At 40.5% G+C, this 258,240-nt stretch overlaps 8 protein-coding genes across 15 annotated transcripts; 6 read left to right on the plus strand and 2 right to left on the minus strand.

Moving 5' to 3' along the window:
* The first annotated feature begins 2,795 nt into the window (after positions 1 to 2,795).
* On the plus strand, positions 2,796 to 18,191 carry uba2 (ubiquitin-like modifier activating enzyme 2). The gene is made up of 17 exons (XM_042412425.1): positions 2,796 to 3,401; positions 5,511 to 5,594; positions 5,777 to 5,847; positions 6,035 to 6,099; positions 6,196 to 6,296; positions 6,485 to 6,606; positions 6,856 to 6,923; positions 7,098 to 7,219; positions 9,601 to 9,700; positions 10,612 to 10,763; positions 11,079 to 11,172; positions 11,314 to 11,426; positions 13,350 to 13,505; positions 13,708 to 13,804; positions 14,647 to 14,752; positions 14,855 to 14,997; positions 16,805 to 18,191. The coding sequence occupies exons 1-17, from the start codon at positions 3,261 to 3,263 to the stop codon at positions 17,020 to 17,022; spliced, it is 1,953 nt and encodes a 650-aa protein (XP_042268359.1). The 5' UTR covers positions 2,796 to 3,260; the 3' UTR covers positions 17,023 to 18,191.
* A 2,098-nt stretch (positions 18,192 to 20,289) lies between these two features.
* Positions 20,290 to 34,648, plus strand: ca5a (carbonic anhydrase Va). 2 transcript variants are annotated; one of them, XM_042412054.1, is made up of 7 exons: positions 20,290 to 20,822; positions 25,167 to 25,364; positions 26,401 to 26,519; positions 29,402 to 29,497; positions 30,472 to 30,534; positions 31,354 to 31,512; positions 32,856 to 34,648. In XM_042412054.1, the coding sequence occupies exons 1-7, from the start codon at positions 20,681 to 20,683 to the stop codon at positions 33,024 to 33,026; spliced, it is 948 nt and encodes a 315-aa protein (XP_042267988.1). In that variant the 5' UTR covers positions 20,290 to 20,680; the 3' UTR covers positions 33,027 to 34,648. The 2 variants fall into 2 exon arrangements, with proteins under 2 accessions (XP_042267988.1, XP_042267989.1); XM_042412055.1 differs by lacking the exon at positions 20,290 to 20,822 and adding an exon at positions 23,661 to 25,014.
* An 11,303-nt stretch (positions 34,649 to 45,951) lies between these two features.
* On the plus strand, positions 45,952 to 65,222 carry slc7a5 (solute carrier family 7 member 5). The gene is made up of 10 exons (XM_042412023.1): positions 45,952 to 46,797; positions 49,315 to 49,440; positions 57,296 to 57,401; positions 57,675 to 57,719; positions 57,883 to 58,006; positions 58,569 to 58,672; positions 59,447 to 59,543; positions 59,708 to 59,857; positions 62,860 to 63,037; positions 63,143 to 65,222. The coding sequence occupies exons 1-10, from the start codon at positions 46,206 to 46,208 to the stop codon at positions 63,187 to 63,189; spliced, it is 1,569 nt and encodes a 522-aa protein (XP_042267957.1). The 5' UTR covers positions 45,952 to 46,205; the 3' UTR covers positions 63,190 to 65,222.
* Positions 65,223 to 83,470: 18,248 nt separating this feature from the next.
* klhdc4 (kelch domain containing 4) lies at positions 83,471 to 93,956 on the plus strand. Its single transcript, XM_042412928.1, is given in 14 exon segments — positions 83,471 to 83,705; positions 84,524 to 84,615; positions 85,092 to 85,170; positions 85,528 to 85,626; positions 86,232 to 86,368; positions 86,602 to 86,694; positions 87,863 to 88,025; positions 88,203 to 88,281; positions 88,381 to 88,589; positions 89,976 to 90,065; positions 90,067 to 90,199; positions 90,407 to 90,595; positions 90,781 to 90,906; positions 93,329 to 93,956. Coding segments are annotated over 14 exon segments (1,761 nt in total). The 5' UTR covers positions 83,471 to 83,606; the 3' UTR covers positions 93,502 to 93,956.
* An 8,992-nt stretch (positions 93,957 to 102,948) lies between these two features.
* On the plus strand, positions 102,949 to 155,804 carry jph3b (junctophilin 3b). Its single transcript, XM_042413002.1, has 6 exons — positions 102,949 to 105,149; positions 119,276 to 119,762; positions 121,882 to 122,247; positions 141,677 to 141,801; positions 143,281 to 144,248; positions 153,277 to 155,804. Exons 1-6 carry the CDS (start codon positions 104,768 to 104,770, stop codon positions 153,355 to 153,357), a joined length of 2,409 nt encoding a protein of 802 aa, XP_042268936.1. The 5' UTR covers positions 102,949 to 104,767; the 3' UTR covers positions 153,358 to 155,804.
* Positions 155,805 to 156,379: 575 nt separating this feature from the next.
* zcchc14 (zinc finger, CCHC domain containing 14) lies at positions 156,380 to 185,436 on the plus strand. 4 transcript variants are annotated; one of them, XM_042412167.1, is made up of 15 exons: positions 156,381 to 157,359; positions 157,661 to 158,607; positions 160,519 to 160,734; positions 167,668 to 167,902; positions 173,090 to 173,160; positions 173,268 to 173,339; positions 173,544 to 173,611; positions 174,486 to 174,652; positions 176,452 to 176,488; positions 176,576 to 177,074; positions 177,171 to 177,268; positions 178,891 to 178,988; positions 179,358 to 179,510; positions 179,793 to 181,043; positions 182,306 to 185,436. In XM_042412167.1, the coding sequence occupies exons 2-15, from the start codon at positions 158,113 to 158,115 to the stop codon at positions 182,359 to 182,361; spliced, it is 3,516 nt and encodes a 1,171-aa protein (XP_042268101.1). In that variant the 5' UTR covers positions 156,381 to 157,359; positions 157,661 to 158,112; the 3' UTR covers positions 182,362 to 185,436. The 4 variants fall into 4 exon arrangements, with proteins under 4 accessions (XP_042268102.1, XP_042268101.1, XP_042268100.1 ...); XM_042412168.1 differs by having other exon boundaries at positions 156,380 to 158,607; positions 179,361 to 179,510; XM_042412166.1 differs by having other exon boundaries at positions 156,381 to 158,607.
* A 1,471-nt stretch (positions 185,437 to 186,907) lies between these two features.
* map1lc3b (microtubule-associated protein 1 light chain 3 beta) lies at positions 186,908 to 196,355 on the minus strand. Its single transcript, XM_042412731.1, has 4 exons — positions 196,076 to 196,355; positions 192,011 to 192,066; positions 189,220 to 189,326; positions 186,908 to 188,811 (listed from the first exon to the last, which is right to left on the minus strand). The coding sequence occupies exons 1-4, from the start codon at positions 196,113 to 196,115 to the stop codon at positions 188,634 to 188,636; spliced, it is 381 nt and encodes a 126-aa protein (XP_042268665.1). The 5' UTR covers positions 196,116 to 196,355; the 3' UTR covers positions 186,908 to 188,633.
* Positions 196,356 to 204,455: 8,100 nt separating this feature from the next.
* det1 (DET1 partner of COP1 E3 ubiquitin ligase) lies at positions 204,456 to 212,458 on the minus strand. 4 transcript variants are annotated; one of them, XM_042413006.1, is made up of 10 exons: positions 212,287 to 212,458; positions 212,158 to 212,206; positions 211,078 to 211,427; positions 210,616 to 210,882; positions 210,304 to 210,516; positions 209,862 to 210,085; positions 207,638 to 207,767; positions 206,895 to 207,085; positions 205,767 to 205,958; positions 204,456 to 205,227 (listed from the first exon to the last, which is right to left on the minus strand). In XM_042413006.1, exons 3-10 carry the CDS (start codon positions 211,324 to 211,326, stop codon positions 205,038 to 205,040), a joined length of 1,656 nt encoding a protein of 551 aa, XP_042268940.1. In that variant the 5' UTR covers positions 211,327 to 211,427; positions 212,158 to 212,206; positions 212,287 to 212,458; the 3' UTR covers positions 204,456 to 205,037. The 4 variants fall into 4 exon arrangements, with proteins under 4 accessions (XP_042268940.1, XP_042268942.1, XP_042268941.1 ...); XM_042413008.1 differs by lacking the exon at positions 212,158 to 212,206; XM_042413007.1 differs by lacking the exon at positions 212,158 to 212,206 and having other exon boundaries at positions 212,260 to 212,458.
* Positions 212,459 to 258,240: the final 45,782 nt, after the last annotated feature.

Genomic DNA, 258,240 nt, shown 5'->3' on the forward strand with positions numbered 1-258,240 from the left:
AACATGAACTTATGGTACATGTTTACCCACTTTAAGTAGGGCATTGCGTCATATTCTGTCTTTTTACCTGGAATTTCATCACACCACCACAACAAAATGAGGTACTTTTACTGTAATACCCTAATTTTTAGCCATTTAGTGGGTCTGCAGGGCCTGTTGAACACACAGGTAGGCTACCTATTGCATGATAGGCTAAATTAAAACTTTTAATCTATTTTCAAAGGGTTGGTAGAAGGAATACATTTTAGGAATAGTATTTTTTTCTGTAGCCAGCAGACAGAGAGATTGATTAACCCACATATTGATTAATTGACCGATGGAAATGATCTTCCTGTGTTGAAAGTCAAACTGTCTCAACTTCTCAGTTTACCGGTGCATGTTTTGTATCACCTATTTTCTCTTTCTTTTGATCTTTCTAAAACATAATTTTCTTACGTTGTATTTCCCATCAGTTCTGTACCTACATCCATTCTACATCTTTTCTATCAGCTGGGAATGTTTCTTTTCCACGTACTCTTATATTTACAATACAAGAGGGGCCTATGTTCATACCTCAACTGTCATCCATAATTATTCATTTTTTAGTGGTTAATTATGATACATGGATTGCCTTTAAAAGCAATGTACACCTGCACAGGTGTTTTCAGTTGCTTGATTAGACTTCCACTCAGGTTGAAATTAGACAGGCAGTGGGCTTATGTCTGCAAAAATTATAAATGTCGTCTAGATATCACTGTAGTTTGTATATACTGGTTTGTTTTTTTTTGAAAATCCTGTTTCTGTATCATTTTGCCGAACATTAGTTCACTGGGGTTGCCAACCTGTAAGTTGCTCTTTAACTACAGGTAGGCTATACAATGGATCGGAGGATCCACAACGTGGTAACAGCACTGTGGGTAATATGGTAGGGTATCTGACAAAGACTGGCTTGATTTAAGTGAAGCGAGTGGTGGGAAAACACCACCAAAATAGGTGTAAATGGAAGCTGGAAGTTTTGCCAAGCGACAAGAAGAGGGCGCTAAAGCCACAAAGTAGATATGAAACGTTTAAAATCAGATGTCAGTATTCACAGCAGAGATTCTGGTTATATTATGGGCACTTTGGTGGGTAGAAGACAATAAACAAGACAACTCGGTCATATGCAGTGATTCAGCAGCAGCTTTAAATACAATAAGAGAAACAAATCCAAGTCCAGACCTGATATACAGACAGAGATTTATCAAACATTATACAGAATTCACAAAGCAGGGTGTGAGGTGGGTTTTATATTTGGGCATTAGCTCACATGGGTGTAGGAGAGGGCAACGAGGAAGCAGATAACATGGGAGAGAACCCTGCTCATAAGGATAGAGTAGATAAAGCCCTACAATACGGACTGTCAGAATACTCTTCAATCATTAGCAAGTCAGTAAAAGAAATGTGGCAGAGCACATGGAAAAAGAAAAGAAGGGGAGGTCTTACTTTACAATACAGAAAAAAGTGAAAAAAGAAAAGATTCAGTAGTCATACGCAGGTTGAGACTCGGCCATTGTGGGCTCAGGAGTGGGCTGGCTCTGACTGGGAAACACACGGACAGCAAATGTGAGTGTGGAGACTCAGAGACAGTAAGACACATCCTCACCCAGTGCAAGAATCACTAACTTCAAAGGAGGAAGCTGTTCAAAGACCTGGGAGCGGCTGGAGAAGCTGTTTTTACTCTGCGTACTTTACTCAACCTGGATAACTGGATTAAAATGAATAAACTGCTGGAATACCTGCAGAGTATTGGACTATATAACAAAATATAAATAACAGCAGGGTTGCCAACTAATTTTCAGGGGAAGTTGCTACAGGAAGGACGATTTGTTCCTAAAAGTTGCTAAAAGTCGTTGTGATGTCATTGTGTGATGACATCATTATGTAATGATGACATAAAACTGTGTCATTACATAGAATACACAATGACATTACTCAAATTGACTAGCCGTCTTGGCAAAAAATATGATTTAAAATTTGTTATTTTAGATGTGTCAGATGTTTTTATTTGTAAAAGTAATATAAACACAACACATTTATTATGATCATGTGGGAATCGCTGGGATACAAAAGATTGTGACTTACCTCTCTTGACAGCACACATAAGTGTCGTTTATTGTCTACTTCACATCTGAACTGACAACACAGACATATTTACATTGTCTCATAGTAACATGCGTCACCTCTGTGACCCTCCAGACATGTATTAAGACATATAAAAATACTCTGCTTGGAACAATAATATCTGTCTGATTTGGTTTTTCCTCAAAAAAAAAGTATAATTACCATGTTAAAATCCCTAAAATGGCATCTCAAGAGAGATTTGAGGCTTCAAATCTCAATATCACACTTGTGTAAGGGGAATATTGGACCAGGATTGGCTCTAAACTATTGGTGATGTCACAAATCATGCTTGTAAGCCCACTCCTTAAAATTGGATTTTCAATGAGCAACATTACAGAGAAATTTTCCACTTTCAGGAAATGAATGTAAAAACAACCTTTTAGTGTCAAACTCTGCACATACATCAATCTGCACAGTGAAGTTCAAACATCTAACTGTAGGAACAACATAATTTTGAGTGGAGGGAGACTTTAAAGGGCACTACCCCCCATAACACAACATCAGTCTGTGGTGAATATTACAATATAACAGTCTGTGGTGAATTACGTCTCTGTGTAGTGTCTGCCACAATGAGATATTTTTATTTTTAAACACAACACATTAAATTATTGAACAATTACACAGTCTCAATTCCTGTATCCGTCATTTCAAATTAAAAGCCCTCTATGCGTTTTTGCAGCCAGGCTGACAGACCGCGTGTTGTGACTGAGTGTGTGACAGAAAAACTCACTTCTCATTACTTTCATGCACGTCTGAGTGTGTGACAGAGAAAATCGTTTTTGTATCATTTAGAGGGTGTTTAACGTTTGAGTCACTTTTCCAAAGTTGTTAAAAGGTTCTAAATACATTTTAAAAGTAACTTAGCTAAATTTATTGCTAGGTGCTTTTTGGGGAAAAAAAACATTGCCAGGGTAGTCTGAAACGTTGCTAAATCTAGCAACAAAATTGCTAAATTGGCGTCAGTGAATAACGGAGAGGAGCACCAATAACAAACAGTAGAGGGCAGCAATACGTCATTGTAGCGTCTAGTCTGTTCCATTCCAAAGAAGAAGAAGAAGAAGTTAGCCGCTAGCCTCCCGGTGCTGCAGGTTCAGGTTCTGGTTCTGTCTCTACCGATCAACATGGTCCAACTGGTGGGTTCCCTCCGAAAAGAGCTGGCTGACTCGCTTTCCACCTGCAAGGTGCTGGTGGTGGGAGCGGGAGGGATCGGCTGCGAGCTGCTGAAGAACCTCGTCCTCACCGGCTTCAAAAACATCGAAGTGGTCCGTCACATTTCTGTTTGTTTGTGTGTCTGGCAGCTAGCTGGCTATCATGCTAGGTCTTTGTGCCGGGAGGGAGCTGTGTTAGGGCTCCGACTAATTCCTGGGACATGGCTCCTCAAAAGAAGTAAAAACATACGTGTGTTCGTGTGGTTTCTCGACACAGCATCTGTCCCTTAGTGGATAGTTAAGTGTGAAGGTTCATGCGTAAAGTAGAAAAAACAGGAACACTGCCGTAGTGATGTAGCCGTAGCATTTTGGCGCCATTAACATTGCTAAGTTAGCCAGACAACTTCTTTGTAATGTGACGGCTAGCTGGCCGGTGTTTCGATTTAACCAGTGACCGTGTTAGCTGGCGACTTTCAGCCGAATGTGTCCGTGCTCGTAGTGACGGCAGCTGTTGGAAACACGTAGGCGTCCCCCTAAAAGCATTTAATTTTACTTAAATCAGTACCAATCTGTGTTTATTATCTACACTAACTATTTACACAAGTTAAATTGCTCAGCAAGACGCCTTCACCTCATCCACCCAATGTTTCTAATAATGTGGGACACAAAATGTAGCCTATAATTTGACAGTGCAGCTAACATTGTAGGCTTTCTTGGGATTTTATAGTTATCCTTAATCGCAAAGTGCTCATATTTAACCAATTAACCTGAATAATATCAACTAATCTATGTTTCCCCACATTGAAAGTAACTTAAAGAAAGGTGAACGCTTCGTGTTGGCGACACCATTTAATTTACATACTGTACTACAAAAAGGACCAGACAAATATATACCGTATTCAACATTCAATTTAATTTCAACGGCTGACGTCAATACGAGCAGCCAACCAATCTGAAAGTCACTAGTTAAACCGAAACACCGGTCGGCTCGCTAAATGGCAACACAGACACACTTCGACACTTTGTGTAGTGGAGTCACATTACATAATGCTGCTAATATGATCAGAAATCTGCGTCTGTTTTTACCACGCTCGTGCAGTTGTTATTGCTTATGGCTGTATGTGTTTTCAGGGCTCAGCCGTCAGATGTTTAGAGCTGAGCATTTGTGACTGTCACTAGTTTCCGTAGCAGGGTTCAGGGACTTCAAGGGGTCCTTGGAGGTAAATTGATTAATATATTGATATATATTATTCCTTTGCATTGACAATGGACAGGAAATGTATGGATTGAGATTAGTTATTCATTAATCTTTTTTTCAAGAGATATCTGTCATAGTCTGGCCACCAAACCATACAAGCAGCATTCAAGAACAACACGTGTAAAGCCAGGCAGCCAACAGTCAAACAACAAAAAGACTTCATGAATACAGTCGCAAGAGTCATCTAACTTGAGAGCTGTTTGCAGTCAATTCTATTTTAATGGCGCACAGTACCTGAAACTCGCTCTTTCAAAATATGAGAGGGATATCTAATTAGATCATCTAGAATCAGCTTTATTGTTGACACATACAAGGATGTGACTCAAGTATGGATAAAAACTTACTCATTTACAGAAGTGCTTTAATGTGTATCACTAAACCTGCTCGGATATGGCAATATTGGAAGTTACAAGGTTTAGATGAGAAAGTTTTAACAGTTGAGCTTTATAGATGAATATCATGAAATTATTATTCCTTCTTGATAACACTATTGCCTGTTTTGACCAAAGTTTCATACTTGTGAAGGGAGTTGTTTTCACAATCCTTATTCACAACAAAACCCATGAGTCTCCTTTTTAGACAGAATTTTGGAAGAAGGGTCTGGGTTTGTCTGAACCCGCTTGAGTTATATGACTCAACTTAAAAGAATCTCGGTTGAGTGCAGCATATGAACACAGAAGCATTTGCAAATATGAGCTTGACATTTAAAAAAAAAACACACTTGAAAAGCTAAACAGAAGGCCCTTTACAGACATTGACCTGTTTTAATTGTAGAATGCCCTAATTGTTTTTGTTATTTGTTATCACGTGCACCAGCAGTTAGTCTTTCTTGTGTTTTTCAAATCAATTCTGTCACTTAAAGTTGCTACTGCATGTCAAAAGCTTCGTGTGAGCGGTTGATTGGCTGCCGTATATTATGTTTCATGTATACACAACTGACATTACAACCATATTGATTTTGGCAGATTGACTTGGACACAATCGATGTCAGCAACCTCAATCGACAGTTCCTCTTTCAGAAGAAGCATGTTGGCAAGTCTAAAGCACAGGTATGTAAACATCAGCAACCTCTGTCACTGGTGGTTGAAGGCTTGTTTTGTGTGAGCTGATACTGTTATGTTGAACACTCTGACATATGTCTGCTTTCTGTTACACTATGCTGTAAACTAAATCATTTTCTGTTTTTGCATCTCTGCCTCCGTCAGTTAACTTTGTGTCTGTTGTCTTCCAGGTGGCCAAGGAGAGCGCCTTGCAGTTCTGCCCCACTGCAAATATCACTGCCTACCACGACAGCATCATGAAGTTAGTTTCTTTCTTAACTCCTCCTTTTCACTTAAGAAATCAAAGACATTTTATCACATAAACACACAAACTATTTCCAAAGTGTCAGCTGATCAAAGGAGAAACGCAGAGTTGATATAATTAAAATGTAATCTGTTATATGTTGGTGCTCGGCTGATTGATGATTGATGATTTGTTTTTCCAACAGCCCTGATTACAACGTGGAGTTCTTCAGAAAGTTCATGCTGGTGATGAACGCTCTTGATAACAGAGGTATCCTCACCTGACCTCACTGACATTTTTTTTGCTAATCTCAATCAACAACACACTCAAATGATGAGGATATTAAAAGACTTTTTGTCTCCCTAGCGGCCCGTAACCATGTGAACAGGATGTGTTTGGCAGCAGACATCCCTCTGATAGAGAGCGGCACTGCTGGATACCTGGGACAAGTCACCGTCATCAAGAAGGTAGCACATTCACATCGTGGTTATGCTAAAGTCCATTTGTATTAATGTTCTGTCCAGTAAAGGTATCGCTACTCTACAAATACAGACGCACAGTTATAGGCAAAGTAAACATCCCACCTCTCACTTTGTTTCTCTCCTCATCTTTCTTTCTTTTGTTCCTTCCTGTCCTCTCTCTGCTTCTTCTCCAGGGAATGACAGAGTGCTACGAGTGCCAACCTAAGCCCACACAGAAGACCTTCCCAGGATGCACTATAAGAAACACGCCGTCTGAGCCCATTCACTGCATTGTCTGGGCAAAGTATCTCTTCAAGTAAGGCTCATTCTTGTCATAATTAAGTTTTAGCATCATACATATTTATTTAGATTACTGGAATGCAAACAGCCACATTGCACAATAAACTGTAGCTAGACTAGCTCTGCACATGCTTTGAAAAACAGTCAGCAGTGAAGTAAAATACATGTGACATGTTATAAAGGTGCTGTAACGTGAAAAAAAATGTATTTCAAAAACACTGTTTCCTCGTGGTCATCTTATATTGCTTGTCTGTTGCAACTCTAGCCAGCTATTTGGAGAGGAAGATGCAGATCAAGAAGTGTCCCCCGACACAGCGGACCCAGAGGCTGCATGTGAGTGAGAGCTTTTCTTTGTTTTCACAAAGGTTCAACTCTTACATACAGGTGTGCCCACTGTATTTGTGATGGTAGCATTTGACTGCCAACATGTTTGCTCACACAACAGGATGGTAGGTAAAAATACACAAGCACCCCGCACTGTATCAAACATGTGTGTTTTGTTTACAGGGAACCCCGAAGAAACGGCAGCTCGAGCCACAGCCTCGGAAAAGGACGGGGACATCAAGCGTGTCTCCACCAAGGAATGGGCCCGCTCCAAGGGATATGACCCTGTCAGACTCTTCAACAAGGTACCAGTCAGACAAATCAAACTAACAGGGATGGTGTTGTTTTGTTTTTTGTGGCAAAATGCAATCACAGACTTTGTAACTTGCATTATGCACAATTTTTTATGCTAATACAAGTGCGCGGGATACACATGGCAGGGTGGCCACAAAAATTTACTCTTTGGCCACCAGATATTCCATGTAGGTGGACCCCCATACTATGAGCCTTCACCAACACAACTGGAAATCCACATAGGAAGTGAGACGTGAGCGAGGACAGTAACCGTTCAATCCACACCGACTCCGACCTGCGTTCAGCGTCTCTGTCCACAGAACCGGCCGGCCGTCTGTCAGCAGCAGCTGTTGACTAGCAGCTGGCTAACCTGCCGTCACCAGGCTGACTGACAGCAGAAATGTACTGAACCAAAATAGTTTCATCAGATCATGTATCACAGGCTGGGAGGCTTGATCAATCAATGCTGATACCGTTAATACGTTCAAAACACATACCGCGGGATATTTGTATGATTTAAACAGCTGTCTCTGCAGATTACGCTTCATATTTCACAACCGTCTCAACAGCTGCCATCCTGCTTTAATACATGGGGGGGAGTTTCTGCTGGGTGTCCTCTGTAAGGGCTCGTAGGCAGATAGAGCAGAAAGAAGTGACACCTCACTCCCCTACTGGTGACGCTGTGCCACTGTATTAGAGCGCTGCATCAGATTTCATCATGCAAAAGCTGCAAGTCTCAGTCTAAAAAGTCAAATATTATCAGCAGCAGCTCATGTGTATTTACGATCAAATATCATTTAACATTATATCCTTAGAAAATCAATAATATACAGTAGGGTCCAAAAGTCTGAGATCACATTGAAAATCTCTAATATTTTCACATAAACCTGGAAATAATCAGAAAGTTTGAGGGTTCAGAAACATTTAAAAACACAAGAAGGAATGACATGTAAAACGAAGAAGAAATATTTAAGATTCTACATTATTTCTAGGTCAGCAACTTTGTCGCATTGACCAACTTAAACCGTTTCTACAAAAGGTCAGATTTCCTTGAGTTGTGTCCCTTATATTGAAGCGTTCAGATGACATTCAGGTGGATTTAATCTACTCACCAGAGGCTCGTTCAAGTAACTCAACTTGCAGCCAGTGTTTATGAATATAAATAACTATGGTTTCTTGTAAACATTTTCTTTATCAACTTTTATTTATATGGCATATTCAATTATTTCCATTTGTTGAAGTGTCACAGTTAAGGAAGGCTGTGTTAAGTTGAGTTAAATTGCCTTTTCTGTGTTGTTTTTACATAAGTTTATATTTGGGCCAGTGCTTAAAGATATGAGTGTTTGTCCCTGCATGGGAAGCAAAGCTGAGATGCTGCAGGAACAGGATTTAAAAATGGTCTCTCACAATGTGTGGTTTTAGTAACTATGTTCTCCATTGGTGCAAAGACTGTGATGGTACATGTGTAAGATGTAGATTATGCACTACTAGTTCATTTGTTTACACTAATAATGTGTAGTTTGCACTTGTACCAGTGATTTTATTTAGCTCTCCTACCTGAAACAGATGCTGATGTTAGTAAGAAAGTTTGGACTCCATACAGCACGTAACTGTGTAAGAGCCAGAGGAACACAACATGTGTTTACCATCATTGCTTATGTAGAGTATGTAGCAGGTTTAAGGCTGGCACTATACTCACACTCACATAGAATTTGGTGTGTTCACACAGGAGAAAATAATTAATCTGATGAATTACTTGGTTTGTGTTTGTGTTGATTGTTGTGCTGTGTACAGGCTGACCAGCCTAACTTGTTGAAGTTCTTGCTCAGCTTCATTTGCTGCATAACATACTTCACTTGTGAAGGGTCAACAATGTCTGTGATCAGTTATGATTCAGATTTAGTTGCTTTTGCCTCCATAGAGTCGTAGTAGATTTAGTATAAACTATCACATTTTATTTAGTTTGTGATTACAGTATGAGGTGTAGTAACTATGAGGTGTTTATTCTGTTATCACAGCTGCTAATGTACAAGTTTCATGTAGAGATCATAGCTCTGTCATCTGTCAAATACTTGAGACAGCTTCCACTTTCCACTTTTTTCTTAATTATCACTTTTAAAATTTGAATCGGTGTCTGATTTATCAGTGCAGGCCTGAGACAAGCATTCATTGATTATAGACACAATACTGAGATGGGATTAATAATTTAGGAAGTGAAAATCTGTATGATTTTACACACAGATGCACAGTAAACTTTAAACTTCTTTATTCTGTCAGACAATCTTGGGATTCTTGATGTATGGGGACAGCTTGGGACAGTTAATGTTGCTTTTATTGTTGCATCATCACCACAGACATAATAAGTTTAATTATGATTGCCTCTCGTCCCCAGCTTTTCAAAGATGACATCATGTACCTGCTGACCATGGACAAGCTGTGGAAGAAGAGGAAAGCTCCCACACCTCTGGACTGGCACCAGCTAGAGAACAGTGGTATGTTTATTAACTGAAGCTGTACTGGTGGTGCTGACCTCTCTGTTTTATTTATTAGGGAACAAGTTTTATTTGTTGGGGTCAGGATAAGTGTCCACATACTTTACGTAACTCCTAAGCCTTTACCTTTTATGGCCTGTGGCAAAAACAGAGATGCTATAATCAGGGGTGCAAACTTGTAAACTTCCACTGAAAATGTAGTTCATGTTGTTCCAATGGGAGGGTGGAGGGGGATGTTGAGAGAGAGAGAGATAATTTCCCATTCATTCTCTCATTTGTGGAGCTGATCCAACCAGATGTTGCTCTTCTCAGATTGTCACACTCACAAGCCTGTTTATAGTGTGTGTGTGTGTGTGTGTGTGTGTGTGTGTGCGTGTGCCTGACATAGACCAGCACAGAGCATTGCTCAACTTTAGCTCTTAGTTCCAAGTGAGTGATTCATACTCAGAGCAGGGGAATGTCACCCTTACAGTTCATCACTTTTGCATTAATTTAGTTGGAAGCATGTGTAATTAAGAGTCCTGCTGGTCCTGAACGTTAGCAGCGTTAGCAGCTACAGCGGTGCTCTCTGCTGTCTGACACTCAGCTCCCAGCCTGCATTAACAGTTTAGCATCAACATGAGCTTCATATATCTAAACTGGACATCCTCCAGACAACAACGCTGTGGAATTATTGCCCCCGTACTCCCTTATGGAGTTTGCATCTTTGTCACCGTTTTCAACACTGATGAGTTTGCATCCCTGTATAATTGCCACGAGTCACATGAGAAGGAATCGCCAAGGGAGTTGTTGCTTTAAACTGCTCAATAACACTGAATGCATGTTATCATAGCCACTGTTTGTTTGCCTGACTCTTAGCTGTCTGTTTGTTTGTCTGTCTTTTCATCCACATTTGTGTGTGTGTGTCCCAGCGTGTCCTCAGGATGAGTGTCCAGCTTCAGGTTTGAAGGACCAGCAGGTTCTGGGTGTTTGGGGCCACTGCCAGCTCTTCCAGCAGAGCGTAGAGACACTCCGCTCACAACTGCAGGAGAAAGGAGAAGGAGCCGAGCTTGTCTGGGACAAGGTAACACACCAAAAAAAACCCCAAAAAACATGAAGGGAATGTAGCACACTTGCCGTTAAAACTGCATAAAGAATATTAACATATATTGATCAATAAACCTTTCAGAAAACACTGAGACATAAAAGATATACTTGACTCTAACTAGAAAATCTCAAAGGGTTTTAAAAGAAAGAAGCTTCTAGTTTGCTGTTAGATGATGTTGTTTACTAGTTCAAGTTTCTTGAGCCGCACCGAAATAAATGTTGCAAAACAGATGCAAATACTGTATTTTAAATGGCTCGTGTGAGTATAACCTGCTCTTCATCTTGTTGTCAGGATGATCCTCCTGCCATGGACTTTGTTACCGCAGCAGCCAACCTGCGTATGCACATCTTCAGCATGAACATGAAGAGTCGCTTTGATGTAAAGTGTAAGTTGGTTTTTGTGTCTCACATTTTCAACAGGAAATTGGCTCCGCTGGGAATAAACAGTCATGTAGAATTTACACGTCCACTCTCAGATAAAAGGCCTCGATCAGGAGTTGATTTATGTGTTGATTTGTTATTTTCAGCCATGGCCGGTAACATCATCCCAGCTATCGCAACAACCAACGCTGTCATCGCTGGACTCATCGTGCTGGAGGGCCTCAAGATCCTGTCTGGGGAACTGGAATCCTGTCGCACGGTTAGTTTATCTGCCACTAAGCATCCATGTGTTTTCAGCTCTCCAGTTGCTGACAATGATAACTTGACCATCGACCATTCTCCAGTTAAGGCATCATGTGCTTTCTATACAACATTTTGGCACTCTGAGTATTCTGCTTTTTGCATTGGGAGCTTTTTTTTCAAACTTTGACTGAGGTGGAGGCCCAGAGTCTCAGACTTTGAAAACCTCTGCCCTAGAATAATTAGGAGGGAGTCTGGATGTTTGTGGTCCATGCTGGTTATCTGGTCAGCCAGGAATTGTGAGGCCTCACTCACATGGGCCTGAGGTGGGATATAAACGTTGACCAGAATAAAGGAGGAAAACTCCTGCAGTGAATAAAACAGTTCACAGCTGATGAAAATAGTCTGTAAGTGCAGTTTCCTCTAGGTTGACTGGTTTGGCGGGGTGCTGAGCCAAGCTCGGGAGAGACTCAGCAGCCGGACGTTTCTCTGTTCTCTGTCAACAGTAGGAGCGGCTGAGATAAACACTAAAATGAGAATAGCTGGTCCACCTTAAAGGTCAATCCACCTTAAGTGAGCGTGGTCAGGTTAGGCTAACCCATTGTTGCTAACTTTGTGGCTAACCCCCTTCACTTTCCCAGCAGTTGGGGAAACAACAGATGAGACTTCTCTTGGTCTTGACAAGCTGCAGCATTTAATAACTGACACACTCTTGTCTGTACTGTACATTAACTGCCAGATTGGCAACTTACTGCTGACCTTCTCCTCTGCTCCGCTCACATTCATGTCACTTTTCTGCCACTCGCCCTCTGTACTCGCTCAACCACGCACTCACTACGCACACACATTACGCACTGCCCTAAAGCAGCTACGCTACTCTTATAACAGTACCTTCCACATAGATGTCCTCTGAAGAATGAGGAGAGGGAGGATTCTGGGATTTGATGCACTAGTCAATGATTCAAAACAATTCCACAATGTCGTAGGGTGTTATTGTGCTCGCACAGTGTATATATGAGTGAAAGTCATTAGTAGCCCAGTGATATTAATGATCATCATCGTGACACAAGAAAAATGTTGGTGGCAGTACGTTGGTGTTTACTACTGTTGCCAGGCAGCCTGCTTTCCTGTTTCCTGTGTTTCCTGTCACTCTCTCTGTTGTAGTTAATTTCATGTGTCTTTGTAACACTTGTTCTCTCACTTGTTGTCAGAACAAAACAGGAAAATAACTTTAAAGTTTTGTAACAACTTTTTCCATGTCATGATATGCAGAACAAAGTAAACGAAGACCATAAATGGTAACAAACACTCGTTGACTTGCTTATTCATAGAATATTTTGTTTGTATGCCCCCTGGCATTTCAGAGAATACTGCAACTAACAACGCTTTGAGCATAAACGCCTCAGTGCATGCTTGTAGCTCGTACTATCTGTGTAGGCCCGCGCCACAGTGTCTTGCAGGAGTATAAACAAAGTTTAACACTGTGACATTTGTTCACCAATCTTTGTTTATATAGAAGCAGATTCTGCCAAGCCAGGTTTCAGTGAAACACAGGGACAGAGAGTGGACATTGGTCAGATGCTGTCGCAGTTTAACCAGCACGCTTCCCTTTCCTGCATCTCCTCTAAGCCCAAAAAGAACTGCTGCTCCTCCAACTAAAATCTCTGAAAAGGTTTCTTGGTGTTTTGAAAATGAGTGAAAAAGTTTGTGGAGTGAACTGTCGAATATTAAACAGTTCCTCCCTGGGGAATGCAATAAGAAAAGCAGTGCTGAAGACAGCACAAACAAACAAAATCAGATAAAGCACTAAAGAGCGCAACGACGAGGCATGTCCTCACTTAAAACTATACTACTTGAGTAACGGGTCTCATATTAGAATCCTTTCTGCCAGCTCTGTTGTTCTTCCACGTTTCATGTTGGTTTGCATTTGTCTCATCAACAGATCTTCCTGAACAAGTGTCCCAACCTCAGGAAGAAGCTGCTGGTCCCGTGCATCCTGGATCCACCCAGCGCCAACTGCTACGTCTGCGCCAGCAAACCTGAAGTCACAGTCAAACTCAACGTCCACAAAACCATGGTCCTCTCTCTGCAGGACAGGGTAATATGATGAGCTTGTGTTTGCATGCACACCAACCTGAGCCCTTTATGCACAAAAACACTTTGGACAACTATATATTAGAATTATAAAAACTGTCTTAATGAAGTGCTACAGCTTCAGTTCAAACTTAGCAGTCCATTTATTGTCTCTGTTACTACTCTATACTGCTGCTTCATGATTTGATATTTGCACATTTGTTCAGATCCTGAAGGAGAGGTTCGGCATGGTGGCTCCAGATGTTCAGATAGAAGATGGAAAAGGGACCATCCTCATCTCCTCAGAGGAAGGAGAGACAGAAGGTAAAGAGGAAGCATCACAGTTATATGTATATATTTTTATTTATACTATGTCTTCTATGAGTCGCTGGTCTTCCTTTTAGTCACTGTATTTACTGGAGGTTAAAAGTCTGCTAGCAATTTGGGAAAAAGAGGTGAAAAGAAGAAAGATGAAGGAGGAGGCCGAAAGTGGGAAGAGCTGAAAATCAGTGCTAATCACTTCTCTGAGGAGAGTGATTAGACAGATGGTACAGTAGGAAGAAGCAGAGTAGCCAACAGAAGGCAGCACATACATTACCAGTCAAAAATGTGGCCACACTTTCCCAGTCACTTGAATGAAAAAGTGTGTCCAAACTTTTGACTGGTGCTGTAGATGAAGGAAGGGCGGCAGGCAAGAGGAAGATGAAAGAGGCTAAGAGAATGAAAAGAAATGTTAGAGATGGGAGGAATGCAAAAAAGTAGATTGATTGAGATTGATTATTTGGTGAAAGTGTAGCGATTCCCCAGGTGGACAGAAGAGGGCGCTCTAGTACCATCATCTGTCAGTTAGTCCTTATCTAAATCACATACTGTCCAGATAGGAGATAGTGAATAGTATTTCTGTAGATGCAATCAGTGAGCTGTGCCTCCATGCCCTTTTTTGTGAGGGTTTGTAATGAAAGAATTGGAAATGAGCAGTTTTGGATTGGAATATTTTGTTGTTACATTTCCTAAATGGATGAGATACATAGCAGGGAGAATATTGTAAGTTAATCAAACAAATGTCACCTAAAAGCATAGTAAATATTTTAATGGTGATATATGGTGAATGTTATTAGAGGTTAAGAAATGGGACATTTCTTTACATCCCGTCTGCTTCTTCACAGCCAACAACAGCAAATTTCTTTCTGACTTTGGGATCCGTAACGGCAGCCGACTGCAAGCCGATGACTTCCTCCAAGACTACACGCTTCTTGTCAACGTCCTGCACACGTACGTCCCTCTGCGTGCATTCAATTTGTTGAGTTTCTCATATTGTTTTTATGGTCACTCCAGTGAACAAAACTGAAAAGTTGTGTTTGTCTCCATCAACAGTGAGGAACTAGAGAGAGATGTGGAGTTTGAGGTAGTTGGTGAGGCCCCAGACAAAGCCCCGCCCCCTCAGAGTAACCAGGAAGAGGTTAACAGCATCACCAACGGCAACAAGGACTCCGCCCAGCCGTCCACCTCCTCTAAAGGTTAGTAGAGGAAAAAAAAGAGTTTGTTTACTGGCCTTCAGTATTTGTAGTGATATCAGAATTCTTAAGTATCATGTGATGAAGATGTTTTTAGATGAGAATAAGGTTCAACTTTTTTTTGCCAGAGAGGCTGCGTCAACAGACTGGTCTCATTTTTAATGCAGTGCTAATGTCAGTGTTCACACCTCAGGCTGCATTCAGACAGAGAACAGCTCTGTGTTAAAACAATGCAAGAGGCTGCGGTGGTGGGCCATGTTGTTAAAGGCATCATTGAGACAATTAAATGCAATCCAGGAAGTTGAATTGGAGCTACACAATAATGCATTTAAAGGCAGCCATATGTAATACTCAGACAGGATTTTACAACTGGAAAATGATCACAGTGGCAACAGTTTTATCATTCATCACAACAATTGGGAGGTAAATTGTAGAAAAACAATCATGTTACAAAATAACAGGAAGGTGTGCTTGCATGTATGTTATTGGCTAATGCAGCGTCTTGCTGGAAGACTTTGCTTCCTAGCAAGAGTTGAGCCCAGTTCAACTTTTTTGCTGGAGCACCTCCGCTGCGTCAGTGCACTGCCTCAATTCAAATGAATGAGAGGGCTGCGATTTTCACACAGAACTAATCATCAAAAAGTTAAATTAAGGCTGCATATTCTCAACTGGGGAATTGTTGGGTCAATTGCACTCTAGTGCTATACAACCTGTGCCGTCTATAGAAAAACAGCAGTTTGGACGTGTCATCAACAGAATACATCATGCAACATAAAAATGTAAACTAATCAAACATGCAAATAAAGCAGATTTTAAAATAGAATTGCACTTTGTAACATGTATTGTCTTCAGGTGATAAAAGTGCCAAATCTGGCTCGCCTGTAGATGGTGCACATCTGCATCATGTTTACACCTGTAGTTTTAAAATGCTGTGGCTGTATCTGTCTTTGCTAGCAGGTGGTGCAGGTTGGACTGAACTGCTGGTATAGAGCTGCAGGTTTCAACCTGCTACACATCTGTAATAGACCTTTTTCATAGTTTACTTAACTTGTTAACACAGGAACAAACAAAACACCGGCACTCACAGAACTGTCTTCTTATTATTTATTGTGGACAGAAACGGACGCGTTTCAACCAGAAGCCATCATCAGCTTGACGTCATGACGTGTTTGAGTTTGACTGTTGTTTAAAGTTGAGGGGAAAGTCTGCAGAGCGCACCAGGCTCATGAAACTCAGATCAAACTGTCAAACTAGGCAGTGATGATCAAATATGTGTCAAGATTCTGTTACTGTATTGCCTATTTCCCACCTCTACATGTTTTCATAAACATATTTGAGTATACTGTTTAGCTGTAATATGAGACAGTTTGTGTCCAGGCTGCCATTTTTTCCTACTTGAAAACCAAAACCAAGCACCGCCCATCTCGCATGTGTTGCTCAATGCTATGTCACATGTCTCGTTACTCTGATTGGTTGAAGGTCTATCCAGTTGCATCCAGATTGTTGATAACGTCCCTTGGAAATTGCAAATGAACTGAGAGGTTCCAGACTAATATGCATTTGTGAATCAGTCTATCATTAGTCTGGTTCATTTATATAATAAATTTACACAAAATCACAACTCAGAATGTTAATTTTGGATTTTTTGTGAGTTTTCACCTGTGTGACCTTTGATCTAAACTGAACTTTATAAAGACTCAATTTACAATCAGTTGCTTGTTTTGAGGGATGCTGCTCCTGTCTTTTCGTGTACACAGAATAGTATTTGATTCTCTTCCATCTGTAAACGTTTTTGTCCACCATGTTTCAGCTCCAGCAGAGGACAACGACATCATGATCGTGGACTCTGACGAGGAGGAAGGGGCGCCGTCCAGCTCGGCAGCAGCGGCAGCAGCGAACAGCGGCACCAAGAGGAAGCACTCGGACGTGGAAACTGGCGAGACCTCCACCAAGCGCCCACGGACTGACTCAAGCGCAGCGGCTGCCTCCGCCGACAATGATGACGATGACATCATTGCTCTGGACTAACCCCTCCCCTCACGGTCTCCTGAAGGACTGAGAACTTTGAACGCTTGTCATTTTGACTCAAGACAGACAGTAGGCTTAAATAAAACACCTCTTTTATGAAGAACAATTTACTGCCCGGTTCATCTTTCGTCACTCCCCAACCCCCCCCCAACTCTGTGTTTGTGCTTTCATACTCCCTCTGCTCTCCTCACATGATGCTGTAAATAGATTCTACAATTTAAAACGTTTTGAAAAATACGTACAACTTTTTTTTTGTTATTTTTATTCATTTCTGGTCCCTATAAAATGCTTCTCTTGATGGTTAAAAACAAGTGCTTATTTTGTATTTTTTATAAACGTACTGTATTTCTCATGCTACACAAGTCAGGGTGTTTTTGTGCTTATTTGTCAGGTTACAAAAGAAAAAAAAAAATGTAAAAACCAAAACATTTTCTTGGGTTGTAATATTGAACTCAGTGATGGGACGGTAACAGACAGACCCAGAAGTCTGCGGGGTGGATGCGTGTGTAAGTGCTGTTCCTCGCTATAGCCTGCAGACTGTTCACGTCTGTGACCGGGTCGGTAAAGCACAGAGGCACTGATGGAGCGTTTGTGGCCACATTGTGCCATGGGGGTGTTAGTGTGCTACCTCTTTTCTAGAACTAACATGTTTTGGCTGCAAGTAATGTAACCATGCCCTCCATCACACCACCACAGTGAGGCGTCCAGCTCTTAGTGAATTAAAGAAAAGTTACTCAGAAACAGCCATGAAGCAGCGCAGTGAAGCTAATGCAGCTTCCTGTTAAACTGCACCGTGTCTTTCAAAGGCTCTGGCTAAGCACAAGCGGTTTAGATCCAGGCTAGTTGTAGTTTATTGTACACATGATATTACAGTCACTTCTTATTGGTTCTGTTTGAGCAAAGAAGTCTGTTTGTTGAGAAAAAAAAAGAAAGTTGGAATTGAGACAGAATCAGAGATGGAGTAGTGGTTTGACCAGAACCAGTCATTTTTGTTCATTCTGCAGAGGTTTAACTGGATCAGATAGCAGTTTAGCTCCTGCTGTCTCCAGTCTAATGCCTGTGTCAGTGTCCATTATTTCATAATTACATTGTGATCTGACTTGTTGAAAGGCCTTGAAAGCCCTTTGGACCAATTTGGTGAAGACAATAAACTTAAATGCAGAGGCTTCTCTTTCTGTCTTGTTTATTTGTTCGTCTTTCATGTCGGCACTAAACCTTTAAAAATATAAGCTTTTTTTGTGTGTGTATTTTGTACATATTACCCATTATTATAAAGGCTGTATAGGGGAACATGGCCAGTTCATAGTGTATAGTCTAATGTCATAGAGTTCACACAGAGGCAAACAGTATCTGAAGGTGGAGATAGAGCTCACTAAAACCACATACTGAACACAGAAACCCACTTCTGTCTGAGCCAGAGCATGCCGTCATTAGCAGGAGAGTCTGCGTTTTCTTGGTATTCTGGTGAATATTTTGAGTGTTCAGTTCAGAGATTAAAGTCTGACAGTCATGTGCTCACCTTGTTACAGAGTGACATTGTTGAGAGGAGAGAGTGATGCAACCCTGCTATCTATCACGTACACACAGCATTTTACAATAAACACACCTGAGAAAATGTAGTCAGATAAGATAAAACTTGTTGAAAATGTGGGCCACGATTGAAGATATGAATGAGAAAAATTAATGGGGACGATAAAAAACAACAATGAATATAATGAAATAAACACGTTTAAAGGTGCTACGGTATGAACACTTTTTCAGATTGTGTCCACAACATTTATTAAAGACCTTTTTTTACAGCAGAAATTTTGACCTGTCAGCAAGAAAAGCACAAGCGTAATTAATATCATTGATCATGGCTCTGTTCCATGTTTAAGTGCCCCAGTAAGTCAAGACAGTGTGACAGTGAGCCAGCATGCAGGATACCAGCACCCTGAAACTGAAGCAGCTAAATGGAATTCAGCCATTGTTCGTTTAATTATTTATACCTGTGTTTTTCCTACAGGTTAATATGTCTTCTGTGAACACACCAGGGCTATGAAACTGCTAAACTTAAATGAAAAGCAATGAGGTTATTTGTTAAAATTGTGTTTTTCCTGCTCTTACATGTCAAAATGTCTGCTGTGAGTAAATATTATTGGTTAAGAGGCAGGATTTTGTAGTTATTTGCATTCAGATATATTCTGTTTCATCATCTTTTAGCCCCCAGATGTAATATACTGTAATACCAAAAATAAATGTATCCATGGCAGTTATTGGTAGTGAATGTGACCGAGCACACTTACTTGCTACTTGAGTAAAATTTTGAGGTACTTGTACTCTACTTGAGTATTTCCATGTCATGCTTTCTTAATTTAAACTCTTACTTCACTACATTTCAGACAAAAATATTGTAATTTTTACTCCACAATACTTCTTATTTGACAACTTTAGTTATTAGTAACTTTGCAGATTTAAGATTTCACACACAAATCATATGTTCAGTTTATAAAACATGATACATTTATATACATCAAGCTACCCAACTGTATTTAAAGTGGTTAAAATAGTTTCTCTCTGCTGGCTGCAACATTAAGATGCTGCTTGTACATTAAAACATTAACAACAATAAAACAATATTATAATATACACAATGATATGACAATATGATGGGAGCCATTCTGCATGAGAACGTTTACTTTTGATATTCCAAGTACACATTTCTGATACTTATGTACTTTTACTGAAGTAAAACCTTGAATAAGATAAGTCTTTATTGATCCCCAGAGGGGAAATTCAACAGGACTTACTACATATACTACTTATAATGCAGTATATTTTACATTGTAGTATTTCTACTTTTACTGAAGTAAAGGATCTGCGTACTTATTCCACCACTGACCATTACTGAAAAGCAGGGTTCATAAAACGGTGGTAAACAAACAAATAAACCAAATAAAAAATAACAAATTGTAACAAACTGTCATTATACCTTAAGTGGGGCTATCAATAAACAGTTGTAAAGTGTCTACAATAAGTATTTATTAAGCTACACAGGTTATGTTTTATTTCTATTATTATCAGAATGTTACAGTTATATTTTATTATTAATATAACATGCAGACATATGAAAATATAACTGTATATATATATAAAGAAAGGTATCATGTCGCATACATGCTGTGGTGTGTTCAGGTTACATTGACAATGTGTTTCCGTTGCTAACGCCCCTCAGAGGAGGCCTCTGATTGGTCCGCAGTGTTGCCCCCTCCTCCCCTCCCCCTCCCGTCCTGCAGAGCAAACAGTTTTCAAACGGCGGCTCTATCTTATCGTTTACCGGGGGTCTGGGCCGGCATGGACACTGTTTAACCGGGTTAAATTGACGCTTTAGCTTCAGTTGAAACTATTGTAGGCTTTTCCGGCCACATTTTGAATGTATGCAAAGCGAAAGCCTGCCCTTTCCCCCGCCTCCTGTCAAACGGTAGGAGGGCAGAGACAAGAGGAAAACAACCAGCCGATAACGTTAGTTTACCTTTTGAACTGGCTGTGCGCCGAGAGCTAACTTTTGTGGAGTTTAGTAACACTTAGCTCACCGTTAGCTCCGAATATAACAGCAGGACGACGTTGAACGCATTTTGTAGCCGCCTGTAGTGACGCTGGTAACGTTAGCTTCATAAACATGGTGACTTTGTCATCGGTAATGAGACCCCTGGCTTCTCAGCTACACCGACAGCTCGTCAGACAAGCCAAGAGTCACCGCATAACGCCCGTCAGGAGATGCAACCTCACGGCGTGCTCCAGCAAATATGTGCTGTCTCAGAGTAAGTAACTACTTATTTAGACAAGTTTTAGCTGTGCACAGTGCTCATCGTCTTTCTAGCGTGTGAACACAGATGTTCATTGTCTTACAGCTTCAAAGAGCACATCTTAATGCCAAACACCGCCCAGTGGCAGTGTGTGTTTGTGTCTCTGTGTGTGTGTGTGTATCAGCATGTCGGTGGTTGGGGTTTTGGGTCTCACTATGGCTCTTTCATTGCGGGTCACACGGCAGCATCTGTTAATGGTCACTCACTTTTGTTGTCATCTAAAAAACGTGCACGGAGAGCATTTGGAAAGCTCGCACTGGACTTTCCTCACCGCTGGATTTGGAGTAGACACTTCTCTGTAGATTGTGCTGTGTTTGAGGCCGACTGCTGGCTCCAGGTTTTCCAAGGAAATATTGATACCCCTGATCACTGCAGCATATAGGGGCCCTTTAAGCCCTTTGACCTACATAGGAGCCTGTATGTTCACTCACTACATATGTGTAGTGTCAGGCATGATGTCAGTTTGTTTGTAAATGCACAATTTCTGCACCTAGGTGGATCATGTGATAGATGCTGCATAAAATGTTAAAATTCATCTTAGGGCTGCAACTAATGATTGATTTCTTTATCGATTCATCTGTTAGTTATTTTCTCTATTATTCGATTTGTTGGTTAGTCCATAAAATGGTGAAAAATGTTGACCACTGTTTCCCAAAGCCCAAGATGAACCCTTAAATGTCTTGTTTTGTCCCATCCAACAGTCCGCAACCTAAACATACTCAGTTTATTATCATAGAGGACTAAGGAAACCAGAAAACATTTACATTTAAGAAGGTGGAAGCAGATCACGATAAATCAATTATCAAAATTGTTGGTGATCAATTTTCTGTCGATGGACTTATTGATTAATCGACTAATTGTTGCAGCTCTAGTCCACATTCTTTACTGTGTAGTTACAGGATAAATCATGATAAACAGGTTGCATGCTAGTCCCATTTATTCCCTTTGTACTTTTGTATGAGTCATTCCCCTTCATTTCAAATGGCCTTTGAATATTTGAGACACCTCAACTCGTCTGACAAGTCACAACAACTTCCTCACCACACCTAAAAACTGAAGCCTTGTCTTGTTCACCATCTCGTGCCAAACACAACCAACAAAGTCCACATGCATAAAACGTAGTAGATCTATGCGTCAGGGCTTTTATGTCCAATATCCATGACAATAAAGAGTTCATATTTAACTTTAACAAGCTTGTTGTACAGGACACTGGCTGGACAAAGCTTTATGAAAGTGCTTTTGGTTTGGCTTTGAAGTGGTCCCCAAGAAAGCGAGTTTCATGTCAGCCTTAGGGCCTGCCTTTTGATCTATCCCAATCCACTTATTTCATTTCTGCTCTGCCTGTTCCTCAGGTGTAAACATCTGACTCACAGGAAAGTGGGGAGGCATCCCGCCATCATAATAATACGCATGATGATTGTGGTTTATTACAACTAAACCAACTATTACAACATCCTATTTTTCTTGGACTGGTCATTTCTGTTGGTTGTAATAACATAAAAAGTTAACAGCCAAGATCTCAAACTGCAGCAACATTGTTAAAACAAAGAAAGATGAACAGTCACATAACCACACAGATTGGCAACTAACCCCCAGGTCAGGGGGGTTAAACTTTGAAACAAGTTTAAATTTTCCTGTGCAATGAGGAATTCTTACCAACATTTCAGGTGTGCTCATTTTGGGTTTTACCTCCAGATAAAGTGATTTAGATAATCTGGCTTAAATGTCTGATAGTCTTCCTGCTTGTGTTTCTTGCCCAGTTGGACATTGATGTTGTTGTGTTCCCGATAAATACAGTGTTATCATGGCAGATAGCAATAACAGCCACACCTACAAAAATAAATTCCTAGTTGTAATAAACTGGAATTTTCAGTTGACCTAAATTACCTGATAGTTTTTCCTCTTACTGTCAGTTCCATCTAGTCATGCAGATAGTTTCAGTCTTATCTGTGCGGATTTTTCAGATATCAACATCTTCTCTGGAACAGTGTTAACAAGGTGAATCAGTGGACAGTAGTTTCAGTGAAAACATTGAGCAATCCTTTGAAGTACCATACTACTGGCTTTGCATGTTTCAGCCAATCTGCTATGAACCCTACAGTATTTACATTATTGTCAATCATTTTCCAAGGCGTGTACTAGTGTTTTAGATTTTTAAAAATATAATTTTTTTTTTTTTATTGCGTCTTACATTTTTAACTGCTGTCATGCAGCTCTTGAAGCCATTCAGTGCTTTATAGTGTGTAATTCAGCTGTCATACACTTACAGTCTTGTGTCAATCTTGTGCGCTTTTATTGTTGTCAGATGTACGTTATTGTTGCATGATAATGCCATGCAGACATTTAAATATGCCTGCACTTTCAACTGCTGTGATTTTCATTCTGCATCAAAATGCATGGAAACTATTGGCTTCCTGAAAGGTAGAAAAATCTCACAGATAACTTTAAAACAGCACAGCAATCTTTGCATCAAGTATTGTCAAGTCAGCATGAGCTGTGTAGTAAATAAGCCAAATGTTAAAAGGTGGGACGCTGGTCCATTGAGAAAGCTGCGTTAGCATTCTAGGCTTTAAAGGTCAGGTTCACATTTTTTCAGTTTTTGCTTGCTGTAATCATACTGACCATTAAAACATCCATGCCAAGTGATGGGGGACAAAATCCACAGTTCTCTTTTTGTGCAAAAATATATTCCAAAGTTTATGTGAAGTAAATGTGAGGCTTCAGCAGTCTGAGTGAAATAACATGGCTTTCTGTCTCTATAGTACAGATTCCCTCTTTGTGTTTCCTCAGACAGCGTTTCATTGTTTAGCTGCAGCAGCAGATTAGTAACACAAAGAAAGAGTTAAGATTGTAATCTTGGAAGATGCTTGACTTGTGTAAGTCAGACTGATGAAGCCTCAGTGTTAACTTTGGTTGAACTTTAGATTCCCTCTTTGCACAAAAAGAGGATTGTGGTTGTCCCCCATCACCTTGAAAGCACACTAGGGAGAGATCTCATGAACGGCTAGTATGCGCAGGAGGACTGATTACAGCAAGCAACAAATATTTCAGCATTCATATGAGCACTTGACTATAATTTTAAGACAGACTTGAGAAATTGTGAACTTGTCCTTTAAAGCTTTCATCCTGAGTAAAATCAGTGAATAGGCAGTGTTTCAGCATCTTGCACAAGGGCACCTCTGCAGGACAGATATTCACTGCTGGACTCAAACCTGTGCTCAGATTGAGCAGGTCACTATATCCACACTTTTTGCTTTACATACAGAAAACACAGCTAGAGATTCAGAACTCTTCATACACACTTGAAATGTTCTGATTTGCGTCACAGAAGCACTACAGAGTGACACAGAGCGATCAGAACAGCCTCGTCGCTGACAGTTAACCTAGTGAATGAGCATGAGCAATAACAGAGTCAGGCGGCTAGCTCCCCCAGGAGGAGTCGCTGAAATCTGATGAAGATGAAGGTCATCTCCCAGTCAGACCTGTTCAGCTTTGCTCTCAGCGGAAACCTTAAGCCCCGTGCTGGATGAATGGAGAGGAAAACAACAGACTGCACTGCTTTTGTGCCTCTGACAACTATTCTTGAAAGATAAGTTTGCTCTGTAGATTATGGTGAGGAAAGAGAGGGAAACTTTTTTTTTTAAATGTTTTTATGAGTGGAGTTAAAGTAGATTTAATGTTCTTTGGTGTTTGGGTGGATTTCAAGGGAACAGGAAAAGAAAGAGGGGGGGAAGGGAAGGAAAGTGGGGTTTCGGGTAATTAGAAGTCAGGTCCCGTTGACAGACGTTGGCTCAAGCTGGCGGTTTGACCGGCCAGAGGTCCTGGTCTGATTCTCCTGCTGTGGAGGGGAGCTGGGGGCGTGCCAGGACATTCCGCGTGTCACTTTCTGTACAGCCAGCCCACTTCTTTTTTATTTTGTGATTTCCTTTAAGGAAAAAAAAAAGTAAGCAGACTAGAAGGAAGTACTATTGCTCACTTGCTCCTTTTTCATTCAGTCAGTTCAGAGAGACGGGAGAGGATTGTGTGTGTCTATCTACCACTATCACTGAAGTTTGAATCATTTTTTATGAGGAAACTTTGAGTTTTTTTTTTAATTTCAAAATGGACTGTTGCAAAATGCAGGAAGCAGCAGAGTACAACATGAAAAGTAGGTGTCAGCATTTCTTTCTTGTTTGACCTTCATATGTACAGCGGACACTGTGAGTTCTGTCTGTTTTTCTATTTCTAATTCCTCCAACTCAACTTTTTCAATTCCATCCTCTTCCTTCTTCTCCTCCTCTTGCCACTCCTCTCCTCCAGTGCATCCCATGTGGCAGGGACCCCTCGCGGTACCCGGAGGCGATCGCCAGTCTCCCATCGACATCGTGGTGCGAAAGAGCGTCTTTGACTCGCAGATGAAGCCTCTGGTCACCGACTACGACCCGCAAACCTGCCAGCAAATCTGGAACAACGGTTACTCCTTCCTGGTTGAGTATGATGACACCACAGACAAGTCCAGTAAGTTCACAAACATATTCCCAAAATAGGTTATATTAATAGCCCAGTCATTCATTTCTATGAGTCACTCTATGGTTTGTTCCATCTCACTTCCATATTAAATGTTGTGTTGTAGATTTTAGAGCAAGTCAGCAGTTTCCCTTTAAATCTGGACAGATTGAAAGGAGCTCTCAACCATGGGGAATGCATGTTTTGATCTACACAAGGGGATAATCTCCCTCTACAACCCCTCTTTAAGAGCCCTCACTCTGTAGGAAAAGCCAGTAATCAATGCTACACTGAAAGCCGCTGATAAAAACCACAACTGCCACGTGCGTCTGGTGACTGTCATGTGACTCATGTGTCTCTCTTGACCCCACGAACTGCAATATAGACTGTTTCAAAGTGTCAGTAGGTTTATAGACTACTGATTATAATTAGTGGGCTGCATCAAAAGACTGCAAACCATAATGTCTCTAAATATAGAGCTATTTAACTTATTTGGTAAGCATTACAGTAGTTTTAGAGGTGCAACATCAACCAGTTTATAGCCGTCACATGCTCCCAGGCTTTGTGTTATGACCTTATTCTGGTGCTGAGAGAACAAAAACAGGTTTATAACAGTGAAATGTGAAGAACAGTATTTTATTACAGTAATATAAACAAAGAAACAATGCAGGGATCTTGGCATGACAGCAGGTACTAAAACTTGAGATTATTTTTTGAGTTCAACATGTTATGCTGCAGTATCTTTCCCTTATCTGTTGGTGGTTTTGCAGGCGTTGCTGCTTTAAGGTTAATTGCAGCCTCTAAAGATAATGTTACCTCAATGTTTCTGGGTCAGTGTTACTGTCTGAATAACCTGCTCTCAGCAGACGCCCTGTGTGTGTGTGTGTAATCATTTCCTCTTTCAGGTTGCATCAGAATAAATGCCAGACAGTTCCAGTTGTGATCCGATGTGACTGTCCCTTTTGTATGGTTTTAGTAGGGTTGTGAAATCAGTAAGAATCAAAAGTATGATGCACTGATCCACATGTCCTCTCATTCCCCGGTGCAGTGCTGAAAGGTGGCCCCCTGCAAGACAAATTCAGGCTGTGTCAGTTCCACTTCCACTGGGGTGAGAACAACACCTGGGGGTCAGAACACACCGTGGACAGGAGGCTGTTTCCCGCAGAGGTATTGTCTGTACTGTAGCATGCAAACACAAACACATACTGTTAGTTCACATGAGACTGAAAGTGCCCCTCCACTCAAAAATGTGTTTTTCTTCTTGTACTTCAGTTGGATATTTGAGATTCACTGTGCAGAATGATGTTTGTGCAGAGTTTGACACTAGAAGACTGTTTTCATATTCAGGGGGAAAGTTTCTCTGAGCTCAGCTTAAATCTCAGTTTAAGGTTTGTACCTACGTGCAGGATTTGTGACATCACAACTAGTTTGGAAACCAATTGTGGTCCATTATGCAGCTTACAATAGTGTGATGTGCACATACACAGTGAAGTAAGAGATATCTTGCATCCAACAATAAAATTGTTGAAATCAAAAAAATGTACATATTCATAGATTCTGGATTTTTCAGTGAGGGAGAAGGAGTAGATGTCATTTGAAGGATTTAAACAAGGTAACTGAATCATATAACTGATAATAATCATTGATATTGGCTTGCTGCTGCAGCAATAGACGGTAGTGGTGCTACGGATCATAGTTGATCCATGATCTGTACGGATCACCCCTCACAGTTCAGCACGCATGTGAACCACGGATTAATTGCAAAATTTAACATCTCATTTAAAACAAAGTAAACAAACTGCTGTAAGTACAAGTCATAGACAGACAGCGCGTCGCTAACAGGGATTCTGAAGAGCAACGACCAAACCAGCATTTAACGGGTCGGTAGTGACATCTGCAGCTTTGTTTACACGCTGTTTAATGTGCTGCAGCTGAGCAGCTAATTAGTTACGTAGCTACTAACTGATGTTAGCGGTGCACTTTTCCCCGGTGAATGTTTGTTTGGTGGCTCATTCAACAAGCTAAGCTGCAGGACAAGACGTGTGTTCATGTTTGTAAGTTATCATCCAGTTTTGATGATGTGGACACAGGCTGCTGTTTGATTCACTACCATGTTTAAAAGAGGAAGGTATCACGCTTCATATTGCAATTTAATTTAACAATTGAGCTTTGAATATTTTATATATTTTAAACATTGGACATCTTGAATGTTGTTTTCATTTAAGACCATGGGCGACAGTTCCATGCTGTAAGTGTTTAACAGAATATATGGAATACAAAGTTTTATTTGTCTCCCCTTTTTTTTTTTCTTTTTTTTTTTGCTGATCCAAAAAATGATCTGATCCATGACTCAAATCCGTGACACGATCCAAACCATGAGTTTTGTGATCTGTTGCACCCCTAATAGACGGTCACATAAACACTACACCATGGGAAGCAGCAAAGTATGAAATAGAGTATGAATATATTCTGTAATAATATCCTTCCTAAAAGATTTGTGCTGTAAAACTGACAAAAAAGCAAGACAATATCTCGGTGATATCAATTTACCATTTAGGAGATGCTTTTATCTACAGAGCCTCACAACATCGTGAGCCTCTCTGATACAGTCACATTTATCATTTTAAAGCTGCTATAACAAATATTTTTATACTAACAATGGCTCATGTGTATTGTGAAAGAGGTTGCTCACACTCACATAGATTTATCACTGGACTCCACAGTTCTCCTCAGCTCTACGGTGCGTTTCAGTGCCTTTCAGCTCATTGTTTTGGTTTTATGGCCCAAAATATAAGTATTTCTATTTGGCAGCAGGAAGTTGTTTTTAGTGAAAAACTCTAAATAGCAGGCAGACAGTTGCTGTAAAAAAGCCCTGTTATTGTAGCATGCTAAGTACAGAGGCACCGCAGTTACAAGTGTGTGTGTGTGTGTGTGTGTGTGTGTGTGTGTGTGTGTGTGTGTGTGTGTGTGTGTGTGTGTGTGTGTGTGTGTGTGTGTGTGTGTGTTGTCATGTGACCAAGCCACTGAATGGAAAAAGTCAGATATGCAGTATAGGCACTATAGAAAGCAGGTAACAAAGAAAGAAAGAGAGAAAGAGAATAAATTTACACTTAATCCTCTGCAATCACTTTCCACAAGAACAAATGTTTTCTTAAAGGTTAAAAGAAGAAAACAAACATCCAACATTGCACCATCTAAACAGTGTAAATGTTGACTCAGTTCTCAAGCACTTTTTGCTATTTATGTCCCCCTCTTGAAATGCATGGAAAAATACTGAGAGTTACTCCTCCTCTATTGGCTGTATCGCTGGTATCAGACATACATCTGCAGCTTTGATTCAGCTGTTTCTCTTTGTGTCAATAAAGCCAAACTTAAACATAAAAGGTGTGTTTGCCTCTCAGCAGGTGGGATTTGACACTTACCTTTTACCACAGAACATCTATTTTCATGTTTTTCCATAAACTTAAGCACACTTATGTAACAGGAGGTTCCACTCACTGTGTGTGTGTGTTTGTGTGTTTTTTTGTTTGTATTTGTGTGTGTTTCCGTCATGTATGTGTCCTCTGCCGAGCCCTTATTGGTGGTGCTGGGAATGTGTCTACGTCATGGGTTCTCATCACTCAGCAGTCTTTGTTTGAGTGCGTGTGTGCGGAGGATCAAGTTACAGTCCTGACTGACAACTTTGTTTCATCTTTGCATGTAAATGGCCTTTGTGTGTGTGTGTTTTTCCCACAATTAATGCAATTATCTACAATTATTCAAGCACTGTCATTGCTTGAGCTCTGCATTCATTTTATTTTCTTAGAATATAATACAATACATATATAATGCAGAATGTAAAATACATCACAGCAAGTTCAAAATAAGTCAGCCACAAGGAGAAATGTATTTTGAGCAGACAGAGGAAGGGGAGGAGGAATTAGTGGGTCATTTGGAGGACACAGAGTGAGTCTAGGATCAGGGCGGTGGGGTTAAAAAGATCAAGGTTATAGTTTACACTCACACACTTATTTACACGTGAGTTCATGTGTTACTATGTGTGTCCTCAGCTCCACTTGGTCCACTGGAACTCTGACAAGTACAGTCTGTTTGAGGAGGCAGTGATGGAGGACAATGGGCTGGCTGTTATCGGAGTCTTTCTTAAGGTACACCACACACACATACTGTATACACACACACACACACATACTGTATACACACACACACACGCTTTGAAATCCCTGAGATAAGTACAGGGGAAACATTGAGTGACGCAGACAGACATGTAGTATGAACATGTACATTTCTCTTTAATCTGCCTGAACATGTCAAGGAGCACAATGTCAGTTAGGCTATATAACCTGCAAGTGATGTAGCTGCTGCACTCAGGCTTAAAGGTTTACATTGTTTACAACCTCACAATCAAGCTTTTGATTTCAACAGCAAATATGACTATATGATTGAGAAGATATGAAATGGTATGATCAATAACATAAGAAGATATGGCTGAATATAAACATAGCTGCTGAAACAGTAGAAGGGTGCAAACAGTTAAACCCTCTTTACACAGGCCTACTTGTGTTTTCCCCCTTGAAATCTTCATAGACTTACTTATAGACTACACAGTACACATAATTCTCAGAGCATTTCTAAATAGTTCAATGAGATTTTCCCGCATGTAGCGCTATAGAATCACAATCATCTAAAATTAGAAAATGTGTTTAGTCAATCACATTTCTATAAAACCATGGAGTTCTATCAGGATTTTCTAGTCAATTTAATCTTACAAGTAAGCAGAAATATCTGAAGGCATGACTGCTGAAATAAAAAAAAATACCTGCGTGCGAAAGCTTCACAAAGTCGCTCTGCAGACGGCTGGACTTCATTGTTTTTATTTTTTGTGAACTTGTCTGTTATTAGAAACATTATGATATTTATCCTCATTGTTTTTGTACATAACAAAGTTCACTGCCTCCCCTCTTACAAATGAAGACATTTGAAGACTTCGTCGGACCTTGAACTACAAAAGAATATATTTTAAGACATTTTAAGACTTTTTAAGGACCGTGGGGACTCTGATATTGTGTATGCAGTTTTGCACTGTGACTACAATCCAGATTAATGTCTAATCCTCGTGTAGGTGGGGAAGAGACACGAGGGGCTGCAGAAACTGGTTGACGCTCTGCCTGCAATCAGACACAAGGTCAGTCCACAATTATACACAATCTCTCTCTCTCTCTCTCTTTCTCTCTAGTAACAGTAACAGCACTTTATCAGAAGGTAGGTACTGACGCCCTCTAGTGGTTCATTAGAGACAATACAGGAGTCATCAGACAGACCTCTACAAGGCAACAGAACATGTATGAGTAACAACGGGCCTCTTTGACCAAGTAGTCCCAGGAGCTGAACTCAGGAAGTAAATCTGGAACAAAAATCATTGTAACACATTCCTGTTTTTGTATCCACTGCATGTGACGATAAGACAAATTAGATTGGCCATGGATCAAAGAACAGCTTTGCAGGCAATGAGGCAACTACACAGAATCAGACTTAGAAGTACAGCTGTATTACACATATTATTACTAAAGAAAGTCCTTAATTTTATTTACACATCCTAAGGGTTAAACAGTACACAGTACATCCTAGTAGTTACCATTAGAAGCTATATAAAGCTTAAAATCATGTCTATTTTTATGTTGGTGATTGTATCATTTGAAGGTGACTGAACTGAGGTCATAGTTTGTCCTTGTAAAGCACTGCTACCACACTGCTTATCACTAATAATGGACGATAAGGTTGCTGTTTGTTCAGTAAGTTGATAAAATGTGACAGCTGAATAATACATCCATTCATTGTGTCATACTCACTTTTCAACACATTACTAACTTTGCGTCAACAGTGCAACAAGTTTCCACCTCGGCCCTGTTTGTTTCCTGGCTGTAATATTAAAAACAATTCACCTCACAGGCACCTTAACTGACCGTGTGTTGTGTCCCGTGTGCTCGTCTCTTGCTGTCTACAGGACAGTGTAGTTGAGTTTACCAGGTTCGATCCTGCCTGTCTGTTACCCAGCAACACTGATGACTACTGGACGTACCACGGCTCTCTGACAACACCTCCTCTGACAGAGTCTGTCACCTGGATCATTATGAAGCAGCACATAGAAGTCAGCCACGACCAGGTGTGTTTGTGTGTGATAACCAATGTAATTTGGCTTTCATGAGAAGAATCGCCAATCCGCTAGTTTTGCTGAACCACTAAAACACATAGTTCACTTGTGGTCATACTGTGGTGGTACAGAGGGATGTATCTTTTTATTCACAATTAGCCACAGTGATATACCTTTGTCATTTTAGCCGGCAAACGGAAACCCACTGAGCCTTAAGCCTCGATTTTTCCCACTTGTAAGAAACTTAGCAGGATTTCTTTTTTCTCCTGGTGTTGCTGCTCTAAATACTGCTGTATTGAGTCACATCCTGATGCATCTCTTCCTCATCATCAGTGTAGTTACTAGATGATGGTCTATGGTTCCTGTTAAGTTCTGTGTATTGCTGTGATCAGATGTGTTTTCAGCTTGTTCTGTAAACACATCCAAGTGGCTAGTTAATCAATGAACCCATTTTAAAGGACAGTTCACAGTTTTTTCAAATCTATCTTAAAACAACAGTCAGGAGCCCAACTGAACATTGAAACATGTTTTTCTTGCTGTAATCACTCATCCTGGTCATACTGACCTTTAGAAGATCCCTTCATAATGCACTTACAATGTAAGTGATGGAGGACAAAATCCACAGTCCTCCTTCTGTGCAAAAATATATTAAAAAGTTTATCTGAAGCTAATATGAAACTAATATGAGTCAAATCAAGTAGATAAGTTTCATCATTACAGTCTTTTTAGTGGCAAAGTTCCTCTTTTTGTTACTATACTTCCACTGCAGCTCAACAGGGAAACACAAAGGGGGAATTTGATGGTAAAAAGACTGTAAATGTGGCGGATTTCCACTTGATATGATCTAACTCAGACTGCTGAAGCCTCATATAAGCTTCACATCAACTTTTAAATGCATTTTTGCACAAAATGACTGTGTGAAAACACAGTTTTGGCCCCCATCACTTCCACTGAAAGCACACTTGAAGGGGATCTTTTCACAGCCAGTATGAACAAGAGGAATGATTACAGTGAGGAAAACCTCTTTCAGTGTTTATATGAACACCTGACTGTTGTTTTAAGACACACTTGAAAAACCCGTCCTTGAAGGCTGAACTGAAATCTAGACCAACTGCTAGATTTGTTGTCTTCTCCAAGTAAAACTTTCTCTAGAGCTTGACTCAGTCGCAATTATTCAAAATGACATTAAGAATGGGCTCCAGAATATAAAAGACAATCCTGTTCAGTAGCTCTGCCTCATCTCAACAATGCTAATGACGTCTAGGTGTGTCCAACTATTTGCACAATGAGGAAACTTTCACTAAACCTCATAACACGAGGCCTGTTTAAGACTCTCTTTTTCTCGCCCCCTTCAGCTGGCGGTCTTCCGGAGCCTTCTGTTCACCTCGGCTGAGGAGGAGGTACAGAAGAGCATGGTGAACAACTTCCGCGTGCAGCAGCCTCTCCGGGGTCGCACCGTCCGCTCCTCCTTCACCCCCTTCCTACAGGAGTCGCCGTCAGCCGAAGGCGACAATCACACCCACTGACGCTGCTAGAACCAGTACACACATCCTCTCACACAGTAACACATGACCACCGTTACACACAGTAACCGTACCAAAACTACTGTCCACAAACTTTGTTCCGTCACAGCACAATGTTGCTGATATGAATATTTGCAGCTGAAAACATACTTTACGGTATGACAACGTTTCCTCCGAGGAACCTCAGTTACGCTAAACGCTGTTCCTCTGTCATCGAGTGAAAAGATTTTTTTAATTGACAAACAGTTAACAGTTATACATAGAGGATGTAGGAAGACACGTATTTCTGCTTAGTCGAGATTTTAAATTTTTCTTTAGATTTTTCAGATTTTGGTTTGACTCACCAATAACCAATAAGGGATGGTTGCTGTGGGGAAAATATGTAGTTTTACTGATTTTTATTAACATGAATTGTATTTATTATAAATCTACGGTTTATTGAGTTACTATACATAAGGTTGTACCTGCAACTTAAGGTAAAAAATAAGCTGAAGGTGCAAACTCAACTGTACTGTGTGCAGGCCACAGTCTTTACTTCAGCAGAGTCTGCTCTGACTTCCCGGTGGTGATGGTTTTATCCATATAAGGAGGCTGGAGCTGCTGCCAGTTTACAGCACAACACCCAGGAGATTTGAACATACTAGAGTTCTCATCTGGGTAGTGTCTCTCCAGCACAATACATATATTTCAAATGTCAAGCTTTTTATACCACAATGTCACTTTTTAAGTCTTTTATGGATGCTCGTTGGGTTTATGGCTGATTTAGTCATCTATACATTATTAAGAGGAACAGAATGTATGTTTTCTCAATCTGTTACAAATAGGTTTCGCTGTATACAATACATCTCAATATTTTTATTGCATTTGTTTTCTACAGTAAAGGAACTCTATTAAGCCTTGGTTCTTCTGTTCAGAAGAATGTTACCAATACGCACAAACATGCCAAGATACTGTAGTATTTTAGGAATATTCTGATTGAAATGAGCAGTTCTTCTTCCATAACTCTGTCTTACTTCAGTCTCATGTATCATAACCACAGTGCCTTACATGTTGTCTGCATGACTCACTGCTATCGGCAGAGGTTCCCCCAAACACAATCTGAGCATGAGAAGTATCTCTGTTCCATACCTGTTCTCTACAGCTACAGTTCAAGCACAGCACGTGACGTCTGCTCACAGTAACATTTGAGACTCAGCTGATGTTTACTTAGGGGAAGAAACTCTTCACCTCATTCTTCTTCGTTTGAAAGAAGTAAGTCAGTGATTGAAAGCAGAGCTCCTTCATCGTCACATGGCTGTGCTTCAGACAGTCAGCTGAGGAACATTGTAGAGGAATCAGGTAAACCTGGACCTGCTTAAACATCCAGGTCGACTCATTGAATCGGGCTGATATTGAAAAAGATCTGCTATCTTCATCCGTCTGTCTGGTTTTGTCAGTTTTCTGTCCTCTCATGTTTGTTTATTTTTGTGAAAAATTAATCAGAGTAGCATGATAGGACAAATTAAATTAAGCTGTTTCCGGTTCAGGAAAATGGTGAAAAGAATCACAAATGTTATGTTGAGACTCCTAACTAGTCTGAACTTCTACCATCTTTATTTTAAAATAAAGTGAAAATGCACAAAGGACACTACCTTTAACAGCTGTGGTAAATACATTTAAGTATAGACAGGTGACACAGTGGGACCAACTGACAACTGCACAGCAGCCTTGTATATCACTTTGCCTGCTTCCACTATTTGAGCTACTTACGTTAAAGTGTATTTGATGTACCTTATCCAGAGCTTTATAAACTCTAAACTGAAGGTAAATCAAGCACTCTATGTTTTTAACTTAATTCAGGACTTATCATGGCAACGCTGCAGTTGTCTCGCTGCAAGTTGTCTCAGTGCAGATGAGGATATTGCACTTAAGAGCAAGCCCAGACAACCTTGCATCATGTAAAAGAAGTCTGGCAGTCCGCTTGCTTTGGCACAGGCCCAGAAGTTGTGGCTCACCGGATCAATCTTACTTTGCAGCTTTGTTTGAAAGAGAAAGAAAGATTTGAAGAAAAGATGTAAGAGAAAGGTGGGCAGATGGAAAGGTAGAAAGGGGAAAGAAAGCATAAATTAACACACAAACTGTTTATCAGAATATTATGATTTCACATTTCTTGCTTCAAGACAAGAAACTATAATTGCACTAAAAACTATAAAACCACTTCAAAGAGCGCGTACATGGCCATTATCCTGTGTGTGGGTTTCCTCCGCTGACATACAGTGGGGTTGAGGCAGGGGTGAGAGGTCACGGTTGTCTTTATAATCCCTCAGTAACAAAGCAACTGTCCAAACTGGCCCTCCACCCCTTTTCAAATAGCCTGTCCTCCCCGCGCACAGAGGCACACATCAGGCATACACACCCCAGTAGGTCCTCCACAGTTGAGGCCTAGCATGAAGCCACACACTGAATATACTAACTGGATTTGCATTGAAAAGATGTGACACTTAAGTGATGTGCACTGAGCGACACTAACTTGTTGTGAAGGCCACAGACTCGCTACATAAACACTGAAGGGGCCACAGGTGGCAGGTTTGAGAAGATATTTGAAAAGCAGTTAGGATTTTAGCGTGGACTTCTGGGAATGCTGCGTGCTTGCTTTTTGAACACATAATGCAATAGAGAATGTATGTTTGATGTATTATAACAACATGGAGACAAGGGACCCAGCACTGCCTTCATCTTGTACAGCTGTATTTGATGTATTTGAATCATACACCATGACCTGCCTTCATGTTTCATGGCATTATATTCATGTTCAGCTTCTTTATTATGCCTTTTTTTATTTTTTATCAATGCAATGAATATAATTATATATTCCAATACAAATGTTCAGTCTGTGGAAATTGTTTGTCTAAATTTTCTTCTTCGTTAAAGTCAGTGATACAGCATCAGAAATCCATTTGAGGTGATTTTCTTGTTGCATCTCGTGCGTCTTCAGGAATTCACAATCTGCTTGGACTTCTCCTGACTTGTATCACTGAGTCTGCCTTTTTTAAAGATGCGATATATCTCAAAATGATGTCACCATGCTGTATTTTCTTCATGATGTTTTTCATCATCTGTACCTCTTGCCTTCTGTATCCCTGTGTGATGTTTTAGCAGGTGTGTTAGCCCCGGGCTCATTGAACATCTAGTTGTGTATGCTGTACACCATATGCAGTACATATTATAGCTGTTTTTGTTCAGTGGGAGGCCAACATTCCTGTCCTGCAGGGGCTCCACTAGGTCCATCTCCCCACCCAGCATGCCTTGCTCCACCTGGATGCCTCCTTAAAGGCCCCCATCCAGATGGGCAACCAGGAAGTGTTTTGCTCCCAGAGACCCTTGCTCTCTGGGGGAATGTAGAAAACAACAGTTGAAAAAATGGCGTGCGTGTTGATCACATGATATAGATGTAAAGATGATTTTGAAGAAACTGACATTAATAGATTGTGTACATCAATAAAATCATGTGTGATGTAAAAAAAGATGTGTATCTGTTTTTTTTTTATATTTGTGTCCCCATAACCACAGTAGACATCTATGTATTCACTGTCTTTAACAGAACACACCTAAATCATCACTGGTCCAGCCAATTAGTTTCAGAAGTCAATTGAATGGAAATCACCTTGCTTGCAGATACAGGTATATTTATCTGGTGGAGTCCAGTTAAATCAATCATTAAGAAATAGAGTGTGCATGCAAAAAGGAGACTAGTGAGGGAGGACACTATGAGACAAATGACAACTCTGAAGGTGTTCCAACCCTTAGAGGCTGAGACTGGAGAGACAGTACAACAGTTGGCCAAGTGCGTCACCAGTCACAGTTTTATGGGAGAGCTGCAAAGAGAAAGTCACTCTTAAAGAACCTCACAAGACATCTTGGCTACAGTTATCAGAGGGCACGTGGGAGACTGAAGTCAGCAGCAAGAAGCTTCTACGGTCTGATGAGACCAAAACTGAGCTTTTTGGCCATCAGACTAAATGCTAAACTACTATCGGCATCCCCACCATGAAGCATGTTGCCACCACCTGATGAAAAGTGTTTCTCTGCAGCAGGTCCTGGACGGTTTCAGATAGAAGGGGAAAATAAATGCAGCAAAATGAATGGGAAACCTGGCACAGTCTGAAAGAAACCTGCCACTCGAGAGAAGACTTGTTTTTCCCAGCAAGACAATAAACCCAAGAATAAAGATTCTGGAGTGGTAGAGTCTAAGGCCAGATCTCACACCTCACTCCCAGCCACACGTTGTGGCTGAATCTGACACAGCTTGAGCTGTTAAGTTTTACAAAGAAGAATGGGAAAGATTTCAGTGTCCAGATGTGCAAAGTTTATACAGACCCATCCACACAGACTCAAGCTTGTAACTGCTGCCAATGGTGCATCTACTAAATACTGACTTGGCAGGTGTGAATACTTGTGTGTAAATGCTAACATGTGTTTAGACTTTTATATATATAATTAATTTAATCACATTAAAGGGTAAAGCCACATTAAATCTACTTTGATTCAATGTTGTGAAACAACCAAACCTGAAAAACTCAGAACACCAAAACACCAAAATGGGGACCATGTTTTACAAAGCTGCTGCTTACACACTGTCCCAGTTTTTCTATGAAATTATTCAGTAGCTATGTTTCCATTGTTCTTCCAGCAGACCCACCTGACCCAATTCCTCTCTAAACCTGAACCAGGGCAGGAACAAGTTTGAAAATAAAAAAATGTTGGTCACTGCTTCTCTGTATCAAACCCCCACCCCATCCCCACTGATACCTTTGAAGCCCCCTGACACGAAGAGGGGATGTTTGATGGCCCCCACCCAGACACCTGGGGTCCTATGGGTGGGATGTTTACTCTGTTATACACTGTTACCACGGCCGGGTGTGATATGGTCCTCCACCTAATTCAAACCAAAGAGATGGCGATTGAAGCTGACCTCTGGGGGTGTTTATTATGCTTGGCTGCAGGGGAGAGGGGCCTGGGTCTACAGGGACACACCAGTCCGTCTCTACTGGGTTTCCCCTGATTGTATGAATCTGTACAGACTGACTGGAGACCCCTAAGCTTTGAACAGTACAATGTGTGTGTGACTTTATGCATACACATGTGTCTTTGTAGTCAATGTGAAAGCATTTTAGAACCGCTGAATGAAATGTGACTAATTACGCTGCACATACAGCACAATCTGGATCTGGATGTTGCTGAGCTGGTTTCACCCGAAAACTGGCTCACACATATGTTTGTCTGCGTCCTGTTTGAGGTGATCACATCTCTGAATAACTGCTAACAGGGTAGTTTTCAACTTCCTCTTTTCCTGACAAGCTCTGTTGCCCTAAGATCTGGTCCTTATACAAACACACAGTCCTGTCTTTGACAACACATAGTGAAATAAGAAAGGAAAAGGCTGGTGAAATTATATCTTCTTATTGTCAGCAAATTTCACAAAAAAAAATACCAAAACTAACATTGTGTTAGTCCGTCTTGCAATACATTGACTTCCCTACTCTGTCTGTGGCACTCAATCTCAAGCCCATTGATATGTACTATATGTAGTAAAGCGTAGTAAATCATTAAAAACAAGTCATAAATATATAATTCAGATGCCAAAAAAGGCTGAATGCAAACATTACTTAAACAGGAGGAAATAGTGCATTTATTGGGGACTATTTTCAATTGTGGATCAATACACATTTGGTGCTCTAGTGATTACCATATTGACCTGAATATAGGACAGTATTTTATTCTGCCAATTATATTTTGAAGAAGTGGGAGTCATCTATTTGAGGGCTAGACAATTACACGTTCACAACATCTGATATTCTTTTTGAATGTAGAGAACACCTGTGTAACACCAGCTTCTACAGAGAGTGTTGCATTATTGTTGTTCGTAGCCTCATTGTTGCTAGGCTAGTCTGTTTATAGTATTGTCTATAGACTCTGTCAGCTACAAAAGGCTTGTGTAATGTCTTTTACTGCCACAGAGGAAATATATTCATGACGAATGAAAATGAGTCTTCTGACGTCTTTTCTACAGAAACAGACTGTGGACTGAATCATCTGTCAAGCAACCAAGAATTACTGCTGTCACAGATGATGAGGAGCTCAAAAAGACAGTCTGTCAGTCTGCTTTAATGGCATCATTTCATATTTCCTTGGATTAATAGTATTTCAAGGAAACTTTCCCAACAGGATGAGTGCGAAAGTGTGCTGTAAACTACAATGTGTTTTCATAGTAATGAAGGAACATGTCAGCCAGTGCAAAGGTGTGGCTCACTGATGTGTTTTTAAATTGTTTTGGGGCAACAGAGGAATAAGATATATCAGGCTACACAAAAATACTTGTTAGTGGAATCAATTGATTGTTGGTTTTGGTATTTTCATGGGATTGCCAGCCTTATCTGTTAAAATCCATTGTATCAACAGGAAATTGTCAGCAAATCAACCTCTTCAAGGAAGTTTTGGTCATGGAGAATAAAGGGTTTTAGCAGTAAGGTGCGCAGAGCCGGTCAAAACTTTCACCTGAAAGTTATAAGTGTGTGATATATAACTTTGATCAAGGTCAAACTATTTTTTATTTTATGAATAACAGTATAGCGCATAGATCTGCAGCACGTAAAACTCAGTCTTCTATTCTTTATTGGAAACAGTCACCCTGAAATTGAACTTTTGAGGACAAAGCTCATAAGTCAAGTGTTGGTTCACTGGAATTACAATAAACAAAATGATCAATTACCTCTCTTGGTATCTAGCCATGTAAAGTTTTCAATGGGGACTATTTCTTCAGTAGAAAGTTGTTTCAACACGGTTGTAGAAAGAGATGTTTCTCTTGAATGCATAGACTTGGGGTGGAGGCAGATATCTCAAAACCTGGGCAAATAAAACCAAAACTACCTGTATGGATAGATACCACTGGGGGTAAGTGAGAAAATATGTTTTTTTGTAATTTGGGTGAACTAACCCTTTCAGGAGTAAACAGTCCATTGGCTGTACACAAAACAAGATCATTTGAAATTAATCTTTAATCTTTTCTTTCTTCTGCTATCAAGACAGCTCACAGGCCTAATGTGTATATGATTATTTTTAACTATTAAATGTGCTTTGGTATGCCAGCATACCATCATAGTGACCTTGTTCACTGGCCCTAAACGAAACAGAGAGATGAAAAGAAGAAGATGAAGCAAGCAGATTCTAATCAGAGCGCATGTCTTCCTGCCGTCCTTCTGTTCTCTGTTTTAGATCAACAACCCACGAACCCCTCCAGTTCTCCATGCAGGCAGTGATATAAACAGGAACCTACAATAAGAGGCCCTTCTCCCTCTGAACTGCAGGCCAGCTGCTCTTCCTCCTCATCTTCCTCCAGGTTTACTCATCAGCCTCTCTGATGTGTTTGTTTGGTGTTTCTCATATTTCAGACAAAGGACTTGAGAAATTCATGTCCTGTGTTACAGTTACTAGGGTACATTTAGGGTGTATGTAATAAACCCTTTAGATTTCTCAATATAAAAAAAATAAATACTTATGCAAGACTGGTAATTGACAGGGGAAATTCAAGTTTTGCTGGTTTAGTTTAATCTCGGAATGCAACATATTTACTCTCAACTGCTTCTAAATGATACCTGCTTTAAAGCAGTTTTAGTTTACTTTTGGCCACCTGGGGGCAGCGGAACAAGCTGTAAACACAACACTGACCTATGAGTTGGGGCATGTGTCACCAGCAGATATGGAGCAACATTAGGAGCCCTCTGTCCTCTTCTGGGACTGAATGGAAGCATCCAGTTTCCACAGCCAAAGCAAAGACAGGAAATCACATCTTAACTGAGCACAAACAGATATCTGAGCTCTGGTCAAGTCCGGTGTGACATATTGCTCGGGATGATTTCTATACTGTAAATCAAAATTTGAAAATAACTCTGAAAGCTCCCTTGTCCATGGATCATTATTTGAGCAACCGTCTGTTGTCCTAACTTTACAAGGCTTCCAAATTACTACTGACAGTTTTGAGGCTATTTTATTCAGACACAAAAACAACCAGCTATATTAGTATTATAGATATTAGAGCGATGTCAAGGAAATGACAAAAGCAAACAATGAAGGTCCCTGAACCCGAACTTGAACCAGGGACATTGCAGTTCATGTTCGGCATCTTAACTCCCTACAACACAGGGCTTCATTTCTAGTTCTTTAGCAGCTAAATGCTCTGCCATGTTGAACAGCTAGATGCTAACTGTCTGTCACTTGAGCAAATAGCTTACATTGGGTGTATGAGAGCTTTTTCACTGAAAGCAGCTACCTGCTGCCTCTGAGAACGAGAGCAGTGAGACTGAATGAAGAAAGTAGTTGTGGCCGAAAAACCAAAACAATTAGCTAAAAGGCACTAAAAAACACATCCTAGAGCTGAGAGGAACTGCAGAGTCTGGTGCTAATTTTCTGTGGGTTTTTCACTGCAAGGGACCACTTTCATATAACATATAGTCCTTTGATCCATTGTTAATAACCCTGTCACATATAGTGGTCACTACAGTTCCCTCAGCATTGATTTATGCAGCTTTAAGTCACTCACTTTTAGGAATGAGCATGTGAGACTAGTTCAAAAAAGCAAAGGATTCATTGTCAGCAGCGCCATGATCATGTCGACACTGATTGTTTATATGTTTGTGTACTTGATGTTTTCAGTGGTCAGCCAACATCCAGATTCCCTGGGAGAGAAGCTGGAAACAGGGTGGATGTTACTACAGCTGCCAGGACAGGACCTCTCCCACACCCTCACCACAGTGTTAAGTCTTTGTATACGAACCGTTTCCCATCAGTGCAGCGTTCCCTCGCATATCTGCAACTCTACGCTCTTTGATAAAAAATACTTTCACTCCACCAGAGTGGGTGGTGGTCAGATGACCGAATGGAATCATTTTAGGAATCCATTTTCATTGTTATGATGTGATATGAGCACTGAATGAGGCCAATGTGACAAAAAGCATTATTGTTAAAGGTGGGTTCCTCATGAATAAATCATTGTTACATTCATTTATGGGAGATGGAGAACAGCCTCTAGACTGTACGCTGCAGGTCACAGTGGGCCAGTAGGTCAGATTTGTGGCTGCTGTTCTGTTAAGATGTATTAATAACTTTCTGAGATTACTGGATGTGTTGCAGCGCAGTTGAATTTCAAGCTGAGTCTCATTTGGTTTGATTGCACACAAAAATTCATACTTCAGTACACACTGTTATGTGAATCTCCCATCAAAATATATATATATCTATTTAACAAAAAAGAGAAGGAATTGTACACCCATCAATCACAGCCAATAATGTCTCTGAAGCTTTAAAATGTGCATTGATTCAATGGAAATTATGGTTGTATTATAAAGGAAATATGGTCTGTATGTATTAAAAGTGAATCTTACAAAAATGCATGTGGATTCATCATGAAATGTGAGACAAAAAGGGACACAGTGATTCACATATATGCACAGTTTCCATGCAAAATGTAATATTTCTCATTTCAAATATGCTCTTCTGGTTAGGCACAGAAACCTTATTAATCTACACTACAATAACAAACTTTGCCAGATTGTCATAATCATGCTGAAAAAAGAGGGGCATAAATTGATTGTATAAATCAATAGAAAAGCAACTGAAATATCAGAAATCTTCATTGATTCATATGGTAGCTGGGTTGGGTTGTATTCTGACAGTGAGACAGTGTTTCCTTTATTTTATGAAGAGATCCACTGAAAAGAGGGAAACTAAATTATATAAATATAACACATTACATAAGTTTGTAATATTTAGGTGCCGATATGAACACAGAAACAGTGTCTTTTCTTGTTGCAATCATTCCTCCTGTTCATACTAGCTATTTAAAAATCCCTACCTAATATGAGGCTTCAGCAGTCTGAGTTAAATCAAGTGGATAGCTTTTTAGTCGTTAGTCTTTTTAGCAGTAAATTACCTCTTTTTATTACTATCCCTGCACTGCAGCTCAACAAGGAAACACTCTCCAGGGAAACTAAAAGAGGAAATTTTATACTAAAAACACTTAAACTTAAGACAATATCCGCTTTATTTGACTAACTCAGACTGCTGAAGCCTCAAACAAGCTTAAGAAAAACATACATTGTAAGGATATTTGAAGGGGATCTTCTAATGACCAGTATGAACAGGAGGAATAATTACAGCAAGCAATATGTCTTTCAGTACTCATACGGGAACCTAACTGTTATTTTAAGACAGATTAGAAAAATGTTGAACCTATCCTTTAACCAAAAAGACTAAACACATAAAAACTTCAGAAGCAAACAGGTAGTTGTTTGAGCTGCAGACACTAGGAGTGCCATAAACTTTCATTTAAATGCTATGTTCTATATGAAATGATTTTCTGAAGTCAGCCTCCCACAGCGTCCAAAATAACTAAAAGCCCCTATATGTGTTCCCATGTCTCTTGTGGGCCTGTTGGAGCTGTTGTACCGGGTTAGAAAGACAGACAGAGCCAGCTAGATGAGCCGGGGACGACAGACATAGATTAAGCTGCATTTTGTGTCTTTTGATCTGTGGCTCCACTTGAGACAAATGTCCTACATTCTTCAAGGCTTTGGCCAGACAGACAGAGACGCTATCAGAGTGCACCTTTAGGCCAATAAATGTTGACCGTGTCCGCCTCATTTGAGCACAGGAAATAGTCTGTCTGCGGCTGCGTGTGTGTCAGTATGTGTGTATGTGAGTGTGCATCAGAGGAATGCAGATGTGGTGACTCTTTGAATACCAAACACACATTGCAGATTTGTCTGTCTGTACTCACGAGGGGCATTTCAAAGTCCACCCCTACAGAGACTATTCTTGTTCACATGAAGTTCCTCACGCTCTGTGTGTGTGTGTGTGTGTGTGTGTGTGTGTGTGTGTGTGTGTGTGTGTGCTGTGACTGTGACAGACAGGATGGTGGTTGATTGTTGTTCAGTGTGTGTGTGTGTGTGTGTGTGTGTGTGTGTGTGTGTGTGTTGTTGAGCTTGTGGAACTGGCAGAGATATGGAGGAGAGTCAGCTGCAGTATGCACTCAGAGTCATATTGCAGCAAATATGTTGTCTGCTGTCCTGGATGTCGTCCCGCTGTACTCTTTTAAACTCATCCAGAACATCAACTTCAGCTTCTCGATGTGTGTGATCACTCTTACAACACTTACAAATCCAATCCAGCATCTCCTCTTCTCAAATTCAAAACCCTGGTGTTCAATGATGCAAAATCATCGTCCTGACTGGGTGCTGTTGCTCAAGCAGCATTTACCAGCATTGTTGTAGGTTTGGAACATGCCCTATGATCATTCTCGTAAACAAACTCTTCTGTCAACAGCTTCATGTTTCAAAAGAAAGATGATTATCATCTCTGTGGCTTCTTTCTGCATTTTGATTTGAAATGAGAAAACAAAGTTCTTTTTGCCCGTTAAAACCCTTTAAAATGTTGAATTTTAAGAAAGTCTTGCGGTTAACAGCTGCTGGACAAAATTTAGAAATGATTGAAAATGTGTATTGTATAAAAATGATTTCAAGGAATGGTGAAAGGATTGTTACACAACTATGATTTCTGGGCACGATGAAATGTTTGTTGTGCAACAGAGGTGTGGTTTCACAGCCCCTGAGGACAAAACACATACTAGAGTGAAAGCACCAATATGTCACCATATATCAAAATACATACGTACAGGAATGAAAGCAAGCGGTCATGTTACTACACTATCCCAGAGCAAAAGGCTTAGAAAACAGATGGATGGATGGATTTTTTTTCTTAGAGTTGTTACTCTTGTATGCATTTTGTCCTTAGGGGCCACCATAGAACTGGTTTAAGAGCTGTATACAAACACAAGCTGGCAGTACACTAACTGTGCTACAGAATCTAGTCTGGTCAAGACAATTGTGGTGCTTTGTTTTGGCCACAAACTTTTTTTTTGTGCCTGAATTTCATCTTTGTCCCACACATCTAAACGCCACCCCATGTGGATGCCACACAAACAAAACCCACCTTGAATTTGGTCCACTGGCAGCCAAGTGTAAAAAAAATACATTCATCCAGTCAAGATTGGCTGATGACAGTCAACAACATGGGAACAGTGTGCCAAATACTGGAATTACCATAATTCACTTTCATCATTTGCATCTCCAACCAAAATCAATCTCAGATGAACGATGATACAAAGCGACTGCTGCAGGCGGAAAGTTTACATTCCTTAAATGAATGAGTGACATCCCATAATACGCTCATGATGAGTCACAGAAGTTTGTATGTTCTCTGCTGAGAAAATGTGGCGATTTAATGCATTGAAGAGTCTGTGAATGACAAGATGTTCAGGATCCTCATTCCTGGGGGCGTCAACTCCCCTCTGGCTATTTTCAGAGTCTCACTCTGAGATTACGACACTGTAAAACCAGCCAAGCTAGTTTGGGATGCTTAGCTGGAAAGACTTTGATTGATTCAATACTAGTGCTCTGGTGCTGTATTGTTGGCATTTCCTTGTTGTTTAATGCAGCGATGATGCCATGTAGACCTGACTGGGGAATCTCATGTCTGGTCCCTCATATCCAGATCAGAAGTACTGCACATAAGCAGTACTAAAGTCAGTGATGCACGGTGTAAAGTATCATATTGTGCATATCACTAGTATGCACTGAACACTGAATCTTTGTTTCTCTATGAGCACTGCTGGACGGTGCTGTGTAGTAGTTTTTATGTATTTTATTAAGGATGTCTGTCATGTGTTATGTTTTGGATTGCTTTATTTCTTCTCAGTGTGTATGTTTATTTTATTGTATATGTCAAGTTTTGTGCGCACACTGCAAACCATTTTCCTTCTGGGATAATAATAATAAAGTTAAAGGTGGAGGTATCGCCGCTGGCCGCTAGAGGGCGTGAAAGGGCAAACGTGGTGCGGGTATCAGTGAGGAGTCTGCGGGGTTGGGCTTGGCGGAGGAGGGACGAAATACCGTTTGTCACAGTTTCTTTGTAAGCTGACAGAGTAGAAACGAGACGCGAAAGCACGCTGGCCAGACCCACAGCAACGCACACACACAGAGAGATACACACACACACGGCGGACTCCTCGTGGCTGATCCCGGCCGGCATCAGGCGACACACCGGACCGAGACAGACACAGAGAAGGAGAGGGAAGAGGAAACTCAGCCAACGATGTCGGGGTTAAAAAAGAGAAGCTCCAATACCTCAGCGGACAGGGAAGAGGACAGGCAGGTCACAGAGAGGATGCTGTCCCCTGGAAGCGGGGATAAGGGGGACTCCAATCACGATGGAGGACCGGGAAGCGACGACAGTAGGAGCCCCAACAACTCCGGAGGAGAGGAAGGGGAGGACGGGGTCGTCCTGAAGAGGACCATCACCCTGGTGAACGGCGTGGCCATCATCGTGGGAACCATCATCGGCTCGGGCATCTTCGTCACCCCAACCGGCGTGGTGAGGGAGGCCGGTTCTGTGGGTCTGTCCCTGATAGTGTGGGCAGTGTGCGGGGTCTTCTCCACGGTAGGAGCCCTCTGCTACGCGGAGCTGGGGACCACCATCACCAAGTCCGGAGGTGACTATGCCTACATCCTGGAGGTGTACGGCTCCCTGCCAGCTTTCTTGAAGCTCTGGATCGAGTTACTCATCATCCGGCCGTCCTCGCAGTACATTGTCGCCTACGTTTTCGCCACCTACCTCCTCAAGCCCCTGTTCCCGGTGTGTCCGGTGCCGGAGAACGGGGCGAAGATGGTGGCCTGCCTCTGCATCCGTGAGTATCCGAGCCGGGCCGAGCCGAGCCATGCTGAGCGATGCTGCTCCAAGATGATGCAACTTTAGGCGGCGTTGTATTGTGTGTGTGTGTGTGTGTGTGTGTGTGTGTGTGTGTGTGTGTGTGTGTGTGTGTGTGTGTGTGGACTTGGGCAGACGGCGTCTAGAGGGATGAGGTTAAACTTCTTGTGTGTGTCTGTGTGTGTGTGTGTGTGTGTGTGTGTGGGTGGATGATGGAGAGACTTAAACAGATGACATTATAACGCTCAGACTCATACATATAGTTTACACCATATTAGAAGGATGGTGTCTTGCGGGCCGCGTGTGTTGATAGTGACACACGCGCGCACTTAACCTGCCCTGCCTATCCACGCGCGCGGTGCTGAAAAACGCCGCGTTATTACATCAGCCAATTGTCTTAATTGTGTAAGATAACAAATGTGATATCATCTATGGTGACACGTATTTTAATTCACTTATATTTCATTATCAGCGAATATGTTTAATTTCCAACAAAATTCTCTTTTTATGAGAATTAATTTCTTCATTAACTGTTAGAGTGACTTTCAAAGTGAAGAAGAAAGAAGCAATGACGGTATTAGGCTTTAAAATGCTGATATTAGTAGCCTACACATTTTGAGCATTTGACTGAAAAACCATTGTGTTGTAGTTCATTATGAAATTGTGAGATGTATTTAAATCTAATGACATGAACTGAAGTCAGTTTGGCGGGCCCACTCCAGCACAACTGATGACAAGGCGGGTTTATTTATAGCACATTTCAACAACAAAGGAATTTAAAGTGCTTTACATAAAACATAAAAGACACCAAGACAAAATGTAAAAGCAACATAAAGCAATATAAAAAGACATTTGAATACAATTAAAAAGAGTTAAATAGAGAACAAAAACAAGCTAAAATAGAATAAGACAGATAAAACAGGAGAATAAACGTTACAGTGCAGTGTAAAAAATGAATAATTTGATTTAATCAAAGGCAGCAACAAACAGAAAAGACTTCAGGCTTGATTTAAAAGAGCTGAGAGTTGTCAGCAGACCTGAAGTTTTCTAGGAGCACAAAAGCTGAAAGTTGGGTTCGTTCAAGTTCAGCAAAGTAAGCTATAATATCCCATTAACTGTTTGTTTTTAATATCATCAGGGGGCAGGTTCAGTTTCTTTTACATCAGACCACATTTTGTGCTGATAAATGATCTTATTCCATCAAAGAAGGATGATCCTTCCAAGTAAAAGAAGTAATGTCATTCAATTAAAGCGTAACTGTTATGCTGCGTTTAAGCTCAGTCAGTGTTTTTTAGCCTGCAGACAGTCAGCTCCACAGTTCACAGTGTTAGTTAGTACAGTGCTGTTTCACAAACACATTGTTTTGTGCCTTGTTTTGTAGCGAGTCTAAACAGATTAACTCTGGATTATTAGCTGCTTTAGTCTGTTAGCCTCGCTCTCTGCTGGGGGTTTTTTTTTACTGCCACAAATATCACCTCACACTCATCTCTATCTGAATACAATTACATGCAACATTGTGTATGCATACATATTAATATAAGTGTGTGTGTGTGTGAGGTGCCAGCTAATAACCCTAGTTTCTAATCTTCGTATTGACTGAAGGCTAAATCCTGACTGAGACCACATGACAAAGCTGCGGACCAAAAGGTCCACTTATCTGTGTGTGTGTGTGTGTTTGTGTGTGTTTCACGAGGATGGCTTGCTTCAGTGTGTGTGTGTATGTACGTGTGCGTGTGCATGCCTGTGGTGTTGGCAGCAGGGTTGTCAGGGTCACTGCGGGGCTGAGAGCCAAATCTCCACTCTCACACACACATACATCCATAGCGCCATAGGTCTATTTTTGTGCAAGTTATTGTTCCATTTGACCCATTTAAGCGGGAATTTGTGTAATTGAGTTTCTATGTCTGTGTTAGCTTTCACACATGGATACGCTTGTGCACCCAATGTACATAACATATACATACCCAAGTATTTGTCAGGTGTGTGTGTGTGCATGCCTGTGTAAGTCTGGTTACCTGTGTGTGTGTGTGTGTGTGTGTGTGTGTGTCTGTGTGTGTGTGTGTGTGTGCGTGTGTAGTCCTCCGCTGTACTCTGGCTCCCTCTCTCTTTGTCTTGGTCTCTTTAACACAGAGCCTCATTGTGCTTTGTCTCGTCTCTCTGTTGTGGCCCCGACCTAATTTAGGAGCTTTGAAGGGACCTGCTGCTTTAGTTAATCACTTTTAATGGGGTCCAGGGTTTAGGGGCCACTTCAACATCTCCGGGAGTGTGTGTGTGTGTGGTGGAGGAAGGGGTGGGTGTGTACCAGTACTGTACATGTGCGGGTAAAAGAAAGAGAGGTACAGCGGAAATGATTCGATTCCCTCGAGAACCTGTTTACCATTGCTGTGCTGTAAGATGGTATGTGGTTGATGGTAGATAGCAGTAACACTAAAGAGTAGTTTCATAAGGATGCCGCCCCATGTTCTTACTATCTGCCTTTGTGTCTTCCTCCCTGCAGTCTTGTTGACCTTCGTGAACTGCTACAGTGTGAAGGCAGCCACCAGAGTCCAGGACTTCTTTGCTGCGGCCAAACTCCTGGCGCTCGGACTGATCATCATCATCGGCTTCGTCAAGATCGGCCTAGGTACCCCGCACTAACACCAAGTGTACATACACACACAACATGCACAGAGATCCACATAGTCACAAAGTTCCTGTTAGTGCAGGTGTTTCACTTTGAACAGCCCTTCTCCTCAACACAAGTGATAAAGTTTATGCTCTCGAGGATCAACACCACAATAAAACACGTCATCATGATGATATCAGTATATAAAATGTCAGTTGTACACATTAATAATTTGACTGCAGGTCATTCTTGCCTAAAACTGAATTTATAAACCATAAAAAGAGGCAAAATCAAAGGTTTGGATTTGGAATCAGATTAGAAAATCATACTAAGTGTCAAAGTTTTCTATGCCTGTGAAATGTTCAATTTAGAATGTAGTAATAATAATAATATTAGTAAAAGTCCTGACTAGTATAAATGCAGCCACAAGCAATCACCCTTCAGGGTTTATGCTCCTTGCAAATTGTTTGTTGTTTGTTTATGCAGATGCCAGTTAACAGTTGGCTTTAAACGTACGCATAGAAACAGAAAAACAGACAAACATGCAGTTACAGGTGTAGTAACGTATGCAGAGGAATGCTGTAATCTGTTGCAGTCTGGTTTGTGCCACGTGGCCTGAAACAGGAAGTGGTTAATTTGACTGGAACTCTTTTTAACAGAAAGCCTACTCCTTCCTGCCATGTGGCTTCCCCTCAGATTTGTGCTCATCTCTGACATAAACAGATCACCTCACTCTCTGCAACTCAAATGATTCATTTAAAAATAGTTGAAGTGGATTGAGTAGATGTTTAGGTTTGTGTGTGTTTCTGTCACACCAATGATCTTATATGTAAAACACAACTGCTCTAAAGTCATTACAAATGATAAAAGTGCTCTTATTAAGGTAATCCTGAAAGACAAATTAGCTTTAGCTGAGACTTTGTGTAATCCAGGTGGATATGATGACTGAGGCTAAACTTTTTCTCTGTTTGAACCCTCGTCACCCCTGTCGCTCCTGGGACTTTATCTGATCAAGCTCTGGTATCGCAGTACCAGTCTGGCCAAAGTTAATCTCAGCCAGGTCTGCTGTCTTTGTTTCCGTCTGAGCAGTGAATCTATGGAAGTGGAGTAGTTGGTGTTTAGCTCCCTGGAGTTGAGCCTAACTCTCATTAAGGCCACAGGATGGTGTGAAGTGAAGCCAGAAACGGGAGGACAGCACAGAGGAACCGGACAATGGCTCTTAAGCGGAACACAGCTCCTTTTCATTTGGAAATCTTCTCATTAGCCGCAAGAAATTTGAGTCACACAAAGACTCAAGCAGTGTGTTTGAACAAGCAAGAACTCGAGTCCCATTCACTCTTAAATTACCAGACTATGGAGGGTCTGTTGGTGAAGGTGTATTATCACGGCAGGATGTGAACTCGAGGAATCAAACGCTGCCCTCTAGAGGAAGGCAGAGGACTGCAGAGGCCCTCCAGAAAGTTCATCAGGTTTTCAGTCATAGAAATTACACTAATAACCTCTATGGTTTACAATCCAGTTTCTGCTTCCTACTTCTACCAGGTAGCTGTAGGCTTACTCCTCTCCTGCTGCCTGTGTTGTTAAGCTGTGCTCTGCTCCTATGGCTGCCTCTTCTTCTGTCTCTGCAGCGAGGCTGTCAGCAGCTGTGCTCCTCAGAGAGACAAGAAGCAAAGAGAAAAACGGGGGTACATTAGATCAGCATGAGATGAGAGCAATCCTGTGCTCTGGTGATTTTAAAAAACATTGAGGGGAAACCCACAAAAAAAGGGAAGTCAACTCACTCAGTGCCAAGCATGTGTGTTGAATGTGAATGAGCCAGTGTGAGACACAGACTCACAGATAGTCACAAAGCAAATAGTGTTATAGATTAGTAACCAGAGGCGGCCGGCTTCAAACATATTTGTAGTCTTGGTCAGGGTCCGATCTTTCAGATTGTTACTTATTTGCCCTCCGAAATTTTGTTGTTTAAGGAGGGATGCCTTTTGGGAAAAAAAAAACGCCCCTGAAAAGTCACTGAGTTTAAACTGAAGGGGAGCTCATGCAGACTGAGGGGGGATTGTGGAGAGCGGCTGACCACACCAGCACCACCGGTCTGTTTTCTTCCAGCTGTCTGCTCCTTCTGTCTGCAGCCCAGACCTCACCCATCACCTCTTACCCTTTGACCTGACACCTGACATTGACCCTGTGAGGTTCAACTTGAAATGTTTTCTTGACAGTTTAACTCAAACTGCGACACCAAACCTATAGTGTTTATTTTCTTCCTACAAACACACCGTGTCCATTAGAGCTATAACCATCTGAAACAATCTACAAAGGTTTTTTTGTTGTACTCAACTGGCCCTCAGGTTCCTTTACAGTCACCGTCACTCTGTCTGCTTCTAGTTTCAGAACTTTAATTAAATAGTGCACATTTACTCTGATGTAGGTCACTCCCTGATGGCATTAAAAGCTTTTTTTTTTAACATTTTGCCTTCCTGAATTAGTTAAAACACTTTACTTTGATGTCGTATTAAATGTAGTGGTGTCTCCTTTGTGTCACTGAGTTTGAACAGAGTTTTATTTCTTGGACATGAGTGGGCTGAGAGATTTACCTTCAGCATCTACTGGCAGTAGATTACTGATGCAACTGCCCAACACAAGTGCTCTCCATCACGCACACATAGTGGGCAAAATGACAGACTGCCTGTTTGTGTAGAGGTCAGTGGCCACAGGTCACAGATCAGCTGACTGGTGGGCAAACAGGACTTCAGCACTGACTGGAATCGTTCAGAAGCGGAGGAGAAAAGAGTGGAGCCGAGGGAGTCTTTTTTTGATGCAGGGTTTTCTGTAAAACAGCAGGCGCACACTTTTCTTTTCAGAGCTTCAGATGAGTGAGTTAGTTGTAGTTGCCAGTGTGGAGTCCAGGTCAGATTCATGAAAAAGTCTGTTTTTCCCCCATCAGGACGTCAGACAGGTGAAGAAGCAGAGGACTGAGAGGAAAGACAAGTTACCATGATGTTAGACAGAGAGGCCTGCTGAAGCCAGTGGGTGCTCATAATGATATAATAAGAGTAAACAAGCTCTAAAGGCTGATTTATGATAGGTCGCCTCCATGGTAACCAGACGCTATCCTCCAGCCGGCTTGGTATATCATCCCGACCGGGACTAATTAAAAACCAGGATGTTACAAGTTATTAAAGTTACAGACCAACATATAAATAAGGCAGTTCAGTGAAAACTACAATCTCCATGGCAACGTTAGCACCACCACCCATTCTCCAGGTGCAAGACATGAAAAGACGGACATTTTTTTTCTGTCAAAAATACATCATGTCTGTTGAGCAACACTTGTCAAAAGTGTCGAGCGACCTTCCATAAATCAGCCTTCACTCTTCTTCATGAGTGACTGAAAAGGCGGCAGGAGTAGCAGCAGATTCTTTAAAGCAGCAGCGTAAAACATGCTCTATGTGAGGGATCAACTAAATGATCTTTGCAGCTGGTACCACAGTGGACAGGTAGGGTTTGGTCAAGTAAAATAATCTAACTGTATAGTAATATAACAATAAGTTGATTAGGTATTTTCAGATCCCGAGTGATATCATCAGACTCACAGGCTGATATGTGACGTATAAGTGACTGCAGAAATTTCTTTCTAACTATTTTTTGCCATATTTGTTATGCAACTTTATCATCTTATAAAGATGAGTCCTGACTTCGGTCACTTTCAAAATAAAGAAGATAAACTCATAATTTTTTCAAAGTAAGTGCATTAATTCGATAATCCCTCTCAAATCAAATCAATCAAATCTGCACGAGTATCACAAACGTTTGGCTTCCTGTATGTATTAAAGCCAAAGTCACTGGTACTTTTCCCCTCAATGAACTGCTAGTAACTTGATTGTTCAAACATGTTTTGTCTATCCTCACACAAGTCCAGTGGATGAAGTTGAATCCCGTTGATCTCGACCAAATGACAAGCTTTAGCTCCATCTGGCCCTCGTCCAGTTCTTTCTAGAGCAGAAACAGGAGCTGCAGCCACCTTTTTATTCTCTCAGTAACATTAATCCACATAAATTCAATGCAAGCGGAACCTGTCTAATACCTGTTTAGGTGTGTAGTTGGAGCATGAGGAGTAATTCTACTCATTTGTAACTTTAGCCTTTGCTAAGTGCCACTTTAAAAGTTCCAAAAGCTCTGCTTATATTTAATCTGATGGCATCTTAAATCTACCAGTCCTTTTTATCACGGTGCTTCTAATAACCGTTTATCTGAGACATCTCTGATTATCTAGGTGTAGACAAAGACTAGGTGTGTGGTTGCTGATTACATCAACAAACTCACCTGGCATGCAATCTGATTGGCTGCCGTCATTGACATCCTAACCGCTATCACAACCCCTCTGGCTACTGTATTCACCGCCCTGTGTGTGTGTGTGTGTGTGCGTTCACGGAGCTCTATGACTCATACAGTCATAGCCTGCTGGTGTCTCAGATTAGAGACCAGTGTAATCTGATTAGCTGCAGTAAACCCCTGCTTTCTCAAGCCGACACCTGCCCACACTGTTTGGAAGAGAAACACTAACAGAGACTCGTCTCATCTTTTCAAACCTCCATCCTCCATCTCTGCTTTTCTTTCTCTCTCAATCTAGTTGCAACACAATCTCGCATTTGTTTAATTTAATCGACACACACAGACATAGTAATTTTTCTCTCCGTGTAAACTCTTTCAGCACATGTCTCTACAAAGTCGTAACAGTTGACATCATGAGGTGGTTTCCCCTCTGCTGAGTCAAACGCCGGCACAACTCTCCCTGAGGTGTTGATGAATAAAAGGTGTGTGTTTGTGCAAGTGGGAGGGTTCAGACTCTGAATCAGTCTTTGTAACTAGACTTAGCAAATAGTATTTTTTTTTCCCTACAACCTGGAGAACTCCATTCATCCATTCAGGCAGGCTTAATCCATGTAATGCCTTTGCTGTTGCCTGATCCACGGTCTCTTTAAACTGGTCAGTCACCACAAGTATGCACCAGAATAACCTTAGATTTGCTATTGCACTGAGCTTAAACCACAAAACGGTTTCTTATCAGAATTCTCACCAAGTACACCCGTTACTGATGAGAAGAAGAAGAAGCATGGAGGGTAGTCATTTGTAATCCTAGTCCCTTGCCTGTTCTAATTTACAGTGAGTAGGGAATCTGGGCTGTAGGTAATCCTTTTAAACTGTTTTATCAGCACAGCGCCACCAATGCCTAAAAACAACATAGGGTTCCATAAAACTTTCACAACCTGCACATTTTTTTTTAGGTTCTGAATGATCTCCACATTTCAGTAAGTTAAATTCCACCTCGGCATTTTCTGTGACAAAACTAAAACCCTTGAGGAGGAAGTTTTTAGACATTTTTTTAAAGGAATACACCTAAATTTAGCTAAATATGTAATATTCAGTATGGAGTTAAAGCCAGGACTCAAATAGGCCTGTTTTGTATAAAGACTGGAAGCAGGGGGGGGGGAATGCCAGTGTCAACTCATTCCTTTTAAGACATGTGCTTTGTGAAATAGAAGGGTACCGAATCAGTGACACAGAGTAAATACAGTCCTTCACTCCATTTAGAGGCTAAATCCTTCCACTCCCTGTTATTAAACCTGGACTGTTTAAACTGGGTCACTAGAGGAAAGAAACTGTGTGTGTGTATGTTCTGCATAGTTCATACATATTTCATTCTGTGTGTGTGTGTGTGTATCACTTTCACTGCCTGGCACCAGTATCATGTGACCAGTTGATCACAGCTCTGAGTGTTTTCTGAGTGTAAGGTGAAGGCTGTAACGAGAGAAAGAATGAAGCGGTAAATTGCAGAGTGAAAAAAAGGTGACACAAAGGGAGAGATGAGGATTAAAGGAGGACAAAAGACATTATGATTAACATGAGGTGATTGTGTTTGTACACAAGCTGTTCTTTTTATTTCTTCTCACGAATTAAAGGTTAACCAGAACAAGGTTCAAAAGGGAGGAAAAGGGCAGGAATGATTCGGATTTTACCACCAGAAAACACTTTAAAGGTTATGAACAAATCAGGCGTTTCACTCAGATTAAGCCTCAGAGAAGATGTGAGGTGAGCAGAAGAAGATACTGAGCGGTGTATCTGTGTGTATCTGTGTGTGAAGAAAAGGGCAACCAACGCCCGGGGTGGATTATGGTCACATGAGTTCTCAGTGTGTGCAGGTGGTTTTAATAAAAACAACCACACCTTTTTGCTTATATATATATATATATCTATATATATACACACACACTGTCAAAGAGACAACTTGACAGGAGAAATTTCGGTGTATAAGAGATTGAAATGTCTGTTATGTCAGATATCTGTCCAGCACTTCCTCCAAGACATGTCAAACCTGCTCTTACTGCCAGAGAATGTGTGTCTTCTTGCCAAGCGTTTGTCATCTCAGCTCAAGTCAAGTCAGCTTTGAGCACTTGAAGCACACATTTCTGAAGTCTTTTTTTAAAAAATTGTATTAATTATATATGAGGAGATTAGAGTATTCAGCGTAGAGTCCTACTGATACTGTTTAAGCCTGATACTGATATCAATAGTTTTGAGTTTAAATATCTGATAATAGTATTTTGGCTGTTATTCTTTTTTTTATCATAAATTCGTAACATGAACACGTTCAAACACAGCTCTGGCATTTCAGCGTCTCGGCTCTCATTGGCTGACATAAAACCTTGATTGGATACACTGTATACTGTGCACTAACTGAGAACAGCTAGGCCTTCTGATGTGATTGGACACCACATTGTACAACTAGTTATTTCCTAGTATAACACAGCCCTTAGACCCAAGTGTGGGTCAAGCCCCAAAAACACTGGATCCTACATTTCCAATAATGCATCTTGCCCATCCTTGAACCCCACACATCTTCAGTTTGTAATTCAGGCTTCTGTTAAACATTTTAAGTTGGTTTTTTTGGCTTCAGATGCATGAAATATGGTCTGACAACACACCAGTCAACCCATTGAAGAATCTTAATCTTGGGCTTGTATAAAGTAGTTGAAACAACTATTAAGGAACCTCAGCTACAACGGACATGAGCTTTGAAAGAGTCCAGGCCAGGACCCAGAAACCCCCCCATCCCATCACAGCTCTGTAGAGCAGCACCGTCCAGGTGAGGCGGGACGTCTCTGAACCATGTGACCACAAATCTGTCCGTCTATGAGGAGAGCACAACGTGAGTCAGACAGACAGACGGCTCAGGCGTTTCCCATGCTGCATAGTGGCTTAGGGATAACCCTCCCAGTACCAACACGGCCTGGGGCTGTTAGTTTAGTAACCGTCGCTGCGTCTGAGAATGTGTGTGCGTGTTGTGGGGAGCCGCTCCGTCAGGAATGCGGCATAGATCCCCTCAAACCAGCAGAAACCTGGAGGTCAGAGAAGAGGGGCGTAAATCCTCCCAACGGCTGAGAAACTGCAGTGAAATATTAATGCTCTCCCTTCCCTCAACAACAGTTGACTTGCCCTTGAGCAAGGCACTGAACCAACAGATTCTCAGTGTCGATCTCCTCTCTCTCTACCTGTAGCGCCCTCTGGTTGTGTACTGTGATCTGTCGCTGCCTGAGGTCGATCCACAGAGTCACGCCACAGTGTGGGCCTCTTACTGAGCGTCTCAGCCTGTCTGAACTACATTCAATTCTGTAGGCTTTCACTGATCCACATACACAGACAGATTTGAGCTGAATGTTTGTCTCTCCCCTCCTCCTCCAAAGCTTTTCATGGGGTTCATTTATGGTTCTCAGGTTCTCCAGACTGGCTCGTTAACTTGCTTGCAGAGCAATAACTCTGTTAATAACCTGTTCCTCTCTGTTAATTCTCCTCCTCCTCTTTTCTTGGTCGTCATCAGGTGACACAGAGGGTCTTCTTCCAGAGAATTCCTTCAAGGGGTCCAAATATGAGTTCGGCAACATCGGCCTGGCGCTCTACAGCGGTCTGTTTGCCTACGGTGGCTGGTAAGTTGACACATTATTGACAAAGCTGCTCCACTGCCTGATCACTATCCAGTTTCCCCATTTAGGATCAGACTGCTGAGTTACTACATTCTATCATTTGGTAGTGACTTCAAATTTTTGTACATTAGTAACATGATTGGGATCAATAAAGTCTTAAAACTAAACAAAAACAACTAAACAAATTTTTTGTTTAAAAGTCGCTCTTGTGTTACGTTTTTAATGCAGTTTTTGCAGTTTACTATCAAACTGAACTCTTGTTGCTTCTGCTTCCAGGAACTACTTGAACTTCGTTACCGAGGAGATGATCGAACCTTTCAAGTGAGTATCAATGAATTGATTTGAATGCTGTTAAGATAAAATACAGACTTGTTTGCAGAAGAATGATTGATAGTTGTAACAAATAAAATCAAATGATGCAGTTCCAGATGAAGAGCATTTCATTCTTAATCTCACACTCTCTCTCTCTGTGTGTCTTCCTCAGAAACCTTCCTCGTGCCATCATCATCTCACTGCCCATCGTGACAATAGTTTACGTTCTTACCAACCTGGCGTACTTCACTACCCTCTCCCCTGACCAGATGCTGGATTCAGAGGCGGTGGCTGTGGTGAGTGTTTTCAGCTACTTTCTATTATTGTAAATAAATGTTATTGATCCGATGTGAACAGATGTCTGAAATAGCCACATCTTGCTCACAATGATTGCAGTTAGTGTTAACCTCTGTAACAACTACACTGAGTTTCCTGTGACTTCTTCATAATAGAAGCCTCCCCACTTTTTGTGCGCTTTTAATGTGAACTAGCAGCATCAGGAAATGAGAGGCTGATATTAGTGAGACAAAATTAAAAACAGTAATGCTGGATTACATGCTGCATTGTTTCCTGTGAATCCCTCCTGCATGTGAGGGCAAATTGGATCCATGAAATCATATATAGAGAGGTTATTACCGAATATAAATGCATTTAATGACTACTGCTGAAAAACTGCAGACCATAAATAGAATGAAAACGGGGTTTGATTTTAAGGAAAATGATCAGGATTATAATTTAAATAAATGGTCATTTGCCTCAGTCTTATCTCTCTGGTTTCCCTCTAGATATAACATGCATATAGATGTATTCCAGTAGAAAATATGACATGTTTTAAAAATGTGTGCATGTGTCCTGCAGGATTTTGGTAACTATTACCTGGGTCCGATGGCATGGATCATCCCAGTGTTTGTAGGTCTGTCCTGCTTTGGATCAGTCAACGGTTCCCTGTTCACATCATCCAGGTAACACACACACACACACACACACACACACACACACACACCGTGTGAAAAAATACACGGAAACACATGAGCATTCTGTTAGTAGACATTCCTATATTTAGGAAAAGGAGAGCTTGAAAACACCTGCATAAAGGCCTATTCAGAACAAATCAGGCGTTGCGGCACACCGCTGCAGGGTTGAGTGGAGGTGTGTGGGGATGTTTGTGCTCTGCAACATAACCGTTGTGAGACAATCAGAAAAAAACATTTTATCAACTTGATTTACCGGCTTTCTCGCTACCACCCCTCCCTCTCTTCATTCACTCTCTAGCTCGCTCGACCAAAGCTGCTCTCTCTCTCTCTCTATCTCTTTCTCATCTTTTTTAAAATGAGTCAGGAAGCCGACAGCAAAGTCTAACTTTACTTTTCACGGTAACAAACAAAGAGGAACGTCCTCCCCTCCTCCTAGTAACGTCTTTATCCTCCCTCATGCCAGAGTTTACAGCTCTGATCAGTCTGATCTTCAGCTGTGTTTGGCCACCGCAGCGTGACGTCGGGTTGTGTTTCTCCAAAAGTTGACTCTGGATCAACTTTCTTGTGGTGCTGCTGCGGCTAAAACCCCCACAGCCTAAATGCACTACCCCTATTGGAACGAATGGGAGGACTGGCGTTTTCACTGCACCGGCTGATTTGGTCTGAATATGGCCAAACGCTCCTTTTACCTGTGTACAAATGCATTCATTTAAATCGTGTACTGGTTCATACTCACTGTCCATGTCTTTCCTTCACTCTCAGGTTATTCTTTGTGGGTTCCCGGGAAGGTCACCTGCCCAGTCTGCTGTCAATGATCCACCCCACACTGCTGACCCCACTCCCCTCACTCATATTCACTGTATGTACTCTTATTTCAAATCCGCTGCACACTAAAACACACACAGCGCTCTTACACTTCTGTAGCTGACATCCCCATTGACGACTGAGTTATCAGAGTTTAAAGTTGGGATTTATTTGTTTTTCTCATCGCACGCCCGATTGCTTCTCTCTCCCTCTCTGCAGTGTGTGATGACGCTGCTCTATGCCTTCTCCAACGATATCTTCTCCGTCATAAACTTCTTCAGCTTCTTCAACTGGCTCTGCATCGCCATGGCAATCATTGGGATGATGTGGCTACGTTATAAGAAGCCCGAGCTGGAGCGACCAATCAAGGTGAGCCAATCAACCAATCAAAATACAAGAAACAAACAGCACTGGGACACGGTTGAACTACGGAGGCACTGGCTGAATTATCATGAATTGAAAACTGACGCATGAGAAGAAAGTGAATATTAGAGAGTAGAAAAGACTAGATGAAGATGTACAGACACACACAGACAGTTGGAGACAAGCGGACATTAAAGGGGACCTATTATGCTTATTTCCAGCTCTATATTTTTATTCTGGGACTCCACTAGAATAGCTTTGCATGATTCACAGTTCTTATTTATCTTTTACTGGCTCTTTATGCAGCCCCTCAGTTCAGCCTCTGTCTGAAACGGACAGTTTTGGCTCCTGTCTCTTTAAGGCCCCCCTCCCAATGAGCCCACTCTGTTCTGATTGGTTAGATTCTGGAAGCTGCATCACAGCTGACTTCCAGCTGCTTGGGAGGCTACGTAAACAAACCAAGCCCCCAGGAAATGCACTAGGCTTTGAAGCTATTTTGACATAGTGGCCAAACCGTGTAATTACAACTTTGGGGTCTGACACGGGTCCAAAAGCATTTTTTCTGCACACAATCATGGTAAAAGGAGCGGCTATAAAACGGTGGATACATTTTTTTGAATGTCACAACCCCGTGAAATGAATTTGATCTATTTAGTCCGATAACATTTGGAAAGTCTAGAAGAACCACACAATTGAATTTTTTTTTTTCCCCCATTCAAGTTAGCGCAGGGCTAAACTAGAAGTTAGCCAGCTCTGCTAACAGAAGTCCCTGGTGCGCAGGGTTAAAGGAAACACTAGTGCGCTTGCTCTATGGGCCCCACAACATAGAAGATCACATGTCCATGATGTAGAAGCTGTGCAGAAGATGCGCGTAATTTTATACCCGAAAGTTAAACTTTTTTGGCTTCATGTGCCACTGAACAACTTTCACAGGAATGAATGGGGCCCCGCCTCCAACGCTGTATCAAGTTCTCTTCATACATCCATGAAACAAACTATAGTAGGAGGATTTCACTTCTTTTTCTCGTTCTTTATTTGAAATGTCATCTTCTCAAATACATCCGTACATGTTTGAGCTGGAATCTGATCTGCAATATGCAAGTGAACAACACAAACAACACATGGAAAAACCTTAGCAACAACCATAGCAACCAAGGCTACGGAATTGATGGCTGTTTACGGGCATGTATGACGAAGTCTGACGTCAGCTTGTTTACAAGGTAGAAAAAAACGCCACAAACAAAGCATTCAGAGCAGGTTGAACTTTTGGAATGCAGGAAGCATTTCCACATACATTAACCTCAAGTTTTGGAACTTTGAACATGTTTAACATAGATATCCGACATCATAACAATATATAAATTAGAGAAAACCACATAAAGCATAATAAGTCCCCTTTAAAGTCTCACTTGTCACCATCGAGTCCCACTCAAGTTAGCTTTGGCAGCAGGAAATGTTTCTTCTTTTGTCTCACGCGACTAACAATGATCCATTCAGCAGAGTCGAGATGAATAGAGACTGATGGGAGATTAAAGGACAGAAGGAAAGCTGGATGCTTGTCAGCTGGTGTTGTAGACTGCTGGGTAGTTGTGTGTGTGTGTGTGTGTGTGTGTGTGTGTGTGTGCGCACAAGAAGAAGAGCACTGTGCCTCCTGACTAGACCAGTTGCTCCAGGACTCCCCAACACACAGAGGACTATTATGCCATTGTTGCACTTTGTTTGCATGTGAGTGTGTAAGCTTTCACGTGTGATGCTTTGAGTGTGTGTGTGTATCCCCTATTAGAGCCTGATGGCTGTCCTGACTCTACTCATCCAGCCGCCGGCAAGGCGTTGTGTGTTAGTCAGAGCTGGAGTCTGTCAGGGCAGTGAAGTGAAAGAGGCAGATAGATTTATTGGCCCAGTGCAGTGAGTGTGTGTGTGTGTGTGTGTGTGTGTGTGTTTGTTTGTGTGTGGTGGGACAGTGGTGGCACTGTCTCTCAGCTGACCTCTATCTCCTTCTTTCAGTCTCCCACTCTAATTCATTCTCTCTTTCTTTCTCCTCTCTTTGTCTGTCACATTCCTGCTGTTCAGCACATTTGGAGCAGAGCTACCAAAATCAGAGCAACACACAACTAGATTTACTGATAAATCCTTTTTAGTTAAGAGATACTTTACATCAGTACCCGACGACATATCCAGCTCGCATTCAATCTAATTGGCCAAAAGTATGTGGACACCTGAACATCACACTCATATGTGATTGTTGAAGATTTCATTCCAAAAATCCTGGGCATTAATCTGCAGGTATAACAGCCTCTACTCCTCTGTGAAGGCACCTGTGAATGAGGTGAGGTCAAGTTCTTCCACAACAAGCTGGGAAAACCATTCCTGTTTGGATCTGGCTTTGTGGACTAGGTTTTTGTTGGGCATGTTGAAACAAGAAAGGGCCTTCCCCTGTTGCCTCAAAGTTGAAAGCCCTTTACTGGCTACAACTGTTGGATGGATTGCCATGAAATTTGCTAAAGACATTCATGTCCCTCTCTGGGTGAACTTTAGTGATCCCTTCACGTTTCATCCAGTGCCACCATCAAGTCAAAATCTAATTTGTGCAAAACTTTGGTTTATGACCTGCACCTGCAAAACTAAAGGCATTCTCATCGGCCTCAGCTGTACTTTGTGTTGAGTGCTAAATTGCTCAAATGCATGATGCATTTTCACTGTCAGCATGTTACCATTTAGCTCAATATACTGATGTGCCAAATATGTTCAGCCTCACAGAGCTGGTAGCATAACAGTAGACTCTTAGTCTTTTGCCCTCTCTGTGTCCTTGCATACAGTTTGAATGATCCCAGGTTCCCAAATTCCCAGAATCCCTTTAATTGGAAATGTTGTGCTTGCACACACATACACTTACTTATATGAACCATAGTGTTTTCCTGCTCGTTCCGTATTCATTGAGATATCTTTCCTGCTTCTGATTACGAATCTTGTTGAGTTGCTGTTAAAAGGCTCTCGTCTTCTCTCTGCAGGTGAACATTCTGTTGCCGGTGAGTTTCGTGCTCGCCTGCCTCTTCCTCATCATCGTCTCCATCTGGAAGACTCCGGTGGAGTGTGCAATCGGCTTCGGCATCATCGCTACCGGAGTGCCCATCTACTTAATCGGTGTGTGGTGGAAGAACAAACCCAAGTGGATGCTGCACGGAATCTGTGAGTACATCCGTGTCTTCTTGTGTTTTGGCTCTTCTTTCACCGGACATCGTTGATAATTGTCACTCATGTGTGTGTGTGTGTGTGTGTGTGTGTGTGTTGCAGTCTCGACCACGGCCTTCTGTCAGAAGCTGATGGAGGTGGTGCCTTAGGAGTCCTCGCTTTTCCTACAGCCAGCGACCAATAAGATTGCACCAACAGTGACCTCTGAGCTCTGACATCACAGCTGATGAAACATGACCTCCGTTGACCCCTTTCAGCCTACGTGCTCTCACTCTGAAGCTACTGTGTCTCAACAATATATCTTTTGTTGCCGACATTTTTGGTTTGTTACACAAGTTTTGACTATTATTAGTCACTAACTATCCGTTTGTAGGTTCTTATGCGTTGTTATTGTTTTTTTTATGATGCATTTCAATTAATTGTTTTAATTTGACTGTTATTTTCTGTGAGTATGTTCATGTTAAATATCCTCCCTCATCACAAAACTGTCGTATTTAGCAAGTTGTGCCTTATGTGGCAAATGAAGTCGGACCTGTCAGCTGTCTGAGGCTGCTGTCAGCCTCAGCTCCACACAGCTGTAAACAGAGCTCTCTCAAGTCTAAAACCTTTGCAACCAGGAGCTTCTTTTATATCCCCCAAGCATCCACTTTTAGCTTTCTGAAACCAAATTCTGCTTTCAAGTAGAAGTTGTCGCTTAGCAAGATTAGTTAGTATTCATGAAGACATGTTGTCCTGCAGTCATTACAAATCTTCAGCACTTTTAGTTGGAAGTGTTTGTGTTGTTCCTCGCCGACTTTGAGTCCAAACTAATGTGCGGATGCTCGGTTGACAGCGTAGCGTGTCTGTCACTGTAAAGGCCCAGTGTCTTGACTGTTCAGTTTTAGTCCTGCTCTGTTGTCTTTTTGACTCAGTGTGGTTTGTAAGTTGTCTTTGCTGCTGTAGGTATTGAGTGAGCCTGTGAGAAGTTTAATGCGTCCACGTCCAGCTGGTAAAATGCGGTGGGCTAGTCGGTAAATTAAAGAGACACTGAAGTTCTGGAGTGTCCCTTTTAAGCGCTCTTAACATCTGCTCACTTATCTGGATGTAGTGAAAATGTCTAAACTTATCTCAGAAATGTGTAGCTGAACGCCTTAGAGAAAGGAAAAAAGTTTTCATTGAAGTCATGTGTGTTTTTCTTCAAAGCCTGCTTGCATTACCCGTTTAGCTCTGAAGCATTGCAGACCAGCTGTAGCGGTGAACACGAGAGCACCGTGTGCCGTTTAGTGACATAAACCAATATGGCGCAGTTTGATTGTGATCAACTGAAATGTGGGTCGACATTCTGGCTGGGCAGTCCACCTCTTTCTCATCATAATATGTTTTCCTGCTGTTGATTTTATTTTTTGGGTCAGTGATCTCATTTTCACTTTGGGGATCAATATCTTTGCGTACTGAGCCCGGCTCCCAGAGCGCCATGAAGTCTCCATTCACACGGAAAGTGTTTAAGAGACAATGTTCGATTGCGTCAGTGTCAGATAAGAGCAGAGTGACTGAGAGAAACTGAAGCTCTTTTTTAAAATGCAGTGAATTAGTGAGTGTGCGTGTATGTGTATGTATGTGTGTGTGTGTGTGTGTGTGCGTGCGTTAAGGTGAGGGTTCAGTCGGTTTCTCATGTGATCTTCTTGGACACAGACAGATGAATCTTAGACGTCTCCTTCAGGACTAACAGTCACTTGTCATTTACATGTAAACGTTTCACTGTTCAAAACGTAGATTTTCAGTTACATTTTGATATATTTTAGTGTGTGTGTGTGTGTGTGTGTGTGTGTGTGTGTGTTTGGGGTCTCTAATGTGGGTGGAGGTATGTGGGGGTGAAAGGTCAAGTGGGATAAACCATATACTTCAGTCTGTGGGAAGGGGAGGGGGGGGGTTGAAGTACAGAAGGAGCACATTTTCAGATTACAGTATGAACTGTTAGTTTTTATTTTCATTCTCATGTTTTCTTTTTTATTTTCCACACACACACAACGACAGTTACAAAAAAAAAATGTTAGTGCTGTGTTATTAGCGTCGACCCTCCCCCCCTAGCAACGGAACAAAATGACAGGTTTCTGTGGCAGCATTGTTTCCATAGGGACAGTGTGATCACTGTAGAGGTGGCAAAGTCGTACCCATAGAGACGGAGGTGGTGGATGCGGGGGGGCGGGGGGGGGGGGACGTTAATGTGTATGTTTTTAGAGGTAGGACATTTCTAACACTCCAGCTATCGCACAAAGGCGATGGCAAACTAACCTGAATAGGACTGTAGAAAGTTTATTTATTTATTTTTAGGAAACTTTGTTGGTATTGTTATTAGTCCCTCGAATTTGTTTACAGGGCATTTTGTGGAAAGTGCTTTACAAATAAATCTTGAGGTTTTTTTCCACTCTTGTGTTCTGTTGTGTTTTGTTTTTGGTCTACTTTTTGTTTCATCTGTTCACCTTAATTTCTTCTTCTTTTTTTAAATTTTAAGTAAGTATAATCACACCAAAAATACTACATAGTGATGGTTTTGACCTTGATTTCTCTTTAGTTAAAGCTGCTCTAATATATAATATTTTTATATGAGCAATAGATGAAATAACTGTAATGTGATAGACGTCGGTCGCAGTGACGAACCCACAGATAATTATCACTCTGCGGTTCCCCTCAGCTCCGTGGAGTGCTTTAATGTCTTTTAGCTCGTTGTTTTGGTTTTACGGCCTTCAAAAAAAATGTAGTGTTTTGGTTCACTCCCACAGCTCTCATCAACCTTGTTTTCAGTGAAAAAGCTCTGATGAATCCACTCTACACTACCGAATGACAGACAGACACAGTTAGCGACTAGCTGGTGAACGTAGTGGAGCATTTAGCAGGTTAGAGAGGCAGATATTTATTTGTATTTATATTTGTCTCACAGCTTAAAATGCCCATCTCAATCTCATTTATGGATGAAACCATGAAGGAAATAAATAAGAGATAAAAGCCTGGATCCACCTCATCAGAAATAATAATGATAATCATTTGATCCTCCAATGTTAATCTGATTTAGAAAAATCCGTATTTTAGGAATTCCCTTCTGTTGAAATCACTTCAGTGGACAGACAATAAAAACAAGAGGCATATATAGAAAAACTGCTATGAATTGAATTATAAAGTGATCTTCCACTTTATTGTTCCGTTTACTCTCTTTTTTAATAGATATCGCTTTTAACTGGTGGCAAATATACTGGGCTAAAACATTACAGCAGCATTGACATTAGTTATAGTCACCCACCACAACCTGAGTCCTTCAACACTGGACGTCTGCCAAACAGCCACCAACTGTTTACTTAAACTAACTTCTGCAGAAACAGTTTCATGTTGTCCTTCCCTTATCAGTCTTTTCATGTTGTTTTACATGTGTAGCACCACTACACATTTACAGGATCAGAGTGAATGCTGTATCAAGTGTGTACAGGAGGGTGTGAACAGGTCTCATGGATGGTGAACTGCAGCATCATGTTTACCTCCATAAAAACTGTGATGCGATCGCACTAGAGAACAACTCTAAAGAAAGAGCTTATATGGTGCGCCGACATCAGGAAGAAGCACAGGGACAATACAGTAGGTTTGGGGGTGCCTTGTTTAAAAATTGATCCTCTGCCTCTCAAGATGTCTGAGCACGTCCCTGCAACTAACTACAGATTTTTATATGTCTGTCTAGCTGTTTGCATCTCCTTCTATCCTGAAGGAACTGATGTGAGAGCAGGGATGCTGAGTTTTCTCTGTTGCTGCCTTGATAACGACAAGCTGCTCAGTCGGACACAGTTGCGCTTATTTTTTTCTGTTTCCTGTTCTCTGTGTTCATGTCTTATCTTGTCTGGTACCACTTTTAATTAGCTGTTCACTCTGTAGTGGCTCTTTGATTTACTGTCAGAGCTCTTTCCTCCTCTCCTCATGCTAGCAAAGCATCACTCATTCACATCATGGCAAACTTGAGAGTATTACAGAGTATCTAGCATGACTTTAAAGTGATGTGGTGTAAATATTACCTTCACTACTCTTGCTTACAGGATATCTTTTTGTCTACATATTGAGATTTATTTTTAAAAGATTGAGCTCAGAAAGTTATATCTTTTTGTTTACTGATAGTTTTAAATTATTTTTCTATGTGGAATTATTGATTTTGGAGACAGTGCCTGCGTAAATAAAACTTTCACTTTATATATTACTGTGATTATCAGTCTCCTTGGTGCCTTTGCCGTGACATTAAATTTGCCGTCTTTGTACATCTATTAAACTCTTTCTCGTCCAGTTCTGCAGCCTCTGCAGCCACACACAGGAAGGATGATATTTGAGATCAGAGTTAAAGCTTTTTAAAAATCTTTTAGGGTGAGGTAGAGACAGAGAGGGAGCAATGACCTGTCTGATTTTGCTCCACATGTGTGACCTCAGCTGTGTATGGTGTTTGCAAAGTGCTTCTATGTTCTTCTTCAAGCCTTTCTCTGCCTTCACATGCTCTTCTCCCACTCCTCCTCCTCCTCCTCCTCTTCCTCCTCAGTGCTCTGGTTGGGGAAAGAGCTGACGATCAGGTACTCCAGTATCTTAAAGACATGCAGGCAGTCGTATTATCCACTAATTGCAAATGCATTTTTTTTAAAAGCAAAGTTTAATCATTAAAAAAACTTGTGCAATAGCTATTTCTGTAATTCTTTATCTGACAGGTTAAAAAAGTGCTGGATAAGTTATTTTTTTTGATGTAGTTGAAACAAACAAACAATATATATATATACATATAAAGTTGACTTACTCTTTGAAATGATGCTGGAAATTCAATTGTCCTCAGAGCCAGACAAAAAGTGTGAGAGCATGAGAACAGAGTAACACTCGACCACTGTGCTGCTGCTACTTTCATTTTTATTCATTCTTTTTAATATCTGTATGATTTTGTATTTCATGTTTTTATTCTGGAGAGTAAAATAAAGACAAAATAAAACCAAACTCCGAGTCTCTCATTATATCTATTTTAAGTGCACGTAATTGCAAATACACACTCTACTGTTAGAATGTGCTTTTAACAGAATAATCAGGCATTTCACATCACTCTACATAGTACTTTTGTTGTTGATTATGGGAATAATCAGCCATGTGATTGTGCACTGGCAGTAAACTGTTTAGGAGGATTAAAGCAGGACTCTATAAGGTTGGCTGCTGGGGTTAACATGACACTCGGATGATGAATGTTCACAGAACCAAACGAGCTAATCCTCTCAAGTATTCTGAGCATTCACTGTAGGCTGCGGTGGAAGTGGATGACTGACCTGTGATCAGTTTTACAGCCTCATGCTAAAGGTTACGTATGAGGACAGAGAAGTTGAACACTAGACAGTACAAAGAAGCATCTTCAACATGGACTAACAAGGCCCTAACTTATAAATCTAATGCAGTTTTTGGGACTTTTAATTGAGTATTTGCAAGGCTGATAAGACAACATACCTCTGTGATCCATGTCTTAAACTCAAGATAGTTGGACCTATTCCTTCTTTTTGGCCCAGGGATTGTAATTAGAAGTATCACTGTCAAAAAAACACCACACCACACTTAAAAACTTTGAGCTAAATGTCTACCAAATTTCATGGCAATCCATCCAGTAGTTGTTGAGACTTTTCACTCAAAGCCACAAATGTGAACCTCATGGGGGTAAAGTCACCAAAACGAGTAGGATTCATTGGGCACCATGAAAGTCTCTACAAAATTTCAATCAAAAACAAAGGATATTTAACCATAACCATAAACAGTTTGGGTTATTTCATGTGAGAGATTTCTGTATTTGTGTTTTTGACTGTGGTCTTCTTACTGGTCTGAAGTGGGCTCAGCTGGAAAAACCCAATGTTACTTCCAAGCATCAATCAGGATTCAACAAAAGAATCTGATGACGCTTTGGGGTTTTTTTGTTTGTGTCACCAGGTTGCTGTCAATCAAATCTGATCAAACCACATCTAGACACTTCTGATGAAGCAGATAAAATGAGTTTTGGGGTGTTAAGAGAATAATATGTGAGGAAGCCTGAGTTGGCAGGAAGGTTGTAAGAGACTCAGAGACTTGTTGAATTACTAAAAAAAGTGATTTATTCTGTCCAGTGTAACAAAAAAACAAGTGTCTCTAAAAAGAAATGAATACAAGCAAATCAAACTTAACTGGCTTAACTCAGGATAACTCAAACTTAAACATGTCACGTGCACACAGCTACACAGACATCCTCTCATTTCTGCTCCGTTCTCGCCCTCCAATCTATGTAGGCAGAACCATCTTTCTCACAGGGATGTTTCAGTCTCCCACCTAACAGGTAAACAACAATGATACTTGTATCAGTTAACATTGTTCACACAAACATATCATCCATATAGTTCTTACCATAAGCCAAAATAAGTACAAATCATATAGCTACTAAACCAAACAGGTTGTTGTCAGATCCCATTTATTATGAAAGACTAGAAAAAGATCCAACTCTCAATTATAAAAAAGGAATTGATGAGAAACTTAGGGTCCTATTAGAAGCAGGAGAAATGACAAAATAAGAGTGTGCATTAATGAAGGTGACTCATCCTACCACTCTTGTTACTTATACCCTACCAAACCTGGCAGACCATTTCTTTCTGCGATTGGCTCACTAACTGGAAACATTTCCAGTTATGTGTCTTTATACAGAAAAGCTCTCTGTCACTTAACTTAGCTTAACTTACTTAGTTATTATTATAACAAATGTTCAGGAACAAGACCACGCCCTTCTCTCTCACTAAATTCAATCACCTGCGCCTCACTAATTCAATCATCCATGCATACCTATACAAGCCTGTCTAACCCCTTTCTCTCCTGTTCGTCTCAGTTCTCACACAACCTACGACACGTTTGCATCGCAAACGCTTACCTCCCGTCCGTGCTCCGTGATCCACGTTCCTCGGCAACATACCGCCCATGACTAGATCCAGCAGTACCAATGAGATATCTCCATCACCACCACACCCACATGGAACCCTTCTCCTCCAGACGCCGCGCTTCTGATCAGCTGGGATCCAGACACTCCACACGCATCCACGCAATGGCCCACTTGGACGTGGCTCTTTTCCAAGCGATTAACATCTTCAACTGGATGTTTGCTCACCTCCGGCGAGCTCTCAAGGAGACGGTTGTCCCACTCCTATGAAATGATGATAAAGACAAACTTTTCAACTCTATGTAGACTCTACTTCCATCAACTCTCTCGTTGGCAGCTCAAATCCTCCCACTCTTCCGGGTTCCTTGTCTGCTGCCGGGCCGATGCACGCCGCACACCAATGACATCACAATGCTGCCTACTACAACAGAGCCCAGACTTCTTCAGCCCCAGCTGAAGGCCAGGCTGAAGTCCGGATACAAATCCCGTTTCGCTGAACTGACAACAAAGCCAGGTTCTTCCTGCTCCTCTCTGCCTCCACCTCCACCACCGCTCCAGACGGCCGCTCTCCAGCGCCACCTGTACATTGCACGTTGATGACATCACGATGCAGCCAACTGCTTCAGCCCTCTCGCAAGGCCAGGTCGTATCTTCCCCTGTGCCTGCTCCCTTCCTGTCTGATCTGTCTCGTGTTTTTCGTCTTTTCTCCGCAGGCTGCACAATCAACCCCCGCACATACATACCCTCATCCTTTCCTCTGCCCTTCCTTCAGCTGCAGCTACCTCTATGCTTTCAGCTCCACCCACTCCAGCAGCTCCTTTTATATTCCCTCGATCCGTCCTTTCTGAACCATCCTGGCTCTCCTCCGTCGATATTTGTTTACAGCACCCCTTTTCGCTTCCTCCTGCCACAGCTACTATAGCTCCCTCAACTCGCCTGCTTCTTTTCATTCATTCAACCTTTATTTACATCTCGAGGTATCATTGAGGGCATGCCCTCATTTTCAGTGACACTGACTGACTGCTTTGCCACAATTTTCATTGCTGACCCTCCTTCATTCTGCCACTGAACACTGTCTACAATCATGCCATCATCTCTAACACCCATAGACGTTAAATGCCCTACACTGTGCACCGGCGGACCATCCCGACCACCATGCCATCTGCTTTCCCACAATTGGTTCAATCACGTTTTCCACCCAGTCCTTGAACCTCCTTCATTCCACCTCTCGACCCTCCTTTATCCCACCACCACACACGGTTTGCGATAACGCTGATATCTCATACACCCATAAACATCACATGTCCAAAACCATACTCCGACTGACCATCCCAATCGCCAGTTTGCCCGTTTTCTTATTCTTGGTCCATCTGCGGTTTCCAACTAGTCCTCGTCACTCTTGCATCCCTCCACTTGACCCTTCTTCATGCCACTCATCAACCCTCATTCATCCCTCTGTATCCCACCTTCATCCAGCCCTTTATGAACTGCCCAGCTCTCACCCTACCCCCTCATCCTCCGACACCCCCAAGTGCTTTCCGAGACACCCGCACTACCCAATCCCACGACATCCTGCCGTGCTCAGACGCAGCAGTAGGTGGTTTGCCTCCAATCAGCCACCTGAACAGCCCCCACCCCCCTTGAACCATACCACATCATCTTCGCAGCCCTTCTTTGGGCACCAGACTCAGATTCCCACTTGAAAGCCGGTCCCACCGTTTTCAGCTTCCATGCCTCCCACGGTCTTTCGTTCCATTCACTCAATGTCCTGACCCTCTCCTGCTTTACCACCTCAAGATTAAATCTTCCACCATACACGTCTATGCCAGCCGAACTAACGTCTCCATAAAACTGTCTTCAGGGGCACCATACGTAGCCTTGTTTCACGCACACTTCGGCATGTTATCTGTAAGTCCGAACCACATCTTATGCCAAATGTTCGCCCCTCACTTCAAACTTCTTGGCCTACTACCAAACTCTCCGCACAGGCAACCTGTCTCCCCACATCAACAAAGTCAGTCCACATTCCTAACCGTACTCTGGCCAATTCTTCCACAGTAGAGCCGCTTCAACCGCCTCCAAATAAGAAACCCCAGACCACTTGTTAAAATTAAATAAATAAAATTCTCGACCGCTAGTCTTCTCAAGAATCCATACCTTCCTCAGCGACATTCAAAGAACCCATTCTCACTTAGTCCAATGAAGTTAACTTCGGGGGATGACGAAGCAGAAAGCTCATTAAGACATGTCCCCCACCCTGAGTCTCAACCCCCAGGTTCCTAGACGCTCCAGCCTCTTTGTGATTCCATTTGGTCCCTGGTCATCCCCATGCCATCGACCCCATTCATCCCTCTCCTCGACCCCATCATCCCACCGTACACGACCCGGACCAACCTTCAGCTCCCATTCTTCCCCCGGCAATCGACCCCCTTCATCCCTCTCCTCAACCCCCATTCAGCCCACCATACACTATCCTCATCCAATACTGAACCCTCTCCACAACCCAAATAAATCTACTTTTTATACCGTTCAAATGGCGTGGTCTTTGTTAGTGAACCATCCAATCGACATGATTAACAGCAGTGATGCACACCTAGTCACAATGGACATACAGAATTTATTTACCAATGTCGACCAACAGGGCGGCTTAAATGCTCCAATCGATAAAGTCCACCTGGTACTATATCAAATACTCACTGTATAAGAGAAATGGCTCAGATTGTTCCCTCTGAAAATGTCTTTATGTTTGAGAAAATGTCTTCTTTTTACAGAAAGGGTCTGCCATGAGCAGCAAAATGTCTCCTAACTTCAGTTCCTTATATGTAACCTGTTTTGAAAATGATTGTCTCCTCTGAAAATCCCTTTTATAAGCACAAACTATGGAAGTGTTATGTGGATGACATTTTCATGATTTATAATGGTCTTGTTGACAGTTTATTGCATCTATTTATGAGTGTCTCAATCGCTGCCATGAACACTTAAAAGCTACCATTAATCATGACGTACAACAAATCAGTTTTTTGGACATGCTTGTAAAATATTCAGCACTAGATAAGGATTTTGAAAAAACTATTCGAAAACACTGACACATTTTGAGCTCTGATCCACTACTTAAAAATAATTCAAAGACCCCCCCTAACGTCCCCCTAACTTGATATATGCTGGTAAAATCTGATCTTATTCCTGCTAAAAATACAACTTTCCTTGATCCTCTGCCAGGAAATTATCAGTGTGGTTCATGCAGCCAGTGCAATTTCACAAATAAATGTAACATGTATAACAGGAAAAACACTGAAAGTAAGAGGCACTATATCTTGCTCTACAAGAAATGTAATCTATCTGATCAAACGCCCGCGTGGTTTAGCAAATGTAGGAAAAACACACAAGGACAGCAGAAGACAGGAGCTGCATTTGAACCCAGGACCAGTGTAACCCAGTGCAGTGCATTTCAGTCAGGCATATCACCCAGTAGTCTCTCTCAGATACACTGGCATTGAATACCTTAGATCTCTGAGAAAGAGGAGGTGATTTGAATGCCCTCTTACTCCAAAGAAAGACCTTTTATATTCTGACTCTTCAGACTTTCACACATAGAGGTCTGCATCAAGAATATGAGATCAAACATTTTCTCTAAAGTATGAAAATGTTGGTAGCTTCATGATGGCTTTCCATTTTCATATTTCTAGATCCTGACACACATTATTAAATATTCCTGCTCTTTTGTACCTTACTGAATAATTAATTGCTCCCATGCAGGGAGATGTTTATCTCCCTGCATGGGTTGGATGGTTCACCACACCTGTCATCATAGTGTTTGTCAGCATAGAGATGTGCATGATGTATTCATATGGGTGTGTTTTCCATTTATACAAACATTTTGACCTGACAAAGATCCGAGTAGATTAAATTTAAGTGGAGTTTGTGCAGGTTTTACCTTTTTTTCATTGACATTGCTTTCTAACAGCCTTGCACCTATACAGGATGTGTGTATAATTACTTTCCTTCAACCATTAAATCTTGTACCGCACAACAGAACAGTTTAGTGCTGACTTGAAACTATATAGCAGTCACAAACGATGTTACTGTGAAAGAACGTTTTAGGAAATTGCAGCATATTGGAGGCTGCTGCAACATTTTACAGAGAGGCCTCAGTTGACCCCGAGTGTTCCTGCCCGTCACTTCTCAGGACACAGAGCCAGCTGATGGAGTTTCCTTCAAACAGTTTGAGACTGTTGTTGGAGGGATAAGTGTGGTGTGTTTATGTTTGTGTGTGTAGGTATGGCAGTGTGTAGTCTTTAATTAGGTCAGCTGCAATCCCACACTCCAAAAATACTCTGAGAATTTACGGGAAATTTTGTGGCTAGAGCTGGAGTCATTACTGGATTCTTTAACTTGTTCAGATATCTATTATTCATCAGTGTATTATGAGAGAACATGAGGAGTGAGATTCTTCTTCAGTTGAACTTTGAGTGTCTTGTTATTTCTCATCCACACTTGGATTTAGTATCTGTATCTGTTGTATCTGTGGACACAGTCCTGCTGTGTTATTGCCCTGCCTCCGATGAGTGAAAACATGTCTGTAAATTTGCCTCACAATGATCTGGTGAAAGTGGAATGTGCGTCTGTCATTAACGCTTCAGTAATTGGAAATACTAAATCACAGCAAACGGGTTAAGGAACTTGAATAAATTTGCAGGGTCAGAGTGTTGCAGGCATTTTTAAGAGATCCTTACTGTTCCAGCTCTGTGCATCTTTTACAAATGATCCTGTGATCAGCAGTATGTGACCAGTAGTTTACAGAACTATACTGTTCCGCAACATCCTCCCTGCACTCAGGAGAAACAGCTGAGATACCTCACGCTCTCTCTCCAAGTGTTTGTCTTCATAAACCTCATAATATTTGTCCGTTTTAACATCACACTATTAGTTTCTTCAACATGTCCAAAAGACAAAAAGATCTTGTAAAAAATTGACTGACTTCTTCCTTTTGCAGGTTATGGGTAAGTCTCTCCCAGACACCAACAGTGTCTTTGCAGTAACTTGTAACACCCTGACGCACCAGTTTTTGTGGTCTATTGGAAACTATCACATGTCAGCTGAGCACCATCAGCACGCTGTTTGTCATGGCACTGTATTGCTGTTCAAAAACCATAAAGCTCCATTACACAACACTGGGTGTATAGTGCTGCCACCCAATGTAAAGGGCAAATGATGTTGTTTCTCACTGGAAAACTTTAAAAGGGATGTTGGGGAAGCAGGTTGGCAGACAGTAGTGTGAAGCCCAGGAAATAAAAATAGAACTAAAGCTGAAGCAAAAAAAAAAATCTGCAGCCTCACAGCAAGCTGCAACTGACTCTCTCCTTCTGATGCATCACAGTGGACCAGTGACTGGCCTTTTACCCTCTCAGCCTCACCTAACACTGATACATATAGAATATCAGTGATGTAGAATAACTCTATTACTGCTGACAATCACAATTTCAGTGTTCGCACACACACACACACACACACTAGTAATGTTGGGGACCAGGGTCTGGAGAAAAGGAAGAGGAGCAACATTATCACAGGGGGTGATAATGGAAATCATTAGCTGGAAGGAATTTCTTTAACAAGTCTTAAGTACAATAATGTATGAATGTGCTGGTGTTATTGAAACCTGACAATACAAAAAGCTGCTGTGACTACAGTTTTTTAATGTAAAAATCAAGCTCTTTATTCAAATCAGAATTTATTTTCATTGATGTACATGGAATAAGACTTGATTTGTTGGCAAAGACTTACAAATACATTTGTGTTTGTGTACACTACACCATTTTTTTGAATAAATAAAACACTAATTCAGCAAAAGTAAAAGTTTTGTCATACAAGCACATATCTTAGAGTTTTAATAACCAGTAATTAAATGAAAAGTGTATCTTTGAAATTAGAATGCAGTCAGTGGCTTTTGGTAGTTAACAACATTTTTGAGGACAAAACTGTTTCAATTGCATGTGAACATCATATGCTTGCAAAACCATAAATATAGAAAAACTGCCAGAGGTGTCATTTATAAAGAGTGATCATTTATAAAGAGTGATCTCCTCCTCAGGGGGAGCGCTCTGTGGTCAAGTTTTAAATCCCAGTCTGTAGATTCACAACTTTACTCAAATATTATAAACTCACTATAATAGTAACAGGGAAGTGCTCTGTCATATGGAGTTAAAGCTACCAACAGCCATTATTTCTCACATTCAATACATTTCAGTCAGAACATTTTCATCAACAACACACTTGTCTCTCAAAGTCCAAATGTTCTGTTTGACTTTAAGACAATACAAATAAAAATGTGGACATTTGTGAGATAAAATAAAAATGTTGACATGACCTCACATGTAGCATTCATTATTTATACAGCAAATAATCTAATCCATCATACCAGATGATGAGACTGATCAATTTCTAGTTTTCTGTTAAACACAGATAGAGACCTTATGACCGGCCAAATTAATACACTGATAGGTGGATTTTCTTCTTACTCACAAGCTTCTACAAGCTTGCCCTTAAACAAGCAGCAGTGTTTAAACTAGATGAGATTAACCCTGCTCTGTAAATGTTAAGCACCTCTGTGTGAAATGAGTAAACATTGATTTATTCCTGCGAGTCCAGCTGGGGACACACGTGGCCATTTATCAGATTTTAGCCACACAGACTGGACTGTAGGTCTCAAAATCAGAGCTGCTCTGGAAGCAGAAGTGAAGGTGATGTTGTGATGTTACTAAAGTGAAATGTTTTTAAAACCTGTATTATTCAACACTTTTTACATTAACATTTATTTAAATTACTGTTTATTTAGCCTCTTTTAGCTCATTGTTTTGATACAGTTGCAGTCCTCTACAGTTTTGACTTTCATGAAACTCTACTGTATATGCAAAGCTGTTAACAAGCAGACCTGAAAACATGGTTAAAAAAAAAACTTTTGTGTGCTAATACAATAGTGATGCTAATGTATAGCATTTTGCTAACAAGTGTAACCGACAACCACCTCAGTATTGACAGAAGTTGCTTCTGGTGACCAGGTGGACACACACAACCACAAAAAAATCTTCATTTCTATTATAGAAATATTGTGTTTGCTGCTTACTTAAACATTAAGATTTAAAACAGCTTGTTTTAAAATCGTCTAATACAAAAATCTTTACTCCCATGAGGACCTCTGACATGTTATAATGCATCCATATCAAGCAAAGTCAAAAATGTATCTTGAGATCAAGTGTTGTTTTTATGCGTGTATAAACTCCTATTTAATATGAAATTAACAAACAAAAACAAAGATTTTGAACTGGACAACAAAATGAAAGCATCCTTCAGTGAAATTGATCTAATTTTTAGGATCAGATGAACTAACAGTTATATTGTTTTGAATTTAGCCGGAAGAGTAAGAGACTATAATATCTCTATCACAAATCTAAATTGTGTGTGTGCAGTGAGTCTAGCACTGTAATCTAATTTAATGAATAACAGTACAATGACAAGAAAGGAATGTTAATGAAAACTGGGTGTCCTGGAAAACAAGCCCATGTGCCCCAATTACACCCTGAGGTCAGGTCAGGGTCAGACTATCACCCAGGCTTCAACTCTGCAACTTTTATCAACTGAGTGTTGTGCAGCAGTTTGCACTTTTTCGTTAGAAAGGAAGAATAAAATACAGTATTCAACTATTTTTTTGAAGCAGTTGAAGTACTCATTGAATTCAGACTGTGGTAAGACTTTGGAGCTCTAGACTTTGACTGCTGTTTGTGTTAAAAACTCCAATGCATGCTGTTCCAAAGGAGATATACAGAAAAAATAAGAGAATAAAAAACATACTTGTTTCTTTGTCCCATTTTATGTCATATTCAATGGGCTTTTCTCTATCCACTCAATCAGATTTTTGTTACTAACACACAGATCTTTTCCACAGCTGTAATTTCTGACAGCTTCAAAAAATAGACAAAAGCCGCCTCCCTTTCATTCCATTTTACTGTCTGTTTCTTCTTTTTCCTGCACTCTGCGGCTGCTGATAAAGGCTGAGAGGAAACCAGATTGGACGGCGGTGACTGCAGTACAACAAATAGTCTGTATCCCCATTACAGGGAACACTGACAGGTGTGCGCTCTGATTTTCACTTCCCTATATAAACACACTGAAAGACACTCATCCACACATAGCAGCATTTATATGCTCCCTGGGACATGCTGCACACACATGGTGGTGCACTACATGGGATCAAACAGTCACTGTTTACTTGTGTTTGTCTTTCTCTATTGTTTGTGAGGTTTAAAGGAGTGCAGAGGAAGAAGACGTGAAACACACACACACGCACACACACGCACACACACATATGCCGCCTTTACATCTTTTGCTCTGCTGCTGATTGGATTTTTACAAAACTTTGCAAAATGATAGTTCTCACAAATTCCAGCATTTTAAACACCGTTCTACTTGAAAATATGTCCAGTTCAGAACGTTTTGACAATTTCTTATATTGCTAGATAAGCAGGGAAAATGAAAATACAAAAAGCAAGTATGATGAGAGAAGAAAATGAAAGAAAATGTGCACACAAAAAAGAGGCGAGAAGGTGGGTTAGTTGGTAAAAGGAATGAGAGTGTGGGAAGGCACGAGGAGATGAGATGACGTACATTATGTCAGCTGTTGCTACATAAATAAGTGTCTTAAGAGCCATTAGTGTGTGTGCCAGATAGGTGTGGACAGATTTAACTAAGAACAGAGATGATGGATGAAAAGAGAAGGATGAAAGATTGTTAAATATAGCATACTGGGTGTGTATTTCTTCAGCAAGAATATGAATCAGAACATTTTATATGATAATCTTACAGACTAGCACATAAACATTTGAATCAGGATTGGCTTTAAGTTTAGAGCATGTTTCCATTAGACCGGGAATTTTATATGAAGAATTTGAGTTTTAGAGAAAAGGTTAAATCAAAGATTTTTTTTGTTTTTTTGCCTGGTATCCTGATAATGCTTTATGCTAAAAATGTAGGCTGAATATATCAAAATTCCTGTAAAAATGATAAAAGTCTAAACTCAACTGATACTCAACTGATAATTATACTTAGCCTTGCAGCAGACACAGCTGTGCATGTGTGTGTTGTATTCGCAAGCCCTATCTATGTCAACATTTTAGAAAATATGCTTATTTGCTTTCTTGCCTAGACTGAGATGAGAAATTTGATACCACTCTCATGTCCATAGGTGAAGTACGGAGCTGGAGCCAGGGGACGGTTAGCCTAGCTTAGCATAAAGACAGAAAGCAGCGGTAAACAGCTAGCATGAGTATCTCCTAAATTTAAAAATTAGCCTGCCAGCACCTCAAAAGCTTACTAATTTAACACATTATATGGCGAACAACAGTTTATCCATCTGCCCAACACTTCTGTGCAGTGTCTCCACTAGTCTTCTGGCAACCTCCAACCTCCCTGTGACAGCAAGACTGTAGGAAGTCACTGCGCTCGGCTGTTTTTCGCCCAGAAATAGTTACAGCAAATAACTCCCTCTAACAACAAATAGTAATTTTTACATTTCTGTTTGTGTACAGATGAAACTAATGAGATATAACCTGTGCATTGGTGAGCTTTAGAGGTGTTGATAGATGTATTTTTTTTTAACTTTGGACAGAACCAAGCTAGCTGTTTCCCACTGCTTTCAGTCTTTATGCTGAGCTAAACTAATCTGGCTCCACATTTAACAAACAGACATGTGAGTGGTATCTGTCTTCTCACTGAAATATCAGCAAGAAAGCAAATAAGCGTATTTCCCAAAATATTGAAGGTGAGAGGGCTTATAGCTAGCTCCAGCAAACCCAAAACACATTCAGGTGAAAAAATGTCATAGTTATAAAGAAACAATATAAACACTGCAGGCTCAGAAATTGTATTCGTTTTGGAATTAGGTGGACGTAAGGGTAAGGTTCACAAGAACAATGATAGGAATATACAGAGAAAGTAAACTTGTACATTAGGATTGGTTGCTTTATTTCTGAGCAACAGAAGAAAGATATGACTTTTCCATGTTGGTGTGCAATTATGTGTTTGTGTATTCCTACCCCACTCCTTTGTTTGTGTTTTATGCAGCAACAGCATCTATTTGAATAACCTTTATCATCACAGCCTGGGTAATTTCCGTTTCTTTTCTGGTGCCAACATCTCCGCTCATCTCATCTCCTCCGTCCTTTATTCTGTCCCTCCAGCGTCAGACACGACCAGACACTCAGGTTAACAGGCAGACAGCACGGTGCTGAGAGCAGTATTGACGCAACGATGCTGAGTCACAAAAGCATTTGAACAGGAGCTTGTGTGTGTGTGTGTGTGTGTATGTGTGTGTTCATGCAGAGCGGTACAAGTGCAAACCAGCCATCTGTTCTCATGTCTTCATCTGAGTAAACAACATTTGTTTAGAGACGATGTCCATGTTCCCTCTTTAGCTCACTGACCTGGGCTTGAAAAGTACCTGTGTTGTCAAGTTCAGTTCAATTATCTTGAATTACCGGCAAGTCAAATCAGATCAAGTCAAGTCTAGACTAGACGAATTATTACAAATTACACACATCTAGTAATCTAGTACACACATATATCAACTGAAGCCATGTCTAGTCAAACTGAATAACTGCAAAACGAGCCAAGTCGATCAAGTCGAGTCACATCAAGTCAAGTTTCTTCAAATAAAGTCAATTCACAAGTCAAGTCTCTTCAAGTCACATCAAGTTTCTTCAAATAAAGTCAAATAAAATTTTGATAAAAAAACTTAAACCACATCAACTCAATCTTACGTAAAATCAAACAAACTCAAATCAAGTCCTGCATTTTGAGAAGAAGGAGAAACAAGTGTGTGATTTTTTAAAGAATTTATTCAGACACCGTTCACATCATGTATTAAATAACTTACAACATGCAAATTATAGCAAGTGCTTATTAACTCTGCTACAATGCAACACCTGCTTCTGTTGCAACCATCCACCTCCACATTTGACAGCTAGTCATTTTCAACTATCAGAGGCGTGTTAGAGGGATGTTCACCACGTGTCTGATCACACCAGTAGAACTTGTATCCCATGGATGCCACGTCACCCTGCTTTCTTCAGTATGTCTGTAGACTGGCCTTAAGAACAAAGGTCTGGGAACCAGTATGGCTTGTGGGCTCATGTCTCATGGGTGCTCACATGACTCCAATAAATTTTAGTGGGTCTGGCTCTCAGAATAAGGGAGAATGTGTGGTATTTGGAACACAAATACAATCTGAATTTGCAGTTTTCATCATTTAATTTATTGCTTGGCAGGACTTATACTAGCACAAGCGGAGATATTGTGATGAAATGCGTGACTGCCATGAAAGGCCCTGAGGTGGAGAAGATGAAGATGAGGTCTCTTAGACTCTTAACTCTTCTCTATATAAAGACACACACACACACACAAGAATGCAAAAGATCATATCAAATAAGCCTGTAAATGGAAGTAAAGATTCACTTGCACCCCATCCCTTACTCATGTACAAACACACTCCCCCCCCCCACCACACACACACACACACACACACACACACACACACACACACACAGCCGTGTTTCCAACACTTCACATGACTGTAAACTGAGTCTTCACCTTTAAATTTGAAGATTTATGTCATCGAGACTTTCTTTTTCTTTTTTGTGAGTCTCCACAATGTGACACAGATTTAACAGATTTAAGTCTCCACAACATGAGTAATACAAGCACACACACATTAGCACACACCCTGGGGTATCTCAGAAAAGCAACAAAGGTTAGCAGTCAGGAGTGAGCGGTGGGCAGAGCAGTCATGAGCTGTATGCGTGTGTGTCTGTCTCTCTCTCTGTGTGTGTGTAGGTTTTTGTGTTTGTAGATGCTGGGAAGGAAAATGAATATCACAATATGCTGACAGATGGCTGGAAAGAGCTGATACCCACAATAGGAACTGGCCTTGACAAATTCATACGTCAGTTCAAAACATTGTGAACAAATATGAAATAATTAGAAATGATAGAGATGACAGATAAGACCTCAATTTAACCAGCGATGGACGATCTATTCACAGGAGCGGAAGTCAGATGAGACATCCTCGCTGTTATTGTGTAAGCAATATAAATCAGAGGTCCCACCCATCATTTGAATGGCACATTTAATAGCCGACATCCAATATTTCAGCCTGCACAAAGCAGACATCATTACTGAATATTCACATTTTATCTCTTAAAATATCAGTCACTGTTTGCGTGTCAGCCACTAAAATATTCCACAACCTTTAATTATCAAAGGGAATTAACACAAAGTGGTCATGCAGTTGTAACTGTGGTTCAAGTTTAAATGGGTACAAAGAAACACGCAGCTGCCCTCTTCTGGTTAAAATGTATTCTGTCATTTTAAAATGACCATAACTCCATGTGTGCTGTATCTCCACAATGTTTAATTTATCTCTGAGTAAAAGTGTCTCACTGACTTTCAGCATCTTCTCATCAAACTCAGATTTTTGTGAAAAAAATGGACAAATGTTAAACAGGATAGAGTGCTGCTGTTGTCTATGCACTGTCAGAGGGGTTTTAGTGACAAACAAATGCCATATCAGGGTGTCAAGAAACTTTCCTGCTCATTAGTACCTGTCGCTCTCTTTCTGTGACATTCCACATACACTGAAGATAAATGCACACGTGCATTTAAACATACTAAACACGCGTGTCAATACACGCTTCACGTGGTATAACCTAGTTGTGTTAGGAGCTTTATTCGGTTAAAATCATGAAAAAGGTATGTTTTATTTATTTATTTATTTATTCTAAAAAAAAAAAATCAGTATTTGCATACAGATACTGAAGCACTGAGGACACTGAGGTCACATTCTTGATATTTTTCCTGGCAATTTGAGGGTTTTAACAACCTACAATTAAAAATATATACATTTTGGGAATTATATATGCTGATTCCAGTATTTATTGACTTGATACATTTAAATTTGACAATTTATAAGTCAGCGAAAAAAGTAGATATATTTAAAGGTCATATTCAAAAGACTTTTTAAGGGACTTGGACTAATGACCTTAGTATTTTTTACATCCACACATCCAAATCCACACTGCGTACACACATATGAATATTACACTCTCTGACTATGTTTATATGTTTGTATGTATTTGATTTGAATCACAAATGATAGAGGTGTATATAATGAAATGTAAATGTCAATAAGCTTTCTGCTACTTTAAACCAAATTTAAACATTTTCTGCCTTCACCAGATGTTTTGTTGCCAATGCTTTCTTCTGAAGAAATAATATCCGACCATTAAAGTGACCACTGTCTTTGAGATAACACATGAAGGAAATCTAGCAGACAGCAGGTTTCTTTTTGCTGCGGTCGGATCTGTAAGATGATGAACTCTGATGTGGTGACATGCTGCACTGTAGTTAGAAAGTCAGACTGTCCTCTGAGGCGCTAGAGGGCGCTGTGACCTTTACAGACTTGTGTTGTTGAAATTGTTGCCGGAAGTACATCCTGCTTGTCAGAGGAAAAACATCGGCATGTGAATTTATTTGGATTTCCATGTGCTACCGGCTTCATCGAAATAACAAATAAAATCACAGAAAATTTAGCGACATCTGTTAGCAGTCATGGGCAAAAAAGGCAAGAATGAAAAGAAGGTGAAGGGAGCAGAGAAGACAGCTGCTAAAATGGAGAAAAAGGTTTCAAAGAGGTCCAAACGAGAGGAGGTAACACTTCACCTGTCCTGGACTAAATGTTTAACGCTTTGTAAATATGTGTACTGTTCATATGACATAGCCTACAGTTAACATGTTGTTAAAGCTAGCTGTTGGTCTGCACACTGCATAGTTACAAGTGCTAATAACTATTCAACTCTCAAACTAAATCAGTGCAAGACAACACCACTGTGTGTAATATTACTAGGACCTATAACATTAAAGATCCCCTCCATGCATGTTTTAACATGTATATAAAATACTGTACTTTTAATAATAATTTGTGTCTCATATGGTTTTTCCACAAAAAAAGTTAAATTATCTTGTTAAAATCCTTAAAGTGATATCTACTCCTTCTCCCTCATTAAATATTCTAGTTTCTTTGAATATGCAAATAGTTTTAATTTCAGAAGATTAACTGCTGGACATGAGATGTCTCCTACTTCTCAATAAAATCCATTCTCACTGTTTGTGCACTGGACATTTCAAGTTTCCACATCACACTTGTGTAAATTAAATATTGGACCATGATTGGCTCCAAATTAGTTGTGATGTCACAAATCATATTTATGGGCCCGCCCCTTAAAACCAGATTTTCAGTGAGCTCAGAAAAATTTTCTATTTTCAGCAGACAAATGTGAAAACTCTGCACATACATCATTCTGCACAGTGAAACTCAAACATCATACTGTAAGAACAAGAAGAAAAACATTTTTGAGTGAAGGGAGAGTTTAATTTTTGAATGACATTCACATTCTTCTGTTATTGTTCCTTTCCTCCTCCTCCTTCTCCTTCTTCTCCTTCTTCTCCTTCTCCTTCTCTGTTTCCAGGAGGATTTGGAAGCTCTAATTGCTGAATTTCAGAGTCTGGATGCAAAGAAGACCCAGGTTGTAGAGACAACATGTCCACCTCCATCGCCGAGGTGAAACAATGCATCACTTTCATCAACTTTAACTTTATTGTCTCTAAGGGGAAGTTTGTCTTGCAGTCAAGTGAAACACAGAACACACACAAAACATTATATAACACATAACACCAGGGATCTTCCTAGCCACTTACTATGTGATATAACCTGTTCTTACACCTGTCGAGATATTATTAAACCAAGTAATAACAGATAAGATAATGACCCAAACTGTTTAGCTTCTGAAGGAGGTGCAGTCCTTGCTGGACTTATTTACTGATTGTCTTAGTTATAAATGGTCAATGACTGGATGAAGGATGAATGAATCTCAGTGGAAGTGTAGGGCTTCCCTCTGAAATAAAGCACTTATTTTTAGTTTTGTTTATATTGTTATTATTATTGTTTATAATATTTTAATATCAAGCATGAGTCACAGCTTTCAGCCATGCTAGCGAGATGCATCTCAGTCTCTATTGTCTCTTCATGCTTTTCAGATTGAACGCGTCTTTCTCTGCCCATCCTGAGAAAGATGAACTCATCCTGTTTGGAGGAGAATTCTTCAACGGAAAGAAGGTAGTGATAAGTGCTTCTGTACATTAGTGATTTAATAAACATTTCACTTTGCATTTCACTTCCCAAATATGTCTTTTGAAGATGAAAGGCTGAATTAGAAGGTGATTAGATGGTTCAGTGAGGTTATAATGACATTTAATCCTTAACAGAAACACAGAAAGATTTTTTCTCGCTGTAAACAATTGTTCAACTGAGATTTGAGATCAGTATGAAGAGTTTATGAAGTTGAGCCCATGAGACTTGTTACATGTAATTTCTTCTGTTCCTAGTTTTCTCAATACTGCGGAATTTCGACAAAATAAATTCTTAATCTAAAAGCCTGTGGTTGCTTTCTTTTTTCTTTTCTTTTTTTTGCAGACGTACCTGTACAATGATCTGTTTTTCTACAACATCAAGAAGAACAGCTGGGTTAAGTCAGAGATCCCTAACCCTCCTCCCCCACGTTGCTCTCATCAGGTACATGACTCCCTCACCGAGAATCCTCAAACCTCTTTTGGTGCACACTCTGGTAACATGTCAGCTTCCATCTAAACACTGCAGTGTTTTCATGCACTGTTTGATATTTGAGCTACCATAAAACACCACATTCTCCATTATTTGTCCCTAATCCTGTGTCAGGTATGAACCTTCCATAAGAGAGTTTGATTCACAGTTTTATATCTGTAACATCACTTCCAGGTGAGCAAAGAAAATGTGACTGGTGTTATTCAAATAGCTGGAGAGGTCTTGGCATGTAAAGCACGTTTTCATAATAAATTGACAGCCATAATAAATAGATGTTAGATTTTCTATACTGGAACATCCTTTTTGCTTTTAAGGCTTGATCAGTTGTGTGATTCTTCATTTAAGCCACCAGGGGGCAGACTGCTGTAGCACAGATCAGGGGAAACTTTGAAACTTATCAGCAATGTCATCATGGCTGATGGACTGTTGCAAGAAAACCAATTAAATCTGAGGACATCAAACCTTCTTATCTCGCTCAGTTTATGCAGCTCTCCTCCTCTCTCCCTCCCCTCTGTGTCTCACTCCTTCTCCTCCTCCCCTCTCTCGTTCCCCTTCAGGCGGTGGCAGTTCCCCAGGGTGGCGGCCAGCTCTGGGTGTTTGGGGGAGAGTTCGCCTCTCCTAACGGGGAACAGTTCTACCACTACAAGGACCTTTGGGTGCTTCACTTGGCTACACACACCTGGGAGAACATCAAGTATGTGCGTAGAGTCATGAAAGGAGATGTAGTGATCGAGGCTGGGTGAATGGAAGGAACCATTAGTAGATTTATTGTGTGAATACAGGAACTTGAGGGTGGACAGAAATACATCTGATTAAGTAAAACAAGCCCCATGGGTGTTGGGTGTCATGGATATTTACTCTTTATTCATAATCATTGTTTTTTATATGTTAATTATCACAAATAACTTTATGTTTGTGTTTTTCCAGAGCACCTGGTGGTCCATCAGGTCGCAGCGGCCACCGGATGGTCCTCAGCAAGAGACAGCTGCTGGTGTTTGGAGGTTTCCATGAGAGCACCAGGTAGGCAGAAGGTTACTGAATAATAATAAAAAAAGGACAATATGTCTGTTTAATGATGAGCATGGTGGGCAGGTAATGTGTACTGTATGTACAATGGCTGAAGGGAGACAGCCTCTTCCAAATCCTGTTAATTGAGACACTGCAACTAGTTTAAGTTTCATCTATTATGGTCGATATATCAAGTTTAATAAATCTGACTCATTTATAGGGACATGCAGGGACTGGTGGTATAAAATCAATACAAATGTAACAAACATATATAATGTGTGGAAGTTTAATTACAGTATTATCTATGGTTAAAGGTATACTGTGCGGGATTTTCCTAAAAAACACAAAAATAATCCCTCTCAGTCATCACTTGTGAGTCATAAGTGATGATAAGTAAGATGTGTGGGGCGGTGTATGTATCTGCCTTCTGCCTGTACTTTCTTATCATTTTGTTGTGTTCGGGACGTTTCTGGGTATCAACCTTTGGGCAGTGGGTGTGTAGCTCCCAAATAATAGCAGTGTGCAGGGTGTGAGACTTGGACTCTATAAAAACATAGCGACCAGGTTACATTGCTGTCTCTATCTCTCTCCTCTGCTCTCTGTCTGTGTGTCTGTTTCACTGAGCGTGGGGCTGAGCTACACACACACACACACACACACATGCAGAGCAGAGAGGCCACAGCGGACAGGATGAAGTGTGCGCTTCAGCTACATTCACACAATATTTCTGCCTGTGGCAACTATTAATGGTTGTATATAAAACAGAGAATTACAGAGAATTATCACCTGACTCTGCACTTCCCCTCAGCTCTACAGAGCATTTTAGCTTCTTTCAGCACATTGTTTTGGTTTTCTGACCGCAACTTTATTGTTTCGGTTCAGTCTCGCTGCTCTCATCAACCACATTTCTGGTTGCAGCAGTCAGCTCTTTTTAGTGTGAAAAAGCTGAAGTTCAAATTATTTAACTCTTCCTTCCCATTTTAAGCCATTCATGTGAAGTTGCATCATGCAGCTTGAAGCTTCAGATTTCAGTGAGTGTGACATAGCTGCAGTGAAGTGCTAACCTTTTAGCAACAGGTTATAAAGTTGACACTCCTGAAGCTCTTCGATGTTTCAGTCCTTCTCTTTTTGGCTCACTTTCAGCCCTTTTCTCTCCTGCTTCTCCCTCTTCCCCTTTCAGGGATTTTATCTACTATAATGACGTCTACTCCTTCTCCCTGGACACCTTCTCCTGGTCACGCCTCTCTCCGTCAGGCTCCGCCCCCTTGCCGCGCTCCGCCTGTCAGATGACCTCCTTGCCCGATGGTTCTGGTGTCATCATCTATGGGGGATACTCTAAAGTGGTGTGTGTGTGTGTGTGTCTCTGTCTGTCATAGGCTACTTTTGGGGACAAATTTCAGACTAAAGACCAGTTAATTGGGGACGGTAAACGTGTGTGTGTGTCTGTAGTCAGACGCTGTCATTGCAAGTGTACTGTCTGTAATGTGGTCTGCCTAATAATTGTGTTTGTGTTAATGTAGAGAGTCAAAAAGGATGTAGAGAAGGGGACCATCCACTCTGACATGTTTCTTCTGAAGCGAGATGGTAAAGAAGGCCAAGGTACGAAAAAAGAGACTAAAGTATTTAAGATAACACAGTGTAAACTCTTGTATTATCCTTATTATCTTTTCGTGACTTGTCTTTATCTCTGTTCTCCAGAGAAGTGGTCGTGGTCCCGGGTGAGCCCCTCAGGTAACAAGCCTCCTCCTCGCTCTGGTTTCTCCCTGGCGGTGGGCCCAGCAGGGCGGGCGGTGCTGTTTGGTGGGGTTTGTGATGAGGAAGAGGAGGAGACCCTGGAGGGTGACTTTTACAACGACCTCTACCTGTATGACACTGTGAAGAACCGCTGGTTCCCCGGCCAGCTCAGGGTGAGCAACATTTATGATCCTTCACTTGTTTGATAGTATAAATGCAAGTTTGCATGTGGTGCTGTTTTCCTGTTTTCATCAGTACACTAATATCTTCACTCCTACAACTGTGGGGCTTTCAACTTTATTCTGCAGAACAGTTTTGACTCACCATACAAACCCACCTTCAAATTTTTCAAAATTTGTACACCTTAATGTAGGTTGCACACCTTTGTGTTTCTGTTTTCTATTAAAAAGGATTTCCACTGATTTTACACATCAAAGTCAGTTTACAGGTGTTGTGGAGTACTGCTGCATATTATATTTGTGAAAAAGGTTTTTTGAAGTCTTTTGTGGCTCCAGAGGGAGGTGTGCAAAGTCTGATAAATTGCCTAAAGTGATGTCACTTGAGTCAGTGTTGGTTGGGGCTGAAAATTACAAGTTTGAACATGAAAAGAATCTGGGGGTGTGGTGTTAGAAAGAAGTGAGGTTACAGACCTACAGTTGGAGGCTAGCTGCTTGAGGCTACATTAGCTTCTAAATAGGGTCAAGTTGCATTGTGGGTAATGAAAGCAAAAGGTTTTGACAAGGAGGAGGAACGCATGGAATAGAAAAGACAATATATCTGGTTCTGCTGCATCAATTTAAATCCTTTTTTTTAAAACTGTCCATTGTGAATCCAACAATCAGAGGAATGCAATGTTAAATCAGTGGAGTTCTCTTTTAAGCACTTTGCTCATTGTTATCTTATAAAAGTTAGCGGATGAAGGAGTCAAAGGCTTGGCTCTATATGTCCTTGGCATTTCTGATTTCTTGGTTTGTTGCCACAATGAACCCAGTTAGAATAAGTTAAGTTGTGTACATGACCAGCAAAGTCTGATGACTCACTACTGGCTTCTAAGTCAACCCATTAAGAAAGGTGTCAGATATTTGCTGCGTGCTGTGATGAGATGAAGGGAAACATCAGTCAAACTAGAAGGATTTAAGGAAATTTTAGTATCTAAAGCAGTTGTACTACATACATAGATGTATGATGACAGACTACATTTTGTTTTGTTGTTGTTGATTGCATCAGAAATTCAAGAACTGCCCCAAACATCCATAAAAGGACAATATGAAGACTTTCCTTTTAAAGTTGGTACTTCTTCTATAAAATATTTAAATGTTGACTGTGATTAATGTGTGTTGAATGAGATACGGTTGACATTGTTTTGTTGCACGTAAGGTTTGACAGCTGTTTGACAGTTTACCTTGATAATTTGTCCTTTTAAATCTTTAAGTAGAGTCCTGCCTGACACCTCTGGAGTTGGACCTAATCATTACAATATGAAGTAGTGCCTAACCGCTCCGACTACTCTCTGCTGTTGTTTATTGTTTTGTTTCTGTCAATCTGTCTGTCCCATCCAGGGCAACAACAAGACAGAGAAGAAGAAACGACGAAGGGGGAAGAAGGGTGAAGCGGAGGGGGGGGGTAGCGGAGGAGGAGGGCGAGGAAGCTCCTCAAGGACCCACTGAGGTCATCAAGGAGATCGTCACAGAGGACGGCACAGTGATGACCATCAAGGAAGTGATCCCTGGAGCTCAGGAGGAGGAGGAGGAGGAGGAGGAGGAAGAGGAGGAGGAGGACGATGGCAAGATTACACAAATAAACACACACATATAGAAGAAAATGACAGAAACTGTAACTGAGACACAGACTAATTACACCAATTAGTAGAAATAAAAGAATAAAAGATATAGACAGGTTGGATAATCACACATTTTTGTCTTTTCAAGTTCAGTTTCACGTTCATTCTGCTGATTTCAGTTTCAGATGTGTTTTTTTTTCTTCCCCTCAGGTTCAGCCTCGGCTCTCCTGGTGGAGCCCTGCCCGAGGTCCAGCGCCATGGCAGCGGTGCGTCAGGGCAAGCTCTTCCTGTACGGGGGGATGTTCGAGGTGGGCAACCGCCAGTTCACCCTGAACGACTTCTACAGCCTGGACCTCCACAAGATGGACCAGTGGGAGGTTTTAATTGAAATGGACCCAAGTGAGTTAGCCAGTCAAACAAAGACACATCAAGAGCACAAAGAGAGCAACACATGTAGAAAAAATGATCTGAAATGTAATCAGGTTCAGCTCAGCAGGTGTGATGCAGGAGAGGAGTCGGAGCTGTGATAAGATGGGAGAGACGGGTGTGAGGTTTCATTTGGATTTATGATTTGTTCTCCACAGAGACACAGGAGTGGCTGGAAGAGTCTGAGTCAGAAGAGGAGGAGGAAGAGGAGGAGGAGGCAGTGAAAGGAGCAGAAGGGGAGGAAGACGAGGAGGATTCTGAAGAGGAAAGCGAGGACGGAGAAGGCAAGGGATTATTCTACCTCTTTGTTGTCTTACACTCATCTCTTCTCCTCTCTTTTCCTTTTCATGTGATTTATAATGAGCAACAAGCACAGAATCCAGATCAGGATATACACGACATTAAACTCATGTTCACCAACATTACAAACATGTGAAAACATGACTAAAATGAACAGTAATATGGCATCAATAGGTGACTTTACATGCTAATTGCCTAATTTTATAAATATTAAGATCTAAATTTCTCAAATCTAAATTGAAATTGGCCAGGCAGAGATAATGTGTATCAATTTATTGCAGATATGTTGATATTGGTGTATATGTCAGCTGATAAGTAGCAAGAAATTGTAGTACAGAAATACAAACCAAAAACCCGACTGGCACAGTACCAGGTTTTAGGAAGGTCGGGTGGGGTTTCCACTCCATTTCAATCCTGCACACTAAACTGCCAGTGGTGGAAGAAGTACTCAGATCCTTTACTCAAGTAAAAGTACCAATACAGCAATGTAAAAATACTCCAATACAAGTAAAAGTCCTGCATGAAAAATCCTACTACAGTAAAAGTACACAAGTATTATAAGCTTGATATAGTTCAAGTATTGCAGTAAAAGTAGTGGTTTGGTCCCTCTGACTGATATATTATTATATATGACATCATTAGATTATTAATAGTGAAGCATCAGTGTTAGAGCAGCATGTTACTGTTGTTGCTGCTGGAGGTGGAGCTAGTTTCAACTACTTTATATACAGTCAGCTAGTTTAGTCCTGTGGTTCCCAACCTAGGGGTCGGGCCCCTCCAAAGGGTCAACAGATAAATCTGAGGGGTCATGAGATGATTAATGGGAGAAGAAAGAAGAAAAAAGTTTTGTTACATAAATCTGTGAGAAGTTTAGAGGGAAAATTCACTGTTTGGTGGAGCTGTTAACAACTCATAGACATCTGAAATGTGACCCGACTACACACTGCTTTTTGAAAAACATCTAAAGCCAAAAAGGTTGGAAACCACTGGTTTCATCTTTAACAATGTCTTGTATTTTAAAAGCTTGTTATATTATCCATTGTGTCAAATCATCTGAAAAGTAACTAAAGCTGTTAAATAAATGTAGTGGAGTAGAAAGTACAATAGTTCCCTCTGAAATGTAGTAGAGTGGAAGTATAAAGTAGCATCAAATGGAAATACTCAAGTAAAGTACAAGTACCTCAAAATGTACTTAAATACAGTACTTGAGTAAATATACTTTCAACCACTGTAAACTGCACATATCATTTATGCCGACTTGAATCAACGGCTCTGTGCAGAATGTAAACAAAATACCTCCATATATGTACTAACAGCATCGTAAACAATACAGACTGACAAACACATATTTCTTGACTTGATTTTTCAGCGAATTCCAGTTAAAAAGGTTCTGTAGTGTCTTCTCCAATGCTTAAAAGCTGTGAAAAAATTGGTAAATGATTAAATTTGTGACAGAAAAAGAATTGGAAAATGAGGGATTTGAAAATTAAAATGAGATAAGCAAAGATCAACAGAAGTGCAAAATAAAACAAGTAAAATATAGTAAATAAATTAAATTTATTTTATCAACTGATAGGTGTAAAAGGAAAAATATGAGAATCTTTTTGCTTTTCTTACCAACTGATTGGAGGCTCCATTTTAATTATTTAACTAACTGTATTATTTATTGATGTATTCGGTTTTATTCCCCTTGTCTGATAACTTTTTACAGCTTTTGTTAAGTTTAGGGCTCCATAGCACAGAGTGTAAATTTGTGCTTGTATGCATTACAGCACTTTAAAAAACACATTTGGGATCCTTAAAATTGTGTGTATCTTATGTGTTTACACTAAAAAATTTATACTGACCAACATATCATTATCGGATAGTTAAACTCTTAAATAGCAATGTCCATATCCGTATCAGTTGCTCTATAATCCAGATTTTTACTCCCTAGTGTGGGTCAAGCTCCAAAAACACTGGGTCGTACATTTCCATACTGTGACCAATAGCATCTTTTTACCTGGTAAAACTTGATAGATTATTTTTCATACTTGACAAAGCTTCTCCAGATCTTAAGAAGATATTGAGTAGTACACCTTGTGACTACAAAAGTGACCTGTGTAGGCAGGAGTTGGACGAACAGTAACCATTCCTGTACACTTCAGTCTACTGTATGTAAATTGAAAGCAGAATGACTCCCTTAAAGGTGATGTTTGTTGCATTTTAACATGAATGAATCAGACAAGACAATTGATTTTTGGCAGTCTCTCCTGACCTCTACAGTACATTTTAAATCATGAGGCATCGGGTCATTTATCATTTGGCAGAAAGCAGCTGGATTGCAGCTGTCGTCAGTAATTTTGACCATGATTTTTGAAATGCTACATGTAGCTTTAACCTCTCTACCTGACTGTGTGTTTTCAGATGAAGATGAGCACCCAGCAGTGCAGGAGGGGGAGACGGTGACGGATTATCAGGCCCGTACAGAGCAGTACTGGATAGGACTGGCACGCACCAATATGGGCCCAGACGTCAAGGACAAAAAGGTTGCCAAGGTCGCCCTCGCCATGGCTAAAGTCTTCTATGAAGACCAGTAGTGGGATACGCCAAATGTTGAGTGACTGTGAGTGTGCTGTTTGTGTGTGTGTGTGTGTGTAAAATATTTTATACCTTATATACAACATCTGTAAATGTCATTTGGACTGTGCTGCAAATATTTCAGTAAGTCAAAGTTCATTCAAGTTTAAAACAGAAAACACTTAACTTGAGTCAAATGGAATTTATCAAATGAAATTTGATTATATTTTTCATTTGTGGGTATACCATCCTATTTACTCACTGAGTCCATTACATAATATTATAAACTGCAGCTGTCAGTTTTGAGACAAGAGTGCCTAAGTAAAGTGTTTAAACACTTGGACCCACATTTTAGTGCAAACCAACATTAACATCAAATTACATCTGGTTTTGTGTCCGTGAGGACTGAGATACTGTACATTGTACATAAAAAACATGTTTCTTTGTTCACACACATTAAAAAATCGGTTTTACAGCATTTGTCTTTCATTGTTGTAAAGTGAAACACATAGGGTGGAAAACTTGTGCTCTCCATGGTTTAATATTTGAAGTAATTGCACTTCTGGCTACAACCCAGTCAGTGATAGTACAAATGTTTCACTTGCAGGTTTCTCAGATTTCATCAGAAGAACAAACGTTTTTTGTCGTCTTTGGTTTATAACTGATTTGCTCCTTAAAATTTTAACAAGCAGAATTACAACTAGCCCACACTTAAAATTGCATTCATTGATTTTCTTTTTGGCTACTCGGAGGCAGTAGAAGCCTGCTGTTTGGTGCTGGGCAGAAAACTGAAAAGCTGTCTGCTTCAGCTGAAGACGTGGTCGATTAGAGTGGTGAGACTGAACCAAAACAGTCCATTTGTAGGTGTGAAAACCAAAACAATGAACTGAAAGATGCTAAAATAGATATGAGAAGAGCAGAGTTGGGTGATGATTCTCTGTGGGTTTGTCACTATAAGAAACACCATTCACATGGTGCATGTTCCCATGCACCTAAAAGTGAACAAGGTCCTCTTGTGACAAGGACTGCTCAGAAAACCAGAAAGTGAAGACACAAACAGGAAGAAAATACAGAAGAAGAACTTCTTATTACACCCAAATTAAAGTAATTAAAAAGTGAAAGAAAAAAAAGATTACATGACAGTGTTTGCCCTTCAAAGTTTATATTTTAGAATCCAGTTTGTTTTATTAACAGCAAGCAGACACATTTACAAATATTTTTGAAAAAAATCCCATTCCCATAATGTACCTACCACATTGTCCCCATCTGGTGGGCATTTTTGTCAGTGCAGTCAGTCACACAGGTGGAGGACAGTGTTGACAGCTCCTAGACTACAAACATGGTTTTTCAAAAACTTGTAAATATTGAACAGATTTGCAAGCAAGACCAACTTTCAGTGTGTTAAAACAGAATAAGTAGACATGTAGGTGTAATTATGTAGAACCACTACATTCTCTTTTCGCACTTGAAATCAGTTGTGAAAAAAAGCCTCACCTGAAAATGACAAACTTTACTGTAGTAAAAAACAAAAATATCATTAAAAGTTGGAGCAGAAACTAAAGAAAAGAACTCTAAGAAGTGCAGCTCAAATGAAAACATGATAAGTGTCTTGTTCTGTTCCCTCGTATTGATCCAGCTTTCCTGCATTACGCTGGTCACCTTTCTCATCATCATCGTCTCAGCTAAGTTGCTTTTCTTCATCACTTCTCATTGCTGGGCCCTTCTTTTCTCTCTATTGCATGTTAAATGATACATACTGTAGTCATGGTGGTGTGGTGTGCCCCCTGCAGATAGCTAGCAGCAACACATTTCCTTTGTCTGAGTTTTACTTCTCTTCAACAAGCAAGCGGGAGACTGAGAAGAGAGAAAAGGTGAGCTGAGCTGAAGAACGGCAGGATTCAGACATCATCAAAAGATGGGAGGGATGTCAGGGGATGGAGAGGAGGGGAAGCGGGATACGAAAGAGAGCAGGTGAGAAAGAAGGGACAACAAGACAGTGGCAGCAGCGGGGAAGAAAAGGGAGAGGTAGAGGAGCGAGGGATGCAGGGAAGGAGGAGGGGACCAGTGCACGATGTGTCAGGGAAGACATCAGTCACTGTGTAAGCACCAGCCTATCCCTTGGTGACCTATTTTATCCTCCATCAGCGTGCTGAAGGAGGGATGAGAAGAGGCTGATGAATAATAGAGGAGGAGGAGAGATGGATGAGAATGAGGCTGCCTTCTCCTCATTCACTTCTCCCTCCTTCATAGCCCCTCTTCTCCCTTTCCTGCGTCCCCCTTTTTTTTTATTTTAACTCCGGGACAAAAAAAGATTTTATAAATAACTAAAGAGAAGAGATTTTTTGGGTGCACTGCTGACGTGGGGGCACGCAGCGTGTAATCGTCAGAGATACGTCAGTTGTGTGAGTGAGTGTGTGAGAGATAGAAACTTGTAGAATGCGGATACATCAGTTTGAGGCAGACGGACGATTAATTTATCTCTTAAGTAGGTTTATATTCAATTGTGAGAGCAGACTTTCAGGCTTGGTATTAATAAAGACTGTATGGAGAACAACTGAATCACTTCCTGCCAGGATATGCGATCTTTTGTCATTTTTAGACAAAGTCCGGTTGGTGCTTTACAGTCTTTTTGATCCAGAGACACAAAGTTCCAAGGCACACTTATGTAATTACTGACCACCCAAAGAAGCGTCCTTATTGATTGCTTGGGGATGTCACACACTGTACAGACAGACCAGATGGTGAGCAAACACAGTGAGCTACTGGATAAGACTATTTTAACTGAGATTTAGCTGTGGCTTTATATTCTTTAATGTTACTGACTTTTACAATGGTTGGAAAAATAAAAATATAGTTTTCTACCCTGGAGTGTTTAAGTTGCTTCGCAGGCCATGATTCACACCATAATTCTCACACACATTAGTAAATAAGTCTAACTGCAACTTCAGACATACTACAGAAACACAAACTAGTGAAAATCATAAACACACACACACCTTCAATTATAAGAGCATTTTTAAAATTAAACTGACATCAGTGTTGTTTCGTAAAACAACACTAATGTCACTTTACGTCACGACACTTTACGTCTTGGAGCTCATTGTTTTGGTTTTACAGCTGTTCTGATTCAGTCTCACTGCACTCATCAGCTGTTGTCAGTGAACAAGCTGTGTTAAACCCACTGTACACTACCTGCCCAGTACAAAACAGCAGACAGACAGACACAACCTCAATAACTGCTGGACATATATATATAGTCAACTGTTTGCTAAGAAGTACGCTATATGAACTTAATAAGGTGGAATTAAGGTGGAATTAAGTAATAGCCACACTTCACTTTCCTTGAAGTGTGGCTATTGTGAACATTTTGCCTTCTTATCAATCAAAACATTATATGAACTAGTTTGTTTCAAGTATACCCTGGTACACTGCCACTCACTGTTAACAACATGCCTCCACTTCACCAGAAAGCACGAAAAAAAAATAGTAAAAAAGAGCAAGAATGTTGGAAGTGTACATAACTCCAACATGCCCAGTTAGAGTCCAGACGGGGGGCTCTTGTTGCATGTCAACCTCCCCTCAATCACTGTAGCAGATGATAAAAAATCACCACATGGTACACATGGATCAGAACAGAGAAAGTCATTCATTAAACAAGACTAAGAGCCTATAGCCATCCTAGTGGCTTTAAGCCAAGGTGCTTGAAGCTAAATGCTAACGTCAGCATGCTAACACGTTCGCAACAGGAAACAAAACACAAATGTCATCTGAGGTGAGAAGCATCAATGAAATGCTATCAGTTATTGGTGCTTGAGTATATATGTAATCTTGTCATGTACATTACATTAGTTTTTGTGACTAACTTTACATTTGTGTGTGAGGTTTTCACAGAGTCAATGTGGCTTTACTAGTATCTGTGTGGAGTTGTGCCTGTAAGGGTTTAGTGTGTGGATCCCTCTAAACATCTTTTAAGATATATTTTTAAAAAAAAAACTCTGCTTTGAATAATAATTTCTGTCTGATATGATTTTTCTACAAAAAAAGTTAAATTACCTCATTAAAATTCTTAAAATGACATCTCCTTCACCCAAATTGAAAAATCAAGAATCTATGAATAAGCATAGATTTTATTTCAAAAGTTTATCTGCTGGACACAAGATGTCTCCTGCTTGACTGAAAAGTCAATTATCTGTATGTGCACTGGAGACCTCAAGTTTCCACATCACACTTGTTCAAGTACATACTGCACTGTGATTGGCTCTAAACTACTTGTGATGTCACAAATCATGCTCATAGGTTCACACCTTAAACTCAGATTTTCGATGAGCACAGAGAAACTTTCCCCCTTCAGCAGGTGAATGTGAAAACAGCCCTCTAGTGTTAAACTCTGCACAGTGAAGCTCAAACATCACTGTGAAGTAATAATAAGCAAAAAACATTTTTGAGTGGAGGGGGACTTTAAACTTTGACCCCTCATACTGTGCATATAATTTCACTCATACTCTCCTTTTTATAATATGTGACCCAGTGAACATTAGCCATGATTAAGTCAGTGTCTTCTTAGCTCTAATTGACTTTGTTCAGATGATGTAATGGATTTGTAAGCACAGACTTGTCTTATTAACCTCTCTCAGTCCTAATCCCGTTGTTGTGGTCATGACATCACATTAACCATGCTTTCCTCCACCTGTCCTCTTCATTCACCTGCTCACCGTCTCTCTCTCCTCCTCCCCCACTACCCTCCCCCTCTTTTCTCTCTCTACCACCAGTGTGTTTAGACGTCTAAACCTTAATCCGCAGACCCACAGTGGTTTTATTACTATAATCTGGGCTGGAATTGGTTTAGCTCTCCCAGACACTGGGAGACAGAAGGACAAGGACAACAGCAATGACAGCTCTAGGGAGGAGATGAATGAGGAAAGGAGGATATGGGAAGACTGAGGGGGAAGTCAGGGAGAAGAGTTGTTTAAGAGAAGTTAATCCACATCAGTAGGTGATTTTAGTAACATTTGTATCAGTTGGTGTTTCTTCTCTGGCCACACTGAGATCTAAAAGTCAGTTTCAGTGATTCACATTGTAAATTAGTAAGTCCACAGTGGAGCACAGGGCATGATTTGCTCGTCCCTCCTTAAACAGTATTAGTGAGATGGCCTTAAGCAAGGCACTTAAAGGATAAATCCATGGTGAATCACACAGGGTGGGACACTGCTGCGCTGTGCGAATGAATTAAGAGTCACACTCCTGGCCACACTTCAGTCAGTGATGTCAGAACAGGACTCCTACATCAGCTGTCAAAACTATGACATCACCAACAACACTGATTGGGGCATGGCCAGAAGTCTAAAATGCTTTATCCTGTGTGCAAACATTTGTAGCTGAAACGTAGCGCAAAACGCTCTCAACTGAAATTTAAAAAAGAAAACAGCCACTTTTACATTACTTCTTGTGGTTGGAAAAGAGATCTGTGTCCATTTTTCTTCTTCAACCCACTCTCAAACAAAACGCTATATCGTTTTTGAAATTCAAGTGAAATTCATTGACAGTTAAATGGTTTTTAACTTGTGGTTTGTGGTGCGTTTCAGCTGCAAATGCCTCCGTGTAGGGTATGAGTTTAGTTCCATAGCATGCAGGAAGCAGCAGTTTTCTGCCTTACGAGATAGTTTGCCAATTAACCACCAGCTGTGAAGGCAAAGTGGCCGGCAGTAGTAGATTGTGGCTTTACTGACTGACCGCCATAGTGTAAATATAAACATCTGAATCAGGTTGTTAGTGGTGAAATCAGTCAGTAATTTTAAAGACCACAGGTACTGATTTCTCACCATCATATAACCACGTGCTGTTAACACTTTAGTTTGGATTTCCCTGAAGTATCATGTTTATGTTGCTAATCAATGTGGAGGTTTTCCTAAGAGAATAACCACTGCATACACATCACTGTGGCAGCCTGGTTTCCCCAGATATCATCTGACTCTTCCATTGTAATGATGATAAGATGACTTTAGCACTTTAGCGTTAAATATCTTTTGGGGAGCAGACTCTTGAATGACATTAAATTATTTAAATTAATCTCAGGCTTAATTACTGTGTATGAAATATGTACTGACAACTAAAAATATCTGATGACATAAATCCAGTGTAGTGGAGGAGGATTAATCATCATGTCAAACTGTATAGAATTATCAGATGGAAAATTGGGATTAACAGTTGGAAAAGTGCTTTCAAATTAACTGCTTGCTACAAGCAGAAAGCAGCTCTTAAATTCATAGCAGCTTTAGCATGGCAGGAGGTCATTTCTGCATTAGAAGTGCAGATTGACCCGTACTGGAAACATGTACAACAGTGTTTGTGAATTCTATGTAATCCTGAGCTCTCTCAAATTAGAGCATCAATTTAATGTGAATATGGATGTATCATTTGTGTATAAACAGGGGTCAGTCCTCTCTGTTTTCCACAAATATGAGATGGTGCTGTTAAAATTTTTAAATGTGATTTTTGAAATGCTTGGAAAAACAAAAGAAAATCAAACTATCTGCATGGCTACATAACGCCTTTCTACACCGGACATGTTCCAGTCGTGTTTTTCAGTCATTTGTCCAACAGATCAAATACGCTTCGGTTTTACAGTCTGCACTGGCGGTGAAACGGCTTACGTCTCACTAAACAAAGCTTTCACCATAACTTCTGTCTTCCCATGTCTTCATCTTCACTGATGGGCAAAACTGTGGTCCAGAGATGGATTTATTTGTATTGGTTTTAAGAGCTGTACTTGTTGAAGCCGCTGTTTGGAATGAATTTGCTTGATGTGACGTGAACTGAAGGTGAAGACGCATCCATTTGAGTTGAAAATGCTTCAATGTGTTGCTTTATAAACAGACAATAGGAAAAAGTAGAGAGACTATATGGAGAAATAACTGGAGTTACTGGTGAGTTCTGAGTTCAGTCTGAGCTGCTACACAAACAAATACAAACTCCAGACACACAGGTTTGGTGTGTACGTTGCTAGCTAGCTTACAGCCAACACGTGTACAGTTGGTAAACTGATTGTTTGGGGTGAATAAACACTCAAATTTGCATGAATAATGCTATCCAAAAATTCATTTTGTCTTCTATCTGAACACACCTTCTCTCATACTCTCAATCTCATTGCTAATTATACTGCCCTCAAATGGAACTTGTGAGGTAGTGGTTGTGACATGGGAAGTCGTGTACACGATATGCTTGACGTTCAAGTGGTTAAGTTGTGAAAACACTGCTGCTAGGCAACATGGATGCCAAAAGACTCCTTATTGTTCTCTTGTCATTAATATTAACATAACTGTTGGCAACTAGAAGCCCCCAAGGACAACAATTTAGCTAGCTAGCAAGCAGGTAACGTAATGCAGGAAATGCAAAGGCATAATAAATAAAAAGATGAGGCTGTTGGGAATATCAACATTTTCCTCAGTCATAAAATTTCTAAGAAAAAATTACAATATATTAACTTGCCAACCACTAAAAAATGAACTTCCATTGCCTCCACCATTTCTGAAAACGTCAACATGTCACAACTTGTGAACTTGGAGCTTTCAGAAAATATCCACTTCCCAAGTCGTAACTACCACAAGAGTGTGACATTTCATACGGACTCTTCTCATGAACATGGTAAACACGACTCCATTTGAAGATGCTTGAAAAATGTTATCACTTACTCATTACATACTACTGATTAAAAAAGTGATTACGTTACTTTACTAATTACTCAACAACAAAAGTAATTAGTGACATTACTCTTGTTACATTTTCTGTGTTTGACACATGTAGAAAAAGAAAAGGAAATGTGGTTTAACAAGCAGACAGCCGACAGTTTGGAGGCATTTACTACCATGATTGACCATCAGCAGCTAGCTTTATGTTAGCCCCAGTGATGAAGTTTCTCAGTTAAACCACATTGTTCTCATATCCTCCAAATCTGAACTAAATTCAAGCTGATTCCTGAATGTAGTCTTACCAGTCGTTATCGTTAGCAAACCAGCTAAGAAGACACAACATGCAAATAACAACTATGAGTAACCTGCTGTTATATCTCTGTTCTTCAGTGGCGACTAATCACCAGGGTTGCTAGGTCCATGGTTATTGGGCTACTTTTTAAGTAATGCCAGGTGGAATTTTTTGTCCACTGGTTGGGCAGACCTATTTTGCATGCAAATTACATGAATAATTTCTATAAATAAAAATACATATTTTAAATGAAATAATTTATTTATACCAAAATCCTACCAAACTGACTCCAGATCAGCATGTACATACACACCATCCATGTACTCACACACACACACACAAGATGTGCTGTAAGGCTCTCCACTGCCCAGCGCCCACCTCTCAATCCCAACTCTGGAATACTGCTTTTAATGCTGGCACATTCACAGTGTTACTTTGTAGATATTACAATACATTTGGCAATGATAGCAATGCTGTTGGACTTAAAAGAAAGTGTATATGGTTTGGCAGAGGTATAATTTGAGTTCTAGTATAGGGCTGGTTTTGACACACAGACCTGGCTACCCTGCTAATCACATTCCACAACTCCAGCCTCCACATCTATCTAGTGTATGAGTGCAATTGTATCATGTACAAAATTCTTATGAAATTGCTATCTAGCATGTTGTTGACACATATCTGGAGTTAGCACATACCAGACCAGTCTGTCCACTGAAAGAGACCAGATATCAACCCTCTATCAAACTACTGGTAAAATGGCATACATGTCGACCTCCAAACTGACAAAGTAACAGTGTGTCACTGGGATTAGTAACTGTAATGTAATTACTCAATTTCACATTATAATCTCTTACACTACTTAGTACTGAAAGAGTAAAGTGGGTGTGTCGTGTAGGTTTTTCAAGACTGCAGATAGACCCTTCTCGAAAATCCACATAATTTACGTGCTGGTGCACATGCATGGTTACATATATACACCTTGACAGTTCATCTCTAAAAGGTGTATTTAATAGTAGTTTTGATACATTTTAAACCTTTGTTTCAAACCAGCCTGAGCTAGATCGGGTTGTTATCAGCATGCAGACACTTAGAGATATTGTCCACTCTGCGTCTCCATCGGGGAAAGAACTAAGCTCATGTTAGTCACAATAAAAGCACTTATTACTATACAAAAACTATAACTATAACTAACATTATAACAAATTTAGTAATAAGGAAATACATTTTCTTGAAGGTTTCTCATTAAAAGAAGATACTTTTTCTTGTTAAAATTAGATATTTTCACATTATAACAAGAGATGTAGGCATATTTTTTTACTAAGGGTGGCAGTTCTGCTCTGCCATATGAGGGTGTTGCCCAGATCTGAATGACAGTGACGTTGATTTGTACTTCCAAAGCATGGAGCAGCAGCCAACGTCATAGATTTTTCAGGGAAAAATTCATTACTCCATTTTCTCTGAAAAAAGGCAAATAACTCCATTTCCAATAAACACTATACAGTAGACTGGGACCAGAATCTATTTTTGTTTGTGTTAAGTTCATCTGTTGAATGAAAATATGTATCACACAATATAAAATTGTATCTACTATGCAACAGACTGGTGCAGACTGATAGCAGATGCAGAGAGAAAGACAAAGGCTGAGTAAATGATAAAAAGCTACAGGTGAGGGAGGAAGAGAGCCGAGTGTGTGTCTCTTTAAGAGCTGGAGTGAGCTATTGAGCGGGAGGAGGAGGGGGGTTGGTTGGCTGCATTGGAACAGTCCTCTCTAATGAGCAGATTTTCTGAGAGAGAGAGAGACAAACACACATACACACACACAGACGGAGAGAGAGAGATACAGAGATCCAGCCATAGGAGGAGAAGAGATTGTAAGACCAAGACAGCAGGTAGGTAGGCAGGCTGTGCGTCAGCCGGCGCTCCATAGGGAAACATGGAGATGAGCAGGAGATGCTGAAGAGGACAGAACAGACCATAACAGGATCATATAGATGGATGTTATTTCATCAAGCAGGCAAACTGAAGGCAAGCCACGCAGAGGATAAACCACTTATGGACGCAGTGGATTAAAGACCTACAGACAGACTGAGAGAGAGGGAGAGGGGGAATAGGAGAAATTAATCAATTCAGTTGTTTAGTTTCATTGTCTGTGTGTGCGCACTTGCTGTCAGAAAAGCGTGTGTGTGTGTGCCTGCGTATAGAGTGTGCGTGCACAAGGCAGGAGACTGCATTGCTGCTCTCCAGCACCACAGGACAGACAAAAAAAAGCAGCCAAGCAGATTACCTTATATGTTTCCCCATTTTTCTGTCTCTCCCTCTCTCTATGCATGTGTGTGTTCCTTCGCTGTGCAATCAGGCACAGTGTGTGTGTGTGTATGTGTGTGAAGGCTGAGAATAAGAAGAGGATGGTGAAGCCTGAAGTGAGCTAAAGATTCAGAGTCTGACCTTAAATGGTCTTTTTTATCTGTCTGATCATCTGGAGCGGAGTCGAAGAAAAAATCAATTTCTGAGGAGAGGAGAGTCTTTTTTTGATTCATCACACAGCATGTCACAGCTCCAGTTGGGGCCTCTGTGCTGATCGGAGAAGCCGAGAAGGCTGGCTTCTATGCTGGAGGCTTTGAGGTTTGAAGGGTTGCCACCGGGGAAACTTCTCGGCTCTATACCCCAGAGAGGTGGAGGTATCATCAGGTAGGAGGCGGCTGAGAGCGGGGGCCTGAGTGGAAAGGAGGAGAGGAGTAGGAGGAAGAGTTGTGCCTGTGTGTCGAAGACTGTGTAGGCAAGCCGATGGCAGGCCGGTGGAGCTGCCTGATGGTTTAAACTCCTGCTGAGAGAGGACAATGGCAGCTCTGGGCCCACTCTCCTCCTCTCTCACCTGTATCTGCCACAAAGAAGCTGGGAAGTGCTAGCTGATGCAACAAAGAGCCCACCAAGAGGATGGTGTGAACACGTTCACGTTACCCTTTCCCACCACGCCGGGAGACTCCTGACACCCCTGTGAGGGCCAAGTTTTGTTGTTCACCTTGTTTCTCCTTTCTCTCCTCCGAACCAGCTGAAAACAGAGGGTGGCGTTTCTTGATTTGTGTGGGAGTTCTCGGCCCTTCCCTCCCACTCTCTCCTCCTCCTCCTCCTCCTCTTCCTCCTCCTCCTCCTCCTCCTCCTCTTCACCCCTGACCTCACCAACCTCAAAACCCAGCTCCATGGATTGGTTCTAGCACCAACCTGTCCTTCTTTTTTCTCCCCTTGTTTTCTTTTTCTTTTCTTTTTCTTTTTGTCGAGGCTTCAGGGGAATTGCCAAGACCTGTTTCATGCATGTCCACTGGCGGCAGGTTCAACTTTGACGATGGGGGGTCATACTGCGGAGGGTGGGAGGAGGGCAAGGCGCATGGCCACGGGATCTGCACGGGACCCAAGGGGCAGGGCGAGTACTGCGGGTCCTGGGCCCATGGCTTCGAGCTGTTGGGCGTCTACACTTGGCCCAGCGGGAACACCTACCAGGGCACCTGGGCTCAGGGCAAGAGACACGGCGTGGGCGTCGAGAATAAAGGCCGCTGGGTGTACAAGGGCGAGTGGACGCACGGCTTTAAGGGACGCTACGGGGTACGGGAGAGCACGGGGACGAGCGGGAAGTACGAGGGGACGTGGAACAACGGGCTGCAAGACGGATACGGAACAGAGACCTACTCGGATGGAGGTAAGAGGGGGAGGCGGGACACACACAGGCAGATGCATTGTGGGTGTCTTGGGGGTGGGTTTGAGCGTGTGTGACAGAATGCATGTGAGGATGTGTGAACCAAGTGCCTGTCAAGGAGCGATATTTGAGAGTGACTGACAACTGTCCTCTGCAAAAACTTGTTAGTGGAAAATGATTGACAGCTGGTGACAGTTACAGAGATGACAGATGTGCAATAGGAGGAGTTTGTGTAGAGGTCTTCTTGGGTCATCGTTTCCTCTGCCGCGCCTTGTTGACACACACACACACACACACACATGCACACACACTCATGCAGAGACTGGAGGTTGTATCAGGACACAGCTTGAAAAATGATTCTCAATCTCTAATTGTTCATCTTTCTGACTTTTCCTTCCTTTGTCCCTTCCCTCCCAACCCTCACCCCTCAACTTAGTGTATAAGGACACACTGTGTATTTGGAGGCCTCCTTCAATTCAGGCCATGCAGTCTTAAGGGATGAATAAAAGGTTAGCAGGACAAAGGACGGCATCTCCCAAGTAAAAAGTCCCAAGAAAACAAAGTGTTTCAGAAAAAATCTGTCTTTACCCTTTATTTCCCTACTTACCATTACTGTCCTAGCGTACAATGTTTTATTACTCCTGTATGTTGTAAAATATTTTATGAAATACACCACAGTTCTGTGGGGGTGTCGGAGGCTAATTTCTAAATATTCTTTTACCACAAATGTGATGTTGTGGTTTTTAGTTATTCCTCATAAGACTTTAGAGTCTTTAGAGAGCATATTGTTTACAATGTTGTTAGCATGTTAGCTACTACTTACTGAGCAAAAAGCACAGCTGAGGCTCATGGGAATGTCATTTGTTTTGCAGGTATTTGGTCATAAACCAAATTATTAGATATATTAAAAGTTTGACCTGATAATGGTGCCAGATGAAAGGAGATCAAAGTTATTACAATACATCTTCTGGGGATCATGAATGTCTGTACCAAATTTCATGGCAATCTAATCCAATGGTTGTTGAGACATTTCAGTAAAAACTACGTCAATCTCATGCTGGCACAAAAGGAAAAGTCACAGGATCACCAATGACACAAGGCTTCATCCTCTGGCAACCATCTATACAAAATTTGGGCCAATCCATCCAGTAGAAGTTGAGATATTTCAGTCTGTGGTAAAGTAGTGGACCAGCCAACAGACAGACATCTTCATCCTTAGAGTCATGCACCTCGAATGGCTAAAAGCCAAAACAAGTATCTTATGGGAGAAATTTCCAGAAAAATGTCATTGCAATATTATTATGAAACCTACAATTATTATGTCCCTGAATCTGATAGTGTTGCCAAATCAAGCGTTAGTCACTTTAATAATCTATCTATGATTAGTGTTATTTTTTCATTTGACTGCAGTAAACATCAATTACGGCAACAAAATGTGCAATTCTTATCTTTTATGATTCACTAGATAAAATCCAAGCCCATTCACACATGTAAACACATTTAAAAGACTGCATTTTGTAGAATGTCTCTTGCAGTGACTATCAGTATGTGATCTTGCCCTGAAATTGAAATCAATGCCATCAATGCACTTTGAGTCTCTTAGTTCAGTCACTGTTAATGAGGCAGACACCATATGGATTCCTGTGTAAAAATAGAAACACACACCCGTGCATACATATCGTGCGTGCAAAAATGCACACACAAGAAACCCGGCAGTATGTGTGTGAGCTGAGCAACAGAGCTGATGGTAGCATACATGCAGTTTAAGCCTTGTTACATAACTCTACAACTAGCAGGCCGCTTTACAAAGCTGGTTTGGACCACACACACACTAGCACACACACTATCCCGAGCAGCCGAATGATATCTGCAGACCAAACTTGTTTGAGGGGTTGAATCAGGACAAAGGAGGAGAAGTCGGCTTGATATATGACCAGACAGATGGGATGGACGGTTGGACAGGGGGAGGGAGAGATGGATCGACATATGTACAGATTGATGGATGAATGGATCAGTTAAATGACAAACAGATAATGAAAAGACGGCTGGCTGGACGATAATCATGATTATTATGAGAGACACTTTCTAATCAGGAGATGAGTGAGATCATGTACATTACAGGGAAAGTCGGAAATGGACGGCAAAAACAAAGTGATAAGAAATCCTCCTAGAAAAGAGACACTGTAGCTCTGTGAAGTGTTTGAACCCACATACTGTAAATGCAGCAGAGATTGGCCTAGTTATGAGTGTTTATCTAGCTCCCACAGTACACAGTGTCCTTATTAAAACAGCTTGTATTTGTCCTTAATATAAATCTATGCGGTAATAAAAAGTCATATAGAGCTAAAATGTTGAGGAAATTACTAAACCAGAGCATGACGCCACAGAATTAACCTGAAAGATAATAAGAAATAACCTCAAACTGATGAATACACAAGTGTCCCAAGAGGGAATGTGTTTTTTCCGATAATGATCTGTTAGATGTATAGTCTGTCTGCAGGATAAGCCTACTAACAACTAACATATCTCTTTCTAGTGATTTTCACATGGCACATTTTCATCTCAGGGTTATCAGCTAATTTTGTCTCTTTTCACACTTTAACAGTTAGCGTTATTCTGTGTTCTTCAACAGTCATGGATGTGTAGCTTCAGAACACAGCTGTTGTGAAACCTGAAGGTGAGGAAGTTTCTTAGATTAAATAAAATAAGACAATCCTTTATTGATTTCACAGTGGGGAAATTTGCAGTGTAACAGCAGCAAAGGGGATAGCACAATAGCAAGGAGCATCAGTAAAAAAAAAAAAACAAGATATAGTAAATAAGTAAACAGACATTGCACAGTGTAGTATACATTATACACTGATATTGCACATGAGTGAGTTGCTCTAGAAGTGTGCTCTGTCTTGGTACAGCTGTGGACATGATAGTTGTCTCACAGGGGTTTACACAGATGAGGTAAATGATAATGGTACTCACAATGTCCGTATTAGATAAAACACATCTAATGCTTTTCACAAATTTAAACTAAACACTATAGTGAAGCATTGTCTGACAAACATCATTTTACATATGAGATTTGACAGATTGGACCTGTTGTATCTTTAAAGCTACATGAATCAGTTTTGGCCAGAGTAAAGCCAGCGAACAGAAACACTGACCTGACTTTATCACCTCATAAAATTATTACGGCTAACGTGTTAGCAAACAATTGCTTAGCTTTCACACATTCAGCAGAGGCAAAACATAGTATTCATTTTGAGTCGTGTTTTTGGGTACCTGACAATTTAAGTCTAACGGCGCTCTACATTTTGTTGTGTGTTGGTCTCAAGGAAAGTAGCTATATACTGTGTACGGAAATAAGTTCTTCACCAGCGAGTTGCTAATGTTGCCTGTCTGCCACTGCCATCTGTTTGCTAGCTGGGCAGCCAGCATATGGTGGTTTTCTGTTTCTGATGAAACAGATTGATTGGACAGGTAAAACTAAAGGTGAATATATACAATCAAAACAAAGAGCTAAAAAAAGAGTTGGGTGATAATTTTCTGTTGGTTCAGCTGTATGAGTGACTCCTTTCACATTACACATCATCATTAAATTCAGTATCAATGTTAAAGAAATATTGAATAATGGCACTTTATGGTAAATAGTGGCAACAGTTTTTTATCTACAGTATTTTGATTTGTTAAGTTACATGAATTATATTGTGGTTGTTCAGTCATGTAAGAGTTACCATTGCAAAGATTGTTCACTGCTGCCATCTCACATCACCATGTGTTGGTTTAGTATACGTGGCAATGGAACATGGAGATTTATCTGGGAGACAGCCATATTATTTATAGTTGCAATGAGCTGAATAACTTATTAGGAATATACTTGTTGATAGTTTGTCGCATAAATTGCCCGGGCTTTGAAATACAATAATGACCGATAAACTATCAGCTGAATTTGTTCTTAATGAACAAAAAAACTGAAACCTAAGATTGTCATGAAACTCATCAGTCAGTCTTTTTGGATTTAATGGATCTTAATTCAGTTTAATTTACTTTAATGCAACATATAAGTGGTCAAATAACAACAGGTAAAGAAAGGTCCAAGTTAGCAATACAGCTTCACTGTTCTTGATAAATAAGTTGGGCATAAATTGTGCAGAGTGTAATCAACATTACATATTAAGACTATTTGATTGTGAAATGAAAATGACTTTTTGAATTTTTGAATATGATGTGAATATGTCTAAATATCTTTGGCTTACAGAATGAAACTCTGCCATGAAAAGGTCATGTTCATCTGATATGTTACTCTCAGATTAAAACTGATAGTTTACATTGCAACCTCAGGGCTCTGTCATGTCCAAAGCAATAAGAGCCAGGAGCCAAAAAATTCAGAGATGCTCTTCTGCCTACGTACTTTTGGAACAAGCTGTGCACTTTAGAGCCAGCTACATTTCCCACAGTCAGGTCTAAACTGACTGCCAGTCCCACTCTCCCCTCCGCCTGCACCTGATGCCACATTTCTAGGAAACACTCTATCTTATCACTGCTGTTTAGCTTTTCATTCCTCTCCTACGTTTGCCAACATCCCTCTCTGCTCTCCTCCCACCTCGCTCTTTCCTCCCTCGCTTCGCTGCATTTCCACGGAGCTGCTCTGTACAGTAGGGTTTCCATAGCAACGCACACCGACATGCAGCAGGTCAGCATGTCACGAGGGACTCAGTGTTCCTTGCTGCTATTGGCTGCCTGGCCGGCTTTACCGGGCTCTGATTGGCTGGGTTGGCCTTCCGGGCTAATGGTGTTTACTGAGATGAAGAGCTAAGCTGACTGATTACTAACCATACACACACACACACACACACACACACACACACACACACACACACACAGAGGAAGAGAGAGGGTGAAGTAGAAAAATGAAAAGAGAGCAATAAACAAGTTCAATAATCGTTTCAGTTAGAGATGAAGTGAGTCACAGCGAGAGGCAGAGATTACTACTGCTAAAGATTACAGCAATAGTAGTTGTTGTGTCTAACTACCTAATACCACCACACACTGTCAAACACACAACGACTTTACTGAAATGCTAAAAAGAAAAGAAGAAATGTGACAGCATTTATGATTAGGCACATCCAATCACAGATGCTTCATTACACAAGGCTTATGACAGAAGCATCCTGGAACCTCCTTCCTGTCCCCCAGCTGTTGGCAGATACACTACAACAATAATTGTCCAACATTAACATGTCTTGCTAGCTTGCTAAAGGCTGCTATCAGTGCAGTAATTATTCCAGCTCTGACCATGTTATGTAATCTGACATAAAAATAATCCCTTTTTGTGTTTAAAAACACCCAGCAACTACGTACAATCATTTATTATCTACACTGTTGAAATAGGTGGCTGAGGTGAGAAGCCAAATGATGTTAAAGTTCTGCTTCCTTTCAGTCACGTAATGTAAGACATGAGCTTTGGAAGCTGGATGATAGGTGTAAAACACAAGAGAATAATATTTGCAGCCTATTTGAGTGTGGGAGGACTACTTCAACTACTTACAGTGTGACTCTGTGTTTTCTACAATCCTCTAAGACTTCTCTCTAGACCACTCAACCATGCAAGTCTATGTTCATACTGGAAGTCTTGAGGAGCCATTTTTAAGCTGCTTCCCAAAACCTTCAATACAGTATGTCACCAGTCAACCTTGCCTCCTAGAAATGATCTTCATATACAACTTAATTGCAACAGCAAATACGGGTCAGGTAGTTTCATTCATTGAAAAAACGTTACTTGTGAACATAATCCAGGCAGTGATTACGTTTGCCAAAGCAATGTAATTGGGAATGCAATTTACTGAAACATAATGAACGTAATTTCTAGGAGACAGGGTTGCACCAGGGTATCATGGCGGACAACAATGCTATGTTTATCAGTTTCACATATACTTTGAACATTGAACATTGATCTTAAAACATTTTTTTGCACAGACACACTGTAGACTTGAAGAAGTCTTGTTAAGAAGTCTTGTTTAAGACAAGACCAAGTCATATTGTATGAGGTCAGAGTCTCAGACAACACCAATGGGTCAGGTTTCAAGTCTCCCAGTCAGCAAACATGGCTCTAGGTGCCTATCAGCCTCAAGGGTGCCATTGACCTCTGACCTCTCTGTGGAGGAGGGCAAAGGAAAAGGTGTTGTTTGTGCTTTTGACACTGGGCAAGAATGCTATGCTCTAGATTTACACTGTACTTATGTATTATGCCTATGACACCTCTCTTGGGTCGCCAAGAGAAGCTATCCAGACATCCATATTCTTGGCTTTGTTTCTAGTTGGCTTCAGATATACCATCCTTCTAGTGTCTGCTTCTAGGTCCTGGCGGGGGCTGCAACTAACATTTTTTTCTTTATTGATGAATCTGCTGATCATTTTTTCGATTAAGATGAGAGTGAAAAATGCCCTTCCCAATTTCCCAGATCCCTAGATACATCTTCAGATACCTTGTTTTGGCAGAGAAATAGTCCAAAATCTAAAGAAAGTCAATTTAATATCATTTAAGAGGAAATAAAACAGTGAATCTTAACATTTGATTAACTGAAATGAGCAGATTTTGGGCATCTTGCTTAACAAATTACTTGACAGAATACCTTCATCTTCTGATGAAGAGCCAATTTGGGCTTAAAGGTTGGACTTTTTCTAAAAGGGAGTAGAGGGTTGACTACAGGGTTGTGAGTTCCTGGGAAGCAAAACTATCTTCCTTTACTTGCCTGATCTTTTCTGTCTTTTCTGATGCTCTTCTTAACTGACCTATTAACATCAGTGTTGTAAACCACATGTGAACATTAAAGGTACCCTGTAGAGTTTTTGATAACTAGCAGCTAGGGTTCCTCATTTGTTTGTATCTCCTGCACTTGCACAAGGACACATATGCATGACCACAATCCTACAGTGATGCATTACACTTTGCTTCCAGCAGTTTCACTCTAGTTTGCTCATCTACACTTGCTGCTGAGAGCATGCCAAGAAATGTAACAACTTGCCAACAAAAGGCAGAAGAAGACTGCTAACTAGCAAACACAGATGTAAACAATGCAGGACTCAGAATATTTGTAAAATCAGCTCCGCAAATGTCTTGTGAGGAAGGAAATGCATTCAACATGTTTGTTGGGCCTCAAGGATTCACACAATACGTTTTGGTGACAAACACTGAATGTAAGTATAGACGTGTTTGTTTACGTGAAAACTCCACAGGGTACATTTAAATCCATCCTCATATTTGGTGCTCTTGTTCTAAGTAAATACAGTATGTTTTTTGGGTAAATATTCAGTGATGTCAGCTGCTCATTTGTTATTAATGGTCCTGTAGATATTCTTGCCTTCCACATGATGTCCCAGGTGCCTTCCTCCCGCATATACGTGTAAATGATTTGAGTTAAAGAGGTGTAAATTAAAATGAACAATTTCTACATTGAGAACTGTGAACTATAATATACTATGAAGTCATCAAAACAGGGAACCATTGGTTACAAAATGACAAGCAAGAGCGGACATTTTCAAATGTTCTGGTGCATGCCACCATGTTACCATGGCTCTTTTTCATGAAATTTTTTAGCAGATAAATAATCCTCAAATGGAAATCTGAAAGACTTAGACAGAAAAAGGGCCCAAGCAAAATCTCTTAAACGGATAACGGTCCCACACAGTGATTTATGCAGGCTGAGGTTTAGCTTTGAACTGACTTCCCTTGCTTTCAGTGCTCAGTGATTTAAACATAGTTTAGCTTGTCTGTCTGCATGCCGGTTCAGCGTATATGCTACGTGTCTGTCTAGCTGTTTATCCTGCCTGTCTGTTTGGCTTGTTGCCCGTCAGATGTCTTGTCTACCTGTCTTTACTTTTGCCTGTGAAACTGTTGCTTTTCTCCTCAGCTGATATGTCTGGGTTACCTGATCCTCTGGGCTATCCTGGCAAATTTGCTTCTCTCTCCTCTCCTGTCATTTTAACTGGACAAGTTAAGCAGTTTTAGTTGTACTACAGTGGCATCATTTCCTAACAAGTGATACAATATAAATCCACTGGCATTCACAGACAAACACTTACACATTTGTAGTGCATTAAACTTTCTTCTTCCTCCTAAAAGCAATGCCCATTATGCCCACACATCAGTTTAGAAATAAGTGAGAGAATGAAAATCCACCTCCTCAGCATTTGTACATCACTTTTTTGATTTCCTTCAGACACACTCCAATTGTACAGTGAAGTGTGTATTCAGAAGTGTCACTTGTATTCTGCTTTGGTGTTGTTGTTTTTTTCTTTTCTTTTTTTCCCAGGTCCAGTGTTAATACGCACCTCCTCCACTACCATAACAACCCCACTGCAGGCTTTAGCTTATGTAATGGTGTAATGGGAGTGGTTTGATGTTTGTAGTGAGGATTAGTGGGGCTGTCTGAAACATGAAAACTCCAAATATCTATCTTGGAAGTCTGCCCTGCACCACTAATACAGTACTAACTGGACGTACTAATGAGGGAGTTTGCCCAGGAAGCACTTGCGGTGGCATAATGCTGCAACTTCCCCTAAACTCTTCATTATTAGGGACTGTAGGAAAATTAATAGCAAGGGAGGGGGGGCAGAAAAGGTGTAGGGTTACATATCCTTTTATTGTATTAATGAAGTCTTTTTGCTGAAGGGAGGGTGGTCTGACCGGTATGGGAGATCAGCAGAGGATCTTTTAATTTTTTCTGTTAATTAATTAACCTATTAAGTATAAATGTGAAAGAGCCCCTCCAGACATGTTTTAAGGCATTTAAAAATACTCTGCATTGAATAATAATAATTTGTTTACAACAGGAGGAGGAAGTGGTGCATGGCTCTGATGGCCCATACGACAGGTGCTCTTTAGTGGGGCTGGTAAAAGTACAAAAAACAAAATCCAGGAAGTCTTGCTTGACATTCACTATATTATTTCACCTGAAGATGAAGTGCCTTAGTTTTTTTCCATGGTTGTCTGAACTACTCGAGGACAAATGTCAAGCAAGACTTCTTGGATTTTGTTTTTTGTACTTTTAATAATTTGTGTCAGACATGGTTTTTCCACAAAAAATTCAATTACCTAGTTAGAAATTACATCTCCTCCTTCTCCCTCATAAAAAATCCAGAATCTATTAATATGCAAATATTTTTCATTTTAAAAGTTTAACTGCTGAACACAAGATGTGTCCTACTTCACTGTAAAGTCCATTCTCATTGTTTGTGTACTGGAGGCCTCAGGTTCTACACTTTCAACTTTCTAGCTTTGCGCAAAAATCATTCTGCACAGTGAAGCTCAAATATCCGACTAATTAAATTATTTTGAGGTATTGGAGTAAGTGTACTGGGAATTCTTTTGCAATAGGTGAGGGTACAAATATAATGTATTAAAAAAGAGAAAGAAAGTTTCAATCTCCTTCACCACCCACCATCATTTTTATACAGTCCCTTATTATTATCATTATTATTGTTGTTATGTGAATTAATTACTATTACAATTACAAATTTCCACTGAAACCTCCATTGGCACAAACAATTTTAGACATGAAGAAAAAAATGTCTGAGAAACTTGGCTTTGTGTTGTGTAATGTTTCTCTCCCTCCCCATCTCTTGCACATACACAATTACAAACACTCCTCTGACATGCAAGTGCTGACGTGGTGAAACAACACATTAAAAATTCATAAAATAACTAACTTCAACTCCTTCACAGCCCATCTTGCACCATCCTCTCTCTTTCTCACTGCTGTGCTTCACAAATCAATATTTTGAGGTGTGAAATAGTAGCCCAGACTAATATGCACTACCATATTTTCAAGCATTGTCACCACAATAGTCCAATTTTTAAAAAAAGATATTCTGAAAAAAAAAAGAACAGTACAGTTCAAAATTTTGAGATTTTGACATGTGTCTTCTAGTTATGTATCCTCAGAATGAAATACGGACCTTAAGAGACAGATGGTTTTTAACCTAGAAACAGAGAACAGACGCGCGCATTTGTTAAAGAGACAATTATGAATTCAGCCTGGGGGTTGGCGCGTGATCAAATCGCTGTGCCTCTGTGATGTTTCCGCAGCTTTGATCTCTCCATGTTAATTCTTTCCGTGCGGCTGCCTCGTGCCCGCAGTAGCCTTGGCCTGGGTTATAGGCCCATATGATTTGAGAGTGCTTCCTGTTGGCCTCCAGGCAGAATCAGTGAAATTGTTTTGGCATGCGAGTTGTGAAGCGGATTCTCCTCGCGACTGTAGGCCTGGGGTTGAGGCCTTTATATACCCTGAAGTTTTGTTTTTTTTCAATACAACTGTGACAAGTTCATAGTGAAAATGAAGGAGAGGAGGTTAACCTACTCTGCTGTTGCATGTCTCTCTAGTCAGCCTTTTTTGTTATAAAGATGCAGTCGTAATACAACAATTTACTGCTTTTTGGCTGATGTTCATGTTTTCTAGAGTTTCCATGCAATGCGCTGATTTCTCATAAAAACAGTTTGTTGGGGTAATGGATTCAATTTTGAAGGAAGAACCACCAACCGCCTGCTCCTCAGATTGTATTTTTCAGCACCATGGAGAGCGACAGGCAGACATTGGAAAAGCAGCCTAGTGGCCCACTGAATATTTTATTTACTCTGGCATCACTGATTGAGGGTGGTATATGCTTCCAAGAAATCATGAAAAAGCAAAAACCCACACATTGCTTGACAGATATTTATTCAGTTACATATTCAGTTGCCATTTTCTTAGGTACACCTGGCATAAACTAAAGCGGTCTAATACAACAGCCCAGAATAAATCCTTCTTTCATGAAAGTTAGACTGCTCAGTTTTGTTGAGACTGTTTTAAGGAGGTATTGTTTCAACTTTATGGTCATATTTGGAAGTTGTAGGTTGTGATGGTGTTTACCTATATTGTGTTATACCGAGAGGTTTATTTACTATGTGAAGTGGTCTAAATGTTGTAGACAAAATATTAGAGACACTTAGGTAGCTAAGACTAGCTAGACTGACTCTATAGATAGACTATCTAAAAACTGAGAGTAGTTTCATCCAATACTTTACAAATGAGCGACAAATATGTGTAAAATAGTTAGTAAATCTGTGGGAGTATACTAAATCTATATAACATTTCTCATTCCTCCTCGATTCCTACACAAAATATTTACTGGGATGTGTGACAAGTAAACCTCTTTGCAACATCCCCAAATCTGGATATTTCTCATTTGAAGTCACAGACGGCTGGTTTCTTTTTCCATTATTATAAAATTGTAAGCTGTAAAATAAAAATAAAGAAAAAGTGGAGAGTGTCCCAAATAATTCCATACTATATACGAAATGTATACAGTATATACTACATACTAAAGTATGCGTTTTTTGCAGAAATCATACTAAAATAAGAGTTTATGGTAACTAGTATATTATAAAAAAATACATTAAAATTTAAAACTAAAAACATTACATAATCATTGCACCTTCAAATGTGAATCAAACTGCAATACAAAGGTTCAATATTTTGGGAAATATATATGTTCACTTTCTTGCCAAGAGTTAGATGACGAGACTGACACCACTCTCATGTCTGTACATTAAATATGAAGCTACAGCCAGCAGCTGGTTAGCTTAGCTTAGCATAAAGATTGGCCTGGCTCTGTCCAAAGGCAACAAAATCTGCCTAACAGGAGCTCTAAAGCTAATTTATTAACTCGTTATATCTTCACAATTTATGGGTGGTTATGTGTTGGACTATTTCTTGGCCAGGCAACCTCACAGTGAAGACAAGACTACAGATAAAAGTCTGGCACATAAGCCCCTGTAAAACTTTGGTATGTGAACGATTAAACAAACAAGATTAAACATGTCAATTATTGAGCTTTAGAGGTCCTGGTACAGTAGCCGCATTTGTTACCTTCTCACACTCACACACATTCAAAAATCACATTTTTCTTTTGGTATGCTTACTGACTATTTTGAGTGTATTTCATAAAACCTGCTTAGAATTAGTATGTCACACAGAAACACAGGTGATGCTCTGTCTGTCTCCCCTCTTCTGTTGCCTTCTGTCTCACTCTCCTGCCCATGCATTGTGGCGGCAATTTAATGAAATGGTAATCTTGTCACACTGTTGCACGGGTGTTTGTGTGTGTGTGTGCGTGTATGTGTGTTCTTTGATCTGTCTGTCATATGTTCGTACAGCTGTGTACTGACATGATTACAAAGACCTGACCAGATGTGCTGGCCAGCTGTCTTTGACATAGACCCTGTTTCTGTTTCTGTGTGTGTGTATGTGTATGTGTGTGTGTGTGTATGTGTGTATGAGAGATAAGAGGTAGTCCTAATGACAAGGGCAGGACCAGATTCAACAACACTTCTATGTGCTTGTTGTGCCTGCGTGAGTGTGTCTTAGATCGTAAGCAAGAATACGATTGGCTCATAAGATTCATTCAGCACTTCCCACTTCACTGACACTTGAGCCCACAAGGGAAATGTTTGTGTGTGTGTTTGTGATAGAGATGGAGAACGTGGTTGCAGTCCTTATATGGTCATGTAGTTTGGTTAGAGCGAGTGCGTTTGCTACAGAATGAATCAGAGTGCTGTTACATCAGAGGTACGGGCAGGCGGGATGGATCACTCCTATTGGAACACACACTTCCGTTTGAGTGTGTGTGTGTGAGGGAGAGGAATGACGGAAACACACACAGACACTCAGATGCCCTACTTTTCAGCAACATGGAGATATAAGGACTATTATGCAGCAGTGAGTGCGGGTAGTGCAGTGAGACTTGGTGTGAATGAATGAGAATGGATGGACTGACAAGAAGAGGCCACTCCCACGTACTACTCCTCAACTTATTACTTATACACAGTTTTATCAAAAATACAACTGTACACACATCACAGAGAGACAAAGTCTTTTTCAGGTCAAATTGTCAGTAAGGATGACTTTCACCAAAAATGGATAAGAAATATATAATATAGTTGAAACAATTGTGATGTAGAATTTAAGAGGAAAGAAGTTTTGCTGCACAACACCCTGTGGTTTCCAAAGCTCTGTATTCACTCCTTCACTGTTCTAGTCAGGACATTCTATGTTGAGGACAATAGTGTGGCAAAATGGTAAAATGAACTTTTTTTTTTTCCAACACTACATTGGTCACTCCTAATCCATCCATGGCCGGATTAGCCTGAAGGGGAGACTGGGGGGGGGGGGGGGGGTAAATTTGCTGTTGGTCCCCTATTGACCCCTCGTCCCTCCTCCCCTACACATATTTATTCAGCAATATTCAGCAAGCGAGCACAATATAAACTAAAATACAAGAATAAAGATGTTGAAACTACATTTGGATGCAAGGCCTTTCACAAGACTATCCTGGTTCCAGACCTCCAAGTCGAAATCCATATCTTCGATTTGCTCAGTTATTCAGGTCCGATTCAAGTCTGGTGATATGCCCATTGACAGATGTCTCCTCTGGTTAGAGAAACAGTTGACCAATCAGAGTTTAGTAAGCAGGATTAAGAATGGGGATGCCATATTCCTACATTGCTATTTTTCCTACGAAAAATAGCGACAGAAAAGTGGTGACAAGCATGGGTTAGATTGACATAGTTATACGGATTGTTGTCAACTTATAAAACAACTTTTAACTGGACATATTTCCTTGATCAATGTGAAAAAACATTAAGTTAACTGCTTCCAGCAAACATTACTGCTTGTCTAAGCTAAGCCAATGCAAAGGGCACTAGATCAGCAAATCACAACTTGTTTTGGACAAATCCCCAACTTGTCATGATCAGCTCATAGGTCAATCATTCAGATGAAGTGAGCAGCCCCGACTACCAGTTTCTTGCAAGAGAAGAACAGACAACCAGGCAAACCAAAGCAGGTCAAGGGGCCTTGACAATTTTAGCTGAAAATGTTAGCGGGACAGATACGTCACTAGTGACCGTTTGGTTTGAGCAAAACAATACAAAAACATGATTCCCAAGTGACCTGTATCAAAGGAGGTCCTTAGTGTATTACTGTTTTGTTTTCTACCAGTTATCCTGTATATGCGACGCCACATGTAAAATCTTGTTAAATGATCATGCCTAACACAGAAAAAGTATAACTATTAAAGTTGTTCTCTTCTTTCTCTAGGAACATTTCAGGGCCAGTGGGTTGGTGGGATGCGACATGGCTACGGTGTTCGTCAGAGTGTCCCCTACGGCATGGCCGCTGTCATCCGCTCCCCGCTCCGTACCTCCATAAACTCTCTCCGCTCCGGTTCGGAGCACAGCAACGGTACAGCTCTGCTAGACCGGACCGGGGCGGTGGTTCCTGTTCCTCCTCCTGTTCCGGGTACTCTGTCCACCAGCGTCTCCATGTGCAGCACAGGCAGCAGCGGCAGCAGCCCCGCAGTGTCTCGTGGAGGCTTCGTACTGACGGCACACAGTGAGGCTGAGCTGCTGAAGGGGAAGAGGAAGGGCGGGCTGTTCCGGAGGTCCATCCTGTCTGGGCTCAAGCTGAGGAAGTCCGAGTCCAGGAGCTCCCTGGCCTCCCAGAGGTCTAAACAGAGCTCGTTCAGGAGCGAGGCTGGGATGAGTACTGTGTCTTCTGCTGCATCTGATATCAACTCTACTATCAGGTAATAACATAATGGAGGGCTATGATGGGGCAAGCTCTACTGCAAGTCAGGTAGCAGTATGGTCTATTAGTTAGTGAGGTTGTTGTCAAACTGAATATCTAGAAGCTCTGACTTTTTATTGCAGCCAAGGAATGACTTCCATATTGGACCCCTCACAATTTATGTCCAATACCAACATTCATTGCTAGTGCAGGAGGTATGTTGAGTGTGTGAAGTCTGACTGATGTGAATTTGCAGCCGGTCACAAACCTACAATTAATGTTTGCACCTTTACAGCTGCAGAGAGTCCTTAAAGGTAAAAATAAAATGACATGTGCACAGACATTGAATGTTGCTGCAAGCTGTTAGCCTATATCAACATCTATTCAATGTAAGGGGCTTTGTAGGTAGTAGCTTATTTATTTAAATCAAATTGTTAAAATTATTTGCCTACTATTTGTTAACTGAACAACAAGTATAAAGATGTTTCCCCTTCACTGATGATTGAAAGTTTCTTTCAAGAGTGAGAATGCAATGAGTGGCATCCAGTGTGTCAGACACCATCTCTAACTTGAGGTAATAAAATGAATGAAAGTGGGGCAAAAGGTAGGTAGGAGAGGACAAGGAGGGATGACGCACTAATAAAGGGAACTGTCCTTCATTTGGAGGACATCAAGGTAACAACAAGCATCTGTTCTACTTAAGAGTCTTTAAAGTGGATTGGCATGCAGTCCAGAGTGACCTGTACGTTAAAAGGTCAGTTTACTGGGCAGCTGGCCTCGTGCCTGATGAAAAGTTTCTGAGTTTTACAATGTGTTACCTGGTGATAAGCCTGTTATCTTTGTCTCTCTGCTCTGCTGTAGGCCCACTACGTTTGTCTTTTTACATTTACTGGCCATCATATTGGACACACTAGCTTAGAGTCAGAGAGTAGACATGCTGGTGGGTACTTAAAATTACAAATGAAAAGTAAAAGCCAGTTTTGGTTATTGTGTATTGCTGCGTCTTTGGTTTGCATGTGGTAAATCCAGTCCCTACCACTGTAAAATTCCAAATTCCAAGTATGCTGGATTGAGGTGACTTATTTTTAAAGGCACCAAGTACATACAGTCATTGGATGCTCACGACAAGAGTCAGCAGCTCTTAACCTGTTTGTTGGCAAAGGGCTGACAGCAGCTTATCAGGTCTGATTAATTATTGGAAAGACTGATAAGGAGAGAAACTTCTAGGTTTGTAGTCAGCGTGTTATTTCCATCCTGCTACTGTAAACATGTAGAGAAGAGCTTCTGTAAAGGCTCATGTATGAAATACAGCATTTAGAATTCATATGTATCTAATATATTGTAATGAACTAATTAGTTACTAATATGCTAGTCTTTTTTATCACTGGGTGGTTCATATTATGAACTTATTATAGTGATAAACCCTGTGCTGGAGCAGTAAAAACATACTAAAGAGAGACAAAGATGTAATTAATGGGCCTGAGCAGGAAAGATGAAAACAATGTGAATTCAAGTTGAGCAGAATACTTATTATTCCCTACGAACTTCAGAGGAACTGCACTTTGTCTGACCATGAGGGAGTGTTATAATAAGAACTGGTATCATCTGAATAGAGGGGGTAAGGGGATGGGGGGAAAAGATATGTGAGGATGCATTGTCTGTTTGTTGCATTACATTTTGGGAAATACACCTATTTGCTTTCTGGTGGACAGTTAGATGAGAAGCTCAATATCACTCTTGTGTCTGTATGTTGAATATGAAGCTACAGCCAGCAGCTAGTTAGCTTAGCTTATTACAAAGACTGGAAACAGTGGGAAATAGCTAGCCTGGCTCTGTCTAAAGGTAACAAAATTTGCTTATCAGCACCTCTAAAGCTCGAAGATTAAAGGTCATATCTTGTTTAATCCGTACAAAATCCAAAGTATAAAAACAAAATTTGCTATTTTAATGGAGGAAGTAACTTCCTGGAGTATCCACAAGGCTCCAGCAATCTTTCTGTCACATTATAGTGGAGTTTTCAAAGATTACTTGCCAGCTTACAAATTTTTGTTCTTCTCAAAGTTTAAAATCTCTGTTGGATTGATTGGATTGTTGATCGAAGAAACCCGCCAAACCAATGTAATCTTTCACCTTTCCAGTCTCGGAGATGCAGATGCAGAGTTGGCAGTAGCTGACGATGATGTGGACGCCACAGCAACAGAGACCTACTGCGGGGAGTGGAAGAATGACAAGCGGACGGGATTCGGTGTGAGCCGGCGGTCTGATGGGCTGCAGTACGAGGGGGAGTGGCTCAGCAACAAACGCCATGGCTACGGCTGCACCACGTTTCCTGATGGTACAAAAGAGGAAGGGAAGTACAAGCAGAACATCCTGGTGAGCGGCAAGAGGAAGAACCTGATCCCACTCCGGGCCAGTAAGATCAGAGAGAAGGTGGACCGAGCTGTGGAGGGAGCACAGAAGGCAGCTGACATCGCCCGGCAGAAGGCTGAGATCGCTCTGTCAAGGTAGTGGCTCCATGGTGGTTTGTGGATGAGTGTTTGTGTGGTGTCTGTACCTTTTGTTGGAGGAATGGTCTAAACTGGGTGCACACACTGTGTGTATGCTGGGTTGACAATTTTAGATCATGGTTTATCTCAAAAACTATATCGTCAGAGGCCTTCAGAAGGTCTTTTCAAAGAACATGGCATTTCCTGAGACAGGCAGTATAGCAATCGATTGTGCGATTGAGCTAAGAATGTCAGACAAGCTGGGAATTTCTGTTTTTGTTTTGTTTACCTAAAAAAGCTTGTACCCACAATGCTAGCTTAGTATTTTTGGGCAAGTCTTACGTCTCAAGTCAGTAAGGGCAAGTTCATGACAGGGCACAAGTCTGTAAAAGCAAATTGCAAATCCTTTTCAAGTCATTGAGGGTTTTGAATGTTGACCATTAAAAGGCCACGGCAATTTAGATGTTTTCCTTTGAAAGCTGTGTTAAACTTGTTATCCTTAAAGATCTGGTGGCCTTTTTTGACTAATTTTTTATTAAAAAATGAGTCTATTTTAAACATATATGTGATATTTTATTCACAGCCCAGATTCCCCTCTGTCCTCCAGCGGGCTATTTCAGAAGCTATTTACATAAAATCTGCATTATTAATGACCACCTACTCCGATTAGCCAGAGGTGTGGCCCCAACCTTTATCTCCAGCCAATTGGAATACGACCTAATGAATAATGAAAGTTCCCTTACGCCACATCTTTTATTGGAGTAATGGCTGCGGCTGGAGACGTTAGACAGTATATAGCAGGCTATAAACTGGAGTCTGATTCTGAATGGGAAGGGAAGGACTTGATGCTGCACAGTTGAGATTTCAACATGATGTTGATGTTTAAGAATGGTGAGATTCTGTCTAAGTTTCATAATTTTTTCAAACACTTTATCACAGATATATTCCTTTAGCAGAGTAACAGAAAGAAATGACATTCATGAGTGCACTGGTTTTCAAACTTCATAAAAATATTAAAGATCAAAAAACTGAAAATCTTGCAGTATACTGAGTAGGGGTGTGCCCGAATACAAATACATTATTTGGCAAAGCACAAATAGTGGGTTTTATATGAATATTTGTTTCATACAAATATTTTAAAAATTATTTGTTGGGGGTGTTCCCCAGAGATAAAGTTGAGCTACTGACACAAGCAAAGTGCTCTTAAAGACTCACCATAAACTGTTGTTACCCTTCTCCTTTCCACAAAGTTAGGTTGTAAAAAATAGACTATAAATGAAAAGTGCAAAGCAATAATTGCCTTTGAAGTTCCTCCCTACACTTTACACGGTGTGCTGTCTCTCTATTATGGGTGTACAAATAGATAGGTCTGGCTGCAATGAGGTGATGAGTAAAGTTTTAGCTCAGTAATCATAATCATTTTCTAAAATTAAAAGTGTAATAAAATCAAAAACAGGATTTTTAAGCCTCTTTCCACTTTTATTTGAATACAAATACAGATACAAATAATTTTGCTGCCTTAACAAATACAGAAACAAATACAAATACTGGGATCTCTACACATGCCTAGTACTGAGTCTGTAAAACATGCAGAACACACACACAACCACTTGGCAATAATGGAGGGAAGATTGTCTCCAAAACTGAATTTCAGCCATTCCTGGTGTAAATTTCCATCCTCTGAAAGGCTGTAAAGACTTTTTAGCTGCTGAATAACCAGCAACACTTCCAACGTCCTGCTTTGCTCGTCATCCAGCTGCAATGCAAACTCTGACTACAGAAGTTACTGCAGGGGTGGGCTCATGCTAAAGGTTTCCTACGTATTTGATTTGGCTGTTGGGTGTGACGTAGTAACATGTTCCACCTCAACACCACTAGCTCTTGAGCCGCAAATTTCAAAATTTAAAATGATAAGAATAATAATAAAAGACTAAGGAGATAGAGTTGATTCATTTTACAGTACAGGAAGGCCCCCACCATCACCCTAATTCATCCCGAAGCAAAATTGTTTTGCACCATTCCAGCCCTTTAAGATATCAGTCCTGGTTGATTTGGCACCGTTGGTTACCCTGGTAACAGCAAGTGCAATTTGATACTACAAGAAATACAGCAGAAGAGCAACTGGTGTGTCCGTTTACAGTGCAACCAAGACAGCTGAAATCTTTTCCTGTGAAGCAGCAGCAGTAGGATGCTCCATTTGCAACAGTAACATAATACTGCTCTGATACAGTGAAAAGAGAGCACACAGAAAACAACGAGGGTGTTACCAGTAAAACTAAATTGAGCTGGATTACGTGCTGCATATTTTTCTTGTTTACCTGCCTACCACTGTAGGTAGGTAATCTGAAACATGCCCAGGAATGGTGGGCTCTGCCATTACCAATAACAACTACTGTACTATATATTAGGGATGTGCAGAGGGCCCAGTATTTGTATTTGTATCTGTATTTGTTGAGGCAGAAAAATATATTTGTATTTGTATTCAAATAAAAGTGGAAAGAGGCTTAAAAATCCTGTTTTTGTTTTTATTACGCTTTTAATTTAAGAAAATTAAAGTGTTACAATAAGCATTCATGAATAAATTACTTTACAAAGGAGGTCCCCACACCGGGTCTCGAACTGGAGTCTCCCAGGTCAAATATGACTGTGTTGACTACTGAGCTAAAACTCAACTCATTGCCTCATTGCAGACAGACCTCTACTTATTTATACACCCATAACAGAGAGACAGCACAGTGTGTTATGTGTAGGGAAGAACTTCAAAGGCGATTATTGCTTTGCACTTTTCATTTATTGCCTATTTTTTACAACCTAACTTTGTGGAAAGGAGAAGGGGAACAACAGGTCATGGAGAGTCCCTTGGGAGCACTTTGCGTGTATCAGCAGCTCAGCTTTATCTCTGGGGAACACCCCCAACTCCGAGAGTGATGTCCAAATTAGGAAATGTGCGTCATGTAGCAGGTGGATGTGACTCCCCTCGTTGAGACCTGCTGATAGACGTAACAGCAGAGCAGAGGGGAGAGACTGAGATAGTGATGTAACCGACCTGCGTGCTGGTATTTGACATGTTTTTTTTTCTTCCTGAAAACAAATTTTTTAAAAATATTTGTATGAAACAAATATTTGTAAAAAAAACCCCACTATTTGTGCTTTGCGGAATAACGCATTTGTATTCGAGCACACCCCTACCATATATACTACTAAGTAGGGAGGTAATTACTCAGTGTAAACACATTACATGGCAACTGCAGAAAAAAATGCCAAACATAATTTCATGATTTCATGAAAAGCTTAAGATTATAACTTTTTACATAGTTGAGAGCAAATTCAGTCCTAATTTTTATATCTACTTTCATTATTAAATTTTCATCCATTGGGGGCACCACTCTTTTTAATGGAAGGGAACAAATATGTTTAATTAATCAGTCAATCAATCTCTTAACCATAAGTACTTTTCAGTACATTGACCACTTGTTTTCTGCTCTCAAAGAACAAAAACAAACAACTTCTTGTTAATAAATTAAGACATTTATTTAATAGCTAAACATCTGAATAATACATGATAAAGACAATCATAGAACAAATTAATAAAAGATAATATGAACCTACCTTACTGGGCCATACTGAGGTGAAGTATGTGACTAACCCCGTGTCTAGACTGCAAGACTGCGATGCATTTTTTTCTCGCACACGCGCGCAACAGATACACCCTCATTTTAATCTGCACTAGCTCCGTGCAGGCTGCATTTCGTGGGTGTCGCCGCGACCTGAAGCGTTTATTTACACTTCGAGTCTAATTTTTTTGACAATACATGCAAAACTACAGTCACTGTGTATTGGGCTCTGAGTGCTTCAAAAATGCGGGTTAGATACATTCAACACTGTACCTAAACACCTCCAGTGTAGACACAGATGGAGCACTCACTGCTGCTGCAAACACTACGCTTTCTGTGTAGACACAGTGTTAAAGTCATAAAAAATGGAGGGACGCTAGGGAAATTAACTTCTATAAGGAAATTGCTTATTTTTGAATCAACTCTTATCACAAAGCTGTGTTGTTGTTATGCCTGCCTGATGAAGAATTGTTGTAGCGCTGAGATCATCTCGGCAGGCCCGGGGTGGTTGTGCCGTGTTTAGCTCACTGGTGTGGCCTAGTTGTGGGATACGGGCCTGTTGGCTGCAGGGCTGCCGTGAGGGTGTCTCTTGGCCACTGCAGTGTTGAGTCACCAGCGAAGTTCAGCTGATCTTGCTTCAAGGCTATGCCATGAAAGATGTCTTCGCTGCTGGTTAAGCTCCCAGGCAACACCAGGTACAGTGTGTCACTGAGTAGATGGGCTCGACAGCGGGCGTAAGTCCCGGCTCTCTGAGGCTGTCAGGCATGGCAAAGGTCCCGGCCAATGCATCGCTGTCTCTTGGTTTTGGAGCGATGTGGGCCAGCGTTGAGTTCAGGCTTTTGTTGAGTCTTTGTGATGTTGGTTGAGTGTCAAATAGGGGTGGGAATCTTTGGGAATCGAGATTTGATTCCAATTCTTTGGTGTCTGATTCGATTCAGAATTGATTTTTGATTCAAAGCCAATTCTTGATTGAATGCATAGAAAAGGGGGCACAATTTTCAGTCTCTTGCTCCAGTATACTGTGTGCCAAACCATTCACCGGTGTCCTTATTCCACTGAAATACAATATGAAACATAACTGGCAGACAAGATAAATGGTTGCAGCCTTTTTATTTTAAAAAGTTAACTGCATTAATTAATGAATTAATTAATTTGAAAGCATCTTACAGTCTCCTGCCTATATGAGAATAACAAAAAGAGCGGGAGGCGGAGTGCTCCACTGTGTTAGTATTAATGTTATGTCTCCAGCAGTGCAGAGCAGCCTCTCTGCTGCACCGTCAACTGCAGGGAAAGTCATCACTGTTGCTGCAGGGTTTTTTGAGGTGAAACAGACTTTTCAGAATTATTTTCTTCACCTCAGAGTTGGTTTAAGTTGTTTAATGCAGCAGTGTGTGTTGGTCAGCTGGTCTCGTTTGTTACTGCTGGAGTTCGCTGCTCCCCTCCGCTAACGTTATTCTGTGAGTGCTGGTGTAGAAAGTTCATAATATACTTCATGTTCATCTCACAAAGGTAATTATTTAGTCATTAAATCGAAACATGTTTGCAACCGCTGCCTCTTTTGAAGATGTATTACAAGATAACTCATGTGTGTGTGTGCTGTAGACTGTTCGGGTGCTGCACTGCTCTCGCAGTTGAGTTCCGCCTTTTTCGTTCCGTCAACATCACATTATAATCTAACATTTAGAAAATCGATTTTTGACATTTGTGAATTGATGCAGAATCTTCCACGTCCACATTGCAGTGCATCTAAGAATCGATTTTTTCCCCCCACCCCTAGTGTCAAATGAATTATTTCTAGCTACACTGACTTCTGATTCCTTTGGTTTGATAACTTCAAAAGTAAAAAAAAGTAAAATAGTAGGTAATCAAAATATTATCTGGTTTAAATACTGATTAGACAACTTAATTCACATTAATTAAGACTTGACTGGAATAGGAGATATACCAGTGTTAAGTCAAATAAGGAATGCATTTCTCAAATTTATTGCAGTCTCTGGAGATAAGGGAGACCCAGTGGAAGTCCCTGTCCATGTTAATGTGGAGTTATCTTGTATTGTTATCGGTTCAAATGCTTTAAATGCTTTTAGTCCAGTTGTTATTTTAGTTTATCTTATCATACTGTCTCTCAAAAAGGGGTTTTTGAAAGTACAAGTGTTGATCTGGCGAGTATAACTGGTCAACCCTCACTGGGGGAGTTGAAAAGGTCAATTCATCTCTTGGGTGAGACACTCACCTCCATGTCTCCATGCAATTCAAGTAAGGTGTTGTCCAGTGGACTTAAAGAAAAGAGAAGAGAACATTGTGGCCATGTTTTGTTTTCAGGGATAAAGTGAAATTCTCAGTCATTTTGATGGCACTTTCATTATATAGCATTACAATACTGTGACATTTTGTAAAATCACTGCTCGATGCAACAGGTACTTCTTTTAATTCTTCCAAAGCATCTATCTTTGTATCATATAAGTGTCTACCCATGCCTCAATGTGTCCGAATCATTGAGGAAGTTGGTTCTGCCTTTAAACACTTTTGGATGGCTCCATTCCACTTTAAAATGGAGCTCAATGACAGATTAAGAACAGGATTAAGGTTAAGGTGAACATGGGGTTAAGGAGGTTATAGTACAAGTGAAACAGCAAGCGAAGCGAGACTGTCTAGAGCTGTTAAGACTTTGATGACACTGCTCTGCTGAATGGAAATGAGAGCCTGCTCTGATAATAACTCTGCTCATTAAACTAAAACAATGAGCACAGCTGGGGTTATGATGTTAATGGGCGTGTCCTGGCCTTCTTTACAGCAGCCAGAAACTTTTGGACAGGAATATAAAGCAAATATTTTGGTTTTTCAGCCCAGGACTCAAAGCAGAAATTAATTAGCTGTCCTGGGACCTGTAGCCATGGATACACATTGATACCCTTGTCATGGGGGGACCAATCAGAAGTAGGCCTGTGACCCATTTTGGTCCCAGACCTTGTTGTTTCAAGCAACCAGGTTATAGGGCTGTGGTGACGGTAGTTCTGTTGCTGTCAGACCTGCTCTTTTTAAACTTCATTTGTGAATTGATATTGCACTGCAAGGTTTGGATAAGAAAATGTAACAACTATCAAGGTACACATGCTGCATAATCTTACACCACGGAGATCAATCAGGGGATACAAATTGAGCAAGCCAATTTGGCTGCCAACTTCACGGGAATCCCATTCCAGAGTTTGCAGACAGTTTGCATAAGCCAATTCTGAAAAGTAACTCAAAAGGTCACAAGTTAAAGGTCTATCTCAGCTCTCCAATGGCGTGAAGGAGTATTTCCCAGGTACTTTACCTTGAGTATCCACAGTCAGTGAAAAGAGGCTTGATTTGATATATTTTCTAACATATAGGTTGTGTTCTAAGGGTCAGAGGACCAGGTTTTTGAATAAATCCACAGCATATCCTACTCCAGTAGGATATGCTGTAAATCCAGGTGGGGTAAATGAAAGAACAGCACTTGGCCCTCCCTCATTACCACCCCTGTGGTGCCCTTGTGCAAGGCCCTTCATCTCCAACTGCTCCAGCAGAGCTGCTCAGTGGTCACCAGATCAGAACAGTGTTGCACCGAACAGCTTTCAAGTGTGAATGAGTGTAACTGTGTGAGTGTGATCAAGATCCTCCTGCAAGAGAGTTTAGATCTGAGTGAAACTTCCCTGAATAAATGATGGTTTACAAAATATCTCTATAACAGAAAAAATAATTACATGTTTGTGTTTTCAATCAATACCACTCTCATTGCTGTCCATTCAATATGAGATGCTACAGCCAGGAGATGGTTAGCTTAGCTTAGTTTAGTCTAAGGTTTGTCAATGGGGGGGAAACAACTGGCCTGGCTCTGTCCAATGGTAAAAAATTCTGCATCTCCAAAGCTCTCTAATTAACAGGTTATATCCTGTTTCAACAGAAATATAAAACTACAAGTTTGGTTTTATGGGGAGTTATAAGAGTGATATCAATCTTCTCACCTAACTCTTAGCAAGAAAGTGTATTTCCAAAAATGTTGAACTATTAGTTTAAGGTGGGTGGTCATTGTCAGATGTGCTATACAGATTGCAGCTATCTGGAGATTTGTCGTCATAGACTAGACATTAAAAAAAGAAAATAACCTGGAGTCTCGTCGGACTTGCATTCCTAAAAGGTTTGATTATAACTACAATGGAAAAACGTCAACTGCTTGTGAAGCATTTAGGTTTGAGTTTTTTCACTAGCTTGACCTGAAGCTTAAAATTTGACCTAATTTTTTACAGTTTCAGTTTATATATCATGCAACATTCACCTTGTAGCTGAAAGTGTTCTAACTAAGCTGTAATCAGTTGCTTTAAAAAAAAACCTGATCTGTACTCTGTGGAGATGTGCTGCAAAATCACATCCTGCTGCATGCAACCTACATATGACATACTTTTGAATACATAACAATGGAAAAGAAACTCTGGCTTACAGTGAAGTGGCTACTCTGGCTTTGTGAAGCTATAGAAGTATAAATGGCTGCAGAGTGAAAGTAGCCTCAGTGGGTTAGTGACACTGAGTTAGTGAATGAACCAGTAGTCTGAAAAGGGGTTAGGTTTACTATCTGATTAGCAGTTGACCTTGGAAGTGATCAATAATGTAATAATGTGTTGCACACTGACATTATGGTCAATAACTGCCTTATGTACAGTACAGTATATATGTGTAGTGTGCATGTGTGGAAGGGAGGTTTGAATCCTTGTGTTTGTATGAGTGGATTACCTGTTTTCTACAAGTGTCACAGCTTAGATTGCCAGCTTTTTAAGATGGAGACAGAAAAAAAACACAAGAGAGGGACAAAAAGGTGTAAGGTAGAAAAAAGGGAAAAACAGAGATGGAGAGAGTATGAAGTGGGAGTGAGAGAGAAAAGGACAGTAAGAAAGAAAATGAAAGATAAAGAGAGAGAGAGACATAGAGAGAGAGAGATTTCCGCATTATGCCAACAATGTTGGCAGGCAGCCTGAGAGAGAGCAGAGGCCGGACCAGAAGCTCACACACACACACACACACACGCAAACACACACACACACACACACACAAACACACACACACACACACACACAAACCTGCTCTTCCTTATTATGCTTATACTCTTACTTGGAAACCTTGTGAATGCAGCTGCTGAACATGCCTGTGTTTGTAGAGTGTGCATGCAAGAGGATACATGAGCTGAATCAGTTAAGATCCAATCCTATTAGTCCTGATGACAGTCTTCTGCTGAGGGCAGTGTGACCACTGCGCTACAGCTGCTCACCTAACTCATCCCACACTGTTGATAAGTCACGCAGACAGGAAGAAAAAAGAGAAAGAAAGAAGTGGAAAGACATGCGCACACAAAGACAAAACATGCTACAGTTTAAAATCACATTAGTAGTGATTTATATGTTCTATTTATATACAGTCAATGGTTCTAACATATATATGATTAACAGATATACTACTAACTTAGACCTCATGCGTAGCCAGGAAAGTACTGATGGATGGACCGAAACTTTGTCACATGTATATAGTCTCATTTTAATGCGTGCTCATGCAGCATGAATGTCTGGGAGTTACAAGCACCCAGTTTCATTGCTATTGCTGGCTATGGTAAATACTTGTAAAAAGTTATTGTCCTGATTGGTCAGCCTGCTATAAAAGGGCTGTTCGGCACTAACTAGCTTACAACTAGCTTACTTTGTGTTGCTGTAGCAGCTGTTTCTATGGTGAAGATTGTCAAGAGCTCTGATGACAATTTATCAGTACAATGATGGATGTTATTACCAATATTTGCATCCTCCATAAACAATCACTAAACCAGATGGCCTGTGTGGAATAAATTAAAACACATCTGTCACCCAACTATTTAATATAACATATATTTTATAGATAATAAAATGTGAAATGATTAGGTTGTTTCACAATAATAAGTCCATGCCATGTAAAAGTGGACTGTGTGTAATATAATAATAGTGTAACTGACCTAATGAGCCTCCACTGTGCACTATGTGTTTTGCATGAAGAAATATTGTATTACCGCGCCACTGTGTAAATAGAGGTTGATGTCTGTCAGACTGCTGTAGAATAAAGTCTCCCATGTTCTTTTGAACTTCTGAATACATTTGGCACAGAATTAGTACCTTAGTTACCCTCTAAAACTGTAAAACCCAAGACTAATTTAATTCTGTGTAACTAGCTATGTTTAAATTAAATTAAACTTTAATCCTCTGTAGGAAATTCATTTTGTAAACAAGTGTATCAACAAAGCCAGTAGGCATACATTAATATATAAATACTTCACAGCAGATGATGTGAATGGTTAGCCTCCGAACAAAAGCTGCTTCTCAGTTACTGTAAATGAAGCCGCTTCGTTCAGGTACACCAATGTGCTTTGGACCACTGATTGTCCTCATCTCACATATGTGGCACTGGCAGATAAATATGACACAGGCTCACCCAGTCCAGTCCCACCCAATTATTCTGAATGTTCCTGGTATTAGCATGCCTCTGCCCACAGAGCTAGATCCAATCTGTCTGTAATACATCAGGGCAGCTGTACTCATCACTGACCAGGCTGTCAGAGAATTTCTTAACATTGATATATTTCTGAGAGATTTCAATAAAGCGCCTTGGCCGAGCAAAGTCACGTATCCTGTTGTAAAAGGTTGCAGAATTCCCTGTGCCTGTTTTCTTGTTTCAGTAATGAAATCAGTGTAGTCGAATATGAATTACTGTGTATTTTGGCAATCATTTGTTTCGCTGTGTGTAGCAGAATTTGAGTACATAGAGTACATGAAGAGTTGATTTATCCTCACCTACTAATGGAGTAAGTAGGCAGTAATCTAGTACACTGTACAATGGTGGGTAAACCCCTCCTGGTGATGCAAGGCAATATAAACAACTACAGGTATCAATAAACTTAACTTAAATTAATTCATGGTTTTATGAGACACTATTTACCTATCACACCACTTTGACACAACAGTATGTACATATCTGTCTATTTTCTCATTAATATGTGAGGTAGTTTGCTGCATATAATGAAAGTACATGCTAAGATGTTGATGTTTTTGGTTTTTCCCCTTCTATGTAAAGCAGTTATTGCAAAGGAAGATCAAAGTTGTGGATACTTCCCCTGGAGATACATGTGTGTTTTGTGGTCCATACTGTATCATGTTACTACAATTAGAGGAGCTTGTATGAACAAACAAACCTGTAATGGACCTAAAACTAACCCAAAAGAGCAGCTCCAGTTTTTTTCTTGGTGATGTCTTAATCTTCTTTACCAGCTTTGAGACACAAAGTTTTTGTATGTTCACTGACCTTGTTAGAACTGATCACAGGAATAATAAATGTGAACTCCATCTCAGTGGGAGTACATACAGAATCATTTCCAAGAGAAAATTTGCCTTTTTTGTTGTGTGTTAGTTTTCAGTCTGAGCTATAGTGCTGCTCACCAGAAAGTCTTCTTTCATGCAGGGCAGAGTGCTACAATAATTCATGACCAGACTTGTGGTTTAGAAGGCTGGGTTGCATTTTGCACAAATAAATAAAGCAGGCAGGCAGCAGTAGGCGCAGAGAAAGATTTTGACTAACTTTATGTCCTCAGGATTAATAAATTATCTGTATTTTGAGGAAATTATTTTGTTTCATCTCTATGACTCAGTACACAGACTGAAGTGTTTAGCCTAAGCTTGGCACAAACTGTTGATGTATGTTGTGTATTTAACTTGACACATGTATGTACAGAAAGCTCAGTCATATTGCTAGCCAATTGGCTAGCTAACAAGGTAAAACACATTGGACAATCTAGGAGTTGTTGGAGGCTATACATATATTTGCTGTTTTGGTGGAGGCTAGCTGCTTCACCTTTCTTCCTGTGTTTGTGCTAAGCTAGGCTAAGCTAGGCTCTTGGACATATTTTGGGATATAGAGAGATGAAATTGATATAGATCTTTTCATGATAAGACCGCAAACGAGCAAATTAGTTAAAATGACTACTAGTATTCCTTTAAAGGTGGTACTTGTAGCATTTTACTATAACTATCAATATTTCATTGTCAAATGAATTGCGATACCTGTATATATTTATTGATCTCACAGCATTTGAGTTTCTCCAATTTACAATCCACATTTCCCATAAACCCTGAGGTAAGATGGTGATAGTCTTTTTTTTTTGACAGCACTTATCCTAACACCTTCAGATTAATATGCCAGCATTTTATTGATGTTAAGAGTCTTTACCTGGCTTGTCTTATCTGCTCGTTTACAAGACTGCCTGTTGTCTTTGCCTGTCAAACTGCTTCTCTGTCAATCTGTTGGTTTACACATCTGTCTCTCTGCCTTATCTCTCTAGGTGTCTGTCTATGATCCAGTGGCTGTCTCTCTCTGTCTCATTTTGTGGCAATCATTGCCTGTCTGTCTGTGGGCATTTTCTCTGTCAGTGTTTTATTCTGTCCTTTTGAATATTTGTTTAAACTCTGTGTGTGGTGCTGTAATTGGGTGTACCAACCCTTCATTTCATGAACCCTGATATATATACCCCTTAAGTTTTTCCTTTAAACCCTTTTAGTTTAAAAAGTTTAAAAGTTCTGTTGGTCTTGACTGAACAATATGAGTTGCAATTTCGACCCACAGGTGGATCTGCAAGCTTAAGTCATTAAAGGGAAGTAAGGACACGCAGTCAGATTGTGCAAACTTCAGCTTATGTACAGTATGCTGAGGAGGATATTTAGAGGGCAGTAGCTCATGCACAAGAGGGGGCTTGAATTATTTTTGGGGAGGGACAGAGTGTCCTTGTTTAAAGTAGGGTGCCACTTTATGCATGCTTAAAGCAGATAAACCCAGATCTCAATACAAAAAGTGCTTGAATGAGCCAATTTCATGAGGGCAGTCAGAGCACTAGAGGGAAAAAAAAATCAGTGGGTCCGCTATGAAGTTAAATTTGGCGTCTCAGCCCACGGCATGCCTTTTTCGTGGCATGAGACCTTCATACTTTTGTCGTTGACTACTCAATTGTGCATTCAATTATATAGTCAGATTGATGTTTATCTCTCTACAAATAGCTGACATCTACATGTAAGTGCCTGCCTTTAAAAATAGTTAAGACCCACAATTTGCGCTAGTCTTAAGATGGATAGCACGTTTCCCAGTGTTTGAGATGAGGAAGTGTAAATCTTGTCGGAAGAAGTTAACATGCGGATTTAACTAATTCAGTAAGTAACAAAGTGGCAATGTTCTGAATATTTAGTGTAAGTTCAGGACATACGTACAGTCAAGGTCACTGATGCAGGTTGCTGGTTTTCTAGGATATCCAACTTCACATTACCAACCAAACTGTACATACAGTTGTAGCGTGGCCTGCATACACCAGCTCTCACCAGCTGTGACTCTGTGATACACACACACACACACACACAGAAATACCTAACCCAGATTCAGATAGCAGCCCAGGACAGGACAGCCTTTCTCTCTCTCTCTCCCTCTCTCTCTCTCTCTTCCTCTCTCTTCCTCTCTTTCTCTTTGTCCCAGAACAGATCAGCAGGGTATTTCCTTGTGGAACACCAGGAGAAACCCTGAGAGGTGAAACACAGTCACAGGATAATTGCTGCAGATATTCTTTCATAGAGCAAAGTGAAAGCACTGTGGAAAACTGGCTCAAAGATAATGGGGCTCTTTGTTCAACTTTCCTGAAGTATGTGTGTTTCTAAAAATGGCCTATGCTGTTTTTAATGTTTATTCAACTTCTAATATTTAATGTACATGTCAGGAGCCAGAGGGGTCAAAGGTCAGGTTCGGCCTAAAGCAGAATCCTGGATCCACAAAGGCATGTCAGCTGTCCACGTACATGATGTTACAGTAAATCCTGGATTTGTTTGTGTGTGTGTGTATGTGTATGTTGATGAAAGGCTGATGTGCCCTGATCACTGTTGTCACATGTGCTGATGTAACTAATGTGGCATCAGGCTACCTGTGATTAGTTAGTACCAGATAAACACACCAGTGACTCACTCTGCTTTGTGGACAGAGCCATTCACTGCAATCCATGACCTGGTTTCATCAGCGAGCCTAAAGCCCAACACACACACACAAACACACACACACACTCTCTCTCTCACACGAATGCACATGCACATAGACACACACTATTAGCCATGATGCAAACCAGAAAGCTCTGTTAGATATTCAGGTATGAATCTACCGCATCATCATCAGCTGGTTCAGAGTAATGACAGAGATGATGGAAGAGCTTAGTGCATGAGTCCCGGATTAGACTTTCTCCCCCTTTCTCTCTCCTCACCTCAGTATGTTTATCTTCCTCTGCATGTATCTCTTGGTTCTCTTTGTCTCCCTTGTCCTCCTTTATCCCTCTTGTCCTTTTAGCCTTGGTATCCCTGCTCATCACTGTGTCTTCTTAAGGTGCTACATATAGCATTATAAACATCAACATAGAGAGCCATAGTGCTGATGTCACGTCTTTCATTGGTCTTTCTGAAAAAATGAAGCGTGTTGATTGGATTTACTGTCCATAAACCTCAAGAACACACAAATCGGCACACACAGCACTTGCTACTAGAAGAAACCTTTGTGATTTTACCAAAGTTGAACAACAATTACTTTTGAGCATACAAAGAAATACAGCTCCCATGAAAATTAAGTTTATTAAGTTATTATTAAGTTATCGTAACTTGATTTAGTCCATATCCATTATATTCACCAATACTTGATTCTACAGTCCTTTTTCCAACTGTTAAGCTGTAGTCCCTGCTGTCTGAAAACTTCGACAGTGTCCAATCCTCTCAGTTCTGCTGTCATTACAGACATGTCTGAACTAACCAAGGCCTCTTGACTTGTCCATCGACTGGCCTCTTCTTTTGGGCAGTGTAATTTATCCCGCAATGGTCTAAGGTTTATGGGACAGGGTGTTCATAAGGCAGCTAAAAACAGACGTTTGAACTGAATGAACAACAACATTGAATTTTTAAAAAAAAATCACCATCATCCTTATCTAGACAAATGAATGAACCACACAACATACTTTTGAGTACGGCTATGTTACAAGGCTGGATTTCTGCTTTTTTACGTTATTACAAATGTCATTGGGATTTTGAATGAGGTTTGCTTACTTCTGGAACAAAACCCCGACGTTCCAGTTTCACTTCAGGTCTCTTTACGTTTTCAATTTAAGTGATTGTGACACTTAATTCACCATCAGTCATGGTCTCTCAAGCTTTGGATTTCTCCTCAAGCCGAAGTGGTGTGCATGGAGCTATACAATAGTAGTAGTAGTCAGAGCAATACTTTAGACTTAGTCTTTTGTTCTTTCAGCCAAAAACCAAAAACACATGAGCAAAATTCTGATTAAACAGTTTGTTCATTTTTACAGTGTGTTTCTGCTCTTATGTAAGCTGAAATTGTTAGCATGTCCGGCTAACCAGCATACAACCTACAGTAGTAATCTAGCGTTACTTTCAAAGCCAAGGAGCACATCATTTAGCTAATGAAATGCTCCTTGACTTGTCAGGAGCATAGCTATAGCTACATTATTTTGTGGGACTATAGGTCACGTGTGAAAAATCCCAAGATGGTGCTATATCAGAGTTTAGAGTAACTTTAGCACCTGACTTTTTCTCTTGTAGCAGTGACACTGATTGAAAATACAATGCACCTTTATTTTCATGTCTTCCACAAGGATGATCAACTGGACAGGATGCTAACTTTTTTTGTCTGAACCATGCAGCTTTAGCCTCAGAATTTCGAGTGGTAAATCTGCATGTTGTGGTCCTGCTAGAATGGGAAATTTGGTGTAGCAACAGTAATTCAGTAGTCCAGGGCTTTGAAGTGTCACTTACCGTAAACATATGGTCAAACTCGTCGGTTGGTCGGTCAGTCGACCATTTTGGTCCAATAGTTGCTGAAATATCTCAACAGCTAATTTTATACAGACATTCATGTACCACAAAGCACAAATCCTACTGACTTTGGTGATACCCTGACCCTTCCTCTATAGCCACTATGACATTGACATTTTTGGTTTTAAGTGAAACTTTTGGATAGCTTGCCATGAAATATGGTACAAATATCCATGGTGCCCAGAGAATGAACCCCAATGACTTTGGTGATCCCTTGACTTTTGACTTTTGCAATAAACTGTGTTCCACTGTTATGCTTTACATCATACAGACCTCTTCAAATGTTAATGTGGACATTAGAATTTTTAAAATGCTAACACAGCCATATCAGCATGGTAAAATACCAATGAAACTTGATATAATAATATTGAATAATCACCCAGCCCTACATGAAACCACAGTGGAGACAATGGGCAACCGTGTCTCATGCCAGTGGTATTTTCAGTGATAGTGGTTCTCAAAAATACAGTAACACCACATTTCTCTTAAATCCTGTCCCTTCCCATCATAAAGAAAGCATAGCTCCTTGTCCTCCCTCCCCTCCTCAAGCTTTAATGTAGAGGTTGTCAATCTTTCAGGCACTGCTGTAATTAAGCTGTCTCACAATTAATCTGGTAATGATTCATTGATGTTGACTACGTAACACCTTTTAACTCTGTCGTCTTTCTTCCTTTTTCCAGTCTCTTCCTGTGCCATTCTCCATGACACCCTCACCCTCTGTACCTCTCCTTTCTCTGCTACTCTCCTCCCTCCCTCCCTCCTCATCACCCCACTCAATCTCCCTTTCTTTTCTCCATTCTTGCCTTCTATCTGCAACTCTTTCTCTTTTTTCTTTTGGACAGGATGTTGTGTTGTATAATCAAGCTTCCTTTGAACAGGCAGTTCTTTTCTGTCCAGGCAGTTGATTCATCCAGAAACAGGTTGTTCCTGGGGAAGACAGGAGTGGGACAGGAAGTTATGGAGTAACAGATGTGAACGAAAGAGAGAGAGAGAGAGAGATAGGTGAAGAGAGTTTTTTGTGTTGTGGTGTGAGCACCAAGGTGAGAGCAGGTTGTGCCAGATTAGCAATAGTGTGTTAACATGAGAAGCATCGTATTCATAACCTTGCGAATAGCGAGATTGCCTGTAATGTATGTCCACGTGTGATTATATCATGTGAAGCAGCATGACAATCTTCTCTCTCCTTACACCTCACCTCCCACACAACCAACAGGCATGCACTCACACGCACGGTGGTGTTGAGTATACTGTGGGCCTGGCATAGCAGCGCTGGCAGAGAGTGCAGAGAGGGGCAAAGAGAAACAGAGAGGCAGAGAAGAAAAAATCAATAGCCATCGACATGCAACACTGCATCAAGACTGTTACTGCCCAGAGAGAGAGAGAGAGAGAGAGAGAGAGAGAGAGGGGGGAGGGAGGAAGAGAGCGAGGCGGGGATGGCGAGGCTATTGTACCAAGCCCTTCAAAAGACAGAGAAAGATAGGTGAATGGAAAGAGATAGACCAAGATGTGAAGAGGGTTGTAATTGAGATCTATTTGATATAACTGGAGAGAAAGAAAGAAATAGAGGTTGGGACAGGAGAAAAGATGAAAAGGGGATTGTGATTTGAAGAAGGTATGACCAATTAGGGAGAGGCAGAAATGAAAATGGAGAGAAATAAAAGAAAGAGTGAGAGAGATATGAAAAGGAGACTGTAATGGAGCAGTTAGAGAGATGAAGGAGATGTGAGAAGCGCGACAGGCACCAGCAGTGAGATCAATTGTTTTGTGATAGTAAACACATTTTCAAGCAAAAGATTACAGCTCCTGTGAATAGCTGAATATATACTGACTCATCATACTTGGTAATAATTGTCCTCCCTTAGATACTGTGTGAGGTACAGTATCATGTAATATGTTGATGCATACATGCTGTTTGTGGTCTTGGTGTGTGTGTGTGTGTATGAATTTCTCACCCTCTGGCTCAGGTGTCTGAGATGCAAGATAATGAGATTCGTCAGCCATAACAAGACACAATGGAACAACTCAGATACAGTACAGATGAAGCGGTGATGTGTTCTTTTAATAATGATACCTGAGAATAAATGATGGCTATGTGTTCAACTGTGATGTGTTTGTATATTAAATTAAATAATAAATTTAAATTTCAATAACAAGAGTAAGAAAATGTTACTAGGGCCTGTAAACAGTGGTTACCATAGCATTGTGCGCTGCATACAAAGTTTTCTCCGAAGTGTTTTACACTGAAAAGAATGAGCTGAGAATGAAGAGACTGAAGAAACTGAGCGGTTGTGTAAATGGTTGGTGTGTTCAGGCAGAACACAAAGCAAATTTTCACCGTGCATCGTTTGTGTGAGTTTGACCACTGGATAGTTGTGTTTATTCACCCCAAGCAGCCGATCAAGCAGCCGATGTACCAACTGTATGTTAGCTGTGAGCTAGCTAGCAGCTGACCTGCTGACTGTATCTGTGGTTGTGTTCAGTTCAATTCCTGAACTCAAAACTCACCAGAAACTCTGGTTCTTTCTGTTATTCTCCACCGGTCTGTCTCCTTTTCCCTCTCCTCTCTGTACTAATATGAAGCACATCTGTAAAACCCTGTATACACGCAAATTTCTTGCCCAACTTAAAACATTTTCAACCACTACCTAGCCACATCCCTGAAAAATAGTGACAGAAAATGCAACAAGTGATGGACACAGCTGTACAAGTTGCTGTAAGTCGACTTATAGAAATATAAATCAACAAATTTCTTTGATCAGTAAAATTGACTTCATTGTTGATTGAAAATAGTGCTCAGCGGCATGGATACATCACTTGCTACTGATGAGTTTGGGAAAAGCAAAACAAAATAACCCCACCTCCCAACAAGAAGTCAACTAACATGAACTTAATGTCTGGCTGAATAAATGAATGATATCAAATCAAATCAAATGGCAATTCAGTCTGATAATCAGGCTCTATCGACATTAAAATGGTTAAATTGAAAACGCTGTTTTCATTAAGTTCTCATTCACACTGAGATGCCCCTGTGTCATGAAAAGGCATATCAACACTCAGCTCTACGCTCCTGCAAGTGGTTGCTCTTTAATGTACTCCGGGCTTTGACCTGAGATAAGGGGAAAACTGCATTTTCCTATTGTGCACCTTGGGCATGAAATAACCTGCAAAAAGATCTAAAATTAGAAACCTTTATATATCCATTGATGAATTTAAGAGCATCATAAAGAGTATGGTGATGGAGGCGTGTAGTTATTTTTTCTTAAGCGGCCACTGTGTTTGAATAGATGTTCTTCTTTTTTATTGTGAATTTTTGTACATCATATTGTACATGTTGCATTTTAATATGCTGTGATTTTGTACAGCTGCTACCTCGGCCAGGTCTGTCTTGTATAAGAGATTTTTGATCTGAATGGGACTTCCTAGTAAAATAAAGGCAAAATAAAAAAATAAAATAAAATGAGGTTAGAATCTAATCTAAATCTGTTCGTCTTTGTGTAACGTTCAGCACACAACAAAACTGGGCATCACAGCTGACATCTGGTGCGGAGTGGGACAGTCAGCTGGTTAAACCTCCACTCTGTCCCTTCCTGCTCTCTGTGATCACCCAAACTGTGTTCTAATACAGCTAAACTCATGAGTTGGCTCTTCTCTTTTACATGTTTTCTCCCTTAGTTGTCAGACAACTGAATGCACATAAAATAGTGGTTTGACCACTGCTTATAAATGCTACCTCAGACACTGATCAAATCAGTATTCTATGATCGCAAAGTTGTCTGGCAAAATAAAGAGAAACACACCTTGAAAGTGACATGTATTTTGTCTGATCGGCCATACTGAATTGTATGTTCTCATTTTAAAAGTTTGATTTATATCGAAATCTATCCATTGTGTTTCCTGTCTTCTGTGTTTCAGGACGGCTCATGCGCAAGGTAAAGCAGAGGCAGCGGTAGGAGCAGCTCAGAAAGCCCAGGAGGAGAGTCGCATGGCCAGAGTCACAGCCAAGCAGTTCTCCCCTTCTTTCCAGCACCCAGGAAACGGTGAGTACACACACACACACACTCAACAAAATCACCACACACTCCTTTTCCTGTCTGCAGCACATGTCCATATCCATGTGTATAGATATATCCACAAACCCAGCCAAGCAGATGTATAACACGTTTGTGTGCACATGCATGAACAAACGAAACACATGCACATATGTGTGTGTATGTGTCGGTCGGTGATAAAGGTCAGAGTCAGCCACCCTCCAGCTTTGCGTTTCTGCCTCTGTCACTCACACCTGTAAAGCACTGCAGGTAGCCAACCCACAACAACATGCACCGCTCAGTGATGTGACGCACACACGCACACACACCGACTTCATGACACATACTGTACACTCCCACACAGATACCTGAGATGACAGTGATTGTTCTTTTGCCATCTATTCTGCTCTCAACGTCTGTCTGTTTCTCACGCAGCTAAAAACCACCTCATGTTATTGTTAGGACATCTATGTCAACAAGCATCAGCGCTGACATTTTGCAACATGTTTGTGTTGATATGAACATCCTCTAGCTGACTGTTTCCCTTGTGTCTATTCACAGATTAAATCTAAGGGACAGTATGAAAATGATTAAGGGGTTTGAGGGGGTCAGAGAAGGGGGACGATTCAGATTTTTTTTTTTTTTGCAGAAGGCAGGGTAGTTTTAATTTTTTGGGGTTTCTTTTTTACCCTTTTCTCATTTCTGATTCATTCTTGCCTGTGACATGTATTGTGACAAGAAAAATCAAATAGTTACATCACAAAGTATGTAGTAGTGTTTTGATATTTAACTTTTGGAACAGCTGTCTGGAAGAAATGTCTCCAACATACCAGACTATTCGACTTAAGCCTCATGTTGTTGATTTGCCTTTTTGTATGAAGTCAGACATCATACATATCAAGCTACATCATCATTTGTATTTATTAATTTATTAATTTTTCTTCTTTTTATGTGCATTTTATATCTTTATTCGATCGCAAGAGATAGACAAGAAATTCACGCTGTATATTTTTACTAAGTGAAAATCCAAGTAGTGGGGGAAAAGCCCATCACATGCCTCCTTTCACTCAGTCTGTGGCTGTAAAAACAGTTTACTTACCATCTCTTTTTAAAAAAAATAGAGAGTAATGGCTGTAATATTCACCTTTTTTTTTACTTTGCCATAAATATATTATTTTAAGATATAGGGGAGGGGTATTGAGTTCTTTCAAGGGGATGATCTAAAGAAAATATTATTAACTTTGGGGAGGGTCTATAAATAAAAGACAAGATTCAACCCTCCGTCACACCCCAATAATTTTGATACAGTGCCTAACATGTACTAAGATTATATGCATGTAAATATCATTTTTGTTTCATTGTCGCAGAAGTTTATAATAGTAAGCAGCGATGGCGGTGTATGCAAACAAGCGTTGGGACAGCTTCATAGCTTCTTCACCTCACCTCCTCCTTAAATGTCGTCTTTCTGATGTCATCCATCTTTTGCAGGCATGGAGGTGCAGCGTCCAAAACGTCAGGTGTCCAGTGAGATGGAGGGTGAGGGGTTGTCAAGTAGCGCTGGCACCGCAGACAGCCCCGACCTCTACGTGAAGAGTGCGGGCTCGGATGACCCCTCAAATGCCACCCCTGACCTCAGTCCCCCTTCTTCCTCACCACCCCACACCCCGCCTCCCCCTGCCCGGCCGGCCCAGCGCAGCAAGAGTGCCCGCTTCCACCGGCAGAGCGCCGTGGACCATGGGGACAAGGGAAAAGAGGCGGGTGAGAAAGGTGGGGGAGGAGGGCAGACGGAGATCCAGGTGTTGATGGAGGGAGGTGGCGGAGGAGGGAAGGGGGAATACTCACGGGCCAACAGCTGGACCGAGGACAAGAGGAGAGGGATGTTGTCGAAAGGAGGAGGTGGGCTCAGTGGACGAGGAGTGAGCCGGACCAACGGGCACAAACACAGCTCCTCCAATCACAAGTCCCGGGAGCACGGCTCATCCAATCACAGACAGGCCAGAGGAGACAAGTGGACAGAGTCGTCCTCATCTGCCTCTTGGACGTCCGGGCACAGGGGTGTGCACAGCAGGGGAGGCAGGCTGCTAGAGCAGGATGAGGAGAAAATTAGCAACTATGAGATGGAGATGAAGCCTTTACAGCCCAGAGACTCCACTACCCACAAGCCCCATGGGCATGGGGAGGAGAAACACGGGCACAGTCATGCTCATGGAGAGGGGCGTTCGCACACTGTGCAGCGACAGAGGCATAAGAACCGTGATGGGAGGGAAGGAAGAGAGGGGAAAGAGGGGAGGGAGGGGGGTAAAGACTCAGTGCACAAGCTGGACAGTGTACGACCGGGGGAGAAGATGGATTCCCGGCCTCTACGTCGGGACCTCACCCTCTCCCCCCCTCTGAAGTCCTCCCCCATCACGCCAGAGCAGCAGGACCACAGCCTCATGCAGATCAAAGGCAACTCGGTAAGTCTCTTACAACGCTGACTAACACAACTCTTACTCACAAACAAAATGCTCACCCAACTTTCATTACCTTCACCTCACCAGCCACTGTGAATAAACACTGCAACTTCAAATTTCTGGTCCTTCAGACATTCAAAAATTAGATCTTTGCAGAGTTGCTTTTGAGTTGTTGAATTGAGTTGTTAATTTGTTTTGGTTCAGCTTTACACATAATTAGGTAATGGCTCAGTGTCTAAAAAGAAATCTGTTTTGACTTGTTTTCATAGATATGGCCATCATTTAGGTTGGTCATGATTAGATTTTATCTGAGGATGTGGTGCCTGTGACAGACAGAGTCACTGAGTCCACTGGAGAAAACAACATAACATGTTCATCTTCATGTTCACTGTTTATATGATGCAGTTAAACTGGGCTCTTGGAACCTGTTTGTGTTGCTAAGCCTAATAAACCATTACAAAATGATCTCTAATAGAGTTGCTGCATCGCCGTATCTCTACAGTTATAGTAAATTATTGTAATAACTGAAGTGGACAGAAACAAACACAATTAGACAATTAGAGAAGAGTAGGATTGAAAAACAGACATTTTCTTCAATAAATGGAGTGAGAAGTCTGCAAAAACCAACATGTCCATCTTGAAATTTGTCAGTGATGGTGGTAGGGCTGTAGTCTCCTCGTCGACTAGTCGGTTGGTAGATATGCTCTAGTCCAACTAAATTCTCATTGGTCGAATAATCACGTGTTATTTTCATAAGGAGAAAAGTGCTACATCAAGAGCTTTCCAGGATTAATCCATTATTTCCTGCGGCGGGAGGAACAGACTAACAAATTACCTGTGAAAACGGGGGTGTATTCAAAACACCCCCAACCTAATGGAGACTGCTGGGTCTAACTGTACTCAACATTTACTGAGCGTTTACTGAACGTACTGAATCAGTGTTTCTCCTATAATTATAAAAACAAGAACCCCTGCCAGACCAAAAAAACATTTTTTTAATGCCAAAAATAAAGCAAAATATCCATTAATTCAGAAATCAATAGCATTTGGGAGCCTCTGTGCAGCGCTGTTCCAAAACCTGAGTCAACCTCTGTGTCGTTGCCTGGGAAACTATTGGTAGCGTAAATCTGTTAAGGAATACGGCATTGTAATATGTTTACGTAGCAAGTGGGAAAGAGCGAGCGGCAGGAAAGTGATGGTGAAGGCGAGTGGAGCAGAGGAAAAGGTTAGCAGTAAGTTGTCAGTCTGGCAGAAAATGTACAGTACAGACTACAGTGTGTCAGTTAATAAATGCTGCAGATTGTCAAGACCAAGAAAAGTCACGTATGTTGTTTCCCCAACTTCTGGAAAAGTAAAGAGAGTCAGCTCCAAAGTTAGCAACAATGGGTTAGCCTAACCTGAAGACGCTAAACAGAGAAATAAAGAACAGAGAAAGGTGTGGCTGCTGAGTTCACTCTGTCCTGTAACATCCAACTTACCCGCCCAACTAATCGATCAGTTGAAGGTTATGTGTGATTTCAGTCGACCAAGATTTTCTTTGGTTGACTACAGCCCTAGATGATGGACACTCCCAACATAACTCCCATATGTTAGCCATAACCATTAGCTTTAATATGCAGCCATAACAGTCTCCACTCTTCTGGGAAGGCTTTCCACCAGATTTTGGAGCAGGGATTTGCTCCCATTCAGCCACAAGCATTAGTGAGGTCCAACACTGATGTTGGGTGATAGAGTGTGGCTCACAGTCGGCGTTCCAGTTCATCCCAAAGGTGTTAGATGGGGTTGAGGTCAGGGCTTTGTGCAGGCCTGTCAGGTTCTTCTACACCAAAAACATTTCTTAAAGGACCTGCTTTGTGCACAAGGGTGTTGTTATGTTGAAAAAAGTTGGAAGCACACTATTGTCTAAAATAATGTTGCTATCTCTCATAGTTTGAAGGCACTCAGCCAGCCCCAGAACAAAATTACACATAAGTATGTGGACACTTTGTCACTGTCATGTAAAGCGAATATATTTCTCAATACATTTCCTTAGATTTCCTTAGATTTCTACACAGCTTCGTTTGCCTTTAATAACAGACATGACAACGGCTGTATGCTGCATTGCTCATATCTGTCATGTCACTGCCACACATTGATTTGACTAAAAGGATTTGTTGCCCACTGTCATGAGGATATATCCCATCCCTAGTGACATAACACAATGTTATCCCACATATTAAGATAATCCTGGGGGAGAGGCACAAGGTTTAACCTTGTGAAATAAAGAAAGATTTTTTTGTACTATGAGCAAGCAGGGGGATTACACCAGTTATAATATAATTTTTTGGCTGCGTCTTGACTCATGCTGGTTGACGGCCCCAACCACGCTAATCCTGGATGATAATACGGTAGCAGCATTAGCTAATGAAACCAACAGGAAAAGCAGAAGACGTGGAAACCGCACATCATACGCTACAGACATGCACTGAGCACATTATGAGTACAAGCTCTCTCTCACACACACACAACATACAAACACTTAACATGTGTTTCAACTGTTAAATACAGTTCCACGCTCCACACACAACTTGTTCACTTCAATACAAATTTGTCTGCAGCAGTGTGATGACTCTAGTACGGTGAATGAAGTTGGTGATTTATTAGTTTAGTGGCTGCTACCTCCCATCACATGAGGACATGAAGCCTTAAACACACACACACAGACACGCACACACACACAGATATACAGGCGGAGAAACCCAGCGGTCCGCTCTGCACCTTAGTAACAGCAGATTGGCAAACTAGCCCCTTCCTCACAGACAGCCCCCTATTGGTTAACCAGCGCTCTGTTGCTAGGGAACAGCTTATGCCTTGCTTCAACGGCGGCCAATCGGTGGGTGTGTATCAGTGACAGGGGGGCGGGGGGTGGGTGGAGGTGGGGTGTGTGTTTGCAGCCGCAGAGAAGCAAGTGAGATTTGGTTCACAGGTTCACAGCATACACAGATACTATCACACTCAAGATAAATACACACAGGGAATGCTGCGAACACCATGGGAACACTGTTGCTGCTCTGACACACAGACATGTGCCGCCACACACACACACAAACACACACACACACACACACACACGTACACACACACACACATACACACACACAGTCGTCCTCTTATCAATCAATTATACTTTACTTATTTGGTGCAAGATTGTAATACAAAAGTGCATGGTACAGAAATGATATAAAGATGCTTACTCTTTTTCCTGTATCCTGTATAGCATGAAACCACTGCACCAAAATAGCACTGTACCTCTGTGTCCACTCAAAGACATCAACCAGTCATCATCATGGAGCACAGAAATGAACCTTTGTGCATCCCAAAGGCTCATATTTATAGGAACAACAACTCTCTAAGATGTGTCCCCAGACAGCCAAGTCTTTCAGTCCCTATCCTCTCTAAGCCGTGGCCCACAATAACAATAAGCAACATGATGACAAAGATCTAAAAAGTAAAGAAATAAAAATAATATGTTAAAATTTTACTTGAAAATGCAGACAATTTTTGATGTTGTCAGGTGCTGTAGTTGGCTGGCCCTGAGGACCACAGACTAATAAAAACCTACTTCTCCACTGGATTTAAGATTTTAGGACGGTAGATTATGGAAAGTCCAGTGCTAGAGGCATGAACAGATTTATCAGGGACCTATAAAATATATTCAACATGTGATCAGTCACTAGTCCAAGGAGTCATGTGAAAACCAAGGGCAGAATCTTAAATGTACAAAGAATAATCTACTACCAAAGAGATGGTGCAGATGATCCTTGTCAGCACACATGCTGTTGGTCTGATTGTCTAAGGCTTTTTTGGATAGGTCACAAAAGAAAGCCTTACAGTTGTCAAGCCTGCAAGTGATAAAAGCACACATAGGTCTCTTGGTATCTGTGTGGGAGAGATATGGCTGTACTTTTGTAGTAATTCCTAAGATGATAAAAGGCAATGTTGGCCATATTTTGTATGTGGGGTCCAAAATTCAGATGAGGATCAAAAAGCACACCAAGGTTAGTAGCTTGGGGCTTGATGTTTTGTGTCAAGGATTTTAACAGGCTCTGTCTCAGAGTTTGGGTTCTAATTAGTAGACCTTCTGTCTTTGATCAATTGTAGAAATGTTTGTGACATAAAAGAGCTGACCTGATGAACACACTGTTTAGCTGTGTATGCTCTGCATTGTGATGAAAATCAATCTTGTACTTCCTGAAAATATTTTCATTGATTGTCTTTAAATTCTGAATTACAGTGGTCCTAGAATGGAGCCTTGGGGCATGCCACAAGTTAATATTAGCAGCAGAGTAGTCACAAAGTGTCTAAACCAACCTAAAAACTGAAGCATACAGCCTCACACATCTCTATTGCTATATGTACTATTATACGGCAAACAACAAGCCAATGAAAATGCCGTGGGGACAGAAGGACTACAACAAACCATATTATCACCTTAATAAGTTGCTATGGTTAACATGTTCATCATAGCATGGCTAACACGTGCTTATTTACACATTCGCAGACACAGATTAACGTCAGCATTTATATGGAATCATGATTTTGACCACCTGATGAATGGAAGTCCAATATTCAGTCTCCTTTTAGCTCTCTTTTTGGTCTCCAATATCTGGCTCTTTAGCTACTAGATGTTCTTTTTTTTTTTACCAGCTAGTTGTTCAGTTTGTAGGTCATTTGGTGTTGGGCAGGTAGCGTTCAGTGACTTTAGCAGGGCTTAATAAGCTAAAGCTCAGAAGAGAAACAGAGATATAATTCTCTGCTGATTTGTCACTGTGAGCAACCCTTTCACATAACACATTGTAATTTGATTCATTATATTAATATAAGAAATATTGATTAGTGGAGCACTAGGTTAAAAAAAGCTGCTAAAAACTAGCTTTACAATGATTTTACTGAATAAAACCATGAAAAAGGATTAACTTCACAATGGTAGGTCTTACTGCCAGTGGATGACAGTAAGCAGAAAAATGGTTTGTTCTTTGCCAGCACTTTATCCTCAGGACAATAAGTATTTTGTTATAAAAGGTGTTTGTTGAGGTCAAGTGTGCTGGTGGAGAGATTAAGTTGCATTTCTCGATTAACAACAGCAAAGTGGTTCATAGTGTCCAGCAAAGAAAAAAGGACGCCAAACGGGCTCACACTATTTGTCCCATGACTATGCTCAACCAGATCTTTATTATCTCTGAAGAGTACTGCTCTGTGCTCTGTTTATTTTCAGTTATTCACAGCAGGAGGACTAGAAACCAATCTGCGCTGTTGATGTGCTTTTGAAAAGTAAATAGTTGTGAGTTCAGCATTTTCAGTGGTGAGTCTGCAAATTCACCTAGGCATACTTGAGGACTAAAGAAGTAATTGTAGAAAAATAGCTATTTCAAAGTGTTATACCAGTCACTAGAGTAAAATAGATTAATATAGAACTACATCACAGAAAAACAGTCATATAGCCTTTTGTAAACTGACTATAAGATTTACAAAAGCCTGTGGCAGATTTGCCTAAAATTAAGTAAATTGCTACATTTCCTCTAAAACTAGTCATAAGAGTAACCAGAAGAATTCATACAGAAATTTCATAGAAAAGGTGAAAGCCATCCGTTTTGCTTATCATTTTCTCCTGACAGGATGGGTATAACACAGTGTGATTTATTTCCCCAAATTGGTGGGAAAAATTGTTTGTAATTTTTTATATACAGCTGATTTGCTTAGTTTAGCTTAGTTTAGCATAAAGACTTGATTGAAGCAGAGGGGGAACAGCTAGCCTACCTCCGTCCAAAGGTAACAAAATCCAACTACCAGCACCTCTAAACCTTACTAATTAACACATCATATCATCATCATATATGTTTGTTCATCTGTACAAAAACCAAAGAATTAAAAGCACAAGCAAGCTAATGCAAGCTAGTCTAATACTGGCTGTAGCTTCATATTTAACGTGCAGATATGACAGTGATATTGATATTCTCATCTATCTGTTAGAAATGGAACAAAATAAGCATATTCCCCAAAATGTCAAACTATTCTTTTAAGAGAGTTTTTATATAATCAGCTCATTGAAAATACTAATTATGATTAAGCTCATTTTGCTTTGTTGCAAATAAAACAATTAGATTGAGAGTGATCAGCTAACTTTGTGTTAAAAGTGGCAGCAGCTGTAACCAAAAGACTGAAAAGGCCAGCTTATGACCATAAAGCAGTAGACATGAGACCTTACAGGGGAATGAATCGGTGTTCATCAATACTGTGAATACTGTATTCCTTTGAGCAATGCATGAACACATAACTGCTTGAATATAAACTGCTCAGTGTAAAAACCACAGAACCACAGTATGAATTTGTAGTCAGGTAGAAGCCAGGAACTGTGCTATTGGAGTTTGAATACATTTTTTAAAAAGCATGTATTTTCTTACAAAATAGAGGTTGAAAAGGCTATCTATCAGAGGATTTCATGCACCTGTGATCTGATAATTATCTATGACACAGATCTGTGATAAGCCTATCACCCTGTTGATCAGCAGAAACCTCGTTAGCAGCCATTCTGGTCAGATTCATTTACAACAATGTTGCACTCATGCTGCTGAAAATGAGTGCAGAGTCCCATTTTCCCTCTCCCACTGCAACTATTGTTAAAATTATTTTAGAGGTAGACTTAATTAAAACCACAGGTCATCTGCACATCCTCTTTTGGTAAATCCTTTAATAAGACTAAACTCTACTTTGTGATAAAGTAAAATGTTGAATTTTCAAGCAATAGAGAGCATTTGTACGGGATTCTGCGTGGAGTTTTAAAAACTGCTGCATCAATCATCAGAATGTCAGTGAATATACCAGATTGACTTGCTAATATTCACCCAGAGCGGACAGGTGGTCAGAAAAACTGGCCTTCACCCACATGACCCACGATGTCAGCAAGCATCTGCTGAAGTGTCATTGAGCAAGACACTGACTCTCTACCAGCTCCAGGCTGCTGCTCTCGAGCCGAGCTTGGCCTTTGAGCTCACTCTGTCAGAGAAGGTGGGCTTCCCTGTGGGACCAAAGCAGGATTGTATTATTTATCTTAAGATGCAAATTGCTCCTTCATCACTGCACTGTATGCGTGTATCATCATTGTTCTATTTCTGTGTATGTCACATTAAAAAGACATCACAAATAAAAAACAGCATTGCAATTTATTCATTTTTTGTGACATTTGTACTAGATGTGGACATTAGTAGTAATATTAGTCATATTTCCAGAAATAACTAGCAATGCAAACCAGAGTTTGTATTTATGTGACAGAATAAAAATGTGGACTTCAATTAAAAATAAAAGTAAAAAACTTAAATTTAATTCCTACTTGTAAACTTAAGAATCAAAGCTATTGATCAATTTTTGACGACTTAAAATTATGACAATTCCAGATGTTGGTTGAGAATAGAGCCTACAGTAGATGGCTGCAGTACAGAGACAGACGCGACATGTTTTGGAGCGATTGCACAAAATACCATCGGTCATGATGAATAAATACATTAGCAGAACGTTAGCAGAACGTTAGCAGAAGCAGTAAGTATGAGGATTGTTCTTTTTTTGTGTTCATCAGGGGGCAAACATTAACTCAAGTTGCACTCATTTAGTTTGTGTCACTTTTTATGCATCTTCATTGTGATTCAGTTCTCCTTATTATAACCTTTTCAGTCTGGTTTTCTTTTTATTTCAATTTCAGCCAATTTCCTATTACATATTTCATCCCTGTTTGTATGTTTATCAACAATATAAACAGTATATGTTTAGTTGTTCATTTCACATGCTAATTGTTGATGGAGATATTCAAGATTTTACACAAATCAAAAGAACTTTTCAGAGAATTAAAAGTAGATATGTTTTTGTAGAAAAAGCATATGAGTGAGTGAAATGTAAGGAGTTTTCTGAAGGATGAACAATGGGGGACATTTATGGTAAATCTTGCTCTCTGATTGGCTGTTCCTGCTCTGAGAATACATGTTACAAAATACATACAAATCACTTGATAAATGTGTCTTATTGCTCACACTCAGCAAATGACTTTTTTATTTCTAAGTGAGCTTTTTAGAGCAACTTGTAATTCTTAGAAGTTTGATAAATGCAGGAACTTATAATAATAACTTATAATAATGGTAGAGTGGAAAATGGTAAGTGTGAATATGTTTTTAAATGAATATGATCTGGAAACAGTGACCATACATCAGTACTGTAGGCAGATTTATGAGTATACCCAAAAAGAGGTTTCTTTTCTCTGAAGAGACCATCAACAAGACTGTGGCAGAAATGAAGTCATAAGAAGCTCCAGACTCACCAGCTTTAATATCACACAGCAGCAGTAAAACCACTATCAACATTTCTTTAATACATAGAGAATATTGCTGCTGTCAGGTGAAAACCTTGCAGCTTTTAAATGTCCCACTCCCAGCACTGTACTTAACTTGACACCTGTGTGTTTGAGTTCATTTGTAATATTTTTTGAAAAGGTTTTATAAACCCTAGGGCTGGAGGATTTTCTGAACCAGTAAAAGAGCCTCCTGCAGCTGAAGTGACAGTTATCAGGATTCACCTGACAGCAGCGGTATGATTGATGTGCGTGCAGTTATGCAATGAGAGGCACAGATTGTGACATTAAAAGTGAGAAATGAGTTCATCTTAAAGATAATCCTTTAATCACCAACACTTTCTAAGGAATATGTTGATAAAATAGAGGAGAGTCATTGATCTTTATGTTAAAAACAGCAGTTTGGCCTTTTAAATTACATTATAATAAAGCACCTTACCACCTACTCAATCCACTTGCACCGCATATCATGTTTATTGACATATTAATGGCCAACTATGATGTTGTATCTTGCTTTAGTTGGAAAGGTAAATGGATTATTATGTGTGTATTATGCCGGTTTGATATACTGCATGTATGAAAACAGCTTTGTGTGTTTGTGTGTGTCTTTATTATTGACACTTTCCCCTTTCTCTCTTCTTCTCTCTCTCTCCCACGCAGGCCTACAGCTCTATCCTGGTTGTCATGGTGATTCTGCTCAACATTGGAGTGGCTATTTTGTTTATCCACTTTTTTATTTAAGGACAGCACCGCTTTCAGAGTCAGCCTATCTATGCTACAACAACTATAAATTCATATGAGTATTACGATGAATCTGCCACCCCTTCGTATTCCTGGCGGGAGGACTGCAACCAGCTGAACGGAGATGAGGACCAAGGAGGGCTACCGCGCAGTCCCTCCGTCATGATTTGGGTTCAAAAGTGGGCTAACCGAGGCTAAGCTTGGTCCAGCAGTCCTGAAGGAGATGCTGAAGTGCACAGACCAAAGAAGTGGATGACAGAGGGGTAAACCAGTCCAGGTGACTGGACTACAGGGAGATAATACAGTCCAGAAACTGGACTAAAGTGAGCTTCAGTAGTTCACATGTAGACTCAAGTGGGCTGAAGCGGTCTGATTCCCAGACCATGAGAGATGCAGCTGGCGTTACAGCAAGATGTCTGCTTCCACTGTCTGCAGACAGGACTGACAAGACAGACTTTTTTCATCTTCAAATCATAGTTTTCAACAGATTTGTAACTTATAATTTATTTATTAACATTTTCTCTCATGTACTATACGTTGATGGATATATTCTTTATTTTGTAAATCCTCCACCCATCTTTATATAACTCCTGCCTTTTGGTTCCTCCGCCTACCCAGGTGTTGTTACTGATGGTTCAAAGTGTGTGTGTGTGTGTGCATGTGTATGTATGTATGTGTGCTGCCTGGTTGACGGCTGCCTGTCCACGACCCCTGTGCGCACACACACATTGCTTGTACCCATCCCTCTCATCCATCCGTCACCACTCTGATGTCTGATGTCTCCTCTCATTCTTCATCTTGTATAGGGAGTGAGATAAAGTGTGTGTGTGTGTGTGTGTTTGTGTGTGTGAGCAAAGTGCATGATTATGTGTACCTCTGCACACTGTATATACAGTATGTTTGCAGTGTACACGTGTGTGTACATGGGTTTTTGTGCAGAATGTGAGCGTGTTTGAATCTATATCAAGCTGCAATGTCTTTTCTAGCAATGTGTGTGTCTGTATGTGTGAGAGAGTGTGTGTGTGATCTCCAAGTAGCTCGGTGGCCTTTCACGCTGTTCATGAACTTTACAAGAGCATCTCATGAGGACACAGTCACCACTCATCCACATCCAGCCTACCACCATCATCTGACAGCTATGCTCTCTCCGTCTCTCCCTCCTACTCTCTCCCACCTCCACACACACCCGTCAGAGAACGGAGCTTCCTCTGAGTTGGTGGTAGTTCAAGACAGACCGTCCTTGGCAAAGCCCTGCACCTACTCTACCATTAGCAGATGTATTTAGAGGGAATACTGCATTAATCCAAGCGTGTATAACACCACAAATACGGCTTAAAAGACTACATCCTGTTGATAAATCAGTGACTCCGACTGCTTCTCTCAAAACTTAACCTGAAGACAGCGACAACATCTTTTATACTATACTTGCAAGATGTCTGAAAAAAAAAAAATAGTAGTCGCCACCTGCCTTGCTTTTGTAGCACAAATTGATAAAAGTACACCAATGCATGCATATGTACTGTAATATCTTAGTCGTGCGTTGAATCTGAAAGAAAAAAAAAATCTTCTGAAGCACATGCGACATGTTAAGTTTTGATAGTGGCAGTATCTGGAGAGGAATCTGGTTCAAAACATAAAGTCAAAATGCCTTTGAAGTACTGTTATTGATCTTTTATGGCTTAAATAGAACCAGATTAAGTCTCCATGTGGTGCTAGATGATACACCAAGCAGCCTGAAATGAACAAACTATTTGAAACTATTTGGTGAAATGATGCAAGTCTGTTGTAGTGAGGTAGAAAGCAGTGGCCAGGATCAAGGTCAGGATTTACCGCCTTCATTCTTCAGCTTTGCCTCCTCTGATCCAAGCCCCTCAGTGACAGGCAGACAGACTAAAGTACAGTCATAAATACCCGTCACAATTTGCCTGTTTTTATATTCGGGTGAAGACACTGGGTTTCTCTTTGTGTGTGTCTTTCAAACCCATCCAGCAGACCAGCTTCTGTGTTTGTTTGCATGTGTGCACATGAATGCTCATTGGAGTGTGTGAACATGTGTGTGCATCCTCCTTCCACGTGATGGGATGGCTGAGCCCGTTGCCATCGGTAACAACTTCCAGGGGGCAGGGAGCTGCTGTTGCTTTTCTGTCCGACAGTGTTTCTCAAACTATGGATTGGAACTCAAACTCGGCTGTGGGCTCATTTCTGGAGTCCTCCCCCCCCACGCCTCCAACATTACAAGAGTACAGTCTAATGTGCCTGCACCCCAGGAGGCAGAACAATATATTTGTATTTCATTTAGGTCCCAGACTGATAAAGGTTTAAGAAGCTCCGCTGTATGCCACCAGCCTGGTGACGATGTCCTGCGCCACCGTTAGTCCGCAGCATGCTACAGCATGCCAAGCTCTCTCTCTCTCTATAGTTTGACTCTCCTCTTTCTTTCTTTCTTTCTTTCTTTCTCTTTCTTTCTTTGTTTCTTTATGTTTCTGGGAATTATTCTGTTTTGTTTTTGAGTTATGTGGAGAAAATAATGAAAGTGTTTGAAAGAAAATGACTCTTGGCTCTTGTGTTTTTCAATCTTTCTCTTTCTTTGTGTTGCTGTGTTGTGTTTTCATACTTTGTGTGTCAGGCAGCATCCCTGATGCAGGGAGGGAGTGGTACAGGCCTAGTTGAAAGGGAGGGGTATGGTCACTATAGCAACCTTAACTGAATTTTCCTCCGTAAGCAGAGGGGCGTGGCCTGCGTTTAAGGGGCGGGGTTCATCTCTAGAGACCGATGTTCTCAATGAGAGGGAGGATGGAGGGAGGGGGAGCTGTATTGATGGAGAAGAGGTGAAACAAGAGAACACTGAAAGACAGGTTAAAGAAAAACAAAGAGTGAGGATGTAATGCAAGTTATACCAAGTAAACATGTATAATCAGCAATCTTACTATACATCACTTTTAGTATGTGATGTTTCCATCATCTGTGAGGATGCATGGTCAGGTGTCATGATGGATACACACCACATCCATCATCACCAAGTGTGCTTCAGCATCAGGTTTCTACATGAACATATGACGCCATCTTCTGGTCTTAGATATAAACTACAAAATAACAGCAGCAAGGGGCTTCACTACAGGACACTGAGGCCTTAACTATAAATATACCACATAACTATAAATATATTAAGGATTATTGTGTAGGATTATTGCTGCTGCCATGTAGGATATATAGATGTTGGTTCATACAATGACTTTAGTATACCCTGACTTCAACCACTAGACAGACTGACATGATGAAATTACATTAACACATCTTTCATCTCTTACCAAAACTATATCTATAATATTCCCATGTGATACTCCTCATTTTGTCTTTATAGTTGACTTTGTGGCATTTAAAACTCTCAGGTAATATAACTATTCCTTAAAATGTCTGTATTCTTAGCGTGACTGTAATTGTCAGTGGTGACCTTACTTTGTCATTTCCGGGTACTTCAGGATTTTTCAGCTGGATTGTCTTTCAGCCAAAGTAAGTTTTGCTGTTATCCCTGAATTAATTGAAAACTCATAGCAAACTAAAACGAATAAGTTGTTGTTGTTGGCAGACAATAACTGTTCAATTTAATCATTTTAAATCATAATAAATAGATAATAGAGCATCAGCTGAATGTGTATCTGGCACTTTAAAGTTAAAGTAATTTAGCTGAGACATGTATGAGCGCATGAGAAAAAGATGTGAAATAGCAGGGCAGCGGATATTCCGCTGAGCCAATCACGAGAGAAGCTGCCAATACAGACAGGCGTCGCAGCCAATCAGGAGGGGCATTTCTGTATAGTGGGCTGGTCTTGCTGCCAGAGTTGGGATAATGTTATACACAGCTGTTTTTTCTTCAAGATTTCAACACTCATGGCAGAATGCAGGGAGCTCACAACAACATTTTGCACTAAATCCATTCACGGACACGTAACAACTCCTCTAGTATCTTCCGTGAGACTTCTTTCCACAGCGGTGTTTGATGAGGTAATGTCTCGGACATGTTATAATGTTATATTCAGTGGCAGCAGCAGTAGCTTTAGGCCACACTAGTTTTGTTTTTAAACTTAAAGCACAGCACAGTCTCGCTAGCGGGGTGGACTTACTGGCCGGGCTTCCCCGCACAAGTTGTGGAGAAGAAGTGAGGACGGAGGAGCAACTCTTCAGGAAGGGATTGTTGTGCCGTGCGGGACAGGAGAGCGGGGCGGCCCCCATCAGAAAGTCTCTGGATGATTGAGTGTCCCCTTGAATGGGGCGCTGTGTTTTGATCCTTTCTGTCATTCTGCAGTCTGCGGTCCGACCGGCGCGTGGGGACACGGCGGAGGGACTCCTGGCTGCCGTGCTGCGCTCTGAACGCAAACCAGCACACTTTGTCTGCATATGAGGCGACTTGGAGAGATTATGGTTCGGAAAGGCCTGCTGCTCAGTCGCCGCTGAACCACCAACAAAGGAAACGGCTGCTGCCTCTTTCACTTCACTCTTGTGGCCGCCTTGTGTGGAAAGACACGTTGAGAGTGTGTCGAGGGAAACAGATTCAGCCAATGACTTCAGGGAAAGTTGACAAATTAGCTCTGATTTCATGGCCACTCGAGAGTAGCGCCGCTCGCGCACGCCTGCGCAGTTACGCACGCACACACACGCGCTCCCTTTGTTGTGAAGTTTACTCTCAGCTGAAAAGTCCTTTTAAACCCAGAGTGTCGTCTAATAGCAGTGCTGCGGGTTCAGAGTGGGTGTGTGAGGATGGTGGAGAGCCGGAGCTGTGTTCAGAGGGAGGGGGTGTACCGCTGGTTCTCCTCCCTCACCTCAGCCCAGAGAGCCGAGTTCCTGTGCGGCCTGCTGGACCTCTGCGTCCCCATCGAGCTCCGCTTCATCGGCTCCTGCCTAGAAGACTTGGCCCGCAAGGACTACCACTCCCTCCGGGATGCGGAGATCAAAGCCAACAACCCTGCCGACCTGTCTGGACTCACCAACATCACGGATGAGGTGGTGCGCAGCAAGCTGCTGGTGTCCCTCGCCCTGCTGGGCTCGGACAACCGGGAGGCGGCGGGGGTCTTGTACCGGACCCTGACTCATATAGATACGGTGATCAATAACTACGGCCTGGCGCTAAACGACGGGAGGACTGAGGAGCAGTTTCTGTTGCTGTTCACCATGGCATCTAACCACCCGGCCTTCAGCTTCCACCAAAAGCAGGTGCTGAGGCAGCAGCTGGGCCAGATCCTGGACATCCTGCAGGTGAGAGGGATGCTCAGAGTGGACAGGTACCAGACAGGAACAGGTCTCCAGCTGTTACACCGCATAAAATACAGTTTAACAGTGGCTAGACAATATTCAAACACATAATTTAAATGATACTAGTGGAGTGTGGAAAATACTTGGAAACAAGTTGTAAATTCTCTGGCAGGTGGTGCTTCAAAACACAACACAGATGGAGGAATAGGTTAAGAGACCTTTGACAAATGTTCAAGTTCATACTCATACTGTACTTTAGGAGTTTATTTCTAATGCCACTTTTCCAACATTTAGACAATCTGAGAGATAATGTGTCTTCAGCACATTAACTTATCTTGTCTTATTATACTTCCACCACAGCTCAACAGGGAAATACTGTGTGAGGAAACACAAAGAGGGAATTTGATGCTAAAAAGACTGTAAATGTGGCAGATATCCACTTGATATGATCTAACTCAGACTGCTGAAGCCTCACATAAGCTTTAGATCAACTATGAAATGCATTTTTGCACTAAATGACTGTGTGGACACACTGTGGATTTTGTCCTCCATCACTTACCTTGAAAGTACATTTGAAGGGGATCTTTTAATAGCCAGTATGAACAGGAGGAATGATTACAATGAGGAAAACCTCTTTCAGTGTTCATACGGGCACCTGACTGTTGTTTTAAGATAGACCTGAAAAATTGCGAACCTGTCCCTAAATATATGTCAGGTATCAGGTGACAAAATATAACATAGTAAAAGACTTTTTGGTATGTTTTGTGTGTGCATTCTTAAAGAGGCAGTGAGGCTTGTTCAAAAATGGTCCTATACTATGGGTCTGTCTGGATTCAACAATATACAGCAACAAGTTAATGTTCTTCTGAATGGCTGACTGAGAACATGAGGTAACCCACAGTCTGAACATAAAGTGCAGGTGAGATGACAACCAGTGAACACAGTGCAGGCTGTTTCTCCTCTATGAATCCTTGTCCTTCTGACAAGGTGCCCTATAAACGCTGAGCACTGGGCATTGCCATCCAGTGTGGGGCGCTCTGAGTTATCACCACCTCCTCCCATCCATCAGGCTCCTGCTCACAGGTGAGGTTTTCACCTGCTCAGAGGAACAAGAAACAAGTGAAACACAAAGTAATTTAAGGCAGAGGAAATATGTTACAGATGAGTACAGCACACTCATGTTACCTATAGGCCAAATTACAGATGAGACATAGTCAATGACAGGCTGCCTGGTAACACAACAGACCGCAGTCATGTGTTATTCAGTTGGGAGGGAAGTAAATTACATGTTTGAAGGTGAAAGCTGCAGCTCTGAATGAAAGTGAGCAGGAGTTTGTGATGTCGAACACAGCTGAGTTCATATGGGAAAAAGTAAAAATGATCCCCTGCTCGCTGATGAATTTTGGTGGCTTTGGTGATAAATTTCCTCTTTTTACATCCATCTGTCACTGCGTATAATTTCAGGATTCTCACAGTTGCAGCTTCCAATCATATCAAAAACATTCAACATAAATGGGTCATATCCACTTAAGTTTTGGGCAAAAAGTGGAGCAATAACACATCTAACATTTAATGTGATGACGGGAATATTAATGTGGCATTTTTTTATGGTTTTCAAACCAATTTCTGTTTTTTTTGGGTGATCTCTCTCTTATAACGATACAGGAAATACTACAACATCAAATTTGGACTCTAATGAGTGTCAATATCATATTCATGTTCTTGTTAAAGTAGTTGTCACTGCACTACATTTTCCAGAAATCACCTCACAGTTGAACAAATAGTGGAACAAGACCGAACAAAGCCTTTTCATCTCTTACGCTAGAGATGAGTAGTCGTGTCTCTACCAGCTGTGTGACAGGTAGACATATTTGTATTTCTTTATCCTGTTACTGAGCGTGTCGGTTGTTCCAGGTGAGCAGAGGAGGAGCAGGTGGAGAGGGTCAAGGAGCAGGGCCTGGCGGGGATCGAGCTGCTGTCTGTTACACTCAGCCACATCACCACTATCACCATCAGACCGTGTCGCTGCCTCTGTCCCCCGCTGCCTGCTCCCTGCCTGATGCCAGCGCCGCCTACCTGCCTCTGTCTTCCTGCCAACTCTGCCACACACGCTGCACCTGCTGGCACAAGGTACGGAGAGACATCCTATGAGTGTAGTTAGCTTTGACAGTGTTCATGTATGTTGAATAACTGAGCAAGCAACATTATTGTGGTGAAAAGGATGTCACTGGTGGTTCAACTGTGGTTCTATTTTATAAATACTTTGTTGTATGGGTTTACTGAATGATTGCCATTTCTAAGCCATCCTGCTGGGATGTGGGTGACACCTTTTTTGGCTTTATTTCCTGTAGTGTGGCCTTCATAGGAATGAATGGTCCCTCATATTTGGTGCATCATTGTTGTTTAAAACAGTGGTTCTCAAATTTTTTCACATCAAGGACCCTTAAACTGACACAAATTAGACCACGGACCCCCATTTGTTAAGATTTTGTCCCAGGGACCCCCATCTGATAAGATAATCGCTTTTAGATGTTTGTGATGATGATGTTTAGATGTGTTATTACAGAAAGTGTATGAAACCCATGACCAAAATAGTCACAAATTCTGTCATTGTGTTACTTATGGAAGGAATTTTAGTGAAAATAAATAATTCCGCTCTTTGCTCGGGACCCACTTTGAGAACCACTGGTCTAAAACATCCATGACACATTGCCATTTGAAATTGTGGCTTGTTGTGTTATGCTGGTATTGCAACGACAGTTAACAAAAATCTCAAAAATACATGAAGCAATATAAATATATAGTATAGTATAGTATAAATCAATAAAGTAATTTCAACAAAATCTCAATATGAAGCACTAAACATTTAGTTTCAGTTATGTACCGTAGTCAACATACAAAATAAAGGTGTATAACACAAATCATACAGCAAGTCCAGATAGTGGAACACCAATGTGTATCATATTTCCTGTGTGGTTTTTGACTAAAAGTAGCACTATGGAGAAATATTTTCATGAGCAGGTCCTTGTTTTGTGTGCATCTGACCTGCTGACTGTTTGACAGTGACGTTAATAAATGTAGCAAAGTTCCATCGAAAGGCAAGGAACATGAAACTAACAAACAGTGCAAGTTGCAAAATAATAAAATTTTGTGAGGAAGGAAATGTCTTCAACATATTTATTAGACCTCAATAGTACACAGATGTGTTAATAATACACAAACTCAAATGTGTTTACTAGTGAACTCCACAGGATACATTTCTGTCTCAACTCCAAAAACACACTGAAGAGTTAGCTGCTCAGGAGCTGTTAGCTAGCTAAAACACCAGCAGGCCAATTTGACAAAACAACCAACATCAAAGATAAGATTCAACGACCAGCTGCTGCTAATGGTACCTTCCACACTAAATACATGTGTTATGTAAACAGTAAGGTTAGCTTACAGGTTAGCATGGCTGCGTAGCTAATCAATATCCTTTAGAGACAGTATATCAATCAAAGGTGTTATTGATGAAATGAAGAGGTCCACGTGAGAGTCAAAACTGGAGCACAGTCAGAGGAAGCTTCAGTAACTGGGGACTAATGTCAGAGAGTACCATGAATACATCCGGCCTTTTCAACTAATTACATTTCTTTGACAATGTTACTCTTAAGCTGCAGTTGTGAATGTGTGTGTACAGCTGCGCAAACAAGTGTTAAAGAACATTTGGGAATATAAACAAAACAGTGACGTATGTTGTCAATTTCAGTCACTTCGAAGTGCATAATTCCCTTTTTTGGAGTTAATTTGTATTCTGCACTACTCAGTGCAGTCACAGTCTGGACATAGAGCTACCACAGTACAGCAGCAAGTAGTTAATCGCCTTGCTCAAGGGCTCCTCAACAATGCAAGACTGTCACTCATTTACTCTCCTCACTCATATTTTCAAAGCTGGCTATTGAGTTTGAACCATCAACCTTCTTTATGGGGATGAGCCACATTCCTATCACGTGGTTACCGTTATGAAATGTGAAGAAATGTTCTCTTTTGTAAAAACAAACACTATTCTGATAATCACAATATCAGTGGTCAACCATAAAATGTCCAGATATCAGTGATAAAAGATGACGGAAGAGAGGATGACTGTAGTTGTTGTTTACCACCAAATGTGATCCCTCTGCCTGGATGTGTTGTAATGGAAGGTGGAGATCATAAGGGAGCGAGAGGAGGGGATTTCCCAGCGATGCAGGGAACTTAGTGGTTCATTAATCCCTCTGTTACAGTAACATCAGAGATCACGCTGCACGGAGTGGAATCAGATAAAGAGCGATGCGAAGAGAGAACATCAGAGAAGCAAAAAGTTGGATGTTTTGTTCCTCTCGAAATTTATTTCTATCTATTTTTTTCTCTCTTTCACACACTTAAATGTTCACACACAAGCAGACAGGCACACTGTTCAAACATGTGTGAGCAGTGGAGGGAAAGTACCCAGCTCAGAGAGAAGCGTTTGTATTTAGTGTTTTGTTGCCCTTGGCTCCTGCTTAGTGCAGGTCAGCACATTTCTCTATGCTGAAATCAACCCTCTGTGGTGTGTGTGTGTGTGTGAGTGTGTGTGTGTGTGTGTGTCTGTGAGTGTGTCCGTGTGTGTGTCTCCAGTGAATCCCCAGGAAGTTATAAATGCTCTCACTCGCTCGCTCTCTGGCTCTTTTTCCTTCCCCCAGTGCTCTGAAGGGAATGACAGGGTTTCACTGTGAAGCAGAGCAGTCATATACTGTACGTTATGTACAGTAGTGCTGCTTATAGCCAGACCTACTGTCACCTGCAGCAGATATACTGGACACAATAGCCTTCACTGAAGCCTGGTAATCTCTACTGTAGCAGGCTTTATATTAGCAACAGAAGTGTAACACAGAAATGTGAAAGTTGTAGTAGTAGCCATTTAAGTCTCATATAATTAGCGGTGGTAGAAGTACTCAGATCCTTTTGGGTGCATTAAGCAATATTTTATATTAACACTGAAGTAAATGACAAGTTATTGCTCATAGTGATGAACCACACAGAGAATGATCATCCAGCAGTGCAGTTCCTCTGAGTTCAGCTTAGTTTAGCCAAATTACTGTATGGTACCTGCCCAGCACCAAACGGACGACAGACAAAGTTAGCGACTAGCTAAACATAGTGGAGCATTTAGCAGCTAAAGAGACAGATATTTGCCTCAGGAGTTGGTGGAGACCAAAACAGAGCTAAAAGTAGAGTGAATACTGGACATACATTCATTAGGTGTCCAGAACGACACATCCAATTGAATGCTAACATTGCTCAATGTCTGCTGGATGTGTGAATAGGCAGTTGTTAGTTGATAGAATGTCAATACCGTGTTTACAGCTTGTGGCTAGTCGTATGCTGTAAATGTTGCAGAACCTCAACCACTGTGGCCACAAATGACAATTACAGAATAATAGCCGTTTGACTTTCGTTTCATTTCCTGAGATTGTCTTGTTTTAGTTGCATTAAAGACGTCACCGTTAGTGGCCTGGCTGAGAGCGAGAGGAACTGGACCCCAAACAGGAAACGACAAACACGTCATCAGCTGCGTTTAGTTGGCATTGAAACAAATGACACGTTTGTGGCATGCTAAAACATAGTATAACATTAGCATTAGCACGAATCTTAAGTCAGCAAACTGACTCAGTAATATTACTTACGCAACAATATCTATTTTTACTTTAGCTACAGTCAGCTACGAGTCATACCAGACTAAGTGAGGCTGTGGTAGTAAAACTCCTAAGTGTGTTGAATTGAGTAGGTTTGTGTTTTATTGCTTATGAATTAAGCTTTTCATTTGAAAGAGGAAGATTGTATTATTTCTTCTTTCAAAAGTTACATAAGTTTTCAACTTCTAAGCATGATTTTAATGTTGTGGATCAAGGCAGAGCTACGTCTGTAACAACTCTACTGTATATACTGCTGAGTAGTTAAGTATATATAACTATGCAATGGACTGAAAACAATAACTGCTTGATTATTGTGGTGGAGTAAAATGTACAATATGTATGTCTGAATTGTTGTGGAGTAAAAGTATAATGTAAGCAGCTTTCCCCCACTGCACATGGAGCAGACTTCACTGCTGCACCGGTCACTGCAAACTGTTCTTCCTCCAGGATTTCATTTTAACGCAAAGCAGCTGGATGCTGCTTTGTGTCACTACAGGGGAAAAATGGTTGAATTTGAGTTTCTCTGATGATGTAGCAACAGAAATACAGAAGTAAAAACGGCAAATATAATACACTGGCACATCTGTTGGGCTTGTGCAGACCTGCATAATCACTCTATTATATGATTGCTTTTTATGTCTGTAAAAACAATGCCAGCGTCAGAATTAACAGCATAGTTAGATTGATAGTTGTAGGAAAAGGAGGAGTCTTTGTCAGCACACAGTCTGTGTTTTATAGTTTCAGCTTTTTTACTGTGCGATTTCTACTAGCAGTGTTCAGGGAGGTTCACATACTGTCCAAATAACTTGAACGTATCTTAATTCCACTTCCACTCTTCCTTATTTTTCCGTTTCTGTTTTGTAATCCTTCCTGCTGACTCATATTGTTTTTACTTCATGTACCTACAATGTAACACAGTCATAGTCACTTACAGAGTGCTGGCAGGTTAGGGGAGTAACATGCGGATGTGGCAGTAGCACACTTAATTGTTTTCAGATCTACTGCCTCATGCTGTGTGTGTGTGTGTGTGTGTGTGTGTGTGTGTGTGTGTGTGTGTGTGTGTGTGTGTGTGTGTGTGTGTGTGTGTGTGTGTGTGTGATTGCAGGCAACAGCACATGCTGGGTTTTCCCTTTTGATGAAGGAAAAGAGAGCTGTACAGTTATAACTCCAATGTAATCTTTTAATTCTATACATCTGCATTTAGAACAACATATAGCAATCCAAAAGTAGAAGTTGTGACCTTTATTTAAACAAGGTTAGATAGCAATTTATTACAGTAACTTTAAACGCTCACTGGATCATTCAATACAGTACACAGTATACTGTCCACTCCATAGTGAGATACAGTAAATGATCCATTAAAACCCCTATTGAAAGATAAAATCTAATCTAAGTGACAAGAACAACTCTGGAGGAAGTTTAGTGGTTAGATTTCCATGACGAATAAATATATGTGACTCAAATGAGTTCGATGGTTCAGAAGTTCCTGTTATGTTTACACGTCATGAATAAAATGCAATCAAACACATAAACTGTGTGTTACAATGACAAACTGTTTACCGTACAGTGCTGGCTTGGGGGTTTGAGTGATATTTCGTAATCTTTTGGGCTTTAGGGATTTACATGCTGTGTTGTTTGAGTTAGGGGCTGACAGTTCCTGGAACAGGATTGTCATGTTATTGCTCTGCTTGCTGTTAAACATGCATAAGCAAAGCATAAAGAACTACTCAAATGTCTTAAAGGGATGGTCTGTTCAAAAACAAACAAAAAAGAACCTCACTTACCTTTAGTGATATCTAGCAAAAGAGATAGTTTTTACTTTTATTTTCAAGTTTAGCCATGCTAGCGACATGGCTCTATGATGGTAATGTCGGTTGGTCGGCCCTCCTCTTTGGCCCAGACTGAAATATCTCAACAACTATCAGATTTATTACCATTTGTTACCATTAAGTTTTGTACAGTCATTTATGGTTCATCAAGAATACATCCTACTGACTTTGGTGATCCTCTTACTTTTCCTTTGGCACCACCATGAAATTGACTTTTGTGCCTTTGGGTGAAATGTCTCAACAAAGACCGGATGGATTGCCATAAAATTTTGTCCACACATTCATGTCCACCTCAGGATGAATTGTAATCACATTAGTAACACCTTAACTTTTCATCTAGCGCCATCATCAGGCCAAAAATTCCTTTTTTTTTCCAACTCCTGCAAATTACTGCTAATTAGCAAATATTAGCATGTTAACAAGTTATAATAAGATGGGTATTAGGGTTAACATCACACCTTAGCATCAGCATGTTAGCATTGTCATTCTGAGTATGTTAGCTGCTGATGTTAGCATTTAGCTCAAAGCACGCTACCTCTTAATGAGGAAGACCTTTGAATAAAAGCAATAATATCACGTCTATTCTCTGTGGATTTTTGAAAGGCATTCTGGGAATTCTAGAAAATGAATAATTGAAGTAAAGGTTAAAAGAAAGTAGACTGGATACAAATAAAATTCAATACTTATCACAGAAAGATTGTTTTGATAACAGGGGTATCTGAAAGTAGAAGTTTCCCTAAAGACATTATGTGTCAGTGGGTCCCAAGGTTTGGGAGATCAGGAGTCAGTTCCCTCAGGGATCAGTTCTTGAGGTGCTCTTGAGCAAAGTATGTCCGTCCCAATTTCAACTGGAACAGTAGTTGGTCCGACAGTAGGAGGCAGCTACAGGTTTAAATGCGTGTTTGGATGTCAAAACGTTCTCCATACAACTACTCCTCGAGGGCGCTGCTATAAATAAGAGCGCTGCTTAAATATTGGTTTGCTCTGCACTGCCAGATCTTTCTCCTCACTTTGTTTTAGCAGTGTGCCAGCCCTGCAGAGAGCTTTGCTTAGTGTTCGAGTTTTTCAAGCAGTAACAGAGCAGAGCTTAAGCGTTGCATTCATCTCGATGGTCGTTGAATGTTGCCTTGTGTGTGTTTTTGTTGCCCATGTGGGACCGTGAAGGCAACTGGTGGAGAGGAGGGAAAACCGTGTGGGACTGTTTCCATCTGCTGGCGCTGGAGCAGATGCAGAATTCACGATTTGCTTTTTTTTTTTTTTTTTACAGTTGACTCATCTGAAATCAAAGCAACACATTTAAAATTAAACAATATGACAGGTTTTGGACCATATATTACATGATGATAAAATAATAATTCCACATCAGGCTCACAGTCTCTTCGATAGTGCCACATATGCTCTGGTGTGCAAACAAGCTCTACTTGAGGCTGAGGAGTAAATGCCTGTACTGCATGTCCTGTACTGTATCTAGTTATCCCTGACCTTTGCTGTGTGGTCCTAACCTCTCCTCTGTTGAACGATCTCTCACCCCTGCACTCCAGAGCCAGACCAGAGAGGCCGGCACGGTTTCAGGACTGAACTCAGGGGTCACTGTGGGACGAGGAGACCAAGCGGTCAGCCAGGAGCTCACCCCTCCTCACCTCGACCTCCCTCCTCCTCCTCCACCTCCCCCGCCACCTCCTCCTCCACCTCCTCATCTGCCTCCTCCTGTACCTGCTGGGCAAAGCCATGAAGCAGCAGCATCAACCAAGAGCCACCAAGGGAAATCAGGAAAAGGTGAGCCATAGGAATTCTTGTTTTTATATTCCTGCCACATTGCTGTTGCTTCACTAGCAGGAGAAACACATTGTCATTGTCTCTCTGTTTGACCTGATGTACAATATGAATGTATGGCTTCACCCCCACCCTCCATCTGTGCATATCGGTATGAAGTGTGTGTGTCATGCTATACACAGAGTTAAGCCCAGTTGAACAAGATGTGGCATGCTGGCACATCTGAACACTACAACTAAGCTTAAAGAATTTTGCCCTTAGGCTAGTATATGTGTGTGTGAGTTGCAGTGTTTTATGCCACTTAAGGATGCATGTGGTTTTCAGGTTTCAGGGTGATCAGGGCTGTCATCATCAAACCTCTTGAATTAACAGTTTCTATTGTGGTCAAACTTTAGGATCCAGCTCAATATTTTCTTCAAGTGCAATAATTTCATTTTCATTTCATTTCCACCCTTACTTGTTGAATAAAAAAAATTAACATGTTTTGTTCCCTTATTTTAAATCTAAATTTAGTTTTTCAAATGGAATTTTTCACTATTAATAGCACCACAAATTAAATTGCAGTGACTTCCTCTGTACTGGGTTTGCAGAACAAATCTCAGAAATGATCATCTCAAACCCAATAAAACCAAAAAGTGAGACTTTTTTTCATTTATTTTTTCTTTTTTGGGAAGTTAAACCAACGTTTTGAAATTATGTTAAATCAATTTTTGGCCACAAATAAGAATAACCTCAAAATAATCCGACAAACTCTGCCCTGACATAATATCAGCTTGTAAAGTTGTTATGGCTAACATGTTAGCAGTTGCCTATTTACCCATGAGCAGACACAACATTAGCATTCATTTGGAGCTGTGTTTCTGACCAGCTGATAAATGTAAGTCCAACATTCTCTCTGTTTTGGTCTCTTGGAAAAAAAATCTGGCTCTTCAGCTACAAAAGTGACTTTTTTCATCAGCTAGTAGCTAACTTTGTTTACTACTTAGTTGCTAGCGTAAGTTACAGTGGGTTTATCAAAGCTTCTTTGCTTGTCTGCTGCCTGCTAAGCTGGAAACGATGCTGATGAAATGAGAGTGAAACAAACAGTAAAGTTGCTATATCTGTATCTAAATGTCTGTATTTTACTGCCAAATTTTACTTAGCTAGTAGCTAACTTTGTCTGTCTGCTATTTTTTGCAGAATAGCTAGCATACAGTGGGTTTGTTTGCTAAAAACAGCTGCTTGATGAAGCAGGAAAGGAAGTTGATAAAGTGGTGGGTCAACCAAACAATAAATGTGCCATAAAACCAAATCAATTAGCAATCAATTTCAGTGTCAATACAATTAGATTGATAAATGAAAGATAAAACATAATTGCATTTTAGTTGTAGTCATTTAGTTTTTTAATATACAAATGAATGCACATATTTCTTCAAATAAATTGCTTCTAAATAGGACCACAATGCCCTTAAAAGGACAGCAGACTCAGACAGGTGTTTTCAGTTATTCTTGTTCTCTTGTTATTAAACGTCTGCTCAGGTTAAAGTTTGGAATTATATGATGTCATTAAACATCATTAACCGATAAGAATGAGAAAGGTGTAAGCTGCCCCACCCTAACAGGAGCAACGATACTAAGAGGACAGCGATGCACACAGACAATGTCAATCAAACACAGTCTGTGCACACCCACACAGTCCTGTGACAAGGTCTAATCAGGCAAAGTGAAAACACCTGTGTGGGTGTGTCACAGTGTTTAGGGCCTTTAAAAATGAAGGGGGCAAAAAAGTGAAAACATTACCTCAGCTTATACTAAATACACGCTGAACCCAAGTTAACAGCGGTGTCTTGTTCTCCATTGTAGGTCACAATCACACACACTGAATTTTTGATTTTTACAAGGCAATCTGATCGTTTAGCATATATTCCATTATCACCCATTTGAAATCAATCATGCAGTGGGCAGCCGGTGCCTCAGGATGGATGCGGTTTAGAGGGGGCAAGCCTCTCCAGACCAGCCTGTTATTGTCTTGGCCCCCTGCCTCTGTCTGTAACACAACACTCAACTATCTCACTACCTCATGGTCACACCGCATAGCTGTCACCAGCATAGAACGGACACACACAACATCACACAGTCGTTTTCAGCATGTAGAAACACATAAAACACAAACGCAGAGAAGGGTACACACACATTCTCACAGGCAGACACACAATTAATTTTATATGCCATGCCCTACCATTCTCATTGTGTGTGTGTGTGTGTGTGTGTGTGTGTGTGTGTGTGTGTGTGTTTCCAGTTTTTGCTATCTCAGGCTAGGCAAAATGAGCTATACCTTATATGTTGTTTTTACATATTTTCTAGCACACACACATAAACTATAATTGTAGTAGTATTAAAAACACAGAGATAATAAGAGAGGTTTTTATCAGTGTGTTATCTCTTCAGGAGATAACTGAAACTCTTCTTTTGATCACGTCATCTGCATGTTATGCACACACACTGCTGCACTTAAAAAAACTCTGCGTGTCTGTCTGTGTGTGTGAGTGTGGCAGCCTAGATTAGTGTGAATGGCAGGCGGCATTTAGAGCCTTCTACAGCTGCTGCCCAACAGGCACACAGCAAGGTGGTGAGGAACGTGTGTGTGTGTGTGTGTGTGTATGCAGGAGACAGAGAGAGACACAGACAAAGAGAAATGTGTGAGACCTTCTCCTCTTTCTTTACTCCTTCATGTCACTCTTTATTCGTCTCCTATTTCGCTCATGTCTTCCCCTGCCCTGCTGCTTGTCCCTGCACGCCTGATGTAGTGTCAAATAGAGAGTTTAATATGTCTAAATCGATACCTGGAGGTCTTTTTTTGAACACACACACCCAATGTTTTTAGCGATTCCTCTTCTTCCAACTTGCTCTCCCCTTCTATCTAATGACATGGATTTAATGGCAGTGGAGCAGCCCCAACCTGCCTCTGCACCTGAGGCATGCATCCAGACAAAGAAGATGACTTACACGCTATGTGGAAGAGTGCATGTTATTTTAGGTACCAAGGCAGGGGAGAGGTGGATGGGGGGTTTATTAGAGCTGTCAGGAGTGGAAAAAAGTCATTTCAGAAGCAGGAGAAAGAGGATTTGGTGTCAGAATAGGGCCAGATGATCACTCAGAAGTCTCCAGACCCTTATAGTCTTGAATGCCAGCACCAGTGTTTTACATTTGATATAAACAGCTACATCAGGCAGTCAGTGGGCATACAGGTGGGACCGGACAGATAACAGGATTTGGGGAGGATAAAGCCCAGGTGGGGAGCAGTGTCCTGGATGAGTCATAAAGTAGCAGCTGTGGGAAGTTGTTTGGCAGTGTAGCCGGGACAGAGTTTCTGTCCAGATGGGAAATTAAAGAGCATATATACATGGTGGAGTTGTTTCCAGATTTGGGACTCATGTGATGGACAAAATGTTCAGTGTGGTAGTTGAGCATGGAGAACCAGAGAGCTCCAAATTCATAACGTGGCAGTTCAGATTACTAAGGGCAGCTAACAAATCTTCAGGGACGGATGGAAAAGCAGCTCTCACACTTGGATCTCACAGATTAGTTTGGCTCATTTGACTCACTGGTAGGTGAACATGTAGAAAGAGGTCCAACCAGTGTGTTGATGAATCAGCAGGATAATAGGAAGGGGTGAGTAGTAGTTGAGTCTGCTGAAAGAAATGTATGGTATGAGGATGGTAAGAGTACACACTATATTTGGTTCATATATTGAGAAATATTGGAAGCACAGATAATGCAAACATTATCAGATATAACATCCTTTAAAACACTATGTTTAATAATGATCCTTCCATGAACTTATGGATAAACATGGAAATCTTCACAATTTAATAAATTGCTGTCTTCACTGTGTAGTGAACTTTTCTATAGAATTGTCCACAGAATGTGTAAATTGTGCAAAAAGACAAACTATAGAACATACATTAATACAAGCAATAGACTTAGTAAAACTTTATACTGTTAGTGGATTAGACATGGTGTACCGTATCATCACATATGTGATAATGTTTGGTATTTGAGGAGTGGGCAATATGGATACATTCCTGTATCACACTAAATGTAATTGAATATCACTATATCAATGGAAAATCAATAAAATGAGGAACTGTTAATGGATTAAATAACCACACAGGACTGACTGTTGTTGGTTAATCCAGGAAATCGAATACCTGACAAATAAACATACTTCATCACACTGATGTAAAAATCATACAAAATTCAATATTGCCATAAATTGGTCCTGCTGATTTGCAACATTACCCACATGGCCTGATACAGCCAGAGATGTTAAAGGGAAAGATACATGGTGTAAGTAATCTTTGACAGCAGACAGATTTATATCGTCTGACAGTATTTATTGTCACATTTCCCACCACTAAAATGTCTAGTCTGTAAAATGCCAGAACCCATGGAAAATTTAGCAAGCTGGGGCAACTGAATGTTTGTTATTTTTGCTCAATAAATGACTTTAATCGTAGGTTATAGTGACAGAATGAGGTTCAAAGGGGAAACTAAAACATTTTTATAAGAGCCAGCATGTACTATCCTACCACTAACCTAATGACCTGCTGGCTCAGTTTTCCACACAACTTTTAAAGGGCCGTTAAGTCATGTATAAAGTTTACTGACCTGCCAGTGACTAAGAAACTGCAACAATGGGCCTCTTTTGCACTTTTTAAACTGAACTGTAATTGACAAAAAGCTGCATCTTGACAATAATGAGGAGTAAGTCAGCTAATGAGAACCATATAGGAAACATTTAGTAAAGAGGTATTTTTGCTACACTGCACTTTTGTGTCTTGAGAACTAAATGTCTTCCAATACCAGACAGCCAGTCACAGTGCTGTGAAGTCCAGACAGAGCAAAAACAGTTGACAGCAGTCGACAGTTCACGCCCACAGTCAGTGTACAGTAGTTATACCTGATGACACGATTAAACAGCTTCACCTTTAGCTTCTGGTTTTTTCCTCACATTGATTTACTACTTTTGAGAGCAAGCCAAACTTAAGTCCTCCAGGCCATTTAAACAAATCACTTCTAATTGATTGATGTGTTAAAGCACGCGTCTCAAATGCTCTGATGTTAAAGTGCAACTTGCCAGACTCTGCTGGATTGTGTAAATATGTGAAGTAAGGTTAATCATCTATGAAACCATCTGCGCTTTTACAGTGGTGATTGAGAGGGTGGTGCTGAGAGGAGTGACACACAAGTCTGAAGACACAAGTGAATATGTGTTCGAGGTGGGTCCAGTGTTAACACACACATTCAGATGTTCCACCCACTTGAATTCTGTTCACCTCCCTTTCTCCTCATCCTTCCTCCTCTCTACTCTCCACTTCTCCTTCAGGCCAGCTGGTCAGATGGTTTCATGTCATCTGTTGTCCGAACTCAGCAGGAGGTGACAGACCTGCTGTCCCAGGTCAGGACCACCACCAAAACACAATTTACCAGAATAAAATAACAATCTCAGGCTGCACTTCAGCATAATTCAGATTAAAGGCTCTGCTGTTCTGTTTGTTACACAGATTATATTTGGATGTATAGTTCAGTATCATCAGCATAGTGACGTAATGTGCTTAGTTTAGTATATGGCCATTTCTAATGTTGAACTTTTCTCTCTAAGCTGTCACAGGTGTTTCCTGATGAAGGCGTGGAGAAGTTCCTCCCTCAGTCCATAGACCTGGACCCCAGGTTAGTCCCTTAACCCAACTGGTTTATTTGTGCCCTTGAAAAGTTATTGTCGTTTTGTCTTCTGGCAGCCGTAGTGGAGCTCCACATCTTGTTGCATATCTAAATTTGACTACTTCTTCACAGAAACACGACTGACCTGTTTTTTGTTTTGATTATTTAACTTTATCCTGTTAGCACTGATACATATACTGTGATCTACCAGAGTGCTGGCTACTTAAAGGTGTCTGGTAGAGTTTTTATAACAATCTGAGTTATATTTACATTCAGTGTTACTCACCAAACCTCACAAAAGTGTTGAATGTCTTTCTTTATAAAGCTGATTTTTTGGAATATTTTAATCTTCTATTGTTTACATCCATGTACAGTCTTCTTTACTGAGTTTTTTTTCTTTTTTGCGCATTACTGCCACCAACTGTCAATAAGTGAAATAGCATGAAACCTCGCAAGAATGTTTATCTCGTTGCCGCATGCTCTTACATGTCTCCATGCATGACAAACAAACAAAACAGGGGCCCACTTGTAAAAACATGGCGCTATAGTGCTACTAGTGTCCAAAAACTTCACAGGGTACCTTTAAGCGTCCAGTGCCCTACGTATCCCCTATTATTCTTACTGATATACTTTTTACCAAGAGTGTTAATTAATTTGCATCTACCCCACAAGTAAAACAGTCTTCTCAAGGTATCTCATTCTCTTGCCTGGTTGTTAATATGTTGTTCATTAATATGCACAAAACTAATTCTTCAGTGTACCTTTGTGATAACGCTGTATTGTGGACTCCAACCTCACAGCATCACAGCAGTTTTTTAATCAAGTTGTCTTTCTCTGCCTCTTCCTGTGCTCTTTGTCTGTCCCCCTGCTGTCCTGCACCCAGGTGTTTGACAGCGCTGCCCTGCCACGTCCTCCAGCACCACAGCGTCCAGCTGTTCTTCACCTCCACCAGGCCTCTCTCACCTAACTGTGCTTCCTCTCTCCTGCCGCTGCCCTCCTCCCCTCCCACGGCTCCTGTAGCCCCATCATGCCCGTTCACCCCCAGCTCTAGTAAGTCTTTATTTTGTTTTTACTTTGTTTTTTGATGAATCCTATTTGTGTATCTGTATTGTTTTTACACTGAACTTCCTAGAAATAAATTAAATTGTACATGCATTACAAAATTGTCATTTTTGAAAAAAAAAATTTAGATATTATTTCTGTTTCTATCTTTTTTTTTAATGTAGAGAAATAGGAGATGACATGTAGCAGAAATCCTCAGATAGGTTTGAACTGCTGATGTCATGAGTGTGTGGCAGGAGAGTCTTTAAAATCAGTAAGTCTTTATAGAGGGCAGCAGGGATATAAAACAGGAGACCCTAGATGCAGAGATAGACGGTGCCTAGAAGGGATGGGTCAGGAAAGCCGAGATCAAAGATGTAATTTGTCGGAGGAGAGAGAGAGGGGGGAGCAATAAAGTGGTAGTGGAAAGGACAATGGCACGAGTATGGGTCTTGGTTGGTGGCAGTGAAGAGGTGAGACTGCAGGGAGGATTTTCAGTTTGTGTTTTGGAGGTGTTGGACGAGGCGGACGGGGTCTATTTTAGTCTGGTGTGGGAATTCAGCGTGGCATGTTTGTGTTGGGAAGCCTGGAGTGTGGTGACCTCATGTTGGTGTGTGTGTGTGTGCTTGATTCTATGAGTGTGACTTCATCCCAGAGAGTATTTATAGCCCCCAGTGCAGTGTGTAACTGTGTGTGCTTGTACTTTTTGCGTCTGTGTGTGTGTGTCTGCCAGACTCACAGGAGACCCCAGGGAGGCAAGGCTAATATGAATATGTCTAACTCTGCTGTACTGTGGCTCCACAAACACACAGACCTCTGCCCTCCACCACAATATCTCACAGGCTGTAACATTACATTTACTGCGCTGACCGCACGGTCACTGCATGTGTGCTTCTAATTTATGGGTTGATTTTAGTAAACACACAGCAGATACTTCTTTCAGACAGCAATAAAATGAAGTATAAATCAGAAAGTTCTTAATAACTTGTCACTGATCAACACTGTATTAATCTGCATTGTTACCAAAGCAACACATTTTATTTTGTGCCATATTTATAGATTCCCCCTAGATAAAGTATTTCAGAACTTTTCCAGAAATTTGCATTTTTCTTGCAGAAAGCAATTCAAATTCCACATGTTGCAGTTACCACTTAAAGTTTCACAACCATCCTGTTAGTAAGCAGTATCGAGTCTTTGCAATTTTTTTCGTGTGAAATTTACAATGTTTATTTCATTTTCTCTGTTTTTATTTGGTGAAACAGAAGCACATAAAATGTAGTGTCTTTTCTTGTCTCCTGTGTGTCAGAATATCAAATTTACCTCTAATAAAGAATGCATTTCAAACAGTTGTTACTTCATTTTCTACTATTTAGTGCAAATGTTCCCTGCATATCAGAGCTGAAGGTTTCACGTGAAAGTAACACACAATCAACAACAAACACAATGTCAGACGTAACTGTTGAGGTTGAGTTGTATTGTGGATAATTTAGGTGCCAGCTTGCATGGATTTTGATCTTTGTTTGAACTGTCCATTGTGAGTCTGACAGTGTCATAGGAGTGCAACACTAGTTTGGTGGAATATTGAAACAACGAGCCGTAAGATCTTAGTGTTTACTATTTATTCTATTTTTAAATATTAGGTATGTTATGTTTTTTTTAGATAGTTCCAATCAAACCGGGGTTGTTGCAGTTCATGTTGGCGTCTCCGTCAGTCACATTAGGGAATTTATTTTAAGTATTTTGAACCTGTGTGATTATAATGATGATGAAAATGATAATGGACTTTTTGTTTTTACTCTGTCACTCAGCTCTTGGCTGTATGTTGCAATACAGAGGAGCCAACAGGTATGATTATTTTCTCTCTGTCTGTTTATCATTCGTCCTCTTTACAGGAGGATTTGTGATCTCTGATTTGTGTCTTTCCTGTCTCAGGGTGGTGTACAGAGTGGCCAGCGTCCAGCCTGTCGTCAGCGCCCACAGCTCTGTCTTGACTCGTTCCTCTCCTCACCCCTCCTCCCTCCCTCCTCCTCTCCCTCCCTCCATTCCTCCTCCCCAGCATTCCCCCCAGCTGTCTTCCCTCCCTCCCCCCGTGCCAGCCCTGGCCTCCCAGGGCTGCGTGGCTGGCGGAGGTGATGCCTCCTCCCAGCCGCATCCCCAACATCAGCCCGGTCCTCAGCTTCAGTCGCATTCGTATCCTCAGCACTCCCAGCACCACCTTCAGCCACAAACCAGCAGTCAGCCCAGCACACAGCCTCAGTCCCATCACCCAGCCCATTCCCAGTCCCTCTCATACTCCCGTTCCCAGTCCCACACACAGCCACCATCCCAGTCTCAAGTTAACACTCCTGAACAGAACGGCATCCTGGACTGGCTGCGCAGGCTTCGGCTCCATAAGTATTACCCCGTCTTCAAACAGCTCACCATGGAGGAGGTGGGTATAGCTTCAGATTCTGTCACAAGGAGCATATGCAACCACTCAAAAATGTTTCTATAATCTTCTGAACCTCTTTTCCTGTACAATCTACAGTTTTTAGCGCTGACAGAGGAGGACCTGAACAAGTACGACTTGACCCAAGGAGCAAAAAAGAAACTCAAGACTCAACTGGAGCTGCAGAAGTCTGCAGAGTAAGCTGCGGATGTCACTAATCCAGTTTTTTTTTTGTCTGAGTTCACACAGTGAAGAGCTTGTTTGATGTTTCGCTCTGTTCTGGCCAGTTGTAAGCAGTGTGACGGAATGGTTTCATCTAGTGGTCCTGTGTCATGAAGTTTTCTGGGGTTTTTTGCCGTATCAGTATATCAAAGCATAACATTGTTTTTACAGGAAGTTATGTGCAGTTAAGGGGCGTTTGGCAAGGGATAATCCACAACCACTCATGTTATTGAAAAGTAGCGCACATTATGCAGAGGCTAATATGGCTAATCATTTTTTGTAATTGCACAGTTCCGAATGGATTTTCCCTCTTAAAAAAGTATTGTTTTTATCATATTTTAGGTGTATAGTCTTTCTAAATGCCAAATTTAGAATGACTGTTTCTTAAACTTGAACGAATACTAATAATTCCCAAAACTACATAATTCCCAAAATGTCAAACTATTAACTCCAAAAAGTAGAAGTCACAACTCAGCAACAGCTGGAACGAGTAGCCTGCAAGCTTTAAAGGGGTGATGAGGCTGATACATCAGAGCCGTGCAGTTATCTGAAAATACAGCACCATGCTTTGTCCTATTAACGATTAACAGACAGACTGATCGACTGCTGATTTCGGCCGTATATGCACAGCAGTAACAGTCCATACAGCGTCAATGGTTAACCAGCTGTAGGTGGGCTGGAGAGATAAGATGTACTTATGAGGAGATAATCGACAGAAACACATGCAAAAACACAAAAACAAGGACGTGCAAGCAAATGCTTCTAAATGCTCTGTCTTACTTATACAAACAGACCAACACGCACACTTACACACACACACACACACACGTACACACGGATCCCTGACTCGAACCCGCTGTTATTATCTCTTCATCGTGTTTCCATCCCCAGTATCAACATGTTTCCATTAGGTAGGTGACAACACGTGTGTTGCGTGTGTGTGCATGCTTAAACAAGACAGAGAAAATGGAAAGTTCCTGCATTGGTTTTCCATGCAGCGGGTTTGCAGATGTGTTTGTTGAATAGCAGCTGGGATGCTGAGGCACATGTTGAGTGGGCAATGTCTCTCCCTGGTGGTGATATAAGGACATTAGCTGCTGTTCAACCTCAGGCAACATAAACTTATAGATTTTTGTAGTGTAAAACAGGTCTTCAAGATTACTTGGGCAGCTCTGTCCAAAGTTAAAAAATTCCAACAAATTCCAACACTTTTAAATCTAGTCCAGTTAACAATAATTCAGTTGTATATAGTTTGTTTAATCCATAACAGTAATTTTGGAGACAGTTTCAAATTTAAAATATAAAATATGTATATATTTTGTTTTATTTGTCACAGTCAAGAGGAAAGATTGAAAACTTCCAGCACATGGATATTATAAAATAAATGAATTAAATTGCATCTAAAAATAAACATGTACACTAAACAAGATCAACGGCAGTATGCATCAAACCTCTCTTCTCTCTTAATTTACAAATTTGTTACTTTTGGAGTATTTTTCTTACTGTTGTGTGTTTGTGTTTCTGTGTGTGTGTGTGTGTGTGTGTGTGTGTGTGTGTGTGTGTGTGTGTGTGTGTGTGTGTGTGTGTGTGTGTCCAGCAGGGAGATGAAGATGGAGAAGCGGTCCTGCAGCGGCATTGCCAGGGTGACTCCTTCCAGTCACATGGGACCCTCAACACACCCCACCTCCACTGCAGGTAACAAAGCTGCTTTAGGCTCTCTGCTGGTTTGACATCATTCACATGTATTTACATTATTATTCTGTGTAGATATGAGAAATAGCAGGTTAAATGTTTGCTGTGGCTCAAAATAACTTTATTTGGTGTTTTGCATGTGAATGTTACAGGTTAAAAGTTTTATTTCTGGGAGGAGAGGTTTATCCTCTACTCCCAGAAGTCATCAATTACTGCTGTCTTTGAGCACAGTACTAAACTCCTTTTGTACTACTGAGCAGATGCTCAGTGTGCTGCAGAATGAGACTGTGACTGCACAATGTATGATTTGAAATGGCCAGCATGCTCAGTTCCCTGAGTCCAAAACGGTCCAAAACATGATATGTTTTGCAGCAGAGCTGCGAGTGGAGGTGGATGCCATGCTGCACCATCACCCCGTCTCCACAGACAGCAGCTCATCCTCAGGCTACTCCAGCTCTTCCTGCTCCCCCCGAACACCCTTCTGCAGTGACTCCACTTTTGACAGGACCAGAGACATTCACCGACGTAAGTTTCCTCTTACTTTACCCTTTCTCTTTCCTTATTCCCATTGTGACACCAAATAATGAGAATAAATTTACAGAAGAATGAGCTGATAGGCATTTGTAAAATTTTCCCAGCAGCACTTTTTGGCCTCAAGCAATACTTCCTCTGTATTATCAGTAATATACGGTGGCCGACAAAGGCTGAAAAGAGAAAACCTGACATATTCATACTGTATGAGCGTCTGCTCCAGGTCACTCCTGCCTCCCTCACATTAGTACACACCACCCTGTGTCTGTGTTTCAGGTGTGTCGGGTCCAGACGCAGCAGGAGGGGGTCCAGAGAAGGACCGCTCATGTGTTTTCATTCTCAACTCCAGCTGCCCCACAGGCTCCAGTCGCCCCACAGCACAGGTCCTTCCCGTCCAAACCGACCCAGCTCCTCCTCTTCCTCCCTCCTGCTCCTCCCACCTCCCCTTCGGCCTCCCGCAGTCTCCCTACCACCCTCAGGCCAGCTACCCCCAGACCCTGCTCTCCTCGGTCTCAAACCCAGCACGCATCCTCACTTCCCCGCGGAAGCCGCGGCCCCCTCCGCTGTGCACGGAGGACAGGACTAAGCCGCTGGGCTCGGGCCTGCCTGCTGCTGGCGCAGGCTTCAGTGGGGGGCTGGGTGTAGGGATGGGGGTGAGGCTGGAGAACCTTTTCCCTGGGCTGAACGTGGACGGCTCTTCCACGCTCCAGGACTCGGTGGTGTGCCGCGGTCTTACAGGAGCTGCTGTGGGTCTGATGGTGGAAACCAGCTCTGCTCTGACCTCCACCTCCAACAGCGTCCACCATGTCTCCCACCCTCCTCTCCATTTCCACCTCTCATCCTCTTCATCCACCTCTCCATCCGGATACTACTCCTGCCCACCTACCTCCTCTTCCACCTCCTCCTTCTCTTCTTTCTCCTCCTCCTCGTGTCCCTCCACAAAGTCCGGCTCACAGTCTGCAAGCTCCACTAGTGGGGGTGGCTTTGTTCCCATGGCAACCACAACCACTGTCCCTGTGGCTGCGGTGCCCGGCAACACTTACTACCCGCCCCAGCCTACCTCCAGCCCCTCCCCTTCCCCTTCCTCTGCCTCCTCATTGGATCAAAATTCAGGTCACACCCCCTCCGTGTGTGTTTGCAGCTCCTGTGGTTGTCGGGGGAACTGCGGGGCCTACGGGGCGTTGCCTGGATATGCTGCTGCGGCTGGCTACCTGCAGCCATTCCCGACCGGCCCCTCCCTCTTCACCCTGGGTCCTCTGCTCCATCTCAGCCCCCTGATAGCCTCGTCCAGCAATGCGGGCGCTGGAGCCGCGCCCTTCTCCTACCCCATGATGATGCCACCGCCCTATCACCATAGCCCCGTGTCACATGACCAGCAGCAGGGCTTTGGCTACTACCAGCCCCATGGCATCATGGGAAACGGAGGCCAGAAACGTGCAGCGGGAAACCTGTCATGTTATAACTGTGGTGCCAATGGGCACAGAGCAGAGGACTGCAAACAGCCGCCCATGGACTCATCACAGCAAGGTGAGTGAATCAGTCTGCAGGGTGCTGCTGGAATTAATAAAAACATTTTCATTTTATAAATACATTTAGAAAAACAATTTGCATTTTAAAGATTAATTAAAAACACAACCAAAAAAGATTAATATGATTATGTTTGTGCAAAATAATGATTTAGTTTTCTCTGTTGATTGGAATGGACTCACAAATACATTTTAAAAGGTATTTTATATTTGGTTATTTGTTTAACTAATGTGAGCTCTTGTTGCTGCTCTGTGGGTTTCATACTGCTTACTTGAAGCTACATTAAAATGAAAAAACAAAACAATACGATCCATAAATGTCAAAGAATGAGAGAAATAAACTGTAAGATGGAAAAAGAGGCAAATAGATTAGTCAGTAATTTTGCAGTTCTATTTTAAACTGGGAAACAGGATTAATAATTGGCTAATGTTATGACTTTGTAAAAATGTTTTTTTCAAATTAAAAGCAACTTAATTTACTCAGTTAATTCATGTTCATTTCAGTTTCAGTTAGTTTTATTGACATTTCCGAACCTTATAAAGGAAAGTAGAGCTCAATGAAAAGGAGAAAAGTGATGTTTATAATTAATATTAATTGATCATCATTTAACACTGAGGAAGTCTCCACAGAGACTCCATTAATAAATGAATGTTTTTATTATCATTTAACCTTTATGTAACCAGGAAGTCTCCTGAGGTACATTATCTCTTTAACAATTGTTATTTGCATGTGGAGTGATGATGATCTCATGGGAGCTTAGAACAGATTATTATTCTTATTATTACTGTAATGTTTTCTGCAAGGTAGCCAGAGCTACTGCTCTGTTTGAAGTTACTCCCATTCTTAGTTTATTAAAAAAGATAGCCTTTATTAATCACCTAAAACACTCTTTTAACCATAATGCATGCATCAGTGTGTCACATCTTTATTACACTAACTCAGTGAGCCCTTCAGCATAATGTTTTCCTCTGTACAGCTCAGGCATTTTCTGATGTCTGTATTTAAAGTCATACAACTACGTTTTTAGCATCAAAATTTGGACACAAAACAATGCTAAAATTATAATTTATATTATATATTATATTTATATTATTATAATTGCACAACACTTATTCAGCAGTTCTGTCAATTTGGGCTTAGTTTATTATAAAAACATTAGAATAGGCTATTTTTCATGAAGCAAAGTTGGGTCAACTTCATGTCTTTGGCTCAAACTTTCTGGACATTTCCAACACATTTGATTTCTCTGCTGTGTTTCACAGGAACATTTCGACTGAAGTACACTCCTCACTCTGACAGTAAGGACTCAGGGGACTAACCAGGAGAAACACAAGTGGATTTGAATTGTCATACTCTTGACACGACTGTACCTCATGTTCCTCAGCAGGCAGCCGCCACAGAGTTTTAAAGGGATGTGCAGACAGCCTGCTTCACCACGGGTCCGTTTAAGGACTGTTGATCTGAAAGCAGATCTATTTTATCCTTTTGTAATTCTTTTACAACAGCTATCACTGCAGAGAGCCATCGGCAGCAGCTGCCTGAGAACAGCGAAAAACAAGGAGGGAGAGGAGTTTCTTTACACTACTTACATATGCCTCGCTGAGAGATGAAAGGAGGACAGAAAAGAAACAGATTGGCGAGGAGAGACGGATACAGAGTATATGAAGAAGAGATGGAATGGCTGTCACAGTCCGTGTCACCAGATTAGCTTTCCTCCCCACTCAGATCTCCTCTGATACAAGTCACAAGGAGAGCTGGGGATCCTAAACTCTGCCTCAGTTCATCTCAGAGACTTCCTCCACGGAAGAAACAGTCAGCCACATCACCTACAGTGCAGTACAACCAGAGAGTCTTTCCCCCAGCCAAATAACAGAACGTCTGTAGTCTCCTGGATGGTTCACAAACCAAAGGAACAGAAGTCCAGCATCCTAATAACTTCCTGGACACTCAGCGGAATGCATTTTTAACTTGTTCTGAACCTAAGACCCAGTTTGATCTAATCATGCCTTTATTGAGACAGCTTGAATATCTTGGACATGTGTCCAGCTCTCTGAACCCACAAAGAAGCAGCAGTGTTATCCTCCCTTTCACTGAATCCTCTGTTATATAAAGCCTCTCATACCAGCTTTAAAACACGGATTATTAAAAGAAGCAATTCTCTTATACGTCTTGTGATCAGGTTCGACTCGCTGCTGTCCATGGATGACATGTGATGTAAAGCAGAGCTGTGTCCCCATTCCATACTTCATACTAACTGTATACGGTACATACTTTATACTTATCATTGTAGTGGACTGGTTTTTGCTGTTAGTTTACAAGAAATCAGCACACTTTATTGTTTTAGTCTAGCAGGATTGATGCAGTACGTACATTGCTCAAACACAGTCAAGCCGTGACTTCAGAACATCACGACCAATTAAAGCTCCCCTGTTGAGTTTTTTTGTAAACAAAGTGTCTGTTTACATTTGTTGTTACCCAGAAAAACACATTGTGTGGATCATCAATGTCTAACAAACATACTGAATGCATTTCCTTCCTCATAAAACATTTGCAAAGCCAGTTTTTTTTAAGTATTTTGAAAACCTGCATCGTCGACCACAATGTTTACATGCAAACAGTCTTCGTCTTCATGTTTCACAGGTTTCTTGGTACCTGTAGATCAGTGGAATACTGTGAAACCTTTAGCAGGACTGTGTGCACCAGGTCTAACAACACAGAGACCTACACATTTTTTATTGTTTTTACTGCTCCAATATTTATTTTATGCATTGCATCATGGGAGAATATTGTCCATCAACAGTATACTCTAGTTTCTTCATAGTCTGCTTACTGACTGTTTTGAATGCTTGATTTAGTTGCTCTCCAGTGTGAGCACACTACATACATACCACCACATACTTACAAATGTATAGAATTAGAAAGCAGTATGAATTTGGGACACAGCAAACGTGTTACAAAAAGTGTTTTCAATTGTATCTACTCTATTTTCTCTTCATCTTACTTTTAAAAGGAACTGTGTACCCTGATTCAAGAGCTGGATCCTCCAAAAGATCCAGCTCACAAAGGTGGATTCTCTGAGAACTTGCTGCTCCGCCCAAGATCAGATCACCTCAACACTTCATTAAACAGCTGACAGTAGACGGCCCCTGTTTGTACTCAAATTTAAGTAAAAGACTTGAAATGGAACAGACTTTGTTGGTCTCTAGCAGGTGATCTTAGTGGGAGCCTGTACCAGCTCCCGTCAACAGTGCCTGGGGTTGAACCCATCACCTTCGGGTGACATGCAGCCTCTCTACCTCTGGGCCAGTCTGATAGCAAAACGGCTTACAGTGCCAGATGCTGCTTTCTATACAGGACAGGACAATCAGAATGCAGGCTAAATATTTTCAGACAAACATTAAATGTCAGTACAGAATATCTTTGTATCTTCAGTTCACAACAGTGTTCCTGCGGTCATTTAAGGCGGATCAACATTTCAAAAGTGCCAATTTCCTGCAGTGAAGTTTGCTGATGTCGCATTTTTTCATATTGTGGATGTAAGTGAATGAATGTCCTACACTTCAGCCTCTTTTGTAATTGTACAGCCTTTATACAAAAGAACATTTCAGGATTGTTGAATTTGAGAAACAGTCTGAGTTAAAGTTAGGAAATGTTTGTGAGTGTTTTTGAAGTCTTGGACTGTGTGTGAGTTGCTGGGCAGGACCCAGAGTTTTACAGACACGAGGACAGCTGGTCCTTCAGATGAAACTCTATCTGTACCCCTGGAGGGCGCAGCACAGGGACATTTATTTAAAATGGTAAATACTGAATATTCAGTATGTATAGCAACTTCTATCTGTTTGTTCAAAACAATAAGTCAACATTGTGTTTTTTTTTGTAATGTAAAATATGTTGTGTTTTGGGGAATTGTGTTTTCACAGAAACGGGGCTCACAATCAACTAGCCTGCCCCTGGATGTTCAGCTGAATGTTCATTAGAGTTTTAACTGTGCAACTGTGTACATGAATATAGGTGCATAACAAGATTTCATTCAGTTGTTGCACAGAAGGAAAAAAAACTGCCTTGGACTTTTGTTTCATAGATCATACCAAAGAGCGCCCTCTTTTAATGTTTTTTTTGTTTGTTTGTTTGTTTTTTTGCACTTATCTAGTTTTGCTGTTGCCTTAAGCATCACAATAGAGCCTGGTAAGCTGATACCACAGCATGCATGTTGCTTCATCTTTAGTGAAAAGTGCTTTTGAAATATTTGTGTGCAAATGTTTGAACACAGTTTATAATTATCCAGTTCAAGTATAGGTCAGATTTTATATCGCTTATTGTGTTTTCAAACTTGATTTGACTCTGAGGGAAAAAAACATTTGAGTAATAAAATATGTTCTGATTCTGACTTTCATCATATTGTCTGCAGGATTTAGTTATTATAAGACGTTTTAAGAATTTAAATAAATATTCACGTAAATATCACCATTTATCAGCATAAACAAACCACCCATCTACAAATCAAAACACAAAATTTTAGCATGAAATGGATCAAAGATTGAATTTTTACACCCTGAAATCCAGTTTTCTGGCAGCGTTTGGCACATACTTGCTCCCGTCATTACTGTCTGAGCAGATGGAATCAGATATTTTCAGTATAAGCCTGATTATTTTTGAAATAGTCAGAGGTAGATCTTGAGACTTTGCCAGAGGACTGAAGGACTTGTGTTAAAATGAGCCAGTGGAGAAACACAAAGATTACAGCTCTCTCTTTTTTCACGGATAAAAACCATCTTTCTCATCCATAGAAAATTACAGGGAACACAGTGGAACACATCTATATTTACACGTGTATGAATAGATGTTTCAGAAACGCTACAAAGTACAGAATTATCTTTAGAGTTACAAAAAAATATATATTATTTTGGTACCAGTTTACAAGCTAAATGCAATCAGCTATCCGAAGGAATGCACACGTCTAACCATGAACAGAAACAACTGATTCAACAGTGGTGGAAGAAGTACTCATATTCTTTACTTGCAGTACCAGTCAAAAGTTTAAACGCACCTTCCCATCCAATGAGAGAATGTGTCCAAACTTTTGACTGGTACAGTAAGTGAAAATAGCAACACCACAATGTAAAAATACTCCATTACAAGTAAAAGTACTTGGCCCCCATGACTGATATATTATTATATATGACATCATTAGATTATTAATAGTGAAGCATCAGTGTTAGAGCAGCATGTTACTGTTGTAGCTGCTGGAGGTGGAGCTAGTTTCAACTACTTTATATACAGTCAGCTAGTTTAGTCCAGTGGTTCCCAACCTAGGGGTTGGGCCCCTCTAAAGGGTCACCAGATAAATCTGAGGGGTCATGAGATCATTAATGAAAGAGGAAAGAAGAAAAAACAAAGTTTTGATACACAAATTTGGACTAATTTTTCTTTGTGAAATATTGGAGAGTTTTCAGTTATTATAGTGGTTTAATATTTATCAGTGTAGTGTCATTCATGAGCTCATCCTATGTTATTTCATGTAAAGTGTTAATCTGAAAAGTAATATAGCTGTCAAATAAATGTAGTGGAGTAAAAGAACATTAATTCCCTCTGAAATGTAGTGGACTGGAAGTATCAAGGAGTATAAAATGGAATCTCAAGTACAAGTACCTCAAAATTGTACTGAAGTGCAGTATTTGAGATGTCACTTTCCATAACTGAAGTTTAATAACTACAACTGTAACTTTAAAACTATCTTTAAATTATAAGCAACACTTACACTAATACAATACAAGTGCAATACAAGTAGTCAATTGATCCATTGTTAGTTGCCTATAAAAAATAACTCAAGAGGCCCACAAATAATTTTTTTTCCTCTTTTATTGTTTACAAAATACCAACATAAATACATAAAGGAGATTGAGTGATATTGCTGTGTGTGGATGTGTGTGTGTGAAACAGAGGAGCAGGCAGATAAAGACAGAACTAAAACAAATGCTCCACCCCTCTGTAACAAACACACAGTGGCTTTTACTAGTCAGAAAAAAGTCACCTTTTGTAAATCACATACTGTGGACAGCGAGAGTAAAGACATGTCGTACAATGAAATAAAAATCACATTAAATAAAACGAACCAAAAATGATAAAATACTGCGATATAAAAGCAGCTAAACCTCGATCTGTTAAGAAGATGGTGAGGAGGAGGAGAAGCACAACAGCACAGGAAGTGTGAAAGTCCATCTATAGACAGACAGGATTAAACGTGCAGCCCTTAAAAACCCAGTGGGCAGGTCTGACGTCCCCACAGCGACGCAGCAACGGCAGCTCTGGGAAATCAGCCCTGTGGGTCAAAGGCAGAACACAGACATGGTGCTCATCAACCTGCCCATGTTTCACTCTTTTTTTTTTTTTTTCCAACTTCCCTTCATCACCTTAATGATAACTTGTAACAACAGAAATACGAAGGAAAGGAAATGAACGCTGTCATGTTTTAAGCAACCCCCTCCCCTCATCAGCATTTACAGAAACACCATCATCCCCCATTCACACATGCAATCAGACCATGCTCTTTGTAGTGTCTCCAAAGTCAACTTGGTTACACTCTTATTGGAACCCCTTTATATTCAAAGCCATAATGTCAATACCATCTGTACACCAAGGCATTTTCTGCAAACTACAATCATCTGTTTCAAGAGCAAAGCAGTTTCCTTACATCTTTTTTTTGTTACAGTGAAGATGCTTTAGGCTACAAGGCAGGGAGGATAAAAACACCAAAGGACCATAAAGGGAATGTGACGAGACACACAGCAGAGATGCGCTGATTAACAAGGATCTTCTCTACTTAATTTAGCAATAATCTCTGGCAAAAGTAGGCTTGGACTCCTAAATTTGACCTCAGACTGCAATAAAATCCTCCATAAAAACAACAGGAAGCCAGAAACTCTTTACAAAGCTCTCTCTCTCTCTCTCTCTCTCTCTCTCTCTCTAACATTTGTCTCCACAAACCTTAAAACTAAGGTTGGCTTTGTTCATTGGCTAATGTATATATATAAATATATATATATATATATGTGTATATATATATATACATATATATATAGATAAGTGGTGGAGCCACACCACTTTCATGTAATACCACTACCTGAAATGTATATATACATGAACATAAATACAGCCTAGGAGACACATAACCACAACACTCAAAATAACTGCCGTCAACAGCTGGTACGTTGCCATGACAGCTGACGTGATTGACCAGAGACAATAAAGAAGCAGAGACAGACACTAAGAGACTATTGGCCTGAGTCAGATTTGGGGATTTCTCTACTCAAACTCTGCTGTTCTGGTTGACCCTTGTGGCTTTATGCTACTGGGTGAGTGTGGTGGAACACAAACAGTCTATCTGCTCACTGCAGTGAGAGAGACGGCAACCTGAACTGATCTGAGCTGAGACGTTATCGTGTTTACATTTAGCAGTTTGCGTCTGTGTTTTAGTTCTTACAGTCAAGACTAATGTGGCAAGACGACTGTGTTACTGGAAAAACATGGCAGGGAGCTAAAAACTACAATTGTCCAATCGCTGGCCAGGGTGGAAGAAGGAAGGAGGGCTGTTCACTGGGCGGTCGTGGCAGTGCCGAAGGTCTCCTGGGAAGCGTACACCATGTAGAGGAAGCCATCTTGGTCCCGCTCCCGCTCATACACCTCAGAGATGGCTGCTGACACTGAGACCATGCTGTGGCCGTTGACCAGCAGGAAGAAAGCCTGGTTGGAGTTTAGCTGGAGGCGCCTCCTGGTGGGGGAGAAAAGACATGACAGGAGTGAGGAGGAGGAGAGGAGGTGAAAGAAGAGAGGAAAAGAGGAGAGAGGATAGGAGACAAAACAGGACAAGAAGAAGAAATAAAAGAGAAAAGGGGAAAAGAGGGGAAGAGAAGGGAAGAGAGGATGGGAAAACAAAGAGGAAGAGATGAAAGGCGAAAAGAGGAGGGGAACAGAAAAGAAGAGAGAAGAGACAGGATGGGAGGAGAGGAAGGAAAAGGAAAGGAAACAAAGACGAGAGGAAAGAAAAGAGGAGAAGAAAGGAAAGAAGAGAGGATAGGAAAACAATGAAGAGGAGACGTGGACAAAAGGGGAGAAGAGGAGAGGAAAGAATAGAAAAGAACAGAAGAGAGAAAAGAAGAGGAGAGGAGTTCAGGTCTACCTGATAATCTTGATGAGTTCACTCATGTTGACGTGGTCTGGCACCAGGAACTTGGTCTTGTCCAGGATGGGGAGCTGTTTTTCTCCTTTATACCTCTCAATGATCACCTACAGGAAACACACACACACACACACACACACACACACACACACACACACACACACACACACATCAATGATTGCTCTACAGTTAGATGCTGGATTTTCTGTGCTTCCTAGTACTGAACAGACTCCCTGATCATTTTCTAATCCAGTGTCTGTGATCAATACTGGGATGAGACAGGGAGATGAAGCCACCCATATCGGATGATGTTGTAAAAAAAAAAAAAAAAAAAAAAAGAACACAGCCCTTCCACCTTGTCGAATTATTCAAGAATCCAGAGTCTTTTATTCACTAAGACATTTAATCAAGTTAAGACGCGCTGTGAAGAAGCTCTTATGAACAGCACTGCAGAGGCACACGGACCACTTCATCACAAATTACATGCATCAGCTGTAGGCCGGCTGCCATGAAGCCTCCTCTGATCGTCTAGGAGTTTATACAATAGAAAACACTCTCATTTGCTTGTCTGAGCTGCTTGTGATGAGGCTGCATCTTCCAGGAGCAGCAGCAGCCTTTCTGAACGGCTAAATCATCCATGCTTATGTTCAGTGGCTATGCCAACCTCAAGAGGATGTTACACACACTTTGATAAGACGTTTTTCTGAATGTAAAGATGGGGGTCAAGCTCAAAATCACATTTTTTGGGCTTTACAATCTATACAACATACAACACTTTCTATTCTTAGATGTTGATTCAGATAAGGAATGGGAAATATGGATAAAATGTTCTGTCATGGTATATTTAAAGATTTCAAACCTATATAACGACATCATGTAGGGAACACTTTTAACATGATTTGTAATGTGAACGTGTAATGTGTAGAATGATTCACTGTTCACTGTATGGAGCTTTAACACTTGAATAGGCTCAGAAACTTAACTGTAAACCTGTAATAGCTTTTTTTTCTGGCTACTTGGGGGAACCAAAAACAGGCTGTAAACACAACATTGTCATATTATCATCTTATAAAGGTGATGTGGTGAACTTGTTAGCAAAAAGTTGCTTATTTAAACATTGAGCAGACTTGGAGCAACATTAAGAGTGGTGTTTCTGTCCACCTGATGAATGTTAAGTCCAACATTCACTCTCCTTTTCCTATCTATACACTCTGTGTTTGGTCTCCACCGTCTCCTGGAGGAAATCTCTCTCTCTTTAGCTGCTAAATGTGATAAATTACACCGATGAGAGCTGTGAGAGTGAACCAAAACAGTAGAATTGTGGGCTGGAAATTCAGATCAATGAGCTGAAAGGAGCTAAAATGCTCTATAGAGCTGAGGGGAACTGAAGAGTTGGGTGATAATTTTAAGTGGGTGCATTACTATGAGCGACACCTTTCGCATACAAGTAATCATGTGATCCATTCTTTCTATGTTATTAGAAAAATATTGATTAAAGACCCTTTAAAGGTGCAGTGTGTAGGATTTAGTGGTATCTAGCAGTGAGGTTGTAGACTGCAACAAACTGAATACCCCCTACACTGCACCTTTAAAGACACAGAAAAGAAAACATCTAACCAAGTCCCAGATGATATTTAATTATCCAGCATGAAAGTAATGGTAGATTGATTATCTGCTAAGCTCTAATGTAAGTTGATGTTTAATAATACATATATTAATACAAGAATGCATAATGTAATACCTATAATACATGTGTCAATTGGTCACTTGATCATTTGTATTGTTGTGTCTAGAGCCAGACCAGTAAACAAGCCAGAACCATATGTAATTTAGAAACAGTGTTGTCATTACATAGTTTGCCTGCTAGAGAGCGCTGTGGGACATTTTTCGTCTGTAAAATGTCCCACTCAGGACATATCTTTTTAACGAGTTACTTTTAACTTTTCCCTGCATAAACAATAATGATAAATATTAAAATAAAAATAATAAATAGCTGAATCTGAATGTGAAATGTGGGCAGTTATTTGAAGATGCATGGCTCGGTGTAAGGCATGAATGGAAGCAGCTATATTATTCAGTGAGGCAGGGCCTGGTCTGAGAGCTATAATCAGTATGTCATACAGTCTCCTGCTCCCCCACCCTGACAGGCTCCAATGTGGCTGTCTGTGGATGGAGTTACATTACAGTGACACAGCGCATCTGCCTCTGGTCTCAACACTTACCATGACATGGCAGTTTATAACCCCAGGAGAGTACACAGGAAACACATACACACACACACACACACGCTGGGGTTGCTTTTAAGATGAGACGTGGCCTTACATGGGGCAGCAGATGGAAGGCTGTGGTGATACTCTATCTCAAAATGATAAAACGAGCAGGTGAAACATGAGGGGCGTGTGTGTGTGTGTGTTTATTGGTGGTTGCTAAGAGCCACTAGACACCTGACTCAAAAGCAGATGCAGCTTTGCTAGAAACTAGAAACAGATGCTGCTCCGCCTGATTTGTCAATCTAAACTAAAGAAACTGATGCTAGAATAAAAGTGACTGACATTTAAAAATATCTTACAGACAGCTCAGAGCACAACCAGGAAACGTGTGGTAACATTTTCCGTTGCATTGTTTGTCTTGTTCTTAGTCGTGTCTTCCTGTATGCACATCGAGCTGACTGATTTGTGCCTTGATAGTTTTTCTCACAGTGTTTTGAAATCAAACTTAAATGCAGCTTTGGTGCTAACTACATCGTTACTCTCAGCTTTGAGCAAACAAGTGAATGTGCGTTTCAACTCACGGGTATCTTGTTGGGGTGCTGCTCTCGGATCAGTCTGACATCTTCTACTCTCTGCTCTGTGAGGACAGGAAAACGGACACGAGTTAATCACACTGGTAAAACACAAATAAGGTCAAAGACAAAAAGGTCGACACAGATACTGATCGTGAATAGAGAAAAAAATCTAGTCACATTAACAGGCAGGTTTTAATAGAAGTTTGCAGCCACACCTGAGTCATCTACGTGCAGTATTTAAATCATCTATCTAGCGCCTGTCATGCCGATCATGTGGGGAAGAGCGTTTGTTGTTATGACCTCTGGTTCAACAGGTTTGTGGAAGTGTGACATATTGTACATTCTTCTAAGATCTAAACCAAAGGCCGGCAGCTCTAATTGGTCTTTCGCTATTTGTCAAGACGTCCTTTTGAAACATATTCATTATAAAAATATTTAAAAAGATTATATTCATGGGTTTTTTGATATCATGCAGAATGGAAACATGAGGGAATAATGTATTTAACAGACTGCTTAGTGGACTAAGACTCTCTAGTGGAAACATAATGAGCTTTCCTTAAATCCACTCATGCTGTGACCACATTGTTCCACAGTGGTTAGCAGATTGTTATACAAAAATTATGATCCACTCATTTTCTACTTCATTAGTGCAATTATGCGTTCACATGTGTGTATAGTTTGCCTCCCTTACAAAAAAAAAAAAAAACAGGCATGCAGAAGATGAAACCCAAATGTCTAATTTACATAATGTGGATTGATTTCATACTCAACACAAGCTGGAAAGAGATGTTCCTTCCTGAAGGAGTGTCAACAATAATATCCCCCAGCTGGCCTCAGTGAGGGGAGGAATTAAAAATCATCTGGATGTTTTTTCTGATTGGCCGGTTGATTTGGACATTGTTGATGACATAGGCCAGCGAAGGCCCCTCCTCTCTGAAACACCCATTTGATTTGATTTGTACTTGAAACAAAATAAACAGCAACAGATAACACCATTGGCTTACCGCACTTTGACCTGACAGCATCAACAACAACACTGTGTGATGGTCAAATGATAATGATAAGGTCAGACAACAAACATGCAGCAGGGGGAAAGTCATGATGACCTCAAAACCGTGATCATCTTCATCAGTTTTGGGGCTGTGAATTACAGTGAACTCTTCGGTAGAGATACTGAAACACTCCGAGCATTTAATATCTAGAGCAAAGCTATCAAAGACGTCCTGCTGAAGTTTAGAGTTACAGATATCTAGTCTTGTGACATGCCATTAAACCACGTTTGCCAAGAGGACCACTGTGAGAATAACTAATTCAATCATCTGATTACACGCTGCTGCCAAAGGAAAATGTTTGTCTTACTTAAGGTGACATTTTCATGCTAAACTTGAGGAATTGCTCCATGGTCACATTTCAATCAAGATGAGTTCACCATCTAAAACAAGGAAGCTCCGTGTCTTGTCTGTCTCTCATGACCGGACCAAGCAACAGACTGCATTTGAGTCATCAGTTTTCAGTAAAACACAAAAAAAAACAGGGTGGCAGTTGACCTGAAAGCTTGTGGGTTTTTTCACACAGTTCTGTTCTGTCATAATATGGGAATTAGTCAGTGCCGTCCGGCTTGAATGGAACGTTCCCTGAGGTTTTCTGAGTCATTTTATGACCTACAATGGTGATATTCAACTTCAACTGATTCATGGCCAGATGTTGAACTTCGGTTTAGACCTATTTTCAGTTTGTGCCTCTCATGTGTTACCATTACTCTTAAATCACAGGGCTTTGAATCTGATTTTCCAAAAAATAAACACCCCACGCTCTAGAGAAACCCAGGTCTTTCCCAACTTACTACAGCTGTCAGGATATTTCCAGAATCATCCTCGAAGACTCCTCTGACCATGTGGATGAAGAAATATCTTGTTTTGCTACATGATAAAAAAAGATTTTAAAGTTGTATTTCAAGTTGCGACTCCATTTGCTAACCCAAACAAAGATGGCGGCTCGAAAGGACATAGATCCTTAATCCAAGAATTTTAACATCACATATATCTGTTTATATTGATGTTAGTGTCTATTGTTTTATATTTTCATACAAAATTAAATATTAATTTGTTTTTTGTGTTGTATAAAAAGAGACAGATCATTTCCAGTTTTCTGGTAAGGAAATGTGACAGGCTTAACTTGAGAAACAGGTTTTTGTGCTGCACAGAGAATATTTTTTCATCCAGATGGTTAGAAAAGTCTTTGACATAATAAAACATTGATATGTTTGGTGTGGAGCTGCAACAGTTAGTCGATTAATCTCTTAGTTGCCAAATCTTAAATGAATCAGCAACTATTTTGATAATCGATGAATCATTTTGACTCATTTTCTAAGAAAAAAAAAAGTCCAAACTCTGATTCCAGTGACTCAAATGTGAATATTTTCTGGTTTCTTTAGTCCTCTTTGACAAACCAGTTAAACCAGTAAACTGAGTATCTTTGAGTTGTGGACAAAACAAAACATTTGAGGATTTCATCTTTGGCTCTGGGAAACAGTGATCAACATTTTTTACCATTTTTGTGACATTGTATGGTCCAAACTCGGTTTGGTGTGTTGTATAAAAAGAGGTATCTCATTTCCAGTTGTATGGATTGCAAATATAAGTGTCAATAATCCATCTTCTAGGTTTTTCAAACTTCCCAGGGTAATTATTTTTCCTAGCTTAGCTCTGTGGCTGATGTGATGGTACTTAACAGGCACAAACTTGGGATATAGGGTGACAGCGTCATGAACACTGTGGAACTTTTAAAAGTATAAAAGTAAAAAGCCTTTTGGCCGGATGTGTGGGGTCACATAATCAGATAAATGATGCACAAGGGAGTGACATAGGTGTGAAATAAGAGCTTAGATAAACTAGCAGCTGGTGGTCACACTGCTAACAACCACTAACACTGAACTGGCCGTATGTTCATGTGACACCCTAAACCTACAGTTAGCTGTGCTTTAGTCAGTTTGTCGCGGTAAAAAAGATCTTTTCATGTCTAAAGCTTCACTGTAACTTGTCCTCACATACAGTTCAACGCACGTGACACCGTGTTTCTCTTTGCTGGCTGGTCCTCACGTGCTCTGGTTGTGTAAACATGGACCAATAACGTGACGTCGAACCGTTATACTGGGAAAAAAACTCCAGGATGGAAACAACATGTTCTTCCCATTCTCTCTCTATGTGTATAAGACTTTAGATAGAAAAAAAACACCCATATTTACGTTATGAACATCATAGGAGTGTTGTTAAACGTACACCACAGGATACAACATCACTGAAACTTCGTGAAATAGCCTACAACAAAAAGTTTATATCCTAATGTAACGACTGAGGCAAGTGGATGAGTTAAGATGTATTTGCTAAGCACTGCAGGCCTTGTCTCCAGCTATCTGGGCTGGGAACACAAAACTGAAACTGTATATCCGCACCGAGGCTGTGGCCTACCCGAAATCAAATTAAATGAAACAAAGAGATAAGATAAACCTCACACTTTTAGGTTTCATTTCATCTTGCCCCCCTTTTATAAACTCCTCTTTTCTCCTCCACAAACTGCCCCATCCCCCAATCCTGCAGCTCTCTTTCTCTCCTCTGCATTTCGACACCACTTTGTTTTTCTCCCACACCGCTCTGACACAAATAAACACACTGAGGCAGAGACAGGCCTGCAGTCAACAGCCCTATTATATTATATTCTGATCTATAATTAAATCTCTATGTATACAAGTAAGGGCCGTTTATGTCTTTATCTACTTGTATTTAAGTTGACACAACCACAGACCTCCGTATGTGTTTAGCTTTTCTAATTTACTGCACAGAGACAAACCTCTGGTGTAACATACAGTTAAAGTATTAGCTGAATTAAATGGACAAAATGAACGCTAATACTCGCCAATAATTGGATAATAACTAGCCTGGCCTGTCTACATTAACGCTGTAATTCACTCTGGTACAGTTCAGGCTGCTGCTACAAACCTACAGCCTTATATAGAAGACATGAATCAGCAGAGTTGTGTGTAAAATGGTGAAAAAACAAACTGATAACACCTACCGAATGTCCTTCTTTGTTTGAAGGTTTTTTCTGAAGGCATATTGCGTCAAAGTCAACCACTTGGCAGTAGATGAAAAACAGAGGTAGCAGCTGTCAAAGCAAAACTATAAAAGCTGAAAACGGTTTATAAAACTGTCCGTGCTTACGGCGCTGTTAGCTTCTTGGTAAAATAGTGGCAGATGAGCAGTAGTTTAAAGACGGTTTTATGTCGTCGCTTCCTTCCTCTAGCTGTTTTTATCAGGACGAGCTCGAGCAAGCAAAACAAACCTGTCAGCTGACCGCTGACGTCATGCGCCTCCCTCTCTCTCTCTCTCTCTCTCTCTCTCTCTCTCTCTCTCTCTGTCTCTCTCTCTCTCTCGTGTCTAATTCAGAGTAAGACAAAAAGACTTAAAATCCTCCTCCACTCAAAAATGTGTTTTTCTTCTTGTTCCTACAGTTGGATGTTTTAGTTTCACTGTCCAGAATGTTGTATGTGCAGAGTTTGACACCAGAGGGCTGTTTTCACATTTATCTGCTGTAAGTGGAAAGTTTATGGAGGTCATTGAAAATCTGATTTTAAGGGGCGGGCCTACCAGCATGATCTGTGACATCACAACTAGTTTGGAGGCCAATTGTGGTCCAGTATACAATTTACACAGGTATGATGTGACACTTGAAGCCTCCAGTGCACAAGTGCTGAGAATTTACTTTTCAGTGAAGGAAGAGACATCTTGTGTCTAGCAGTAAAACTTTTGACATGAAATATATTTGCATATTTATAGATTATGGAATTTTAATGAGGGAGAAGGAGGAGATGTAATTTTAAGAAGCTAGAGAGTGAATGAAGAGCACAAGCGGTGCTGGCAAGAACAAAGCCATGATCAGATAAATAAAAAGTTATTTTCTGATTGTATCATGGCGGTTACGTTCTAAAGCACAAATAAACACACCCACACCTGGTGCTGCATTGTTGGATTTTGTGTGAATGCAGAGCTTCATCCTGTCTGCTGTGGCCTCTCTGCTCTGTGTGTGTGCAGCTCAGCCTCACCCTCTGTCAAGCAGACACGCAGACTTGCAGCTCTTTAAACATCCATGACACAGAGACAGAGAGGAGAGCGGAGCAGGGGAGGGAGACGGAGACAGTGATGTAACCTGGTCGCTACACTACCAAATAACACCCTGCACACTGTTATTTGCTGGAGGCTACACACCCACTGCCCAAAGGTTGACACCCTGAAGTGTCCTGAATACAGCAAAATAATAAGAAAATCCAGGCAGAGAGCAGAGTCTCTGTAGATACATACACCACCACACACTTCTAGTGGGTCATAAGTGATGATTGAGAGGGATTATTTTTGTATTATCCCTATTATTTTGTTGTCTATACATTGTCTTTTTTTTTTTTTTTAGGAAAATCCTGCATAGTATCCCTTTAACAAGATAATTTAACTTTTTTGTGGAAAAACCATATCAGACACAAACTATTATTCAAAGTAGAGAATCTTATATATCTTAAAACAGGTCTGGAGGAATGTTAGATTTATGAATCAGATCAACCAAAATGACTTTTGAGTGGTTCTTTCAAATTGTTATCTTTTTGAGAACTACTTAATGAACTAAACAACTTGCAACATAATCTTGCATCAACATGTAAAGAGTAAGTAAATGTAAATGAGACAAAAATGATAACAGGTAAAGAATTGTGGAGCCTCTGCGGGGAATATTCTGATTGCCATTTCAGTGACGTTTTTACTCTTTTCTCAATTAACCTGCATCATTCATCATCATCAAGCATCATTCCTTGTAGGCCTAGCTCCATGTACACAAACAATTTTTGAACCAGTATATTCTCACACTTAATCTGTGCTAAGCTTTATTTTTTGGAAGAACCTGAGGGAACTGTAGGGCAGACTGAGGGATGCCTCCTCAGGTTCAACAATATGATAAAAGAAAACTAGCGACTGTCACATCAAGTTTATGGTTGTTTAATTCGACTAGACGTTTTAGAAAACAAATGGTTCCTCAAATAGGAGGGGAAGTTTTGCAATCTGTGTTTGTATTTATCCAAGACAAGCCCTTTTTTACATTAAAGTTTGTGCAACCTCAAAGCTGGTGTGTGTAGAGTGTGCAAAAGTATTAAACTTTTCTGTATGATGAGGTATCATTAAACACATTAACCAATACAATTGAACTGTCACTTTCTGTAGCTATTTAGCTTTTTAAAAAGTTGATCATCCTGTTGGGTCACACCTGTTCTGGATGAGATAATTAATAAAGTTTGCTCAAAACAGCCAGTGAACTAGAGGCAATGACTCGCTCACTTTGTTTATATTTTTACACATTAGAATCAGCAGCATTATTGTCATCTTTAATGTAGTTTGAAAATCATTTTAGTTACATCTTCAATGGGGAGGACTACAACATGTGTATAGTTGCAGATTTCAGTAGTAAAGTGAGGTGAAATTGTACGGTCATGGTTACATTCATATATAGGTGGGAGGATCAAGTCAAACTCATGTCTCATGGACTGATTCTTTAGTTGATTAAATGTAGCATTAGCATGATAAAAAAAAATGTTTCATTATCATGTGTAGAGAGGGACCTGCAGTGAACAGTCCTGCTAGAATTAAACAAGCATTAGCAGTCAGATGTATGCACCTCAAGTATCCAGTGTAGTGCTCATTCAAGTACTCATCCTAAATGCTCATATTTGTTCCTCTGTATGAAAACCATGTATCTCCAAAATGTCAAATTTTCATGAAGAAACAACCCCATTTTCAGCTTTCTGACAATGCATTTCCTCTTAATTTAACAACTCTTTATATGGTTTATTTAGCTTAAAAAGTAAGAATTTTCTCTCAACCCTGTGTTTGTGAAAATTTCACCAAATTTGGAGATACATATTTTTCTTTATATAGTGCCTGCTGAGATTGACAACATACCGTGGTTAGTTAATGTATAGCAATTCATCATATTTATAAGCTTATATGTTTTTTGTGGAAATTCTTTATCTCCAAATGAATTAAAACCATTAGATAAATGTAGTGGAATAAAACATTTCATAAAATTTCCCCCTGAAATGGCGCAGTAATGTAGAGGTAAAAAGTCAGATACAAGAGTAAAATAAGAAATAAAAACTTAAAACTACATACAGTATTTGAGTAAATAGCTACTTTCCATCTCTACTCATGGAGAGTTATGGTAGTTGTAGTTCACAGAAAGTAGGCCAAGAAGAAGATGTAGTTCATACTTTTGTCCAGCAGGTGGAGAACTTTGATCACCTGTTGCTGATCACCTGTACTGTTGACGGGAACAGTGCTGGTTAAAGCTTGGGGTCAAAGCCTGGTACACTGTCAAGGGTTTAACAGAACTGGTTTTAGCCTCACATCAATGTTCTCTTTAATAAGCACTGCACTAGAGACAGTGACATGCAGATAATGCAAGGGGTCAGGCTTATGTTTGTTTTCCAAATGCAAATGAGTAACATAACCATGCCCTTCACATGCGGGAACACGAACAAGAGCTCTTTGTCTCACTCTCTTAACACACTGAACACACGACGATGACAGTATTCTGTTCAAGAAACTCGTCTCTTTACCCTTCTCTTCTAGTTCTTTATGTAGGAATGACTAATGTTAGACCTAGCAGTGTACCATATTTTTAGGTCGGCCATGCTGCGAAGCCTTCCCTGCGGACTTCCACCTGAAACCCCCCAACTGGTGCTCAGTCAGGTGTGTGTGTGTGTGTGTGTGTGTGTGTGTGTTAGGGGGATGCAGAGAGATTAGTGTGTGTGTGTGTGTGTGCATGTGCAGGCACCCGACTGAGTGTGTCTAGGACAGATATGAAGTCAGTTAGAAATTATCTGCAGCTAATACACATGTAAACACACACACACACACACACACACACACACACACACACACACACACACACACACACGCACAAGCACACACACACACACACACACACACACAATATCATCAACCACAGTCAAGCTGTGTGTTTGTCTCAGCATGGTGCGGGCCCTGAGGACTGTGTGTGCATATATGAGGAATCCACCCCTCTCTCCCCAGTCAAAGACAGCTGTAGATGCTGATAACACATGAAAGTGTGAGTCGGGGTTTGGAGTGTGTGTGTTGCTTTCTGTGTCTGAGCACTCACCTATGAGTCAGGGGACACCCCTACCCTTCAATCACATATTTGCTGTCAATATTTAGACCCTCTCCTCTCCTCCTCTGTGTGCGCCTCCTGCTCCCTGTACTCATTAGGTGGTGGTGTTGTGATTTCATGGCTCTCACCAGGAGGCTCCTCACAAGTGCAGAACTGGTCTCAATCAGCTGTACAGATGGCTGAAGTACTAATCCGTATGATATGAAATGCTGACACTGTTATAGTGTTATATGTTGCAGGGAGGAACAATACTAGAGTGATCGATAACAATAACAGGTGAGGGACTACTGAATCTGGGCAAAACTACTCACCCTTATTGATTTTACTCTATCATATTAAAAAAATGTAAGACGTGGATAAGTAGAGGCAGTTGAGTCAGAGAAGAATTCTTAAAGGCCATACGCTACTTTAACCCTGGTCTGTAGTATCTAGACATGCAGATGGTTTTGGTTTTATGTGCTGAGGTTGTGAATTGTGTGTCTCTGAGATTTTTCACTTTATTCCAATATAATGGAGGTGAAGAGAGTTTTATTTTTATCGCTCTCAGCATTGAAAAATGGGATTTCAATACTATACTCTTTCAACAAACAAAGGATTATTCCTCGGCATCACTGTGAAAACCTGTAATTGGAACTACTTTGTGTGTATATATGTCAAAATCCTTCATATGAAATGTTCCTGGTTGTGATAAAAATGACCAACTCAATACCACAATTGTGATATCTATCGATATACGATATAATCAACAGATATCTCAGTGAAGTGTGTAAATAATCACAAAGCGAGTTTGCTCACCAAAATGGACAGAAGTAATACTGTCCAATTCTAACAAAGTGAAGCTGGAAAAAGCAGGCAAAAGACAAGGACAGCAAATACAGAGAGAAGAAATATGGCAGCTATCGTCACAGTAATAAACCTGTGGCTCTTCAGTCATCAGTGGACATTCTGCCTGTGTTTTATATGTCAGGGGATAATGAAATCCCCCCCTGGTAAATCTGCTCTGACCTTTTTTCAGTCTCTCCCTTGAATCCATATCATTATCTGTTCTTTCTTCGCCATCCACCATGTATTTTTCACTTTGAACCACATGCACCTCCCCTTCTCTACTCTACTCTTAGTGAAGCTCTTAAATCTCTCGGAGTGGAGTAGGCTGTTGGTGATGCAGTGATTTTGCAACTGCAGTAACAAGCAGTTGCGATGGACAGGAAGCGTTTTAGGGAACGTTTTGGCTATACATCAAGGCAGGACTGATGAGCAGTGAGGAGGGGAGGTTTGTGTTTGGAAGTACTGAATCAGTGTTTCTGTTCTGGTGATTGGAGCTTATTCTGCAGGCTGTGGGCCCCCGGCAAAAGGTGGTAGTAAGGCACGTACTGCAACACTAGAACATAGTTTAAAACATTACCCTTATTGTATTATTGTATTATTTTCCATCATAGGCTTCTGATAAACACCATACAAAATATATATTTTTTCCTCTAGAGCAACTTAAATCAAGCCTAAAGGCCTTTAAAGCATGTCTTTTTTTAACCAACTCCTCTCTAATGAAACATGTCAGTTGGGGACTGTACAAAATTTACTAGAGTGCAGAGGACGGCTGAATCTTTCACATTTTGAAAAAAGCAAGACCCTCCCCTTGATTTAGATAAACTGCAACAACCTGCCAAAAATGTCTCTATACTGAGACAGTATAAAATTTGTACAACTTGTATAATTTTGTATTCAATATAAAGATCTCCTCCAGATGTGTTTTTAGACATATAAAATATTGTATCTGTGTTCAACGAGCGTCTGATATGGTTTTTCCACAAATAGGTTCAATTGCCTAGTTAAAAATGTATCATTTATCATTTCAAATCATTTATTGGACACAAAATGAATCCTATTTCACTGAAAGTCTACTCTTCAAGCTTCAATATTACAGGTGGTGAATTAAATACTGGACCACAATTGGCTCCAAAGAAGCTGTAATGTCACAAAATCCTGCTAGTACGTCCAGACTGACCTAGGCACAGGCAGCAAACTGTAATATTTGTACGCCAGCACAGACTTTGAATATAAGAAATAAATATGAATTAGATTAAATGATGTTATAACTTATTTATCTATTTGTCGGTTGTATGTCTGATTGTCTGTCATATAATCAACCCAATGCTTGAGTCACATTACCATGATGTAGCTATTTATGTAACTGTTAACTATCAAAGGAAGGCTAAAATAAAAAGAAAAAAGAAAAAATGTAGACTCCCCTCATACCCCCGCTCTCTCAGACAAGTCAAACTCCCCTCCTTTTAGCCATGAGACAATTTATAATCCCTTTTCTGACCATGCCCCATTCACCCCAAATAATTTGCATACAGTCCCTTAAAAAAACGATCTAATCTAAATAAATTGATTTAATCTAATCTAAACTAGAATATTTTCCACCTCTTCTTATGCTCTGCTGGTTCATTACCACCCTCACCCTGAACCACCACTCTCTTTGCTTCACTTGAGCTATCAATAAGATCAATTCTGATTCTGAACTGTGGCACACAGTTCAGAATCAGAGGCTGCTGTTGTCTAAATGATTAAATGCATGTGTGTGTGTTTAGAGCCTGCTCTGAGAAGGCGAGCACTGCAACCGGAAACACTAAGGATTGTGGCCTTTTCTGGATTACATTGGTTGCGCTGTTGCCAAGACAACAGCAATTAGAAAAGACTAGGTTACCAAGCAGAGAGTGGTTATGTTTCCGTAGCAACCAAGGTCAGGGAGAAGGCTTTGGGTATACCTGAGTAGGACAGATACAACATATTTCTTATTGTTATATATTATATTTATTGTTATATTTTCTGTTCGCATTAAAAACTTTACCTTGACATTACCCTGCGTTGTTATTGGCTTTTAAACATCTGCGCTGAAACTGAATAACTGATAGTTGAAGCATGTTAAGGCTGACATTTCCTGCAGGAAACTGCAAATATACACCTAGCGATGTCTGATGCGAGGAAAACAGCACAAATATGGAGGAAAAAAAATACAGAACCATGAACACATGTGAGGGGGCAGTGTCTCACCTCCTTTACCAGCACTCACACACACAATCCTGATCGTTTTCTATAGGCAAGCTGTTCACAGAGACGAGGACAGCAGACAATGTGTCCTCCTATATGTAGGCCTGTCTGTGCCCGCTGTGTGCGCTTCCTGTAATTAGTTGATTATCACAGCATGTTGTCACACACCAGCTTACACAAACACACTATAATGACAATGACATAACATGGCCTCCTTAAGCCTTGATCTAGGAGGTAGTATTTACCGTGCTTATGCAAAACAAAGCAGCTGCATAATACTGTACAGTCACCACATCGATCCACACATCTCTACGTCCTTCTGTTTTACCCCCCACCCCCCTCTCCCACCCGGCCCTCTGTCTCTCACCAATTCTCCAATTCTTTCATCTCTCCATCATCTTTCCATCAGTAAATGCCTTCTTCACTGTGCCTTAATCCCCTGTTAGACTGTCTCTCAGACACACACACCTCCCAGGTTCAATGTAGTGTGTAACCAGAGGCTAGGAGAACACTTAATCCCTCAGCACCTGCCTCCTATACCACCATGACCCCTTGCAGCTGCTTGGGTGTGTGCTTTTTTTTTGCCTTTATGTCTGTTTATTGTGCATGCGTGGTTATTCATGTATAAGCGACTTTGCATACATATCAGTGCATTTGTCAGAGGGTGGGGTGGTGTTAGCCCATTTGCGTATTTGTAGATGTTTATATCTGCATGTTTTTAATAACACATTTGAGCTAAACAGATGTACGGTGCTGTTGTCTGCACAACAGATGGGTGCGATATAAAATAGCAACGTTAAGATTCTCTACACTGCAGGAGAACAGACTGCAGGGAGCAGTATTCAAATTAAACCTGACACCGACACTGTGTCTTGTCTGAGATATAAAACTTGTGCCGGGTTCATTATGAATCACCATTTCATTAAGATATGCCATGAGACGTTTTTGAAAACTACTACCAGGTGTGCTCCAGTCTGCACTGCTAGTTAAGGAATAGACAGGCAGTAGGCATGATGGGAAAAAAAAGCTGATTTTCAACCAGATTCCTCTACTTGCTGTAAACTCAGCAAAAACGAATACAGAGAGCAAAATGTAGACAATTTTATTGGCAGAAAATATATACAAACAATGATATGTAAAAAAAAAAAAAAAAAAAAAAAAAAAAAATAAAAAAAAAAAAAAAAAAAAATACCTTTTTCTCCATCCATGTCAGAAAAAGAAAGTTTGTTGGAGAGCTGGTCATGGACCAACTAAATAAACAATTCTGATATAAATGTGCAGCTTTCAGTGCACAGTAGGAAAAAGAAAACACCTTTGGTTCCTTCCAAGAAGTCCGGCTACCTACTGCTCCCACCTCCACCGCACATCAATCATTCTCTCTACATCTCCATTTACACTTATTCTAGCCTCTCCTCCCTACAGGTCGCTCTTTGTTCCATGGAGGAAGGGGGAGAGAGGAGGCAAAGCGCTGCAGACAAAAGTAAAAGGCAGAATTGTCGCCTTCTTGCTGAGTAGAGTGACCACTGTTTGATGGAGGGGGAAAGAGGAGAGGAACAGTGGTTTCCATTGGGAGGAGAATGCAGCGAGAGGACTGCTGATTTCTCTGGAGAGGAGGGAGGGCGACAAACACGACAAACATGTTTTTTGTACGTGACCGGTGCTGACAGAATCTCAACCATCCTGCATCTTTCTTCCGACTGTGAGTCCGCAGGCTCTCTGAGTTTAGTTTTTTTTGCCGTCTTTGCACACACACACAAGCTCCTCACGCACACACGTGCCTCATGTGGAAGTTGACCACATACTCTGCGTTGGTGCGCTGGACAGAGATGGCAAAGGGTTCGAAAGGGTGGAAGGTGAAGGCGACTAGGCGACGCACGGCGTGGTTCACCGGCCGTCCCAGCAGGCCCGCCTGGATCTTAAACTTCAGTAGGCCCGAATCACGTGCGTAAAACCTGGTGGACGAGAGAGACGGACAGTGTTGTCGCGTTAAACTCTGGCTGCTCTGTGATAGGGATCAAGGTTTCTATTCCACATTAGAGTCTGACTGGAGTCAATCTGAAGTCAATCTGTGGTTGATTAACACATCCACCCCTTAACTAAATCATCAATCAGACACAGCCTCAGACATCAACCTGAGGATTGCAAAACAGCTGAAAAGGCTTGGAGAATAAAGTATGAGGTACTGGAGAAGAGCTGTGCCACGTGTTTTAATATTGATGATAACCATAACCCTAACCCTATTATCAAAAGTGTTGCAGATTTCTTTTCAGTCATTTGACTGATTAATCAACAAATAATTTCAACCTGTTATCACATGACCAAAGCTCCAAAAAAGGTAGAAAGAGGACACTGAGGTAAGACTTTTACTTACCTTTGCAGCAAGTAATGGAAAGTGAATCTTTTGTTAAGGATGTATTCTTAGATACTTTGTGTTAGCACTAACATTATTCATTTGTCACTTTTACTGATAGTGTGGTTCTAAAGTCTGTACCTGATGGGATGGTCTCCGCAGGTCTTGGGCCTCTCCATAACAGACACCCACTTGTCGTCGTAGCTGAAGAGGGAGAGGTCGAGGTATGGGCTGCTGCTGTAGGACTGGGCACTGATGGGCAGCTGACCCAGCAGCCGACGCACCGCCTCCGTATGGCCGCCGAATTTAGCGTTCACTATGGTGTCCTTGAATCTGAGGTGCAGACATACAGGGATATCAGCACAGTGACATTGAATAGCAAAAGGAGTCTTTATTCTCGGGTGACAGTGTGGCCCTGATGTAAAGATTCACAAGTCAAACCTGCCAGGCTAAATGATAGTCCTCACACACACACACACACACACACACACACACATACCAACACTGAAGTGTTTTGCTGGTCTCACTTTCAGTTCCTATATTCTCTCCTTTCTCTTCGATCCTTAAAAACTCTCTGTACATATTTTTAGTATGTCCTCTCACCTTGTTGTGTGTTTTTCTGCCTCCCCTCTTATAGACTGTTTCTCCCTGAAACCCTGTGAACGGGGCTTTATGCCGGCCATTTGTAAGTGGTACAAATCTGGTTTGTTGAATGTGCTCACCAGCTTTCAATTTCTCCTCTTTTTCTTCCCAAAATCAATTTTCACCACTCTAAAATCCAATTCTAAGCTCTTTTCCTCGCTCAAACCATCCTTTATCTCCTCCTCCCTCCCCCGACCCCCCCCTCTGTCCGCTCCTCCCTCTTTGCCTTCCACCGAGGATTTTGTCACCTACACCGTGGAGCCGAACCGCCAAATTCAATCACGGCTCCTCTAGCCATGCTGGCTGTCTTAATGTCTCTCTTCTAGATCCAGATTAAGTCCTAAAACTCCTTCCTCCTCCTCCTCCTCCTCCTCCTCCTCCTCCTCCTCCTCCTCCAGGCGATCACTGCTGATCTGCTCCCTTTCGTAACCGCCGTCTTCAAATACTCCCTGACATTTGGCTGCACACCATCATGTGCAGTTTCTGTTTTCATTCAGAAACGAACCCCTGATACAACAGTTTGTCAGCACAGTTTATGCTCAAACTGAAATACATCTCATTTTGACACCGAAATATTTGGTATTTCAATCCAATAATTTTCTGCTTTTACACAGGATGTCTCGGTACCTTCTCTGGACCTGCCGTGCGTAGTTGTTGGATGAGGCGGAGCAGGGGAACTGGACGGCCTGGCTGTGTAGCGTAGCGTTTCTGAACAGGTCGCAGAAATCCTCAAACAGCTCCAGCAGCTGGTCGGAGGTGTTCTCAAAGACAGCCAGCACCTCTGTGGACACCATGTTGTATACCACGAAGAACGACGGCTGCCAAAGACAGAGAGAGGTTTTGATATTTTGCTGTATTTTTTTCTTGTAGGCATGTTTTTTTTTTTCCTCTCAAGCATGTTGCAATCCACCACGTTCTTCAATAATGAAAAACTAAGGCCAGTCAGGAATACTGAGACATTCATTCTGCTATAACTAGATTTTTCAATACAATATTAGCTTTGGCCTCCGTGTATGTTATAAAATGATATAAGATGAATATGATAGTATTTATATATTCTTCATCGGGGAGATGAAAGCTGATGGGCGACACATTCAGAGAGCTGAGATTTGAAAAAAATAAAATTAACATTAATTAGATCTATTTGCTGTTGTCATGAATGAGTCGCAGGACTGAACAGAATCTGCGGGAGAGACGGTGTCCTTGGAGACCTGAAGAAGGAATCCTTTTTATACAACATAAACAACAAAAGACACGAGAGAGGCAGGAAAAAGCAACAAAGAGAACAGAAGGAGGAATTCAGACCAGGATCTGCGTGTGTGTGTGTGTGTGTGTGTGTGTGTGTGTGTGTGTGTGTGTGTGTGTGGTACCTGTGAGGGGTCCGTGACTCTGAGTGTGACCACGTCTTCACTGGTGTATTTAATGAAGAGGTGATGTTCATCCAACAGTTGCATCTTCCACATCCTCAGCCTCCTCAGCTGATCAAAAAACTGGAAGAATCTGACAACATCACGACAGAAAGAATGAAAACCAATAACTGAACTAAACCGATCAATAGGTGATTATCTAACAGTTGTACATTATGGAAGTGCTACTAGAAATGCTGAGGAGCCAGTTTTGGTGGTGGACAGTTTATCTGCTCATAAGCCTGTCTGCTAAACTGTAAATATTTTCCCCAGATTGACTCATAATTACACTTGTGCAGTTAGCAAATAAATCAATTACTCAGTCAAAACAATATTATCTGACAACTATTTTGTCAATCAATTATCATTCAAGTAATTTATTAAGAAACCCCTCCAAATATTCACTGTTTTTAGTCGTTGTTATGAAGATTTGCTGATTTTCCTGGTTTATGTTTTCATAACTGAAACTTTTTGGGATTTTGGATTATTGATCGGACAAAACAAGCTAATATGAAGAAGAAAAACAAACAAACTCTGTGAATGAAGTCATTGGTTGCAGCCCTAAATTACACAATAAAACCGTGTATCACTAATTTACAGATCATACAGTTAAAACATAACATTACACTACATTCAATTTATAACATCAATTCATAATAATAATTCTTATTGATAATTCTTTAATTATAACATCTATCAATGGTCAAACTTACAGTGATAATATTACATTTTTACTATTTTTATTTGAAGTGTTATGATTTTATTCAGTCCTGTAAATAACTCCTCACTTTAGAGCTGCAACCACTAGTCTGTTGTCAGAGAATTAATCAGCAGTTATTTTGATAATCAATTCATCATTTCAGTAAGTTTTCATGACAAAATGTCAAATATTCGATGGTTCCAACTTCTCAAAAGTGAAGATTTGCTGTTTTTCCTTTTCATATATGACAGTTAATTGAAAATCTTAACATTATAGACAAAACAATGAAGACGTCACCATGGCCTCTGAGAAACTGTGAATGCCATTTTTTCACTATTTTTTAACATTTTCATAGTCTAAACGATTGATTGACTAATCAAGAAAATAATCAACAGATTCATCAATAATGAAAATAATCATTATTTGCAGCCCTGAAGTACTTTAAATCAAGGTATCCATGACTGACACAACAGTTAAACTACTTTAAACTTCGTAAACGTAAATATAAGTAAATATTAGTGAACTTAATTTACTTTATTTGTTTTAAATTTCTTTCTTTCTGAGGGGTTTTCCATCATGCTGGATAGAGGAAAATCCTGGCTTATTTTGATAAGTCTCACTAATTCAAGTGAGAGTTCCAATCCATTACTGTGGCTTATACAGTATGATCCCTGCTCAGTAACCATGGTAACTTATACCGCAGAACTAGCCTGCTCCGTAGCAGGCCACCTGTCAAACTTAATTTAGCTTGTCAAAGAATGTCCGACGGGTGGAAACAGACTCCCAAAAGACGGATCAGTCGAGCGTCTTTTCGTACTCGCATCACTTTTTGTGTTCGGAAACACAAGATGGAAGAACTGTGAGGAACCTTTACAAAATACCTACTTCAGTTCATTTCAAATCTTAGCATTTATAACATAAGAAATAAAAGTGTGCCAACGTTATTTTGAAGTAATTTTTTATATTCATTCACTTGTTTTGTTCAAGCTGTGAAGACAAATTGAAAATTAAATAAAGCCGAAACCATGGATGATCAACTGTTCTGGGCTGCTGATGTACTCTGTACACGTGCACAAAGCCTGGTTAGACTTAATAATGACTAGACGTGGCTGAACTGTGTTAGTGGAACTGCTTGAGCTTTAAGTGAGACTCAACATTAATTCAAGCTGGTCTTTTTCAGGTAAGCACAGCTTTCATTAGCTGCGTTGATGGAACACCCCTCTGCTCTCTTCATCAGACACACAATCCTGTCCAGCTCAGAGATGAGTTTAACAGGCCTGTCAGATACAAATACTAGTGAAATGTCAATAATACAGTTCTGATCAAGAGTACAGTCTAGACCTGCTCCATGTGAAAAGTGCCCTGAGATAACTTCTGTTGTGATTTGGCGTTATATATATAAATAAAACTGAACTGAATTGAATTGGCCTCTGCTGCACTCACATGCAAAATAAAAACAACTGAAAAGAAGAGAGAAAGGTTACATACCTCCTCTTGGCGGTGGCGCTGCCGTCCTGCTCAGCCCTCCTCCAGAGGTAGACCAGCAGCCTGTGCTTGAGGGAGTTGATGGTTTTGTCAGTGTAAAGACGCGGGAAGCCTGGCTGGCTCTCGGCCTGAGCCTCTGTGTAAACGGCCGAAAGAGTCAGGAGGTCATCCTCATAACAGAACCGCCCGATAGTCCTTACGTCCAAAAACGTTCCCTCTGGAGTCACCTGGGAAGGGGAGGGGAAGAAAATTAGATACTAGAAGATTTTTCCTCTCAGTTTATCTCTCACACCAGCGTCTTGAAAAGTAGATCCAAACTGAATCGTAAAAAGGTAGAAATCTACTCTACTGGGTGATGCTTTCAAGTATTTTAAAATTCTAACCAGACCTAAATCAGCAGTTGTTTTCAACCACTAAATCCATTTAAAATGGCAAATCTGCTCACCTGAAAGACGTGTATGGTCTGCTGCTGGACCGACAGCACAGCCAGGATGTTTCTGTAGAGGTAGAGGCCCTGGTTGTGGGACAAGATGATCTTGTCGCACTTAAAGGACCTGGTGTCACACAGCCTGCCGGTGTGGAGGTCGATGATGTGGAGGGAATAGTCTTCTAAAGGAGACCGAGGGTTCGGAGTCACGGATTCGTTGTTGCGATACACCTGGTGGGAGATGAAATACGAATGGAAACAAATCTATGAAGTGAATTTGTAGTTTTCTTTTTTTTTGAGTTGCTTTTTAAATTTCTGGTTAGTTGTTACCTCAAAGAAGTACGGCGGCGGCTCCTCTGGGACGTACACGGCCGACCCGACGATGACATAGCGGCAGTCATCTGTGAACAGGCTGCACTCCCGGTTGAGGTGTTCTCCGTTTGAGGCCACATTAGTGACGTGGAGCAAGGAGAAGAAGCGCTCAAACAGGCGACCTCGGATGTTGAGGGAACGTTGGTCGTTGGCTGTTAGAAGGGTCTCTCCCTCTTGGCCTCTCAGCAGGTCCTGAGCTGCCTGGCAGCCTTGGTATTCATATATCTGGAAGAGAACAAGCGTTTCCTTCATCTTTTTCACTCTGGTAAATTGGGAAGTTAGCAGAACAGATTGTGTTCCAGCTGCACTTGACAGTCAGGAGAGTGTTTAAGAGTTTTCCTGATCTAGTCCTTACCAGATATTTTCCTTAAGGAGGGAAAAAAAAAGGCAACGTTAACAATTAATTTTCTGTCCTCTTACCTCCAGAGACGTCTGGTCAGAGGAGAAAGCGATGAAGCAGCGTCCATCAGGTGAGAACTTCCTAAGAAAGCAGGGGGGCTTCTCAACGTTGACTACAGTAAAGTTAGGGAACAGGTTCTTGTGGAAACAGCGCACTCGGTACCAGTGAGCTCCTGGTCGACCCGAGCAGATCCTACGCCTCTCAAGACGATGGACCACGTTTTGATTCTGGATCCGTCTAGGTTTCAGGGTTGGGGTGTCCTCGTCCATCGCTGTGATAAGAGAATGGTCTCAAACCCCTCCCTCAGTAGGTAGCTCGTGCAGACGGCCAGTGTGGTGAAATGATTACATCACAAGCACGTTCCTCGTACCTGTGGGTTCAGGGGAAAGTTTGAATGGAGGTATGAAAGGAGAACAGATGAATGCTCTAAAATCTCTATCACATGCTGCATGTTGACCTGAAGGTGGATCCAAATCCACATATAGTCAGGCTCTAACACTGAGAGACAATACATGAAATCCATGCTGATCAGATGTTTGCAGCTTCACAAACATGAAGAGCTGCTTGCTTTTCAATGTTATATCATCATACAATTTATAAACTGAAGGTAGAGACAAAAACATCAAGCTCGTCTGAAGACAAAAAAGGAGAGTGAACTGGTGAAATTCAATTCAATTATAATTCAGACTTTATTAAGGACACAGCTCATGATAGATTTAAGTGTTTGATTTATTTTGTAATACATTGCACAATAAAAACAGTTTCCTGTCTGCTGGTCACACTAATTTACAGACAAAGGTCTGGTCTCAGCTAACTAACGTGTTATTATGTTTGCACATTTACACTGTAACTCATATTAATAGGTTAATCAGCTCATTAAACCACACTAGTACACCTCTTATATGAGACATTATACAGATGGAGTTATCATCATGTTATATCTTTGTGTTATCATATTAAGAAAAGCACAGCGGACAGCAACGGCTTTCACAGGCTAATGTAAGACAACTCGACAACGAAAGCAGCTACAGATCATCGTATTTCATTACATTACATTAATTTGAGTTAAGGTTTGACACAGTACGCTGTTATTCACTCACTTGTTACTTTAAAAGGCCAATTATCCCGCTTTCAGGAAGCTTTCTGGACCTGCCAAGTTCAGCTCGTTGTGTTAGCAACAGCAGTGAAGCTCGACAACTTACAGCAACGTTAAATTGGCAGCCACTGACCTCAGTCGGTCATGTCCAGCTTCATTTCTTCCGCTTAGTGCAAATATAACGCAAATCTATCACATTTCTCCAAATCTCCGACTCTATGGAGTGTTTATGTGTCAAACAACCGCTGTGTTTGTTTTGAGTGAGCCGTGGAGGAAACGCAGAAGAAGACAGCAGCGTTTTTCTGAAGTGGAACTCAGGAGCTGTCGTTTTGAACAGCGCCACCACATCCTCCTCAGGAAAAAAGTGGAACTGCACCCTGTAACAGCTGCATCAAGTATTCAGAATCATTTTTATTGGCCAAGTATGTTTACACATACAATTGCAATTTGATTCGGTTTAGTGGCTCTCAATGTACTGATACAGAATAACAACACAACAATCTTCAGAAATATACACAAGGAATGAACGTATACAACTGTAAACAGGATAAAATAGTGCAAAGAAGTGAAGAGTGCAGGAAGTGCTGTGATAAATATTAAATGGTAAGAAATTAAAAAATTACGTTAATTAATATACATATAGTAGGTGGTTATGCACAGTATATATAGTCTGTTCAGATATACAGTAGTGTGTGAAATGTATTGCACATTTTGTATTTTAGACTAATATTAATAATCAATTGGATTTGAGATACTGGCACCTAAAAAGGCTACAACAATTACATAGTAATATGCCACATTAGTCGTGATGGAACCGACATGTATGGTGATCAAAGTAATAGAGGACTGTAATATATAATAGGCATTTGAATTCCTTGAAACACGTTAGAGCAAAATTACTGTGCGATTTTTGAAACATTACATTTCCTATTCACTGAAAATGACAGAAATAACCTTACTGAAATAAACGTGTGTTATAACATAGTTATCATAAAAGGGTTTACTAACCTGTGTATTCTATTATACATGCTAGTGCCCCATAAGTAACTGAAATTAATATACTGTAAACATATTTCTGAGCATCCTGGTATAACATTTGACCAAATTCAATTCAAGTAGGTAATTGCAGTCGGCTGCATTTTGAGGTGACTCTCATAGTAGCCACACATCAGCCAAATGTGCACCTGCTGATTTCACTGAAGTGCCAATTTACTGATCAGTAGGTGGGTTTGCAGGTGAGAAGCAAAAGTGCTCCTGCAAACTTTGAACATGATTATAATTTCTTCAACTAAATTGACAGGGAAATACAATAGACCTTTGACCACTGTACCTTCAGTGTATGTAACTGTCTTGTTTTTTTAGCCTATTTTATTTAATTGATTTGTTTATAACAGCACGTGCACCCCAGGTGACCTGCGTTTTGCTTTCCATAATGGCAGATAATTAAATTATGATTATCCTCTTTCTTAGGAGGCATGTTCATATGGACTGAGAATAGCATTGCGAAAAGAAAAAAGAAAAATGCTCACAGTACATTGGTCTCGGAAGACTGCTAATGGTTCTTTGTGCAATTATCCCTAACCAAAGAGTCTCGTTTAAATGTTGTAATTTTCCATAAAAGTACATGTAGTAGGCATAAAAGTCCAGTTTGAAAAGAAAAATGAAGAAATGAATGGAGGGAAGGATGTGAAATTATCCACTTTAAAATCTAATGGCATTTTCCTTTTCAACTATGCCTGATTAAACCTGTGCTTCAAGATGTGGATGTGTCTCTGCATAATATTTGTGTGCATGAGTGCATGTGTCTGTCTGCTGGTTTGTGTGCGGTTCGCGTGTTGAGCTTGTTTCTCAAAATCAGGTATATGTGCGTGAGTGTGCACGTACAGTTGTTTGTGTGTTACAACGGTAACACACATGGGAGTAATTCAAAATAGAAACTATGTACTATCCTCTGGTTGTTTTTCTGTTATTTTCCCTCTAATAAACTGCACACTACAAAGAGCCCTGGCCTCAGCTTTTAGCATCAGCCCATGAAGTAGAGAAGAGAGTCTACATCTGAGTGTTTTTATACACTTTTTAGCCTATCTGCCAGAAGACACAGTGCTTATTTAAGATTATTTTTTTTCATCTTTGCTTTTTACAGCCCAAAGTGGACAGTCTCTATTCTTCCTGCTCTTTGTCACATATTTCTCCAGTTGAAACAGCACAGATAGTTTGCTCTTAAGTTCAGGTATTCGGCACTATCACCCTTCCCCAAAATGGAGTTACTTGAAAACTTCAAATTGTTCTCTTTTCAGCAGTCAGGGGGAATATGGGATGGTAAAGAGACTAGTGCAACCAACGACTGTCTGAGAAAATGTTTAAATACAATGTTTAAAGAAGAAGAAAAGAAAAAAAGGGGGGGTGGGGGCTCTTCAGCACCCTGTTTTGGAACAGTATATAATGCAGCTAAACAGAGTGCAAAGTCTACAATTGCCGTTATTATCATCATTATAACGAACAGAACTTTCTGAAAGAGCATTTGCATTAGAGGACAACCACAAAAGTATAGAGCAAATTCACTGACTTGATAAAACTCCTATATAAGAGGCACTTAGAAAAGGTTACACAAAGCAAGGGGAGCAAATAGAAATACATTGTTTTACCATTTCCTTTTTTTACTCAGACAGTTGTGTTTGGCATTTAACAAAGGCTTTTAACTTTTCAATCCAGCCTAATTTCAGAGCACAATAGGACATTTTAACATTGTAACTTTCCAATCCGCATGCAGTTGAACTTTTCTGTCTTTGTGACAGTGGATGATTTCTGCTTTTTTTTTTCTGAGAAATTATAGTGATCACAAATGCATTATGGTGGGCCAGTTTGCTTCAGTCTCCTGAGTACTGCAGAGTGCGGACTGCCGGACTGTGAGGGAGGTGGCAGCGGAGCGATGGGTGAGAGGAAGGTGCAGCTCATGTATTTGTCCCAATAAAAAATGTCTTTCCTGAAGTACATTAAAATAACTTGATTTGAATTTGATGCATTATTGACCGGGATAGCAGAAGTATTCAGAGCCTTTACTTCAGTAAAAGGAGCAATATTGAAAATTCATTACAAGTAAAAGTCCTACAATGACAATGTCTCTTAAGTAAAAGTACCTAAGTATTACCAGCAGAATGCACTTAATATATCAATACAGAATGTGAGTGTTATACTTATATATTACATTATTGCATTAATATGTAAGCAGCATTTTACTGTTGTATTGGGTGAGGTGGTGCTTATTCAAACTATTTTACAATACTGTTGGGTTGTTTAATCTAATATAATTCATCATATTTTATAAACTCATCATATGTTTTGTTTGTAAAATATTTTCCTGTTTAGCAACAAATGAATTTGACTTAAAGTATAAAGTACAATATTTCCCTTTGAATTGTAGTGGAGTAATGACATAAAATGGAAAAAAAATTAATACTTAGTACTTAGTTACATTCAACCAGTGATTCTGGATAACTACAATGAGATGTACTGTTGCTCCTTTGCCTCCTTTGTATATTTTAGTTCTGAACTTGATTTGGAACAAATAAAATTACTTACACAGCATATAAGCATTGTGATGAATCCACTCCTTGCAAAGATAAAGAAGACGGGATTTGGCGTCGATGCCCCCGGGCCCCATCAAATGAAATCCAACATAACTGAATAAAAAAGAATCACATTATTGTCACAACACACTTTACATGAGTGTAGGCGTGAGTGAAAATAATTGGGAGCACAGCCCCTCAACTGTACAGCAATACTGTGATGTAAAAATGAAATAAACACTGTACAATAGGCATAAAAACTGAAATATATATACACATAGAACAATAACAGCACCCTGCACAATTACACAAAAGAGACTGTGGGAAATATACATAGAAGAATTAAAAACGTGCTGTACAAAACCACATAAAATCTCTGTGCACCTTTAAATAAAACACAAAGAACACTGATATATAACACACTGTGCACGTCTGATAATACAGTCTGCCATCTTTTGGCCGAAGGATCGGCTGTGTATTTAAATGCTTGTGTTAAAAGGCACATCAACTGACATCCATCCGTAAATTTGAGGCAGCAGCATTTTCAATGTGCGTGTCACCTGACTACACCTTTGATACCACTCAGAACACATTTACCCTCAGACAGTGTAAGAAGTGGGGAGGCACAGGCCAAATGAGAAAGGAGCATGAATAAGAGAGAACTGCTATTATTTGTATATTTTATGGATTTTTTTTCCACTGAGCCCACCCACACAAATCACATCTCATTTAGACATGCACAAGAAAGGTTCATAGGTTAAACATACACACAGGACGCCACAGACACACACACACACACACACACACACACACATACACACATGCTATTGTGGTGTTAGTCTCCATCATTGTCATTTCAACATGAACCGCTCTGAATACAATAATTTGGTCTGGACATCAAGCCGTCATGAGAAGAAGCAAAATTCCACAGCTGATTGGTTAACAGTGCATGCGTCATTTATTGGTGAAGCTTAATTAATTTTCACATAAAAAAGCACAGATCTCAATTAATCATATACATTTTCTCCAACCTCCTGTTATTTATTTTAGCTGAAAATAACTCCTCAGCCCTGGGAAGCTGTATCCTGGTTCTTGTGTGTAATTGGTTATAAGGGAACCCTCCTGCTAAATGTTCCACATTTTCAATTTCAATTTTCTTCAAGTGAGGCATAATTTTAGATGCGAGTTACCAGGGGAAAAGGAAGAATAGTGGAAATGCAACAGCCGGTACACTTGTTTGTCAGTGTGTGTTGTTGTGTGCATGTGTTTCGCATTTGCATGTGTGTGCACATACTTACATAATGTGAAAATGTTCAATTATTCTTTCTTTTGATCATTGCCAACAACAGAAAATTGCCATTCACAATTACAGTTTTGATTTGGTATTTTCCTCAGACAGACTCACGTCCCAGTTTTTTTGCTCCCTATATTTCTGCTAGTGACTTCCTCTTGTGTCTCCCATTCACCAGGCTACAGTGTTTATGAGTGTATTTCTGTGTGCGTGTGTGTGTGCGCAACAGTTATTGTGTGCAGAATAGAGAACAAGCATCAGTCATTAGGAAAATATTGATCATGAACAGGACAAGCCTCTTTTTTTCCACAGGGTCAAACTTTCCCCTCACTCAGGTTAGAAGCACAAGATGAAAAGTCAGGGACACAATTATTTTGCCATTTTTCCTGAAAGAAAAAGAGAACAAGCTCAAAGGAAGAGCTTAAAAAGAGGTCACTAGAACTTGCCTCACTACCCTCTCACGTTCCCAATTCAGTCGAAGGCGAATGGCCTTGGTGGGGGACTGAGCGGCTGTACACATTATAGCTGAGTCTCAACAGCTAGAGCCGAAGCAGGCCTGTAATTTCTGCCATTTGAGAGTGTGAGCTGAAAAGCAGAGTGATGGCCACTTTTCTGTTATTATTCCTTTGGCAGAGTGCTGGCTGAAGGAAACAACTATGCTTTAAGAACATGTCCATCAGTTGCTGGCAGTATTTGGAAATGGTATTTATAAAAGTGACTCTGTCATGTTGTATCGTAAACTTTGAAAAGCAAGTACAGTTGCACATGTTACAGTTTATAATATCCCACCCTGCATCTGTCCTCCTTGCCTCCCGCATTATATGGCAGCAGCCTCTGTAAATGCTCCACAGCAGAAATTAGACTTTTAATACAGTACTCAGATGTGTGACTGCTAAACAACATTTTTCCAAAGCTTTCTTTGTTGCTGAAAAGTGAAATATCACTGCAGCAGTGTTCAGTAAGGTACATATTTGCAGATAATTAATACCATTTAAAAGAAAGCATATTCACCTCGAAGGCCGAGCTGCCTGCAGGTCTGATGCCAAGTGGGAAACAGTGTTCATGTCAGCCTCCTATTTGTAAGTCAGAGATGGAGATATCCGGAATTTCTGACAGCTACAATATCCCCTATCATGAACTATGTGACCAAAAACTGCTGGCAAAAGTCCTGCAAAGCCACCACCACTTGCAGTAACATCTACGGTAAATAAAATGCAGTATTAACACTGATACAGGTGATTAATTTTAAAAGGAGCCAACCCTGTTTGTACAAAGTTTCACTTTTTAACAAACTGCTACAAATGCTTTTTGTAACATAATAAAAAAAATTGTTAATTTAGAATTAATTTCCATGTGGTCTGATCACATGAGGCTAGCAAGTAGCTAGTTACCGACAAAGGCAACAGGGTTCTCAGCAAACATTTTTGTTTATACCATTTTGTTATATTAGAAAAAGCACAGCAGGTGTTTCTAATAACATTAATGACAGTGTGACAGTGAGCCAGCACGCACTATACCAGGACCCTGAAACTGAAGCAGCTAATCGGAACTCATCCATCATTCATTTTATTATTTACAGGTGTGCTGTAACATGTCAAAATGTCTTCCGAGAAAAAGACCTGTTCCTCCCATTCTGCCAAAGTACCGTAGCTTGTCGGGGTTTGCTTGCTAGCATGTTAGCTAGCTTATGTAAGCCTAGATTTGACATTAGCTTTACACACTGTAAATAACACAAATATGACTTCTAGAATAAAATTTAAATAATGTTTTCCACTTTGTAAACATGGTACAGTAAAAAAAAGTAGATGGCTAATCATAGCATGAGATTAGTGGTTATATCCACTGTAGTTTGGTATCTGTTGCTCTCTATGCTAATTTATGTGTATGCAAGCCACTTTTAATTATATGAAGTCTTTTTTATTATTATTTGTATTTGTATATGTATGTATATGTATATGTATATGTATGTGTATATATATATATAGTATAGTATATATATATATATATATATATACTATACTATATATATATAGAGAGAGAGAGAGAGAGAGAGAGATCAGTTATTGTAGTCTTAAATGTGTTTTTAGTGTATAGGTTCATTACTTAACAGGCCTTTTCAGAAGACAGAAGACATTTTGACATGTCACAGTAGGAAAAGCACAGGTGTAAATAATAAAATCAAAGATGGTTGCATTCCATTTAGCTGCTTCAGTTACAGGGTCCTAGTATTGTACATGCTAGCTCATTGTCATGAGTCACTGGGAAATTTGAATAAAACAAAGCCATCGTTAATGTTAATAGTGACACACAAGTCAAAATGTCTGCTATGAAAGACGCCCATGAAAGAAAGCAGTTCTTTATTAGTTGTTAATATCAGTTAAAGGGATAAAGTTGATGTTATTTTCTTATTGTAATAAAATAAAAGACCAAAACCAAAAATACTTTTATCCACTTCTGAATACTTTACAACTTATATTTTGTCTGTGGCCTAAGCCCTGTTCTTACTGAAGAACTAAATCTTCAGTCACAAGTGTATAGTTTCATTTTCACAAACAGGAGTAAATGATGCATGTGGAAGAAATGATCTTCAATTTATGGATATATGTCCATAAAAGAATGTTCTAATAAATGCCCTGCCATAATGATTTAATCTACTGGGCTTCTGTCTCTCTCTCTGACATTCATGGTCTCTCGCAAAAGATGTTTTATGTTTTGGGCACCAGCATATGAGATAAGGTGCTAGCCTTGGATTGGTAACGAAGCTATCGTCATTATTTTCATTTAGAGTTCACTCTGACCCTGTATGTCCAAGTGTTCCCTCCTCTCAGGCTGCATGATCTGTGCTATACTATAAGAACTGACTGTTTCCTGTAACCCTTTAAGTTTTTGGTGAGACTGTATCCATGTATACGTTGTGTAAAAGGCTTCTCTGACGTCAGATGTTCGGTTACAATAAACTTCATATATTCAAATAAGTGTCAACCGGAGCCTGTGGAGTTTCTTCATCTTTATTCTTCATCAAAGTGTTATTGGACAGAAATTAATCAAGTACAAGATTTCTCCAACAATGCATTTCTTGAAGACTATTTTCAGCCCCAAATTTAATACACACTTGTTGCTCTAGTGAGTGTTTCAGGTAGCAGTGCGGTGTGTGTGGAACTGACTCCAAATAAATCACAGTGACCATGTTCATGATAATATGTCAGCCAATGCTACAGCGTGGCTCATTAATGGTTTTTTGTTTAGTTTTGGACAACTATGAAGCTCTGCATCACAGAGGAATAAGATACATTAACACCTGATCTGCCCTTTACATGGGATTTGTTATCAATAAGAAACATACAAAACATCACTAGCCTCATCCTTTCAACAAATAAGAATAAACAAATAAGAAATTCCCCTTTCTTAATTTTGTTTCTATCGTATCATGAAGCTGTTTCTACCTTTATTAGCTTTTGTTCCTTTTTCCAACACAAAGCCACAGGTAAAAGTCTCAGGCTTCTAGAATCAATTAAAAGCAATTTGTGAAATTACTATCACATCACCAGAACGCTCCTTTTCCGATGACTTTCCATGTTGCAGGTGTTTTCAGCCATGCTTATGAATAAAGAAGTGCAATACAAGTTGATGTTCATGTCGAAAGGAATAGCCTTTGCATGTTATTATTATAATAGCCCTGCTGCTTATGCGTAAAATTGTTTACAGACTGAGAAGACGTAACATGAAAGGGAGGTGTGATTGTACAAGAGTTTATTCAATAAAGACCATAAGTGACAGACAACATAAATTGACTAAACCATTAGTGTAAAAATGTAAATCCAGTATTTGGACTTTTTAGTTGTGTGCTTTGGACCTCCTGTTGAGCTGCAGCTGCATCTCTCTGTCTCTTACCTCCCCCTCCTTTTTCTACATCATCTCTCTTTCCCTTTATCTGTCTCTCCTGTTTTCAGACCTGCCTTCACGTTAGCAGGTAAATGAGTTCTTAGTGAGTATTAACTGAGATCAGTGGTGGTTATCTGATCAGACCAGGTCACATGGAACAAAGACCTCTCCTCTTCCTCCAGCCACCTGCACTGCCCACTACAAATGAACTTGAAAGCTGTGTGTGTGTGTGTGTGTGTGTGTGTGTGTGTGTGTGTGTGTGTGTATGTGCCTACATTTGTGCATGTGACCGAATGCTCATGTTAGTATGTTTATCTATGCATCTATGCATAACTGTGTGTGTGTATGTGTGCGTCTCCAGGACCGGGGGGTTGACAGATGCTCCTTCTCAGTGAACACAATGAATTACTTATAGGCCGTTAAGCCAAACACGGCTGCGCTGGCTGCTGGTTTACCCAACACTGATAGGGCCATCTGCCGAAGTGACCCTGCCTTCTCCACTGCTCTTTACAGACACGTAACCAGACGCTTATCTGCCAGGGTGGGGCCCCACTGCTGATTAAAAACATCAGGACTTCAACAATTGTCTGTGTGGATTTGTACACGTGTGTCTGTGTATGCAGGTGTTGGTAAAAAAAAAAAAACAAGAACAATGTGAAGGGTTAGCATGTGGGCTGAGGCTGGAATTAGGGTTAAGTTTATATCTGGGGTTAGGAGTAAGGTTAAATGAGGGGACTCAAACACAGTTTGACTTGCATTATGTACCTGCACAGGTTTTACCTTTCTCAGATTATCCGCCTCAGGAGGAAAAAAGGAAGAGCCACCCAATGACGAAATGAATGAGGAAGAAAATAAAGGTAAGGTACATCCAAAGAGTAATAGGTTGGTATAATGTACATTATTTTATGTTATACATATAATAACAATATTGAGTTACATATATTTATAGTTAACCATTTTAAAGAGTTTGAGCATTAGACATGGATCTGATACCTAACAGGGGTCAACAAAGGTCAGGTTTTCACATAACTACCTACACCTTTCATTGAAATGTTCTACCAGTGTGTATCTACTGCAATTGACCATTTGCTAAACTCCTCCAACCAAGGGCTCCTTATCCTACAAGCTTTTTCTTATAACATTCGAATAGAAAACACACTGTTTGAACATATGGAAATGTATGGAAGCTAAGCTGCCAAACAGGGTCATGTGAAAAAATGAAATAACTAAATCAACCAATTTATGGAGCTAACATTGTCTTAATTAGCTAGCCAGCTGATAAAATCTGCTAGCGACAGCTGATTGATGGTGCACCTGCGAGAAATGAGAAGCCTGCTTTTGTCTACTTCTGTGTTAAATCAGGGCCCAAAATCAAAAGGAAATTTCACTCGTCTTTGTAAAGTGTATATGTATTGTGTGAGAACAGAAAGCTATGGGGGGTATGCGGCTCAGAGACTGGTAGATGGTTCATTCTGATCTGTCAAAAAAATAAATGCACATCTGTATAGAAAATTAATAACAATCCATTATTCATAATTCATTTCATACTCTCTCACATCCAGGTCCGCAGTTTTCTTCAGTCAAAGCACTAGAGCAAAAACAAGACTTTCATAGTGATTGATTGTGACTACTTCCAGGTGTTTTTTCAATGTAGTGAGCGAGAGATGCCATTTTTAAACAAGACAAGGCAATTTTATTTGTAAAGCAAGTTTCATACTCAGAGGCAGATTCAAGGTGCTGTACAGAGAAGTTAAAACAACACAATTCAACGTTAAAACAACATAATTTGATGTCAAAACAACATAATTCAATGTTAAAACACAATTGGAAAAGAGCAAAATAAAAGATAAAATTTATATAGAAATGAAAATAAAAAGAGTTGATGTAAAATGAGTTTTAAAAACATTTAGTTAAAAGCTCTTGAGAACAATAAGGCAGTTGGTTCCAGCGCTCTGCTGCATGATGACTAAAAGCTGCTTCTCCTTGTTTAGCGGTCCACTCTCTGGTGATCTAAGAGATCTCGCAGGGTTACATTTCTAAAGCATATCAGTCATATATTCACAGCTTACTCCATGTAGAGATTTATAAACAAGTAATAACTTTAAAATCTGGCAACCAGTGTAGAGATTTAAGAACTGGGGTGATGTCAGATGTCATTTTGGTTTTGGTCAGAATTTGGAATAATTTGCAGGTGCCTGATGGTCTTTTAAAGAAGTCCTGTCAGAAGTCTATTGCAGTAATCAATTTTGCTGGAGATAAAAGTATGAATCAATTTTTCCAAATCTTGTTTTGTCATAAGGTCCCTGACTTTGGCTGTTTTTAAGGTGATAAAATGTTGATTTTGTTATTGCTTTTACATGATTGTTAAAACTCAGGTCGAAGTCAATTAAAACATCAAGGTTCTCAACCTGCTCTTTTCTTTTTAGTGCATTGTCCTTTAAGTGAGCAGCAACCCTGAACCTCACATCTTTGCTGCCAAATCAAATTACATCTGTTTTGTCTTTGTTTAATTGCAAGAAATTGTGAGAACAGTTATTTATTTGCACAAAGCATTTGCATAATGGCTCTATAGGACTGTAGTCGTTTGATGAGTTATGAACTATTATAATGTCTATGATTTTTAGCACCAAACGCTGTGTTTTGTATGAATTTTATTTCAGCTGTACTTGAATCATAAATTGAGGCCTGTACAAAACATCTATTATGAGTCTTTTTTTTAATTATTATTATTTTTTACATTTTTACTGAGTTTAGGTTTTCAGTTTACACTCCCTGAAGAATTTGTAGAGTTTTGTATGTGTGCTTGTGTCTGTTTGTGTGTTTGGGAGCGTAAGTGCACAACATGTACCTGATGGTTCCTGTGTGTCTATGTGTGTGTGTGATATTTGGAGTGGTTGCCATGCTTACAGGACCTTTTGTATAAACTGTGGAGATAGAATTATGGATTTGGTAGGTCTCTGTGTAATGATGTTTGGACCTGCTTCAGTCAAACTGTACTGTAAGTACAATCTATATATAGCAGTTTGTCAAAAATGATTAAACTGTGCATATTATTTCAGAAGGGTTTTACATGTTTGGCCCTAATTTCAACATGTCCAGTTTTGTAAATTCAGACTTGTTTATTTTATACATTGTAGTTGTGCATTCAGCACCATTTGTTGTTACAGACATTGAACAAAAGGGCTCAGTTTCAAAACACTACCGCATTTGCTTTAGAGATTTAAAAAAAATACATCATGTGTTCGATATTTCAAAAATACATAAAAACCAGTTATGATTTGTAGAATTGTGCTTTTGCATATTGCTTTTTTATCATGATGCAACTTCTTCATTTTGGCACATCTAGCATTTTCTCATCAGTCACAGGATTTCATGCTGCTCTACGGGTAGTTCCACTGCACTCATGAAACCTTTCAAAACCTGTTGAACAAACCTAACTGTGCATTGTCACTCAGCCAAAAACGCAGCTATTTATTGGCTTTCTTTCAAATGTAGTTCCACATTGTGACTAGATGTTTCCTCTTCTAATGAAACTATAAGCCACACTGTTTCCTGCAGCACAGAGGAGTTGTTCCACGCACAGCTGCAGGGCCAAAGCTATCACGTTTAATCAAGATGAAACCTGATCACATCTGCCAGCTAGTTATTAGGTGAGTACAGTCATGTAAAAAGAAGCAAAGGTGGAAGACTTTTCAGGTGAACAGGCCGAGTACAGCAGAAAGAGCTGCCAGGTATTGTTGAGTGCTCTGCAGTGAGCCTGTACCTGTGAAACCACTGAATGATATTTGTGATTATATTTCATATTCCCTGAGCTCTGCTTTGTTTGTCAAAATTGAATATAACAGCAGGTCGTACATAACAATCTAGAAAAAAAAACATACTAAACTGAAACATTATCGAAATTCTCCCATGGGAGACCATTAATCTATTATTTCATCTAACAAATTACACATCAGTTTTAGATTCCTTAGCTTGAGATTGTTGCAGATATCCGGTACATGCAATATTCACATCTGTGTGTGTGTGTTGATTTATGAGGATATTCTATTAAATTTCATCTTTCAAGGGTTTACTCTTACATGGCATTCGCGCCTCTGCTTTCTTATAATACATCAGATCATGAGGGAGGTTGCACTGTGATCGGTTTCAATAAAACATTTGTGAGTGTGTTCGTACAGTTTGCTAAATGTAATTTGGTATAGAGTAGATACTATAAAGTTTTTATTTTGTTTTGATGGGAATGCTTTTAACAAAAATACATCTGTATGTATTTTTTCACTTAATTAAAGGAACAGTTGGACATTTTTCAAAAATACAGGCTTTCTTGCTGAGAGTTAGATGAGAAGAATGATTAAACTCTTGTATTTGTATGATAAATATGAAGCTACAACCAGAAGCCGGTTAGCTTAGCTTAGCATAAAGACAGGAAACAGGGGGACACAGCTAGCTGGGCACTGTCCAAAGGTAACAAAAATTGCCCAAAAGCATCTCTGAAGCTCAGTAACTGACATGTTCTATCTTGTTTGTTTAACCTGTAAAAACTGAAGTGTTAAAACAACACAACCTGGTGTCTGAGAGAGACTATTTCCAGTCCTTATGCTTAGCTAAGCTAACCAGGTGGTGTTTGTGGCTTCGTATACACCATATAGACACAAGAGTGGTATTGATCTTCTTATCTAACTCAACAGGAGAACCAGTAAACTATTTCCCAAAATGCTGAACTATTCCTTTAAATGATTTTCACATAATTCAACATCTTGAAATATTATGAATTTTACACAGCATAGCACATTCAGGAGCTGAAAATATTTCCAATGTGGTTATGGTGAAATGTACAAGGCTGTTGTTGTATTTCTGGAGAGCAACATCGCAGAATAGGTGGCTGCCCTCTGTGAGATGTCATTCTGTGTGAAAAAGTTCACTTGCAGAAATGAGGAAACACTGTGGTGTATGTTGGGAGTTGAACTGACAACATGCTTACCTCATGATATATCAAAACAACCATCCTACCTGTAGACCGACAGGGCATGAGCGGTGGTAAGCGCTCAGAGTACAGTACGCTGCATTCACAGTGAACTGTCAGAGCGGTACAGTCAGCCTTGTCACCTTCACTATTCACTGTCCTCACTGCCATTATCAAACTACTACAGTCTCACATGAAAGGGCTCAGACTTGGCCTAGATGTATGCAGAAGGGAACACAGGCAGACACGGGTTACATTCAAGTTCCCAAAAAGACAGAAAAATAAAACCCCTACACAAATATCTGTCTGTGAGTGTGTCTGCGTCTGTACACATGCAGACCCATTTCAAAAGCTGCATGGAAAAAAAAAGCACAAAACCCACAGAAACAACAAAAAAACAAGCACTCCATAACACAATAGCATTTCCCACAATGGTTTCTGAGTCTGGGTAATACAATGATGCACGCAGCACACAATGGCCTTACAAATTGCTCATTTGTGTCTGAAAATACACCTCTTTTCTAGCCTTTCTGCCATCACTCCGCCAGGGAGACACACAGTGACAGATTATGTGTAGCTGTCATCTGCTAAGCGAGTAGAGTTCACATGAGATGCAACATCATTTTTCAATTTCTTTATTGGCTTCTAGATATTGTTGTAGTGCTGCTGCGTACAGCTGGAGAGCAACAAGGTGACAGTCAAGAGTGAGGGGTGTAACTGGATTGTATGCACCTCATTATATTTACATGTATGTAATCCTTAAAGCAAACATCACAGTGTGTATTTACCAGGTTATGGAATCCCAAACAGATTCATGCAAATTGGGTACGATATGAATGAATTTATCCAGAATTTAATTTTTTTTCTCCCTATTTATTACTCTAACCATAGGAAATCTTATTGTACAATGTCAAATTAATGCATTTAGTACTGCAGCTAATCTACTGCTCTACCTTTGCAATAAGAAAAAAGGAGTTAAAGAAGAGCTCCCAACAATACACAATGTGAAATTTAAAGCATGCCTCATTAAAATAAAAATCAACATTCACTAATAATAATCAATAATGATAAAAGGTACGGAAAATACTAATTAGACATTCATGGCTACCTCATTCATAAATTCATAAATGGCTCTCAAGGCTGTGACACCCACACTATGATGCAGCATTGGGTGTTAATGGCACCCAGTAAAGCAGGAAGAATGATTTGTGTCCTTGCTTACCTCATTTTATGAAAGTATGTTTTTTAGAGAGAGAGTGTAAGTGCTCGTGTCCTTGGTGGATCTATTCCTGCTGTGTTCTATGCACAAATTTTTTAGCATGTTACGGCTGTCATTTGTAACAAAACATGTAACTCTAGTGTTGATTTGATGTTTTTTAAGCTGCAGCTGAAAGAAGCTCCTCTATGGGTTGAGTTAATGTTGGTCTTATGAAAGCATGAACACAAAAAAATACAGTTCTAAAATAGATATCTTTCAGAGTGTTTTTCGCTTTTTAATTTGCAACTGTCGGGCAGCCTCATCTCCAAAAACATGATGTTTGTCCTTAAATATGATACATAAAGCTTTGTTTCTCAATGTTGTCCCACTGTGGGCTTTTGTATTTGTGATTTCCTACACTGAACTTAACCTGGAATGACTTGAAATGGTCAAGACTCTACAGTGAGCACATTTTTGTTCACACTTTTCCAATTATATTTGTCTGATACTATCTAATATAACATTTAAATACATATGAAGGCTATATTCTGACACTGAACTGCAGCCTGTTGCGCAACCCACATCTCTCAAATGTGAAACTCACCTGCTCCTTTTTGTCTCCAGCTCCTCCTTTGTGACTGGCATTGATAATAGGAGAGGGGATCATGTGTTCTTACCTGGATTCACCTCATCAGTGGGCATGAAGAAGACATGAATATAAAAACACATAATGAATAAAAAATAAAATTAATATTCATATATAAAAAAATTGAACTAATTCTACCGAGGAGCAACATGACACAGCTGAGCGGGCATTTGTAGAAGCACTCGCGTTAAAATCGTGTTTTGTGTCGAGACTTGGATGTCTCAATGTCTTTTTTTCTTCTACTTCGTGGAAATAATGCTGATATAATTTCTCCTATAGTTCAAATCGAGTGGGGGGTCGGGGGGGTGACGTCAGGTCCCACCAAGCTGACAGACCTCCTATTGGACCAGTGGAGGCTTTTTAAAGGAGCAGGCAGCAGCGCACCGGAGGCTTGTTCCCTCTCCAGACGCGCCGCAGCTCTCCATCTCTCCATCCAGCAGCAGCAGCAGCAGCAGCAGCGGAGCCGGACTGACAGCAGCCAGGTGAGCGCGGAGACTCCCAGCATCCGAACCGGAGGAGAGCTCGTTATTTTATAGGGAAGAAGCAGAAAGAGTGGAGGGGCGGAAGAGAGGGGGATTCTAGGGAAGGAGCGCACTCTCCTCGCGTTTAAACTGTTAAAACAAAGATAATAAAGCGATCAAAAAAAGCCAAAGCAGGGAGCTCAGAAACAATCAGAACACTTTGTATCAGCGAATTTATGAATGAAAATGAAATGAAGTGACGGCACATAATTCCCTCTGTTTTCCTCCTCGTGGTTTAGATGCGATGATGATGATAATGATGATGATGATGATGATGAGGAGGAGGAGGACGCGGCGCGGTGCCGACCGGCGGCTGACCTGCCAGATATCAACAGGTATGTGCACCCATCGATCTTTACATAAGAGACATTTCATGTGTCAGAATCCAGACTTTAGAGAAGCTCCAAACATCTGTCAAATAAAAGTGATATTCAGCCTCGTGTTTGCCTGGCAGCCAGTGTTAAAGTGCCTGTAGGCTATTGATCTCAAGACGACGGTACCCCAATTAGCAATAATGGCAGCGTAATTAGACTGGAAAAAAGAGAGAAATCTCTTTATCTTGGGTCCCCTGCAGACAAAGCAGCGTGGTCCCAGCGTCCTACCTGCGATGGATTATCAGCAGCCCGCCTTCCAGCCTGTTTGGGCTTCCTGGGGTCAAATGACAACAGCTCAATGTTGAAACCCTCCGATTGAATCAATAGCGTTGCTTGTCTCATGCAGGTCGGACAGATGAGAGAAACACAGAGAGACAGAAAGACAGAAAAAAGATTTGCCTTTTTTGGGGGGGGGGGGGGGGGGGGGGGCGGGTTTGGTGTTCAAAGTGTGAAGGGATAGCTGCAGCGGTGAAAATGAAGTGCAGTTCCTGCAGGGGCCTCCTACAAGACTGTAACCGCAAAACAATTTCACTTTAAATAGTCTACTTCTATTTCTTTGCCCTTGAAATTAATTTTTTTTTTTTGCTCAAAGCTCAAAGCTGAGGTGAAATTATAGCTTTTATGAGCGTGAAAAGCAGAAAAGAGAGAGGCGGCTGTGTGTGTTTAGAGTGAATAGAGATTTCAGCACCAGAGTGGTGGACAGCTCCACACATCTGGCCAGATGCCCCCCAGCAAGGACATGAGAGGGAGGAGAGGGAGGGAGCAGCCTCTTTACTGACACCCACTGATTCTCAAATAAAAAAAACTCTTGCACTGTTCAACAGGCCTGCTTTCACCTCACCCAGTTGATTTTGTAGCTAATATTTTACTGCAGACAGAATGTTTTCTACTTTGTCTGATCTTCTCATAACAAACTCAACCCTGGTTCTGTTATTTCAGTATGTTACAGCTGATAAAATGAGCTGAAACTGGCTAAAAAAAAACAACAAAAAACAAAGTGGACAAGTGATGACAGCATGAGAAGTGTGAAGGCCAAGATGTATCATGCATATTATTCATTTTTGTCAAAGTCCCAAATTATTCTGGGTGAATTGCCTTGAGATGTGTCAGTGACAGGCAGCCTCCTTCTGGCAGGTTCTGAGGTGTCTAAATGGAAACTGGAGCACAGCCAGGAGCCCCTATTTACATAACCCCCCCCCCCCTCTACATGAGCATGGATGGGAGGAGGAGGAGGAGGAGGGGGTTAACGCATTCTGAGGCTTGCACACGGATACATACATACACCCACATGTACACACGCACACACCAAATGGTGTGACACAGCACATACAATCTGTAGCCATGAGAGAAATTCAGTGCTAACAGGTGTTCAAACAGGCCGCTCGGTACATTCTTCCAATTATTGCAATTAGATGCTGCCTGGTTACCACTCCATAATGTACAACTGCTGTGGAGGAGAGTGTATGTGTGGGTGTGCGTGTGTGTGTGTGTGTGTGCGTGTGTGTGTGTGTGTGTGTGTGTGTGTGTGACAGAATAGAGGGAAAAACAGCAGGAAAGCACAGGAGAAAGATAGAGAGAGAGGGAGAGAGGAAGAGACAGAAAGCCTTCAGTGCATTTGTGTTGATGTTGCGATTATTGCTGTCTGTGGAGGATGAAAAAGACAAGCTGTGTGAATTATATACTATTAGGTGAACATGCTTTGAATGCATAACTAATCCCTTTTTGCCCTAAGTCATTATCAGCTTTAGCAGATTGTCTAGAAACTGCAGGCTTTTTGCCTCTGTTGCAGACAACAGTGTTTGATTTAAAATAAAACATTAATAAAAAAAAAAACAAAACAAACCAGCCCCCCGGTAAAGCGGAGTGATTGGTGCATTTTAGATAAACTGCTGATTATTACTATTGTTATTACTGTTTTTTTTTGCTGTGTGTGTACAGATGCACGGCATACTGATTGGAAAGGGGCCTGTAAAGTGAAGGTGTTGCTGTGAAATATGAATGCTACTCGTTTAAGGCTTGCAGCTACTGATTATTTTCATCACTGATTAATCCGCAGGTCGATCGATCGCTCGGTCTATAAAGCATCAGAAAAGAAGTGAAAAGTGCCCATCACAATTTCCTAGAGCTCAAGGTGACCTTTTTTAAATGTCTTGTTTTGTCTGACCAATCCAAACTAAACCCAAAGACATTCAGTTTACAATGATGTGGTTTAGTTTGGTTTGATTTAGTCATAAAAAAAACCTACAGATAACACACTTTCCCACATATTCACCAGGAAAACTAACAAACAAACAAAAGCAGCAAATTCTCATATTTGAGCAGCTGGAACCATGAAATGCTTGAAAAATGGCTTAAATTATAATCAAAATAGTTACAGATTGATTGACTAAGTGACTAATTGTTGCAGCTCTTGTAGTGATACACGGGTGTCTGTTGCTTTACAGTGAAGCTGTACTGTTTCGGTAGAAATATCCCTCCCTCTTTGGAGGAACAGAAGAAGAAGAAGAAGGTTTTGGAATTTTCTCAATCAGTGTAGGATGATGTTATTCTTAAGTTCAGGGAAAAAACATGGAAAATGCTCAGAACTGGAAATACAAAAATAAAAAAAAAAAAAGCTGAGAAAGACGAATGTCTGATAGAGGACACATGTATTCCATCATGACGAGGGAACATCTTGATTTGATGAGTGATTGAGCTGTCATACTTTACAGAGCAGAGGGCAATCATAGTGGCCGCAGTCTTATCAGAGAGCAAGAACAAGAAAGAAAGATAACAGGGTGCCATAAAGCGTGACAGCAAAGAGTGACATGCGAGCAAGATCTGTGTGTGTGTGTGTGTGTGTGTGTCTGTAGGTGAGTGTACATGTGTGTCATATTAAGCAGGAGATGTTTGTGGCAGCTGTCGGCTTTGTTTGAACAGCAATCACAATCAGCGGCAACAGCAGCCAAGCGTGTGGTTGTGACAGCGCTGGTGGAAGACTCACTGCCATCGCTCCCCCGCTCTCTCCGCCCTGCACCTTCTGCTCCTCCTCTCTTCCTGCTGCACCCTCTTTTCCTCTCTCTAACCTGGCCTTGCTGCCCGTCCTGCCTCCTGCACTTCCTGTCTGCCTCCTCTCCTCCTGTTGCCTCCTCACTTCCCTTCAAGCACTGTGTGACTGACATTGCATCCGTTCCACCACATTTGAGGCAGGATCTGGATTGATTCTCCGCTCTCCCAGCAAAGTTATTATAGCTTCAGATCTCTTTCAATCCAACTTCAAAAAGCCTCTTTGTAAAGCCATGAAAACAAGGTGTCTCTGTTTCTCTGGTGTGGCCTTGTGTAGCTCTTCTTCAATACCGCCTGGAAAAAACATCTGAGCTTCCTCTGTATTGCTACGGCTTGGCTACATGAGTCCCGCTGAGAAATTGGCAACAAAAAACCAGCAAAAAAAAAAAAAGAAAGAAAAAAAAGGAAAAAAAGGAAAAGGGTTACAGCAAAGAAAATTTGAGGTGCTACACACAATAGAAACAAAAAAATGTTGACATTTATCTTTTATATTCTGTCTTTTTCTTTTTATAATTCCCTAAACCTTTTGAACTTAAGCTTCTTTTCTGTGTAACATTATTAGTCTCAACAGGAAACGAAAATACACTGAAACATTCAGGAAATGAAAAATATCAGCAGCAGAACACAGTTAGAAAAAGATAATGAAGGAAGAAAATAAAAAGATAAAAAGTTGAACGTACAAATTGAAAATACACGACAAAATAAAATACCTAAATCAATTAAATTCAGAGGAATATATAACAAGTAAAAATGAACGGGAATGTCAAGTAATATGAGAATCTACCTGTGTGTCACTCGCTGCCTAAATGTCACAATATACCTATGTAGTTAAAGGTCTGAAGCTTTATGTCAAATTCTTTACTCTTAACCTTTATTTTCATCCACTACAGCCATCCTCCATCATCCCGTATTTCTACACCTGGTCCTCCACTCTTCCACCTCCATACTGCATCTCCACTCACACCCCCACCCCTCCTCCTCTTGTATCCCTGCTTCATTTCTCCATCTTCCTCCGTTGATTCCCTTCCTCTCGTCTGCTTAGGGAGAAGGCTAAATCCATTGTTTGATGTGGCCTTTTTATTTGCTGGAGGAAGGTAGAGGAGAGGAGAGGAGTGGAGAGGAGAGGAGAGGGGGGCAGGGATGGAGAGGCGAGAGGAGTGGGTCACTTGAGGATGAGAGAGAGAAAAGAGAAGAATGAAGGGGGGAGGGTACGAGCGAGAGTCCCGGAGCAACAGGCTTGTCAGGGTTTGTGGAGCTGCCTTCCAGTGATTTACTGATGCAAGAAAAGTGAGGTCATGTTTTCTTTGAGTCTGTGCAGTTAGAGGTCAGTTTTAACAAGTCCAATACCAAATTGCAAATGTTGATGAAATGTGATGTTGCACCAGGGATATTCTTTTCAAGATTTAGTTGCTCAGGTTGCTGCAGGGTCTGAACGACACACTGAGATGTCTTCTTCTTCTTTAGATTTGAAAATCTGTCCAACTGAAATCAAACTGCATGTTTTTTTGTGCTATAGAGCACACATACAGTATATGCTCTGTAAATCATGTCCTGTGTTCTTGTCAGAGAAAAAAACTAAACAAAATGCACCCTATGGGAAAAAAACATACATATATTTTTTCATGGTAGTGCTCCCAAAATGCTGTAAGTTCTCCGTCTACGTAGATGAAAGATTTCATTTAAATAGTTTCATTTTTAGCTGTATTTACATGAAGTAGTAACATTACTGTTCTGTCACAGACTGACGGTCACACTAACAGCCACAGACTTCCAACAACTAATGTGACAGTGCTTTTAAAAAACAGACTCAAGTCTTGTCCTGCTAGTTAGCTCACTGAATAAGCGACCAAACAAAAAAGAAAAGGTCACTGTTAACGTCAAGCTACTTAGCTAATTAGCTGCTCAGCTGCAGCACATTAAACAACTTAAAAACTACCTGCTGATGTAATTTCCCTTTCAATGATTAAAAACTACTTTAATGCAATTAATTTTAGAATCACTTTAACATTAGTTGTGACTGCGAAATGACTCATTGTGATTTCAGCCAGATTTTAACCTCCTGAATAGAGTGTGTTTCTTTTTTGTTTGTTTAGCCACCATGGCTGAAAACAGCTAAAGCTAACGACCCTTTACTTCTGTTTGTTCTGTTAAAAAAAAAAACAGCAGAAATGTAAAACTTATCACTTCTAGTGTATAACAGAACTTGGCAACGTAAGCTTAAAAAAATAATCACTGAACTCAACTGAAAGTTGAATGAATTAAACAAATCCTGGACTGACAGATGGTGAAACATCCTAATTATGACTGTTTGTTTGGAGAAAAAACAACAGTGAACAGAAGACTCACTTTGCACAAACGAGGCTGCAGTATCAAAATGGACTAACGAGCAGTAAACTGATTACCCGTCATCTGTTTCGAGCGAGTGTATGATGAGATCAAACCCTGGCTGATTGACAGTCATTTCAACTGATAAGTGAGACTGTGCAGATCAGGCAGGCAGCCGCGTGGTTCTCAAACCCCTGGACAAATCTTCTCATCTGGTCTGACATTTGATACCTCGCTGTGGCACCTTCGCTCTTATTCTTGTTTTATACAAGAAGCACAGAACAGAAAGAACATTGGTGTTGACTGTCTGGTTAGCTGATGGTCGAAGCCAGATTCATTGTTTTTTTCATTTTTTTCTTCTAAAAACTAGCTGCCGTGCTGAGAAAATTAGTCTTATGAAAGGCAAGTTGTTTAAAACGGAGCGGAGAAGAAAACGGAGCTTAGCTTGAGCTGCTCGGTCCTCATGACATGCAGGTTGTGAGTCATGATTGGCTCGTAGAATAAAGGACATGGCTGTCTGTTCTCTGACAGACTATAACATCAGAGCTGTCAGGCTCGTCCCTCTGCACAATGATAAGAAAGGATTTATTTCAATAGCACTCACAAAGAACCTTCGGCATAAAGGAAAATACAGATTAATGCAAATAAAAGATCATGCTTGAAAACTGGAAGGTCGGAGACAAGAAGTGCATCGTATGCTTCAGTGCATTACAGTGTAGATTACACTTTCATTCATTTATTTATTTACATCTCTGAGTTCTAGTGTCAGGGGCCATGCGGTAAGGCTCAAAGACACCAGGTGTGAAAAGCAAAAATAATCATTTATTTACAACTTAATTTGGACTCAACAAAGTTGCAAATTGTTCAAAATACAAAACAGGAAAATGAGAGAAAACTATATGAAAAAACTGGGGCCCTTTAACTTAAATTGAGGTAGACTAAAGAAACTAAACAACAACTTAGGACTGAACTAAACATATCTGACCTAATAAAGGGAGGCTTTCTAAAGACTAGGAGAGCCTACAGAGACACACGAACAATTAAATCTATACTCCAAATTAACCCACAAACAAAAATTTAGGTGAGCACAGAATTTACAGCTGATCTAACTGTCTAACAAAAATTTAAAGTCCAAAATTGATTAGATTTAAGTAGGACTCCCCTTTGGCACACCCAGCCTCTTCCACTTCCAGTCTCAGTATCTTAACTGCTGCTGCATCTTTTGGTTAAAGGAGGACTCGCTGTTGATCCATGAAAGAAAACAAACTGTACATTGTAAATTAATTAAAGTGAATAAGACAACGACAGAATTTTGACCAAAATGCATTCACTCAAATCAGCAAACAAACTGTCAAAAACAAGAGTGTGCTGTATGAACACAAAAGACATTGCTATGTCATTACTTGAAATATATGTTAATGTTGCTAAAAAGAAAGAAAAATACTGTTTGGTGGTGTGGCCGTCACATCCATGATGCAGTATATCTAGGAGAATATGATTGGATCAGCAGAGTAAGAACAATATCCACACACACACCAATCTCCCTTTAAATAACTTAACTTCAAATAATTTAAAAACAGTTGTCCGGATGGGTTTACATGTATTTTCAGGAACATAATGTGAGGGAAAATATCATTAAAAATCTGCTGATTAACTTTCGTAGTCAGGGACAGGCTAAGAAACATTTATGTGCTAATTATATTGTATTGTAAATACAATTTAATTGCAGTGGGCATATTAATTGGTTCATATGCATTTTTAATAGGATGTATGTATAGAGCAGCACAGTTTAATCTGCACAGAGAGGGCTGTACAGATGTATTTTATCTCTATATGTAAATTTATCTGAATACAACATAAATTGTTGCTTCATTTACATTTCAATGCCTCAGGCCTGGCAGTACACACACAGAACTACAAAGCAGCACTTATAGTTTCAAACATCTTAATTGGTAACTATTCACAATCCAGTGTATCAGACAGGAATGTAGAGGAAAAGCTCAAATAGCAGCACTGTACATGTTTGATTGCATTGAAATAGTCACTTTTCTCAGGCTTTTCAGTCTATAGAAAATGTAACTGTGCAGACAATTATGTATTTCTGTGCACAGATTTGTATGTCTATTTTTGTGTGAATTACTACTGCAGTTAAAGATTCACATTCTTCACTCCAAGGTCGACGCAGAGTTCCGTAGCGGAGAGGCATCCACCTGCACACCGTGAGTAACTGTCAGCACGTCTGCCATCTGCTGCCTCGTTTTTCTCCACACACTGCATTGTGTTGTTCCTCTGATTGGGATGTTTGGAGTCGTCCTACGTGTATGTATTGCTGTTTATTTTTTATTCTGAATGTGAGACCCCTTCTGCACGTTTCTCCATGTGTGAAGTCTGTTACGAGTCTGCATTGCAGGTGTGAAACCCAGCATGCTCTGAGTTGATCTACAGCTCTGCCTCGTTAAATGTACGACTTTAGTTGGTTCGTGATTTTGTCTTCTTCGAATTCTGTTTCTCACATTGCATGTGTGCTTGTTTATTTGTTGAGTGTCTGTAAGTGTATGTGCATGTGTGCGGTGTACTTCTTTAAGCACGATGTGTGTTACCTAAGTTTGTGGGTGTGTGTGCCTGTGTGTGTCTCTGTATGTGCACGTTTATAATCCAAGGCCATTCAATAGCACCACATGGATCCATCCCATATCCTGGTCGCCATGGTTACCAGGGCCATTTATCACAGAGGGTCCCGGCAGATCAAACAGGTGTGCATCCTGTGGATGTTTCTCCTCGACGACTGTTGCTAGGAACCTTTGTTGCACAAGCCACACAGGTGCTTGTCGCCACTGGTGAAAACCAGCAGGAGCGCAAAAACATTGTCTTGATATCCTAGTATGGACTGGTGTATGAGTGTGTGTGTGTGTTCTTGTACTTGTTGTCCTTGTGTGAAACAGTGTGAGGTTTAGTTCTCCTGAGAGAGGATGTTTTTTGTAAGTGGGTCATCACTTCAGATTGGAATAAAGTCAGGGTTAAAGTTTAAAGCCCCTAAAAACATGGTTAACATTAAGGGGGTATTCTAGCAATTTAGTGTTGCACTACCATAAAGTTGGAGCACTTAAGACAGATGAAAAAAATAAGCAGGGGCTGAGATACAGACTTTTGGTCCCTAGTATGAGTCAAGCTTCAAAAACATAATGCAGCTCAATATCATCTTTCATTTGACTTTCCCTGCCTCTTAAATGCCCTCATCTTTCAAACTCCAAGTTTAATACTTGTTCTGATTTGACTGCCAGTGGCCAGAACTGTTCAGTTTGGCAGAAGACTTTGTGTTCATGTAAGAACCCATCGCTCATAGTAAGAAATGTATGAGAAAATGGGTGTTCAGGGCCTTTAAGAGAAATATTAACATTGATGGTTACTGTAAGAATCAAGATTTAGGTTTAGGGTGAGTGATGAAGAAAGACTTTTACTGCACTATTTAAGACCCTGTTGATTCAGTCTATTTGCCTGAACACAAGTCTTGTGTCAGGAAGTTAAAATCCAAATTTAGAAGTCAAATCCAAACTGTGTCCTACATAGCAGTGAGCACTTGGTCCAATGAAGTGTGAACTCACAAACATGGCTCAAGTTCCTCACCACCTCTCCTTCCAGCCAGTAAACTAAATTAAGTTCACTGTTAATGTTCAAATTCTTTCAGTCGGCATTAAAGCTGCAGATGTGTACTATTTCCTAGAAAAGCTTTAAGATTTGGGTTCAGGGTTAGGGGAGGGATGTAGATAACATGAAGAGAAGGGAAGGAAACAAAATGAAATGAAAGGATGGGGACAATTTGAGGGCCAGAGAAAAGTGCTTGAGACCTGGCCAGAGCGCCAGAAAAGAAAAGGTTGTATCAAAACCCAGCAAAGGTTCCCTCCCTCCCTCCCTCATCCATTTCCCTCCCTTTGCTTACCTTGCGCTCCCCCTGTGACTGTGTCAACTGCGCTGCCACCCTCACCCTTTCACCTCGCACCCCGCTGTTCTCCACAGCTCCCTCCTCCTTTCCCCACCTCCCTCCCCCGGCCTGCACACGCAACACCTGTTCTCCTATTCATCCTCCTGCCCATATCTCCATCCTCCGGCGCCCACTTTAACCACGTGTCCTCATAAGGCATCCTGCTGTCGATAAAGCACGTGCGCAACCGTGTCTCCGCGTCCGATTTGATTCGTGGCTTCTGCTTTACCTCCCCCACCACTTCTCCTATCTAATAAACCCGAAAGGACAAACATAAGCTCCCCCCCAAAAAAACTGCCCTTACCTCTTAAACCTTCTCTCCGCCTGGCATTAACATACGTCTCCTGTGATTCACAGTAGAGCTACATCTGACATCTTCTCTACACAGGTGCACTATGGGGTCTGTCTCCCTCAGATTGCTTTGCACATGACGTCCCCTGATAATATTTACAAGATAATTAATATTGACAGGAAGTCTTGTTCAGTCAGCTGTTCAGTCTACAAGTATCCTCATAAATCCATATTGACAAGTGCAGTCTGAGCTGCCTTCCACCTGCTTGTGAGTTTATTTCTATGTACACAATTACTACATGCAGACGGGATCTGAACTGCCCCTGGTGCATTTACACCTGCAGTTTATCTGATTTTACTCAGTCTGATTACATTAGGTTGCAGTTTGATGCCAGGTGTAAAGGGGGTCAGAGCAGTTTGCTTGATTTACCGTTTGTTTGGCTTTTTTTAAATAAAAGATTTGTGTCACTCCTCTTTCCCCCCTGCATTCTGCTTTCTCCCTACATGTTCTCCACCTCTCTCCGTCTCCCTTTCACCTTTTCCATATGTTACTCATTTCAGCTCTAATCCCAACATAGCACCTTTCCTTTCTCTCGCTGTCACTTCTCCATTTCTCTCCTCTTCCTCACCACCTCTTACACCATTTCCCTCACCTCTCCTCCCTCAACAAAGCACCCCTCCTCCTCCTCCTCCTCCTCCCTCTCCCTGCACCTCCTCTGTTCTTTCCACTCGTGCTCCTTCCCCTAACCCAATAACCTCGGCTCTCGAGAGCTCCCCTCGCCTCTCCACCTCACCTTCCCTGCTGTTCTTCCAGCAACAGCCCCCCCACCACCACCACCGTGCCTCCCCGCTCGCCGCCCCCACGTCTCTGTCTGTGTCCCCCCCTGCGGCGAGCCCTCATCTCAGGCCGTCGTGTACAGAATGCTCCCTCGATGAGAGGTCAGTGGTCTGACTGTTTTCTCTGTTCTTCCCCTCAGCAATTCTCCGACCATGTCTGCAGATCACAGAGTCTTTCATTCACTCTTGAATAGGATGCCAAAGGGTTAAATATATATTTATACATCCAATATTTTTCACAGACACATTTGAACTCTCAGATTATTTTAGACAGTTACGCTCTGTGCTTTATCTCACATTCATGTTTGATCTCTTCAGAGATCAGGAAATTTATAGACACCCTGACATCGACTTATAGGCTTTTCACATGAATTGTGAACCTCACCTAAAGTCTACATGATGGTAGAACACCAGTGGCACTGTTAGTGCCATTTTTCCCCAAAATGCAGACATATTTTTCATTTAATGTGGCACCATGTAAAAAAAGACGTTGCTACTATTCTTCCTCCCTTTATGTCTCTTAACAGAGTGAAGAAAATGCATGTGATATTTCCAAATTGTACTTTTAGTCTGACTAACTGTTATTATTTTATGACAGTATTACAGTATGATAGCAAAGTTGTTACAATTGTGAAACTGTAAGTGTAAAATATGCAGTATTTAAGATGAATGATTTAAAGCCAATATGCTGTAACTACATGTTTTTTTTAAAATCTATTTTACCATGAAAAATCATTATGCCATAGAAATGGCACTAAACCAACCCGCAGTGGCTGCACTAGTGGCGTTTCTTAGCCGAAGCTAATTTAACATCTTCTCCCTGTAATTGAAAAATCCACTTTGATGCTCGACCATCTTACTAATTGAGTTTGTTATACCACATAAATAAGCCAGTGGCTAAATCTAATCATAATGAAAAAGTAAAAAGCTAAAAGTAACACCTGATAAACTGGTCCTGCTAAAGGTAATTAGCTTATCAGAGCAGCAGTAACTATCGTCTCTGCAGCCTGTGACTCTGGCAGAATTCACATGATTGGTTGTGGTTAAACTACCTTAAATTCACATATTCTAAGATTAATTCATTAAACTAACTTCAAATGGACAAGAAAGGTGAAGACAAAACAAGAACACATTTTGTTTGGAGACACTGCGTTCTTTCTGAACCCCTTAGATTGTCCAAATGCAGAATGGAGGATCTAAATGTGTTTTATTTTCTATATATATATATATATATATATTCTATATAAGGTCTGTGGCAATGATTAATAATTTGCCTAAAAAGATAAAATAATCGTATCATAATAATCGTAATCGTAATAGTATTCCACAGTGTGGTGGTTTCTGTGCTCTTTGCCTTTGTAAGGCAGAATGATAGCCAATAAACTAATCAATTAATAAAATAATCATCTAAACACTACTGCAGATACATACAGTATTGGTGGATTTAAAGAGCCATGACGGCATGATTTTAAAGCAGGTTAAAACACACATGTTCACCTGATTTGACACTGTTTGTTTTGCATTAGAAATTAGCAAAAGAAAAATAAGAACTCTGGAGTTTCACCAACAATTTCTATGTACCCTTAAAATACAGTTTATAATCGATGATTATGAATATTGCCATTTGGTTTAAAAAGGGATTTAATGTAACAGGGAAAAGGTGAAATGAATTGATGATCCTTCAGGGAGAAGTGTGTTTCCATTTTAGTTTATTCTATAGGGCTAATTAATTTGTAAACCAATTTGAACACTGCTTTTAGTTGTAGAGATTGAATCACTTATTATTTTGTATCCAAGCTGAGAATGACCCGTAGCATAAAAAAGAAAACAAAAAGAAAAACAGAATAATTGCAGAACCTATTAATTTGCCATTCATTTGTTTAAATGTATTTTTGCAAAATTAATCACAATATGAATTATCTTCAGGATTGCAAATCATAATGTATGCTGGTGGCCAGAGGACAGAGAAATCTGTTCTGTCACAGAGCGAATAATGAAAATGTGTCATCTTGGATGAGGGGAGGCAGATGCACACTGCTCTTCAGAGAATCCCATTTTCTAATTCTCTGACAGACTCAGAGGGGGAGCAGAACACATGTACCTCCCACATGTACACCAATTACCGCAATGAGCAAATGAAAGGCTGTGTCCCATCAGGGCCGCCGTAGGGGGTAGAGACAGAGAGAGAGAGAGAGAGACACAGAGAGAGAGAGAGAGAGAGAAAGAGAGAGGGGAGAGCGCTACATAATTCCCCCCCCCCCCCCCTCCACACACACACACACACACACACACACACACACACACACACACACACACACACACATACATTACCAACAGTCATCATCTGCTGTCACCGTTGTTGATAATCCCAGAGTTGTCTGTTAAGCTTTACAGCAGATTGGCTCTCCCCGCTCGCATTGGCTCTCCTTGTTTATTTTTTGTTTTTTGGGGGGGGGGGGTGGCATTTCTGTCTCGCCCTTGATTTCTTGTCTCCATTTCTCCCATCATGCCATTTACCCACTCCAGACTTTCCCTCCTCCTCCTCCTCCTCATCAACTGTCACCATGCTCAGTGACATTTTCACCGACAAAGTCAAAATATGTAGAAAGAGTCTGTTGGGTCAATCAGGATTATTTGCAGCTTCACAACATCCAGATGAAAAGCAATGACTGACTGACTGGTTCTTTAAAACAGAACTCACTCACTTATGTTAATGCAACTGCTATATTTTAGCTATAATTGTTATCATATTCATTTGTATCATTCTGTAAAGTCTTTTTTAAATAATGCATTTTACAACCCTCTATAGAGCCTCTACAGTCGTAAACTAAAGGCAGCAATGTAAACCTTTAAATTTGGCTCCTGTCTATTTTACAGGTGCTCTGTGTGTATCTCCAACATGCCAGAACTTAAATCTAACTGTAAATCTGAAAGCCGTGAAGCCCACCTGACTTCATGTTCTCACCGCAGCGCAGTGTCTCTGCAGGCTAATTGATGTCAACCACAGGGCACTGCTAATGATCAGCCTACAGTGACCCTTGATGGTCTGTCATCTTTCTGTCTGCAGCCCTGCGTGGTATTTAGAGAGATCCTGAAGGTTGAGAGAAAATAAGAGAGATGCAAGATGCGAGGCAAAAAAAAAAAAAGAAAAAGGAAAAGAAGAAAAAGACAGGGAAAGTAGGGGGAAGAGTGGAGGAGGCTGTGAGGTAGGGAGGGTGGTGGGGGTGTTAGACAAATGACCCAGGTGATGAAATGACCACCATGCTGTGCAGGAAGTATCTGCGTCCGGCTCTGCTCACTTCCGCTCAGTGGTCATTATCCCTCCCCTGAGCTCCCCGCGGCTCCAAATTCACTAACACAGAATCGATCCGAGCAGGTGGAGCAGGAGGTGAGAGGACAGGAACTGTGGATGAGGTGAGAGGTGAGAGTAGGAGGAGGAGGGGTGAGGGTTACAGTGAAAAAGGGGGAGCGGGTGTGAAGAAGGACAGGAGGAGAAAGGAAAGAGATGAAAAAAGAGAGAAGAGGATGTAGGCTTTTTGGATTCTCAGCCACTGGTTACAAACATTCGTCTTTTCATGAACTCCACTGATTATCTGGGTAAAATCTATTTTCCATATTGACTTCTTTTATTAAACCTACAAAAGACGGAGACGATGAGAAGTTAGAGAAACCTTATTTTCGCCTGAGGATAACTAAGCTATAACTTAAGCTTTAAGAGAGACCTTCCTAATATTTTGTCCGTTCAGTGTAGATTGTGTTATTTTACTGCCACAGCACAGCGTAACACCAATGTCCCCGGCTCCCTCTGTGCTCTTGCAGCTGGTCTGCCACATTTGCCCTCATGGCATTTAGTTTTACGAGTCCTGGGAGCCAGTGGTCAGCTTTACCAGTTAAAACCAGCAGCAAGGCTCTGCCAGTCAGGCGTAATGGTCTGTATTAATGCAAGAATCAATCCCGAGTTCAGCGAGAGCAGAGCGTGCTGGGTATTTTTTTTCTTTAATCGTTTAGTTGAGACAGTGAAACCTTAAATACAGTTGAATTTATTGTCTCGGTAGCTCAGTTAGAATAATCATAAAGGTCACCATCAAGTGTATTTTTAACTAGTGTTAGTCACGCCACATGATGCGAAATGAAACTGAATGAAACTCTCATGAAATAAGAAATCTTTATCACCAGAGCTTCATCAAATCATTTAACTAGAAAAACAGAAGACTGAAAAGAAAGATAAAGATCTTTGTCTGATAACAAAATGAGAGGTTTGGCCAACAAAAAAATAATTCTTAGTATCCTAGTTGCTGCTGAGAATGAAGACAATTGTTAATTATTTCACAAAAAAAAAAAAGAAAGGATTCAAAAGAAGGAATGTGATTGATTATATGTTTGCGCTTCACAAGACAGCTGGATGAGACAGGAGTGTGAGCCAGAAGGCTGGGTGGATTGCAGATAAATAAATCAGCTTTAATATATAATGCAGGGGATGTACGAGCAATAACAGCAACACCTGTAGAATATGATGTGAGCCAACAGAACATCCCTGTGATAAATCCTGCCTCTGTGAAGCTTATGATGCTCCGTTTCTTTTGAGATGGCATCCAATCTGTTCTGTACATTGAAGAGTCGGCTCGGAGTCGGATCGTTATGTTTCAAGGTGTATCCGTTATTTTGTCCACCACGTGCGGCGTTATCTGCACTCTGCGTGACTTCGTTTTAAAACCCCCGATGTGAAGGCCGTGTATCATGACCACATTAAGAGCCTTGTCCATATGAAGTGGCAGCAGGAATTAGAATAAACTCCTTTGGCACTAGAACGGCTCTCTTTTTGCATTTCATTAACATGAAATCTTAACCTATTTGAATTCATCATCATGAACGAATGGTTAATGATTTGATTAGCTTACCATACATGTAAGGGAAATTATTCGCATTGGATATTACGGAGTATGATAAAAGGTCCCCGCTCCCCCCCCCCCCCCTTCTCTGTATAAGAATTACACTTCACTAACTGGCCTTGACAACCTAATTGAACATTAGTCTAATATAGAACATTACAAGAAGAGAAATGAAAGCCTGCTGTCCTTGAACACTGTCAGCTTCATTGTGAACACTACTGTCTTCTCCCAGTTATTTCTCTCTTTGGCTCTGAGTGAAAGGACCTTCATCCCAAAGTGAAGAGCATAATTTAGCCTTCTCTAATGACATAGAACTATTCACCAGGCTGCCCATAATTGTTGGACCAGGGCTGGGAGAATAATAGTCCCAATCTCTCACCCTCTGAGCATTTCATCTGCACAAGTCTGAGTATATGCAGTGACCTAAGTCCTCCAAAAAGACAGAGAAGCAGAGTTAACTAGAGCAAGTAAGTTATGTGAACTATGGGGAACCCATTATTTCTTAATATTCTTTTTTAATGTGAAAATTAGAAGCAGACTCGATGTGGAGCTAATTTGTAATGTGTCATTCTGTGTGTGAGTGTGTGTGTGTGTGTGTGTGTGTGGGGGGGGGGGTTCATGGGTTTAACCAGGCAGCATGTCATTGTGTGGCGATCCTCAATGTTCCTCGGCTAATACCTGTAACTCAGTGGCTCATGCTGGACGTTAATGAGTACTGAGAAGGGCACACCTCACCAGGCAGAGAGAGAGAGAGAGAGAGAGGAATACCTGGAGAACAGGGAGAGAGAGAGAGAGAGAGAAAAGACAAAGAGAAAGAAAGGAGAGCAGCGCTGGTCTAATGAACTCATAGCTCGCTGTACGCTGTCACTCTCCTGCTCAGCACTGTGACCTGGACAATGCAGGCACATTGTTGCCCTGGTATTGTGTGTGCTAACCCAGGCAGCCAGCACCCCATAGAGAATCAATGGCTCCTGTAACCTAAACTTGGTGGCGGTGCGGGCCAGTGAAGGCAGCTGTCATTCTGAGTATTGTTGGCTCTGACAGCAGCCTCTGATGAGGGCATTGTAAAGACAGAAACTCAGCAGAACAGCAGAAAACTACAGACAAGACGAGATGCAATGTGGAGGCTGTACAAGTTCACCGTGAGAGGATAAAGATTCATATCTAAAGCTGCAGCAACTAAAAGAACAGTCAAGTTAGGGACTGTACAAAAATTATTAAGAGGGAAGGTGGCGTCAGAAAAGGGGCAGGGTGTCATAAAATTTATTTTGGCTAAAGGGAGAGTAGTTTAATTTTTGGGAGAGCAAGGGGTGGTCTTTTTTTCACCCTGGATTTATATTTTATTTTAGTCCTCCCTCGGTATAATTAATACTTACATAAATAGCTACATCAGGGTTATGTGACTCAGTTATTGTGTTGGTTACATGACAGCCAATCAGACATACAACTGACCTCATACATGTACATTATAATGTTTAATTTATTTTTCATTTAGGAAATTGGAATCTTGGGTGAGGTAAAAATATTATAGCTCGTCTCTGTCACAGAGCGGTGGCGTGTTATTAGTAGCTCTTAATTAAAAAATGGAAAGTGCCTGGAATATTCAACATTTTGTTTTCCATAAATTTCCAGTTTCACTTTCAATGTGTGCATTGTTAGTTTTATTATGGTTCCATAAAGATGTTGAGGTTTAAATTGGGGTACATGATGAAACTAGGTGTACCAATTTAATACTGTTCAATATTTTGAGATACTGGCTTCAGCCGCCCTCCCCCACCCAGGTCATCTTCACTCTGTCCCTTATTACTCTCTTTATAGAGAGCAAGAAGACTTTATTATGACTGTTCCTGTTCAAATTTACAACTATATTAGGTATTTATTTTAAAGTAGTAACGTGTGACATTTTCATAAAAGTAAATTACAGTTATGCTTGGCTGTTTTATCATTTTGATATAGAGAAATATCCACTTAATGAAAACGTTAACATTTGCTTTTCTGAGTGTTATCTAATTCACACCTGGTAGTAATCATGTGACAAAAAAAGTTGTAGCCCACATCTAAAACACCTGAGACATATACCAAACATCCTTAAAATGAAACAAGCCACACATGTCAAAATCAATAGAATATGAATGAAAACAGAAAAAACTAAAAGTTTATGAAAGATTACGGTAAATTCTGCAATGCAAAATTTTAAGCAATTTTATCAACAAGATCAATCAATAGTTCTCCAAGTCTTATACAAACTAGAAATTGCAAAAAAGGATTATGTTTCAGAACTCTACAGATGAAGATGAGTCAGTGGGATCAATTACTATTAAGGACATTTTACGTAAATATTCCGATATTTCAGAAAATATCAAGTCAATATTTCAGGTGAAAATTTTCATCTAAATTGTCTAAACTTACATATCTGACTAACATGTTATCACACTAATAATGAAGACAAATGCAAAAGTACTGGCAATAATTGTTATAGCTTAATAAAACAATATATTAGACCAGTAAATTATCAAAATTCTATATTTTCTTTTTTTCAACAAACCCCATTAAAACCCCAAAACCAGCAATGTTAGTCTATCGCACAATACTTTCTGACTTCTCTTCTGATTTGGTCTTGTGGAAAGCTGTCATTTTACAGTAATCACATGCTTTTAAGCCTGTGAAACACCAGCTTGAGTGTTTTTTTTGTCACACTCAAGCACACACACACACAATCCTCTACAGTATATTATAATATACAAAGCAGTGAAATACATTTTTCCTGTTCTGTGATTTCAGACATCAATCATTCATGTCCTGGGTAAAATGAGTTTGTTACTTAATTCCTGGGGTGGGTAAAAAAAAAAAAAAAAAATCTGCCCTTCTCTGAGAAATGAAGTTTTCCTCCAGCAGAAGTAATATATGTATTTTAAATTATATGTTTAACAGCTCAACAGCCCCTGGTCCAGCTTCTTAATGACCTTCAGATTCAGATTTGATTGGGTCCTATAGTGCCTCAACCCCAACAAGGACCTGAAAGGCTCCGCAGAGCAGAGCATCCAGAAAGCAATGATATGAATAGAAAGGTATTGAAAAAGGTATTGAGGTCCTAAAGAGATGTGTAGAGTGTGTGTGTGTGTGTGTGTGTGTGTGTGTGTGTATGTGTGTGTGTGTGCGTGTGTATGTGTGTGTGTGTGCGTGTGTGTGTGCGCACGTGTGTGTGTGTGTGTGTGTGTGTGTGTGTGTGTTCTTTTCAGGTCTTAAGAGCTCTTATCCCCGAGCAGTAAAACATGGAGTGCAGCACTCCCCGACCCTGCCGGTCATTTCATCTACTTTCAAATATCACAGTGTCACAGACCTTTGTTGAGATCAGCAAGCAGGGCAGCAGTGTGTGTGTGTGTGTGTGTGTGTGTGTGTGTGTGTGCGTGTGTGTATAGGCTACACATGATTGACCTGACACACAAGGTAAAAGAAGGAGAGAGGGGAAAAAGAGAGAGAAAGCACAAAAACACTCAAATTTGATAACTTTATTGCTCTGTTGCTCTCTGCTGTGCCTCAGTGTGGCGACTTCTCTATCACATTATAACCATCAGCCTGGGAAAGATGGCCGTCATTAGACAAAAGTATAGAAGTCACACATCTTGACCATCCTGGCCATAATTAAAGAATAGGAATTCACTGAGGCTTGAAAAATCGCATTACATATATCCATAAACCGTAAAAAATAATGGACGTAGCCACCATGACGTCACCCATTGCTTTGTGGACTCCGGTTTTGAAGCCTCAAGTTTGCACTTTGACAGACGCCATCTTGGGTTTTTTTTGGGGCCAGAAGTGACCATATTTGGATGAGAGGGTGGAGCTGACTCTAACGCTAGCTGCTAGCTTGTTTAGTGCGGTACATTTACAGTCTATGGTTAACTGTGATAATGCTAATGCTTATGCTTATTTTCGCTAGCAAAAATCAGGCTTAAAACCATTGAGACAAAATGACTTACTGGAAAAAAAACTGAACATCTGATTCCTAAGAGGGCCTTTTAGTACAACCAAATGCTGAACAAGACTTTTTTGGGTTATCAAAATATTACAATTAACTTTCATGAACTGAAAACACACTGAAATTGCGACAGCTATGGCTACGCCTATACTCTGTGAATCTACGGTAACCAACGTTGTCGCCGTGGTAGCAACTTGCCTGTGACAGCACCCACCTGTCACTCGAAGTGGCCATGTCCTTAATTATACATAACTTTAAGCCTTAATATTGATTTTAATTATTAATTAATATTAAATTTAAATGGGTGAGTTATATAAAAATGTACCCCCCCCCCCCCCCCCCCCGTACAGTTGTCATGAATGGGGAAATTAGCTAAAGAGACCAAAACCGTTTTTCGTACCAGGCTGTAAACATGTTTATTTCTGCTGTAAAGTTGGACATTTCAACATTGGGGTCAATGGGGATTGACTCGCTTTTGGAGCCAGCCTCAAGTGGCCATTCAGGGAATTGCATTTATTATTAGTTTATTATTAATTTATTATTAGTCTTTATTAAACAAGGACCATGCATAAAAAATATTCATCTCAAAATGAGAAGAGATAATTTCTGCCAGATTTAGCTATTAGCTAATTTCCATCTGCAGTCACTGGTTTGGCACTTCCGTGTTGGCTTCATTTTTCAACTCCGGAGGTTGCCGCTTGTAAACATCATAAAAAGTCCACATCTCCCAATACATTTCAGAGAAATAAGTGATTTTTTTTTTAGTTCCTCTTTTCCTCCGGGACAATAATGAGGTGGGAAAACCATGTTGGTCAGTGTGTGGTGTGGGGCCGTTTACCCGCCATTAAAGATTGATAGAAATAGAAGAACGGCAGAGAGGTCAGTGAGGCTGAAGCCAGCGATATTAACAGGAAATAGGATGGAGAAGAGACGCTGTAGGCGAGCTACAGCTAAACAAGCCATTATCATTCATTTACAGGATATTTGTCATTCACAACACAACCTGCACTCACAAATAGTGTTGTGATGTTTGGCCTCAATAACAGACAACTGGTGAACATGGAAACAGTTATCTCACTACTTTATTCACACTCATTTGCACTTTCCTCTCCTTTCATCTCTCTTTTCTTTCATTTCCTTACCTCTCCTCTTCTGTCCTTTGTGTTCCTATCTTCTTTTTCCTTTTCTTTTCTTTCCTTTCATCTCCTCTTTTGTCATTTCTTCCTTTCCTTTCCCTTTCTTTCCTTTTTCCCCTCTTGTCCCTCCTTCCCTTCCCCCTTTTTGCATTTTCTTTCCTTTTTATTTCTTTAATTTTCTCTTTTTTCCTCTCTCTCCTTCCTTTTGTCTCCTTCGATTTTTTCCGTTCCCTTTCCTCCCTTTCCTCTCTACTCTTTCTCTCCCCCTTTTTCTTTTTCTTGCCTTTCTTTTCCTTTCCCGGTCTTCCCTTTTTTCTTTCTTCTCCTTTCCTTTTTATTTCAATTCCTTTCCGATGCTCTCCTCTTCTGTCCCTTTGTTTCCCATTTTCACCCTTGCCTTTCCTTAGTTTTCCTTTTCTCTCTTTTACTTCTTTTTCCTTTCTTTTCTTTTTTTTTATTCCTTTACCTACCCTCTTCTCTTCTGTCCTGTTTTCCTTTTCCACTCCTTTACCTTCATTTCCTTACCTTTTCTTTCCTCTCCTTTTTGTCCTTTCTTTTCCTTCCCACCTTTTACCTGTCTTTTCCTCCGCTCTTCCTTATCCTGCAGAGATCCAACTTTATTGGCAGAGCTTTAGAGAACCAATACCAGGAGATTAAACTTGTGTCCCTTTAGTCTTCTGTTATTAAAACAGCCGCTCTGTCACAACTGCTCAGCTTTGTGTGTGTGCACACGCAATCTCTTTCCATGCATGTAATGCAGCTTATGGCAGAGTGGGATCTGCTTCAAAATAACTGCACTGAGACTTGTGTATGTGTGTGTGTGTGTTTGCATGCGCACATGTGTGTTTGCATGTGTGCTGTAGTTATGGGTGCATTATTACCAGCTCCCAGGCAGCAGGGACACTCTCTTAAATTAATTCATCAACGCTGCTTCATCTCTACATGTTGTTTCCTCATGCTCTTGTTTGCATCAACACACGCAATTCTAAATGCCTCGGTGTCCCTCTGTATTTCTATTATGTGTGCTGAATGAGTAAAGTGATTCATGTAATGCAATGAAATAAAGTGCAAACACATTTAGGTAAGTCATTATACAGTGTCGAGTGATATATTGAATAATGTGTTAGTGTTAATAACTTCCTCTATTTAGATTTATGATCTTTGATGTTTAAAGAGGATATTATGATTATTAGATTTGACACTGTTTTTTATTAGGTTAATCCACCTTTTTCACAGGCAGTTTCAGCTTTTGTCGGTTCCCAAAGAGCAGATAAAACCTTTTTAAATTAGAAAAATCCTCGGTTTTTGATGTCACACCTAATTTGATTTACAGGTCTGCTGTTGCTAAGCAAGAACTTAGTCTTCACATTCATTTTTTTCTGCATTTTAAATATAAAATTACAAAAAAACTGACCTTTACATTCAACCTGCCACTACAGTGTGACACACTGTGGAAGACTAGTGATTTTGTTGTTGTAAATTCACGTTCTTGACAACAAGTCACAGTCTACCTCAGTGAGTCACGCCCACACGTCCCTCCACTCCTTCACTCTGAGCTGTTTCCCTTTTGTATTCATCTACTTTTTGGACTTCCAGTGTCCACACTGTGGCAGCGGTGTACTATTATGGTCAAATCCCCCTGGATCTTTACTTGCTCCTGGAAACTAAATGTGTGAACAACCTGAACAAAAATACCTGTGCGTTTGTACTCCGACTCAGATCTCCCTGTTTAAATATGTGCATTCATGTATTCTGTTGGCACTTATATGAGAAACAAAATTAAACAATCCATGTAACTGAGGTCAGCTCAAAGCTGTGGAGGTGCTTTGGTTTTAATCTTGACCCCCGACACCTAAAATACTTTTGCATGGTGCTGCAAATGTCCTGCACTTAACCTTTGATTTTCCATATTGTTATTTTTTCCCTTATCTGAATTGAGGCTCTATGGAAAGAGGGTGCTGTACGGATTGTGAGGCAGATTTGTGATATTAGTCTATATATATAAAATTGACTTGACTTGACCCATAGAGTGTACAACTGCAGTGGCGTCTTGTGAAGGTAAGTGCTGCAAAACTATTCTACATGAACATTTTCCCTCCCTGCTTCTGAACGCATGTTTTTATATCTGTATGTTATTGTGTCAAGTAAATATATGCGCAAAACTGCACACTAAAAAGAGAAAACACCAAGTGAAGGTGTAGTTTCTTGCGCACATGTGGATATGACAGAACTGGGAGGCAACACTTCAACACATCTGCCAAAGCCAGTGGGGGAGAAATGGAGTGCTCTCTTTTTTCTTTGCTATTATTTCTTACATATGACTTGTACTGTATGTTTTCAACTGTACCTGAAATAAAATGAGAGCCTGTAGCGGGTTTGTGTGAGCTGATTAATGTTCTGTGCGCTGCATATTCCACCCCATTGTACATCTCAGCCAGACTCCAACTGTGGCAATCAATTCAATCAGCAGCGCTTATGAACCCATTACAATCTAGCTGAGAGCAGGCGGAGGCTGCATCCTTCAACTGGCCTCAGAGTAATTACTATTTAGTCAAGCCAAAAAGGATAGAGGGATGGAAGGATGGCTGGATGGATAGATAGATGGGTAGATGGGTGGGTAGACTAATAAAACATGTCCCTAATGACTTGCATGTGACTATGAATATGCATTACAGCTATTGGGCAATAAGAGTGGGTGTTGCGTTATTTACACCCCCAACCCTCCCCACCCCTCCCGAGAACGCTGTAGCAGGTTGCCATGGTGACTTACGTATACCATAGCAACCAAGCTGAATGTTCCATCCCAATTCTGAAGGCCAGAGGTCTCACAGCGCTGTGAGGATGTCTGCAGGCTTCAAGGGCATAATGTATGATGTCGGAAACTCACCGGCCACAACGCTGACAGAGGCAGCCCACCGCTCTTACCTCGTGCATAATTACAGGTTCAGCTCTCCGTCTGCACAAGAGAGAGAGTTTAACAGCACCCCAAGTGAAATTTCAAGCGTGTGTTTGAACCACTAACCTCTGGACAACCCGCACGTATCTCCGTGTCACTCAACTGGGAATTAAATGATGCTGTTGTGTGTGCTCATGTGAGAGCACTCAATCGTATTGTCCCTGGGCCTGATCAGGTTTAGTTTTTTGTACATTACATGTTTTTTTTGGGTTTTTTTTAACTCCACAACACCCAGTTTTCACCTTTTATTTCCCTTTCATGGTTCAAATAAACGTCTTATTCCACACTAACAGCATCAGCTGTTCCAGTTCTCCCTTGAAGCTGTATGAATTCTAAAACCCAATCCTCCATGATTTTTATGGTTGCACCATTTAATAAACTGGAGATGATATTCTACATGTCTTGTGCATCATTTTTAAATTAATTAATTCCCCAAAATTCACCCTGACATGTTTGCTATCTTTTGAAACATTGGGATCTTCACCAGATATTTGAAATAAAGTTCTGTGGGTCTGAACAGTGTTTGGCTGCAGATCAGTGGGTTCACAGGATAAGCGCAACACAGCAAAATTTGTATGTTTTTACTGCAAGTTTCTTCTCCATTCTACTCTATTCTGTTTTGTTACAAGGACACAGGCCTCTAGACTGCTGAGGACGTGCATCCACTCCTCTTAACCAACCCTGACCACAAATAGACCACTTTAGTGGCAATTTTCTATTAAAAAAAGAGACTCATGAAAAGAGAATGTCTTTCTGTGTTATTTATTTGAAACACCTTCAAATGGGCTTCAGCCTGTAACATAATATACCTTAGGCTGAGACCAACAGCCTCTTTGTTTGGTCTAGTTTTTATACAGCACTCTACACAAAAACACACAAACAGGAAACAGCAAACATGTTTCTCATCATATCTTGACATCTACCCCCTTACATGGTTCTGAACCCAGATTTTCAGACAAGAGGACTCAGAGAGTCATCATCACCATATAAGCAAAGCTTTCATATAAGGTGTTAAGATAGTGCTTAATTATAAGGCATAAAAGAGTATGTGCTGTGTTTTCCACCGCAACCACAAATAAGCCTAATATCTGGTGAAAAACACATAGAATACTGTATTGAAACCTTGCTGATTTTCTAAATGTGAGGTTTTATAGTTTAAAAAGTGCTCTTGCACAGTATGTTCTAGACAGAAACAAGCCCAAGACTTGTTTTAATCAACAACATTAGGTCTATCTATTTTACAGAGCTCAGTGACTTTACTTGTTATGAAAAGTACTACAAATTAATTAGCCTTTTAGCATATGTGTCATTGAAAAATGAAGTTCAGTTTGTTAGTGAAGTGTAGTCAAACATTTTAAGATCTAACAATGTGTCTGTTGAGAGGATCACTGAGAGAAGCTTTAGAAGATACAGACTGGCTTGTGTTAATAAACATGGATTAAGTTGTCAAAGATCAACACGTCAGCTCTGTTTCAGGGTTGTCTATAAGCAGCACTCTCTTTGGAAAGCAGCAGCATTGCTGCTCTGAGTAATAACCTTTTACTTCAGTGAAAATTGTTTTTAAAGAGGGTTGTCATTCCTTAATAATGACATTCATTTTTATGCAGCAATAAAAACTTTAGCTACGGGGTTTTAACTTGTAGGAATATATTGTAGACATCAATTTAGATGGATTTAATAGATTTACATAGAAAATGTATTATGGCTGCCCAACAGTTTAGTAGTTAGAATACAGTAAAGAGTTTGAGAGATAGCTAACCTACCACAATTACATCACATCAACCTGGTATCACTATACGGCGTATAATTAATGCGCCAATTTCTTAGGTCATTTCACGTGTTATCACTATTCTTTTTTTTGCTTTTCGCATGTCATTTCACACCATTTAGATCATAAATTCAGTTGCCAAAAATGACATATAGAGACAAAGCGCAACACGTCGCACTCTGAAAACCACGCCTACCAGAAGGGAAAACAATTGGTGCCCTAATATGCAACTAATAGGTGGAATGCTAACAAAATGCCTGGAGCTAGCTAAAAAACATTAGATTTCAACATGTCTGCCAGAGAGGAAAAGGTAGTTTATAGCATATGCTGAAACTCGTTACATTCTATATGCTAAGATGCAATACATGAATGCAAGTGCTGACAGTACATCTACAGTAGAGATAGCACAACTGTATAGCAAACTCTATATACTATATTTTGTTTTTGGTGTAAAATGAAAAAACAAACTGCCTGAACGCGCACGGACGAGAGACGTTGTCCACCTCTCTAAAAGTACCCGCCACATCTCCTGCTGCTGCATAATATACAGTATGCCAGCAAAGACAGCACTTGGATGTGTAATTAGGCAAACACACTCACAATATGTCGCACACACACAATAATCAACTTTTATTGGATGTCAGATCACTTTGATTTCATTTGAAATGTCCCCTATTCCAGCGCCAGTGGCCTAAACCTAACCATTTTATCCCAAACCATGATCTTCCCCTAACCCAAACCAAGTAGTTTTTGTGCCTAAACCAAACCAACATTATTAAATGATGCACAAAAAGCTTAAAATGTGTAGACATGACTTGCTAAATGTCCTTAAAGTGGCATGCTATTTACATGCCATCCCATTAGATCAGGTTGATCACATACTTGACAGACAACACACTGTCGCTAGAACAACACTCACATCAGATCAGAAGCTTTGCGGTGTCCCACAGGGCTCCAATCTCGGTCCCTTGTTGTTTCAATTAAACTGGCCTCACTTCTGCAGCCATAATAATAAATACCTTGCCCATTTTCTAGATTTTTCTGAAGATGCTTCTCTACAAATGATTGCTATCAAAACTGTATTTTTGCCAACATATTCATAATAAAACAACAATTATTTCCCACAAAATTGACTTTCAACTGTACAGATTTTCTCACACACATACCTATTACCATATTTACCTCCTAAATGCTTTCTGTCTGCATTAGCTCTATTTTACAATCATTACAAAATTTTATAATCTAATTAATTAATTTTCTATTACATTGCTTTCTTTATCATGAATTTTCCCATTTGATTGTGTCTAAATTTGCCATCTTGCCTTTTCTTTGTAGTTTGTAGTTAATGTGTTTTGAAGTGACAGTTTTTCTGATTTGACTGGGACTCATTCTCTATTTAATCATCAAAGGAAAGCATAATTCCTTTTTAAGAAGACATACAATGGTTAGAGTGTGCAATGTTTCATCTTGAGCATATTTGATAATTTGGGGGGGGGGGGGGGGGGGGGGGGGGGGGGTTATCAATGGGGTTTGTGGCACAGTTTAGGGAAATATGTAAATTTAAAACATATAGTGACAGGTATATTACTGTGTGCATATTCTTTCATTTTAAAAATGATATTGTGAACTGAGTAAATGAGGGAAAAAAATAATCTGAGGATGTCTCTCAGTGCCGTGATGGTATGGATGTATTTTACAACCTCATTCTGCCCTCTGCTGTCCAACTACAGTACAACAAACAGGAGCAACACAGGCAATAAAAATGACTCTCTTCCATTAAGAAAATGCATAACATGTATAACATCAAGCTGCTGAGACAACAAACAACATGTCTGCTGTATGTTGTTGCAGTATGACACATCGCATAATCACATTTAACATAAACTTAACTTTCTGTTCCATATAATGATATCTTTGGGTCACAGAGGTCAGACACAAATGAGTTAGGCTTACGGTATTAAGATGCAAAATGATCAGAGTCTCAGAGCTCCCTATAATATGATTCATTTAATTTATTTCATTTATAAGGACAACGCACATTAATCGACATTTATGTCCACTTTTGCCACTTTCTATTCTCTATTTATACTTTTCTTTGTAAAATGATCCATTGTGTGTCATTTAAAAAAAATCATGTTGGCTATTCTTCATAGTCAATTGACAGATATTAAATATTACAGCACACTTATCAATCAGCCAGATGATCAGACTGAGTTGCCATTTTGTCTCAACTTTGTTTGAAATGCTGAAAAGACTCTGAGGCCAGGCTACTTTAGTATAAAGGGTCAAATCCCAAAATGCAAGGGACTGATAATGTGAGCAGAGTATGCTGAAAGCAGCAACATTCATGGTAGTTCACTTGAAGCAAGTCAGTTTTTTCAGTTGACAGTCACGCCATAAGACATGCTTTCTTTTTCTCTTCAGCTGATAGAAATCCATATCGAGGTCTCTGTATCATGTCTGCAATATTAAGCATTAGTCAAAATAACACAGAGTCCTAATCATGAACAAGCAAATACTGCCTACTGTTCATGCACAGTTGTGTCATATCTGCCTTGAAGCGAGGAGCATCCATACAATTTTGAGTGGATTTCATGTCTGACAGGCAATAGAAATGCTTGTGGTAGATAAAGTAACACTGGCCTTCATCAAAGTTTGCAGACACACAGGTTAGAATAAAAATGAGAAGGTAGATTTGTCACCTATAATTGGGCTTGTCACCAAGCCTACAACCTGCTGGAGGCTGTAGAAAAATATTCATTTATTTTTTAAATCCATGCTTCTGGTCTTTGAGGCTTCTGTGTGTAGTTTTAAGTCTATGACAAACCTGGTGGTATGAACACAGCCACAGTTTAAGTCATGGCTGATTAGCTCAAATGAACCTAATGATAACCCCCTTCTTACTAAGTGATGACTAAAGAAGAAACATGCAGAGAAGGAGCTCAGTGGAGATGTGGCAGTGGCAAAAATTTCAATCTGTGATAGAAATGTTTGTTTCCACACTTTCACAATTTTGTGATCATCTCACAGGAAACATCACAATGATCACTTTTATGCTGTTCTATAGTATACGCGCCATCAACACTGTTGCATCTATTTGTGGTAGTTATCAACGAGAGCAACACAGCTCACATCTCTCTTTCGATGAGACGGTGGAAATGTTTGATAACAATGTGCCAACAATGTGCCTGACCACACCTCATTTTAAGACCTCTTAAAGTTGTAAAGACACTTGCATTGCGCTTGGTGCCACTTTGCACCATGCATAAGATAGGGCCCCTAGTGTTTTTGTTTTAATTCATCAACCTGGAGGCCTCACGAGCAACATAAACAGACGGTGTCTCCGGAGGCTTCCAGGTGACTCTATGCACTCACATTGATATGTATTAATATGTGCACACAATCTGTACACATTTCTTTGTCACTAACAGATGTTTACGTGTAACCAGGCTGTGTTTTCTGCTTGTGCTATTGTTGCTACGTCCAGCAGTTTACTGTCTCCAATCCAACTTGCTCACATCTTGGCTGTGGGGAGGAAAGATGACTAAATAATAGAAAGCACACCAAATAAAAACAGGACATCAATCATATGCTTATGGATGTATTTTAATAAAAATAATTCTGTCAAAATTAAACAGAATACAATATTTCTTTTTTTTAACATGTTTCCAGTACATAGGTTTTTTTTTTTCAATTATCATTTTTCCTTTTTTATATTGTTTTAAAGGTTTTAAAAGTCATGCTAAGTAGAGGGTAACTCATTTCACAATTTTTTTTTATTAATTTTTACATTTTTTTGCTAAAACTCAAAAGTCAAAATATGAAATTAAATTCATGATAGAAGTCAATTGTGCACAGCTTGTCTGCAATGCCTATATCCATTTCTCCATTTCTCTGGCCTCTCCAGAAGAAGTCTGTGTGGCTTCAGAGGCCTCGGGCCCATTTCCAAAACTGTTCACATCCCTCGTTTCCTTAAACAATCACTGATCAGATCAGTGGCTATGTCTACGCAGGGATTAGAGGAAGGGTGCGTGGTAACAGAGCTGAGACGCAGCCCAGGCTCAAACACGAAGGACAGCTGGGAGACTCGTTCCCTACAGGTATGCAACAGAGGTTGTTCTTTCACGTACAAGTGTTTGTGTAACAGAAGTCCTTTACAGCTGCAGAAGCAGATGTCATGTGTGTACTGCATGTGTGTTTGTAGTTATTAGAATAGTTCCTATTATAGCAGAAGTTGTGTTTATAAAAACCAGCTTGGTAAAAAGTGCGACCACATACCCTGTAGTAAACCCCACACTGCATACACACATCTCCAGTATTATGTTATTCAATGTTTCTCTACCATAGACTGAAATTCTCTTATGAATGGAAATATACACTTTGGGGTGGATCCACAAGTCATTTGCCAGGTCACAGCAAAGCGGCTGGAGTGACAGTTTGC

Source organism: Thunnus maccoyii, chromosome 5 (genome assembly GCF_910596095.1).
Source record: "Thunnus maccoyii chromosome 5, fThuMac1.1, whole genome shotgun sequence".
Classification (NCBI taxonomy): Eukaryota; Metazoa; Chordata; class Actinopteri; order Scombriformes; family Scombridae; genus Thunnus; species Thunnus maccoyii.

Bases quoted from the DNA above. Each gene is read 5' to 3' on its own strand.
- zcchc14 (XM_042412166.1), top strand. From the start codon at position 158,113: ATGGTGGAGAGCCGGAGCTGTGTTCAGAGGGAGGGGGTGTACCGCTGG. The intron at 174,653-176,451 runs GTAAGTCTTTAT...TCTGTCACTCAG, and splicing joins CCCGTTCACCCCCAGCTCTA to CTCTTGGCTGTATGTTGCAA. The intron at 179,511-179,792 runs GTAAGTTTCCTC...TCTGTGTTTCAG, and splicing joins GACCAGAGACATTCACCGAC to GTGTGTCGGGTCCAGACGCA.
- uba2 (XM_042412425.1), top strand. From the start codon at position 3,261: ATGGTCCAACTGGTGGGTTCCCTCCGAAAAGAGCTGGCTGACTCGCTT. The intron at 5,848-6,034 runs GTTAGTTTCTTT...TTTTTCCAACAG, and splicing joins TACCACGACAGCATCATGAA to CCCTGATTACAACGTGGAGT. The intron at 13,506-13,707 runs GTAATATGATGA...ACATTTGTTCAG, and splicing joins TCCTCTCTCTGCAGGACAGG to ATCCTGAAGGAGAGGTTCGG.
- map1lc3b (XM_042412731.1), bottom strand. From the start codon at position 196,115: ATGCCTTCAGAAAAAACCTTCAAACAAAGAAGGACATTCG. The intron at 192,067-196,075 runs GTAGGTGTTATC...CTGTCCTCACAG, and splicing joins CAAACAAAGAAGGACATTCG to AGCAGAGAGTAGAAGATGTC. The intron at 188,812-189,219 runs GTAGACCTGAAC...CTCCCCCACCAG, and splicing joins GAACTCATCAAGATTATCAG to GAGGCGCCTCCAGCTAAACT.
- det1 (XM_042413008.1), bottom strand. From the start codon at position 211,326: ATGGACGAGGACACCCCAACCCTGAAACCTAGACGGATCCAGAATCAA. The intron at 210,517-210,615 runs GTAACAACTAAC...ATCTCCCACCAG, and splicing joins CGCCGCCGTACTTCTTTGAG to GTGTATCGCAACAACGAATC. The intron at 210,086-210,303 runs GTGAGCAGATTT...TCCCCTTCCCAG, and splicing joins AGACCATACACGTCTTTCAG to GTGACTCCAGAGGGAACGTT.
- ca5a (XM_042412054.1), top strand. From the start codon at position 20,681: ATGGTGACTTTGTCATCGGTAATGAGACCCCTGGCTTCTCAGCTACAC. The intron at 20,823-25,166 runs GTAAGTAACTAC...CCTCTCCTCCAG, and splicing joins CAAATATGTGCTGTCTCAGA to TGCATCCCATGTGGCAGGGA. The intron at 26,520-29,401 runs GTATTGTCTGTA...GTGTGTCCTCAG, and splicing joins GGAGGCTGTTTCCCGCAGAG to CTCCACTTGGTCCACTGGAA.
- slc7a5 (XM_042412023.1), top strand. From the start codon at position 46,206: ATGTCGGGGTTAAAAAAGAGAAGCTCCAATACCTCAGCGGACAGGGAA. The intron at 49,441-57,295 runs GTACCCCGCACT...GGTCGTCATCAG, and splicing joins CTTCGTCAAGATCGGCCTAG to GTGACACAGAGGGTCTTCTT. The intron at 58,673-59,446 runs GTAACACACACA...CTTCACTCTCAG, and splicing joins TCCCTGTTCACATCATCCAG to GTTATTCTTTGTGGGTTCCC.
- jph3b (XM_042413002.1), top strand. From the start codon at position 104,768: ATGTCCACTGGCGGCAGGTTCAACTTTGACGATGGGGGGTCATACTGC. The intron at 105,150-119,275 runs GTAAGAGGGGGA...TTCTTTCTCTAG, and splicing joins AGAGACCTACTCGGATGGAG to GAACATTTCAGGGCCAGTGG. The intron at 144,249-153,276 runs GTAAGTCTCTTA...TCTCCCACGCAG, and splicing joins TGCAGATCAAAGGCAACTCG to GCCTACAGCTCTATCCTGGT.